This window comes from Aulonocara sp. 'chitande type north' Nkhata Bay, linkage group LG20 (genome assembly GCF_057382095.1).
Source record: "Aulonocara sp. 'chitande type north' Nkhata Bay isolate Kocher_YH1m ecotype deep benthic linkage group LG20, A_spYH_male_GT1.1, whole genome shotgun sequence".
Lineage (NCBI taxonomy): Eukaryota > Metazoa > Chordata > Actinopteri > Cichliformes > Cichlidae > Aulonocara > Aulonocara sp. 'chitande type north' Nkhata Bay.
Genome location: NC_141363.1, coordinates 26,484,540 through 26,754,095, shown reverse-complemented (window position 1 = coordinate 26,754,095; position 269,556 = coordinate 26,484,540). Strand labels below are relative to the sequence as shown.

Below are 269,556 nucleotides of genomic sequence, written 5' to 3'. Positions count from 1 at the left end.
TCAAGCTGATTTCTGGATATGACTAGAAGAGTAACTGAGCCTGTGGTGACTCAGGAGGGATGTATTAAATGAGAAATTCTGAAAGCCTAACATTGCTAACGTCTGCCCAGCAGAGACTCACCTGCTCTCTCACATTAATGGTTTATTTCACTTTAGACTCTGTACATTGAGCCACAGTAATTCTGTGAAAAAGGATATTTGAGACACTGTTATTTACTTCTACCATTCAGTAACATTAAGCATGTTTAGTATTGTATCCAGACTACTGAAGTTTTGCAAACATGTGACTGCTGGATGGAGGATTGTGTGAATAAGGCCCTGGTCAAGCTTAGAGACTGCTCTGGTCATCTGGCAACCACCATTTATGAAAGAAAAATGATTATTCCCTGACTGGTTGGAAGGTTGCTGGGAGAATGACTACCAAGGCCAGGAAGATCGTGAAGGACCTCAGCCATCCCAACAACAGACTGTTCTCTCTGTTGAGGTCAGGAAAGCGATTCCGCTCCCTGAAGACCAACACAGAGAGACTGAGGAGGAGCTTCTTCCCGCAGGCGATACGGTCTCTCAATCACACCACCACACAGTACTGACCCACACATACAGTTCTTACACACACTGGACATTCTGGACATTGTTTTCACTTCATCACTTAAATCACTTTAAGCATATTTGCACTGCACAAGACATAATGTGGATTGCACAACACTGGACATTATATTCTTCATTTCCAGTTACTACTTGTACAGCTGCTGTTATTGTGTATTTATTTATTTATATTTCTTCATACATTCTTATATAGTTCTATATTGTGTATTTTGTTGTACAGTTATTTTATTTTCAACTTTAATTTATATATTTTATCTTATTCTTTCCCAGTTAAATTTACCCTTCATTCTAATTTGTGTTGTACAGTTATTTCATTTTTAACCTTAATTTATATTTTATTCCTTCCTAGTTAAATTTACCCTTTTTAATTTTTCATATTTATTTCCTATCTTATTCATAGCCTTTTCCTTTTTTGTTTTCTTTAGGTCACGAGCAGTTGTCCAAGCATTTCACTACATATCGTACTGTGTATGACTGTGTACGTGACAAATAAAATTTGAATTTGAATTTGAATTTACCAAAGCCCCAGTCATGTTGGCTAGAGATCAATCAGTAGGCCATATTTTTCCTTAGAGATCCACCTGTTGCCAAGGAAAAACCTTGTTGCATGTAATTTGCATGGAAGTGATTTTTCTCCTAACATTGCAGCTACGCACTTGAAATTGTGAAAAGTGTGACAGAAACCAGAAACGGGGACCATTCCCCTTTGAACTCAGTGTTACACCTTTTGAAACATGTTGGCGGCTCCGAGGCACAGCTTTTACTTCAAAGGCGAACATTAAAGGCCCATCTATTCACATTTTACTACCATTGGAGTAGTTAGCGAGTGTTTGCAGAAAAAATAACAAACTAAAGGCGACTGTGTAAATCAAAGCAGTCACTGGCATGTTTTTGATGCTACACTTTATTTACTGCTGATTTTAATACCAAGAAGTTATACGTGCGTTTCCGTAGCAACCGGTGATCATATTATTTCCAGCGTTACTTAGGAGGACTTCACGTTAAATTGTTACAACAAATTTTCGATATGTTTCAGGTGCTTTTGGTTGGTTTTTAATTCTCATTTCTGAGGTTGTTTGTTTTGTTTTTTTATTTCCCATGAGCCTCCGCCCTCCACACCCTGATTCTTGTAATCCCCGTGGCACCCCATTTAAAACTCCTGGAACCGCCCCTGGCTGTAGGGCTCAAATAAAACCTACGCCCATTACAGACAGATTAACGTGATCGCGCAGCTCGTCCCCGTGTCTTCCTGTCTTCAGAGGGAAGAGTAGACATGACGACCCGCTCTATGCGCGCTCTGTCCGGAACCCTGAAACCGCTCTTCAGCCCCCGGTCACCGCAGGTAGGAGCCGCCCGGTGCGGTTACCTGTTGAACACACCGCGTTTTGGATGGTGCAGCAGGTGGTTAGTTAGCTGCCGCTGTCCGTTCAGCACCACGGGTCAGCGTCCGGTTCGCGTCAGCGTTTTACGTAATTCTGCAGTTTGAGGAGGTTTCCTGCTGCCATCTGTAAGCCTACACTCTTCCCTGCAAAGTCATGCATTATTCAGAGACTACACCTCTGCGCCGAGTAAAGACAGACAGGTTCACTTCTCCGGCGGAAAAGCTGTCTGTTGTCCACGAGTCCGTGTTTTGCTTGTGTTGTTACTCAGACGCAGTTTTAAGAAGTTTCGAGAAGGTATAACTACACAAATATGCGCCTCGCTGTTGTGTAGACATGCCAGTCTGCACAAAACAAACGCAACAAGCCTCATCAGGCTCGCTCTTATGTTTAAGCTGCCAATCCGGAAGGCATTTCCTGTTTTGTTTTTCATTGTATTTGAGCTCAAAGAAAAACCTCAGTTTTCCACGCTCGTCGACTCTGCTATGCTTACATGTTCATTAAAGTCTGCAGGTCACGGTGGAAATGCATGTTTTTATTTATTTATGATTCAAACAGCCTGTCGAGACCCATAATTACGTTTGTTTTCACTCCTGTGTGGTAATACTAGCATCACAACATAGAAAACATCGACTAATTATTACTTTATTGCACTTGTAATACTTCCACCAACCCTCCTAAAAATATCCAAACAACAGAAATGTTTCTTTTGTTTCATCTGCATGTGGATGAGTAGTGTCAAACATATGGGCCGGGTTCCAGAACAGGTCCATCAAACACGTCCAGATCAGCCGTCTTTATCTAAATAACAGCGTAACAGTGAAGCTGCTAGGAGTAGAGGCAGCCAGCCTCCAACGTGTCTGTGACCTGGTTTTATAGCTAAAAACAAATAAATAAAATGAAATAACTAATTTTTATAAAAGTCAAAAACTATATATATGTAGATATAGTTTTTTGTTTTTTTAGAACATTTAAAAATTAGAATACTATTTATTATGAAGGTAATTTGGTCATTTTAAGAGGACTTGTCTGCGTGTAACCTCTGTTTTTTCTCTGCATCTTTAGGGTTTTGTTGTGGCAGCCTGTCATCAGACTCACAAGTCAACTTACACTGTAAGTTTTGTTATATATGAGGATTTATTTTATAGCTTCTATAATTTCTGTAAGCTCGGTCTTTAGGAGACCTTCTGACTCCCCACCCCTCACCATGATTCACATTTAGAGTCGATTCTCCAAGAAAATGTGGTCTCAGCCTCTCCTTTGTCCTATTTTCTCTCCCCTGTTTGCTCTGAATCCTTCCTCCCTCCACCCACCCAAGACCATAGTGAGTATGGATGCTTATAAGTGCTTATAAGATTTAGTGTAACAGCTAAAAGAGTGACAGGTCTCTGTAGTTTGTTTAGGGTTGTATCTAAAATGTGTGTGTTTGTGCATTACAGGCTCCACCTGCTCGTTACGGAGGCAGACACACCGTGACTCTTATTCCTGGAGATGGCATCGGACCGGAGCTGGCCAAACACGTGTGTGAGCTATTCCGGTGAGAATTCCCTCATGCACTCACGATTACTCTCTGCAGAATTTCACTGAAACATTCACCACCAGCGTGTTGAAAATTCAAAACTTTTTACAATTTTTAGCACTTCATAAATTTCGTCCAGAGGCTTTTTGCCTGGCTGCCATTGTAAAGGATGTCTGGATAAATAAAGGTTACCCTGACTTCTTGAACCATCCTCGGCTAATGTTTCCTTCTCACAGTGTGTGCACATTTTAGACAGAAAGCTGTTCATAGTAACAGCTTTTAAAGTATTTTTTAAAACACAGAAATGTATAAGCAATGAATTTAAGACTTCAGTAGAGTTTAGAGGATTAGATTTGCACCTCATGTCAACTGGGATACGCTCAAGCCTACATCCATCCATCCATGCATTCCCATGTCAGATGAGATGTATAACATCTCTGGTTGATTCTGTGTCTTCAAAGAGAGGAGCTCAGACAATTGAACCATGTCAACTAGCTCCTTTTGACGAGTAATACCAGCAACTCAACTCTGAGCTTCATCTGGATGTCTGACTTCCTCACTATATCTCTAAGGTTGACTCCAGCCAGCACACAGAGGAAACTCTGATGATGCCACACAAATCCGGTCGTCCTCACGCTCCCTCTTTCTTTCACTTCTCAGTAAGATTGTGAGGTCCTGCTCGGAGCAGCCAATCTCCCCAGTCCAGAGGGAGCAGTTTTAGAAAAAGAAGAAGCTTAAGTTGGATAAGCGGTTAAAAACAAATGGGTGACTGATTAGTTCCTTTTGGCTCTTGCTAAAAACATAAACTGATGCAGAAAGGGCACATACTGGTGCATTAACATTCAACAGAATGCCAGGATTTAAGTCGCTGATGCTCAGAATTTCCCGTGGGATGCCCTGAGACACACTCCATAATGTTGACTACACACACACACACAGATGCAGTGCTAATATTAGGCCACTAAATGGTTCAGCTCTCTCATTCATAAGTGCTCTCTTTGCCTGTGTTCACTATCAGATTCTGCTGTGTGCCTGTAGACTTCGAAGTCGTCAATGTGGACTCGACTAAGACCTCAGAAGATGATATCAATAACGCCATAATGGCTATCAGACGCAATGGAGTTGCACTGAAAGGTAACTGTGGAAAATATACCTTAAATGAAGTTATAAGGCAGGTAATATGCAAAAGAAACACAAAAATTGTAAAGTTTTTTATTTTTTGTGTCTCATAAACAGTAAACATCATGTTCCTAAAAAAGAAAAAAAAACACAAAAGAAGCAACTTTCATGACTAAATCATTTTTAGAGATGTAAGTGAGACAAACGGACATAAATCATTCCCAGAGGCGATAACACTGAACCAATCATATACAATAAACACAATTGAACTTCTTTTTCCTCTTCTGTTCCGATTTATTTTACTGAGTTTGATTCTTGTGCTCTACTTATAATCACTTCCCAACAAGTACAAGATGAATTTCAGATCAAAAGAGGCAGACAAATGAAGATCAACATGTGAATTACCTCTGATTAGTCTTTATACTTTTTTCATGGTAAGTATTTGAATGTAAATTTTTAAGTGGCCCAACAGTGAGGTGTGACTGGTACAAGAGATTTTTAATGTTCTTAGGAAGCTTTATTGATTCCTTTTTCGTATACATGTAAACATTTTATTTATGTTTACAATTCATAATAAAAATAAATAAACGGAAACTCTGAAATGAAATATTTGGATGTGCATGTTGAGAAAATCACATAGTCAGTGTTGTGCCTAATGATGTAGAGAGCACAGAGGAGGAGGAGAATCCAATCACAGGACATGAGAGGAAGAAATAAGAAGCTCAAAGCTGAAGTATTTTACTATCCAGGCTGAGGTCATACAGGAGTAGACAGTCAGTGAGGCAGACACCAAAGGTAACAGGTGTGCAAACATGTCATATCCACAAATAAATAAAGAACCAATAATAAGAGAAACAAACTGAACTTTACACAGGAAAAACGTATGCAAGGAAATTAGTAGAAAACTTAACTAGTGCAGAAAAAATCTGTTGGAAAGATGGATTTTTTAATTTTGGATTGCAACAGTTCATTTTTTTTCTCTTTTAAACATAAATATGTTTGTTTATTTAGGAAATATTGAGACCAACCACAACCTGCCACCTTCCCATAAGTCCCGAAATAGCCTCCTCCGGTGAGTCGACAACTCTTTGGTTTTCAGCTCGGATTTTTTGCTGATGTAAAGTCACAGAATTTGAGCTCTCTGTTTGTGCTCATCTTCCTCGCTGCAGTACCACTCTGGATCTGTACGCCAGTGTGATGCACAGCCAGTCCCTGCCAGGAGTGAGGACGCACCACAGAAACATCGACATCATAACAATCAGGGAAAACACGGAGGGCGAGTACAGCAGCCTGGAGCATGAGGTGTGTCTCTGTGTGTGTGGATCCCATCTCTTTGAGTGCATCTCTAACTAATCAGTCTCTGTTTTATCTCCACTGCACCTCTGCAGAGTGTACCAGGCGTCGTCGAATGTCTGAAGATCATCACCAGGACCAAATCTTTACGCATCGCCGACTACGCCTTCAGGACAGCTCGAGAGAAAGGACGCAGACGAGTCACCGCCATCCACAAAGCTAACATCATGTCCGTTTCTGTTCCTGTGTTTTATCTCGTTTCTTAAATGTGTTCCACTCATTTTTCGTCTGTTTCTCGGAGCAGGAAGTTGGGCGACGGCCTCTTCCTGGAGTGCTGTAAAGAGGTGGCCAGTGGTTACCCTGAAATCACCTTCAACAGCATGATTGTGGATAACACAACCATGCAGGCATGTCCATGTGAGACCATTTCATTGTGTGGTGTCTGTGTCAGCATGTCCCTCACATTCTTACTGGGGTATTTAATCAGAAAATGTGAGCGTTTTCAAGCCAAGACTCTTGAGAGTCACAACAGAAGGCGGTTAGTCATTGAAACCTCCTTCTGTATTCAAAAAAACGTGTGTGTGCTGGCTTCTCCAGCTTGTAAACATGTCCTAAAATGAGCTTTTCTGTGTGTGTTTTAGCTGGTTTCCAGGCCTCAGCAGTTTGATGTGATGGTCATGCCTAACCTTTATGGCAACGTTGTGAGCAACGTGTGTGCCGGCCTGGTGGGTGGACCCGGCCTGGTGCCTGGAGCCAACTACGGAGAAAACTACGCTGTGTTTGAGACGGTGAGACAGGGTTAATGAGATCTCTACATGTCTTGTGGGTTCTTTGTTTTTCTCTCTGGGGTTAGCTGCAGTTTTTCTAGGGTCCACTTGAGGCTCTCTCCAAAAGCGAGTCATCTTTGTGGACTGCCCTGTTAAAATCCCACCGTTAAAGCATCAATAATCATGTTAACAGCCTCGTACAACAAAGGTTTTGGTCTCTATCAATATTTATAACTCACCAGCTAAAAGAAGAAGTTGGAGTTGGGTGTGTGTGGCCACTTTGACTGGCTAAGCTTCCTGTATCGTCAGTGATTTGTCTGCTAGCCTCGCCTCCACTAACTGGAATCACTGAACTGGTCCGGTTTTCAGACAAGTTTTTTTGTGGGTGTGTATGATGTTCATCATCTCCTAATGAACACATGTCCATGGCTGGGTGGTCTGAGTGCTCCTCACCTCACCCTCGGCAGCTGAATCCCAGTCCTGCTTCTGGTCGTCTGGTTCTTTCCTTCTTTTCTATTTCACCTCTTTCATGTGAACGTGCAGCGTTAACTTCCCTCTTTTGAATTTTTCCCTATTGTGTAATCTAAGCACTTTAATTTTTAACGAAACCATAATTGTTGTTTTTCCAATCAAGCTCTATACGCACATATGAGTGTACACTCACTCAAGCCTCCCCTGATGTAACATCTCATTTTTGTAAGGACGTATAAATGGATGTATCACTTTTCTAAATGTGCTCTTCTCTGTACAGGGCACCAGGAATACTGGGAAGAGCATCGCTAACAAGAACACGGCAAACCCCACGGCCATGCTGCTGGCCTCCTGCCTCCTGCTGGATCACCTTAAGCTCCACGGCTACGCCAGCATGATCCGCAAAGCCATCCTCTCTACAATCACCGATTCCCAGGTACGATTTGACCAATGCTACATGCAATTTGTTGGTGGTATTCAACTTTTATTGTTATGTCCTGCTTTGTATTTCGACATTACTCTAAATATGTTATCTCCTTTGTGTTCCAGCTGCACACTGCTGATCTGGGAGGTAAGGGCTCCACATCTGAAATGGTCCAGTCCATCATGGATGCAATCCAGAGCAGTGGACCTCGCACACAGAGACACTAGAAACCAGATGACTGTACGATTGCACCTTTCATTGTAAGACTGGACTGAAGCTGTAATGTATGGACAGCTTTTATTTCCTATGTGGGTTCAGTGGTTTAAAAAGCCCTCTGTGTAAAGCAGAAATATATAATAGTACTATGATAGATATTATATTCAAGATTTCCTAATTATTGTATGAATAATTTGTGAAACTGCAAAAAATAAAGCACCTGTTTGAGATCCAACTAATGCTTTCTATGTATCTTATTGTGGATCGATTTCTTATTATTATGGAAAACTGTTATAAACCGTGCACTAAAAATCAAAACATTAACCAAACTGTTGTCACCTACTGAAATATAGCTGTTCCAGCTTTGCATTTCACATCATATTGTGCAACCACAACATTTTGATGCATGGGTGGATGGATAGCTGAATGGATAAATTACTGTGCCTATTTGCACCCCCCATATTTGCATTCTTGGACACCTACAGAGCAGCTTTGCACAATTCAAAGATAGAAAAAGTAATCACGTAAAATAAGCTGGAGCCCTTCAGTTCCTCCACTGTCTCTTTAATCAGTGTTTAGAGCCTGAGCTTTGGGCTTACAGGGATTACTTGCACTTACACCTCAGTATTTGAAACTCTGGTCATTTTTATATGAACCACTGTGATAATAAATATATGGAAAATGTATCGCAGCCCTGCTTCAAATAACTAAATATAAATAAAGTAACTCAGATCACAGATCAAGTTGGTCAAGGGCAGTCTTTCCTTAGACTTCTAATGGAAGTATTTTTGCAACCAGAAGTCGCCCCCCGCTGGCCAGTAGAAAGAATGGAGGTTTAAGGCATCAGAGATACGGTTAACTAAAAACCTGTGGAGCATCCATCCATTTTTTACCTGCATGAATTTATTTTGGCTTGTTTTAAATGGGAGGGGCCAAGGCTACAGGTGTTGTAACATGGTGTTAATAACAGTAATTATGTAATGTGGCAGCCCTCTGGTCACATTTCCTTCCGTCTCGTCTGTGTTGTTGTGCAGTTTTCAGAGTGGGCGGGGTTAATTAGCGCTAATGGGCGCACCTGTTCAGTCTCCGCAGAGCATTTAAGAGCTGGCTGCGTCGTTCTCTCCCAGTCCACCCAGCATCACAGTGTTTGTTTGGGTCCCTTCAGCCTCATTATTTTGTGTTTTGCACTACACAACACCAGACGTTTCAATACTCCTCCAGCTGCTGATGCGCCGATAACACTAACAAACCCCATCAATTTAATTATCGTTTTGCTTCTTATAAATACAATTAAAGATCAATCCTATTCACAGAATTAGACACCCACCATGGTGGTATTTCCATTGCCCTCCATTTAAAGGTAAAAATACAGCATCAAATGTAACACAATAAACATTCAAGTGATTGTGAAATATCCCTTTATAATCAGTGACAATCAGTTAATTGAAGGCTTAACCAGAGTGTTTTTAACTTAGAGGTTTCTGTTTGTTCACAGTCTGATGGTTAGAAGGTAAAAGGCCCACCGTTTTAAAAGGGTGGAGTTACATAGACTCACACATGTGTCCTACAGATTGACATATGCTGGGTGTGTGCGGTAATTTATTAAGTTACTGTGAATCCTTTCGGCCTTGAGACAGTTTCTCCATCAATCATCACAACCAGCTACATGAAAGTATCTGTTGCAGTTTAACTACACTTCTGATGACTAGTTATGGAGAGTAAACAGGCAGAGAGTCTCACCCTGATGTAAATCCAGATTCAATTTAATTTGGTTCAACTTTATTTATATAGCACCAAATCACACCAACAGTCTTCTCGAAGCACTTTATATTTTAAGGTAAACACTCCACATTAATAGAGAGAAAACCTCAACAATCAGCACTTGGCAAGAGTAGGAAGGAAAAGTCCCTTTTAACAGGAAGAAACCTCCGGCAGATCCAGGATCAGAGAGGGGCACCTATCTTGCGACTGGATGGGGTGAGGGGAGGAAGAGAAGAAAAGGACATGCTGTGGAAGAGAGCCAGAGATTAATAAGAACTAATAATTACATGCAGAGAGGTGTATGAACACATAGTGAGTCATACATCATGAGCATCATGGGAATCCCCCAGCATAACGTATTGCAGCATAACTAAGGGAGGATTAAGGACCTCCTGATCCAGCTCCAACTATATGCTTTAGCAAAAAGGAAAGTTTTAAGCCTAACCTTAAAAGTAGAGACATCTTTTAAGTTCAAACTAGAAGCTGGTTCCACATAAAAGGGGCCAAAAGGCTGAAGGCTCTGCCTCCCATTCTACTTTTAAATCCTCTAGGAACAAAAAGTAAGCCTGTGGTCTGAGAGCGAAGTGCTCTAATGGGATAATATGGTACTATAAGGTAATGAAGATAAGATGGGGCCTGATTATTCAAGACCTTGTATGTGAGGAGCAGGGTTTTGAATTTGATTCTGGACTGAAGAGAAGCCAATAGTGAGAAATATGTTCTCTCTTTCTAGTCCCTGTCAGTACTCTCACGGCAGCATTTTGGATCGACGGAAGGCTTTCAGGGAGTTTTCAGGACAATTAAAATGGATCAGTAGCCATTTTTGGATAAAATCAACATTCAACTACCTGTGTGGCTTTTTTTTTTCTAGAACCAGGCCTCAATAATGGTTTCCAGTTAACTGGAAATAAAAGACAGGAAGCAAAATATCTCTCACCCGTAGCTGGAAGTTGCAGATCTATGAAAGGTTAGACTTTACAAACAAGTAAAAGGACTTTACAGTCTTTTCTAAAAGGCGCAGGAAGCCAGTACACTGACACAAGCTGCGAGACATCAGTATGCATGACCTGCCTTAAAAGGACAAGTTTCTTCAGTAGGAACAGAGCACAGCGGGTAATGAAGGGATTTGCTGACCAAAACAAAAGTCTTTTTTTTGACTGCCGTGCAGCTAAAAAAACCAACAATTCACACGTAAACTAAAACTAATTGAAGCCTGGTGTTCATGCTTAATACTTAACAGACATAAGAAAGTTGTTTATACACAAATGGCGGAGCAGCAATGAGCCTCGCGCTCGACTGTTTCTGTGTGTATGTTTAAGGTTGCTCTGCGGGCCCCTCGATAATTAGAGGCCTCTCCAAATGAGGGAGCAATCGAGGGGAAGCAAGCAGATTACCGCCCCGTCAGAGGGAGAAGGAATGAGAGCGGGAGAGGAAACTGGAATGCAGGACAGCGAGATGCAGAAGAAGGGAAAACAGTGGAGCAGGGGTGAGAGGGAAAAAGGTTGCTGAGAAAGACAAGTCTCCTTCTGTTGCTGCTGCCTTCTCATTTCTCTCCAAAAACCTGAGCTCCCATCTGTCACAACATCTGACACTCTCTCTGCCCGCCTGTTCACACCCCTCTCGACCACCCGCTGATGCAAACTCACACGTACGCATATTAGTTTGCGCGTATGAAGGGTCTTTGATCATTTCTGGAAGCCTAATAGAGAAAATCTCATTTCATCTGCTGGTGTATGTTCCCCATGATCTGCTCTGAAGGGTGGATCAAAAGCAGGGCCAACAGCCACATGTTTAATATCAATAATCAACAGGAAATCACATTAATTCGCAAACACTGCCCGGGCACTGCGTCCTTTCATCACCCTCTCTCTCACTCCTCCTCTTCTTCTTCCACGTTCATAAAATCCAGAAAGGCGAGAGAGAGAGAGAGAGGGATGTGCTAAAGAGGAGAGAGAGGAGAAACAGCAGAGCGAGTTGGCAGAGGTCACCATCAGTGTAATAAGCACACAAACGCACACAGACACATGCAGCAGACACAGCATGGATGCAGCTAGTGTGTGCAACAGCAGATCAGGTTGTCCTGGCTCCTACAGATGCTTCACGGGACGCTGAGGAGGAGGTGAGTCGGCTCCGTCTCCTCGTATTTCCCTATGATTTTCCTGTTTTTCATGAAAATGGGAAATTAAAATCTGTACAGATAGATGTTAATTTTAGTCACGCACTTTAAACCTCCTGTTTCATGCTCTTTAGGGTTGTTTTTTTTAAAATCAAAAGCGGTAGAGGATTGCGAAAAACGAGTAAACTGAATTGATTTTTAGCTTTACGGCTTCTGCAAAGCAAATTATGTGTAAAGCAGCAGGTGTCCAGCTTTCTAATAGGATTAAAGGAGCTGAAAGGTGTCAACAAACTCAGCTCCGTGGGCTGGAGGGAATTCTCTGTTCATCTCTAGTGCTTCCAACCTGACACCTCCGGCTGACTGGAAAATATTTTCTCCTCTTCCGACTGAAATTCATGATGTTCAAACTGAAGCTTAAAAAGAAAACAGAAAAGACTAAAGAAAACTGATGATTTTAGCTTTAGCTTTGCCATTTTTGCAAAGCAATAGGCAAAAAACCTTCAATATAAAGCAGGCGTCTAGCCTTCGTCATCAGTCTCGGCTGTTCAGTTTATTTAAACAGATACTGGAGTGACTCCTGTATTTAGCTCCTGCGCAGACACCTCTGGCTGAATGAAAAATACTTTCTCACCTGCAGACTCTAACATTTACATCCTAAAGTGTTTCTTTCTGTCAGACTTGACAATAATTTCAACAAAAACATAGAAAAAGAGGAAACACAAAAGAGATCTGATGACTTTTCTTTAGTTTTGACATTTAATTAGCATTTTGTGAATGAGTTTTAACTGCTGCAGTTTTTTATTATATAACTACTGGAGGATGAAGTTAAAAATCTGTTAAAGTATATATCATATAATAAATTATTAATATTACTGTATCCATGCAAGGTTTTACTGTTGGAGTTCATTTAAATCATTTTCTGTCTGCTAATGATTGTTTTTTTTTTTAAATCAATAATTTATCTGCTGATTCTTTTATTGTAAAAATTTGGGATTAAATCAGAAACTCGGCCATGATCACCTCAAGCAGCTGCCAGTTCAGATGATTCACTGGCAAATCCCTTTAGCTGTTTTTGTACAAACTGAATTTAAAAAAGATGATGTTTAAAATGTAAACAAAACGGACTGCAATGATGTGCAAATGTCACAAACCCGCATTTTATTCACAATAGAGCACAGAAAACATATCAAATGTTTAATCTGAGAAATCTGACAGCATTTAAAAAAAAATCCTTTTTAAATTTGGTGACATTAACACATCTCAAAAATGTTGAGGCAGGTGTTTAAAAGGCTGGAAAAGTGGTACTTTTAACAACTGGAGAATCACTTTTCAAGTAATTAGGTAAAATGGCAACAACTAACATTGACTGTTTGATGTGAAAATAGCATCTTGGAGAGACAGAGTGGATCTATTTCTGAATAATGTTCATCAATGTAATATTGTGAAAACTCTGAATACTCATCATCTACAGTATGTGATATCATCAAAAAAATCTGAGAATCTCGAGAAATCTCTGTGCACAAAGGACGAGGTTGGCAGGTATGCCTGTGATGGACGGGTCTTCCGACAGCACTGCATTAAAAACAGACGTTATCACTGCATGGACTCTTCCAGGAATCATTGTGAACAGTTCACGGTGCCATCGACAAACGCAGTTATAAGCTCTAGCATGCAAATGACAATGAAGGTTTGACTGGATTTATATTTGATGACAGCTTGATTAAAGGCATTTAAAACGTGTGACATCCTCCTGCGACGAGCTGCTTTTTAGTAAGCAATCAGAAGCATGTTGCATTGTTATCCGCATACCAAAGTGTTTGACTCCAAACGTGGATGAACTTAAAACAACCTCATTAGGAGCTCAGATCATCAAAGTATGCGAGCAGTTTGCTGCGTTTAATCCAAATCCTGACCTAATTCAGTTTTGCCAACACAAGCAAACGCATCAGTTGACGAGCTCTGTGTAGACCAGGGGTTTCAAACTCCGGTCCTCGAGGACCAGTGTCCTGCAACTTTTCCATGTGTCCCTGTTGCAACATACCTGAATACAATTAGTAGGCCATTAGCAAGACTATAGAACCTGACTGCATGCTGAGGTGAACATTCAGCCATTTGATTCATGTTACAGCAGCTCATGTGTGAATGAACATGATGCAATAAAAATACTTTGAGAAGTATATCTTTCCAAACACATTTACTTAAATTTACTTGAGTAGGGTTAGGGGTTGCCACTTCAGCATGCAGTCAAGTTCTATACTCTTGCTAATGACCTACTAATTTTATTCAGATGACACATGGAAAAGTTGCAGGACACTGGCCCTCGAGGACTGGAGTTTGAGCCCCTGGTGTACGGTGCGAACGTCCTTGGATGTTCCAGCATCAGTGTGCACTTCACGGGCAGTTTGGTGCCTCCTCAAACTTGGACTTGGATCTGATTTCATGACCAAGCAGGACATCTGTCTGATTTTGAATGCCATGTGTGGAGTTGCACCAGGAACTGAATTAGGACCTATAGACTTTCAAAAATGGATTAACAGTTCAAGATAAAACAGAACACTGGAGGCATATGGATGACATGACTCATGACCCAGGTGTGAGGTCATCATTATCCATGATGATCTACCCACTTCCAGCGAGTCAGTGGGTAGACCATGCTATAACCTCAACCAAGACGAAGCTTTCTTTTTCTACTGCCCAAAGAAATTTGTTGTCTGAGACTAAGAAGTGTTTTATGTCTGCAAATGCTGCATGCATCTACTGATGTCTGTCACACTCACCTGACTACAGAAGCACTTAAAACAATGAAAACTATGCAGAAATGGGCCTGTAAAATCAGACTTGGCCAGAGGTTCTTAGGACACTTGAACAGCTCTTTGCACACTTGGATTTTGTAGGTCCAACTTTGCTTTGGGTTTGCTGGGAAGCTGCTTAGGTCTACCTTTACCAGCCACTTCCATGTAGGGTTTAGCAATAGTTCAGGAGAGGGGATTTATTCACATACAGAATAAATTAGACTGCCCCGGTGCTCAGAATCTACATCAGGGCTGCCCAATCCCAGTCCTCGAGAGCTACTATCCTGCAGCTTTTAGATGCATCCCTACTCCAACACAGCTGAATCAAATGAATGGCTTGTTATCAGGCCTTTGCCAAACACGATGGCATGCTGAAGAGGTAATCAAACCATTTGATTCAGCTGTGTTGGAGTAGGGATGCATCTAAAAGCTGCAGGACGGTAGCTCTCGAGGACCGGGATTGGGCAGCCCTGATCTACATGATATGTGCTGGTGGTGATGAAGATGGCAAAGGAGGATTGGATAAGGAGGAAGCAAGTCAGAAAGGCAAATAACAGAAGAGCCCGGAGCTTTAAACCGCAAAGAAGAGAGGCTGATTGGGTAAAAGGAGGAAAAGAGAATGATTGGCCTACAGTAATGATGTTGATACTGAGTTTGATGGGAAAGAGGAAGTGATGTAAAGAATAGAGTAGCAGCCTGAACGCCAAGGAAAATCAAACAGATTAGCTCTTTATTGAATAAATGCATAAACTTCATAAATGATTAAAAAAAAAACCTGTTTTGGACGTTATTTAGATTAATGATTATTTCAAATAAATACTCAAAGAATTTGGGGAAAATGGGTGTAATGAGTACAATAACTGAAAGAATGGAAAAGAAGAAAAAAGAAAAAAGAAACAAACAGTGCATCTGACAGAAAAAGAAAGGGAACATTTTCAAATGTTTTTATAGGATCTTATACAACAGTGCCATTTGTCTGGCCCATTTGGGATCAAATTGGTCTTTTTGTGTCCCGTGAACTAAAAAGAGATCAACACTTCTTCCCTAAACAAACAAATAAAGGGGTGGAGGGCTTCAAGAATCACAAACAAAGACACTCGGCAGTTTTTACAGTTCAGTGCACGCACGCAGACACAATCATAGAGCCCACAGGGCTCATCAGACCAAATGTGAAGGCAGTAATGAAGTCCTGTTGTTTGGCCAGTCTCTAGTGAACATCATTACAAACTTACGGGCAGTTAGGGATTTCCCCAAAACTGCACCTGATTCTAAGAATTTAACAATAAACTTTTTATAGTGACTGAAAATACATCAAATTAAGAAAAAATTGAATAAATAAATAGATTTTAAATTAACTTGAGTGCTGTACTTCAACCCCCTTTTGAGGTGCTTGTATTAAACTTTCTAAAACGTAATAATAATCACCTGTATACAAAAGATGGACCAGGAAAGATTAACGTTTGTTTCACAGTTTTCCTTCATAACGATGTCATCGTCTTGTCTTTCTGTGGTGTTCCTCTCCTGTCCCAGCCAGCATGTCCGTTTCTGTGATAACAGACACGTATACGTCCATCGACCGGCCGGCGGTCTCTGAGACCCCCACCGGTGCTAATGCTACAGAGCGGGAACGAGACGCCCTGCTGGCCGTGGCCGAGGTGGTGGTGCTGGCGGTCATCTTAGTGATGGCGTTACTTGGCAACGGGCTGGTCCTGGTGGTGTTGCTAAGACGAAGGCGACACCACAACCCCCTGCACCAGTTCATGCTGAACCTTTGTGTGGCTGACCTGGTGGTGGCGCTGTTCCAGGTAGCAAACACTCATTCACGTTGTGGGTTATATGTGTGTTATACAGGTGTGTAATTGTAGTATTATCTGAAAATATGTGCAGATACAATAATCTGGAAATGTGATCTTTTTTTTACAGTTTGTAAACAAATACATAAATCTGGAAAAAGACAAACACACTGAAGTCAGCAAATGTCTTCACAGGTTTCCAAATATGCACACCTACATGTAAATGTGAACTAAACTGGGGTAAAAGTGCACATTATGTGGGGCGACCGTGGCTCAGGGGGTTGGGAAGCGTATCTGTAACTGGAAGGTCGCCGGTTTGATCCCCGGGCTCTCTGTCCTGGTGGTTGTGTCCTTGGGCAAGACACTTTACCCTACCGCCTCCTGGTGTTGGCCAGAGGGGCCGATGGCGCGATATGGCAGCCCCGCCTCTGTCAGTCTACCCCAGGGCAGCTGTGGCTACAACCGTAGCTTGCCTCCACCAGTGTGTGAATGTGAGAGTGAATGAATAGTGGCATTGTAAAGCGCTTTGGGTGCCTTGAAAAGCGCTATATAAATCCAATCCATTATCATTATTATGTGCACAAATACTTGTAATTTTTCATTGATTTTTTTTTTTTTTTGGTGTTTTTTGTATTTTGTACACAAATTTGAGATTTTAAATGTACATGCAAATTCAGAAAAGTGCACAGAAGTCTTTCAGTTTTTGCATTAATCTGTAAATTTGAACTGGAATATGTAAATGTGCTCTGGGATTTATGAATGAGCACACTAATCTGTACCTCGAGATTTTTAATATGCACAAATGTCTGTGTGTGTTTGTGTGCACGTGTGTGTGCATAAAATTTGTGCATCATATACCACAACTCTCCACAGAGAAAATATATTGCGACATGTTACTTCAAAAGCATATATCCTTCCTCCCTCTCCTCTTCCTCTCTGAGGTGTTGCCCCAGCTCGTGTGGGACGCTAAGGGACGCTTTCCTGGTCCTGACTTCTTATGTCGCCTGGTGAAGTACCTTCAGGTTCTTGGAATGTTTGCCTCCTCCTACATCATCGTGGCCATGACAGTGGATCGCCACTATGCTATCTGCTGCCCCCTGCAGGCACATCGCAGCGGGGCCACGAAGCGCTGGAACAGCTTCATCGTGCTGGCCTGGGTACTGTCGCTGCTGCTCAGCCTGCCACAGGTATGCCAAAGAGGCTGGCCACAGATCTGCTCCTGAGATGCATAACTTAGGTTCTGATTACCGTTAGGCTCTTAAAATTAACATTAAAAAGAGAAGAAAACAAGGTGATAGTCAAAGAAAGGACAGGGGCATCATTCTGGTCTTAAGCTGTTACTTTAAAGGCCTATCATCAAATTCACATATGTTTGCCTTTAACTTTGAAGATAAACAGAGGTAGTGTCCCATTTTGTCACATTTCCAACCAACACTTTTATCACGTTAAAACACGAAGTCGTAAATAAGCACCGTGCCAATTAAAATCTTATAGAAGAGAGCACAAACACAAAATCAGACTGTTTGCTGTTTCCATCATCTCCACTCATCTCTTTGCTGGTTTGCAGGTCTTTATCTTTTCCCGTTCTGAGTTGGCTCCAGGTGTGTATGAATGTTGGGGCAATTTTGCCGAGTCCTGGGGCCTCAAAGCCTACGTGACGTGGATGACGCTAGCCATCTTCATCCTCCCCGTTCTGATCATCACCATCTGCCAGGTAGAACAGAGAGAACCAGAAGACAAGATGCTTCTGGAAACAAAAATTTACCCTCTCTCGTCTTTCTTCCTTTAGGTGCGAATCTTCAAGGAGATTCATAACAATCTGTACCTGAAATCAGACTGCCGCCTGTCCCCCGCTGCTCTCCCTCAATTAAGAAAAGAAACCCAGAGAGGAAAAAGAGGAGGAGGAGAAGGAAAGTCTAATGTCCCCTTCTATGTTTCCCCCCTCGTGTACAACAACCCTGGAAATGACTGCAGTTTGGACCCTGTGTCCACCTATCAGCACCTCCCGATGGGTGATCATTCTTGGACTCTACAGTAGCTTTGCATGATTCACTAATGATAATAATGCTTATTTATCCTACACTGAGCCTTGAGATGGACATATCTATAAGCCTTAAACCTGCAATAGTTTATAATGGCCAGCAGGGGTCGACTGCTGTAGTTGGTAAAGGACAACAGTCTGTAAAGAAGCTTATGGAGAAACAACCCTCATGCTAACTCATGTTTCCTGATTAGTTTAGGCGCTCAGTCACAGCTCTGCAGTCCTGTTGAAATCAACATGATGTTCATTTGGTAAATTATGGTCCTCACTGGTCTGCAGACAGTTAATTATGTATATGAATTATGGAGTGTTTTACCACATGACTGGCACGTCACCACCTAAGAATGTGCACTGTTCTTCAGTTTCTCAGTCAGCAGTTATGAATAGAATAGAATAGAATAGCCTTTATTGTCATTGTACAGAGTACAACGAAATTGGAGTGCCACTCCCTTGGTGCAAGTTTCAATAATAAATATAAATGTAAAATATAAAAAGTACAAAAAAAACAATCGTAAGTACTCAAACAATAGTATGTACAATATATACAGGATAGCAGCATTAATATAATGACAGTATGAATAGCAGCATAATATAATGACAGTGACGGTATGGAATAGGTTCAATTGTTTTTGTGCTTATTTACTACGGTGATAGCTCTGGGAAAGAAGCTATCCCTGAATCTGTTTGTCCTGGTTTTATGTGACCTGTACCGTCGGCCTGACGGTAATAGTTCAAACAGTTGGTTGCTGGGGTGAGAGTGGTCCTTGATGATATTGCCAGCTCTGCTGAGGTACCGAGAGTTTGCAGTGACCTCCAGGCTGGGCAGAGAGCAGCCAGTGATCTTCTGGGCTGTGTTGATGACCCTCTGCAGTACTTTCCTGTCTGCAGCTGAGCACCCTGCATACCATGTTGTTATGCCGTACATTAGGATGCTCTCTATGGTGGCTCTGTAAAATGTCACCAGCAGCCTCTCCTCCAGGTTGTTCCTCCTGAGCACTCTCAGAAAGTGGAGACGCTGCTGGGCCTTTTTAACCACCGCTGTAGTATTTGCAGTCCAGGAGAGGTCATCAGATATCTGCACGCCCAGAAACCTCATGGAGTGTACCCTCTCCACACAGCTCCCGTGAATGTAAAGTGGGGCCGGGTCTGCTCTGCCCTTCCTGAAGTCCAAGATAAGTTCTTTAGTTTTCGTGGTGTTCAGTTGGAGGTTGTTAACTGAACACCACTCAGTCAGTCTGTTGACCTCATCTCTGTAGTCCGACTCATCCCCCCTTGAGATGAGTCCAACCACTGTGGTGTCATCTGCGAACTTTATGATGGTGTTTGAGAGATGGGTAGGGGAGCAGTCGGATGTGTAGAGCGTAAACAGGAGGGGACTCAAAACACATCCTTGTGGAGACCCGGTGCTGAGTGTGATGGTGCTGGACCGGTGGGGGCCGAGTCTGACAGACTGTGGTCTATTTGTCAGGAAGTCCTTGATCCAGAGGCAGATGGGGGTGGAGAGTCCCAGGTGAGACAGTTTCTGGACCAGGATCTCCGGGATGATATGATTGAATGCTGAGCTGAAGTCCAGAAAGAGCATTCTCACATAGCTTCCTCGGTGCTCCAGGTGACTCAGCGCAGTGTGGAGCGCTATGGTGATAGCGTCCTCGGTGGAACGATTTGTCCTGTAGGCAAATTGGTGGGGGTCCAGAGTGGGAGGCAGACCGGCCCTGATGTGCTGACAGACCAGTCTCTCAAAGCACTTCATCACTACAGGCGTAACTGCAACAGGCCTGTAGTCATTTGGGCTGGCCACAGCTGTCTTCTTGGCGATGGGGATGATGGTGGAGGTTTTGAGGCAGGGCGGGACGGTGTTTGATGACAAGGAAAGGTTGAAGATTTTAGTGAAGACTCCGGTCAGTTCGTCAGCACATGCTCTGAGAACCTTTCCATGTATTCCATCAGGACCTGCCGCCTTCCTGGGATTCACTGACCTTAGAACACACCTCACTTGGTGCTCCCTGAGTGTTAGTGTGCCAGTGCTGGGGGCGGGTGGAAGTGGTGTGGCAGCTGAGGGCCTGGTCGTCTCAAATCGGGCGAAGAAACGGTTTAGATCCTCAGCCAGTGAGGCATCAGTCCTAGATGTTGCCTGGTTATTGCTTCTGTAGTTGGTAATGTGATTGATCCCCTGCCACATTTTTCTGGGGTCGTTGTCAGCAAAGTGATCTTCAATCCTCCTCCTATAGGCAGCCTTAGCTTTCCTGATGCCTCTACTCAGGTCTGCCCTGGCCGCCCTATACGCAGCCCTGTCCCCTGACTTGAAGGCAGTGTTGCGGCTTTTTAGGAGGGATTGCACTTCGCTATTCATCCAGGGTTTTTGATTTGGAAACACCCTGACCCTTTTGTTGACGGTGACATTGTCAACACAGTTCCTGATGTACGAGAGTACAGTGTCCGTGTACTCCTGGAGGTTGTGGCTGGAGAATAAATCCCATACAGTTGTTGAGAAGCAGTCCTGCAGTTGAGAAAGGGCATGGTTGACATGTTGGTGCTGCTCAGGTAAACTAAACTTTCCATAAAAACTCTTCACCCATTTCTGATCATGCTTCAGGCACTTGACTTATTGCAGTCTTACTCCTAAAGCAATGTGGTGGTAGAAGGTGACTAAGATCTGGAGTATGCTCCTCATCTCATGCCTGAAATTAGCTAATATGTGCTTTTACTACAATCAAAAAGTTATATATAAAAAATTAATAAATAAAAATGTAACCATATTTATGGTCTTAACTCATGAAATGAGGAAATTCAGGGAGAGTGAGCGTCACAGGAATGTTTTTGTCCTCCTCGTCAGCTCAGCTGCAAGCCGGCGTCCCACCAGATCCAACAACGCCCTCTGCTGCCTGCTCACCACACCCCACCAAGCTGCCTCCTGTCAGAGGTGGAGAGGTAACAGCAGCCATGTCAAAAACGGTGAGGATGACGCTGGTCATTGTGCTTGTGTACTCGCTCTGCTGGGCCCCGTTCTTCAGCGTCCAGCTCTGGGCCGCCTGGGACCCTGACCCACCTCAGAACGGTACACACACACACACACACACACACACACACACACAGTCCTGCCAGACCAACTTGATGTAATTTTAAGGATTTTTTTGTTCTCTACATCCCTAAAAAAAAATTAAATAACTTTACATAAATACCTTTAACCCAATTTAAATGGAGCAGTAATCTGTCAGGGTGTTTCTCCGCCTCTCATCCTGTGACAGCTGGTGCAGGGTCCAAACTGTACAACACAAAGATGCCTTAGACATGAAGTCATTGTGTTAACTTTAAAACTCTCTAATAAACTTTTATATACAAGACTACAATAAGTACCTCTGGGCTACCAAAGATACCACCCTGAAGCAGAGTTTGACTTGATGGCCTGATCTGCAGTCCCCTGTGCCATTTACGGACCTCCTCCTCCTCCTGTGTGTGTACACAGGTGTAGCGTTTACCCTGCTGATGCTGTTGGCCAGTCTAAACTCCTGCACCAACCCCTGGATCTACTCCGCCTTCTCCAGCAGCGTCTCCCCGGAGCTTCGTCTGCTGCTTCACTGTCGGCCGCACACTCGGCGCCGAGCTTCCGAAACAAACGACTCCACCATCACGCACACCTCCAACTGAACACTGGACACGATGAAGGGCAACTCCCTCTCAGTGGCACAGCTGAGTCGGCTGATGTTTAAGGAAATATTAGTTGAACTTTTAAAATGAGACCCGAGTGAACCCATGTGAAGGGGCGCTGAAAATGAACAGGGGTGAGTGGAGCGAGGATTTTTATTACAATAGAAATATGTGGAAAAAAATTCTAAAACAAAAATGTAACTGTGTGTATTGCCTTAGCCATGAAAAACACAATAACTACATTATTGGGCTTCGGCACTGCAGAGCTCCATCACTCACACACCCTCCATGACACCATGGAAACCACGAGTCTCTCCAAAGACTACAAAAATCCATCTTCCAGCACCTGTGAGGCTCATTTCTGGGTCATGTTTGTTAAATCTGAATGTTAGAGCTATGCACTCATTCCATTTCATTAGGTACACCAGTGCAAATTCTTAAATCAGCCAATCAAATAACTTTGTCTGCACGACTGAAAGCACCATGTTGAGACAACCAGCTGAAGTTCAAACCGAGAATCACAACAAGTAATTTAAGTGATTTTGGAAAAGGTGTGATTGTTGGTGCCAGACAGGCTGGTCTTTCAGAAACTGTTGATCTGCTGGGATTTCCACACACACACAACCATCTCTGGAGTTTACAGAGCTGTTAAGAAAGAGAACATATCCAGTGAGCAGTGATTCTCTGGGTGGAAAAAAGCAAAACTATACAATAACTCATAACTCCTGGCTATAACCAAAGTATGTAAAAGTAAAAGAGGCAAAAGAGCATCTTTAAATGCACAACATGTTAAGCCTTACAGCAGATGGGCTGCAGCAGCAGATAAGCACGCTGGGTGCCCCTCCTCTCAGCTAAGAACAGGAAACTGAGACTCTAATTTACACATGCTCTCCAAAATTGGATAATGGAAAATTAGAAAAACATTCACATGGTAGGGGTCAGAATTTGGAGTGAACGAGCACGAATCCATCCCACCTTACACCAGCAGGCCGAGCTGCTGGTGTGGAGGATATATTCTGGCATGCCTTTTGCCACGTGGCACCAAATGAGCGTGGTTTAAACACCGCAGCATACACACAGATTGGTGCTGTCCGACCCTTCTATGTCTGATGGTTGCATCCAGCAGGATAACACATCATAGAACTCAAATCATCTGAAACTGGTTTCTTGGATTTGTATGTCCCCCTTGATCTCAAGCCAACAGATAACAGATGTGCCATGAAGAATCAAGGAAGTCTAACCCTGTACTAGCAAGGTGTACCTAATGAAATGTCCAGCGAGTGTGAATTTGTCATCGAGTTTCACGTTTCTCTCTCGTCAAGCTTCTGTAAGTATTTGCTTGCTGTGGTAGCTTCAGGTATATAGAGATGCCTCCTTTTCAGGATTTGAGTGCAAGAATTTAAGTTTTATATAAAAATGTTAGACATGTGTAATGACTGTAAATGTACAGTTTTTCTGCTAATTTTGAAAAAAAAAAAAAAGCTTTATTTTTAAGTTACAGAATCAATACAACAGGTTTCATTTTAAAAACTGTTTATTCTCAACACTCAAAATAATAAGAACACGCATAAAAAAATCCACAGCAAGTAAAAGAAAAAATATTACAGAAACTAAAGTTTTGTCCGCTTTATAAAAACACTAAAAAAGGCGACTATTATAATACCGTTTTAAAACCCAGTTTAAATGAAACAGTATCGCCTCCTTTCAGTGTGTCACTTCACAAAACGCTCATCCTGAAAGTAGAACAACTTTCAATTTGAAATGACCATAATTCAGAAAATAAAACCTAGAATAACAGTTTATCGATTACCAACAAGTTCATGAAGGTCAGTTTTTTGTTTTTATTTATTTTTTAACGGAGAAAAAAAATCAGGGTTTGGAGCAGTCGAATGTGGCCGTACTGATGCAGCAGATGCTCTTTCCCCTGAAATATGAACCTGTTGAACAGGTGGATACTTCAGCGAGGAGAGAGACCAGTTTCCCCATTGGTACCAGTAGCACCTTTACAAAAATACACATGAAGAAACAAATTCACACTTTGTAATTAATCACTTTGAATACTAACATTTGGTCATATTTAGTCACCAAAATACATAATAACATAATAAGTATCCATTCCTACTGAAAGGGAAACGTAAAATCTGTCGCCCAATTGGAAGCTTTCCTCTGTGAGGAAGGAAATGCTCGGGCGACCGTGGAAACGTCTCATGTGTGACCTGTTCCGATGATGTTCATAATCTTCATCAGTTCAATAAAAGATCAGAGCTGCTCTGAAATTCCACATTTCTGCCTCCATACCTGCATCCTGACCTAGTTTCATACCGCTCAGAAGATTCCTACATTACAGCTTCCTGATTTTCCACAAACAGGAAAACTGATATTTGTTATTCTACATTCCTAAAATGTTAAAAAGAAGAACCTTAACTTTTCCCTGTGTTGTAGTGAACTACTTTTTACCCCATATTTTTTTAATTAATTAAAAAAAAATCCTAACTAATATTATGATTAACAATGTGGATGCGAGCGCTTACATCCAGCCCTTGAGCAGTGAAGTGATTGTGCAGAACACGAGGGAGAAATTTCTGTATTGTAACATGTATGGTGACTTATTAAAAAAAAAAGTTAAAAAAGTGTGCGCACGAGGCCCTGAACCTTTGTGACAGCTTGAGACCCTGAGACAAAGTCCTCGTTACTTTCCGGGATGGTTACAGTCACTCCGTCTGCTGTGCGTCTATCTGGTGTTTATGCAAGCAGCACCGCCTGGAACGCTCTCAGTTCACCAAAAAGGCACGTCAAAGACCAAAAACCGGAGGTCTGAATGAGGCCGAGCGCAGATTCACATCAGCGTCACCGCAGCAGGCCTCTGGTTTTAATCATGGAGCGGTTTCTATGGCTTCAGGGTGGTGTAAAAAGGGATTATTCTCTATAAAGATGCTGTGTGGTTGTAACTGCAGCTCTCGTGCGTGTTCATTTCTTCTCAAGTTTGTCCGTTTACACTGTGTCCTCATCCATCCTGGAGACTTCGTCCATTGTGACAGCTGCTGGTACGCCATCCTCGCTCGATTTTGCCGGAGAAGAAGGCGGCAGCATGGCAGCATGCTCCTCCCTCTCTTTTTGCTCCTCCGCTTTCTTTTCTCGGTCTAACATGTGGTAGTTGATGCCCATTCCCACAAAGAGGAAGATGCTTCCTATAATGAGGACGATGCCGCAGGTGATGTAGGTGAAGTCATAGTGTTGGTAGTAGTTATAGAAGCTGCCTGGAGGTGGGCAAAAGAAAGGAGATTCAGATTTTATGATCTGCGTCAACATTTTAACAATTATTACACCGATAATCTTTGACATCAAGTTTTATAACAGCCCAAATCTCCACCCTCCCTCTCCCTGGGATGTCTTACCTGTCAGTGGTGGGCCCAACAGCACCGGCCCACACTCCACGATGGTGACCAAACCCACAGCTGAAGAAAACCTCTGAGCCCCCACCAGGTCCATCAGCGTCTCAAACAGCACAGAACTCAGCCAGCCAAAACCAAAGCCAAAGAAGATAGCGTAGACCACAAATCCCGAGTAGTCTTTTGAAATCGGCGCCAGCACGTGACACACACCGTTGTACAGGACGGATGCAGCAAAGTAGTACTGGATCCTGGGCCGGACCCATTTGGTGTTCGCCAGAAAGCCCATTGAGGGCCGAGCAAACATGTCGATGAACGCCAGCACTGACAGAAGGAAGGCCGCCTTTTCTTTGCTGATGTCCTTACTCTTGGCGTAATTGGAGAGGAAGACGAGCGGAGAAAAGAGACCAAAGAACATGACGAAGTTGCCCAGCAGGTAGAGCAGGAAGCCGCGGTGCTTGAAGAGCGTCAAGTCGATGAAGGAGTTGATTTTCTGCAGCACCGTCCTCTTGGGCTGAGGCTGCCCTGCTTCCACCGCCTCCACTTTGGGTGGCTGAGGTTTGGGGCCGATGGGACGCATTAGCGAGCCGGCCACGCAGCAGTTGAGCAGGAGTCCACCGAGGATGAGGAAGCTGCCTCTCCACCCAAACTCATCGTACAGCCAGGAGTTGAAGGGAGCCAAGGTCGACAGAAACACGGGGCTGCCCGCCATGGCGATGCCGTTGGCGATGGGCCGGCGCTTGTAGAAGTATTTACCGATCATAGTGAGCGCCGGATTCAAGTTGAAGGCCAGACCCAAACCTGGAAACGAGGGCACAGAAACAACATTAACAAGAAAACAAAACTCAGCCATCAAAAGAAAGTGTCATTTTGAGGATTTACTCAAGAAAACTGATGAAAAACAAACCTCCAATTACTCCAATGAAGAAGTACAGCTGCTGCACCGTGTTGCAAAAAGAAGCTGCAACCAGACCAGACCCTGACAGACAACCGCCGAGGATGATGATCGGTCGGCTGCCGAATTTATTCACGAGGATGCTGCTGATTGGACCTGGAGAGGAACAAGAGAACGGTAAGAAAGAGAACCATCACCAAGTAGAGTGATAGAAGAACAGAGTTAAATATTTAAAGTACATCTGTGGCCAATATTTTGCAGCCAGCACAGCAGGGAGGACTAACAAGCTGGTTCAGCAATTTCCCATTTTTCACCAAAGAAGAAGAATATACACTTTTTGATCCGTGCCAGTTTAATTCCACCCAGTTTTTGAGCTTAAGTACAAATTTTCTTTTCTTCTACCATGTCAGAACTAACTACGGTATTTTCCTTCTTTTATTTATTTATACATACATGAGATTTAATCTTTGGTTTAAATAAAATGAGGTACTTAAGATGTCTCCTTGAGTTGCTATTAGGATTATTAGGAATTCCACCTTTTTATGCCGCACTGAAAACAACTTGAAACCATTTCATGATAAAAACCAGCAGGAAACTGAAAATCTGTTTACTGATATTTTAACTCGTGTTTAATACGATTAAATCCCCTTTAAATCAATTAGAATGACCAGAAGCCAGATAATTGGCAGAAGTTAATCTAATTTATATTTGTTGAGCTCCTGACATGAAATACTACTTTTAATAACTGCGTGACGGACTGCCTCTGGTAACACCACCCACTCAAACATGCGTCTCAAGTTTATGCCACATCTACACCATCAAAGAGTAAATACTCAAAAAAAAATGTGTAAATTAAATTTAGGGCATCTTACAGACATGGATTCAATGCTTTTAAGACCTTAAGAATTACAGACAGACTGGAGAGCAGATTCACCAACAGGTGGTGCTATGACAGCACAAATGAAAAACTGGGACAATGCTTGCATAACAGCAAGAGTTATAAGATGTTCACTAGAGAAAGAGGGGAGGAAGGAGTGAGACGGGAAAGAAATGGGTGAGGAGGAGGAGAAGGGAGCCAGGCAGAGGAGGCCCACGTGTCTCCGCCTGCCTGCCAGGCTCGCTATGAATGGGCCTTCACATGGATCCAGGCTGACAGTGAACACTGGCTCTGCTGGATACGAATACAAACTGAAGGCCTGCACATGAGCCTACAGTTACTGCTCGTACAGCATTTTGTTTTCTATAATGTAAACCAAATATCTTTGGGGTTTACACAAGTCAGGAGAAAGATAAGATTAATGGTGACCAATTACAAATTAGAAACATTTCCAAGTTTCCACTCACATCTGGTCTGACTCCCAGTGAAGACTAAAGTGCAGTTTCGCCACTTGTGCGTTTTCCCTTGGGTTCATTTCATTATTAAAGGTGTGAGAGGTGCATTTAAGTCGACCCTTATGTACCAACCATGACTCAGTCGTTTCCCCTCACACTTCAGCTACAGCATTAGTTAACTTAATTCTGGTATTAGCTCCCTGAAGTTAAGATAAGACATTTCTGAAAGCTGCACGGTCAAAGTGGTGCATCTTGGTTTCAAAACCAGCACATCCTTTACATCTGTGAGGCTGACTAACACAAGGACAGTGAGCTTTTTCAACCCCAAAGGAGCTGGTTGGCTCCTCCTTCCTAAGGAGGGACGGACACTGAAAGACAGCCGTCACGGCTGATTAGGGATAAACATCAGGATAGTCATGGCTCATCAATAGGGAACCTAAGGTGACTCCACAGCTTCCCAACCAGACATTTATCACAACGTGTTCCACAGCAATATTTTTGAAATCCTGCAGTCATCAATAAATAATTTGTAATCATGTCCAACAATAAGCTCCAAGAGGACAGAGAGAGGAGGACAAAAATAGAGTCTTTAAATATTCATGATTTTAGAAGACTCAAAGACTCAAGTGCACTTAGCCAGCAGCCATTTCCATTTCACTCGGCCTGGGTCCTTCACGTAGACCACGGTGGCTTTGCCCTTCAAACTGGGCAGAAGGCCACAAAGACCGAGGGCGCTCTGGCTGCACGAGCACTTACTCATGCACCGTCTAAATACCTCTGTCTCGGACAGCTCGCTTCTGTGTTGTGTCTGTCCCCGACTGAGGGTCTGACCGGCTGGCACAAAGCCCAAGCTGGGCAGGCTGCCATGTTCAGGGTGGTGGGTTTCCACGTTCGAGTCAAACGGGTAAAGTCGTGCTGTGCTTAAAACAAAGACTTGTGCCTGCTGTCAGAGCTTGTTGGAGCTTCACGGTAAACTGAAGTGAAACTGCACAAAGACAGGAATAAGTACAAACCCTCAGCACACAGGCTGCACATAAACAACTCCTGACAGTGTTTGCTGGCAAAGCACAGAGAGCAGTGTTCTCAGATATTATATAAATGATCCCTTCTCCCCCTCCTTCATTTGCTCCCTTTCTCCCTGTGACACCACAAAGACTTGTCCTCATCTCCACTCTGACACAGCATCCACAAGCAGAGAGCAGTCAGGTGTGCAAGCATCTAATTTTAGCACCGACCCTTCTGCTTCAGTCCAGGACTAGATTTATTTAAATAAAAGCATCCCAATAACAGAGGGCTAGCATGTCTTAATTTCATTTGTTTCATTAAACAACGACTGATCAGACTCCGTGGCAAAAAGAAAACTGCAGAAGAAACAGCTGATTGGATTTGCCCCAACAGTTCTACTGCATCACATTTCTCCACCAGCCACATTACTCACAAATCAACGTCCCTCCATCTGGCCTGCATTAAATGAATCCTTTTTTTTTAAAATAAATAAATTGTTTTAAAGCTCAGTATGACCATCACATTCAAAACATCTACAACAACTTGATTCAGGCAGAAGAAGAACTGAGGAGTTGCTCCAAAGCTCACTATAAGCTAAATCGGTTTTATTTATGACACTGACTCATGCAAAACTACTCTAGGCCAAAGCTAAAAATATACAGACAATCTGGCAATGAAACTGCCGTTTCAGTGCATATTTTATCACTCATTGTTCAATGCTCATCCGAAGCCACAGCACAGCAGGGTTTGTAACAGAAAAACACTCATTTTCTAACACTGGAAGCCAATATGAATGAATGCAAGAGAAAAACAAAACAAATTGCCAGCAGTGTCAACAGGAATAAAAATGGACAATAAAACATTGTTTGTGTTTGGTGACCAAAAGTGAACTTCAAACTCTTTTTGCTCTAAAACATCAAGACACTAAAGAGCCTCTGCTCTTAGTGCAGCACAATAAGCACCAATTCCCACTCATCCCTTCTTCAGACACAGGCTCTTTTTCCTCCTACTGACTCAGAAAAGTCCTTAGATCACAAGATAAGTCAGAAAGAGACGTCCTGTATCCGTGCGCCTACTCATCATGAGGTTTGTGACCGGAATTACACACGGGCCACATAAAAAGCCCCCTTTCCCCACCCCGCCACCTAAAATCCTGGAATTCCTGACGACAAAGTTAGCGAACGTGTTTTTGCTTGCAGCTCCGCTACACGTCTAAAGCTGTAAGGATTACAAAAATCAGGATCAATAATCCTCTTGCCTGGGTTTCCCAAACTGCTTCTGCCAAACAATTGTATGCAAACTTTTCCTGTATTAATATATGCATTTGTTGTTTTTATAAAAATCAGATGGCTTTCTTTAAAGGGACCCAATTCTACAGCTCTACAAAGAGCACTTCTTCATAGAAACAGATGCTTCTGCGTGAACCTCACGGTATTCTTTTATGAGAGAATACTGATACACAGAATGAGAACACAAAAACTAAGGCTCTGTAAGCATCGTGTTTGATTTCCCTTCATCCTCTCAAATTTTCATTTTGTGCAGAGTTTTATCTGAAGCCTTTCATATCGTTTAATACATGAGGTCTGTAACCTCAGTAACAGTTCCAGTTGAAAAACAACTTTACAACAAGAACTCATCGTGCACATCGCCACTTATAACAGTTCCTCCCAGAAAGACAACTTTTCTGCTTTCTTAACTAGCCTTTAATTCCATGCTCTACTTTCTTTAAAGCACCAGGCAAAAGAAATCATGTATGAGAAAGTACAAACCTTGGGAAAGATGTGGGTTGAACTTTTAAGCATTTAACAAAAGAACAGGATCCCATTTAGACTGAGTCAATCAGACATAAAGAGCTGGTGTACACAGGGCTATTGACATTGCTCAAACAGCCAAATCTCCCAAAGCTACTGCTAAATCAATGCAAATCTGTTTACTGCATTTACAAAGAGGGTATTTCGTGTGGTTTCTGGGAAGAAAAAACCCCAAAACAAACCCCACACACACACACATTAGTGGGGTTCAATGTCAGGAAAGATTATTTCACAGCTATGATTAAAGATGTTTTGACTAAGTCTATCTGACCTTCACACTAAAAATGCCCTCAAAGCATCACATAGCGAGTGTGAACACCAGGAAGAGCGGGGGTTATTAGCAATGTTTTCATGAGTAAAACTAATCATGGCTCTCTGAAATCTTTATTCCTGACAAGGGAAATATGGAAAGTTTTACAAAAGATTTAAAAACAAAACAAACAAACAAACAAAAAAAAAAACCTCTTCACTCACGACCGCGAAAGTCACATTCATCTCGTCTGGGACCTTCGATCACGTTTTCCTTTCGGCTGAAGGAACAAAACTGAGTTTGGGTAAAAACTGACCCTTTTAAAACAAACCGAGATGGACCAGATTTCAGTGTGAGCAGGGTGCCAAGTTCAACCCACTTATTTTACATGCTCTTATTTATATAACTGCTAGAGACAAGTTTCAATAAAAATTATATCCCAATAAGAGGTTTAATGAAAAACCTATAGCGTCATTCACTGAGAGAGGACAGTCCAGCTCAAGCTTCCAGCTCAGTGACCACATGACCTCTCCTAACCTAAGTACACTACAGTGTTTGGGTGTGGTCTATGGCCAAAAACAGCTCTACTGGTGTAACATACAAACTAGTGAGGAGTCAGTGGTTAAATGGCAGTTTCTGGGTCAAATAATGATCTTTGTGAGAAGATTCTCAAAGATATGAAGTCATTTGTACTACTTTGTTGTTGGTATGTTTAAAATGCACCAATAGTACATCAAGTAAACCCAAAGATGTTTAACCAGAGCTGAAGAATGACCTGTAATTGCATTCAGAGTTTCCCGTCTCTGGATTAATTGCCCCTTGTTGTACATGGACTGACTGTTTTTTGCATGTGTAAATCTAAGCCTGGAAAAAAAAACATTACATCAGACAGTTTAATACAAAACAAACCCGTTTTAACCAATGCCTGGCCTTTTGCCATCATTCTGTCAGCAGCTGTGACCTTTTTATGCACCACATGGTGTGACTTTGAAAGCAGTAGGGCAGAATGCAAGTGAAACTCACCTGCATTTTGCCTAATGCTTTAATACAGCTGCTCCTTTTACACCATGTTAAACCGATCTGCTGCTGGAACACAGCAAAAAATGACTATTCTTTTGTTTTAATGCATCTGATCCTGAGTTATACACTTGCTGGTACACAACATTACATTACATACACTAATTCTTCATTTTTCGTAAACACTAAGTCTTGGATCCTGTTCCCTGTTAAACACAAATATTCCAACACTTTTGGCTAAACTTGTGGCCGGCTGCTGAAATATTACTTTCTACTGCCAAATGACAACTTTGAGGGAATCACTTAGAATATGTTGGTGGTTTTAATTTCAGTACGTGATGCTTGACTCGTCTTTGGTTTCTGGTTAAAAGGGAAGTTTGCGGGTGTTAAATAGTCTCCCTTTATGATTGTCTCACTCTTACCTACGTACAAAACATCCTGCGCATTTATTTGTTCACACTGTTACTCAGCTTTCAGTGACGTTGTGCATGACTCGTGTGTGGTGTGGTTTTTCCCCTCCTCCTTTTGTGGAAGCCGGTGTGTGTACGTGCCTTGCCTCATGTGTAAACCAGTCGGTGAGTAAAATGGTTGCGGTAACCTAAACCTACAGTCTTTCAGCTCCTCTCATTTAGTACAACGACTCCAGGAACTGGTGATCTGTGAATTGTGAAGCAAGAAAGGAGGAACATTTCAATATTTGGGGGAATACATTTCACCAGCTGGCTCCTGTTGTGCAATTTCACTCCTCCCATCATTTCCTCCCTCGGTAGTTTTATAAAAGTCTTAACCTGCAGAAAGAGAGTGCAGACTGGCACACAGCTCAGCAATATGAAGTACTAACGAACACAGACTGTGTGTGTGTGTGTGTGTGTGTGTGTGTGTGTGTGTGTGTGTGTGTGTGTGTGTGTGTATGTGTGTGAGAGAGTGAATACACTTAGGTCCTTCTTTATCTGTCTCTCCGACTTTGTCTTTAGAAGAAAAGCAAAGAAATTCGATCTGAAAATCCCGCCCAACCTGAAAATCCACTTCTGTCTTTTTGTAAATATGTCTCAACAATCTCATGTATATGTAATTAAGCCCAAGGGGAGGCTGCTTTCCAATGAGCAGACTCATAGTTTAGTCGTGTTTGTACAAGGACTTTTTTCACAGGATAGCAGGAAACAGCCCATTAAAGATGCATTTACTGGAAATACTCTGAGTGCTTTAAATGATGAAGATGCCTGGACAGAACATGCAGCAGGACTTGCTAGTAGTAAACCTGGACCTAGTATGTTAAAGATCAGACAATCTGATCACATCTGACAATCGTGTTCTTACATGCGTGACAGTCGAGGAAGTCCTAGAAAGCAGCTCTGCAGATTTCCCTTTCTGCCAGGCCTGATGGGACATTGTTCTTACCCTACCCTCTAGTCCTGACAACTTCAGGATACCTAAATTTAAAGCTCTATTCCCAGCAGTGACAGAGGTGCCTAACTAGAAGAGACAGAAGACACTACCAGAAATAACACTGCTGTAACGTCCATCTTTTCAGATTTACAAAGACTTGTGAAGTTCAAGGTGATTCCTCTGCAGCCAAAAACAAATCTCGAACTGCTCAGCAGTATGGGTGGCACATTCATTTCAAACACACATGTATCTAAACATGCAATTAGCAAAATCTCTCCAAGCAGCACTGAGCTATAAGAATACACAGCTTAGAGGCAGCTTGAGATGACTATTCTGATGACCAGATTTGTTCCCTGATTATTCAACAAGCACAAACTTGATTTTTGTACAAAGTGTTGAGTTTAGCAAGCAACGAGCCACCAAGACATCTAGCCAGTGTCGATACTCAGTGCATGTTCATGTTAACGTCAAGTAAAGCTGCGTTTCTGGGTTTATTTTAGAAATTAGTTCTTTTCAACTAAAGTAGTGAGTTTGTGCAGATGAGCCTCATACATGCCAACTGAACCTTTGTCAGCTTTAGGAAATGCAGCTGAAGAGTTAAACGTACTTTTCATATCACTAGTTAGCGTCACTGATGGCCTTAAGACATCTCAGCCAGAATTAGACCCCAAATAAGATAAACAAACACCACATTAACATCTGGGCAATCCAGTGGAGAGCGCCAACTCCAGCCATTGTCATCAACACGTACTTATAACCCAAATGAGGTCACGTGATGCAAGGGGTACTTCCGTGTGCATGTTACTGCTTTTTCCAGCTTAAGTGGAAGTTTCACCAATACACAGCCCACAGAAGATTTTTATAAGCCAGAATTTGGAAAATCCTGGCTTTATGTTGGAGTCAAGTGTTAAAATCGATGGTATTATCCTGATTTTTAAAAAGCTATACGAGTGTCACCTTTGAAACTCCCATTTCAAAAGTGCACTTTCACAGCCTCATGAAAGAGTCAGTTAAAACTTTGCAATGAAAAATTTCAGATATGTTGAAATACACGTAGATTTCTTTTGTATTATGAGCTGTTCAGTTCATTTTATTTACACTAAGCTTATGTATCGCCCATTGTAATCCCTACGTTTACCCAGTAAACCACAGCATGAACCCTTATGAGAGAGGTGAATTCAGTCATTAATACAATGTGTTCTTTTTCCATTAGGTTTTGAATGGGTTACAGTAGAACAAACATCTGCTGGATTTCCTTTTTCTTTTAAATGCAAAGGCACCCATTGAGTGCTCAGTGAGGGCTATTCAAGCTGTGAATGACTCAGAGTTTGAGTGGTAACGGATGGAGAGCATGTTTACTTTGGGCGAAAGACAGAGGCAGAACCAAGAAAGCGCCAATAAATGTTTAAACCAACAATGACAGATTAAATAAAAATAAAGTGCTCCAATAATTCTGTTTCACTGCCAGCATCCCTTGCTCTGCCTCAAAGCCAGGACACTACAGGGTCATCCAGATGAAGCCCCATTAGAGCCAAGTTATATAGGTCTATCTTAATAAACTATGTAATTAAATGTTGACTGCAAATTGTAGTCAACTTGACATATTGGTTTGACTATCTCAGTCTGCCTGCCATCAGATATGAAGTCTTTCAGGAAACTAAAACCTCAGCTGCAGTTTTGTTCTTCTGTCAGGTAGTGACAGACTTTTCCTGGTAGCTGAAATGAGTGACTTGTTCCAACGGTGGAATGGCATAAAAAGGGGGAAAGGGGAAGCCCCGTTTTTGAGGCCGTGCTGCATGCATATTAGGTTAATGGCTCATAATTAAAGGATAATAGGAAGTACATCAAATGTTTAAAATGATAAACTCTAAACTAGAATGAAAGATTTAACTGAGCTCCAGGACATGAGTTCAAATCATATCTGATTAGCACCATTTCTGCTGTTTACACAAAAACATAACATTTGCACCTGATACAAGGACGTGTTTCTATAAACACAAAGCAATCCAGTCTTTGCAACACCAGGTGTGGAGGTGTGTTGTATATTAGTGTAGCATCCTCGAGTAACACTTCAGGAAGCTACAGCCAGTGGCGTGTCTAGAAAATTTTTGTTGGGGGGGCCAGGTAGGGGCACAGATTTGGAGAAGGGTGGCAGATTTAATTGGCAGATAATGTTTAAAAAAAAAAATTCTACCAACCCTTAACCATAATTCAATAACCCTATAAACCTAATAACCAAATGCACTTTTAACTCTTATTAGAATGAGATTTTAACCACTACAGTGCAAAGTTTTTAGATACTGCGTTGATAAAGTACAAGAGATACAATCAGTGCTTTGTCAGTGTTTACTCAGCATTCAAGGACAGCAATATTTGCATAGTATTTTTACTGACATATACTGCACATATGTTTTGGGCAAAAACATTTTTGAAAATTAAAATACGAACATCTGTAACAAACAATTGACAAATTAGCCAGTTCCAATGTAAAACTTTATCTGCCTGTTTAAAAAAAGAAGATAATCTTCTCACAAACTGGTGTTTGATTTTGAAACAGGAAAAAAGTGGGGAAACAACTGAAAAGACTAACATTTGAATAAAACCTGAAAGCAAGTAAATACTTTCTATGCTGCCTTATGGTAAACTTTGGTAATATTGATGTATAAAGAACAACACTGGCTGATGATAAAATACAGTCAGCTGGCATGGTGACACTGCCAGTATTAACCTGCAGGGCTGGACTGGGACAAAAAAAATTGGGCATTTTTACTACAGACCGACCCACCAGGTATTAAAGCCATAAAGACTTTGACTGAAAACAAACCCTGTTGTGACAGTGATGTACAGTCTTGTTGGTATATGTATGATTTCTATACATTTTACGTCAGATAAAAACTTTGGTTGTAAGATTTAGATAATTATTTAATAAAAACTAGGTATTTTAAATGAGAATAAGAAAGAAAAGTATTTCTTTGTGCCCACCTTTCCCTGTTAATGCCCTACCTGGCCCCCTGGAAAAACTTTGCTAGACCCGCCCCTGCACAGTTACCAGCTGTCAGCTACATAAAAAAAGGATCCTGGTGTTATTTGTCTCTCAGAAACAGTTCATAACTTCCCTTCAACTCATTCATGTCACCTAAAAGGTAAACCTGTTTCTCCATCACCTGTTCAGCTCTGATGATTCAGTAAGGACATCTCCTGGTTTCATCTTCATGTTTCCCTCTCACCACATATCTAAACAGACATCATGACCAGCAGCTTTACAGCTGTGGCTCCAGCAAACATCAGCTGATACTAGAAATTAATATTAAATACATTCTAACAACAGCTGATCAAGCTTAAACGTGCTGCTGTTGTTTAGCGCGACGTCTGCTGGTTTCCTCTTTCTGGCGCAAAGTGGGCGATAAACAAGAGAGAAAAGCTGATCAGCTGATCATTGATCAGTTTCATGATTGAAGTAGCAACAGGAGAGGGAGGGGGAGAGAATGAGAGAAGAAGAGGCAGCTGTGCAGCATAAAGACAGAATAAATCCAGCTTTGTGTCTTTTTCCATTCTAGCTAAAGTCCGGGACAAACTGCGTCTCTTCTCAGCTCAATACGAAACGTGTAATATTTTCTCTGAATGAGGGACCATTCCATTTTTTTAAGGAGCCGTTGGCAACTCTACTAACTAACCTTATGAATAAAATAAAGTTCACTATCAGTAACATCATAGCACCCACCCAGCTGTATAAAAACTCCGTCAAACTGGCTAGAACGCAGTATGAGTTATTGCAACTGACAGTAAAAAGTCAGCAACATGAAAATAAACTCCACCTAAACTTGGTTTATATCTGACCCAGATAGACTGCAGCTCATAACTTCTTACCTGAAGTTCAGTTCACCTGACACTCGGACTGGTGGCTGCTTCGGGGCTCTCCTCCTGCCTCCCCTTCCCTCATCCACCTGTTGCCTCTGTGGAAGCCCCGTCATAGCCACCACCAAACAACGGAGTTATTTCTACACATCGACCTGCATCTGGCCAATCCACCACCTCTCATTGTTCATGCCGTTACAAAAAAAATAAAAAATAAGTCAAATAATCCCGATGGCCAGTCCAGCTATGTTAACCTGCAACCAAATCTGCAGCTCCATACAGCAATGTTACGACTTAGATTACATCTTATAACTCATAACTCTTATGTTAGCTGCCCTCAGTAGCATACTGTCTGAAATATTCCACAGCTGCAATAATTCTTTAAGTGTTATTTTTTTCCTTGGTATTCTAATTTCACCGAAGTTTACTAAACTCAACAAACTTAATATTACTGACCGGGACATTTATTCTGTCTTCATTTTCTTTCACCGAAAAATTGTTTCCTGCAGTGCCATCTTTTGCGCTTGGCTCTCCTACCTTTGCTAACGTGATGCGCATAGCGCAGAAGCGATGCTGCATTCACTTACACTCGGATATCTGAGCGTCACCGTGAAAACATAATCGGACATTTGATATTTGATTGAATTTTATTGTTTTGCCTTTGGGGTGGCACCTGGGGTGGCCAGTCTGGTTTGGGGGGTGGCCTGTGCCCCCCCAGGCCACCCCGCTGGACACGCCATTGGCTACAGCTGAACATAACTAAAGCATACAGGAAGACTTTTTCTTGCAGCAGGTTATTAAAAGTAAGCGCTCAGTGTTTCGGAAGCTGTGCAGTAAGTTTGGCTGACTGGGTTTATCACAGAAGTCATTCCTCTAACGTCTTTGACCATGACCATTATATTAGGAGTGGTTCTGTAAGGAAGAATGGAAGGAATGTCCAAAATGTGGATTTAATGCTCATGACTATCAATTAAGGTGATAATTGATTGAACAAAAATCAATTTAGTAGTTTTTGATTCTAAAATTAAAATTACAACCTTAGTTTCAGCTTCTTATCTTAAAGCGTTAACAACACTTTTCTGCTTAATTCTGGTTTAGTGGCCACAATAAAAAGGTCTAAAAACAAACATCTTTGTGCATTTGTATAACACCTGACAACAAACCAATTTAAAAATAAATAAATAAAATTCTTAAGGACACGTCAAGGTTTTAGTTGTTGATGTTGACGGCTGGTCACTCACCTCCTGCATACATGACAGCCAGCATGATGGAGGAGATCCAGGACACTTGACTTGGTGTGGCATCAAAGATGACCTCAATGTCTTTGAAGAACACAGTGATGGATTTGGGGAAGGCGTAGGAGAAGCCAATGGAGATGAAGGCCCCCAACACCACCACCCAACCCCAGCCACCCTCAGGAGGGGTGTACCCTACTGGCCCGCCCACTGCTGCAGGCATATCTGCTCACGACAACTGGGATGACGATGGAAATTGTGTTTAAGGCTGTTCCTGGAGGACAGCGGAGCGTCACAGGATTAGAGGATGCAGCACAAACTGGAAGTAGAAGCTGTACCTGTGAAGGAAGCGAAGAGCAGGGAGTGTGTTAAAATCCAGAAAGATTGTGCAACAAGGTGATTGCGATACAGAAAATTCCTCAGAATTTATCTAAATTACTCCCACTTACAAGGCACCAAATCAAAGTACAGTCTTCATAATACTAGACCTGTCATACTAATACAAAGACATTTACTATTTTTAAAACTTTTAATATTCTGACAAATCTCAGGTGATCTGGTCTTCCTCAAAAGGAATTAAAAGTCACCAAGGATACTGCAACCACACGTGTATGCAGGGTCGTCCCCCAAAGGTGGATTTCTCAGCCAGGAAAAACCCTGCTCGTCATAGCAGGAAGAGTGCTGGTGTGACTAACAACACATCTTAGCTGAGTTGTGCCAGTAAGACACAAAAGTGCCGCAGGGGTGTATGATGCTAGAAACCTGCAACTGAAGCTTCAGAATGAAAATTAATACTCTAAGGCCAAGGGACTCGCAAGCCAGTCGACTGACAGCCTAATGGACAGATGGATAGATCAGGGGACATCATGCCAAAGCCACCACCCTTTTGAAGCCCCGATATATGACATTCTCAATTCCCAAAGAACACCTGCCAACGTTTTATTCTTTCTCAGCCATCGTTTTAATTGGGTACAAAGGTAAACGCCAAATGTCTTCATACATGTTGCCATTTGGTGACCTGGTGAATTACTTTATCGATATAAAATTCCACAGCATTATAAACGTTGGCACCATTGGGTCTGATGAAACGCCAACAGCTCAGCTGGCAATCATTAGTCATGTCGAAATTCAAGACCTGAAGGACCATTGATCAACTGGTGAAAACCAAGTTTTAAAAAAACAATGAACAAGGCCAGGGTGTGGCGTACTCCGTTTTATTGTTATCTAAGATAAGATGGCGTAAGTAGTTAGCTTTGGCCTGTTCTTTGTTGGTCTCCCTACAGTCAGAGTTTATGTTTTGCACAGAAATTAAGAAGAGAGGTTCAATCTATTCCCTGCTCCATGATGTAAATTAGCCTTTCTAGGTGAAGTGCTTAATGTCCACTTGCACAGACAGCAAGCAGGAATCATGAAGCTCTTATCTTATTTCTCTTCTGATGAAACTCAATTGCCCGGTAACTGTGCCATTTAAAACATTCCTGTTCGTGTTCAGTTCTTGAGAAACACTCCTCCCTTTGAAATGGAAGAAATCGGAAACGTAACAACCTTTATTTAAAAATTAAAAAAAAAAAAAAAAGTTGTTGCATCAGACTCATTTCATGGCAGAGAAAGCCAAACACAGAAGCTATTTAGTGAACTGAGTGTAAAAAAAAAATAAAAAAAATAACCAGCAGCCCCAAAAGAATTACTGTTCGCTTCAATCACATCTCAAAACCTGCTCGTCCAAAGCAGCTTGCAACCCAGATAGCTGTCATGTTTCCTGTTAAACTCACTGTAAGGTTTTCATTAAGTGTTTGGCACATTTACAGCTGGAAATTCCTGATCTGCTTCTATGAATGCAACCATCTAAATGTCCCCTTTCCAATTTAGGTCACACACAGACAACTGAGCTATTTATAGCTGGCTCTGACATCATCTCTGCTACTGTTTGGTTTTGCTTTACCTTAAATGGACTTTAGAACACACCTTTATTAACCAAAAATAGACTGAAGGGACACTATAGCTCTATACTGATGCTATTTAAAGCAGAGTCATAGAGAAGCTCCCACTCAAATCACTTAAACCAATTTTTAGTGCACTGAATAAGAGGACTGTGTTCTGGGAAACTTCAAGAGCATCCAGCCAGTCTTTCAGTAAGAAATGAACAGCCAGGAGTGAAGTTCTCCAACACAGCATTTAGCCTTGATCATGTTGTAAACAACCATGCTCCACCAATCATTACAGATGTAGAGTGACTGGTTAACCCAGCCCCATGCTCACACCACATCCCCACAGCTCTCACTGTTCACTCTTCTCTCACATGCTGAAACTTGTGCAGCCATTACCTCTGCCTGTGTTGGACAGAAGGGAACTAAGTTACTAGGCTAAAGACTGCATCAGCCAAATTTAAAGCACAGACTCGTGTCATTTGAACTTTGAACACATGTTCACCACAACACATACATACACACGAACATGACTGCTTGCAGCTCTGATTGTTAATCAAATCTAAGACCACAGACTGAAGTATTAAAGCCCTGAATCTGGTTGTTTTGCTTTTTTTTTTTGCTTATTTGGCTTTTATAATGAGCTTTCAGTTTCTCCAAGGTCCATCAGTCAAACAATGCTGTTTGGTCTGGGTCTAAACAGAGCGCGTTGTGTGTGACGTCTTCTTTTGCGCATGCGGCCGCTTTGAGGGTTCACACTAGAGCGCGTTTGCTGTTGCATTTTATTTGTAGAGTGAACAAGCAGACAAAAAAAAGAAAAAAAAAAGAAAGAATCAGATTTGATCAAAAAATTGGAATTGAGCATTAAGACCTGCAGTATGAACGTAGCCTAAATCTTGTCCTAAAGTTCATGCCTCTTGTATTGGTAGTCTAAGGCTCCATAAGCTCAGAGTTCAGACCCTATGAAGGACTGATTAAGGCATATTGAATCACTCCTAACTGTTACTTTCACTGCAATTTATTCCTAGATTTTAACTTGTATTTTTTATAAAAGTCGGGTTTTGTCATTTTGGAGCTTATGAGCCAGATCATTTCCATAAAATCGGGCTGGGATTCACAAAAGGCCCTGGGTAAAGATGTACCAATTTATGGGTAAACCTACTCACTTCAGTGTTCATGTTGCCATTACTTTCCTCTAACCCAGGGGTAGGCAACTCCAGGCCTCGAGTGCCAGTGTCCTGGAGGTTTTAGATTTGTCCATGATCCATCACAGCTGATTTAAAGGGCTAAGTGACGCCTCAGCATTTCTTGAAGCTCTCCAGAGGCCTGGTAATGAACTAATCATTTGATTCAGGTGTGTTAACCCAGGGTGCAATCTAAAACCTGCAGGACACCGGCACTCGAGGCCTGGAGTTGCCTACCCCTGCTCTAACCTAATTACAATGTACCAAGAGCTGCTGCTGTCATATGGGAAAGTGGCAGCTAGTGGCAATTCACCCTCACTACTCCAACTAGTACAACCTGTGGTTGAGGGAGTTGATAAAATTGAAAGGAGCAGACGTACGACAATTCCCATCAAGAGAGAAAGCCGGTGAGAACCTTGTTCACATTCAGCACACAGAGTGAATAAAAGACAATTATCAGCCTGCATCATAGTAATGTGACTCAGTCTTTGTTCTTCAAAATTCAACTGCTTTAGAGCCACTTTAACGACTGACAACATTTAACAGCAATAGGCTAGTAATTAGCCAACTACGCAAATGTAACAGAGCTCTGCAGTAGGGCTGCCACAAACGATTATTTTGATAGTCGACTAGTCACCGATTATTTTTGTGATTAGTCGACTAATCAGATCATGCATCCATTGGATGTACAACTTATTGCACCAGCAGCATCTGCTCTTATATAACTATCATTAGCACAAACACCTTTAAGTGTTTAAGGTGCTAACTAAAAATAAAGACAAGATGATAGTTTATTACATTTTAATGAAATCTGCAGATTGTTTCGGTGAGGTTTAATAAACTCCTTGCTATCTAAAATATAACAGGACACCGGAGTAAACTCTCGAGCATCTCACACTTCTGATAATCAGCCGTCTGCTTGACATTTATTCAGCTGTGTAAAAACTTTAATCTCAGCCAAACCGATTTACTCAGGAACAAATAAAATACTAAAAAAAAGCCGAACAATAACATTTTTAAGTTATCTAAGTGACTTATATATCATGTTTAACCTGAGTAGCGAAAGACGGCGGTGGGTTTGAAAACGATTTGCCCAGAGTCCGGTGTTCTCACGGCTCTAGTGAGCCTTGCCCCCGGCTAGCCATCGAGCTAGTGGGTAACAGACGTCTCCGAAAACGTCAGAGCGCTTTTGAAAATATGTGGTGTCTTGATAAACTGAGCAGATATTTGAGGTTTACACAGCTACATTCCCGCCTGAAAATATGCTAAACGTTTATTTTGTGACCCAGAAAGAGTAATAAGAGTAATATTAAAACTAACTAGCTGCCGCCATTGTTGGAAACTGAGCTGGGCTGCGCTATGAATTCTGGGACACTGCTTCTTCTTCTTCGGGGTTTAACGGCAGCTGGCATCCTTGTACATGCAGTGCTGCCATCTTCTGTTTCAGTCCGTTATTACACCCTTAAATCCTGCTACTTATTCCTGCGTCTTTTGGGATCTTACAAAGCTTCAAACGAGGCGTCGACTATTAAATCAGTCGTCGACGATTTTGATAGTCGACGTAATCGTGACTAGTCGACTAATCGTGGCAGCCCTACTCTGCAGTACAAGATTTCTTCCTGTTTAAAAAAAAAAAAAGTTTTTCCTTCCCACTGTCACCAAGTGCTGGCTCAAAACACGTTTAATTGTTTGGCTTTTCTCTGTATTATTGTAAGGTCCATCTTACAATATAAATCACCTTGAATCAGAATACTTCATTAATTCCTAAGGAAATTAGGAAGAGACTGCTATTGTGTAAATAAAGTTGAATTTTGTTTTGCTACCTATGAAGTGCACTTATGACAGATAATTGGGCCCACTGCCTTTGAAATACAGCAGGCCTTCTATGCAAAGTCATTGCTTATAGGAAAAGATTTTGCTGCAGGTATTCAAGTTCCAGCTGGGCTTCAAGTCCACTGGCGAGAACCCTGCGCTTATGAATAAACACGCGAGCTGGTTGCCGATACACGTGTATAGCAAGTATGCTTCAGCACCATTTCAAGTATTCAAGCACCCAGGAGGAAGACCAGCAGGTAGGTTGAGAGAGCTTACCACATCCCAGTTGGTCTGCACTTTGCAGAGTGCCAACACGCGGTGTATTTCATCATATGGGTTTAACAGACCTATTGTGTTACTACTCATACTAAAAGTGGTCTGTGCAATGAGCATGTGTCACCATTCCTGAAAAGGAAGGGATGACACTGAGGTCATCTCCATCCAGTTTTACCTGCATAAAAATAATGTGACCTTTTGAGATATTATATGGCTAGACATGACCTCCACGTGCGCCATTATGCAGACACATGGGAGTTTCTGAAACTCAGCGGGACTCTAGACTGAGTCATGATGTACCAAGACAGTTCAGTTCTCTCAATATTTAGGCCACAAGGGTTGAAGCAATGTTGCAAAAACATCAGTGGATTTACAGCTAATTATGGGAAGTTTCTGACAATTTTAAAAGCAATTACTGAGACAGGCTTGTTAAACGGTGAAGAGCAAACAAGGCAGTTCTACTTCCTCTTTACATGCCTGTTCTGACGGTTTCAGACTCCTGACATTAACAACTACAGAGCTGCCAAACACACACAGCTGAGACCTCAACATGAACCCTAATGGCCATTAAATAACATTTACTCCAAGCTGGCTGGTCTACACTGCATGCCTGGTCGGATCTTCTGTCGTAGACTTTGGTTCTCTCTCTCTCTCTCTCTCACACACACACACACACACACACACACACACACACACACACACACACACACACACACACACACACACACACACACTTTCAGAGTATCTCCGTGTACTTGTATTTATTCATTAGAAAACATTCAATTTTGAAGGAGGTCCAGATTAGGCCAACTAAATGTCAGTAGCTCAGATACTTTGGCTCTGGCCTTTAATGTATCATGACCTTCAAGAAAGCCAACTGTAAGTCATCCAGGGGCCACAAAGTAAGCCTGGCAACAGCAGTCAGGTCTTCATGTTGCTCAAGGAGTTGTTACCCAAGTCCACTTTCAGTGACCTCACCATGCAGAGTTCTCACATGCTTGTGCAAACACTTGCACTGTACCGCAAGTCAAAGTCAACCTTTGATGTGCTGCACTTAAGTGCAATTTCATAAGGGAAAAAAGCCTAAATGTAATGTTCCAATCACCATAACAAAAAACAAAAAGAAAAAAAGGGGGGCATAAAAGTCCCATCAATTGTTACTGAGTCAGCGATAAGCTAAGCAGTGGGGTCCTGACATGAGTTGCACCACTGCCTTCCTGTGCTGAGGAGGAATGTGATGACACTGCACCCAATCTTCCTTTATTACTGACAAATCAAACTGCACTGTGTGCATTTTAAGTGTCCCCCACCACCCAGAGTTTCCTCTTCACTCCAACTTGTGGATGTTTCTATTTGAGGCTGATGAAATAGTCCCATCAGGCTCATTTATGATCCTCATCATTTACAGGAAAATGTGACACTAACTGCTAGACCGAGAGCAAACATCGCAAAGAAAGCTAAAAGGAAAGGGTCAGCAGTTTGATGGATGTTTGAAATGGACTTAACCACCAACTGTGGTCAAGATGACATCTGATGAAAAGCTCCACAGACGCCGCGCTTCCTTTCTGCCGCTCACTCACCATTAGGGCTGCCACGATTTGTCGACTAGTCACGATTACGTCGACTATCAAAATCGTCGACGACTGATTTAATAGTCGACGCGTCGTTTGAAACTTTGTACGATCACAAAAGACGCAGGAATAAGTGGCAGGATTTAAGAGTGTAATAACGGACTGAAACAGAAGATGGCAGCATTGCATGTACAAGGATGTCAGCTACCGTTAAACCCCGAAGAAGAAGAAGAAGAAGCAGCTGTGTCCCAGAATTCATAGCGCGGCCCAGCGCAGTTTCCAACAATGGCGGCAGCTAGTTAGTTTTAATGTTACTCTTATTATTCTTTCTGGGTCACAAAATAAACGTTTAACATATTTTCAGGCGAGAATGTAGCTGTGTAAACTTCAAATATCTGCTCAGTTTATCAGGACACCACATATTTTCAAAAGCGCTCCGACGTTTTCGGAGACATCTGTTACCCGCTAGCTCGTTAGCGAGCCGGGGGCTAGGCTCACTAGCGCTGTGAGAACACCGGACTCCCCGCAAATCGTTTTCAAACCCACCGCTGTCTTTCGCTACTCAGGTTAAATATATATGAGTCACTTAGATAACTTAAAATATTATTGTTTGGCTTTTTTTTTTAGTATTTTATTTGTTCCTGAGTAAATCAGTTTGTCTGAGATTAAAGTTATAGTTTTTACACAGCTGAATAAACGTCAAGCAGACAGCTGATTATCAGAAGTGTGAGATGCTCCAGAATATACTCCAATGTCCTGTTATATTCTAGATAGCAAGGAGTTTATTAAACTTCACCGAAACAATCTGCAAATTTCATTAAAATTTAATAAACTATCATCTTGTCTTTATTTTTAGTTAGCACAGACCTTAAACACTTAAAGCTGTAAGCTAATGATAGTTATATAAGAGCAGATGCTGCTGGTGCAATAAGCTGTAGTTTTACGTCTAATGGATGATGATCTGATTAGTCGACTAATCGCAAAAATAATCGGTGACTAGTCGACTATCAAAATAATCGTTTGTGGCAGCCCTACTCACCATGTTCCTTTACACTTGTTGGGAAGGTTTTACTACACTTAAACATAATGAGTTCTTGGAAGACTAGCCTCTTTTTAAGTACATATTTCCTTCCCTCTCGCTTATGAATTAAAATCCAGTAGAGTTCATTTAACGCTGAAATGTCATTAAAACACTGACAGATGCCAAAAGTCAGGGTCTTAAAACTGATCGGGATCTGTGAATCTTTATTATACCTATGAGTAAATCAATACTTACACAATGCGTTGATTTTTCTATTCACGGAAACAAAGTGAAATAGTTGCACAGCTGCAATTTGATAACTGGAAAAACAGATCAAAACACAGGATGTTACAATAAGCCATGTTCCCTTTTTTAATGCCTTCAAGCATGAATGAAAGCTGTCGCAGATCAGGAGAGCAATATCTGCAATTCAGTCTTTGGTAACTGAAGCTAATAAAAAGAAGCTTTTTAAAGCAAGTTAATCTGTATTTTGTTCTTTGTACTGTACATAGCCTTGCGTGACCGTGGGTTACCTTATGTACTTGGGACAGAAAGGTCATCAGAGGCCAGATCTGGCTTGAACACGCCAGCTTCTCAATTACACTTGGAAAGGGAACAGCTTATAACAACATATAATGTTTCTTTCTGCATACTGGATCCCATTTTAGCACCATACTAACCATACCAAGACTAAGACACATTACTTTCAATTTCTCCAGGAAATGTGACATTTTCTGAACAGTGATGCTCTGTAGACCAACAGCAAGCTAAGCAAACTTTGAATAATTTGGTCCATGCAAAACAGTTGCCCCATTACAAACTTTGTTCGTATCATATACAAATAGCCTTGACTGTTACTAGCCTTAATTGTAGTAATCAACCTCATTACTGCTCTGTGTCTTCAGAGTGTTTGATATGGGTGTAAACTTCCTGACAGGAAACTAAAAAGAACGTGTTTTTTAAACTACCCCTTTTTCATTAGTAGTATAGTATAGTAGGGCTGCACGGTTTGCATAAAATGAGAATCACGATTTTTTGGCTTAGAATTGAGATCACGATTCTCACGATTTTCCTTTCCAGTATAAATATTTATTGCACTTATTAACTGCACATCAACTTCGTAACAGTTGAGACTGAACATAAAAACAATAAATAAACATAAAAACAACAAATGTCTCACGTTTTGTTGTTGCCGTAAAATGTTGTACTGCTTGAAATTCCGTCTCCACCGTTGCTCGACGCTGCGTGTATAGAGCAGGTAGTGCAACAATAGTTGCGGGGCGGCACTGTGTAGCGTTTGTCTAGGGTGTTGATCATTCTCCTAAATCCCTCGTTTTGCACAGTGTTGATGGGAGCCATATCTTTGGTCAGGTGATAAGTGATAGCCTCCGTAATTTCTTTGTGCCTGCGGGAGTTCGACGTGTATAGGGAAGCGCTGTATAAGGTTCCCGTTATTGATGTTTGGGTGGTTGACCGGGACGGATTTTCTCCTGTCACTTTCTCGTCATCCCTGACGTGCTCTCCGTTGTTTTTTCCCTGCTAATTTTAGCATCACACGGCACAGCTTCTGTATCACGTGGTATAAGGCTCCGCCCTTGTCATTTGTTGAGCAGGAAGAGTGAGCGCTTGATTTCATGCAGATTACGTCCCGGATCAAAATGCGGTTAGGGCTGCCACGATTAGTCGACTAGTCACGATTATGTCGACTATTAAAATCGTCGACGACTAATTTAATAGTCGACGCATCGTTTGAAGCTTTGTAAGATCACAAAGGACGCAGGAATGAGTAGTAGGATTTAAGGGTGTAATAACGGACTGAAACAGAAGATGGCAGCACTGCATGTACAAGGATGCCAGCTGCCGTTAAACCCCGAAGAAGAAGAAGCTGTGTCCCAGAATTCATAGCGCAGCCCAGCGCAGTTGTCAACAATGGCGGCAGCTAGTTAGTTTTAACTTTACTCTTATTATTCTTTCTGGGTCACAAAATAAACGTTTAACATATTTTCAGGCGAGAATGTAGCTGTGTAAACCTCAAATATCTGCTCAGTTTATCAAGACACCACATATTTTCAAAGGCTCTCCGACGTTTTCGGAGGCGTCTGTTACCCACTAGCTCGTTAGCTAGGCGGGGGCAAGGCTAACTAGAGCCGTGAGAACACCGGACTCCCGGCAAATCGTTTTCAAACCCACCACTGTCTTTCGCTACTCAGGTTAAACATGATATATAAGTCACTTAGATAACTTAAAATGTTATTGTTTGGCTTTCTTTAGTATTTTATTTGTTCCTGAGTAAATCGGTTTGTCTGAGATTAAAGTTATAGTTTTTGCACAGCTAAATAAACTTCAAGCAGACAGCTGATCATCAGAAGTTTGAGACGCTGGATAATATACTCCGGTGTCCTGTTATATTTTAGAAAGCAAGGAGTTTATTAAACTTCACCGAAACAATCTGCAAATTTCATTAAAAATTAATAAACTACCATCTTGTCTTTATTTTTAGTTAGCACAAACACTTCAAGCTGTAAGCTAATGATAGTTATATAAGACCAGATGCTGCTGGTGCAATAAGCTGTACGCCGTACGTCCAATGGATGATGATCTGATTAGTCGACTAATCGCAAAAATAATCGGTGACTAGTCGACTATCAAAATAATCGTTTGTGGCAGCCCTAAATGCGGTACAATCGTAGTCTTTTTTTTTCTATTTTTATAATCGTTGTCATTTGGAAATGAGATCGCACATAAGTATGAATCGAGATAGCGATTTTCTAACGATTAATCGTGCAGCCCTATAGTATAGTATAATAATAATAATAACAACAGATTGGATTTATATAGCGCTTTTCAAGGCACCCAAAGCGCTTTACAATGCCACTATTCATTCACTCTCGCATTCACACACTGGTGGAGGCAAGCTACGGTTGTAGCCACAGCTGCCCTGGGGCAGACTGATAGAAGCGAGGCTGCCATATCGGCCCCCAGTAGGCAGTAGGGTAAAGTGTCTTGCCCAAGGACACAACAACCAGGACAGAGAGCCTGGGGATCGAACCGGCGACCTTCCAGTTACAGATGCGCTTCCCATACATGAATCAAAAAAAGCTGCTCGAGGTGAATCTTGCATGCTCTTACCGAAAGATTCCCAGAAAACAAGTACACTGTACCGTGGGATGTTCTGTCAACCAAAAAGGACTACACACAAAAATCAGTTAGAAAAAAGAAAAAGCTACTACATAGTAGTGCACATCAAAGGCCTTGAGTAAAAAATAAAGACCTAAAGCTGCCTGGAGAAGTTACTGTGAGAGCTACCCATCTTATGATGGCTCCAAGTTTGTTTAAGGGTACCTGGAAACCAAAAATCCCTTCAGAAAGAAGAGATTTCTCTTTTTTTCCAGTTTTATCCACTTCAAAAGATTCCTGGACCTGAATTGGAGGACACAAGATTGTTTGTTGGATTGTGTAGAATTATCTGACAATGACATGGATGAAGGTTATGCCAGTGGATCTTATTCCTAAGCAAAACTGGGTTTTTTTTGTTTATTTGTTTTTGTAGGCATTCCAGACGTGTTTCTGCAGATATGAATACAGGTGGGCATTGAAACGTTTGGTTTGCACTTCTGTGTACCTCTGCTGCCCTACAGCACAAGTGCAAATGTGCAGTGTGCGAATAAGAGGCTTGCTACAAAAACAAATTCTCACTTCATGTATTGCAAAAACCCAACTACATGTGCATCACCGGTTAGAAACGTTCGTTTTATACGTCACAGACCAAACCAGCATCAGATATCATGTCACCCAGACAGAAAGAAGTGAGATGTGAAGTTTACGGACTGCTGTTAATGTGAAACAGGCTTCACCAGTGGGAACGGAATAATGCTACCTTTTCCCCTGAGGTCCTACTGAGCTGTGCTGAAGCCCAGTTAGGTGTTTGTGTGCGCCAGTAAAGCAGGACAGGTCCTGAAGGAACCATCAATGAGGCCATTCATCCCCACTAACAATGCTTCTCTCAGAGTGTAGAGGGGATGGGGTTACCTGAAATCCAACAGACTGAGAATAAATAAGTGGGTACAGCAAGTGAAAGGTTACAAAAGTCTGACAATAAATCAAACTGAGGCTGGATTTATACAATGTGCCCTTGTACTGAGATTAATGACCAACCTTTAGAGGGTTCGACTGCAGGACAAACACTATCAGCACTGAGATTAAAAATACCAGGCCTACTTAATTTCCCAAATGAAAGACAAGATACTGCAGCCACTCACTGAAAACTGGTGACAGGAAGCAAGGGAAGGAAGAGAGAGAAGAGGGTTAACCAGGGAGGAGTGAGTGTGCAATTTTACAGCATCATGATGACTCAGGAATTCCTTAACCCCATGACTGAACATAAGACAACGGGAGGAGTGAGTGTGCAATTTTACAGCATCATGATGACTCAGGACTTCCTTAACCCCATGACTGAACATAAGACAACGTAAGTTTTGAACTCTCACTTTCGATTGGATTTTAATATCTTGGAACAGCAGAAAAATTACTTTAGATGACACAAGATGATCTTTTCAGTTAAGACTTGATTTTATATAAACCAACTGAACCCATTTTTCTGATCATTACACCAAACAATATTACTAGTCAAAATAACTGCAGTGTGATGTTTACCAGCTTGCAGTGATTAGCACTTAAACCCCACTGCTGTTAATGTGGCCCCATTGTGCATTTCAGAAACTCACGTACACATAAATCCTTATACTCTTGCATGCAAAGCCTGTGCATGTACACATGCACGTAGGCCTGATCGAGGACAATCAGCTGCCACACGCAAATGTTCTAGCCTGGAGTCCAGCGATGCTCACGTAAAGCTCGTGCAGGTGTAAATGCACGTACTCAAACCATGACCAGTGTCAAATACTATTATAGCATTCAGATACTCGCATTACAGGATTCCTCTTTGTTGTGGAGTATCTGCTTAACTGACCCGTTTATTGGAGAAAATAAAATATGGATTTTTTCTAAGGCCAAGTTTTAAATATTTAAACAGGACTTTTTATTTATTCAAACAAGCTGAAAGGCCAAAATTACAGATTTGGATTATTAGATGGGAGGGAAAATGTTTTCCCTCCCATCTGATCACTTAATCGCTTATCATTAATTGGGGTGAATTAATAATTCATCCATTTGGATAAGGGAATTACGGGTGTGGCTGCTGTGACTGACAGGTTACCTGACACACCTGACCTGCAGTCACTAAACTGGACCTTTCCACTGCATTTATGTAGTCACTGTGACACCTTTTTAAAATATTATCCCACTTGCTTTACATAAGTCATTTGCACGCATGAACTATGTCCATGTCAGGAGAATCACTTGAGGACATTGTCAAACTTGTGGTTTCTAACATGTGGAGAACTTGTCACGTGCAGGCAGGCAGACTTGCCTTTCACCACATGAAAACAGTTTGTCCCCTCCATCATGTGGTGCTGCTTGGGTTAAGGGAACAGGAAGACGATCCGGTGTGAATTCCCTATACAATTACCTGCTCAACTTTCATATGGACTAATTACACAGACTCTGTATCTCATTGTACAACTGTATAGTGACAATAAAAGGCATTCTATTCTATGGGGGAGATGACATGGTCAAGACTATTTAAAGTCCAACCTGACAAATTAAGAGATTTCTGTTCTCACGTCCTGCTGCTCTGGTTAATGTCTATAAGGTTGAGAGCTGTGGTGCCAGTGTAAAATAGCTCAAAGCTATAAATGAGAGTACCACACTACATTTACTATCTATTGCTCCAAAAGATCCGCCTAAACCAACCCAGGTTGATTCAGGTGATAGATACTGGGTGTCTTCTCCAACCAAAACAATGCAGTCTGTAACCAACGACTTCTGGTATTAACACACTGGATACCTGCCAACAATCACAAAGACAAAGATGCACTTGAGTGTTGCAGTTTTTGAAATTTGGCTGTCATATCCTCAGAATTGATCAGTCCTAACAATAAAGATTACCTGCAACAAAGATTTAATAATGAAGTACTGCTGACTACGTGCTCACCTTACCGGCAATACCTGAGTGCTAGAACATGTCTGTAACACAAAAACCACACTGGGAAGACCTGGAAATCTTCCAATAAATGCTATGTGTGTTTTTAAACAGGAATACAACCAAGAAAGAAAGTGAACAAGTGAACTTGTTTTAATAAGGTGTTCAGTGGGAAGATATATTTGAGCTCCGGGTCCACAAAGTCAAATTTAGTATCATTTTTGGCCCCCCACAGATAAGAGAACTCACAGCTGGAGCAAAGTGTTAGTTTAATATTTAGTGCAAATGATTAACTTTGGGCTTATGAAATGTCCGGTTAAAGCTGTGGGCTTGCGTACATAGTTGAAGAGGGGAATCTGTGACACCCATGGTGCATTTTGGCAACGAACTTTTAACCACATTAATTTGATTTCAAATGTACCTACTGGGCTCATTTCCAGTTGCACAAGGAGAACAGTATGTCACTATTATTAAGTCTAATCAGCAAACAGGTTTAAGCAGGACCTGTTCTGCTGGTTTCAAGCTCCATATTTTATTCTTGTGCCTCTATTAAAAATAACTGCACAATTCAAAGTAATCCTTATTTATCTTAAACTGTGCCTTGGTGCAGCCACTCAGTCTGAAACTAGCCATTTTAGCTTGTAGGCTTTGTATAAATGGTAATATGGTTAGTGAACTCCTGTTGTGAAACCTCAAGCCGAGGCCCTTCACAATGGGATGTTAACACCTTGGTGTTTTGAAACTGGAAGTAACAAAAGTGCACAATTGTAGAGTAACAACTTTGCTAGCCCCGCCCTAAAGCGTACCCATGTTCTTGATTTCCATTGAAATAGGGACTGTTGTTTACAAAATAAACCTGGAATGTACATCCATTTACAGACCTTCTTAAGGCCACTCTCCCTGTCAGCTGAAACAAAACATACGAACAGCAGGTAGGTACCTGGTAAATGTGCTTAAAAAAAAATTAAATTAAATTAAAAAATTAAAAATAAAAAAGCTGAAAAGTCTATGTAGTATCTACACTTTCTCCTCCAATGGTGGATATATTTCTGTGAGAAATTTTAATCTAGTACTGTGACAATTATTCACAGTAAATAATCATTCTGACTAGTGTGGATAGTACTTACAGGAAGTTTAAATGTTAAATATGAGCAGACACTCAGATTTCAACTTTAAGACATCTTCCTTTCAAAATATAGAAGGGACTTAAAAAAACCAAAAAAAAAAAAACCTGTTTCAATAACTTCTGTCAGCTACAAATTGTGTTTTCCTGAAACCCAGGGGGAGATGTTCAGCTGTTTAACTGTCAGTCCACTAGGGAGGCCAGAGTTCAGAGGACAGCCACCAGCACTCAGTAGCTACAAAGAAACATAAATCCAGTGCAGTGTTTATCCTTGTAGGGGTCACCTTGTCACCGCAAGTGGAAAATGACACAGCAATCACTCATTTTATGCACCACAGCTTGAGAACATGCCCTGGTTACACACCTATTAATAAACAGTTCTGGCTGTTTGGGGACAATAAGGGTTGCATGGGATCCCTTTGCATGTGGCTGTCATGCGATCTTTCCATTCACCCGTGACCCTGAGAGGGTCAGCATGTGAAACTCATTGAGTGAGATAACACGTTCGCCTGCAGTCAGATGCAACATACTGGAAATCACACCTAAGATGCAATTTCTATGTTGCCATTAGACCTTTTTAAACAACAGGGATGATTTGATTCTTTTTCTCCCCTCTGCTCACATATTTTCAAGCTGTTGCATCATTGCTTTCTGTGTAATCTGAGAACTGGACTGAGCTTTTTGAAATGCAGAAACAAACTAACACGACACCAAAAACAGAGACTTTATCATATTTGGATGCTTGGAAACAGTGTTATCAGCCAGTAATATCAAATCTAGTAACTAATAATCCAATTCTTATTACACTGGGCCAGATGAAGCCATTGACCACAAAAGCTCGACGTAGCTTTCGGTTGAAAATGTGAAGAAAATAGGGCAATTTCTCAAACCTGACTTCTGTTTAATTGCTAGCATGGAGCAACACTTGTGACTGCTAAAAGACTATTGTTATACATAAGAACTTTTATGAGCCCTTTTAATCTGACTTCTGAACTCTTTACTGGTCATTTTATGGACTCAGTCGCAAGTTTCAGGTCATACAGAATAAAACATTAAGACATTAAGAGTTAGAAACTAGGATTATCCAGAGTATGTTCACTGGTTTAGATTTGTCCATCACTGGCTGTTAGCCAACAAATGTACTGTTCCCAGACAGACTCTCTTGCTCATCACATCCAGTTTCAAAACACTAAGATGTGGATGGCGTAAAAAAAAGCAAAAAAAAAAAAAAAAAAAAAAAAGCTTGGGTCCATGCTATATAACATGACTTCAGAAACCATTTCTGTGATGGCACATCATCTGTATCCAGGCTTTACACCACCTACGAGCACTACACAGAAAATTTAAGAGTAGTTTTCCATGGGGAAACGACCACAGTGGTCAGGATATGCAGGCTGAATCTCACTTCTGAATTTCTTGCAGCGGTGACTTTTAATAGTCACTGACATGGGTGGGACGATGGTGCTGACATTTTCGAATAAGAGGCAGTGGAAGAAGTTTCAGCCTTGGCACTGGCATGGCGTCTCTGGAAATTGTGGCATCTCCCCCCCAAACAGACAACAGTCAAGAGATTTTGTTCACTTTCTGAACTCTTCACTCACTTTCCAAAGTAATAAAATACATTTTGCTTATCAAATGACTGGCATGATAACAAAAACTCATTTCCTTAAAACAATACAGACTAATCATGCCTAGTCAAGCTTTCAAGAGCTCCATTTTAAGCCAGGAAAAACACTTTGTGGGGACGTGCCAACCGAATTAAGTGAACTGGACCTGTGGGTGGATGGGGGCACGCTAGGGACCCAAAGGTCCCTGGGGGAAGGGGTGAAATCACTAGAAGAGTGAAACGTCCGTGGAAAACCACAATAGGAAACGAGGGAGAGGACTCTCGGTCAACACAATGAGATGGAAAATGACAAAATTGACATCACACTGACTTTCTGTATGACTGTTCTGGTAAAGTCACAGAAACTACTAAAATTCCTTTTTATGCGGCTTCGACAAACCTCTCCAGCAGATGAGATGTGAGGCCCTTCACGTGTTTGTGCCACAAAACTTTTTTTTTTTTTTTAAACATCCACATTGCCTTCACATGTGGATGTAAAAATAGCGGCAAGTCAGCATCACGCCACGGTAAATGAAACCACGTCGCTTCAGAGCGTCCTATAAGGCCACTTAGCTTCAATCATGTGCGCCTTGTCGTAGTAAACGGACTAAACAACGACAGCGGAACTAGGTGGGATGAAAGTGGCTCACACATGAGGCGGCTAACCGAGAAGCAGAGCAAGCTAATTTAATGCAGCTTTAGCCGTTGAGCCCAAATTGTGATTTAAAACTATAAAAAGCGGATCTTTTGCCTCAACGCGCCACGTTGGGATTCTCGGTCCCGCTCACTCACCGCGGAAGGTTCTTCGGCTGCGTCCGCTGGAAGCTCGGTTGAGCTCGAGTGGCCCCCGGTGTCCCTTTTGTTGTGGAGTACAGCGACACGTTGCTACGGTACCACCTCCGGGTACCACAGACCTCAGACTGAGAGGAGTTACGGGATGGTGATGGCGTTATAACCGTAGCGCATGCGCATGTGAAAGAATCTCATAGTCGCAGTAAGGGGAAGCTGAAAACGTGCACGTGCGACTATGAGGCGGGGCCTAGCGGGAACCATATGTGACTTCAACGGAGAACGGACGTTGCTTTGTAAAGATGAAGTCTAACACGTCACACTACGTGCTTTATGCGCCTAATTTTACAGAAGAAATGAATGGAAACCAAATGGAGTCACTCTACTGAGCCTCTATTTACTTACAGTTTTATTTGGTTTAGGTTTGAAATATTGAGAGATGCTTGAGATCTTTGTCTCGAGTAGCAGCCTAAATACTTTTTATATCCATCACCTCATATCCTAAAACCATATTGATTAGCAGAAACACTGCAATATCCAGCAGGCTGTCTCTAACAGTACAATTTATATTACTCAGACATGCCAGTATCTACCTATGCTTCAACCCCAAGTCAAAATTAAATCTAGCTTAAATTCAATAGAGCATGAATGTCAAACTGACTTTACGTAATGGGCCACACTTTGATCTTAACTGGACTGGACTGGTGAAACTTGTCGTTTGTGTCAGTGTAAAGAAGTGTAACTGCGCATTTAACCCTCATAATTAGAAAAAGTGGTGCAATTAAATGATAAAAAGTAAAATTACTGAAAAGCTTCTAGCAGCTCATTGCCCAGACTGTCCTGTAATCATACAGCAGAATTCACAGAAAATGTGTTTAATTTACTGTTTACATTGTAAATAAATAAATACATTTCTGTTCTAGACAGTAAAAAACTGAAAAAAATTGAGACTTTTCTCCAGTTTAATTGTTTTTCTGTTACTTCATTGCTTTAGTGTAGTGTGAATGTCTGTGGTGAAAGTCTATCAGTAGGACAAGCTGTAAAATTTATGAAAATCCAGTTAAAAGCCCTAAATGTAAGTACTCCTCATTTATCGAGAAGGGCTGGATTGGAGTCTTTGCTAGGCTGGTTCTTGTACTTATTTTTGCAATAGAGAGTCTTTAGGGACTTTAATCCAGTAAAAGACAGTAAATTATCATTTTTCAGGAAACATAAACCAAAGACAAAGGAAGAGAGGAAAGGGGGAAGACATGTTAGGAGGTCTGAGAGAGAAGGGAAAAGAAAGGACCACAGAAAAGATTAGTGGATGTATTAATGGAGGACATACAAAGGGTTGGTGTGACAGAAGAGGATGCTAGTAATAGGATGAGATGGAGGCAGATGAGCGGCTACTGTGAATCTTAAAGCAAGAAGCCAAAAAAAGAAGATATGTAATGAGACTCTTTGGTATGTTCTGTAGTGGTCTCAAATAACTGAGTTTAGATTTCACTCAAAGTCCTTCTAGAAGCCAATCCAATCTGATTGTAAAAATTCAAGGAGCGTTTGCTGACTCTTTGCTCATACATGACTGTATTTACTTAATAGATGCTATTAATCTTAGGCTCTCTTCCACAGTGTGTTTTTGTCCTGTCTTCCTCCCCTCACTCCAACTGGTCTCGGCAGATGTCTGTGCCGAAGGTTTCTTCTTATTAAAAGGGAGTTTTTCCTTCTTACTGTTGCCAAAGCGGTTGCTCATAGAGGGTCATATGTGTTTTTGGGTTTTCTCTGTGTTATTCTATTCTATTCTATTCTATTCTATTCTACAGCATGTGTTTATCAGCAAGTCAGTAGCATGAAGCATGGATGAATGAACAGGTGGCACCAAAGAGCATGCTGTTCACTCCAGGCTCAGGTAGCTCGCACGGCCTCTGATCAGGTCAAAACAGGCCACAATACAACAGAGGCACGTAGGACACCCTGAATTACTGATCTGAAATACATACTCAGCACTTAGTGTTAAAAGCTTGCCATATATGCTTCAGCTGCTACACACACAGATGCACACACAGTCATTAGCTGTTTATCATTAATATATATTTGAACATTTTTATGATTTAGAATAAAATAAATGAGCGGTAAAGCCACAGGTAAAAATGACAGAATTACATAATATTATAATGCATGTATTGCATTACCTTATTATATTACAGATGCTGAAATAAAATATCTATTTCTCTTTGCTGAAAAAAAGAAGAGTTTGCGTAAACCTGTTGGTATGAGCCGTCTCTCTAGAACCAAATAGTAGAGGCGCATTTTAGCGTTTCAGGAGGTACTAACAAATATACAGTATATACATATTCATAGTACTTCTCTGTGTTTGGATAAAATGTCATTATATACAATGACACACATGCAGCCTCAAAAAATGCTGACTGAGCACTCCTCTGGCACTGACCGCTTCTTGGAAAATTTCATATTTCAAAAGACGTGTGTGTGTGTGTGTGTGTGTGTGTGTGTGTGTGTGTGTGTGTGTGTGTGTGTGTGTGTGTGTGTGTGTGTGTGTGTGTGTGTGCGCGCGTGTGTTTCATTTGACATTTTATTCTAATGCATTATACAATATCATATTTTTACTGCATACACACAATTAAAATATCATGTGTTGCAATCATGCTCCCTCCCATTCTTCTCCACTCAGACGATTGTTGCCCAAACTGAGAACCCCTGAAATGACCTGAGGACATGACGGGTGTGTTGTTCAAAGACACAGCGCTTAGTAATCAAATCAGATTTGAAGGTATTACAGCTGCAGTAAGATAAGCAGGAGGCAAACTCCTTTGCAATATGTACTCTGTTCCTTTTCTGTATTATTACTGATAGATATTAATGTAATCACAAGAAGATCAAAGGCACAAAGGATGTAATGTTTGATAGTGATACGCTCAGTACTGCAATCCAGGAATTTCTAAATAGGAAGTTTCTGTCGCATTTCTTTAAGTGCTCATTTATTTATCGAACCTGTACCTTTCCTCTGCAGCTCCTGCTTTACATTCCCACAGTGAAGCTAATGTACAGTTCATCGGATTAACATTCCTTCCTCATCCTCCACTGAAAAAAGAGATCACATGCCCACTGACCCTGCAACAGTGAATGCAACTGTATGTACCCCTACTACACTCTGTTCTCCAGCGCTCTCATGAAAGCACTGCACTGGGGAAGAGATGAGATTGTCACTCATGTACAATGGGCATTTGTTTAGTTACCGCGGCCATCACCGTCCTCTGTCAAATGCTTCCAGCTGACTGCATGTGAGGATGCTTTTGGCACCGTAATATGACAGCCCTTAATTGGAATATTCATCATATTCATTCAGCTTCTGCTAATGAGGAAGAGAAAGAGTCCGACTGTGGCAAAGCTGAGTTTGGAAGCGTGAGAGATGGAGAAGAGGAAGGAGTTTAAAGTAAAGTATTTATCAGGTCCAGTCCAGTACAATGAATATGGCTATGACTGCTTGCCTAGCTGCCTGTGATCCAAATCCTTAATCCGAAGCTTAAGTCATAAACGTGGAGGCAGTCGTATAGGTGAACAAACCAGTGAGGAGGAGCCTGGTCCAGCAAAGGATCACACAAGGTTAGAACTAAACTAAAAACAAGGAACACAAATGAACTGAGAGAAAAAATCATGAACTAAGAAAATACACAATGAAAACGTTAAATAAAAGAAAAAAGAAAAATACACTGCAAGCAAATAAACATAAATATGTACTTGGGGAAAGACTTGTGTTAAATAACAAGCTCATACTGCAAGTGGGAGGTGGACTGATTGGCTGATTGAACCCACTTATGATACAAAAAAAGGAAAAGAAAAAAAAGGCATTGGCAATAACGAATAGCTACAAAAGCTTACAAAAATAATCATCCTTCCAAAAAAAAAAAATCCAATTCAGGGTCACCAGCAGGGCGTTGGAACCAGCTGACACGTGAGAAGCAAGGTACATGTAAACTACACGTCCTAGCACAGTGGGAGGATACCAGAATATCTCCAGGCATGGATAGAACATGTAAATGCCACACAAATGCCTTCTTGCTGTGAGGCACCAGTGCTAACCACTCCACCACTGTGTCAGTCCAAAGGAAACAACTTCAGCAATGAACACAACACAAATGCCCAAATACTAAAAGATCTTACTAAGGTCATGTCTATCCACTCATTCGTCGTCTAAAAAGCCCAATACTCTGATGTTTTTCAATCCCTAAAATCAAAAATCAGTTTTAGATTGAAAACTCCGGGAGCGTTTTTAGTTTGGACAGATAGAAACGTCTGCAAATTATGACACAGGCTCAGACTGAGAACTGCAGAATGACTCCTGTCCAAACTCATAAACAAATGTTTTTGGGTTACATACCTCCAGCATCTCCCCATTAAGAGCAAGGTGTCCTTTGGTGCCAGTTTTCCGACTGATGGCCACAACCAGCAGAGAGGTAAGAGGCTTACAAAAACCACATTAGAAGTTTAGAGGACAGATTTCTCTAAACTTCAGTTTCAAGTTTGCCAAACTGGTTTGCATCCCATGGGATCTTTGTGTTTCTGAACTTTGGCTGTTTTTGGTAACTCGATGTTTAGGTTTAGGTAAAGATTGTGGTAAAATGGGTTACTACACAATAGCCCCGAACTTGCAGCCTGAATCAACATGGTATCACAAAACAGTGATTTTCTAATAAGCAGGACACTGTATCTGTAGCTACAGGATAAACACCAGATTTCTAATGAGGTGAAAAAGCTGGTGATGTGCATTCATTCACTACCCTGCTAATTTCTAGTTTCTGTTTCTTTGCAGCAGCTTAGTTAAATACCATTTACTTCTTATTCATTCCATCAGCACTCATGGAGTGGTTATGATGGTAATTCAAATTAGAGCTGGGCGATATGAGATTTTTTCATATCACGATATGTTTTTTTCATTTCAGGCGATAACGATATCTATCACGATATAAGCCAAATAACTATATTTGTAAGATTTAAATGTGCCGTTGCTCACAAGTAAAATGTGAAATAATCAGCAGCTTGTTTTTATTTAAATATTTATTTCCCATAATAAGTTCATCCATTAAGCGGACGCGAATGGATGGATGAAGTTCAACAGGGTAGATGTACTTAAGGAACATGAGACTTTTTCAGATAAATAAAGGCAAATATTGCAAACTACACAAAAGGCAGCCGCTAAAGCGTTTACGTTTCAAAATAGAACAAACAAAACAGACTAAATTGTCAATTCCACTTAGAAACAAAATATTAATTCTAAAAATAAATCTTAGTTTGTTTTACAGAAGAACAGACAAAACTGACTAACTTTTGTCAATATCAAATAAACTGAGAACTAAAAGGAAATTCTCAATCTCTCCTTGTTGTATAGCTTAGCTTTTCAAACAGTTTTAACAGTTACTTTAGTCTGACAAAAGCCGAATGACGAATTAGCGCTTCCAGTCAGAGACTGAGGCTACGTCCACACGTACACGGGTATTTTTGAAAACGGAGATTTTCCGTTTTCGTTTAAAAAAATAATCCCGTCCACACATAAAGGCAGAAATGAAGGAAAACGCTGCTATGAACATGCCAAAGCAGCAGGTGGCGCTAGATTCCTAACCGTGCAGAAATGTTGGCCAATCAGAAGTCTAGAAGGCTCGGTGGGAAAAAGTAAACAAAGCTGGGGCATAGAAGCAGAACAGAGTCGTATGTGTGGAGGGACAGTAACTGTGTGTATATGTAAGCATTTAAACACTGCAGAGAGTAGAATTAACAGTATTGTAGAAATTCATTTCACCGAAACAATAACGTGGCGCACAGTGTGACGCATGCACCAGTTTATTGTATTTCCAGACTTGCTTTCGGCACAATTTACAGTGCACGCTACTCTGTTTTTTGTCAGACTTGAAATAGCCGAAATACCTTCACACTACGGAACTTCTATGGCTCTTCCGTTCTACAATCTCTCCGGCGTTGGAACCATCATCTGTTTTCTCTTCGGTCACGCTCGGTTGATTTTTCTAGTCGGCACACTCATTTCCTCCATTATGCGCTGGCTCCATTACCCGCTGGCTGCTTCCCAAACAAACACACGTGCGGCTTGGCACTTGTGCTGTAAGTAACAAGTCACGCGACGTGACGCTGCGGCTGTGATTGGTTCGGCTCTGCGCTACTTAATTTGGATTGGCTGACCTATTTTTTTTTTTTTTTTTGAGGACAAGAGCAGCGAGGTCTATCGCGATAGCTTAATTTCTCTATCGAGTAAAAGTTATATCGCGATACATATCGTTATTGTTCTATCGCCCAGCTCTAATTCAAATTGTTGTGGAAATCTTTCTTGGTAAAGGAATATCTGAAATAAGAACCTGTAATGTACCATGTTGAATCAGGGGTTAACTAAACAACAGGAAAGCGGCAAAGCTTGTGACAAAAGTCCACAATAACAGTTTAAATTAACTGTGTGGGGTGTGGGGATGAACAAAAAGTATTTTACCAGCATAATATAATCTGCAGTATGATCATTGCTTTAACAATGTAACAGATAGCTTTAAGATGGCCTTAAGATGTTTATGATGATGTTAACTTTGTATTTCAGGTGCAGTTATAACTATTTTATACATATTGCATATTTGTGCTTATTTGAGTTGATGTTCAGGTTCTTTAAAGGTCTTAAGCCTCACTGACGTGACTGTTCAGGTGATACATGCTGAGGGAAAACTAGAACATAGAAGGAATTGCAGTACATGCTTACACAACAGTTCATTTTAATATCTTTTATATGTTCATATTCTTGTATTAAGCTTTAAGTAGGGGTTCTTGATTAAAACATTTATTTAGTAGAGGACACATACATAGTTTCAGTTGTTGCATATCAGAGTGGCTTCTGTCTCTCTGTCTGGTTAGAGGTTAGGAGCTAGTCGCGAGGTGAAACAGGGTGCAATTGTGGTTAGCACACAGACACACACTTAGTTAGAGAATCATTTATAGGTGAAAGTTTAATCATGTTTTGCTGGGGTTGCAACAAGAGCAGTTTGTCGCAGAACTGCTGCTGAGGTGTCAGGATGACAAGCGAGCATCCGGCAGTGACAGGAAGCACCTGTTGTGAAGATAGGAGACAATTGTTCTTTTAAACGGTGTCAAAAGTCGTTGTGGTTTTGATTTGATCTATGTATAAAATGTATCTGTGACGTTGAAGGGGCGTCATTAAATTTAAGCCCTGACGGTATAAATATCTGTTTAATGCTTTGAGTAAGTTGAAGATCAATTGCTGTTTCCAGTGATCTTCCCACGTGTGAATTAAAATCTTCGTTTGACTTCACCCGGCCGGACCAGTGTGGTTATTTTTCGATCACCTCTTGTACCCTTTCTCAATTTTTGAATCTTAACAGGGGTCACAGAGATAAAGAGCCCCATAGCTAACAAGGTGACAAAGGGGGGCAGACGAGAGTCCAAACAGTCCAAAATCCACAGGGATTTGATAAAAAGCAGTAGGACACGGGCAGTAGGTCAGCCAAAAAAGATTCAAAGTATCAGCAGGAAACTGTTGGTACAAAAAGGATCACGGCTGTTTACTAGGTGAGTAATAATGTTCTGTTCCAGAAGTCAGAATTTCCCAGTCAAAATTTTCAACTTCCTTAAGTTCAACTTCTGCTCTGTAAAGTGAAGTCAGCTCCACCAACCCTAACTTTGCAATCCAAGATGGAGGTGGCAGATGTTTGACCAGGTTCTATCCATGAACGTGCTGCAGCAATGTTTCAAAGAGCAGAAAAACAAGCATCGTGCTGTATTTCTGGCAATGCATGAATTGGTCTAGCTTGTCAAGGAGAGAAACATAACCTGTTTTTCCTTTCTTTTCCAACTTTACCACTGAAATGTGCCCAAGTGTTGTCACCTCCAGCTCTGATGTCATGTGAGGTAAATGTAATTGATGTGACAAAGTTGTTGGTGGGAAACAGCAACAAAGGCAGGAAGAACAACCAAAAATAAAGCGACTCATTTAAAATGTAAGAGAAGAGGAAATAATTATTTGGAGACAGTCTGGGTCTGTCCCACCGCTAACATAGACTCGACTGATTCATCATTCCCGAACTCTTGACTGTTTTCTGGAACAAAGCAAAGGCCTTCATCCTTGTGCAAGCATGGATAATGAAGGACAGGTACTGCAGGACATCTAAGGCTAAAATGTGCAGGAGTTAAACAACCGATTGCACAGGAGTGGTAAGCAGTGACAAAGCCTTCTGAATGTGTGCTAAACTGCTCATCTGAAGAACTCATTCGTACAGATGCAGCCAAACACAATAGCCAGTTCAAGGAAGACACATGCTACTGTGTAAACACTAACCGAGATGAGGGGGAAGAGAGTAAAACAAAGACATGGGGGCAGGCAGTAAAAACAAAAACCGTAACAGTGAGGGGGATGGTATCTGTGAAAAAAAAATAGACTGAAGGAGAAATAGTTTTTGTCCTTTGAACAGTTCAGTTTCGGATGTTAGGAATTCATGCTGCAATAACAGTTTGTGCGCACGAGGATTTCCTTCTGTTTACATAAGTATTTCTGCTCATGTGAGCCAACAATTTCTTCATAATTCATCATTCTCCAGCAGACAAACCTTGAATCTGTGAAAGCGGTCAAAGTACAGAGCTCACTACTTCTGTTAAAGTAAGCCGCTGATAAAATTCTTCTGTTGAGCATGTCTTTATCTGTGCCCAGATCTTCGTCTGAGTTCTGATGTCTTCATACTTTTATTGTATCCATTATCTAATTTACAACCTTTACAGGTACAGTGTAATTATTTACTTAGGTGAGATCATTTTTTGTCTCATGCTTTTGCATCAAATCACAATAACAGTGGGTTCAAGGGGGTAAATCCCCTGCCATAATACAGAGGAACCCCCAACAATCAGAGAACCCCCTATGAGCAAAAATTCCCTTTTAATGGGAAGAAACTTCCAGCAGAATCAAGCTCAGCTAGTCAGCTATCCTCTGTGACTGGTTGGGGGTGAGGGGAAGAAACACTATGCATCATGGGAACCCTCCAGCAACTTATGCCTCTTGCACCGTCACTCATGTGTGAATTATGTTTCTGCTGGAAATCTACTTTATAAGAAATGTAACTACAAGTTAGGTTGACCCACTGCACAATGAGAAAATGAGTTTCTGGTTATGATGTAAGTTAGGATTAAGATGTCCCGCAGTAATCTAAATCAAGCTTCAGAGAGGATTCACAGTCGCCTGATCCAGCCTTAGCTATATGCTTTATCAAAAAGTGAAGTTTTGAACATGCTCTTAAAAGCAGAGAGGGTGTCTGTCACCTGAACCCAAACTTGGAGTTTATTCCATAACAGAGGGGCCTGAAAGGGGCCTGAAAGCTACCGATAGTGAAGTACTCTATTCAGGTGATATGGTACTGTAACATCTTTAAGATAAGATGGGGCCTGATTATTCAGGACGTTGTTGTCATGGTCCTGGGTCGTGTGACCCAGTGTGTTATGCTTAACCTATTTTGATGTTTATTGTTTGCTTAGGTTCTTTAAGGTAGTCCAGCTCTTTTTGTAATTATGTTACCCTTGCATTACGTCTCCCTTGCCCTTCGTGTGTTTATGTCTGTGTGTCTTGTACTGTCAAATTCATGCTGTCAGTTATGTCACCTCCCCCTGTACTACGTCTCCCCGGTTCATGTCTCATGTTTCCTGTTTTACTTTGAAGGCCTGCATTCACTGTCTGTGTATTCAGCTCACTCCTCCTGTCCTGTCGTTAAGTTCATGTGTGTCAGCTGCGTTCCCATGTGTGGCCACTTCCCCTGATCATCCCTCATGTGTATTTAGTCTCTGTGTTTCTTACAGTCTGTGTCGCGTCGTCTGTGTTATCTCCCCTACCCCTTGTCATAGTTTCCCAGCCTTAACTAGTCCTAGTTTGTACTTTGTTTAGCCATAGTTTTCCCAGTCTATGTTCAGGTTTTCCCTCAGTTGCTTTGCTGCCTTGTTCCTTAAGTTTTCGGCCCTAAATAAAGGCTCGCCTTCTGTTTTTTTTTTTTTTTTTTTTTTTTAAATGACATCAGAAACAGCAGTATGCGACATTACGTGATGGCAGAGCTTCAGTTCATCCTTTGTCATTTTTTTTTTTTTTTTTTTTTTAATAAATAGGACAGGGGGAATGAATGAGAGAAAGAGGGGGAGAGAAAGAAAGAAAACCAAAGGGGAGAAGAGACGGTGAGAAGAGGGGGGAAGAGAGAGAGAGAAAAAAAAAAAAAAGAACTCCTGGGTCACCTGTATGGAGAAAAAAAAACAAACAAACAAAAAAAACAAACAGAGGAGACAGCAAACAACAAAGAGCAACATAATAATAGAGAAAACAAAGCACCATCACAATAAACTAGCTAGTCATAGATATCAGTATTTACTAAATAATAAACGATATTGTGCAGCACGCAAGATAGACAGCGCACAGTGTGCTTTGAGGTAGCAGCCAAGAAAGCTTTAGTCCGCGTCTGTGAATACCCATGTGTGCATACCTGTGTGGATCAGCATGCTTGCATTCCAAAGGTTTCTCCATGTAATGATCTGCTAGGGAGTGTGGGGAGCCACAGCCCCGTCCTCCAGGGTGTGAAGCGGGTATGGAGGAGATCAAAACTCCAGACATCCAGAGGCCCCCAGAACACAAGAGACCATGGAAGACCAACAGAGGGGCAGCCGCGCCACTGTTCCAGTAAGAGCTGAGGAGAGTCCCAGATGAGGGCTCGCCCAGCAGCCGCGGAGCAGAAGTCAGGGGGAGTTGCAGTGACGCGCCCGTGAGCTCCGCCGGCCCCCAGCTGCGCCTGAGTGACCGAGCCCCAGGCCGAGAGGCCGGGGGCACCCCACCTCCAAAGGGGCCCGAGCGAGCCCCAGGCCCCAGGCCCCGACAAGCGGCCGCCAAGGAGTGAGCCGGTGTGTACCCGGACGCCCACCCCCAGACACAAAGAACCACCAACACACCGACACCTGAGGGAGTCCGCCACCGGCAGGGGAAGTGGTGGTGGGTGGAGATAGGCCTCCAAACCTTGGAGGGCCTGAGGTGTCCCCAGAGAGGTGGCGTCTGATACCCAACCTGACATATAGACACAGACATACAGGCACACACAGACACAAACATCCATTCCCACCCTCATGCTCTCATATGCACTCACTCCACACTCAACCAACGTGGAGACAGACATAAAGAGACGCTGTACACACAATCACACTCCCCAAGCGTACTCTACAAACCGGGTCTAGGTACCCTTGTCCCTGGAGGGGGGAATTGCACCCAGACCCAGGTGGTGTTACCCTTTTCCCTGCGGTGGGGAGAGGCAGACCACCCCGACTCCGCAGCAGCAGGGAGGCCCCACACCCCAGACCGCAGTCGGACGGCCAACTCCTCCTACTAGCCCTCCCGCTCCAGCAGGCCGCAGAGAATGGGGGTGGGAGAAGACTCCAAACCTCCCTCCACCCGCTCATTGTAGTGTTGATGCATATGTGTTCTAAGGTGCAATTAAAACCCAGGAGGGCATGGAGCTACCTGCCAAGGAGCAGCAGGTAAGCGCATAGTCCCTCCTGCTAGCCCTCAATGACTAAGTGTATTTAAAATTGAGAGGTGGGCAACGACGTCAGGGGTGAGGTATACACCCTGATGGTAAATTGGACTCCGTGATTGTGCCCACCCCCAAGATCCTATATGTATGTGTAATGAGAGTGTGAATAATGTGAATGTCTAAGTTGTGGGATAAAATTGAGGCAGAGGCAGCCAGAAGGGGACAGGGGGGGGGGGTAGCCTCCTCTGCACCCTGGTGACATACCCCCACTCCAAGGCCCTGCATGTGTGGGTGGTTGTGGAGGAGCGGGAAGAGGGAGGCAGCTGGAGATGGGGAGGGAAGGAAGGGAGGGGCAGGTAACCCCTCCCTGGGGCCAGCTCCCCCGCTGACCCCAGTAGGCACTCCCACCCTCCGCGACCCACCAGGGAAGGGGGGCCCAGGCCCATCAGACCGGGGCCCAGTGCAGTAGCGCCCTCCGGCTCCACAGAGCCCTGGACAGTCCACCCAACCCCACCACAGAGAAAACTGCACCCACCCCACCATCCACACATCTTCCAGACTACATAAGACGGTAAACGCCCAGGCTGAGATCTTCCTCCACCTCTCCTGTATCTCCCCCTCCCGCAGAGAGTTCCTGAAGAGAAGAAAGCTCCTGCAAGATGTGACCATCCCCCCCACCAGATGAAGAGCCCCCCAGGCGGCTCGACGCACCGGCGGCACCCTGCTCCAGGGCCGGGCCCCCATGCACCCACCCGCCCACAACCCCGGCAACACACCAACCAGGACCCAAGCCCCCGAGGCCCGGCCCGGGCCCCAGCCCAGAGACGGAGCGCCCCCAGAACCTCACGCCCATCCCGGACCCACCCAGGGGCAGCCAGGTTGCTAGGTCAGTAACCCACGTCCGTCAGCACAGACCCTCCCCTAGCCCCGCTGCACGCAGCCGCGAGGAAACAGTCACCTGAGAGCCAACAGAGCCCCCAACCGGACGTGACCGCTACCCCGGGTTGAGCCCCCCAAGGAAGATGCCTCCGGGGAACCCCCCGACGCCCTAAGCCTGTCCCTACCCCCTCACCAATCACAACAGTGAAGGCGGGACCAAACTATGACCCCCCACCCCCACTAGGTGATGGAGCTGATAAAAGGGGCCCAGAGCAATTGATCTAATGTGGTGGCAGAGGCTGTGTCAAGACTAATGTAATCTAATAGATAATTTCTATATTGGTTAGAATTAAGATTATTTTTATTTTTCCAGTTCATGAGGACTGTTTTCTTGGCTATGCATAGGGCAGTGAAGATCATATGGGCTATATTCTTTTCTGAAGTGACATTATCTAAGCTGCCCAGTAGACACACTAAGGGGGAAGTTGGAATGTTACATTTCAGACACTTTGATAAGTCTTCACATATCTCGCGCTAAAACTTTTGCACTGGTGGACAGAACCAAAGAGCGTGGATGTAATTGTCTGGTGTATTGCCTTGACAGTGTGAGCAGTTGTTGGAAGATGTAAAGCCCATCTTGAACATCCGATGACCTGTATAGTGCACTCTATGAAGTATTTTGTATTGTATTAATTGCAGACTGGGATTTTTAATTAATTTGAAAGTTTTTAAGCAAATCTGAGACCAGAAGTTTTGGTCTAGGTTGACTGATAAATCTGCTTCCCACTTTGCAGTAGGAAGGGATATTGATTCATCTAATTTAGAAAGTGTTCTGTATATTTTAGATAATAATTTGGGGGATTTAAGAGTAAAAAAATGTGCCGCACTTAGTGGTGTTTGTAATTCAACTTGACTGAGGTTAAATTTCTTTTTTACTATGGATTTAATTTGTTGATATTCTAAAAACCTTGTCTTGTTGATCCCATATTGTTCAACTAGTCTGTCAAATGGAATAAATTCTGTTCCCTCTAATATATGTTCTAAGTATTTAATTCCTTTACAACTCCATTCTGGGAAATTAATCATATTATTGTTTTGTAATATGTCAGGGTTATTCCAGATAGGTGTACGTTTGCATGGGATTAATGAAGACTCCGTTATTTTTAGAAACTCCCACCATGCTGTTAGAGAAAAGCTGATGTTGATACTTTTAAAGCATTCATGTCTTTGATGTTTGAGCTAATAAATGGTAGGTCTGAAATCTCTAGATCCTTGCATAGTGCCTGTTCAACATCTAGCCAGGGCTCAACTAAGAAGGTATGTTTTAACCATTCTGAGATGAACTGAAGCCTGTTGGCTAAGAAGTATTGGTGAAAATTAGGCAGATCTAATCCTCCTCTATCCTTGGTTCTTTGTAGCGTTTTTAAGCTAATACGCGGGGGTTTATCTTTCCAAAGGAATTTGGAAATATATGAATCCAGAGATCTGAACCAATCTTGTGATGGTTTGTTAGGGATCATCAAAAATAAGTAATTTATTTTTGGCAAGATCATCATTTTTATAGTGGCGACCCTTCCCATGAGTGATATGGGTAAAGATTTCCATCTAGTCAGATCGCCTTCTACTTTCTTTAGAAGTGGGATGTGGTTTAGTTTAGTTAAGTCTGAAAGCTTAGGAGAGACATTAATACCTAAATATTTAATATTTCCGGATTGCAGTGGGGCAGAGGAAGAATTATGGAAGGAGCAGTTAATGGGGAGAACTGTAGATTTTGGCCAGTTAATTGAATAATCTGAAACTCTTGAAAACCAGTTTATTAAAGTAATTACCTCAGAGAGGTTGGTTTGTGTGTTTTGCAGAAAAAGCAACACATCATCCGCATAGAGACTGATTTTATGTTCTATGTTCTTACATGTTATGCCCTTAATTGTTGTAGCCTGTCTAAATGCTGCTGCTAGAGGTTCGATAAAAATTGCAAAAAGTGAAGGGGAGAGTGGGCATCCCTGTCTGGTGCCCCTCAGGAGACAGAAGCTGGAGGATGTCTGGTCATTTGTTCTGATACGAGCCGTTGGGGAAGACACATGCTACTGTGTAAACACTAACCGAGATGAGGGGGAAGAGAGTAAAACAAAGACATGGGGGCAGGCAGTAAAAACAAAAACCGTAACAGTGAGGGGGATGGTATCTGTGAAAAAAAAATAGACTGAAGGAGAAATAGTTTTTGTCCTTTGAACAGTTCAGTTTCGGATGTTAGGAATTCATGCTGCAATAACAGTTTGTGCGCACGAGGATTTCCTTCTGTTTACATAAGTATTTCTGCTCATGTGAGCCAACAATTTCTTCATAATTCATCATTCTCCAGCAGACAAACCTTGAATCTGTGAAAGCGGTCAAAGTACAGAGCTCACTACTTCTGTTAAAGTAAGCCGCTGATAAAATTCTTCTGTTGAGCATGTTTTTATCTGTGCCCAGATCTTCGTCTGAGTTCTGATGTCTTCATACTTTTATTGTATCCATTATCTAATTTACAACCTTTACAGGTACAGTGTAATTATTTACTTAGGTGAGATCATTTTTTGTCTCATGCTTTTGCATCAAATCACAATAACAGTGGGTTCAAGGGGGTAAATCCCCTGCCATAATACAGAGGAACCCCCAACAATCAGAGAACCCCCTATGAGCAAAAATTCCCTTTTAATGGGAAGAAACTTCCAGCAGAATCAAGCTCAGCTAGTCAGCTATCCTCTGTGACTGGTTGGGGGTGAGGGGAAGAAACACTATGCATCATGGGAACCCTCCAGCAACTTATGCCTCTTGCACCGTCACTCATGTGTGAATTATGTTTCTGCTGGAAATCTACTTTATAAGAAATGTAACTACAAGTTAGGTTGACCCACTGCACAATGAGAAAATGAGTTTCTGGTTATGATGTAAGTTAGGATTAAGATGTCCCGCAGTAATCTAAATCAAGCTTCAGAGAGGATTCACGGTCGCCTGATCCAGCCTTAGCTATATGCTTTACCAAAAAGTGAAGTTTTGAACATGCTCTTAAAAGCAGAGAGGGTGTCTGTCACCTGAACCCAAACTTGGAGTTTATTCCATAACAGAGGGGCCTGAAAGGGGCCTGAAAGCTACCGATAGTGAAGTACTCTATTCAGGTGATATGGTACTGTAACATCTTTAAGATAAGATGGGACCTGATTATTCAGGACGTTGTTGTCATGGTCCTGGGTCGTGTGACCCAGTGTGTTATGCTTAACCTATTTTGATGTTTATTGTTTGCTTAGGTTCTTTAAGGTAGTCCAGCCCTTTTTGTAATTATGTTACCCTTGCATTACGTCTCCCTTGCCCTTCGTGTGTTTATGTCTGTGTGTCTTGTACTGTCAAATTCATGCTGTCAGTTATGTCACCTCCCCCTGTACTACGTCTCCCCGGTTCATGTCTCATGTTTCCTGTTTTACTTTGAAGGCCTGCATTCACTGTCTGTGTATTCAGCTCACTCCTCCTGTCCTGTCGTTAAGTTCATGTGTGTCAGCTGCGTTCCCATGTGTGGCCACTTCCCCTGATCATCCCTCATGTGTATTTAGTCTCTGTGTTTCTTACAGTCTGTGTCGCGTCGTCTGTGTTATCTCCCCTACCCCTTGTCATAGTTTCCCAGCCTTAACTAGTCCTAGTTTGTACTTTGTTTAGCCATAGTTTTCCCAGTCTATGTTCAGGTTTTCCCTCAGTTGCTTTGCTGCCTTGTTCCTTAAGTTTTCGGCCCTAAATAAAGGCTCGCCTTCTGTTAAGTCCGGTTTTTGTGTCCTCACCTCTGTTTGCTCTTGGGTCCTCCACTCACTCCACACGGTCTGCCCCGGTGGCCCGTGACAGTTGTAAAATTCTGGATATAAGAGGAGAGTTCGCCAGTTTGCGAAAAATACACACTTTCTCTTAGTCCCTGTCAGTGATGTTGCTGCAGCATTTAGGATCAACTGAAGGCTTTTCAAGGAGTTTTTAGGACAGCTTGAATTCTTCTAGTCCAGCCTAGAAGTAATAAATGAATGAACTAGTTTTTCAGCATCACTCTGAGGCAGGATGTTTCTAATTTAGAGATATTGCACAAATGCAAGAAAGCAGTCCTACATATGTGTTTAATATGCAAAACTCCAACATTCCAACATTCGTGTTACTGGAGAACAAGGTGATGCCAGCCATCTGGTTAGATATCCTGTTTTATGGATCCTAACATTTGTGAGTATGGCACATTTAACCCGAGCAGCACAACCTGTTGTCAAGGGCAACAAGACAGCATATAAAAGGTATTAAAACAAACAAACAAAAGTTACATTTCACTTCAAGCTACGGTATAAGCTAAATCTGCCACCATGTTTTCACTCACAGCTCGTCACATACTGACACGTGGTCAGGAGCCCCATTTTAAGACAAAGTGTAGCCACTTAAGCATCAGCTTTCCCCCACTTATTTGTTAATCCACCCCTTCTGTTGCTGGTTGTTTAGATCAGCCATTAAATTAGGTGTTGAATGCTGAGAGTTGTTGATGGGATAGGAGGTGAGGAGCTGAGAGTGAGAATGGGTTGGATCTGTGTGACATTTGGACAGACATCACCTTGAAACTTTAAACCGACCTCAAAACGTGGACATCTTAGCCTGAGCATACACAAAATGTGATCGATCGGGTGTTTATGCTTGATTTGATTTCATCATTTCTCTTACAAACAGTACACCAAGTGCGTCATTGTCAATAAAAACTACGTGTTCTGTTCTGTTTGTGTCTGTGTCTCAAATCAAGCATGCGTTGAACCAACAAGTAGTGACGTCTCTGTGTTTTTAGATTATTTAACCCCTTCCGCCCCGGAGGCCTCTGTCCTGGGTTCAGGCTATGTGCCATGACGACAGACTTAAATGGATAAATCATGTTGTGTTTCACTTATGTTTCATTAAAGATCTTGCAGGTGCAATAACATCAACGTCCATTCACTCAGAGTTGTAAAGAGGATAGATGTAAAACTGTCAATATCTGCTTTTCAGATTCTACCCTGGACTGGTGAACAGGATTACACGTCTCTGCTCCAGATGTGAGAAAGTTTCTTTGGTGGGAACGTCAAAACAATAGCCTTGGACTTTAAGAGTTAAACTGGAGTTTGGGTCTGTCATCTCACCCACGCTAGTGCTGGACTCCCTCACCTTTGTCCCATAGATAGTGTTAATTTTTAAAGACCCTCTTACCTTTGTCCCATTAACCTTCATCCCACTTTTGCCTCCCACAGTTTTATCTTCTTTTTTTTGGCTATAGGGAAAAAAAACCCTGTGATGGATTGGTGACCTGTTCAGGGTGCACTTCACCTCTCACCCAGTGGGATGGGCTCCAGCTCTGTTTAACAATTATTGGTAAGGGCACAGGCAGAGCAGCTGATTTTACAAAGAAATAAAAAACTATACTGAAGGAGAATATGAAGATGTTAGGTGAACAATACAGAGTAAAAAGCGACACTGGAAGCAACACAGCTGCACAGGTGAAACTAATGAACATGAGAAAACCATCAGGAAATCACAGTAGTGAGAAGACAAAGGCAGAAACTCAAAAAAAGGAAGATGGACAAAGAGAAGCAAAACCCAAAATAAAACTGTCAGTGATAGGTTTGTAGCATAAACCCTATTCGCTGGAACGTTGAAGACAATATAATTACACCGCAAAGCAAGACTCAAGGCACCAAAGTTCTCTGGTTACTCATGCATGAGGGAGACCTGGCTGGAGCCAAGCGTCGTTCCACCACTTGACCTCTGTCAGACTCTCAGCCAGATTTCCCCACAGCACTCCTTTTATTGTGGTTACATGAATATGCATAGGTTCATTAACATATAGCATCTTACCTAGGTATACATGTGAACAAAGAATACTGTGTGTGTGTGTGTGTGTGTGTGTGTGTGTGTGTGTGTGTGTGTGTGTGTGCGTGCGTGTGTGTGTGTGTGTGTGTGTTACTGCTGATCAAAGGGTCATATAACATCCTTGGTCAGGAAGAGGGTAGACTAGACCCCCCCCGGTGAGGAAGTCCAGCAGTTCATCTAAACAGAAAAGCACTTAGACTAGAACAGACGTAGCTACGTTAATCCTATCATAAAACAATGAGACAAGATGCAAACTTTTCCCATGCCCCCAAGATGCAGGGGTGCATTCCAGTGTGGAATACACACCAAGCCTCTGTAGCCTGTTAAAGATCACACAACTTATCACTACACAATTGATTATACACCTCTAAGCATATATGGTTAAATATTTCTAAGCATAAATGACAATCAACAATACAAACTCTAACAGTCAGAATTAATACTTCATTTGGACACATTGCAAAAGAAGATATACAGTAAAACAAGAGATTCTGCTGAGGCAGGTAAACCAAAGCTAAACTCTTTAATCAATAACTGGAGATTAGAGTGTCATTGTGCAAATGTTGGGTCATCTGCAGAGATTTCTGGGGAAGACTTCAAGGAGTGGATATCTGCATCCAATAGCAACTACAATATTTGTTTTATCTTTACCATGATTTAAATCTTAAATTCCAAGGACATTTATTAGAAAACATCATTTTAAGATTTCATTCTAGCTAGCTTGCAGGCTATGAAGTTCACAAGAGAAACAGAGTGTGGAAAAAAACACAACTAAAGAAAACAGTGGATGTGATCCTGTCTGCTTTTATCACAGAAGTTTAGTTGATTATCTGGCGAGGACTGAATGGCCAGGCGTGGTGTGGTGCAGATGGTGTACTAAATGATGACCCAGAGGTTTGCAAGTGTGCTGAAACTGGAGAGGGTCATGTCTTTGGGGATCTACACACAAACAAAGGCAAGTAAACACAGAGAGGGAGCTGGGTAAAAAGACTCACAAAGCACAGCTGGGCCACAGTGTAGGCATGCATGAGGCAGATAAGGAAACAATAAGAAGCGTCATTATCTCAAAAACTATCCCAGCTCTTTATAAATACCTTAAAAGCTGCTGTTATCAGTATGGATCCCCAATAAACCTTAGCCCTGTGTACTCATAATGCCTCCAATATTAAGCGTAACTCCTTGTGATAGAATTCTAAAGCGTTCCCAGAAATATGATGTTTTCTAGGAATTTCCCCATAATGTTACGACTAGATCTTGGCAAAGATGTTATTTACGAAAGTCCTTTAGCCTTAAAAGATATCCTAAGGAAAAAAACAATGTTGGGAGCACAGAGGACTTTTATGAGGTACTGAAACTCACCAGTATGATGCTCTGCCACATTTTCTCTCCAAATGAGGAAATAGAAAATACATATTCTGCATAATTCAGTTAATTCTTCTTGTTTAATGAGACAATGAAAGTGCATCACCATGAAAAAAGTCTGTCAGTTGCCTTTATATAGCACAGTGAGTCTGTTTAACTATTTTCTTCTAAAGTCTGTGGCTGATAAACTCGTGTAAAGTGGACTTACTGACCTATTATTTGATCGTGTGGTTTAGAGGCGGCCGATTGATACAAATATTGAACAGCATTGGTATTCGTATCAGACCAATACTAGTGCGATATGATAGATACTTTATTTCTATCCTCTAACTTCAGTGCACAGCCCGCTGAATTGTATTGAATAAATTACTATTTTTAGAAATGAGAAAATAAAACGGTTAAGGTTCAAAATTCTGCTTTGGTGACTATTACTACCATCTTTTTATCCAAATTAATTGTGCACAGGAAACCGTCTGGTAATAATCATTTAAAGACATTTAACGATATGGAGCAATTTGATATAATTTTCTAGAAGCCTCAAATTGCGGAAGCTTTTACCAAACCACAAAGAACAACTAACAAAGGCAAAACGAAAATTAGGAGGAAATGGTAAATATTTAAAAACAGAGGAGGGTTGTGAAGTTGGAGAGTCTCTGTGCGCTCTGCTGGACCTCAGCCCTGGAATCAAAGGCTGTTTGACAAACTAGCAAAATGACATTTCTCCTGAATGGCGCTGCATCCATCCTTGGATGAGGCGCTCAGAGATTTACTTCCATAACGTGTTTAATCTTAATCAGGACGACCGTCGCTTTTCTGTTCAAGGTCACTGCTAAGCTCCTTTTTACAGCGCCCCCTGCTGTGTGGATGCCAGTGTCAACAATTCATTTACATCAGCTGTATTTACGTCACGGATAGCGCGCGCGCGCGCACGCACACACACACACACACACACACACACACACACACACACACACCGCCAAATGTCAAGCAGCAGGTCCAAATGTAACTTTCTTATTCGCTTCAGAAATGTTTTCACCAAAATGACGTTTTTGTGTTTGTTTTTATTACTTTGAGTGAAATCCTGCTGAACAGAGCTTCATCCACAGATGATATTCCTTCATGTTTTGTTTTGTTTAATTTGTGTGCCTCATTATTGTTATTATTATTATTATTGCCTGCATGCTATAACACTACCCTATACGTGTAAGAATGGTACATTTGACGCTCTCACATCCGCGTCCTTCCACATTCCCAAACATTTTTCCTCTTGTCTATTTGCAGCTATATCCCAGCTGCAACTAGAACATAGCTTTGTCTGTTAGATTCGCTGCTCAGAGAACCTCAGTTATTTTAAATTAGAGACAAGATTCAAGAGATGAAGAAGAGATTTGAGAACATGAGGACTTTTGTCCTTACTGGACCATGCAGACAGGAAGAGATGATGTGGAGCAAACTCAGACTGAGGCTACTGCAATCTTCAGTATGCGGCCTAACAACAGCAGTTCAGAGGCTACAGTGAATTTGAAGGCGAGGATAAGACTTGCCATTAGTCAGCTTCAAAGACACATCAGCAGCCAGCAATGGGACAAATATGGATGTCAACAAATGGTGAAACTGAACAGTCATCTGGAAAATCCCTGGAGATGTTCCTGGATCTAAATTCTACCTTAAATCCAGTCAGAAGAAGAAAAGAAAGAGATGAACTATACACTAAGGATGAAGAAGTAAGGATCAGTAGTGATCAGAAACTTAGCTTCCTTGTTTTAGTGTTTTTATGACTTTTTTTCTTCTTTTTTTCTTATTTTATGAGAAAAAAAACGAAACAAAAAATGCTTTTGTTCATAAATAGGCTGTAATACCAGTAAATGTCAAATATGAACCATATATGGCGTCAGTAGTTCTTGGAATTGGGATAAACATCTGCTAAAGATTTCCAAATACATTTTTTGGCTTCATTGATTAAAAAAAACAAAAAACACCAGACCCTCGACACTGGCTGACACCCAAATATGAACACCACATGGGTGTTACACATTCACATGCAACAGCTGGTAACTCTAAGTGCTCTGCAGCTAAAGAGGTAGCTGAAGCAACAGAGGCTTTTAAACCTTATCTTACAATATCTGATGTTTACAAGAGGAGTTGTGATTCATTAAATAAATAATAAGATATAAAACCAAGCTAAACAACTAAAAATGGGTTCAGAAAGAGGTCAAAACACACAAGGTGAGCCACGTGTCTGCCACATACAGTGTCCAGACTAATGGGGAGGCTAAAGGTAAACGTTTAACAAGAAGAAAGTATCTAACAAGGGCAAGTGTGTGGTCATTTCATCTCAACAAATGAGCGAAAAACAAATAAAACCTAATCCAAACCCAATGTCGAGACGCTGCCAAGGACACTTTGCAGCACAGCCCACAGTCAGGAATCCATCGCAGGCTGCTGTGAATCAAATCATGCAACACACTGACTTTCTGTACATGCTAGCCACAGCCTCTGCACCCTGGAACAAAGGCGAACACCAAAACTTTAAATTAAAGCCATATGTAGATTCCACCCATGATTCCCTCCAATCACAGCCAAGGTGGAGCTACAACCCAACCCCCGCCGACGAGGTCATCAGCGACAAATGACTCAGCTTTCTTTTCTTCCTCATTCACATGTTGATGGGGGCTGGATGTCTGTCCTTCGTTTCTTGTGATGGAAACACTGTTCTGTACTTGAATGTTTAATAAAATGAGACATCCTTGTTTCAGAGATGTCATTTTAAAGCGATATCAGCTAAAGATTAAGTGTGACACAGCAACATCACCTATCCATTGTTTGCTGCTCATTTTCTGTGGACCTCTGCCTCTCCTCCTTCACTACATCCATAAATCTTCTCTGTGGTTTTCCTCTTTTCCTCCTGCCTGGCAGCTCCATATTAAACATCCTTTGTCTAATATGTCCACTCTGAAGGGGTTTGTTTACCCGTACTCATTAACATTGTGACTGGGATGTATTTACCCAGTGTTTTTGTCACATCATAGATTCATCATCCTGCTGTCCTCATTCCTACCAGGGTGCCAGACAGGGAAAGGTGAGCCACACCGTACTGACTATGGCATTTAAACGGGTAGGGAGGAAGGGAGGGGGATGATGAAAATAAAGGGATGATGGGATCAAAGGATCAGGCACAACAGGTGGTAGGACACCGCCTCTAGAAATTACTTCATTAGCAAAAGCACACATTGATTCAAGCCTTCTGAGAAACGGCTCCAGGAGTTGTACTCAGGCTTCAGATGTGGTTTAAGTGCCAAAGTAGCTACAGGAAGTCTATTCTTTATCAAAGAATAGCAAGTCTTCATTAACATTCCTGATCAGTTTTTCACATGAAGAAAGGCCAAGGTGTTGCTGACACCATTCAAAGTGGCCAAGTGAGAGCCATGAGCTGAAGTAGGGCTCTTCAGGCACAAACTCAACCTCTTTAGCGTTAGAGAGAAAGATCCTTATATCCAACTTAGTTTATTTTAAGTTTTTTTGACATAGTGTTGTTTGTTTGTTGACATCCTCTCACAGTTCACTGAGAACCCCACACGTCTCCTTCCAACACAAATAGAACACAAAGAGTCCCTAAAAGACCCATTTGATCTGGTTCTTAACTTATTTGCAGCTAATTGTGCTGATTGTTTTTATTGCATCGTGTGGAGATTAGTAGTAAAACTTTCTGATTAAAAATAGTTGGCTTTCCATTTATAATTGGCCAGAAACTGTTGGACGGTCTGCTTGTCTGTTCATTTGAAAGTGTTCCTGCATACCTGTGTCACTGTGAATGCTCAATGTGTGAATGTACCAGAACAAACAGACTAAAAATAGCCGCGGACAGTAGAGCTTCTGAAGTCACACTTATATAAGTATGTAGGTAGGTTGCCAGATATGTGGAATGACACAGCCATGCAGGCCATTCATGGTCTAAGGTGGAAATAGCTCGAAGTGTGTAATAGTGGTTTTCGTGTGCCATCTAGTGGCGAAGTAGGAACATTGCATAAATAATTAACATTACTGCCACCTGCTGGGCTAAACTATAAGTTTCGTGTTGTGATGATTAAAAAGAGAACTTTATTTTGAAAAGAATCACACAAACGACACTTCAGGTAGTGAACAAGGTAAACAAAGAAAGAAAAAGAAAAAGAAGAAGGCGCCTTTGTTCAAGTCTGCTGCTCATTTGAGGTATTAACAAGTTATGTTAATATTGTCTTTACATTAAGAGAGGTGTTGTGACTTAATTTATCTTCTAAAAGTATTACAGCTACTGACTGTGTTCTTATTTTTCTTGCTATATTGTATATTTATTTATTTATCTTTCTGGTAATAACTTGTATTATTATTGTTATTATAACCTCAGAACAGCTTGATCCAGATATCAGTCCGCTGTCTGGCGGAACGATACTATTCAGCCAATTAGCGCGGATGAAAACTGGGTTAATTGAAGCTTTGTTGCGCCTTTTGTGAAATGTGAGCGGTCCCTGAGGCTCAGGTGAGAGTGAGTTCCTGAAAAGAGTTCCCGTAGAATCTCAGGTGAGTGTGAGAAATTACAAAGAGAAAAAAAAATAGTGCAGACGAAGCAAATGAGTCAGCAGGAAACGTGCGTAAACAGGACTGAAACACCGAGCTGCTTCATGTCCAGACAGACCTGTGAGTCAGTTTTCACCTGAGCTGTACCTGTTTCAAGGTCCTGGGAAGACAACCTGTCTTACCTAAGCTAACCAGCTGGTGTTGTGGGAAATGTTAGGTCGGGTCGACCAGGAGATTGGCTTATGTGGTTCTAGATATTATCTGCTGGATGTGAACCATATCCATAGCTCCTCGTGACACCAGGACACGTGACAGTGGAATTTAAAAATATTCTAGCTTCTGTATTCTTAATGATAACTATCAGTTAATGATGATAATTAAATAAAAACACACATTCAGGATTTTTAAAATTGTGTGTCCTCCTTTTCATGTCAAATTGTCTTAAATCAGCTTCACCTGTCCAGTTAAAAATTAATAAACTCAAAAGAGCGATAGCAACACAAAACATTATTTCAGAGGTGATAAAATAAAAACAGAATAAACAAATCTATGGAAACAGATTTGTATCATATGAAATTGATATTAACATAAGATTTTGTGACAATCTGATTGCACCCAAACAGGGTTTTGTAAAGATGTTTCCTAATGTTTGGACTATAAAACAATGATCAATGTGATAAAGAACACAGTTTTTTTTTTTTTTGGAATAATAAACTGAAGCGAACATGTGGAAAATATTTCAGTTAGCTCGAATGTGGCGCAATTACAAAGCGCTGTCAGTTTGGTTTGATTTCTCGGCATAAATTGCATAAAAGGATATTTTCAGTCTCTACAAAGTTCCTCCAGAGCCAGTGAAACATCAGGCTGCTGTTTATGGTTTTTCTCATGTCATGAAAAAGGTTGTTTTAATGTGTAACATCTACTCGACTGTGGGGAGGGCTGCACCAGCAACCCTTTGTAAAGAAATAAAATCAACACTGAGCAGAATTGAGTTCAGGGTACTGGTGCAGACTTCACAGCAGTCCCAGTTTCTCATGTGACCCTGTGGGGAAAAATTGCCCTGCTAAGTCCTATTGAGGCTGTAGATATTATAACATGATGGGAAGGGGAGGTTTCTTCCTCCCTGAATGCAGCAATCTGAATAAAGCAGTAGTGACAGGAGACTCATCGATGATCAGATCATCAGGATAAATGACAAACTGAAGCTGGATCAGACAGGATCCTCATCTGGGAGGACGTCTGTGTCTTGTGACGCGTTTAAACTGGTTTCTGATTAATAAAAGACGGCAGTCATCTTTTCTCTTTCCTAATGACACGCTGAGTCACAACACAGACGCTGATCTGTGCGATGGTTTCATATCTGAAGAGGAGTGTGTGTCTGCTGACACTGTGACATTTCTGTGATTGCGTCTGTGCTCAGTGAGGTAAAGGTATCGAGCGTTACTGAGCACAGACAGACTTAAATCTGCTCTGTGGGTCTGCTGTTGATAATTAGAGAGGCATTTTATCAGAAATGGCAATACGGTCCATGATGTTGTCTTTGGATCTCTTGTCTTGTCTGGCAAATGATTCAGAGTTTTAAGAACAATGTCTTTACGTAATTTTGTGTCGCATTAGTCTTACAAAATCTTTTATTGTGGAAAAACTTGTCAAAATTTTCTGGTATTAGCCAGGAGAAACAGTGCAGTTTCACTACAACGATTTGTGTTTGGGCATGAATTTTTCACTTTTTTTTTTCCTCACCTGGACGAGATATTTCTTCTGTCTGCTCCCATATGTACTGCATCATACCCATGTACACAAAGTTCATAATTTTCACTGTTAAATGATGAAAAAGTCTACATTTAGAGGTTGGAGAGATATGTTGTGATGCAAAAAGTGCAATGTTTTTTCATGACTCTTCAATGTTTTGCATTGACGCTGGGATGGAAGAAAACATCAGTTTACGATGAGGTGTGTGGTTTTTGTGGTAAGATCCCAAAGACTGTCACTCTTTGTTTGCATGACCCTTCCAAGTTTACAACATCGAGTGGGAGTGACTTAACAAAGTCTGCAATGATTCAGGCTTAGTAACCTCACTGCAGGTGAGCCACGTGTTCTTTCCCGTATGGACGTTTTGGAAGTTTTTAAAAAGTGCTTTGATGTAATTTTATTTTTGTTGTTTAAATTATTACACCTTTCTTCTTAGCTCAGCTTCAGCTACTTCTGTCTAAAGCTTTCATCTCCCGGCCTTTCCCACATTTTCTTTGCTGACCTCTTTCTTTGAATAAGTACCTGCGCTTCCTCATTCTACCGCCAGGTCTTCTAGTCCTTTCGTCTTTCCAGTTTCTTGTCCGTATAATGTGATGTAAAGAAGTATCTAGGCAACTTGATAACCGAATACAGCATTGCAGGGAAGCCATAAAAATGGGTTAATTTTTAATTACCAGTTTGCCAGCAGCACAAACAGCAGTTGCATGGGCATGTGTTAGTAATAATAAAGACTAAATGCTTTTCTTTTTAACCCACATTTACCAAGAGCAGGGCTCCTCAACGTTTTGAGGACAGAGTAGCAATTTAAATACCCAACTTATGCATCATTTCTGTGTTGTGGTTGCTTTGCAGTTGTGATTTTGTGTGTGTGTGCATGTTTACAGTTTTATACCATTAGTGAGGTTTCATTTCTTCACAGCAGCTGTGTTTGTCAGTGTTGGGAAAGTTTAGTGAGTTACTGTAAGTAGAACAAGCTGGAGAGAAATGGATCTGTGGCTCTGCTCTGAGCTTCCTGGTGAAGAAAATTAAAAGTGGTAAATGATTGAATACACTCGAGGGCCTTCATTCGCCTGCAGGCTGGAGTTTATTTAGAGGTAAAATAGGAAAACTGACAGCGATCAATTGTTCTAAACGGATTTTGTTGAAGTGAGACTTCCCTGAAATAACTTCCTTATCTTCTTGTTTCATTGTTAGTGCTGTGAATTGAAAATGAAAGTTTGCGTGCATGTTAAAGTCATTATTATTCTATTGTTTTCTGTCTCAGCAGGTGAAAATCAAAGTAGCTTTGTAACCTTTTGAATTTCTCTAGAATCGTACATGCAGGAGTTGTTGGGAATTTCTAAGGTAAGACAAAGTCAGACCCACATCCGTCATGTGTTTGGGATTAGCCCCACTGTTAGGAAGTGACACTGATGGAGCTGGAAGTCTTTAGGGACACCACGAGGATGAAGTTTAATCATCCCAGAGGGCCTCTGTGTAATGTTCTACTCCCTAATAGGTCTCCTAATCACGTTTTTCAAACAAAGCTGGAAAACATTAGTTTAAAGGATGTCATGAATTCAGTGGAAATGTAAAGTAACGTGACAATCTTTGTTTATTGATCAATGCTCAGACAAAAATAAGTCTCGATGAACTTTTTGTTGTAAACTTTAGAGAAGAAACAGATTATAAATTGGTTTACAATTGCAGATTAATCCATAATGAAAATGGTCGTCCAGTAATGGTTCCAATATACACCAAGTGTGTCAAAAAATTAACCCCTGCTGCAAAAAAAAGCAGTTGCAATCACCAATGGCAACAGTCTCCCTTAGTATTACCAAAACCCTAAAATATTCAAAAAACCATGTAGAGGAAGATGAAGAGCCCAAAGTCTTCACTCATTCAGACTCCCTGAATCTAAAGTTCTTTAAACCATCCTCTAGACCCGAAATTGCAGTTCCTCAAACGGCCACCAGAGGCTGGCTGCAGAAGTGAGTCAGCTTCCACAGACTGCTGTGTTAAAACCTCCAGATCTACAGAAGGAAGATTAAAGGCGTCTTCTGCCTTTTCCAGCCTCACTGCTGCTCTGTGCACAGCTCCTGTTTGTGTTCAAGCTTTAGTTATTTGTTATTGGTGTTGCTGCTTGGACTGACAGCTGGATGCAGACGCAGATCGTTTTCTTCCCAAACAACATTTCTACTCATGTTAGTTTGTTTTTCTTTCTCCTTTTCGTTTTATTATTTTGATGCATCTCTTCCTTTTTTTCATTCCATACTCCTTTTCCTCCTCGGTGAAGTCAGCGAGTAATGTGAATGAGTCACATCCTCTAATGTCTTGACCTTGTGAGAAAGTGGGCAGCCAGGAGTCACTCAGATTCCAGGAATCCAGTGTGGGAATCCCCCCCCCTCCTCCTCCCCCTCCTCCCTCTAGCTTGTCTGCCTTGTCGTTCGACCCACAGCCTTGCTGGTTTCACATACCTTCAGTTTGCTTTATACTGCCATTGACACAGTGCTGTTGATCAGCAGGGGAGGGGAAGCTCATACCTGCCAGGTGGAAGTGAATCTTGCTTCTTATTGGCTGAGAGGAGTTAAATAGGAGTGGTTAGTCTCCTCCTACTTCCCTTTCTTTTCAAAAGCACGAATGAAAGCAGCTGGGAAGTGAAAAGAGAAGGAAATTTTCAAGCAGTGGGCTTCTGAAACAGCTGAGTCAAAACGCAGACAGTCACAGGTTGGTGGTTTTATTTTAAAACTTTTTTTGTTCTGAAGTTTTCTACAATTTCAGTGATTAGGAAGGAAAATGGCAGATTAAACTGTGTCAACTTTCTGTATCAAATTTAAAGGCGAGCATCACTGTGGTCTTTGTACTTGTGAAGTTTAAGGTCAGACATCTGGCCCCCCTCTTATTTTCACCTCAGTTTAACTCTGTTCTTTTTTTTGTTCTCAACTGTTTTTATTGCTAAAGTTCAGCTTTGCATGGGCCGCCTCTGTTTTACAAGCTGCTTTGTTTGTCATCTGGCAGCAGCAGTGGTGACCTGAAACGCTCTGGAGTCGCTATCGCCCCTCATTTGTATTTTAGCAGGGAGCGCTGTGATCACATGACGTGACTGCAGCATCAGGCTAGACTAAATCCAGTGGTTTAACATTTGACTGTTATCACCTCAGTAGGGTGGCGGGATGCTGCTTTTGGACTGTTTTGTTGGGTGTCTTTGAGTTTTCGAGTCACTGCTGGGCAAAACATGACATTTAAAGACATCATAATAAGGTCGACCCTGTTATTGTTGGGTCTACATTACAGTATAAAGCACCTTGAGGTGACTGTTGTTGTGATTTAGTGCTGTATAAATAAAATTGAATTAAATCAGGTTGATAGTCGCCCTCACTTTTCTGACTTTTTAATGTAGTGCTGTGGAATTGTTTCAGTGTATTCATTCAGAAGTCTAAATCGCCTCACACCAGACTGTGTCAAGGTTAGATCAGAGAATTATAATCAAAGTTACTGGAAATTCACTTAATCATCAATATTTTTTTTTCTTTTGTCAGTTTAATAAAGCTCCTTTTTTTTTTTTTTTTTTTCTTTTTTTTTTCATTACTGTTATTTTAATATTGACCAAAATCAATGTGATTGGTGGGTTTTTGCCATATTTAAGCTGCCCTACATTTGTTCATTTCATTTATGTGACATTTTTTTTAATTTTGGTTTAATTATTAATCTAATTATTTGTTAATATTAGCATAAGATCTGAATCATTGAATCATTAAATGTAGGAAAGTTCTTAGTTTATAATGACTGGGGAAATGAAACAAGTGATTCTAAATAAGAAGCAACAGGTGACTCATGTTTTGGTAATGATGTCACAAGTTTGATGGTTTGAACCTGAATGGGTTTTTGGATGATTGGAAACGATGCACGCTGTATCAGTATTATGGGATGGGCCAGGCATGACCCAAGCAGTCACTGCTGAATTCCGACAGGTTTTTAAGTCTAAGCTGATTTGGGAATGAAAATGATAATTACCCACATCCCATTGTTGCATCTTGGAGCACCTGCACCAGTTGTAGCAGCAGGAGGACAGTGATGGAGTCGCACTAACTCCTGTCTTCACTTATATAAATGCGTCTACAACTGAAAAGGGCCTTCAGTTTTCTTTCACTTGGAACTTGTAAAACAAATTTGGTATGAACATCTCGTGAATTTATGTATTTATACTGGTTCATAATGTGGTTTCGGGCAGGTTGTTTGTGTCTGTCTGTAAAGGTGGTACCATTTACCTCTAATTTCTTTTATAGTGAGTTGAGCCTAGTGTCCCTTAGTGTTTATATACAAATCTCAGGTTTCTTTGGGTGTTGCTTAACAGTTCCAGTTACACTCAACAGTGTTGCAGTAATGCACAAACCTTTCCTAATGTGGCAACATCCCACTATAGTCCACCTGTTGAGTAATGTAGAGACCCCCAAGGGGGCTGCGTCACCAGTCTCATTCTTTCATTCATCCAGAGCATGGATAGCTCTCTCGGATGACTGTTATTAGCGGTGAGGTGCCGTTACGGCTGCATGCAGTCACATGCCCACAGCCTTCAGGCTGTGATGTTGCAGAAGAGGCAAGCAGGTATAGACGTGTGTGTCTGTGTTTCCTGTGAAAGGGAGAGTGTGTACAAGAGGGTTTTTTTTTTTTGTTTTTTTTTGTATTGCAGGCGTATCGGTTGTTTTTTGTCTGCTGGTAGTCGCCCCTGGCGTTCAGTCAGAGCAGGGAACAGATGGTCAATGGCTGTGTGACGCGGTCTATTGACTTTCTGACTCAGATGCAGAGGCCGCTCCGTGCTGCAGTGGTAACATGGACCAGCTGTGCAGTGTGACAAAATGTATTGATTCTGTGTGAAGTTTTACACATGAACAAACTGCTTCCCTTGATATAAAAGCCTGTATTTAAATGCTCAGACCCAGACTGTTTTTAGCACCATGAGATGAGTGTCATAAAAATTTGAATGCACAGGAAGGGTGTTCCTCTGAGCTTGATTTAGAGTGGCGAAAGGAAGCAAAGCTGGCACCAGACGACGCGCTCGTTTGCCTTAGCTCAGTGTTTAATTGGCTGAAGGTGCTCCTTCTATTTGTGTCCCCTCCTCTCAGAGGTACGACTTGTGTTCCTGGAAAGCTGACAGGCAGACCGATCACTCAGACCTACAGCAAACATGGCCTCCGTTGCACCGTTCAGCCGCAGGCAGTGGGCATCCCAGTCGCTCAGGGTCACCGCCAAAGAGCTGTCAATCGTCTCTGCCCGGGGTAAAAACACCGCCATCGCAGAGCGCTTCTCCAAGTAAGTCCAACCTTAAGTTTAATAATTTACCAGCAGCCACTCAGCAGATCTGTCTTGACTTTTTACACTTCAGAGTTTTCTGCTCTCGTCATGAGCACAAATTAGGTCATAGGTTTCCTCTCAACGTTTTCTTGCCATTCAGCTTTTCTCAGTTTCCCGTTTTCTTGAAAGATGTGACTATCACATTGTCGACCTTTTACGAATTGCTCCAGTTTCACTCATCCTGTCTGGTTTTCAGACTTTACAGAGTAAAACAGGATCAGATTCTTTATGGAGGCCCCTCACCATTCGGGGCATCCCCCTTTACCGCATATCAAGTGACTAACTTGGAAAATGAGACAATGCACGGTAGTTGATCAACTTGACCACTAGGTGATAGTAGTAGTCTGTCAGTTGGTGGGGAATATGCAGGTTTTTGTGTTTTTCTTCCTGATTAACATTAATTGTGTATTTAACACTTATCCTTACTATGCACAAAAACAAACTTTTAAGCCATTGAACTCTGCAGCCCTCTCACATCTAAAGACAGGAGACCTTGCAGGGTCACTCTTTACGACAACCTCCTGAGATGGTTTTCCATCATGCTGCTGGTGTAAATTTACATGAAGAAAACTGCTGATCAGCTGAAATGGGAGAAGCTTTTGGTTAGAGCTGCCGTGTGTGTGTGTGTGTGTGTGTGTGTGTGTGTGTGTGTGTGTGTGTGTGTGTGTGTGTGTGTGTGTGTGTGTGTGTGTGTGTGTGTGTGTGTGTGTGTGTGTGTGTGTGTGTGTGTGTGTGTGTGTGTGTGTGTGTGTGTGCGTGCGTGCGCGCGCAGTGGGTCAAAAGAAAAAGAAGACACTGTAGACACAGATCAGATAAGGAAGTGAGTGCATTTACAAGTTGTTGACAATCTTCATGCGAATGAACTTCACTATTTGCAAGAGCCATGACGACAAAAAATGAACATAATCAGGGGTTGGCAGGTAAATGAAACCTGAAATCTGCTCTGCAGCAGGCGGAGGAGACCCACTTGGGAATAAGTCTGACCACCTGCCTCGATTTGAAAGCAAAAGTTCATATTACATGAGCTATCATATTATCTTGGCAGCTGGAAATGAAGAATGTCATCCAAATTAAGTCTATGATGGCATTATCCTTTCTCCATAAATGTTTGCAGTGTCTCATTTTTTTCCCTTACCAAGTAGGAGTGGAAAAAACAAACAAACCCACATAACCAGCAATGTAAAATCTAGTCTTTAGGTTCTGTTAGCAAAACTTAAATATTCAGTGCAAGACTCAAGAGTCGGTCTTTAAAGCTGGCTGTTGTCCTCATTGATTAGATACAATGTCTCTTTTTGCTGTTGGCTCTGTGCAGAAACAGCCACATCTGGCTTATTAGTGTTAATGTTTCCTCAGCACAGCTGAGAGGCTTTGAGCCAAACTTAATTTGGACTCACTGTCCCAAACATGATTTTTGTCTCCGGGTAGAAACACCTGTGAAGGACAGCAGTGGTTCAGCTACGAACTGGCCGTGTTTGTTGTCAGTTTGGGGCTAAAATGTATGGTGCAGCCAGTCTGAGGCTGAAGATCTGAAGCGTTGAACAATAAAAAGTGTCGACTGTGGAGAATTTTGTATTTTTCATACCACAGTTATTCATATTTGATGTTTTATTTGAACTTCAGCGAAATCCGCTGCCACTGTTTTCCCTGTTCTTGCCTGCTTGTCAACAAATCAACTTTCTCCTGACACACACAAGAAATGAGAAATTAAGCAGAACGAGTCACTTGTTAAAACTTGTAAACCTCTCAGCAGCAGACACATTAATATAAGACAGAGATTAAGGACCATAATTCCCTTTGTTTAACAGGGCAAATGATGAGAAGATGAAAATGATTAGTTTCACTAATTGTGTGATGATGTTTGCTCTGTTGAAAGGATTAGTTGTGGGTTATTAATTGATGGCTTATATTAATGTATACAAGTCACATACTTTTTGCTGCCATCCAGACTTGTAAATTCCTGCTGGTTATCGGGGTCTCAGAAACAAAACAGGAAATGAATCTTCAATCAATTAAAATACTTTATCTTAAATAAAACCTGGCCAATAAAATCTGTTTCACTCTGAAACAATGAATCCACTCCCTCTGTGTACTTTTTGCAAGACGACACGTGATGATGTTTTTCCAAACAGCTTTACTTTAACACATTAACTAATTTATTGTTTTTGAGAGAAGCGGGAACATTTATTTATTTTTCTAACGAATTTCCTGGGAAGCAGTTCTGCTTCTTCCTCACTGGGCCTCATCCTCTCAGTTATTGTTTATCTGAAGCAGTTTTTGTCCTCCACAGGTACCAGATGGCAGCAGAAGAGGGCAGCATAGAGAAGAAGAAAACGGTGCGTACATTCAAATTCACTCCTGTATGTCTGTGACGATTCGTTGCTTCCCAGCGGTGGAAGAAGTGTTTTCTATCATGGCCTCAATACTTGGCCTCAAGTTAAATTTCAGAATGAAAAACAAAGTGCTTCACCCTCTCCACCCTAGTAGTCCCTGCACCAGAACCACCAGTATCTATCATTAAAACACAGCCTGCTGCCATGTTTAGACCTGCTAATTAATGCTGCTGCTGCCGTTAACACAGACGCACAGAAGTCGAACTCCATTCAGTGAGTCCTGTATCCCAAACGTGCCACATTTTTTAATCTGAAAAGCTTCGACACTTTCTATTTTTAATTCACAGAGGGGAAAACTTCACCCATCAGCAGCATCTCATTCCCCATATTCATACGAGTATAAACTACTGCGTAGACCCACATGCTCTGCTGCATCATTTCTTAACATTTTCCCAAAAACTATGTGGACATGCACAGACCAAACCCTCGTTCTCTCTCAGAATTTGGAGTTCAGTGACCTCACTTGCTCTTTGTTTACTCCGTTTCTGTGTGGAAATCTCGACTGTAGTAATGTGACTCATTCTGAAAGCTGATTAAAAGCCTTATTAAGGGAACTCCAGCTGTCAGCTAATAACAGAGCAGTTGAAAGGATAATATTTGGCCTTTCAAATGCAGTGTTAAAATATAAACCCTAAACTGCTCTCAGTCTGGCGGAGACTCAAATAACTGCTTGGAGACGATAATCTTGGAAACATCTCCAGCATGCAGCAAGCTCCAGCAGTGAAATTATTCTGTTATTGCTTTGGGCATCAGCTGTTCTGCTGCACTGATAACAAGGAGCCTCCGTCACACCTGGTCAGTGTGGTGACTCGGGCCCTTTCCACACACGGGAAGCCTTTTCTACACTTTTGACCCCTTTGTTTCTTTTAAGTCATTGAAAATGAAGTAAAAAGTAAAAACCTTCTAAGTAACTCTGACATTTTTTGTTCTTGCAGCATCAGAGGTGTATGTCTCTTTAGTGTAAGGGCATTTTCTGTAGTGGTGGATGTGAACCAAATATTGTTTCTGTTAATCTTATTATCTGCAGTTTGTACATGCTTTCTCACAAACGCACACGTGTTGTTGTTGTTGTAGTAGCACCACACTGCCTGTCCAAACATCACTCACTTCTTCCCCTCTCAGCTGTCTTAGGTGGCCTGATAATATTTTCTTGCTCAGCTTTGATGCTGCTGTCGTCATGATTTGTCACTATATAAAGAAAATAGAATTAAACTAGGCTTCTGATTGGCCAACATTTCTGTAGAGTTGGTTAAATCATCACCTGTTGCTTTGTAATTTTTGTTTAGATGTGGATGGAGCTATTTTTCACAATGTATCCTTGTAGGTGGGATGTTTTTTTAGAAAGTAAAGTGGAAAACACAGATGTAACTGTGGACGTAGCTTCAGGTTAAACGGGCGGCTTTATACGCCGGTCACTCTTTGCTTTGAGTTTACTTCTTAACCAAATTAAAGGCTCTGATTTGATATTTAATGAGCCACTTTTTACAGCAGGTCTCAGTTACTGTGTATATCATGTGGGTTAGTTCTGCAAGACTTTGGTTTGAGCTACCTGGTCTTTTTTTTTTTCTGTTTTTGTTTTAAAGTTCTTGTAAACAGTATCAGAAAAGTGGATCCAACTACATGGTCACTATGTTAGGGCCACGACTGTGAAACTGCTTTATAACTACGTGCAGCCAGAGGATTTATATAAGCAAAGTTTTCTTGTTGATCCTCATCAATACAAAGAAAACTCTGCTGCCTCTAAAACCTTAGACCCTCCTGTGCGATGAGGTCCAGAGAAGTGATCGGTCCGTAGGTGGTGGGTTTTGCTGATCTCCTCTCTCACACCTTCCTAACCCTGAAAACTTGAGCTTAAACCTGAAGTTGCCTTGTAAAGCCCAAACCCCGCCCCCTCTCCCTGGTATTTTCTACCAGGTTGCAAAACATCTCATCATTAAAGACAATCTTGCATTCCTTCCCCACGTCAAACTTCTCAGGGTGTCAAATCTGTTGTTGTTGTTCGTGTAAATGCTGAATGGCAGTTCTGTCGAATTTCTCTGGCAATCCCTCATTTCCTGAGAGGAAGACTGGAGCTAAAGGTGTTCCTATCAAATCCAATCTCTAAACTAAACATCAGATGTAGATACCAGCCCGGGAGGCTTATCAGGAGATTGGTATTTATCCAGGTTCAGGCTCTGTGCAGTTCTTTGTGAGAGTTTTTATTTTTTAAGGTTTCCACCTCCCTCCCCTTTACCTTTTTCACATTTCCTGTCTTTATTTTCCCTCCTTTCCCTCATCGACTGTCTGTTTCTGATTTTCTCTCCCTCCTTCCTTACCTCCCCGCCCCCTCACCCTTCGCCCCCTTCACTCCCTCTCCTTCCTTCCCTCCTTCCTTTCCTCTGTGTCATAGAAAGGGGGGGGTGGGCTAGTTGCTTCATTCTGCTTCATTCTGATCACTTCTCAAGCCTCTCACATCTGGGACAGCCTGTAGCACTTCCAGCCGGTCAGCAGACACCAGCACACACACACTTTCACAGCATTTTCAACCGGACAGCCAGGTCGTCTGCCTCACACTCAGGTTTTTGACACACACACACACACACAAAAGGAAAAAAGTTTTTCTAGCTTTCTTTTCAGCTCCAGGTTTATAGATGCGCATGCAGAGCAACTCACGGCTCTTTTGTCTTTCATGCAGGACTTCCTGTTTCCTTTTCATGTCTTTTCCTTTTGTTACCTAGCTCAGACTGTGCACACTCTGCTTGCAAGAATGCGAACATGTAGTTTAATGTCAGTGCAGATGCTGTTTGATTTAGTTTAAATGTTTTTAGCGTCATTCAGAAATCGGAGAGTCAAAGTGGCGTGTGTCCAGCATTGATGGAATTTATTGACTAAACTAAAAACAGACTGAGAGCAGCTAGCATCCCTCAGTGGGAGTCTCCTCTGCCAGAGCCTCAGAAATTGTGAGTCATCATAGTTTGTTGTGTGATTGTTTGTGTGGTTGGCAGTAAAAATGAGGGTTATCTTCTCTGTGGTCTCTGCTGTGTTTGAATTCTTCACCCAGCAACCTTTTCATCTCATTGCATCTGCACGATACACAAAACTAGAGCTGGTTAACTCTCAAAGTTAACCAGCAAGGCATGGATGGGAGGTTTTGTGAAATGTATGCATGCAGACTTTAATTAGATTGCATTGTAATGTTTTGCAGTGAACCATGGAGTATTAAGATTTCCTGCTGCAGAAGCCTGAAGGCAGATACTTGGTGCCCAAGGTGACGATAAAAACGTCTGAAATGACAGATAAGAGCTGGACTAACTCGTGTTTAGAACAACCGTCATAGATAAACGAGGCATCTGAGTCTTAAATGACCAAAACAACAGAAAGCTACAGCTACAGTCTGGTCAGTCCCAGGTTCTTGTAGTTCTTGTATCTCTTCATTCTCGTGCATTAAAGTCCAGCTCATTGGGTGATTTATTTACTGAGTGGAAACATCTTTACTGCTGATTCATTTTTAAGCAGACACTCAACAGGTTTTCTGATTCAAGATTCTTAACATATAGAGTCTATATTTGTTTTTGTGACATTTTTCAGTAAATAATATAAATTAATAGACTTTTTATGCTTAAATCAGTTTTTTAGGCTCTTGTGACCTGGAGGCTTAAAGCCAAACTCGTCAGGTGATTTAACAGTTGATTAATTTGCACAAACATCAGACGTATTCTAGCGTGTACTCCCTCTAAAAATGTGATGCTACACTTGTTTTGAATGGTTATCTGGACAAAAATTACACTTGAAGCTTACCATCAGATGACTTTTTTTTCCCCAGGACTTTCTTACAATAACAGAAAACTGCACTTGCACTGCAGCGCATTACAGACTTGTGCATCTGACCCACATCGAGTTGTCTTTTCAGATATGGATCTTTTCTTGTTTCCTGACACACAAACAAAATATGACAGCAGAAAGGTTTTGGATGTATAATCAGAAATGCTCTGTATTGTTTGGAAATATGTTTCAGTCTTTGCATATCCAATATTTTTATGTCCATATCTTGTTTTGTTTTTTGAGGATGGGAGGAAAATGAACCTAGATGGTGTTAATTAAATTGACATTGAGATAAAGAGTCTTAAGATTTATTGAAACTAACAGTTATAAAACTGTTTCACCTTTGATGCTACAGAGGTAAAAAATTTAACCGAGTGACTGTTTCCTGTTCAGGTTGTGGAAGCTCTACCCTCGACACTGTGTGGCGGGAACCTGAGTGCTTTAAAGAAACGCTGGGAGCAGCAGCAACAGCAGGAACCGCCGTCCATCCAGAGATCCCAATCTCAGGCCCCTCTGACTCCAGTCAGCACGTTACCAGGCTCCAGATCTGCACCTTCATCCCAAATCAAGCTTCAGCAAGACTCCCTAAAAACTACAGTACTCTCACAGGACCAGGATACAGAGATCCAGGTTCACAGAGTAACCAGAGAGACCAGCCAGGACATGACGGACATGGAGGCGAAGCCCAGCAGAGATTCAGAGGAGCAGGAGGGAGCGGCGGCATCGGCAGCTGAAGTGCCCGAGTGCGAGAAGCCCAGCATCCCCCTCAACAGCCTCAAGATGATGTTCGAGAAAGGAGAAAGCCCAGAAAAGGCAAGTACTGCTTCTCTGTGAGTTTGCCCTCATTTCAACTTTTAGGCGTTTCTGTTTCAGTGAAATATATTTTTATTTTCAGTCTTAATATAGAAACTTTGAAAGTAGAGTAAGCTGTGGAATAAAATCTTCATGAGTACCTAGTTTAGCTTCGTGTGCCTTCCTCTGATGAAGCATCATACATTAAAATGAATCAGAAATTGAGAAGATAAGTTAGTAGTCTGGGCTTCCTAAAACTGTCCACTTGTTCTCAAAGAAGTCAGATCCCCCCCAGTGCCGTCATGCTGATAGTCACATGGTGTAGCCCCACTTCACATCCTCCTCCTTTAAAAGAAACACACACTCAGCTGACTCGCACATTTCTCTCTGCAAAGATCCCTGAGAGATCTCTGCTTCGTGCTCCCCGAGGCAGCTAATTGTTGTTTGTGGAGCATAAAAGTCGAGGAATTTGACGTCCAGTCATGCATCAGCTCAAGGCGTGTAAAATGAAAAGTGCTCGTACTCCAAAGTGTGGCACATTAACAAGAGCCACGCTGTTTCCTCAATAGAGAGCGACCATTTTATGACGAGCCACTGTGAGGCTTTCAGAGGTGGACTGATGAGTCCGAACTCGATGTGCTTTACAAATTTAAATTTGGGGTTTAGCCTTTAACTACCGTGACCTCCCAGTTATGTAAATGTAAAAATACTGAAATAAACATGACCACTTATAAATACACCAGCAATAATAAAAGTAATAGTTAGAAATTCTAAAATACAAATACTAAAAAAGACAAAAAACGGTTAAAATAATAAAAATACTAATATAACAAAAACACTTCTAGTTAAAGGGCTCATTACAAACTGGAACAGTAATTAAAAATGTGGTGATTAGACACTAAATATGGAAAAAACTTCATATGTGTGAGCTAATGAGTGCTTTAATAGTGGTGAGTTAAATATTTAAGACATGACCACATAATATTTATTAATAAAGATGTGGAAATGAAAGCATGTATGACCTTCTCAAGAACGCCACTAGAAAGGGAGGAAAAAATTCATTTAGACACGGTATGATTAAACGGCTTACTTGGAAATAAAAGCTGTGTCCAGCTCCCGGGGGGGGGGCAAATACACCAGGACATAGGAAATTTTGAGACATCTGGCTCTAAATATCAGAGAGATGAGATAAGATTTGATTTAGATTACTGGGAAAATAAGTGAGTCATCAGCATAACAATAAAATGGGCGTTAATAATGGGACCCAGTGAAAGACGTGTGCTCTGCAGTTCTTCTCAGTCCTACAAAATCAACAACTCCACTTACTGTTGATTCACTTTCACTCAGTTTTGACAGAGGTTCAATTTTTCTATTATTAAATTTGATTGTTTGATGTTTGTGGTGCTCAGTGGGAAGAAGACCTCAGTATTTAAAAATGTTACAAATGTATAAATTGTCATTAGGCCAGAAAGGATAAACTGTTGACAAAAAGGTGAAAATGGTGAATTTGTTGGCTTTCTTTGGTTTATTTCTTGTCATCTTGGTTACCCCAAGAGGCTTGGTTCTTCCCGAGGTTTCTTCCAGTTTTTCCTTCCCTTTATCTCCATGTGTTTGCTCTTTTTTTTTTTTTTTTTTCTCTCAAGTTTCAGCTTTCGTGTTCATGCTGCTCCCAATGTTTGGAGGAGCAGGTGGACGGCTCAGTTTTCAGCTGATGCTAACATGCTTTAAAGCAGCGGTCCCCAAACTGCTTATGTCCGACAATATTTTCACAGACTGGCCTTTAAGGTGTCGCGGATAAATACAACAAATTAAAACCAGTACCGGTACCAAAAAAACGAAGATTTATTTCAAACACACGGGAAAAGATCCAGGGAAACAGAGTTGACGATAAAAACGATAAAAAAAAAAGATTAAAAACCATAAATTTCATACCCGAGCCTCAACTCTCGCGGCCTGGTACCTAACGATTCATGCACTGGTACCAGTCCGAGGCCCGGTGTTAGGGACCGCTGCTTTAAGGTGCTTCCATATACTGATTCTAATTCTGTTGTGAAATTGGACATTTTATAATGTAGGTCAGTGGGGATGAACTCCACCTTCAAGTGGCAATTTGAGGAAGTGCAGCTTTGGTTTTCAGTCCAGGAAGAGATTAAATTAATATCCAGGTGCCATTAATACAAATTAATGGCACCTGGATATTAAGGTCTTAATGTGGCACAGAGGAGGAAGATGCACAGATAATGCTGAGCAGGATTGACTCTCTCAGTTTTGGCTTAAGAGTCTGATTCTTCATGGAAACTTTTTTTTTTTTTTTTTGTTAACAAAGGACAAAGAAGGGGTTGTAAGGAAACATGGGATGAAGAAACGTGCAGTAAAACGTGGCGTTTAAACAAAGACATCCGCCACTCTCCTCTCCACACCCGCCTCCTATGTGGGCTTTTAAAAAGTGAGATGAAGGAGCACTCTGGGGAGCTGGAGGGAAGGAGTCTTTTTATTGCTCGCTGCATAGTTGTCCTTCCAAAGGAGGGCTTGTTTGGGGAAATCCTCGAGCTGAAATACAGGATCTATACAGTTCTGTAGACACAGTGTCCGGGGCTTGTACAATAGGCTCCACTGTAGGGCCGAGGCGGGCTCTCTGCTTCTTTGTTGAGCTCCCCTTCACGGGGCAGATGATGTCATGGTGCAGCAGGCTGGCAGACTCATGACTGCAGACAGCTGATCTGCACTCTGAGCCTCGTCAGACAGTCTCCCCCCAAGGCCGTCAAAGCTCTCCGCCTCCCCTCCCCACCTCATCAATCACCCTTGTGCTCCACTCTCTGCTCCTCAGCTCCACCTCGCCCCTGTTTTCTCTCTTAACCCTCACTGCCACCCATCAAAGACCTCCACCCTTCTTTTCTTTGAAGTCATGTTATCTTGGATGGCAATTCCTTTGAGGTGAATGGTCTAATACCCCTAATGTCCCCTGGCTTTTTCTCGCACTGTCATGAGCATTTTCATAACAACTACTGAATATATTTGGTATGAAATCATGGACTGATATCAGCAATCACTAAAGCTTTGACCAAAATGTGTTCTCCGGACACCAAAATGTCAGTTTTGCACTTAAGCATTCAGGTCCAGGTCAAAATCATCATCATAATCTCTCCTTTTACAGTCTTAAAAGTGTTACTTTATTTTTATTTTTTTAAGTACATATATTATAAATTTCCACTGTGTGCTGACTGGCGCTGACATAGGAAAAGTGTAAAAGCAACAAAAACTTGGCTGTTCGGCCAAGCATGACGTGTGGTGTATTTTGCACAGAAAGTGTTTCAAACAAGCAGCAAAATGAGTAATCCCAATGCTCCTGGACTCGGAAAGTCCCCAAGTGATAAGACGGCTTATATTGGCAAGTTTGGATTCATTTCGGATAAATCTCAGATCATTATGGAGATGCTAAGCGCTCTTTATCTTGGACCTAACTTTCCTTTGGTTTGTTTTTAGTACTGCTATACTATTAGCTGAAATTTGATGTTGTGATGTTTGCACATGAGGTGGTCCTCAGCGAAAATTAGTATTTAGTACTTTTTCTGCGTAAATTGATGCACGATAAGTTTGTTTTTGCAAATATGGTATTGTCTGCCAATCAATCGACTCCTTCATTCTGCATGCTGAAGTTTTCTTGGAGTTGCCCCTTATGAATCGGTGTGAGTGGATGTTTGAACACATGGGCGTAGATAAAACCGTGTGCTTTAAGTGCTTAACTCTATAAGTACCACTCCATTTACCAGTAAATGAGTCTGAATTTAATTAAAACCTGATGCATGTCCTAGCATTCTGCTAATGCAGGCTGATTTTTGTAGAAATTGTCTGCTGCTGCTTGCTTTATGCCTCATATCAAAGGGGTGGGGATGCCTAATAATAAAATGGAAAAAACCTCTGCATTTGTCCAACTGTGGACACACATTAGCAAAAAATATCACCATCGTGTGAATTACTGGGAGTCCTAGATGGTGTGACAGACAGACGTAGCTTTGGGATCTGACAAATGAAGCCAGTGTGGAATTGCTTTCATTATTTTAATTTAACCCCCGTAAATATTTTCCTGATGATTTTATGGGCTCGGTCACTAGTTTTGAGTCTGAGATTTAATTAGCCAATATGTGACATCACGGTGTTTCAGCCTATTTTTTTTATACCATCTTTAGTAACAGAATCGATATTCATTACCTATAATTTGGGGGATATTTAGGAAGATTTACTCAAACAAAATCGACTTTCTCCAGCCTCATCGTCGTCTGTGTGACGCACGTTAGCATCATCACTGTGAGCATGCTCACATTGGCCTCTCTGAGCTAAAAGCTAAACGCACTAACAGATCGGTAAAGAGTTTGTCTGCGTTCATTCCTCCAGCTCTTATCTAAACACCCCCCTCTACATCCACTCCCCTCTCTGGGCCGACTCGATGCACTCTGAAATTAATTGACCCTCACCCCTCCTCCCTCCCACACAGCCCAGCTCAGCCCCAGCCTCCCTATCCTCCCTGAGTCACCTCCCTGAGTCACCCCCCCTTACTGCACCAGCTGCTGCTTCTCCGCCTCCCTCCTGCCCCACATTGCTCCTCTCTGTAGGCCCAAAGCTTTATTCTGATGCTGGGGGGCCGTGAAACACTTAAACAAGAAAAAAAAGAAAAGAAAGAAAGACCATCTGTAAAACCACGGCACACTCCCGTCATCATCCCCACCTTCATCCGACCACACCCCTCTTTGAGCAGCACCCCCTAGGAACACCTGCTCCTTGTCGCCTCGAATATTCCCACCCACCCTGCCCTTCATCCTCCTCCCCCTCCCCTAAAGCCATCTCCAGAGGGTCCTACCCTACATCTCCCCTGCGATAAGCCACAGTCTGTGCCTCCCCGCTCTGGAGCTGCAGGTCTTGCCGGTGCTGGATTCAAACACACGATCAAACTCCGTGAGAACCGCCTTCCCCTCGGTCTCGCCGCCGACTCCTCATTCTCTGTGGCTTTTTTGTCCTCCCTCTTCATTTGTCTTCGCGAGAGGTAGCTATGACATATGGTGTTTGTGGCTTTCTTTGTTTGGCTCTGAGACAGTCTCCACTTTTACTTTCCCTGCTTGTTATTTTATTGACTTCTGTGTTGGACGAGGATGTTTGCGCAGCAGCTGAAAGGGGCCTTTTAAGGCTTCTCAGAGTCCACTTTATGGACTTTATCAGTAGCTCCTTTCAACTGTGTCAGCTCACTTTAAAAACAGTGTTATTGTGTGGCTTGAACTGGGTATATTAACACCTTTAAAGGGTGTTAACTGATGCCGCAGGTGCCTTCCTGCTCTTTGTTTGGGTAAGTCTTAGTGTAAGAAGAAGTCGTTGTCTCTGGTAGACTCTGGTGTGTGTGAGGTGGGGTCATGAGGGGAACTGAAGCTCGCTCGGTCTGTCTGTTTAGGAGCTTTAATAGTATCAGGATTAGCATCAGATTCTTTGTCTGGCCCACTGATCCAGCCTTTCGAGACACAACCTGGCCTCGTATGCTTGTTTACATGCCACTCAACCCCTCATGCACACACATGCATGCAAACCAGTCTCGGACCCCCCTCCTCCTCATCCTCCCCTTCATCCACAAAGCTGCACCTCCGGTCTGTGGAAGCTAATCCACCCGGGGGAATAGATCCATTCTTATGAAGATGACTGTTTCCTTTGTTGTGATTCGTTTCTGTTCTTAACGCCCCGCTTAGGGCCTGAGTGTTGGTGTGTTTTCCTGTTCACAGCAGATGATTCAGTTCTTTCTTAACCATAATGTGCATTATTAATTATTGAACTCACTCCTGACTCAGACTCTCAGATTTGCCCCTTACCCGCCCTCAGATTACATCATCTGTGATGATCTGGTTGTCACTGCTCAGTTTTTAAAGGGGTAGAGGTTAAGCCTAGAGGTGCGAGCTTTGGAAATCCTGCTTCTTTAAGCTGTTATTATCTTTTTTTTTTTATTAGAGTCATGTGAGTTATTCAATGTGAAGAGAATTATCTGATTTTGCAGTTTCTCTCATTTTGCTGGAGGATTTAACACCTTTCCTATCACCTTTTGCTGAACTCTCACCACTTTTTTGTAATTGTGACATTCTCTGGCACCATTTAGTGAGCAGCAGTTGAACATTGTGAAGGTTTTCCCACAAAGAGGGAACACGAAAGTTTAAAGGATGAGGCTGGACTTTCCCAGTGCAACACTTTTTTTTTTTTTTTTTTTTGTGGACGCTGTCTCCACTTTCATTTACTTTAGACAGGGTGGACATTTGCACTGAGTTGACCTCAAAAATGAAATTTTCTTATGTGTTTAATGTAAACATCCATCTGGGTCCACGTCACAGGGCCGTAGTCTGAGCAGAGATGCTCAGGCTTCCCGCAGGTAGCACAGTAAGGTATTCCCAAGCCAACTAAAAGACTAAGTTTCTCAAGCATGTTATGTGTGCGCTCCGGGGTTTCATCCAAGGTGTGCATGCCAGAGATGCCTCACCTGGAAGTTGTCCAGGAGACATCCTAATGAGAATGAGAATCACCTGAGCCTCATTTCAGTGTGGAGGAGTAGCAGCGTTACTAAGCCTTCCTGAACGACTGAGCTCTTCACCTTATCTCTAAGACTGAACCCAGACGACCTTCAAAGAAAGATCATTTCCACCACTTGTCAGCGATCTTTCCTTCTACACCCAGTTCGAGGCCATAGATGGTGGGAAAGAAATCGACTGGTAACTCGAAGCGTCACTTCCACGTTCAGCTCTCTTCACCAAAACGGATCACTGCAGACGCTGCACCAACATATAAAAAGTCTTTGAAGACCAAAAACTCTCCAGTGTGTAGTTTAAGGAACGCATCTGTCATATCAGGCGTTTAGCACTTTGTTCTAAAACATCTTTACACAAACACAGGTTCACGGTCAGTCTAACTGAAAACTTGTTCTTGTCTTTTCAAAATACGTACAGTTCCCACTCACTGACTCTGTGGCACATAACAGATAAGATGTACAGATAATGCTCGTTGGAGGTTTGAACGCTTGTTAAATAAATTCTTCTTTCACCTTCATGCATTTATTTTTTTAGAGAAGATAAAGTGGAAATGCATAATGTGTTACACAAATGAGGTTTAACTTGTCTCAAACATACTTTCATCCAGTTTTTTCCATGATGTAAGGCCACTCTGCCTCAGCTTTATGTTGTGAAATGTTCCTGAGCTCGACTTGCCGAAGCCTGCAGAGCTCCGAGCCTGTCAGGACTCGGGCCGAAGCCAAAATCCTCCCCGTGGCCCCTGCAGCCTAAAGGGTAAATGTGCTGTGCCACTGTTTGTCCCGTTGCGTAAGCCGTACCTTAAATGGCATGAGACGGATGATTTTGTGCCCTGAAGTTTGGGGGAGATGTCCGACTGGGGAATTCCCCACGTTCTGGGCAGATGCTCCTTTGTTATAAAGCAGCAGGTGTTCTTTTCTGCCCTGCAGCAGAGAGGTGATCGGTTTGTTTTCTGGCTGGTGGCTGAGGACAGACGGGGTGTCTTGTCTCAGACACTGAGCTCATAAGGGGATTAAAGTGGTTTGGACTGCACAAACACTGTGCCGCTCTTGACCTCTGTGATTCTCTTACCTTTGCATTTCCTCGGTCTCTCTTTGATCTTTCTGATGGCCGGGCTTTAGCTTGCAGCCTGTTGGCTCTACCAGGTAAAACATGTGAGCATCAAAGGACTGCATGTGTTTTCATCTCTTTGCCTTATGTCGGTTTGTTTTCTTCATCTGTCTGTTTTTACGTTGCAGGCATCCAGAGAGCAGACAGGCCGAGGAAACACTGGCAGCATGGACCAACTACTAGGAGGTACATGCTTCTCTTTAATGTGCTTTCAGGGTTTTTAGGGGGCAGTTTGTTTGAGAGGTGATCGACAACACACACCAAATGACCTAGACGGCAACGGCTGATGTGAAATTAGTGTTGCATGTTTCTTATTATGTGCTTTATTCTATCTATGAGCGAGCCTCTCATTTCTTTTTAGATGTGGACAAAATTTTAATGTCATCAAATACCAAAAAAGTAAGCGACAGTTTTATTATTGGCAGAATGGAAACCTTCTGTAATACACATCTCAGCTGAATGTAAGTCGGTGAATGGCTTCATCTTCAAAAACTGCTGTCGGTGGATAAAAAGACAGCTGTACGCTACTTCGCACCTCTGCCGAATCTTAAAATATCCTCCACACCACATGCGACTCAGACGGCGCACTCAGTCATTTCATTGGCTAATGGTTCATGGTGGTTTTAATTTAAAGAGGAAGTGAAACTCTTTGACATGTAAGAGGCAGGTCATCCTTTTTTCTTTTCTTTTTTTTTCTTTTTTAAATGACTGAGGAGAAACCTGAGAAAACGAGCCCCTGCATGTGACCTTAAAGGGCTCATTTTTAGTAAACCCAGAATCCGTGACATAACCTCCTCAGTAGAGCGAAAGCTGCTGACTCTGCGGTCCACTTCAGCTTTATAGAAGCGTGTTGTTGCTGCTCTTCTCATTGTTTAGGTTCATGATTAGCTGTCTTATCAATCTTGTATACGGCTACGGTAGAAATAAATAAATAAATGCACAGATGATTAATTTCCTAGAATTCAGGTATAAACCAGAAGTGTGGCTCTCTGCTAACAAATTGGTCAACTCTGAGACGATCGTGATAGTTTTGATATTTACTTGTAGCTGAGTAACATAAGCACCAAATAAAGTAGATGCTTAAGTGACCTGATGAAGCAACAGCTAATACTTGGATATTTGCTCCCAGGCTTTTTGTTTTGCACATTGTTTTGCTGAGCTTAAAGCTTTATTATTGTCAATAGCTGTTAGGTATCTGGCGCATTTTGGCAAATGCCCTCCCTCTATTTTAATCTCTTTACCTGCATATAATGCAAGCCTGCTCAAATGTACTTTCTAGGCAGAGCAGTTTTGACCAAACAGAATCAAGTAGATCCCTTTGAGTTCTGTTTACAGAGATTATTTTTATTCTTGAGCATCATGCTGTCTGGCTTAAAAAGAGGCTGACTTTAAACAGCTTGTATCAGGAAAATGATGAAGGTCTGCAGTAAGAGCAGTCAGTTGGTGAATAATACTTCGGTTTTAATGTTTGGAGTCACATTTGAGTCCCCTGATGTGATATAAATGCAGAGTTCGGCCTCTTTTAGCTCAGTTTTGGTCTCAGCAGCTGTCTGACTTTTGTGATGACAGCCAAAAAAGGCACCTCGTGTGCGTATGCAGTCATTTTAACCACATACAGTAAAAACATGAGCGATGGAAAAACAAACGGAAAGACATCTGCTATGTCAAAGGTAAACTGGAGCTCTTCGTTAACGGTGTCAGATTTACAAAGTCTTTGGGATTTTTCTTTACAAAGAGTCTCTTCCTGCTATCTTCCTGGATGGATTACATCCTTCCCCGAAATGAAAAAGCTCAGAAGTGACGACACGGGCTGCTGTGTAAGCGCTGTGATCAGCCCACTGCCTAAGAGAGCACAGGAAGAGACAAACCCACAGTTTCCCTCCACGCTGCACGCAGCTCCTGACCCCGTGTTCCCGTCATCAGCCTGCATTCACAGCAATTAATGAACTGTAACAAAAAAAGTGGCGTCTGCAGGTTACAGCAAGCACAGAAAACACTGTTCAGACATGATGTGCCCACAAAGATGAGTTAAAATAGCTGAAGTGTTTGTTAGGCAATAACTTCTAGTGTTGTGTGTTTTTTTGCAGATGGAAGCCTCGCCGAGTCCACGCCTCTCCGTGATCGGATGGCCCTCTATCAAGCAGCCATCTCCAAACAGGAAGTCCCTCCCGCTTCAGTCAATGTGAGCTTTTTGTGCCTTACTGGAAACTTTCATTTCTGGTTTATAAATTTCTAATAAAAGTGAGATTGGTGGAGTATTCATGGTTAGTGAATTTGAAATAATCCTATTTAATTGTCTTGGAGCTGAATATGAAATAACACAAATCAACCAGAGAATTTAAAAAATGTGCCCTTAAAAGATCTGCATACCTTCACATTATAAAATAATTGGGTTAAGTTACAGAGGATGGACATTCAGTGGCCTGAGCGAGCCCTGCTGTGAAAAACATGCTTCAGCTGTTATCTTTTCCTCGACGTGAAACAGGAAATGAATCATGCATGACCTTTGGGTGCATGACGCTTGTAACACGAGCCTATTTATTATTTAGACAGCGCAGTTAAGATTGCAGAATCACACTGCCCGCTGACAAAAAGCTAAAGTATTTCCAAACAAACAGTGTAAATCGGTCTCTGTGGAGCCGAGCTGGGTTGTGAACTCTGTGCCATCACCACCACACCGATGTTCCTGAATTATTCCAGGCCTGAATGGACACCCGTGGGGCAGAGCACTGGGGAATTTTGTATTTTCTAGGATGATTTTTGGAGACAAACTAGCTAATGGAAGCAAGTTGAAACAAAATGACTCCTTACATGTGATCCCAGCAAAGATATTTGCATGATTAAGATGCACATGTAGTAATTGTGTTTTTGTGGACCTACTTTTTCCTGGAGTTGTTGTTGCTGTTGACCAGCTGCATTATTGGTCAACAGGCAGTGACTGCTCTCTCTGATATAGGTTTAAACATCTGTTTTGTATACTTAAAAATTACTTGGAGCCAAATGGCACATATACCTAAGACACTGCAGTCCCACACAGTGTGCAGCATTGTGGATGCTCTGCTAACAATAACCCTACAGGTGATACCCAGTAGGTTTATCTCCTATGAAGCAGGTGATGCCGATGGCTTATATTCCGTTGTTAACTTTCCACTCGTCCTTCTTGTTTTGCTCAGGATGATCAGCTGGATGGTTTCAGTGGGAAGCAGAAGGAGAACGTCCCCCCGTGCACTCTGGACATGGTGAGAGTTTATAGCCTGAAGGTGTTTTTGTTCCAGTGCATCAGTTTCGGCTCATCTCGACACGCATTTATCTAAACGTGTGTCAGTGTGTGATGTTTTTTTGTTTTGTTTCTTTCACATCTCTTCTCCCGTTTCAGAGTCCAGAGTCTGAACCGAACACCAGGAGAATTTTCACCTCAGAGACCAACGGTAAGTTCTGCAGATAATTCGTGATGAAAAGTTGAAGTGAGGTTCTCACGTCTCGGTATGAACTGTCCGTCCTTGGCTTTAGTTTGTAATCCTGTAAGTGGAAGGGCTTTATCAAATATGCAGATGGCTCCCTCTAGTGTTGGTTCTGCATTACTCCCTTTCTTTTTTTTTTTTTAATTTTTTTTCTTATTTTGCTCTCTCAGGCTCAGGACCCGGCACTCCTGCGTCCTCCAATCAGAAAGACTCGTCCCAGTCAAAGACTCCCAGGGTGAGCCCTCACAACAAACATTTACACCTCACACACACCTGTGCACCCTACACTAATCTCCACCTCCTTATTTTTATTCTTAGACTTTAACAGAGTAGCTTTGGGGAGGGTTGATGGGCTCAGCAGTCATTGTTGGTGCCCATATGTGACTAAAAATGGGGGGAAATCATGTTTATGCGTGTGCAGAACTTCCGTCTGCCGGTGAGGGAGACCTGTGCATCGTGCCTGAAGACTGTCTATCCTCTGGAGAGGCTCGTGGCCAACCAGAACGTTTACCACAGCTCCTGCTTCCGCTGTTCACACTGCAACACCAAACTCAGGTGAGGCCACAGCAGATCGGGTCAGACAATACACCCAGGCAAACATTTACAAAGGATTTTACTGCATTTAAAGCTTTTCTGCAGGGTTACTTGGAGAAAAAAAACCCCTCTAAATTAAACTTTATCTCGAGGTCCTGTGTTCCCAGTAATCTAAAGAATTTAAAGATATGTTCTGCTGTTTATTTTGATTCTATTTATTCCATCAAAAATATCCAATAACCTTCTCAAAACTACTCAAAAGTACCATTTTAACCTGTTATGAACCCACGTTAACAATCTCTTTCAAACCATTCCTGATCAAGACTTTGACTTCTTTTTAGAAGAGGTCTGTTTTCTCTAAACTGTCCTTTGTTTTGGTCTAGTTTGGCAAATTATGCCTCCCTGCACAACAGCGTCTACTGCAAGCCGCACTTCTCCCAGCTCTTCAAGGCCAAAGGAAACTACGACGAGGGCTTCGGCCACCGGCCGCACAAGGAACTTTGGGAGGGCAAAAACGAGAGCGCTGAGGCCTCGCCGACATCTGTAACCAAGCCAACAGCCCAGAGCCCGGCCACACCCTCAGACCAGGAAAGCCCCAGTGTGGAGGACTCACCCTTGGCTAAAGTCAACGTCCTGACAGCCACCATGGAGGCTCTAGGACAAGGTTCCTCAGAGAAGGCTGACAAACCCACAGAGACCCGCAGGCTGAAGATCTCCTGGCCACCAAAAACTGAGCCTGAGGACACGCCCAGCCGCGGTGGAGCTGCCGCCAACACGGAGGTAGTCTCCACGGGTAAACCAATCAGAGCCAAGTGGCCTCCAGAGGAAGACTCCCCATCCACACCACCAGAGGAAGCCAGGGGCTCGCCTGTTCTGCGTCGAAACACCCCCCTGAAGGAGCGCAGCATGCCCTTCACCGCGGCAGCTCAACCTGACAGCCCTCCTGCTCCTGAGCCCAAAAAGCAGAGTGCACCGGTAGAGCGGCAGCCGAGTCCTGAACCCGCCAGCATGGACCTCCAGCACGGCGGCCAGTCGTCAGACAGCCAAACCCCCACCGAGGACAGCTGTGTAGATGTGCACACCAGCTCCGGAGAGGAAGAACAGGAAGAGGAGATGAAGAGCGAAGACGCTACAGACCATCATCTCCCCACAGAGGAGGATCTCGATGACGCTGCAGGAGGACAAGGTGAAGAGGAGGAGCAGATGGAGGAGGAAGACGGAGGCGTGCTGGAGGAAGACATGCCAGATGCTAAACTTCAGGAGACTCCAACTGAGCCGACTGCAGTCTCCTCTCCGGAGGCAGAGGTGGAGGCCAGCCGGTCGTCTCAGGACGTGGGCTTCTGGGACAGCGAGGAAGAGCATGAGGAGCTGACGGTGGAGGAGCTGATTAAACGTAACCGACACTACGAGGAGGAAGAAGAGGAGGAAGAAGGGGACGTATAAAGCGAATTTTCTGCTCTCGGCCAAAACGACGACATCCACGGACGCTTAACTGATCTTCTGCCATTCCTCCTTTTTCAGACAGTTTCTTCTTCTCTTCGTGATATAAAGTTGCAGCCGTGTCCAGAGTGAATTTTATTCGTGCCTCTTTCACGACATTTAGAATAATCAAAAATTTTTTAAAAAGATATTTAAAATGATTCCCCTTTAAATAAATATTTTTAACCCAAATGTTATGAGTCACAGAATAGATGTTTTTGTTTTGTTTTTTTTGTGTACGCGACTTTTGTAATTTTGTATTTTCATCGGATGCTTCATTATCAAACTGCTGTCATGAGAAACCGACTGCACGGTCTTATTAGACTGCAGCTCAGCTGTGACTGAAAAGTTTCTGAATTAAGACAAAGTAGAAAATAATAAGTTTGGTTTCTTTTCTCAGAAGAATCCAGCTGTGACTTTTGAGTTCTTGATCCCACAGATGGATGACAGTTAAAGGAAAAACCTACAGCTTTAATGCACCTTGGCATTGACTCAGGTAGCTTAATGGTGAGCGAGTTGAGAGCACGGTCTAAAACGCTTGTTCAGAATCTCCCATAGGCGTTCATTTGGCTTGAGATGTGTTGATTGTGAAAGCCGCAGCCTATGAGTAACTTTATTTTCACCCTCAAACCACTGTGAGCCCTCGTGTCCAGGTGGAGGCACTGTCACCCAGAAGAAGACTTCCACCAGGATGGAAATGTTACAGGTGGACCCAGACTAGCACACAGCCACCTCTCACTGCGTGGGTTAGGTTTTTGTTTTTTCCCTTTAATTTGTCACATATGTAACCATGAACGCATTGAACTGTAAGAGACTAATGATCATTTGTTTCCACTTCTGACAAGTTAAAACTGGACAAAATTATTGTAACATTTTAAGCCAGGGGACCAAACAGCCTGACCCACTACTGTATAAATAAACTCTGAGTATCTTTTGACATACTGCTTAAGATTGTTTTCAAAAACTGTGATGTACTTTTGTAATTTCGCATTAAAGTTTGGCTGATGTTTTATTTGGTTTCATATTATTCAGACATATCACAGAAATCCTAGTTAGCCTTGTAATGGCATCTATAAGCGGGAAAGACAAAGCAGTGTCAGAGGCAGATGGGAATGGCTAGAGAAACTCCCCTCCTACAGTCTTCTGCATCTGTACCCCAGACCAAAAGCTAAGATCCTAATCATGCAAGAATGACTTCACTAGCCTGAATTAGGAGTTCATTGTCCAGGAAAACTATCACTGAAACACAATAAAAGAAATATATACATACACAAATTAAAAAGGGACCACTGTTTAAAAACTGTGGTATTATTTTCATGTTTATGTGCACCTCACACACATTAAGTTCTCATGGGGTCTTTTATTTTGAAATCTGACCAGACTCTCCTTGGACCCTCCTCATCTGTTCTTTGCAGCGTGACCTGGCGTCAGTTGGGGGGGAAAATAAACAAGACCTGGCACCGTTTAAAGTGGTGCAGTGTGAATTACCACTTCTGGGAAGTGTCTGAAACTCACTGCGGTGGGTCTGGTGGGACTACAAGCGATCTGCTTTAGAGCCATAACGCAGTGCAGCTGCTCCAGGTGCATCCCTGAGGTTACGTGAAAAAGCAGCACGCTACAAGAACTTTTGACAAGTGGTCAAACAAGGAATTTAGACTCTTAAATGAAAGTTTTAATCTAAACTAAAGCAGCAGCCTTATTGCACAAAGGTTCTCATTATACAGGATCATATGCAGTTATGAGGAAAGTACATCTTACTGCTCCCATTAAGAGTGTAAGTAGCAGTCAGATACTAATCAGTCACTTGACCAAACAATCTGAAGTGCATCATCTTATGCTGAGAAACAAGTGAAAAACATTCAAGACTGCTGTCAATCTTCCCAGGAGCAGAAAACTGAAAAAGCAAAAGCTACAAGTGTGGCTGCCAGGAGGAAAAAAAGAACACGGCAGCACGGCTTAGTGGAGACTTCTGGAACAATGCCTCTTTAGAGACCAAAGTGGAGATGTTTGGCCATAATGCTCAGTGCCCATTTGGCAAAAACCAAACATGGCATATCAGCACAAACTCATACCAGCTGTCAGCGTGGCGGTTTGGGCTTGGTTTGCAGCCACGGGACCTGGGCACCTCGCAGTCATCGAGTGGACCATGAACTCCTCTGTGTACCAAAACATTCTAGAGTCGAATGTGAGGAGATCAGTCCAACAGCTAAAGCTGGGCCAAAACGGGGCCGACAGAGATCCCGAGCACAGCAGCAGGTCTGCAAACGAACGATAAAAAGAAAACGTCCTCCACAAGATTCACGTGAGAGATTCTTTAACAGGACTAAACATTATATTACTGGAGTAATAATTACTGATTCATGTATATAACGTGTATATCACTGTAATAATGGAGCTGGAGCTGAAATACTACAACATAATGTTTTAGATTCATATTTCAAATAAGTAATTAAAGCTTTGCAATACAAAACATTTGTAGGAAGCATGATATAAAACTACTTAAAAATAAAGTAAAATTACTTGCAGGACAGGACATTTCCCTTCATTGTAACACTAACATTTTACATTTTTACCCTTGTTCATTAAACACTGACTTACCTGAGAGTGACACCAAATCCACTTATGGACCACCACCACGGAGAAATCAAAACAATCACTTTGTTACATTACTGAAACTTTTATTGACGTTTAAACATGTTTGAACAAGGCCATTATAGTGCAATTCAACAAGGCAAAGAATTTTTTCTTTTTTAAACTGGTACATAAATTCTTGGTGAACACGTTTGGAGACGCTACAAAAACTCTCACTGCATTTAGCTCTAATTTGGTTGAACCGCATAACTTTTTTTGTAAACTGATGAACTGAGTAAACGTCAGTATAAGCGACTTCAAAACCCTGGACAGAGATGTGGCTAACATCGCCCACATCGGTGTCTCATTTGTATCTTTGCGCTGTCTAGCTTTACAGTTTTTAGTTATAAGTCTCTATCCAGCCCTGCATGTGAAGGAAAAAACAAATATCTGATTACATTTTTATATCATTGGCTCTAAAACAAACAAACACGTGACGACTAAATACAAACACGCACTCTCCAGCAGATGTGATTTAATAGGTAACCCTGTGTATTAGTTTTACATCACATTAGATTTCTAGCATCACCGTCTGCAGTGACCTGTGGATGATTTTGTGTACATGCTAAAGAAACCTGCTGCTTGCACCTTTTATGAAGGCGCAGAGGAATGTTTATTTTACAGGGATGCAGATGTTGTAATAGGAAGATGCAGAGGAATTCAGTTTGATTTGGCTGATACAGAATAACAATGATGACTTTTCTCCCTTTAACCATAAATTAGAAATGTGTGGAAACCAGCTCCGACAAACTCGACAGATTGCTTCAGCTCCGGAGTCTGTGTCCCAAAGTGCAACTTAACCTGGGTCTCGTTCTCTTTGGATAGCCAGCGCTTACTAATCCAGTCAAACATAAGGTCTGGGGGCCAGATTCGGCCTGGCAAAAACTCCAATCTGGCCGTCTGTACTTCTTTGGAAGAAGTGGAGGATAAAGGTTTTGGACTATATATCCTTTTTTTCTTTTTTGTTTTCAGACTTTTACGACTGATAAAGACCTCCCTCACAGCCATTCATACTACATCAAAGTAATTAACTGATAGATAAACAATTAAATTACATAAAACTTCTTTTGTTTTGTTTTTTAATTACAGGACATTCTTTTCTGTAATTTTACACATTTCTTTCTTACAATTTAACCTCAAAGGGTTGTGCTGACTGATTTCTTTCAATTCCTACTGTAGGATTTCGTTATCAAGTAGATAAACTGAGACAAACCGTTGACATCACCCTTCTTTTCTTATGATGTCTGAGAGATTCAGTGTGTGGATAAACAAACACTTTTAAAGCTTCGAGGCAAAAACTGATTGCAAAAGTGAATTCTCCTGGATTTGCACCAAGCCGTCAAGAAAGAAATGCCAGGAGTGATCTTTCACTCAGATTTTAACTTTAGTGCTCTGTCGGGTCTGCCACCACATCTGCCTTCTATCACTTGAAAAATATTTCTGAAGTGCGACCTTTTTTCCCTCTGAGCAACTGATGCAAGCTGCTGCTTCGGGTTTTTTTTACTAGCAGGATAGAAATTAAATTACATTTAATAGCAATTTAAGTCAATTACATTGCTAGACGGTGACTGGAAGGGGAAAAAAACAATTTGGATGCACAAAATTAGAAAAAGTGATCGAATCGAACTTTGTGACACAGACTCCCGGTGCTGCTTCTGCTCTCTGCACAGTCACACAAACACAATGTTAAAGTGCTGGTGGCCACAAACACAAAGACAAAACATTTTTCTTCTGACATGTCACACAAACGGCAAATAAACATCAATATAGTTAATATTACATCACAAAGGGAGAGAAACTAGCAGATTGTTTCGAAAGATATCACTCAAAACTTTGAGGGAAAGAAAATGAAGATGCTGAATAATTCTTCATGTAGTGGGCAAACATGCAGAAGGAGTACAAAAATATTACATTACAGTACAGTGTGATGCAATCGAATCCAACAGCCCTGCGCCTGATGCTTGTGTGTGAGGTTTGCAGAGTTGGCTTTTCCTTTCAGAGGTGTTTTATTTGTGGTTATTGTTAGGTTTGCGGTTATTGTTATGGCTGTAGTGTGTTGTGTCGCATCAGGCAGCATTTCACTGTTTATTTCTGTTATTTTGTCCACCCGCTGTGTGCATGTGTTCCCTTAACAGCTTCCCTTTCACATAAGTGCAACAAATCGCATTCCCTGAACTTCTGACATAGAAGATAAACTGAAAAGTATATTTCACAGATTCCTCATAGAAAATATACCTGACATGTTTTTTTATATATATTTTCATTTGTAATCTCACTACAAAACACTCAAAAAGCTCTTCGTCCGCTCTGAGGAAACGTCTGTGCTGCTCAGTGGCAGCGTCTTATGTTTGGTTGTGTTTACCGTACTTGCAATAATCCAGATTCAAAAAAACAAAAAGCAAAAAAATGAATGTTAATGCACGTCTGAGACAGATCCACTGCTGACTTGCAGCCAGCTCTGGGAGAGCAGCGAGCGAGGTGGGGCAACAGCAGGTCTCCGATCGCTCAGAGGAGGGCACCCTCACCCAGAGAGAGGATGAGGAGAGGTTGGGAAAGAGAGTGAGAGACACAAAGAAAAGGAGAGTGGCAAGGAGAGAGGAGGTGAAGAGGAGGGGGGGTGTCTATTCCCTGACACATAAACTGCGAACGAGCTCTGACTCGGCACAACTGTTGGCCTTGCTCTGCTTTGCTTGGGGTTGTGACAAATGAAATAAACTAAGTGTGCCAGACCTCATGAGAGGGATTTAACAGCTCAGTATTACAGACACACACTGCATGCAGGAGGAGGTTAGAGGAGAGGACGACAGCAGTGCAGATTGCATACAATTAACAGTTAAATGTCTCTCTGGAGTTTCTCGCTTTGAGGTGCAGCCGTGTATTCCTGCAGCAAGTACTCTGTAACCTACACAGCCCACGTAGGACCTGTCACTGCTTCTTTACAGCCACGAGGCTGGCCGTCTGCCGTGACGGCTGTGAAATGTACAAGTCTTATAAATAAAAGTCGGGGAAGGAAGACGACAGCGATGTGCATGAGTGCAGCTGAAGTGAGTGCGTTCTGAGTGTTAGTAGCATGCTAGGCTACCGTTTGTGAGCTCTACAGCGCAGTCGGCTGTTTGCAAGGCGTCACGAGTCCCAGGCTCATCCGCTGAGGGGATGCAGGTCCACCTTCACCTTCTCGCCGCTGCTCAGCATCCCCACGGTGGGGTACAGGCCCCCAGGAGGGACGACCATCTCCCTCCGGCCCATGAGCTTCCCATTCCTCGTGAAAAACACCTGCAGGGCATCAAACAGTTAAAACACACACACACGTGAGCCTTTTGCTGATGGAGCGCTCGAATAATTGGTCGTGAAACGAAAGTCTTCACATAATCGCCGATACTAAAATTTGAGAGCACGCAGCGTGCCAGTTGTAAACAGGAATTATGTCCAGTTAGGAAATATCGTTAAACAAATGGGTGACAGGGTAATGTCTGGATTCTTGATTTGGGGGGGGGGGGGGGGGGGGGTCAGTGTTTACAGTACATGTCTGTACTAAATCAGCAAGTGATCAAACATTATCCAGCTGCTCTCAAAAGAACATCAACAAGCTTTTCAATCCTAATACCGAGGGCTTCTTTCCAAGTCTGAGAGCAAATACCGAAACACTAAACCAACAAGCAAAGTACTGGCGAGTTTGCGTCTTCTAAAAATCAGACTGAGTCACATATCAAACATTTACTGTACCACCCACTCGAAAAAGAACGGCTTAGCCTATTTAATTAGAGATGAAGGCTGAGGGAAACATACTTCGTTAGCCTGAACAACAGCGGCGTGGCGGTGCAGTGTAACGTTAAGGAGCGGTGCACTGAGACTTAAACGTGTCCTGCTGAGTAAACACTGACAGATCCATGGATTACGCCGTTCTATTCTCACCCACTTGCGTTTTCCGTGCTCACACCCGCTCGGTGACCTCTCGGCCTCCGCTTGCACAACGGTGCAGGCGAGCGAGCCGAGCAGCTACGAGTCAAGACAGAGTAAAGAACTGCAGTAATTAAAACAATAAAAAAAACAACAGTTGGAACATGAAGTGGTTAGATGGTTAGAGTGTACAGAGAGCTGCTGGGTGCACATTACAGTGAGGCGTGGTGAGACGGCGCACGCGTGTGGGTTGCAATATGCAGGCCGCGGCGATGGCTCCCACAGGAGCCGTGTTACACACGAATATGAAAGTAATCATTGTGAGGCAAGTCGCTGCGGTTTCTGCTGTTGTAAGTAATATAAAATAATGACCGAGATCCCGCTGCGAAGTGCGCTCCGTGAAGAGCTGCCAGAAAATAAATAGGTTAAAGGTACCTCGAGGAGTTTTTTGAACGCTGAGGAGAGATATTTTTCTCCTCAGGAATGTTTTCTAACGGTTCTCTCTTGGTTCACACTGCTCGACTGATCAACAGGTGGCGCTAATGCAGCAAGGAAAGCATCAATGTGCCATCATTTCTCTATAATCTCATCCTGAAGGATGTCTTAATTCCTTAGATGCACTCAGAGGGGAGAGGAACCAAAACAGAACACGACCATCATCGAGATGGTGTACTGAGATGGAGTCGCAGGTTAGAGGTTGAGCAGCCAGATTCATACAACACAAACGAGGGACAAAGAGGACGTTTTGGTGGGACAACGTGAGACGTGCTGTTACGGTTCCAGGGCTTTTTGCAGGAGTTTCTTGTGTGATGGTGGAGACTACAGGAAATGAGGAACACCTGGCAAGTGCTCGGGGCTCAAATCACACCCCGTCTCCGCTCCTGTGACGGTGTCTGTGCCGTCTACTGCCGCAGCACCACTGTTTTCTTGATTTGGTTTTGCACATACATCTCCTCCATGCACCGCCTTACACCGCTGACCAGATGTTTACACATCATGATTGTTGCTAGGTTTAATAAACCTTTGGTAATCCTTATTAAAAAAGACAACGAGTCTAACAAAAAAATAAAAATTCTTTGGATACAGGGAAAACGTAAACGTTTGTACCCAGAAACAAAAACTGACATATTAGATGCTTTAACTATTTAACAGACTTGCATTTATGCCATAGTGATGCTCCTCCTTGAAGTGAGCATCATTTATCTTGATGAAAAAGCCTTGTTGTTGCCAGATGTGAGAGGGGAATTAACAAACTCCTTTGAGCTCATAAGATAGCAACAGCAACTTTAGATAACCACTTGTTAGTACCATTTCTAATCGTGCAACATACTGATCCTTAAGCTGTTTTGCTACAGCAGCAGAAGACCACGCAGGGTGTACTCCTGTCAACTGAGAACAGGAATCTAAGGCAACAGTTCACACAGGCTCACAAAAAGTAGACAACAGAAACATCACCTGGTCTGATGAGCCTTGATTTCTGCATTTGGATGGATGGGTCAGAATTTGGCAAAAGCAACATGAAATCAATCCTGCCTCTTATCAGCGGTTCAGGCTGATGCTGTAATGGTGGAGACACCACAGCCGACCTGAACGTTGTTGCATTCCATCATGACCACAGCGTACCCATCGTCTGCGTCTACTTCCTGCAGGATGATGTATTACAAAGCTCGGGACAATGAGTTCACTGTACTCAGATGGCCTCCGCAGTCACCAGTTCTCAATCCAATACAGCACATTTGAGATGTGGTAGAATGGGAGATTCGCATCATGGATGTGCAACCAAACAAAACTGCAGCATCTGCGTGACGTTATCATGTCTGTATGGACCAACATCTCCCAGGAATGCATGAAGAATTGGGGCAGCTTTGAAAGGACAACCTGACGAGATTTACGCAACAAAGTGGCAGATGAGTGTATTTCTGGGTCTTTTCTGTCTCTTAGTCGTCTTTGCGCCACCCATTTCTAGTAAAATGTGTTCAAACTTTTAAAAATAGAACCAATCAAAATGTGGGACATTTTTTCTGTATCAATCCCACATAAAATGGGACATTGAGTCACGAACAGGAGAGTGAAGGGCAGAGGAGACGAGGAGGATTACATTCGAGAAGAAAATACAGGACATATGCTTTAACTCTTATAATATGTAAACCTGCTCTGCATTTTTTAAGCTTCACGGATATACACGCTGAAGTCCTCGGGGTAGGTTTTAACAAAATATGCACAGAAATTTCTGTTTATAAGAGTTCACCAACAATCAACAATCCAAAACACTACACATGATTTGTGCCTCGGTTACTTAAAGAAAATTCTCCAAAGCTGTATTCAATTATTATACAGAGACAAGAATAGCCTGAGGGTCTGAAAAGTGCACCTAATGTATATTTAAATAAACTTGCATTCTTTCCAGTGGCCAGCAGGTGGTGACTCTTCTAGTGGCAAAAAGAAGTTTGTGTAGTCTTAATTCTCATTTGCTTTATGGGTTTGTTAAACACTTTGCTGAAATTTTTGTGGTCTCAATCACTAGTTCACTTCCCCCACCGCTCCACGTATTTATTCCCCTTGTTTCACCTCCTTTTTTTCCATCTCATTGTCCGCTACCCAAAAACTGAGAGCCACTGATTTATGCTAAATTAGAGTGATTCCCAGATGGCAAGCAGGGCCGCCAGGGCTGATAGCAAAATGTAAAGAAATCGCACACACACAATAAAAAGCAATCTATATGTTATTTTCATGGACTTGAATACTCATTTTTTGTGACTCTGGATATATTTCAATTGGAAGCATATTTTGTGTCTGTAGCACATATGATGTTCAGACTATTCACCAGGGAAAAGTCAGCTAAGCAAGGAAGCAGCTCTTTAAAGAAGTGGCAGCTGCCATTTTTACCTTTTTAAAAAAAAAAACCTAACTGATACGGCTCGAGCAGGGGCTGCTGTGATTTTGCCTTTGTGGGTGTGTCTTCAACTCTTCCCAGCCTTAGGTGCCACCTTTCTATGTAGCTGATTCTCCTCAGCAATTAGGCCAGAGTACTCAAGGCCAGGGAGGGGAGCGCTCCGGTGCCAAGGACACAGGAAGGGAATAGCACTTATGTGGGTTCCAGCACATGTGTGGATTCCGGGCAACGAGAGGTCGAACAAACTGGTAAAAGTCACGATCAAAAAAGCTCACACAGAATTAAATATTAAATTATCCATAAGGACAAAGATGGAGAGTGTCAACTTAACTGGGACAGCAGTACAACAGGGAGGAATTTATACTCAGTGCAAAATAAAATTTTTGTAATATCAAGAAACATAGTGATCAATAGAAGAGTCAAACTCGTAATTAGCAGACTCTGGACTGGACATAGAGACTACTTTATTCATGATAAGAAAACATCAGTAAAGCATTTTTTCATTATGAAGCAAATTCATTAAAGAAAAGAAAGAAATGTTATGGAAAGAGAGATTAGGTCAAAAACACAATGTAGAAAGTCTACTGAAGTGGACGGCAGAGTTATTATAGTTTTGTATTTTGTAGTTTTGTATATTGAAGAAAACCAGTGAAGATCTGTCTTATAGACATCCAAAGCCTCAATCACAAGATCCATCAATCCCCAATTAGTTTGTAATAACAAAAATCAGAAATCCCAGAACATTTCCTCTATAATTTTAGTTTTTTTTATTTGTATTTTCAAGTTCACAAAACTGTTTCAGTTTTTTTTTTTTCAACGGTCTAGTTTAGTAGTTTAGTTTAACCATAATAACTTTGGCAGGGCGGCAATGGTTCAGGAGGAGCTGTAATACTGAGCAACCTCAAAATAGCAGAGAAGTGGAGAATCCTTCATTTTTGGTGACAACCACCAAAGAAGAGGAGGCAGCAATGCACCAAAAGAAGACAAAGAAGGTCGTGGCGAGGAAGGTGGCAATAAAGAAAAGGCTGGGGAAGAAGAAGGCGGCGAAGAATAAGGGAACCCCACAGGAGGCAGATCAATCACTCGCCTCAGAGTTGAGAAAAGCTTTCATTTTACTGACCTTTCATGGTTTTTGGAGAACAAGAGCCAATTTACTTTAAAGGAATTGCACTACCCACACCCATCCACACTTATTAGGGGCCCAGGTCAAAGGGGGAGCAGCCTGAGCACAGAAGCCCAGCTAATCTTTCAAGCGTGCCCTTGGTCTAACCCGGGCCTTCTCCAGGTAGGACATGCCCAAACGACCTCAACTGAGTCCTTTTGATGTTTAGGAGTAGCGGTTCTATTCTTAGCCTCTCTCTGCTTGCATGTCTAAACTCCTTACCCCATCTCTAAGAGATAGGCCAACCAACCTAAGAAGAAAGCCTATTTCCTCAACTTGTATCCACCATCTCATTCTTTCGGTCACTACCTAGCCTTTTCCTCAGCCGGAAAAAGGATGAAGTGCCCGGGTCGTGGACGAGTTGCTTTCCGACTGGAGGATTTTAAGTACCTCGGTTTCTTGTAAATAGAAAAAAGAAAATCAATATTTGCAGTGGCCACCATCTAATTTATAATCAGTTATCTTCAATATAGACGAGCATTTTTCAGTGTATAAGAGGGTAGGTTGTTTGTTCCTCTAGCATCTTGGAGAGTTTGTCACAACTCTTCTGAAGTTTTAGTTTGTCTCAGCATTTTCTGCGTCTTCATGTAATCCATTTGGAGCCAAACTATCTGCTGCAGCTCTCTCTGCCTCTCGTGATGCTGCCAAAAGATCGATTTTTATGACTCGGGATCTGCACTTACATAAGGAATTTGGGACAGGAAGTCCTGCCACAAGTCTAGCTAGTGAGAGGTCATGCGTTATCTCAAAGATGGTCACCACCTCAGTGTTCACATTTACACATTCAGTTGGTTTCCCATAGTGGCTGGTTGACATGTGAAATCAGACGCAAACAAGTATATACCGCCTTCTTAATTCCCAGAATCAACATTAATTTAGATCTTACTGCAACAATGCTGACTTTGGATACTTGTTCAGACTTCTATGGTTCTTGCTGGCAAGTGGAAAACATCATAGCTGTGATAAATCATGTATAGCAGCATGAATGCTCAGGCAATCACAGGCACAATACCAAGCTTTTGCAGCAGAGCTCATGATCTAAAAACTCCTCCCAGCACCCACGGTCATCTTCCATTACTGTACTTAAGGATGTCTGCAGGTATAAACAAGTTCAATTTAACACTTTAGGGCATTTAAGAGCAAACTTGAGAAGAAAATACAGAAGTGGAAAAAGAAAGTGGAAAATATACTCTGTACAAGTACACGCATGGATGTGAGGTAAAAGTAAAAAGGGTAAATTACAATATTTGTAAGAACGTAATATGAAATGTTTATTGATTGTTTATTAAAGTGAAGCGAAAAACTGTAAAAGCACTAAATGAGCCTGTTGTTCCATTGAATTGCAGGCTCAAATCAAGCTAGTTAATGTCTATGTGCAAAGGTCTTGACCTGTACTTCATTTATTATTTGTTTAACCAGGAAGTGAAACTCTTTGGATTAATAATCTCTTTTGCAAGAATTTAATGGGCTGATAGAGGCAGCTTTAACCTAACATGTTAGTCAATAGTCGGAGAAACCAGAGCACGAGAAGTGCTCCTCAAAGATCCCAAAAACTTGATTCTGTTCATCTGGATGTAGGAGAAACATTTCGTCACTCATCCAAGTGACTTCTTCAGTGTCAGCTGACTGCAGGTTTCCCCAACCTTATAAACAGTACATTCGCTCAATGACTGAAACTAGCACCACTGACGAACAACGGGCTGTGAGGTCAGTTTTGATATGCAAATTGTCATGACCACTGATCAACAACCACAGATTAATGGCATATGAAATACTCCTGAAACACGGAGACACATTTTCTCTAAACATTGTCTCTGTGGCTTTTAAACCCCAAAACACACTGTACCAAAAATTGGTCCACCCCAAGGATCGGGTCCCCCCGACACAAACAGCGTAGCATAGAGTACGCTGTTAAGTGCCAGGAGAATTGCCGTGATTTATACATCGGGGAAACCAAACAACCTCTGGCTAAGCGGATGGCACTACACAGAAGAGCTACCTCGTCAGGCCAGGACTCTGCAGTCTATTTACACCTACAGGACAGTGGACACTCTGAGCGCACACATCATGGACAGGGAGGAACGCTGGTTTGAGCGGAGAGTCAAGGAAAAGGGAAAGACCATCTCTGAATCGAGGAGTGGGCCTAAGGGTACATCTTTCGCCATCTTACAATGCTGTGATTGCAGCCATTCCCCAACTCATGGCCATTGGTCAATTGTCATTGATCAGTGGCTGTTGATCAAAGGTCATGACAATTTGCATATTAATGATCAAGAAACTGACCTCACAGCCCATTCTTCGTCAGTGGTGCTAGTTTCAGTCATTGAGCAAATGTACTGTTTATAAGGTTGGGGAAACCTGCAGTCAGCTCAGACTGAATGAGTGATAAAACATTTCTCCCACTGCAAACGCTACTTCCAGATGAACAGAATCAATTTTTGGGATTCCCTTACCTGGATGATTGAGCATGCATCAAGACTCCTCAAAGAAGAGCTCTAAAAACACTTCAATCACCAAAACCTCGGTACAATCCTCGGGGATGTTACTACTTAAACTGCTCCAAAAGGTACCGGAAAAAAACGCGAAAGCTTTTTGTTGCACCTGCATCAGCACAGAGCTCTGCTATTCTATCTGTTCTTCACAAGAAGTATCACTGGGGTTCATTAACCAAGGGCAGCACTGAATATCCCCCCCGCCCCAGGCCAAAGACCCTGAACACACATACCTCACCTTACAGCAAAAATTAAACAAGGTTGTGTTGTGTTTAAAACTGTTCCTCACCGTGACCTTCCTGCCCTCCTGTTCCTGTTCTCCCGCCTCCTCTCCATCCTCCCCCTCCTCCTCCTCCGCCTCGTCATTCAGGTACAGAACATTCTGGACGCTGGCGTGACCTGGGCGGATGTCCAGTCGATCCCAGTCATCTGTGTCCCCTGACGACAAAGCACACACTGTGGGGTTAAGAAGAGGCTGCAGCTTGCTGTACTTCACAGTCATTCCCTAATAAAACCTAAGGTCAGGTAACACAGTGTGATGAGACAGATATGGTTAGATGACATAAGCTGCTGTCTGAGGCCACTTGTAAGTTTGAACATTATTTCTTTCACGTGCAACACATTCCTTAATAGCAGTAAATACAAAAATCCTGGGAAACTGAACAAAATGTAAATAAAAATTAAATGCAAAGTTTAGAAAAAAGAATAATTTGATATTTTTTACATGAAAATGGTACAGTAAGAAGAACTGAGAATATAACAAAATATAGAAGTTGTAAAACTAATAACAGCAGAAATCTTATAATGTTTGAAATTAAATTGCAAAAGATCAACAGTGTGATAGGGTGCAAAAACAGACACAAAGAGGGGTTCACCATTCAAACCTGTGTGGGAAAATAATCTAATATGGGATTTCATCAGCAGCAGTTCATAATATCATTAAAAGATTCAGTCAACATGAATCTCTGTCTGCCAAACAGTTACACTAACTGGCTGAGATCCTGAGCCCCTTAAAGCAGCGGTCCCCAACCCCCGGGCCGCGGACCAGTACCGGTCCGTGAGTCGTTTGGTACCGGGCCACGAGAGTAGAGGCTCAGGTGTGAAATGTATGGTTTTCAGGGTTTTTATCAGTTTTCAGCGATATTTTGTTATCGTTTTTATCGTTAACGCGGTTTTCCTGGGTCTTTTCACGTGTGTTATGAATAAATCTTCTTTTTTTCGGTACCGGTACTAGTTTTATTTTGTTGTATTTATCCGCGACACCTTAAAGGCCGGTCTGTGAAAATATTGTCGGGCATAAACCGGTCAGTGGCGCAAAAAAGGTTGGAGACCGCTGCCTTAAAACATCAAAAACAGATCTGATTCTGTAGTGGCAATAAGTGCATTTGTTCGTGCATTCTGTTACCTAAAAAATGCACGAAATTGGAATGTTTAAGACTGGAACAGGTACACGACTGTGAACCAGTCGCCTTCTGCACGCCTGATTCTTGCCCTTAAGAAATACTGTCAAGCAATTGTTTCACTAGTTTATTTAAATAACCAGCTTCGATGACGGCATCGATACAATCACGGAGGTGTGTTCAGGACAAACAAACCTCTTTAATGAGTGACAGTGTAATTGCAGCTTTCCTCTCACCTTCCCCGTCCAGGATGTAGTCTCGTGGGAACATGATGCCGCAGCCCATGATGTCGCCTTTGAAGCAGCGAGGACCAAAAGCATCTCCGACTCCGCTGCCGTGAAAGATCTTTCCATCATCTATGAGAGAGTGAGAGAAATAAACTGTAAGCTATCCATTTAACCAGTTTATTAAGAATTTGTTCCTCTGTTTATTTGTGCTCAGGATTTCTGCAGGATTAATTACACTGAACTTTTTTTTCAAACCACAATCATTATGACAAATTATGAAAGCATGACGTGAAACCAGCACCAACAATACAGCCTATAATTATTTCTTACATAATATTCTAGCAGTTTCCTGCAGTATCCAGCACTTTCTAAACATTTAAATAAATTAACGTGACTCGAACCGTGACGGGTAACTCATTAAAAAGCAATAAATACTGCACAATCACTTAAATCTAAGCAAAAAACTGACACTAGTAGCAGCAGGAGTAATAGTAGCAAAGGAACTTTTAGCGTCTCTGGCTTTGTTACTCCAACCCTTAAACATGCAAGCTGCAGCTTGTAACATGATTTTAGCTTCCTTCACACACCAGACAAGTTTAAGTAACCCAAAGAAACAACCACTAATGAGCATACATGAGCACTTGCTCTCAAATGTATCTCCAACTTTCACTTGTGGACACCGCCACAGTTTGCAATCCCTTGTAAATAACTTTTGTGTGACGCATCCTGACAGGGCTGACTGCAGCAGTTCATTGGTGAAATGCTTTTAATTTGTAGGTGTTTAATGAAGAAGTATTTGTAACATAGGCAACAAAGTTTCAAGCTGTAAGGCTGAACTTGAGTGAACTGGACCGCAGTGTTTCTTTTAATGTGTTTACCACAGAGGCCAACGTGTGCACATCCAGCGTAGCGCTAACATACAGGACATCCTGACATTCCAGCAGGATGATGATGTGTAAAGGCGGAAAAAAAACCAGCCACTACTAAAAACACTTTTCTCAAAAGAAGGGGGAAAAAAAGGCATCAACAACATCTAAAGGAAATCACCAAAACAACACACACTACAGTTTCGAGCGACAATGGAAAAACGGGGCAAAAGAAAAACATTGCAGAGGTAGCCTGCAGACAAGCTTTCCTCAAGTGAAGCGGCGTGGCTGCTGCTGGTAAATATTTATGGAGTTGTCATGGGACCCGTCCCCGGCTCAGGATACTGTTTAAACAATCTCTATCTGAGCACCGGGAGGCAGACAGAGACACTGTATCATTACGGCTCCCATGCGGGCCCTTGTCACAACACCACACACTAGGCAAACAGTGGAGCCACGCCGGCATGAGGCGCAGCACAGCTAAAAATAGACGAGCAGGGCTTTGGAGAGCGACAAGGACTGGCGCTAGAGGTGAGCTCGGGTGTGCAAGTCCAGGTTTGGGGCCCACGGTTGGAGCTAGCTGACTGGGAGAGGAAAGGTAGGAAGAGCCTGGCAGAGCATCAAGGGCTGTGGCTGGAGGGATGTTTCCTACAGCAAATTATATATTCTTGCTCACAGTTTGCTGGCAGTTAGTAGATTTGCTATTGCACATCCACAAGAAACATAAAAAAATAATGGAACTGCAGCAGACGCCAAGATATCATAATCTGGATACTTGTGAACTTTATGTGGATGTGTTGTAAGGACAAACATGTTGAAATAAAACAATGAACTCGGCTGGGCGCCATTTGGAAAAATTCTGACTTTCAAAGTCATCGGATCCCAGTGTAACTGCAGCCATTTAAGTTCAAAAATCTACCCAGTGAATTTAAGCATCTCCTCATAATTATCATGAAGGTTTAACAAAAGCAGCCCCATAAATCAACACTCACACCTTTCTCATATCCTCAGTCCAGTTCTTCTCCATAGAGTCTTACACCTGTGTAACAATCGTTGACCTGTGACACACCTTAAGGTCAAGGTCACTGAGACTCATACCCGTGTGGTATGAATTTGAAACTCCTACGTCAATCTCATTCTCAAGTTATTGCATTCATAAACTTGGATGTCCACGCTGCCTGGCCACCCGCCCGCCCAGCAGAGTGATGGCAAAACCCCATGAGGCTTTTACGGCTGTAGTGTAAAAACCATAATCAACATGACCATCACTCTTACTATATTTTCCACATATTTGCCCCCCAAAAAGCTCTGCTGCAAAAAATACAGGTGCTCAAAAGTACTGCAATCAGAATTAGTTACTGTGAGCAAATTTAAAGGCTCTGGTTGTTCAGGTAACCATTAAACGCATTTACTGTCCCCTCATTTGCCAACCAGCTGCACCCATTGGTAGTTCATCAAACTCTTGGAATGAAAAGTTGAACCTACTTTGCGTCATCAGCAGTTATGTCACATGACCTTGGTTGAAGCCGCTCAATGTCACTGAGTTTGTTTGCACCTTACTTTCGCTGCATGGAGTAAACCACTATTTATTTTACTGGCCATAACAAACGTCTTTTTCCGTGGTCTGTGGTCGCTTGTACTGTGTGTCATTGTATTTGTGTGACTGTTTACGTTTGTCATTGTTAAAAGATCTTTTCATCAGGTCACTCTTGAAAAAGTGACTTTTACACAGATAAAAATAATAAAAATAATAGACATATAACTATTACCTATATTTGCCCATATTAGTGTTCAGTTTTTCAGGTATCTGATATTTCTTATTGACCTCTGAAGTGACTGTTGATGTTTTTTGTTTTTCCTTTCTTCAGCTATGAGGTTCAATTTCCTGCGGGATCTGCACACGGGCAACTCTATTGATGGCCTGATGAATGATAAAATGCTTTTTGGTTTCACTAAAACTAACGATGCTCACATCCCTTTTATTGGCCTTTAATATATTTGCTTTTAACCAGTTCAAAGCTAATTTATGGTGGGTGTAAGTGGAAGTTAATGACCCTTAAAGGGGACCTCATCTGCTCATTTCCAGTTCCATGTTTTTATTCCTGGATTCTTAAAGAGTAGCTTTGGATGATTCACGGTTCAAAATGATTATTTATTTTATAGCGGGCCTTTCACTGCATCTGCTGTGTTTTAGTGCAAAAGAGGATGAAAACTGCTATACTGGAAAGGGGAAAAAAGGGCTGGAAAATAGGCAGTTTAAAATTAGCATAGAGGTGTTGACCAAGGAAGCTAAACGAAGCAGCAGATTGGTGATGCTGTTAAACTGGAAGTCTTGATAATAGATTTAGACTGTCAGTAGCTGTCATCACCACCAGGTGTTATATCTACAGCAAGAGCAACAAGAGGGTGAAAAATGGATCTGGGCTCAGGGTTTGGCGCTGGGCCCTCAGAAGGAGAGCTCAGGCTCTGTGGCTCCTGAGCGACTAAGAGCGCCTGGCTGACGACCGAGACCAGCTGGGAAGAGAAAAACTTTCTGGTAACACTAGAGTTTGCCCGGAAAAGAGCGGGCTTCCCTGCCCAGGGAACAATGACTTCACTGATTCCAAAAACATGAAAAATTAAACCTAAATATTTATGTTCTTTCGTGATCCCACACATGCATGTGCACATGCTGCTAAAAATGTACTTCAAATTCCATTTGCAGATGCCGTGTGGGTTTATCACAAACAAAATGCGATAAGCCCACATGGCATCTGCCGTGTGTTAAAACCGCATGGCAGATGCCGTGTGATGATGATATATGATATGACATACATCCTGGGTTCATTTTCCAGTGAGGCCCCAGTTGATGCATATGTGAACAATATACTTCCTTGGTTAGAGAAACTGCACAATTAAGCAATACAGGCAGGGCTGCAGAGTCTCTGCACCAGTGAAGCTATGGTATACCTTGGTGGTTGATGGCAAATGTTCTCAAAGAAATAAGACTTAAAGTAAAGTTTCCATCAGGTAACTCCCCTGTTACGGTCTGGTCCAGATCTGAGGCAGAGGAAGCCTCAGAGGGATGTACAGCTCAGCTGATGGTTTGGTGAGCTGTTGGATTACCTGGATCCAAACTGAGCACCCATGGCAACCTACCAAATCACACTTTTTAATCATGCTGCCAGGAATTTATAAGATAGTGACAGGCTCTAGGATGGTCTTGCCACTTCCTGCTGTGTTTCAAACAGGTGCCTGCAAGTCAGTAGCTTTCAAAGCTTTCGATTTGGTCATTCACAGGTGTCAATATGTGGACCACAGAGTGTTATACTGCATATGCTATAACACAATAACAACAGCATATCAGCTTTTCAACTATTAATACTGTAGTGAAAGAACTGTAGCTCAAGGTTTTTATAACCAACCAAAACTAAACCAAAAATTAAAAAACGAACCTGTTAGGCTCTATCCACACATTTTCCATCCACTTAAATACAGGAAGTGCAGAATTATTAGGCAAGTTGTATTTTTGAGGAATAATTTTATTATTGAACAACAACCATGTTCTCAATGAACCCAAAAAACTCATTAATATCAAAGCTGAATGTTTTTGGAAGTAGTTTTTAGTTTGTTTTTAGTTTTAGCTATTTTAGGGGGATATCTGTGTGTGCAGGTGACTATTACTGTGCATAATTATTAGGCAACTTAACAAAAAACAAATATATACCCATTTCAATTATTTATTTTTACCAGTGAAACCAATATAACATCTCCACATTCACAAATATACATTTCTGACATTCAAAAACAAAACAAAAACAAATCAGTGACCAATATAGCCACCTTTCTTTGCAAGGACACTCAAAAGCCTGCCATCCATGGATTCTGTCAGTGTTTTGATCTGTTCACCATCAACATTGCGTGCAGCAGCAACCACAGCCTCCCAGACACTGTTCAGAGAGGTGTACTGTTTTCCCTCCTTGTAAATCTCACATTTGATGATGGACCACAGGTTCTCAATGGGGTTCAGATCAGGTGAACAAGGAGGCCATGTCATTAGTTTTTCTTCTTTTATACCCTTTCTTGCCAGCCACGCTGTGGAGTACTTGGACGTGTGTGATGGAGCATTGTCCTGCATGAAAATCATGTTTTTCTTGAAGGATGCAGACTTCTTCCTGTACCACTGCTTGAAGAAGGTGTCTTCCAGAAACTGGCAGTAGGACTGGGAGTTGAGCTTGACTCCATCCTCAACCCGAAAAGGCCCCACAAGCTCATCTTTGATGATACCAGCCCAAACCAGTACTCCACCTCCACCTTGCTGGCGTCTGAGTCGGACTGGAGCTCTCTGCCCTTTGTTCAGTGGTGGTCGTCTTTCAGCCTTTCTTACCTTGGCCATGTCTCTGAGTATTGGACACCTTGTGCTTTTGGGCACTCCAGTGATGTTGCAGCTCTGAAATATGGCCAAACTGGTGGCAAGTGGCATCTTGGCAGCTGCACGCTTGACTTTTCTCAGTTCATGGGCAGTTATTTTGTGCCTTGGTTTTTCCACACGCTTCTTGTGACCCTGTTGACTATTTTGAATGAAACGCTTGATTGTTCGATGATCACGCTTCAGAAGCTTTGCAATTTTGAGACTGCTGCATCCCTCTGCAAGATATCTCACTATTTTTGACTTTTCTGAGCCTGTCAAGTCCTTCTTTTGACCCATTTTGCCAAAAGAAAGGACGTTGCCTAATAATTATGCACACCTGATATAGGGTGTTGATGTCATTAGACCACACCCCTTCTCATTACAGAGATGCACATCACCTAATATGCTTAATTGGTAGTAGGCTTTCGAGCCTATACAGCTTGTAGTAAGACAACATGCATGAAGAGGATGATGTGGACAAAATATTCATTTGCCTAATAATTCTGCACTCCCTGTAGTTAATCATAAGGAGAAAGGTGGGGCACAGTTTGGACCAGTCTATTACAGGGCTAAAATATGATGGTAGCCCAGATTCTTTGACAAGAAGTGTGATTAATGAGCAAAAGAACCATTTTTTGAGTATGAAAAGTACAAGATATATGTCATAGCCCCATTTCTATGCCCTACTGTACACCTTAATGTACAGCAAAGTCCAATAACAACAGTCAGTTGATGATCTGATGTTCTCGTTTTCCTTGTGAATATAACAGTGTGAGTTGTGGATGTGGATTCTTATCATGAAGGTATTTTCTAGATCTTTCCTTCACTGCATAGCTGCTATTGCATAACTGTTATGTACTTCATGTACACTTATTATCAGATCAGTTTAGGCAGTTGTGGCTCAGGAAGTAGAGCACATTGCTGTCTTACCATAAGGCTGGTGGCTCAATCTCCAGTTCCACAAGCCTGAGTCCTCTTTGGGTAGGATACCCAACTCCAAATGAGTCCTCAAAGGTATAAAATAAAGAGCCGTATACAAGATACAAAGTAAGTACCCACCTACTGTACACAACAATCATCTATTAAACCATTAATAACCAATGTACAGTTAACAGGAGATATTATTTGGTGGTGAGAGTCTCAACTCCACATGTTGCATCATCTCTAAAGCACCCCCAACATGGGACATGCTCTCATGGCTACAACTGCGAGTGTCACCGGTGGCTGGAGGCTCTCCCAGTTGGCATTTGGTGAGAAACTAATAAAAACTAAAAATCTCACAGAAACTACAGCTAATGATGTAAAGTGACAAAGTCCACATAAAGACAAAGCTGTGTGTGAAGGGATCGAACATGGGACTTTTACCAATGAGTCTGGGTTTTGTGTCCCATGTGAATCTAAAAGTGAGCGTGGAGTTTTTATTTTTAGACTTACTGGACTTATTATTTTAAAAAAATCTGTTGCCAAATGAGTATGGTTAGGTTTAGGTAAAAAAAAAAACTGCTTGGTTAGGCTTAAGCACGAATACTACTTGGATTTGTTTAGGAAAAGTTCATGGGTTTGCATTAAAATAGACTCTTTCACAATCTTACCCATGTATTAAAAAGCCTTTCTGGCTTGGCTTTCAGGCAGAAAGCCCTGAAGGCAAAATTCTCCCACGTGTGGTGTTTCTTCCCAATCGGCAAAGCTATGACATTGCAAAATGTGATCAGTCAGTTCCAGTGACGATGCTGTAGCAACGCTGTTGTTGACACCGTTGTAGGGACAACATCATCAACACCAGCACATCTTCAGGTGTTTCTACGATATATAGTGGTACTAATGTGATGTTTAATATTTTGGTGGTTTTTAAGCTGATTAATGGATCAAGATTTAAACAAATATTTTCATTTTTTAGGTTACCTTTTCAAATACTATGTGGCTAAATCTTTTCCAGTTTGACTCTCTCTGGGTTTTGGTTGGAAAAAGAAAGAATTTGGAAAATTTTCAATATTTATGACATTTTACACACGAAGTAAAACAACATCTGAAAAAAGTGGATGATATGTGGTGGGTTAAAATTAGTCATGGCCGCATGAACATAATGCAGATACTGTACATGCGCAAACATGCTGGAAGGTTGACTGAGGAATATAATCCCCTTACAGCCAAAAACCATGAGTCAGTCAATTAATTAGTTCAGGCACTTTGAGAGAAAGATGGCAACAACTTTAATAATCCCCTGACTGAGCAAATGACTATTCTGCTTTTCCTAATTTTCTTTAAAATGTATAATGTTACAATGGTAGATGGTAATACTAAGCATAACAACTCTTTAAGGCTCAGTTTTCAGGTAATATTCTGGTCTTGGATCTCTATGATCTCACAGATGGGTTCTCCCTAATATTTAATGGGGTCATTCCATCTCAAATCATCAAAGTTTTTAGAGTATTATCTGTTCAACCATCTCTGATGAGCCTAAAAATGTTATTGTCCTACGTTTAAACACATACAATTTTTTTGTAAAATTGTCTTTGTCTTATTTTTCTTTTCTTTATTTATCTCACAAACAGCTTCTGTCCCTGGGCCATTCAGAATGCCATTAAACACTCTCCCCCCAACACCCCACCCCTGCTCACCTACCTCACCAATCCGAGCCATGGTATGAGTAACCCCCATCACTTTGGCCAATCACACACAGACTCTATGTAGACCAAGTCTTTTCTTTGCACTACTTCCAAGCACTAAGAACTATTTTGTTCTCTATTGTGTCCCATTCTCTTATGTTTTCTGATATATTTCAGGCCTGGTAATTGAACAAAATGACTCAGTCTGGTTAGTGAGGGTTGTCTCGATCTATGCAGCTACCTTTGGAAAAGCCTGGAAACTATCCTAGTTGTCGTGAAAACCATGTCTTTATCAATATATGCTGAGGATAAAACCTTGTCATTATGGGTGCAAGGGAGGTCATAAAATGTTGTCTTTATGGGGGAAAGAGTTAAAGGAGCATGAGCTAAAACAGCTTCTTTCAAATAGGAGGAATTCAGTCAACCTCTAAATGTACATTATTCAGGCTTTAGTGCTCTCACTTCTCAGTCAGTGTGAATGGAGTGATGTCATACACTATGCTTGCACTGCTCACACTAAAAAGTTCAGCCAATCACATCACATTATGAAACTATCATGGGAGAGCAGTGGGCTTTTTTGTGTAGCTCAGCATCAAAATCTAAGAGGCATTGATCTTTGCTTTAGTAATAAGCCTGCTCTATATGAACAAAGTTAGTAAGAGGGAGCTAACTAGTCCAACCTATGTATTGAATTTTGATGATCACTGGGTTTTTATTTGTTTGGTTGTTATGGGAGTCACGTGGGTGCTAGCGGTGACATAAATGGGCGTTGTCAGTCTGTCATTCACTGGTTTTGATTTTGACAGAGACGAGGGCTGGGTAGCCGTAGTTTTTGTTGACCGCTGCACTACATGTTCGCTTCGTTATATTAGAGCCTGTGATGTTGTAAGAGTTTGAATCAGGAGCCGATGATACTACTCTGTAAAAATCGCAAAGCACTTTAATAAACAAGCAAACAATTCCACCTCTCGCATTATTGCGTAAAGTTGACAGCGCGTCAGGCAAATAGGCAGGCTTCATCCCCGGCCTCTAGCGACTGTGGAAGTCGCTACATCTTTAGTCAACAAAAAACGGCATTCTGGAAAAGCCAGCCGCAAGCAGGATCAAAGAAATCAGATCAAGGAACCTGAAAGACGACAAGTAAGTGCAGCGCATCTGAATGAGTGAGCCCAGCAGCACCGACACACCTGACGCAATTCTGAGGAGCGCAGGTAAGAATACCTGTGCATGTCTGGTTGTGGAAAAGGAAGCCACATTGCATTAGTGCTGAGATGTTCAAGAGGAGACACTGAATGGAATGAATGTTGGTTAAATGTGCAACGTTTTTGGCTGCGCTCTTGGAATGATGTCTGCGCTGCGTCTTATTAATTATGCTGCTTGGATGACGTTCAAATGGACAATTAAAGTGCCGTTACGTTGAAAGGATTTTTTGGTCAAAGTCTATTGTGGCTTCCAGTGGATATATGTTTTAATGGATGATCACTGAAGATTAAAAATAAATAAATAAAAAAATCGAACAAACAAACGGGAAAATCATGAGTCAAACAGCTGGTGATGATTGTTCCTCTAATCATTTGAGGGGAAAGAGAGAAAGAAAAATGACTGGAAAGACATTGTTGAATAAAATCGAAAAATTACAAAATGAATGCAAAATTTATGTCAATAAAATGAAAGGACTAATACAAAAAATGAAAGCGCTCATGCAACACAATGAAAATCTTTCTCAAATTAAGCAGTATTTGGTGGATTTAAAGGCACTGTGTGAAAAGGCTTCAAGTTTACATGTTGAGGTGTTGTCTTTGGTGCCAGAGGAAGAAGTAATAAAACAAGAGGAATGGTTTTCAAGTATCATGAAATACACCAATGTGTTTTTAAATGAAATTCAAAACTGGATAAATCAAAGAGAACAAAATCCTGCTGTTCGTCCAAAGCAAATCAATTTATTGGAAAACAATGTTGCATCAAATACTGAGACAGAAGTGGAGGATGATATCAAGCCAAGTGATAGTGTTTCAAATGTTGAAAGCCACAAAACTTCTTCATCAAGATCTTCAACTTCATCTGTTCGTATGAAAGCTGAGGCAGAGTTGGCAGCTTTAATGATAAAGCAGAAATCATTGGATGAGAAACATGTACTGGAAGAAGAGGAGGAACGTCTTCGTAAAAGAAAGGAAAGGCTAAAATTGGACACTGAAATTGCTGAAAAAATGGCTACAATAAATGTCCTTAAAGCTCAAAGTATAACAAGCAAAAAAGGATCTTTAAAAGTTTCAGATGGAATGAATTCATACATTTCCCATGAAAGATCTAAACAAACCCTTAATGTTGATGCATTGGAATTTATACCTCACATTTCTGCAAAACAAAATTCATTGACTAATGCTGAAACTCAAAACAGGAGAAAAGATAAAACCCAGGAATGTGTCGTGCAACAAACCGTGCTGACTGAATCCTCTCAAAATAAGCATCCTCGACAATATTCAGTTATTCCTTCAAACCCATCTGATGCAAATGGACAAAATGACTGTCATACAAATGGTATGGTGGAACTGGAACCACAAAATGATGTTATTGGAATAATGACTAAACAAAATGAAATAACAACACTCTTAATCCAACAACAAAGCCTCTTTTCTTTACCAAAGAGAGAAATACCTCATTTTGATGGAGATCCACTTCAATATTATTCATTTATTAAAGCATTTGAGAATGCAGTTGAGTGCGATACGAAGAATAACAGTGATCGTTTATATTTTTTGGAACAGTACACAAGAGGCCATGCAAAGGAATTGGTGAGAAGCTGTCAACAAATGAACTCAGATCGTGGTTATCGCAAGGCAAAATCACTGTTAAAGGAGCACTATGGCGATGAACAGAAGGTCGCAGCTGCATATCTGGACAAGGCACTTTCATGGCCATCAATTAAAACAGAGGAAGTAAAAGCTCTTCAGAACTACAGTTTGTTCCTCAGGGGATGCTGTAATGCAATGGAGGAGGTGCAGCATCTGAGTGATTTGGACATGCCTTAATATGGTGAACATTATTAAAAAATTGCCGTATAAATTTAGGGACAAATGGAGAAGCCAGGTTTGTGACCTGCAAGAAAGGCATAAAAGAAGAGCCAAATTTATGGATATTGCAGACTTTTTGGAGAAGCAAATAAGAATATTAACTGATCCTGTATTCGGTAATATTCAAGATTCTCCGCTTTCTTTACCAACAAAAGGAATGAGTAAAGCCAAGTATCAAGGCAGACCTGGAAATAAAGGAACAAGCTTTGCCACCACTATGCAAGTTGTGGAGAGTACCCCTAAGCCTGCGGAAATGGAAATGAAAAATAATCAGGTTGGAAGGAACGTCTGTATTTGTTGTGGAGGAAGACACATGTTGGACGTCTGTGCACAGTTGGGAAAAATGGCTCATGAGAAGAAGATAACCTTCTTAAAGGAAAATGGCATCTGTTTTGGCTGCTTGTGTATAGGACACATCAGTAAAGATTGCCGTAAGAGGATTTCCTGTTCCAAATGCAGCCGGAAACATCCCACCATCCTGCACAAAGAAAGTTCACCTTCTGAAAAGACCGACAGGAACATGCAGCCGCATGTGAGCACACTGGTGTCGAGTGGTCTTACAGGGGCTGGAGACCAGGACTGTAAACTGCCCATTGTGCCTGTCCAAGTAAAGTCAAAGAAAGGAAGCAACATTATTACAACATATGCTTTTTTGGACCAAGGGAGCACAGCAGTTTTTTGCACTGAGAGTCTGATGCGCAGACTTCACCTTGAGGGAAGGAAAGGAAACATCCTCCTCAGAACCATGGGCCAGGAAAGAGTTGTGAGCAGCAACACTTTATCAGGACTGGAGGTTGCCGCTCTTTGTGGTGACGAATTTCTGGAAATGCCAAAAGTGTACACACAGGAGTCCATGCCTGTACATAAAGGAAATATTACAACGCCAGGAGATATTGAAGGATGGGCACATTTAAAACACATAACCCTGCCTCAAATAAATGCAGGAATCGAACTTCTGATTGGAACAAACATTCCCAAAGCCTTGGAACCTCTGGAAGTGGTGTGTAGTGTTGATGGAGGACCGTATGCCGTAAGGACAAGGCTTGGCTGGACCATCAATGGACCACTTTCAGTAAAATGTGAAGCTACAAGTGATCAGAAGCATCCACAAGTTACAGTCAACAGAATTTCTGTTGTCACGCTGGAGGAGCTTTGGCAGCAACAGTTCAAGAATGACTTTCCTGAGAGCAAAGCTGATGAGCAGGTTGGATTGTCAAGAGAGGATCAGAGATTTCTGGAAATAGTGACTAACTCTGCCAAATATGTGGGTGGTCATATCCAGATAGCATTACCTTTTCGGAATGCCAGTATCAGTATGCCAAACAATAAGAAAGTTGTTCAACAACGTCTGCGCTTTCTACAAAAGAGATTTGAGAGAGACACAGTGTTTCATACTGAGTACAAAGTGTTCATGAATGAGCTTCTGGCTAAAGGATATGCTGAAAAGGTCCCGGAAGAGGAGATCAATCGCAATGATGGCAAGCTGTGGTATATACCACACCATGGTGTTTACCATCCGACCAAGAAGAAACTCAGAGTTGTGTTTGACTGTGGAGTGAGTTATCATGGAACATCTTTAAACTCCCAACTCTTACAAGGACCTGATCTTACAAGCTCTTTAATAGGAGTGATCACAAGATTCAGGAAGGAGCCAGTTGTAATTATGGGAGATATTGAATCCATGTTCCATCAAGTCATGGTTCCAGCTGAAGATAAAGATCTATTGAGATTTCTCTGGTGGCCTAAAGGTGATCTGGAACAACCAACATCTGAATACAGGATGAATGTACATCTCTTCGGGGCAACTTCGTCACCAAGTTGTGCCAACTTTGCACTCAGAAAGTGTGCGGATGACTTTGGACATCTCTACAGTGAGGAAGCTGTGAAGAAGTTGTTGCACTGTTTTTATGTGGACGATTGTCTTGTGTCCGTTGAAACTGATGAGGAAGCAGTGTTAATGTACCACGAGTTGGTTTCTTTGTGTGCCAAAGGAGGGTTTTTGCTCAAAAAGTGGATCACCAACAAGCCTGGAGTGCTGGAATCAATTCCTGAAAGTCACAGAGCCACAGGAATGAAAGAGTTGAACATGGAATTGGATTCCTCAATGATCGAGCGAGTTTTGGGCGTGGAGTGGTGCATAAAATCAGACTCTTTTAAGTTCAAGATTGTGCTCAAGGACAGACCGCTCACCAGAAGAGGAATCCTTTCAATTGTCAGTTCTATCTACGATCCTCTTGGAATGCTAAGTCCTGTGGTCTTAACTGCTAAGAAAATCCTAAGAGATCTATGCCAGGAAGGAATCGGCTGGGACGATAACGTACCAGAGCTGTTTTCCAAAAGATGGTTAACATGGCTCCAGCAGCTCCAGCTATTGAGCAAGTTTGAAGTGAGTCGTTGTCTGAAACCTGATGGATTTGGAGAAATCACGAGTGCTCAGTTGCACCATTTCTGTGATGCCAGTGAGGATGGGTATGGAACAGTGACCTACCTGCTGATTGAAAACATTTGTTCAGAACGACACTGTGCGTTTGTTATGGGAAAAGCTCGTGTCGCTCCTCTTAAATCCTTTACCATCCCGAGAATGGAGCTCATTGCAGCAACCATGGCCAGTCGATTGGATGTACTCTGGAGGAAAGAGCTGCAGATGGAACTTCTGGATTCTGTGTTTTGGACAGACAGTGCTTCTGTTCTTAAATACATCAGGAGTGAGACTTCAAGATTCAAGGTTTTTGTGACCAACAGAGTTTCACAAATCTTAAGAGTTTCATCTTCCTCGCAATGGAGATATGTGGACACTGCCAGTAATCCAGCAGATATGGCCTCAAGAGGAGTGAAAGTCGATGTTTTTATGAAGAATACAAAATGGTTGTTTGGGCCTCAGTATCTTCTACAATCTAGGAGTGAATGGCCTGTCTACCCAGATGACATCAGTCTGCTTGCATCTGATGATCCTGAGGTAAAAACAGTTGCCACAGTGAGTGTTGAGCAAGCTGGAGAAATTCTGTTACTCGCTTGTTTAAACATTTTTCCACCTGGACACATCTTAAGAAGTCAGTGGCATGGCTGTTAAAATTTAAGGACTTGCTTCTGTCCTTTGTGAAGAAAAGGAGAGAATTGTGTTCAAGCTTACCACAGCCAGTGGTCACCAAAGAGCAACAGAAATCATTTGTGGAAGAAAAGCTGAGGAACTTTAAGAGGACATCTGTGATTAAGAATCTTACAGTGGAAGATCTGGACAAAGCTGAGGTTGTCATTATCAAGTTCTGTCAGAGGAGGAGATTTTCCTTGGAGCTTGTGAATCTGGAGAAGGGACAACCCATTATAAAATCAAGTCCTCTAAGAAGACTCTGCCCACAGCTGCAAGATGGAATTCTCAGAGTGGGTGGGAGACTCAGTAGATCATTGATGCCAGTTGAGGTGAAACATCCCATAATACTAGCAAAGGATCAACACATTTCCGAGCTCTTGCTTAGACACATACATCAGGAAGTTGGACATGGTGGTTGTAACCACATGCTGTCTAAGCTAAGAGAAAAGTACTGGTTGATTGGAGCTAGTACAGCAATAAGAAAAGTGTTATCTAAATGTGTCATCTGTCGACGTCTTAATGCTCCACCAGTGAATCAACAGATGGCGGATTTGCCCAATGAAAGAATCATTCCAGATGAACCTCCATTCACGCGGGTGGGAGTGGATTACTTCGGACCCTTCAGTGTAAAAAGTAGGAGGAGCGTGGTGAAGAGATACGGTGTTATATTCACCTGCCTTGCTATCCGTGCTGTTCACATTGAGGTTGCTCCATCACTGGATACTGACTCTTTCATTAATGCGTTCAGACGTTTCAATGCAAGAAGAGGTCAGGTTCGAGAACTGCGTTCTGACAACGGAACCAATTTTGTAGGTGCTGAACGTGAACTTAGAACTGCCATTGAACATTGGAACCAGGTAAAAATCAATGACGTCTTTCTGCAAAAGGGAGTTAAATGGACCTTTAATCCACCTGGAGGTTCACATCACGGAGGAACCTGGGAGCGACTGATAAGACTGGTTCGCAAAGTACTTAATTCCATAATGAAAGTACAAAACCTGGATGAAGAAGGTCTTCATACTGTACTTTGTGAGGTTGAAGCCATCATTAACAGCCGCCCAATTACCAAAGCCTCAATGAATCCTAACGACCTGGAAGCTTTGACCCCTAATCATCTTCTTCTGTTAAAGACCTCACCGATATTACCACCAGGAGTATTCCATTCCACTGATATGTACACACACAGAAGATGGAAACAAGTCCAATACATGTCTGACTTGTTTTGGAAAAGATGGGTGAAGGAATACCTACTACAGCAACAGGAACGTCAGCGATGGATTGGAGTAAAAAGGAACCTCATCGTGGGAGATCTGGTTCTCATCATGGACAGTTCGGCACCTCGAAACTCTTGGCCAATGGGACGTGTGATAAAGACTTTTCCTGACCGAAGAGGATTCGTTCGTCAAGTTCGGATTAAAACTCAGACTAGTTGCCTGGATCGACCTATTACCAAACTGTGTCTACTGCTGGAGGCAGATCACAGTTAAAGACTTCTGGGTCCAATTATCAGACTTTGATTGTATTTGGACATAAAATGTCTCTCATTTTTCTTTTAAGATAGACTTTAAGATTACCTATAGGATTCCTGTGGGTAATATTGAAATACAGTAAATGCTTGACTTTTCTCTGCATGTTTTATGTCTCCTACTTGGTTAATTATGGGTAATTATTAGAAGGGATCCTAATAATTAGGGGCTGGTGTGTAGGAGCCATAATTGAATGTATTGAATTTTGATGATCACTGGGTTTTTATTTGTTTGGTTGTTATGGGAGTCACGTGGGTGCTAGCGGTGACATAAATGGGCGTTGTCAGTCTGTCATTCACTGGTTTTGATTTTGACAGAGACGAGGGCTGGGTAGCCGTAGTTTTTGTTGACCGCTGCACAACATGTTCGCTTCGTTATATTAGAGCCTGTGATGTTGTAAGAGTTTGAATCAGGAGCCGATGATACTACTCTGTAAAAATCGCAAAGCACTTTAATAAACAAGCAAACAATTCCACCTCTCGCATTATTGCGTAAAGTTGACAGCGCGTCAGGCAAATAGGCAGGCTTCATCCCCGGCCTCTAGCGACTGTGGAAGTCGCTACACCCGCTGTAGTTGAAGCATCGACATGCGGGTTCTGCCTGACGGGCTGCTCCAAGGTCGAGGATAAGGATTATTTTGAAAAGTGATTCATTACTTTACTACTCTAAGAGAGTCCAAGAATAAAATTATGAAGCTGGAATGAGCAGAATCAGAGACTGTTATTATTATTACGCCCCCCCCCCCTTGTTTTGCTTTGTATTGGTTGGTTGTTTGTAGTCAATGCCGCTATTATTTTTCAGTTCGCTGAGGTTTTTCTTTAAAAAAAACTTTTCCGACTCCATTCTTCCCCAGTGAGACTCTCTTTTGTTTTTACCCCCTCTGAACTCTAGCAGATTCGGGTCGTAACATTATAAATATGTCAGATAAATTATTGCAAATGAATTCCACTGTGTGGTATAGTATTTTCTCTGTATTATTGTATGGCGTTTACCTTACAATGTAAAGCGCCTGGAGGCAACAGTTGTTGTGATTTGGCAATTTGGCACAATATAAATTGAAATTAACTGAAATGAATTATAGCCACAAAGCCTAGATTCAGACAGTATTTACCAGCCTCTCTTTGTGCCCCTAAGTGGTACAGACAATGCCATCCAAAACTAATCTGTCCCAAGGTAAGAGGGTGATATTATCTCCCTTACGTAACAAGTTGCTATTGAATAATTGTTTTTGCAGAACTTGAGCTTGAATCAGATTAAACCCTGTCACTGAAGTTAGACTGAGTCCTATTATCTTGGTCGGCGTGGTTGAGCGGGATGGATGGTGGTTGTGGTGGTCGGGCACAACCTTCAGCTGCGGGTGTTGAGTCATAGCACGTGTGAGTCACTGATGGAGGGGTGTTTGGAAGAGGGGTGTGTGTGTGTGTGTGTGTGTTTGGGGCGGGGGGTTGATTGGGTTAATGAGGCTTGCTGAGGAGCACTCACTGGTTGGATGGCTGGTTACTCCTGACAGGACCCACAGGGACCAACAGCATAGGGACCTCATGGCCCATTAATGTGTGGAGCAAGCACGAAGGATGGAGGTCCACACTGGGCAAAATTCCAATGCAAACACTCGTTGTAACACCAGCGTCGGAAAAAGATCTCTCAGACTATACAAGCTGTACAAAGAAGCAGTGATATTGTTGGAAATACAGTTTGTGTAAATACCTGGAACTTATCAGGACTAAAATAACAGCCTCAAAAGTCAATAATACGCATCAAATGTGATGCAGCTCAGCACTGATTGCGTGTCCGCTGCTATGTACCATAAATCAGGCCAAAAGAAACAGAGCTCTGGTGACAAATTGTTTATAAAAGTTTATACAAAAAGGACAAATGTCACCCTGCGTGATGCAATTTGCCATTTTTCCTGTAAATCACACAATCTACTGCGTTACCTTCTTCTTAATAGCTAATGATAAACTCCTGTACTGCCAATGCAGAGAAAAACAGCACTGATCAAAGTATAGATATCAGCTTTAAGTGTTTATTTGGAGCCAAGACCTGCCAAGAATAACTTGGCAGATATTTGCTGGTTCAGGTACTGAGGGCTAATACAAAAACACAACCATAAAATAACAGACACACCTCTGTGCAGAAACATGCCCTTCTGTGGAACTGAGCAGACCCTATTTTGTTAGACCTTCATCCTTCTTGCCCGCTACAAACTTAAATTCAATATCAAACCAAGAGATCTACAAAAATTTATCTCAGAACAATGCTCCAGCAGTCCAATGGTAATAAAGAAACGTGAAGATGAAAACAACCCTCGATTAAAAGTAAAGACACGTGTGACGAGTAACTAGACAATTAAAACGTTACTAGGCCTTAAACTAATTATTGTTTTTTTTTTTGTAATGTACACCACAAGTTAACAGTTGTTTCTCTGTTGTTTTATGTTATGTTACAATGAAACATGCAACTACAGCAACCCCTGCCTTCTTTCTGTGAGAAGACGTTTTTACCCTTTAAAGCCGGTCGGAGCGGGCACGCTCCGTTTTGCGTAACTATTTTTAAATCCCGGTAGCACTGCAACCACATAAGCTAGCGCAATAATTTTTTTTGCATATGAAACCAGAGGAGTTGTACTTACATCTCATGTCATCAGCTTGTCCTAGGTCATGGTTTCCTTCCACATATGGCTTTGCAAAAATTGCATAAAAAGCACTTGCAGCAACAAAAACATAATATTCCAGAAACACACTTTGCTGATCCGATCAGCTGTTCGTAACTCTTCCTACGTTGGAATAGACGTCAGCGCGAACTATCGCATGTCCGCCATGACCTGCCCGAAACTGGAAGTGACGTCATGACACGGAAATGTGGTTGTTTACCTTCAGGGCCTATACAAGCATACTGGTGTCTTTAAAGGTTATGTTTGACTTTATGACTTATGCTTAGGACTCAAATTGCACTGCTGGAAATAGTTTATTTTGATGCATATGCTGTTTTTTTGCAAATTTGATTATAATATTTATTTTCATTTTTCCTGCAGTATATAAAAATTGGTGTATTTCAATAATAAAACTATGAAGACACTCAAAATAAATTACCTGTGGTGGGAAATTATTTTGTGCAACTTTTTTGTATTTACAGTTTTGAGGGATAAGCCTCTTAAATTTCTCTAACTAGGAATGTATGTTAAAAAAAACAAAAACAATTTTCAATTTTTTTTGTAGTTTATTGCACTTTTTTGCAATTTATGTAATTACTATGCACTTAATGCATACATATTATTAAAATTTGGGCTATAATGGTTGTATTTATGTATAGCAACTTGAAATGCTCCCAAAAATGGCACTACAGCATGTAAAAATATAATACAAGCTCTGGCGGACTTGGTTCTATGGTAGGTCTTAAAGGGTTAAATAAGCAAGGTGGAAAGAAAGCAGATGATAGCTGTGCAAACCAGTGTTGTTCTGCAGCACTTTGATGTAGATAAGTGTGTCGGCTTTGTCAGAGTAAACTGATACAGTATATATCCACTCAGCTGTAGCTATGTTCTGTACGTTCTGATAGACTGTTCATACTAATCTAACACTGCACGAGTGCAAAGCTATGCAAAGCTATGCAAAGCATTTAAAAAGTGATTCCATTAAAGGAAAATGTAATTAAAATGTAATGCTATATTTATATGGATAATGTTTAAAATCATGCATTAAGTAGCCCTCGTAAATAGTTCTCCAGTCTTGGAGGACATTCAAAGCTCCTTTTTGGATGCTGGCTGCCTTTTGTTCTGTCCTCTGTCCAGATGATCTCACACTGCTTTAATAATGTTGAGGTCCGGGCTCTGGAGAGGCGAATCCATGACTGATGATGTTACATTGTGTGTTTTTCTACACAGTTATGCTTTTACTGCACTGGCAGTAAACAATAATTTCTAGATGGCACTGAATGGTGGATCAAAATCTGACAGTACTTTTCTACATTCACAACTATTGTTCTGACAAGGCCCCTAACATCACTGAGAAATGCAGCCCCAAACCATGACAAAGCCTCCATCACCACTGATTTTCAGGGCAATTCTTGTGTAATTTGGCATACCTCAGCCAGTTTCCCTTCGTTGAGAAAAGCTTCTTTACAGTCACCATTTCACTGAGACCATTTCTGATGAGGTTTCAGTAAAAAGTTCAATTCAATTCAATTTTATTTATACAGCGCCAAATAACAACAAAAGTGGCCTCAAGGCGCTTCATAGGCACAGAGAAAAACCCAACAATCATATGACCCCCTATGAGCAAGCAAAGCAGGGAACAACTGATGTATACCTGGTCCTATGTCAGATATTTGCTGGATTGTTTTCCTATTTCATGACTTTCAGATACTGATAATCTGCTGTAGATAGGTTTTTTTTTTAGGTCTTCCACTTCTCCGGTTTCTTTAATTTGCACACATTCTGAGATATGCCAAGTTTCCAGCTAACAGCCATTTGGAAATCACCTTGTTGTTGCAAAAATACTATTTTATGCCCATAAAACTTTGGTTATCTTTGGCATTTTTCATAGATTCAACAAAAGAAATTGGAGCAAATTCTGTTTTTTGTGACAGGCTGTTAGTAGCAAAGTGCCAAAAGATACAATTTAAAATTTGCTCTTTCCTAAGTTGTCGAGCTGTTATGTGAATACACAATACGGGTGACTCCACAAAGCTAGATGCATTTTTATGTTTAATATTTTGTTTTTTATGTATGATTCATAGTTCAGTGTTAAGTTGCTTAAGAAAGGGGGAAAAACTCCTCTGAAAATGGTCAGGGCTGAACTGAAATGAGTGGACAAGCAGCCAATGTCCAATGAAAAACTGCAATGTATGCAACTGGCCCTGCATTGGCCACCAGCACTCCGATGTTGGAAAAGGACAACAGGAAACCAAAGATCTCTTTACATGATCACTTGATCTGAAACTGAGACAAAACTATGAGTTTAATAAGTTGATCGTAGTATGGCATATGCTGAAGCAGTGGTGACACACTCACTGAAGGTTCATGCTAGGCCAAGTCAGGCTGTTGTAACGTGTCATCTGACAGTTAAAGGAAGAACTGTTCACGTATGAATACAGGTGTACCCTGAACTTTAAGGTGGAACTTATTATCGAGGATAGGTTAGATAAAGCACAGGATGCTTTCAGAAGGCTCAGCTCCATTTGGAAATCTAGACAGCTTACACAGAACACAAATCTAAGCCTCTACAACAGCGATGTGAAGTTCTACCAACCAATCAAGGTCTTCTGCAATGGGTGTCTTCACTGAATATGCAACATCTTCAGACCAAGAGTGTGCCCTGAGATGGACACAATCAGGAAGAGGAAGAAAGGCAGACCACAAACAACTAGAGCGGATGATGAAGGTCAAACATTTGCAGCTTTATGTCTCACATTTAGCAAAGAATGCTAGTAAGAGTAGTTTGGTATCCCTAAGAAACAAAATGTTCGAAAAACCGTCAACGTACTCTAAAAAATATTGCTTTTTTACTTTTGTCACCCTGCCAAAGCGCATCCATGTACAATTCTTGAGACTGACGAGCCTTTCAGTGAAAATCCTGGATGCGTGGAGACATGAAGAAAAGGCTCTGACTGTTGATTTTGAATTGCTGGATCAGAGTCTACACATTAACCGAAGCATGGAAAGCAAACCTCATATGCACAGCGTGGAAAACCACATACATCATTTTAGTCTGTAACAAATAAGATTAATGCGAGCTCTACTGGGGCGTGCACATTGCTGTGGTGTTCAATGCACAGCAGCCAAACCAGGCAGACCGCAGCGCAAGACCTCTGGGACTGGCACAGTGAGCCTCTGTGAAAGACAGGCCTCGTCTGTCACTCAGCAATGAGGCATCATCCACAGACCCCGGCAGGATGCATAGCATCAACTGTTATTATTATTAATAAATCCTAAGTATAAATGGAATCTGCAAAGGGATATGGGGATTTAAGATTATAAACATTAACTCAAAACATAAATGGAATGTGCGGACTGAACAAGAAAATGTGTTTTGATAGCTTATTTGGAGGTCAAATGGAATAAAGTATATAAACATTCCTCTAAAAATAAAATCCTACCCTTTTTGTGGTGGAAAAACATGAACGGAAAGTGACATTTATAGTGTGTTATGGTGAATCATTCAGAATAAGAGCAGCAGAAACCCCCCTTTGAGAAAGAATAACAATGGGATGCTTCAGAACAAAATAAAGCAGATAAAAGCCAGCTAGCTCGTAACTGCTTTGGTCAGATAAGGACTAACAAGATCTGAATTGTGACACTGGATTTTCAGATAAAGAGCTGGCTACCCACAGTAGCTTCACCAAGTAATAACAACCACCTACCTAGCTGCTTCTATTCCCATATCATGGCACAAGCGTTTGATAGCTAATCTCTTAGCGCTGTTAGTGAGGCCTGGAATGGGAACTGTGGGGGTTTGTGCAGATGCCTGGATAGATAATGTTCACAGGCTTGTTGTCACAAACAATCAAGACTGAACGTGTGTGTGTGGAAGCAAAGGGAGATAAAGATAACTTTAACTAAACTCGGGTTTTGGTTCATCACTTACAAAGTTGACCGAACTCCCACAGAAAAGCAGATAAAGAGAAACAGAGATTTGGTCCGTTTTATCTCTCTGATGCTGTCACCGTATGTTTTATCAGCCTTTGTGTCTACAATCCTCCTTGATCTCTGTTTGTGTTAGGCACCTTAAACATTAAGCCGAGTTGTCCCTCTGTGATGTTGGCATCTAAAGGCAGCAAAAGATGCTTCAGAGGAAGTAAATCCAATTTATGTATTCTACGGGGGTAATTCCACACCGAGAGGAAAAAAAACAAGACAAACAATCAACACATGACTTTCTTTCTGTGAAACCCAACCCTCTAAGGGGAAATAAGAAAAAAAGAGGAAACTGAGTTAAAATCTCTCACCTGCATGGTAGGCCACTGATCCTCGGCTCCACCCCGGATGTCTGTTCTTGGGGTAGTCCTGCACAAACACAGACACACCGGTCACAATAGATATCTGCACCAGGTAGCTTCAGTGACTAACAGATAACAGATTAACAGACGAGCTAATGAACGGCACAAACAGCTTCACATCGACATAAACATATGTTTTTTTTGACAGTTGGAGTTTCAAGCGGTCAGAAAAACAGATAGATACACAGACTTCAAAGTAATAAAGGTAAAACAGACTCATGGGCTGAGTCTGTTAAACGAAGTCCTGCTGGCCTCATCACCTGCGGGCTAGGATAAGAATTTGCATCTCAGAACTTAAGAGCTACGGTTCTCATTTACAACAGAATGAAGTGCTCAAGGTTGGGAATAAATTGAGGCATTTGGGAGGAACTGACTGATGAACTGCACTGTCTGCAGTCATGACAAAGCTGTTGCAGTAAAGAGAGAGCTGGGCGTTAATTTAATGCTCCATCTATGTCCTTATCGCCAGTTGCAGCCACAAGCTCTGTGTAGCGACCAAAAAAATAAGATCACTGATACAAAAAGCGGAAATGAGCTTCCTCCAAAGGGTGTGCTCAGCCGGAGAGATTTGATGAGCAGATAGGTCATTCGGGAAGAGCTCAGAGTAGCGCAGCAATCACTCAACAGTGAAAGGAGCCAGTTGATATTGTTAAGAATCTGACAAGGACGCCTCTTGGGTGCCTGCTAGGTTAGGTGTGTGGGTATTTCCAACCAGAAGGAGACCCTGGGGCAGACCCGGGACATGCTGGAAAGATCACATGTCTGGGCTGTCTTGGGAAGGCCTCGGTGCTGTGACACTCTGGTGATGTTTATTAAATGTTTACATTTAATGAACTTTTACTCTGTGTCAGCTCCAAACTAACAGACCACTTTTCATGTATTTGCACAGCTCAAATACTTGAAAGACTTTTGCTTAAGCTTTGACTACGAACTCTAGACTGTATAAGGTATGATTACCTCCCTTGTAAACGTGACTCTAAAGTGGATCAGTTTTAAAGTCAAAATTTAAAATGGTTTATTTTTTAATATCCTAAAATTTCCAAACGTTTACATTACCAAGCAAAAAACAGATTTAATCTATCCATCTGGTAATTATCTATGAATTCTTAACTTGAAAATGTCAAACTGTCTCCGTTCTTTGAATTATTGCAGCTCACTTAACTCAAACAATGAAACTTCTGAGGGGGAAAAAACACCACTCGGTTTATAAGCAGCCGCCTATCAGTCACCACCTAGATACTGCTATCGCCACGGGCCAATGACAGAAATGCCTCCAGTGTCACTTATCCCCTCAGAGCTGAGAGGTTTGTTCAATAAGGGTTTGAGGTAAAACAGTGCGTACTTTATTTGCCATTTATGCTCCAGAAACTGCTCGACAAAACCCATTTTTGGTCATACTTTTTCAGACAGCAGAGACAATGAAAAACATTGGAAATATTGAAGAGTCCGGTTGTTCTCGACTGCATGAATGCTCTGCTGTTTTTGTGCGTAGCTGGGGCTGTTAGTCTGCGTCTTTGTCCGGCTTTTTTCATGCCTCATTACATTTAAAAACACTAAACATCATGTTGTTTTAAGTAAGACTTCAAAGTAACAAATGAGACTATAATTCAACAGGAAAGTGTGTGCAGAGGCCAAAGAGGAGCAGAACCAAGGATTGTTTTCCCAATTCTACCCAACTGGACTTCTTTTTCAAGCTAGAAGAGTCGCCTCCTGCTGGTCATTAGAAAGAAGGCGTGCTTAAGGACGGCGTCGTAAATGCAGAGTTTCCACTCGTCTATTTTTATATATCATCTATGGCATGAGCACATCAGAACTGGTATATGTTTCTCAAATAGGAGTTTTTAAATGGCATTCAGCCACAGCTTCACCGGCTCCATCCTGTGTCGAAACAGCAGCTCCACTCAGACTGAGCTGGATGTGAAGCTTCGTCTCTCACCAAGACAGAAAAAAAATGATTTCACTTTATAATAACAAGGTTAAAATGATTTAATAGGCTGCAAATCCTAGTTTTTTATGTCCGTTTATAATTCATTTATGCTAAACAGGCTGGCAGGTAGCGTGCACGTCACACACAGTGGCAGATTTAGATCTAGGCAGCTCTGCAAAGCCAGCCTTCAGATTTCCAGAGGAGTTTGAAATGGGTTCTTTATCCATGTTAACATGCTAATGGGTGTGAGGATCATCTGTTTTGGATACCTGTCAGCGTCTGCTGAGGGTGTGTTGTGTTCTCTCTCTCTCTCTCTTTCCATCTGTCTGCATGTACAGTGTGTGCGCCTTTCTCCAGGTTTCACCATGCCAACGGTAATAACTATCAGGCCAACTTTTGGATAAGATCACAGAATGACTCAGAGGTAATTACTAAAGATTTTTATCTGTTTTCTAGGCTGCACATCCATTACTGTAGAAACACACTACTGAGCAAGAGAGAAAAGAGCCACAATGACATTATGGTTTTCTTTTATCTCTCAGTGGGCAACATCTTCTAAATGCTTACTTGTACATCCTCTCTTTTTCCCTAAAGTAAATTCTTCCCACTGCACTTCTTTTCATATAGTATTAGCACACAAAAGGCAACCTGAAGACCTTTCATTTTCATCTTGTCAAAGAAATCCAAATATGACGAGGATGACGTCCAGAAAAGAAAAACAAATCAGCCTTTAGCAAGACGCTGTGAAGGGAGCTGTGCTTTTATTCAAACAGGCTCTGACTGATGACTGATGCAGACTGAATAGGTAATACATTACCCAAAGCAATATAAGCCAGATGAAATTATTACTATTAGCACCTGTGTGGGATGAGAGGTGAACAACGGGGACAGTGCAGACAGACAGCTTGGCCAGGACAGGCATTCGGAGGCCACGACATCAGGGAAACATCAACGATCCCATCTGACAACCCCATTGGGGCTGGAGGAACAGGAAATGGAGATGGATGGAGGGGGGGAAAGCGAGAGAAGACGAGAGTGAGACATCAGCAGAAGAAGAGAGAGACATGGAGGAATGCAGCTACCGCTCCAAGCCTGAAACCCCTTGATCCGCCAAGTCTGCTCCTCTTCCCCCTCGTCTCAACCACAAGCCTGAGGATTCCTCCAGCTGACTGGCATGTGGGTTCCCCGAGAAGGAAAGGAACGTCTGGGTGTTTTCTCCCTGATTGATGAGCCTGATCAGTGATTTCTAAAATAAGGCCCTATTAGGAACAGCTAAGCAAATAAGGGGAAGATTTAGAGTTTCTAATGTAAACCGCAGACATGTGTCTGATAACTGGATCAACCATTAAATGCTTGTTCTCATAGATGTCTTTGTGGTAATTGTTGTGTCCATCATTTCTAATTCAAAACATGTCCTCAGTGTATTCCATCCATCAAAATAAATATGGTGTCCCTTCCACAACCTACTGATTTAACTAACTCTGATTTAATAATGCCTATTGGCTAGACTACCACACATTTTATTCATCGATGAAAATTATCCGCACGGGATAAAAAAATTATACTTTTTAGAGTAAAAGGTCTCAACAGCTGTTGGATGGATTATCAGGGAATTCAATAAAGACATTTGTCATCTTTGTGAACTCAGGTGGCTCGACTGATCATAATTTGTTAGGTCAAAGATTTAATTAATCCAACACTTTGGTTTATAATCAAAAACCTTTGACATGTGGAAAAGTTTGCACATACACGTGCACAGAAAAAGCAACCTCAACTGATGTCATCCACATAGACTGCATATGAAAAATAGATGTAGCCACTGTGACATCATCCACTGGTTTCTGGACTTTGCATTGAAAGAGTGAAAGGTAAAGTTTACAAGATGCTAGTGAGGCTCACTGTGGTGTAAGGTTTGTAGACAGTGACACTGGAGGTGCTAGGATGGACTGGATTAGAAATGAGCATATCAGTGTGGAGTGAAAGGTCTGCGGTGCCGCTGCAGGGGAGGCGGACGCACCTGAGCGGCATCTGCAATCACGCCTCGCCGGCTTAAAGTCTGAACTGGGTTCTGTCTGTCATTTAGGGGGGATTAGCTGGGGGATTCCCATGATGCATTGAGTATTTCCTTTTCAGTCAACTTTCTCACTCAACATGTGTTAACAGACCTCTCGCATTGAATCATACTTGTTATTAATCTCTGGCTCTATTCCACAGCATGTCTTTATCCTGTCTTCCGTCTCTCACCGCAACCGGTCGCACCAGATGGCCCCGCCCCTCCCTGAGCCTGGTTCATTATTGTAGGGTCTACCTTACAATATTCGGTCTTTAAGTGATGACATGATGAATCCTGCTTCCGGGCCCAAACTACTCTGTGTTTAATAAGGCTTTTGTGTTTTTTACATGTTTTAATGCTTTGTATCTTGTTCTATTGAAAGCCCCTAAAAACAGTCAGTGATCACTGTCGGCCTCTCTCAGTTTTTATTACCGCTAATCATTTTAAAGCAGTATATTGATAACTAACCTTGTATTGTGGATGGATTTTCTCAGTTGTTGTCCTGACTGAATTTCAGCCCGTTTACAGCATCCTGCAATGCGATTGCAATTGTACCGAACCTTCGGGAACCCTCACGTTAACTTTTATTGAGTGGAAAAAAGTTAGCGTTCATCCTCCAGCTTCACTGTTTATATTATGCTAACATAGCTAGGGCGATCGTGGCTCAAGAGTTGGCAGCTCGTCTTGTGATCGGAAGGATCACGTAGCACATCACTATATACCAGCTAGCCAAACTTCAGTAACCCTACAAACGTCACTGCTGTTTAGTTTCCTATCTTCATTTATGTTGGATATGATAGCAGGGCTGTACGTCTTAATTTGGTTCAGAACTCTCTCAGTCAGAACATGGTATATTATATTTATAGCGAGCTAACTTCCTGCTAACTTCTAACGCCGTTAAACTTCATAAATTCGTTTTTTGTGGATGCCTGGATGTTAAACTTAAGTGTTATGCCTGGTAAAGCAGCAACGCTGATCATTTTATTACAGATGAAAGGAAAGAGACAGTTTTTAACTCTCAGTGATGCTGCAGTGATCGTTGGACTTAGGGACCTGCAGCAGAGTTTGGGCCCAGGCACGGCTAATGACGTCAGACTTAAAGACTGACGTCAGCGCCTTGAGGCGACTGTTGTTGTGATTTGGCGCTATATAAATAAACTCAATTGAATTTAATTGAAAGTTGTTGGTGTGTGTTTGTTTGGCGGCTGAAAAGCTGCAGCCATGTCTGTAAGACACAGCAACCAGGAATAAAGAAAGTATGCTGAAAAGCATTAAAATATGGTCGGGTCTACCGTGGATTCATTATAATCAGATGGGCAGCTCAGACCAAGCGCTTTAGAGGCAAAGTTATCAAGGCTGAGGTGGTTTGGACGTGCTGAGGAGGGAAAGTGGGTATAAAGCGGACAAAGGATGTTGAATAGGGAGCTTCCAGGCAAGAAGAAAAGAGTAAGAACATAGAGAGACTTCAAGGATGTCGTGAAGGAGGACTTGCAGAGGGTTGGTGTGACAGACGAGGATACTAGGAACAGAGTGAGATGGAGGCAGATGATTCGCTGTGGTGACCCCTAAAGAAAATTATTGTTTTAGTGCAATTGTTTTAGCTCGAAGTGACCATATTTGGGACGAGTGATCAACTAATGCTTGGAAGATTAGTTAGTAAACTGTAGCCATCAACTGAATGGATGAATTCAATAATAAAAACTGTATTAGAGACTGATTGGGAAGTCTCTATCAAATCATATTAGTCAGATAAAAACTTATTTTGGTTGCTCCCTCTAGATAATCTATTAGAAGGTACCAACAGCACAAATACTTTTAAAGACTCAAACTAGACCACATTAAGGTGTATGAGTTATAAAATTATGTAACGAAAAGCGTTTTAATATGGGAGTCATTATGGATTGATTTGTTTTTGAAGTCAGCCTCAACCAACCAGTTTTTGGCATCTCCCCAATCATTTTTTTTAGCCCTGAAGGTTGATGTTTGGTTATCCAGAAACAGTGTTAAGCTGGCCAAACACTCCATATTCTGGCAGCCTTTTACAAGCAATGTAATGTTTTAAAAAATAATCACAAATTTATGATAATAGGAATATTTTTATTTCCTTTAGAAGGGTGCTGAATTTTTGTTTGGTCATGCAACTTTAGCCTGGATCTCTTAGCGTGACAGTGGGCTGTATTCGCCCCATTTCCTGCTTCACATTTATTTCTTGGATTGCACCTTGGTGTCACATTTAACCTGTGCCAAGAAAACAATCTGAGCAGAGCCTGATAGTGTTTAGTTCCCCTTCATTTTGGCGATGAGTGATAAATGAATGATTTTAGTCACAGTCTTTGTATAATTCAAACTTAGCCAAGAGATAAGCATTATTCTCTTGAGGATGCCCCACTTCTCCAAGTTTCATTAAAACCATCCTATAGTTCTTGTGTAATCCCGTTTACAGTCAGACACATATGAATACATGAAAATGCTCTAAACATATAACAACAGGGAGTCCTGGAGTAGCTGGTTTGGCCTCACGCTGAGCCTTGATATCAACATCAGAGCCAGTCTAGAATACGACATACAGATATATTTAAAAGTTGTTTACTGCACTTTTTAGTGTAAATTAATAAACTATTTAACTTCCTGTGTTAATATTCTCCTACAGCGTTTGCATTCTTACATGTTTTTATCCCCAGTTAGAAACCATCCATAGATATGTACTCTCTCTGCAGTGCTGCAATTTTGGTATTCAATAAGTGATAGTGCCAGTAATCACATGTACACTCCTCTATTGATGACTGGATTAATTAACCAGGTGGTTTACTCTCACAAAACCCAAACTTTTGAAACATGGTCACTACCCCTGTTTGCCTAGAGCAATGCAAAGAACTGTAAGCTCCTGGAAAGAATAATAAACGGTAGACTTGAATCCACAGCATGGAAGAGCAAAAGCCTTCGATATCAGATCCACAGCTGCTATCAGAGCAGCCTGCATTTCCACACTGTGGCAGAGTAAACAAGTCTGAAAAAGTATGACTGGGAAGGTGCGGGCAGAAAGGAAAACCATGTGGAAGCAGATACCCATCACCTACTGCTGCTATCGCACTGACATATCACAGCACTGTCTAAAAATATAACTCAAGCCATGAAGTGCCGCAGATGTGCATGTACGAGTGTTTGCGTGCATACGTGTGTGAAGAAGTCACAGTTTGCGGGAAGGGAAAGTACTGTTTCTGTTTGTACGTGCCTCACCTATAGGGGTTGGACACAGGCTGTGTAGGGAACTAATGCAGGTCTGTTTGTTTAACCCCATGTGATCAGGCTAAAACCTCCAGCTGCCCACATAACAGCAACTGTCTGTCATTAGCCATTGATGTGACTCGAGAGAAGAGAACAACAGCCTATCTGTGTGTATTTGTTTGGGCATGTCCATCACTTTTTATGGATGCAAGTTCAAATGCAAGATGAAATCAGATAAATTGCTAAATTAGCTCTGTTATTGAACGAGTGCCAGAGAGAGTGCATAGCTGATGTTTAGCGTGGCAGCGTATTTTTCATTTAAGACAGGAGTGTGTCGCAAAATTTATAGCTATTTTCCAAAGAAATACCAAATAGTACAATACACTAAAGCCTCTGACTGAGGCAGAGGTAAAAGTCTATTTACAAATACTACTGGAAACTACTGCAAATGGTGCCAAGGAGGCACCAGGAAACCAAAACATCTCCTCTGAGAGAATAGAAAACCAGATATAAGTCAGAGGCAGCAGACCTGTTGGTTTGTGTGAAAGCAGCTGATAAGGGGACAGAATTATATGTTAGTGGAGCTTATTGCAAAGCAAATAAATTACAGATATCGTACTTAAAAGCACCTTTATTTGTCAATACAATCAGAGCTTCCGCTATGCCACTACACAGATAACAGAGGAAATGTTCTGCAGGAATGCATTCAGACTTGCCTTCTGGTGTACCTTGGGGACAAAGTTTGAAAACCTATGTTTTAGACTACTGCATTAAAAGTTTGGGGTCACTTAGAGCAGTTATTGTCTTATTATCAGAAATGTTCATAAGTTAGTTAGTGATTTTTAGTGGAGTATCTACATAGGCCCACTTTCAGGAGCCATCACTTCTGTACTACCTAATGCAGTTTCATGCGTTCAAAGTCAAACTGCTCATGTTGGTACAGCTTGCAATCACTGTGCTGTTATAAGAAGATTTTTTTTAAAAAAAGCTTTCATACAGCGGTTTTCATAAACAAGTTCCAGTTTGGGTTTTATGTGTACCATTTGTTGGGTTTACAACCTGCTTCTCAACTTGTATTTATGCTTGTCTTCATGTCCAGTTCTGCTCTGACGTCTTCCACTTCTCTTTCTGCTTTAGTTATCCAACTTACACTGCTCATCAATCAGCTGACTCCCAGCCTAAGAGCTTCCTGTTTCTGTCCAGTGGCCAAGAAACTATTCCACATGCCAATGTACAAAAGAAAAGGACAGACTGAAAGAATATGATGTTCTTCATCTTTAAATCTATCCATTTTAAATAATACCTTTTCATAGTTCAAGTTAACATCTTCAGACATCATTTACATCTTTTTCCATCTAGGCACCGTCCAAAACCCAAAAGATACACAGTTTAATCCACATTCATGAAGGAGCTGCTGCCCAGTATGTCTGAGACTTGTTTACGAGAAAGGGGAAAGTAGAGCAGGAGGCTGAAGATGGATTGTCATCTGTGTTGACGTGGACGCTGTACTGATCTGCTGTTGTAAAGAGAGAGCTGAGAGTGAAAGTGAAGCTTTCAATTTACACTTCAACCCTCAACTAAAGCCAAACACTGCGGGTAGTGACCGAAAGAATGAGATCTTGGATAAAAGTAGTGGAAATGAGATTCCTCCCAAGGCTGTCTAGGCTCAGCCTTAGAGATAGGGTGAGGAACCTGTTCATTGAGGAGGGACTCAGAGTCGAGCTGCCGGGGATGCATCCTGTGCAACTCTTTGTTGAGATGTTTTGGGCATGCTGAACTTGGAGGAGACCCCACAACAAACCCAGAAGATGCTGTGAGATGACGGAGCTTGGCTGGCTTAGCAATGCCTTGTTGTCCCATCGGAAAAGCTGGGTGGCCACAGCTTAGACCCAGATAAGTAGTAGATTTATGAAAGCATAAAATAGTCAAGTTTTAGAAAGTGGAAGTAGTGATTGTTTTAGCATTGTTGCATTATAAACGAATGATTCTTTAAAGCGGAATTTATACTAAGTAGCATCCCTGACACTGTTGTTGCACTGGTTGTGATCAGAGGCCTTGGCACAGTAACTGATCCTTTGTTTTATCCTAAGTTGACCCTGCTAGAAAGAGATTCTTGGAGCAGCACAAAAAACCCGTTAGAAGGACTGCTGCATCACAAGAGGAAAAGGAAGAGCGCTGTTCCCAGGACCTGTTCCCGGGGCACACCAGGACAGAGGAAACCGTTTTATTTCTTGTTTGTGTGTACGAGCGTGTAGGCTTTGCTGTGTGTGTGTAGCTTTATGACTGGGCTGCTGTACATTACCAGAGACTCAATACAAGAGGGTCAAGGGTGAACTGAGAAAACCATCTGTCTTTTTTAAACACTGATGGCTACTCAATCAAATACTTTCCGTTCACTCCTCTGTCATATCCATTTTTCTCTCCCAGCTGCATCTATACTCCCACAGGGTTACCGTCATTTTTTGTAGGATTTTAAGCAGATGGCGGTTGTTTGTTTTTTAAAACATGAGGGCTTTCCTGCTTCGTTTTTTTTCACCTGTGTTTTTCCCTTTCCCTTGATTTTTCTAGCTCTTGACGTTTTACCTAGCTTCCCCACCTTGCCATCTACTCTCTACACTCTTCCACCCCATAATTAATCCTAGATCTCTTTGTCCCACAGCCTAGCAACCGCTGTGTGTACCGGATGAAAAACAACTGTGCTACCAAGCGTATGCATGCTGTACATTCATAAAGACCCTTATCTTCCGTCTTCAGAGGAATGAGAGAGAAAGCAAGGGGGTCATGACAGGTCTAGGAATGGCAGCGGGGTCAAAACAGATCTTAGATTATGAAACACGCTAAACAACAGCATTTACTTTACACACAAAGAACTCAGACTTATCACATAGCCCAAATTCTTCAGACTTTCCCTTTTGCAGGAAACTGGCAATAGTGGCTTAGGGGATTGAAAAATTAACTCCACCCCCGCCTCCTTTTTCGTCTTTTCTTTTGATTTGTTAAGTGTTTTTTTAAAGCTTAAAAAAATTCCCTAAACTTAACGCTTAATAAGGTTTAAAAAAGCGAGAAATGCCAGGCTATAAACATGTTTTTATCTTCTGTTAAATTTTGGCAATGTTAACATATGAGTCTACGGAGACTGGTTCACTTTTGGAGCCATCCTTCAGTGGCCACTGGAGGAACTGCAGTTTTTGGCACTTCCATGCTGGCTTCATTTTTGAGCCAACGTGTGCTTGTTTAGCACATTTGCATGCTAACTTTCACTAATTTGCATTTAACACAGAGTGCAACACAGGCTAATAGGAATGTTATTAGCTTCAGGGGTATTCTGAAAATCTGCTCGGATAGTGATGCTCAAGTAAAAGTCATAATAATGGATAATACAGGATTCTTGGGGCTGCTGTTGATACCGTAACGTGTATTAAAAAGGGGAAAGCTGCTTTGGCATCGCTCCTGAACTTAGGCTTAAAGCTTTTATACCAAAAACCCTGATTAAACCCAACAAACAAAAGTAATGCAGCCATTTTAAAAAAGGTGAGGGAACCTGAAAGCAAGCAAACTGACTTAAGTAATCGCCGCTCAACCGCTTCCTCACCCAGCACTGTCTGTATGTGTTTACTTACATGTGTGAAACCCGACATTTGTCTGGTTTTATCTTTTTCTGCATATAAAATAATTCTGAAAATATAACAATAATGTCAACTAACATTTTTGACATGTGTATTTGTTGCAAAATCAGTGTTGGCTGAAACAAAAAAAGAGTTCTTATCATCATTTGTGGATTCTGAAATGCTACTAAAATGAAAATTATAATTACTTATTTTGTTACTCCTTGGATCAAAACATTAGTTACTTTCACTGAGTATTGTAGAAACTGTTACAGAACTACTTATTGCACTGATTGTGAAACGAATGAATGAAAGCAATAAACTGTGATACTCCACGCTCTTACCTTTCCAGTCACAAGGCAGGCCCGACCTAACACATACCCTGCTTTATCCCTCTTTTACACTCTACTGGAGATCATAATTTACAAAATGAGCATCATGTTCAGTAACTATAAACCCATCAGAAAAGTGTTTAAAGAGGTCATGGAGAAAAGTAGCATAATTTTCCCATATCATTTTTATGATCTTCCCCCTGCTGGAGATTACAAAGAATGTAGATTTAAGGCATTTTACCCATTGTCTTACACTGCATACCTGATGCCTTTGGTTGAAATATCATTAGGGAAACAACTGAGTCATGAAGTCAACTTTTTAACTTCTTTCGAGTTGTCCTATGCCTTTCTTTTGTGAGTAAACAACAGCTTAACAGTAACAGTAGGCCATAAGACAGGCCAACTAAACAAATAGTTGCAGCTTGTGTCTAAAAAATATCTTTAACTTATAAAATTCCCCAATGCTTTCACCTGACAGGCTGATAGGCTTGCAGTACATGTGCAGAAACTCTGCTAATATCACAACGTAGTCCATTTAAACAATTTTATTAATTTGCCAATTTTAAAGAATTCCATAGCTACGAAGGAAACGTGTAAGTGGAGCACGCATATGCTGTCCAAGTCTATTTTTTCCACTCACCTTCTCCTATACATCTGTATAGCTCTATATCTTCCCGTCATCCAGTAAGGTGACCTATGCATCCCCTCGTTTCTCTTCTATATAAATTCCCTGTGAAACCTTGAAAGATGTTATAGAAGTTTCATCTTTTGTTTTTGTTATTAAAAGGAGCCGAGTTTTGACCCTGGGAGAGACAGTGCTGGCAGCTCTCTGTAGGCCTTGGCTTTGGCACTTACTAATATTTCACATCCATAACACTCAAGGCTACACTTAAAGGGTGGGGGAAAAACTCACAAATCATTAACCCACATAGATGAAGAAATAGTTCCTGAGTCATCGGAGTTTAATCTTGTCTTTCATGAGGAGGGTTAAAACAGCTCTCTTGAACCTATTACTCCTTTTATTTTAAATCTCTGCAGGTGTGTATTGAAAGGTCTTGACCTATTGATCGTAGATTTATTCAATTTCAGCATCTCTTGTCTATCAGTTTCACTATATTCTGCCTGTTTCGTTCTTTAAAGCCGGCCAGCACTCGAAGTGGCGGTGCTAATGCTGAAATTGGAACCGCATGTGCATACTTTGGAAAAAGAAATAGGGGTTCAAACGAGAGTGTTAAAATTTCGTTAATTGTATTTTCCTCTTAAAGGTGTTTCATCTCCCCAAAGTAGGCCATTAAAGAATGGGTAAACTGCTGGATAATGGGAATAAAAATCAATTATAAAGGCACAGTACCAATACATTTACTACTGAACTATGCTCCAAAATCTAAAAACAGTTTTACCAGCTTAGCAACTCATCCTATTTTCTCAATTCACTGGGATCTGCATGTATGTGAAAGAACTTATAAAAGGACAAGAGTGCCGCTGCTCTTCCATCAGGCCAACATTACAACATTCCCAAGACAGGGCCTGAGGAACATTTTGTACATGGTAATTATCTGCCTAGTTCCCAATTCAGGCTTTTGTCAAAGTTTTCCATCATTAGCATGTTTTTACCTCGACCACTTGTCGAACTATGGGGAACGGAAAGGGCGCGTATGAGTGAGTAGAATCCAAGAATAAGTCAGTGGGAGACGTGTTCATGCAGTCCACATGCTCTGAAACCATTAAGCTATGCTTTTTAATATATTACAATGTGGAAAAATAGGCATGGTGGCTAAATGCTGAACACCCCCTCCCCCAAAGAAAAAAGAAAAAAAAGTGAATGTAGGTGTAAAAATGTCAAAAGCTGTTCTTTTCTTAGAAAGCTCACCCTTCTTGCCAAGCCCAGGGCAATGTAGCATTTCTCCCCAGCATCGACTATCTCCACTTCATAGTAATGACAGCGGGTGGTGAGTGGCTGTCGGGCCTGGGCCAAACCCACATCCATAATACTCTTTCCTTTGCCAACATACTCCAAAAGCTGAGAAAGAAAAAAAAACATGCAGAGAAGAAGAAGAATGGGGGTTAATATGCTGAGAAATAAACAACAGACTCACATTACCAACAAAAGACTGCAGGGTTTCAGACTCCGCGTGATTGGCTCCGTTCTGCAACTAACTGTATTTATGACACAAGTATTAGCCCCTGAATCGTTGTAGCGGTGCAACTAGGGGGAAAAATATAAAGAAATATGCAGCTGAGGTCTACCATTACTTTTGTAATGGTTGTCAAAGGTACAGCTGCAGGCAAGCAGGGAACTGTGGTAATGTTTTCAAAGCACATACATGTAATCTCCATGAAAACGGGCACCCGTTGTTTGTTCAGCTCAGCCACTGCTGTCATTGTGTTTCTCTTACTTTCTCAACTCTTTAAGAGTTTGTATTAATGACCAAGTCCTTGCAGAGGACCACTTCAGCCTCTTTGAATTTATACAGACTTTTAGCTTCAATCGTTTACGTTTCTTAAACCACACCACTGGGTCATTTTTTGGACAAAACACTAACTTGTTCTTAATGAACATTGACCAAAAGGCACAAGATTTTAGACACCTATTCGGCATGAGTCACAGGCATCATATATAGTTTAGTGTAACCAATGCTCTTTTGTGGTTTTCAAATTTCACCATATTTGGTGAACGTGCAATATAATGTCCACCCTGGATGTATTTCAAATAATGTTTGGGTAAGCATTCATGGCCACTGTATAATGAAGTGTTTGGTCATCTTCTGAGGTTTTCTCTGGCAGTACAAAGAGGTTATCAAGGTTTGTTTTTTTTTTAAATATCGCAGCAATTATTGGTGACTGCCATGAAATTTGGTACTGAATATCCATCGTGTCAAACTGGCAACATATTTGATCCCATAACTTGCTATTGGCACTATAATTGTCTGCTTCATCCTAAATATCATCTATATACATGCATTGAAATATGGTACAAATATTCTTGATTCCACACCAATGAATCCCTTTGATATTAAATATCCAGATTTTACAAAGAGGACACCAGTTTACTCCAGGTTTTGGGTGTTAGGTGAATTTCTGTTAAGGTCCCTCCTGTCCAGTCTTTAGTGTTGTTAGAGAATTGTTTTCTTTGTTTTCACCTGTGCCACTGTTCCTGGACGGTTCATTGTTAGATGGTTTTGGTGAGTCCTTCAGATCTTACGAGAGTTTTCTTCTCCTCACTGATCTTCAAATAAACCTTTGCGTTCTTCAGTGGTCTAGTGCAGCAGTCCCCAACCTTTTTTGCACCACAGACCGGTTTATGTCCGACAATAATTTCACTCACCGGCCTATGAGGTGTCGCGGATAAATACAACAAAATAAAACCAGTACCGGTACCAAAAAAAATACAATTTATTCATAACACACGGGGAAAAAAACCATGGAAATCGAGTTAACAATAAAAACGATTAACAAAATAACGCAAAAAACTGATAAAACCCTGAAAACTATGAATTTCACACTCTCGCGGCCCGGTACCAAACGACTCACGGACCGGTACCGGTGGCCCAGGGGTTGGGGACCACTGGTCTAGTAAACTTCATCGTTCATTGCGAAAGAATCACCGTAAGATGCCCAAGATCGTGTAGTAACATCCCGTTTCCGCTGTGAAAGTTTCATTGGAAGTTCTGCTGAAAGATTTTGCAGGTGCGGAAAGGGCAGATGATCAAGACCCGTGGGAGTTTCATTTTGCACTTCACTGGAAATGTCTCTGCAATCTGAATCTGAATGTCCATATAATCCTCAACTGTACCAGCTCTTGTTGTTTGTGCAGCTTTCGGCTTCTAAATGAATTAACTTTAAAATGGATAAGCATGAAATCCCAACAGGTATTCATCTTTCCCTCAAGATAAATAAAAACTCTACTTATCCCCTAGACTTTCCACTGGTAGGGCTGACAAACAAAACCATGAATGCCTTAGAGGAGACACCGTTCAAAAATGTCTCACCTGTTTCTGTGAAGGCAGGATGGATAGGAAACACAGCTGATCAAGCTTGGGCAGGACCCAGTGTTGTTATAGAGGCCAGGGACTTAATTAACCACGCAACTAGCTGTTACAAGTGTATCCTAAGTGAGTGGGCATTATGATAGATTGACACTTCCAAACCCAGTCAAACCCTCACTGAATCGCCCACAGGGACTATCCTACAAGTACGAACAGCCACTCCAGACTGAAGATCCATTACTTGATGGTAATACAATTACTTTCAATTCTATTTTGGTCTTAAGCATCTAAACAGGTGAAGATGGGTGGGAACAGGTGAGTAGGTGGACAAAGCCTTTAGTCTGAGCGGAGTTTCCATGTCATGTGAGTGAATGTGTGAGCATGTGCGCAATGAAGCATACACCCCCAGGCTGAAAGGCTAGGATGACAGACGAGGTGGGGGTGGACAAAATTACTTCTGCATTAAGCCTCTGTGATTCTGAGCGTGCAACACCACCTGGGTGTGCTACGATTCAGTAGCCAGCCACTTAAAACGACACACCTGGTGGGAAAAGCTATTCAACATGTATGTCAAAAAAGTCAAGTGTCTCAATTAAGTTATTACAATTTTTTTCTCTGTGTTATTTGCTGTTGCTTAGCGATCTGTCAAACTGAAAATGATTCAGAAATGGAGCTGAGGCAATCGAAGGCGATTAAACTGGTTGAATAGGACTGTACTTGTGTAGTTCATGTAGTTACACGCATTTTATTAACAGACATAAAAACCAAGAGTTATTGCAGCATTCCAAGTATGCAGAGACTAAGGAAACCACACAACCAATATCAGATTGTTATATGAGATAACCAATGTAATAGATTGCAGGATATTGATTTCAAGATCTTTTTATAGTGCTAACGATCACTACCTAGGACTTACTTTTCTTATGGGACATACAGTCGACTCTCTGCCAAAAAAACTAAGTACACCTCATGATTCGACCAGTCAGTGGACACATCGATCACTGGTTGAGGACTGTGATATCAGCATAGTGCCATGAACATTTACACTTCATTCGCTGCAGTCTTTTCCTGGCTGCTCAGAAAAAGTTATAGAAATCACAGATTCAATGATGGGAGAGGAATCGAACAAGCAGAAACAGGACAAAAAAATATCAGTAGTGAAGATTTTTCCACAGTTTTATGCAGAACCCATGTTTTCCAACTGCTGCAGCAATTTCCCCCTGTGCCATCTGGGAATCCCAGCACTCGCTCTCTTTGATGTAGGATGTAAAAATGCCAGTGGAGACCAACCTGCTCACAGACCTGTGCCTGAAGCCCAGCCACAAGCTGAAATAAATTTTTGGTCCCCACTGCCATACACAAGGACAGCCACAGCAAGCATTCAGTTTTGGGGGCTACCTGGGGATAAATACCCACTGCAGAAGTCCTGCACACAAGGTTTTTCCTATATATTGGATAAATGTGCTGCCCACCAAAGACGTTTTGGCCGTCCCCCAAAGGAAAATTACCAGGACTGTGATTTTAAACAAGTTAAACAACTGGGGATGAATTTGCCCTAAGTGAGCTAATACAGACAATCTTTGGGCCAATCGCCCCTACGTGCTTAGTCAATCCGCCAAAGGCCTATTTTGAGTCAGGAAAAACCCTGACATACCTTCCATGAGTTTTTCTGTATGCAGAAAATCTGAAGTGATTTAATAGCCAGCCAGCAGTTGGTAATGTAACATCCCATCATCTTCTTGTCTTTTATTTCTTGCAGTCTTCTCCATATTGCTTTGCTGTGTGATAGATGCCTAGTAGTGGCAACAAATATTTCCTCTTTTGTTCTGCAGAATCAGCATCAAGTGATATTTGCTTGGTTTTATGCCAATTTTTTAAAGTTACTATATTACATACATGGAAATGTTAACTAGTATTTAGACTTTAAGGCTATTTTTTGTTGTTTCATTGATAGGGTCACCATCCCAGTCCTAGTATTTCCAACTTGTGTTTGTTGTTGTTTTTGTTGTCCAAGTTCCTCTTGTGCTGAAAGATAAAGCCAACACCAAAATCTGCAGTTCCTTTAAAAGCCACCAGAGGCTAGCTCCAAAAAACGACTCCAATTTGAAAATGTCCAACTTTGCGTCACTAAAATTTACGCTAACAGTCTGGTACGATTAATGGTTTTGGCTCTCTGTTGATGGTCTCTATCGTCATAAAAATCTCTTTATTAATTTTGTTATTTCCTTTTTTTTGTTTCATTTAAATATGGTCACTTCTAGGCCCAAAAAAATCTAACAAGGCAGGAGCCAAGATGCTCACGCTGAAGCTTCAAAATGTAGAGTCCACAAACCAAATGGGTGACAGTGACCATTTTTATATAAAGTCTATGTCCAGACACAAAAATGAGGGTAACAACAACAACAGTTATCGCAACTGAAAATTTCTCATCTCTAACCTTCCAGGTACATTTACTTTGTTTCTTTCATTAATGCACTGTTGTGTACTATTAAGAAAAATAAATAAATTATTCACTCTAACGCATGTTCCACAGCAATCAAAACGCCACCAGCACTAGATCTGAATTTTACCATCTCTACTAGTGTTTTTAAATTCGATTAGATTTTTAAATGCAGAGTCTGACACTTGGTGCAATTTTCGACATCACCAATTAAAGTGTACATGTTCTGTCTTCACTAAAAAAAATTATTTTAAAAAAAAAAAAAATCTGCTTTTAAGTGATCAACAAACAGGATTTCTGACATCACAAATACAGTGGATACCAATTATGGTCAAACATCATCTTTTGTGCCCAGCAATTACCTTTTTATGTTATTCTTATATTCTGGAAATATTGTTGCACAAAAAACATATTTTTGTATGCTTTAATACTCATTATTAACTAATGTCTGCTTATAGTTTGACAATACTGTTAAGCGCTAACTGTAACTGTCTGCAGAAATGTGTGTGTAATGTGTGTTTGTCAACATTTTAACAGCACAGTATGTGCCTGAGTAGCAGAAAATATTAAGATTAAACGCAAACTTAATCTGTAGTGCTACTTTTTCTGCTTAACATCTATAAGTTTTTATACTTTTGAGTGATTTGCAATCAACAGAGAAGCAGTAACTGCAGATTGTTCGCCGTATTAAAGGCTGAATAGTTTCTTCTCCCTTTCACAAAGGAAATCTCCACAGTAACCGGTGCCAAAGCCTCATTTGTTTAGTCTTTGTAATACCGTGTTGATTAATTGTTCATGGATAGCTTTCAACATTAGCCTCCACCTTAACCTGCTGCAGTTCATGCCTGGACAGCTGCTTCTCCTTTGGGAGAGGAGGAAAGAGTTTCGGTGTGATGAGCACTCAGTCACACCTCTTTTTGCTTCTTGCTGCTGAGTAATGGAAGGAGGAGAGAGACAAGCGGGCAGAAAAAGAGAGATGTAGCCTTGAGCAAAGCATGCCTCACTGAGACAGCTGACAGCCTCCCTCTCCCTTTCTTTTTTCTTGCTATCTCACTCCTATAATTCTAAGCGGTGAGAATGGTAATGTTGGTGTGCAAGGCCATGTTTTGTTGAGTTGCTGCCTGGGAAACAGATGTAACACCCAGACATTGGTCTTGCCAGCTTCCTGTCACAGCTAACAGGGAAACTTAAGTAGAAGGTGAAAATGAAATTAGGAGACTGCTTCTTTATCATGTGAATCAAATCTGAAGACCAAATTTTAACCCGATTAAACACAACACCTGTGTGATCTCAGTATCCGTCAAAATAGAAAGCAAAGCAGATGACAGACCGACAAACCAGCACACTTCTGCCATGTTTTTACTTTACTTAGTGGTTTTATGTAGGCTGTCAGAGCAAAACAGAAATACACAGTCAACAAAAGCGATTCACGACTCCCTGAGTTTGAGAACAGAAGTCTGCAGATGAGAGGATTGGTAAGCCTAACAATACTGCAATATTCCACATATGTCAGTGATATTTAAAGTAAGATTTGATTTTTCGCTTCAAACTGCTCACTCATCCAAGTGACTTCTTTTTCTCCCACTGAAAACGCTACGTCCAGATGAACAGAATCAACTCTTTGGGATTTCCTTACCTTAATGATTGAGCATGCATCAAGACTCTTCAAAGAAGAGCTCTGTTGGGTAAAACACTTTAATCACCAAAGCAATGCTCTGTGATGTTGTTAACTGCTACAAAAAGTTAAAACAGCCCTGATACTGTCAACACAGTTTGATCACCTGCTGAAACATCCTTACTACTTCTTTGGGTTTTCACTGCATTTATGTATTTTATTCTTTTCATTCTGAACATGTTTTTCCTGGATTTGTTTGCTTTTCTTTTTATTGCATATGCGCTAACTTATGGACATCACGATGGTGCAGTGTTTAGTACTGTCACCTATATGAATGTAGGGTGACCAGATGATCGGGTCTTCCCAGAAAGTGACATGTAACTCCCATTGCACCCTCTTGGACTGCAGGTAGCAATGGAAGTTCTGCAGCATGCTAACCGAAGCGTGCTACAGGCAGAGAACCCATTCATGTGCCACTACACCGAGGCTGGAAAGTCCTGCTTGCATTACTTCAATAAATTTAGTTGGAAACAGTGTAATATGATAAAAGGCTAAAAGCTTAGGTTAGTTCCATTTTTATTTATAATGAAGATTTAATTACGGTGGCACATATACAAGGGGCAATTACAATAAATACATATAAATCATTTGGAATCAGCTAAATTGTTATTTTAAAACATTATCAATATCTGAGCATCTCCATTTCTCATTGTTTCACCTTCTTTTTTGTGCCCTCTTACTCTCTTCTTCTGTTCATGATCCTTCTTAAAATAAATCCTCGCCATTTGTGTGCTTAAAAACTAAAAAAATATGGACATAGAAAGTTGACTGATCCAGGCCAAAAGTGGCACCCTGGTTTGGAAAATATATGAGCTGGCCTTGTCCTTGGAACAGAGGCTGTGATTCCCTGCTCTAATTCATCTCTCACTTGGGTTGGATGGCCTCCAGTAGCTAAATCTGACTTGTCCATCAGTCACTTTTTTAATGCATGAGGTATCCCAGATGAAAACTACTGCCATTATGCTGCAGCTGGTCACAGCCACTCTGTCATTGCTGCTTTTTAATGGGCTTCCAGCCAACAGATTATGAGTACTGAATGCAGCCACTGATACGGAACACAGTTAAAAGATACTCTGTCTTCTTCATGTCATGACTCTGTTTACATTACAAGCACAACGCACCACTTTACCTAGGAATAAATTACCTGAACAAAATTACTACAACGTACTACAACCTACTCATTAGAAAGCACTGCAAACATGCCCAAACAACGCTTAGAGCAGGTTTCCCGCTCAATCTGAAAAAATATCTTGTTTGCATTTTTGCAGAAAAACATCTCATGAATGTTCCTTTAGGACAAACTTTTTTTCTTTTTTTTCAAACCGCCTTCAGAAGTTCACTTGGCACCAACTATATGCAAAATCTAAACGCAACCTATAATTACCACAAAACTGACAACAAGCGAGGTGAAGAAATGTGAACATTTACCGTCAGAAGACAAGATGATATTTGCCTGGGTGCATGCAGAATGCCTAAAGGCAACATGCCCACCTGCAGTAACACCCAAGACAGTGAGAGAGTACGCATGAAACCTGAACACAAACCACAAGTTATTTCATGAAACAAGACAGGAAAACAATAGGCACACGCAGTGATTTGACGGTTCAATCAATCAGTCATCCCTGAGAATATTCAGCTGAAACCTTTGCGAGCAAAGACCCACATTGTTGCCCTTCACTGACACCTCATTGCTCACTGGCCACGCGGAGCTTTTCGTCACCTTTTAATACACTCCATTTATTATCACCATTACCACTGCTGAGAAGATGTTGCCCAAATTAACTCGGGGCTCCAGTGCCAGCAGGTATTGCCACCAGTGCTGATTTATCTGGACAAAGTCGTAAAAAGTTAACAGTTTCACAGGATGGTTGCCTCTGCCAGAACCCCCCCCCCCCCCCCCCCTCCCCCCCAAAAAACCCTCAACATTACTCTTGGGTAAGGAATAAATAGCGCCCGAGAGAGGATGCCATGAAAAGATGGCAACACATATAGGTTTAGAATAATGAATTCTTAGTGCTAACACTTCATGCTGCCAGACTGCTGCTGTATGTTTGAAACAAGAGCACAATTCAGAGCAATGAGGAAGGTGTTTTATAACAGGATGAGGATCCAAGTCAACACTATTGTCCAAAGACTACACCTTTTCAAGGTCTAAGCCAAACTGTATTCCCCAAGAATATTTCAAGAGAAATAGATTTACTAACATAAATGCATATATAGGAAACATTTGCACTTGAAATCTGCAAATGCGTTAGGCTGCCCTCTAGGTACATTTCATATTTTTAGGTTATCAGTAAGTACAGAAGCATTACTGCAAAGCAATACTTGCAAATGCAAACATTCAAACACATTTTCTCGCTTATGAGTTTAGTTCAGCTAAACTTCATTACTTTCAGATGAGTGAAAAATTTAAAGAAAAACCAACGTAAATTGCCCAGGCCATGTGACAAGGCACAAGACACCTCCACAATCTTTAGTGGAATTTGGCACGTCTCTGGAGCTCAACTACCGGGATTAACACCACCTGTCCAAAAGATATCTCCTGATCTGGTGCGTTGATGATGTGATGGAAAGCACTGTTTAAAACATCAGTGCAGAACAAAGCACAGGTGTTTAAGTGGGTTTAAGATGTGATGACTACAAAAGCCACCGCAGGATGGAAATATCCCCATCTAAAGGACACAAGGGGTCATTGAATGGTTTGATTGATGTGAAAATGACGTGAATTGTACAGCATTTAGATCAAGCGAGATATGCTATGTATGTTTTGTTACATCTTTTCATTAAATAAACTATTGATTTTAAAATCCTTCTCCTCATGCGTAATGTTCTGAATTATCCTCAAGACGTTACAGTATTATATTGCCCCGATAGAGCACTTGACTCTCAGACTGCAGGCTTACACGTGGTTCCTAACATATCCAAAACTACAACAGCAGGCAGACCCTTCAAGCTGTCGCATCAGCTCCTACTTTGGATTCAGGAGACAGAGACTACCTCTAATTTTAAGGTAAAGCTCTAAACTTTACATTTTGATAAAGGTCTCTCATTAGAACATGAACCATTCCTTAGTTATGCTGCTATAGGCTCAAGCTACTGGAGAATTTCCCATGATGCACCTTCTGTATATATCTTGTTTCATCTCATATGTTTATATACCACATGCTATCAGATTTGATCAGAGTTTTGTTCTTCTCTCTCTGTTCTCTCCCTTTGTCTTCGCTTTCCCTTACCATCCAACCAGCTGCAGCATATGGCTGTGCCTTCCTGAAAATGGATCTGCTGGTGGTGTTTTCCTGTTACAACAAAATCCTCTTTCCCATTGTTGGCAATTTTTTTGCTCACAGTGAATTGTTTGGTTGTTGGAGTTTTCTCTGTAGCACTACAGTGTTCTTACCTTACATTATAAAGCGCTTTGAGACGACCGTTGTGAATATGGTGATGACTGGCCAGCCACAACATTAAAATAACCTGCCTAATAATGCGCAAATCCCTCTTTGTGCCAAAAACAGACTCTTCAGGACACTGATGTGGGATTTCTGCAGTGTTCTGTAAAGTCTGGAACCAGGACTTTAAGGTGTGGTGGGGTGGGATACTGATCTGGCTTTGTGGCACTTCCGGCAGGTTCATGATCAGATAAAGATTTCAAGAGTTTTCGAGGCCAGGTCAAAACATTGGGTTCAGGGATGTAGCACTGCCTTGTAAAACAGATGAAGAACGACCTTTTGAAAGAAGGATCCCATCCCGCTAGAAGAGTTTCATAGATTCAGAAAATCAGTGCCGCACTGAAGCTGTTCTGGCAACATTTGACGGACCAACGCCTTACTAAGACATCTTTTGTTGGCTTTTCCTTCCATTTGACACCCATCTCTAACTCATAATCATCTACAACATCCTGTGGGTCAGCTATAAATCCAGCTGGGTTATCTTGTGTGAAGAGGCTTCACTCTGCCCAGCCTGGATTAAGTTATTCATAGTTTCCTCTTTTCTCACGCTGATCAGTTCAAAGAATGGGAGGCGATCATGATGGTGCCATCATCAGGTTGCAACTACAACAACTTGATGGGAAAGTTGTGAACTTTCATCCAGGAGCAGTGTCATGGTGGCGATTCATGACTATTGTTCCCAGAGGAAGGAAGGAAGGAAGCAGGCAACCTTTGAGGGGCGTTGGTATTACAGCTGGCTCTGGCAAGTGGAAAAGGTAAAACAAGGAATGGAGCAGCGATGGAGGACAGTGGTTCACATTCACATACACTTTGCTGCGTGGCAGACGAGGAGATGCTCCTGTGAGGATACTGCAGTTTGTCGACAAGTTTGTTTGCTTTTGAAAAACTTCTGTGCACTAATACAGCGCAAAAAAATGCCGGCCTGAATATTTTTCCAATTTCTACATGTCGGGGAGTGGTGGAGGGAGATATGGGCTGTGAGGGGGTGACGGTACACTTGGGAAAACCGATAACTGTAGACTCAGGTGCTGTCCACTTACTTGTCGGCCCGCTCATCCGCAGCTGAGGGGATTAAGCTGGTGGGCACAGTGACTGCTGTGACAACAGGAGGCAGGGGATTGGAGGCTCATGTTCGCATTGAGCCGCACGTACGCAGTGGAAAGCCAGCCAAATGCCTCCTCTCAAGAAAAAACAGCAGAGCAGAAGCATGGTGGCGAGCGAAAAAACATCATTCATGTAGAGTATTAAACATGTTGTGTTTGCCTAAGACACCAGCTGCTGACAGTCAAGAGAAAGGTAGAAAAAAATAAATCTCCCGATGTATGTGTGAGAACTTGAGATCACTTTCAAAGGTACATTAAATTTACCAGTGTAAAACAGGAACCCTGAAGCTAAACAATCAATCAAGCCTTTTCTCAACAGCGGTAAGGGCCCGAGCCGGTGCTTGAAACAGCTGTTTTCATTTGTTAATGTCAGGTAATCCAATCACTTTCACACCTCCATTAACCCACAGGGAAAAGAAACTAAAAGGTTTATGCTGAATGTTTGTCTCATAATACGATTTAGTCGTGACAGAAGACCATCATTAAACAAAGTTATGAGAATTAAGAATGAATCAAGTAAATATTATATTATTTGAGAGAAGAAGAGAAAATGTAGAGACTCACTACCTTTCACAGTAAATCAGAAATCTGACATGTATAAAAAATATTATTATTTTATTAATATTAATTATCTGGTACTGGAGGCAACACTTTTCTATTTCATTGTTCCCATATTAACTTTTACTTGAACAGGTTGAACAGATATATTTGGGTTGTTTTTTTTTTCAATTTTATTTCTCATCTTGCTAAAAGAAAAATACCCTCTGCAATCAGTTTACTAGCAACCTTTGCTTTTATTTTAAAAGCTCCCTGATAACCAGCTAGTTCTGTGGGTTAGAGATGACCAATATTATTCACGTCACCTGCTAGTGGTTTAAAATATAGGTTTAAATAGGGAGTACTTTCAGTCAAGGCATTAAAGGAAAACTGTAAACTCTACAAGTTTTCATTACATTATTTATCAAAAGGGTTGCACTGTATATGTTGCACCCTGCATGTACAGTATAAACATCAGATATGTGCTTACTGATAAAGACAAATGCCATGAAAACATCTTTAGTCAAACAGTAAAGCAGACAAATTCCCCAAACAACAGTGAATGAAATGTGTTACATTTAAAAGTACGTGTAACCATGTAAAGCCAAAAACTTATCACGTGTTTGAGTCATAGTTTTACCAGTACATGCTGCAGTTTTTGTTTTGTCTTTGCATTTTATTGAAAGCCTAGATATCTTTTGTATGAAAGCTAAAGCTATCCATCAGGCAAATGATCCTTAAAGATGTACATAACCTCAACTGAAAAGGTAACATCTGCTGAACTAAGGCACATCATTTGCTTCCCAAAGAAGAACTGAAGGTTTTTTGACATAAGAAAGATAATGAACGAAAAAGCCGAGGACAGGTGGTAACATTGTCGGCCATTCTAGTCCTTGAGATACCGGTTAATATCGCCTCGTTTGTAAGTGCGCTGCACGCCCCATCGCAAAAATACAGAAAGAGGGTTGTCACAACATCAGCACACCTGAGTGACTGGCATTTTCACACATCTGTTCTTGTTTATTAGAACACGTTTCTAAGTTGCAGCTTTGTTAGTGAAAGCTCTGTCAGTTTAAGACAGTTGTCATCATAGTAAGGACAAGGCTCACTTGCAAAAAACCCTTTGTGGGTTGCAACGTCCATATTCAATAAAATAACTGTCAATGACACATTTCTCTTTTTTCAGATGTTAGAATGTACGTCGTGCCACTGGTATGTTTTAATTCCCAGAAACTGATAAGATTATTAACACTATAAATGTCATGATTTGTACTCTTTCTGTAATTTGAAACAATCTAAATAATAACTGAACTTGATTTCCAATACGTAACTATTAAAACCAACTGTTGATTTAAATTCTCCTTAGATTTTGTTTTTTGTACTTTTTCAATAATTTTTCTCAGGGTACAAATAAAACAGATTCTAAGAAACCAATCATGTCAACATTTTCAAATCTGGTGTTGTTTTGCCCTTGAGCATCGTGATTTATACTATAGTTAAATAGCTCACATACCAAGAATATGATTGTATTGTTTTTAATTGCAGCCGAGTGTGAAGCAGCGGGAATGAGGATCAGCACCTCCAAATCTGAGGCCATGGTTCTCAGCCGGAAAAGGGTGGAGTGCCCACTCCGGGTCGGGGATGAGTTCCTGCCCCAAGTGGAGGAGTTCAAGTATCTCGGGGTCTTGTTCGCGAGTGATGGGAGAAGGGAGCCGGAGATCGACAGACGGATTGGGGCTGCAGCTGCAGTAATGCGGACGCTGCACCGGTCCGTCGTGGTGAAGAGGGAGCTGAGTGTAAAAGCGAAGCTCTCAATTTACCGGTCGATCTACGTCCCTACCCTCACCTATGGCTACGAGCTGTGGGTAGTGACCGAAAGAACGAGATCGCGGATACAAGCGGCAGAAATGAGCTTCCTCCGAAGGGTGGCTGGCCTCTCCCTTAGAGATAGGGTGAGAAGTTCGGCCATCCGGGAGGGGCTCAGAGTAGAGCAGCTGCTGCTCCACATCGAAAGGAGCCAGCTGAGGTGGTTCGGGCATCTGACAAGGATGCCCCCTGGGCGCCTCCTGGGTGAGGTGTTCCAGGCATGTCCCACCGGGAGGAGGCCCCGGGGCAGACCCAGGACACGCTGGAGAGATTATATCTCTCGGCTGGCCTGGGAACGCCTTGGTATTCCCCCGGATAAGCTGGAGGAGGTGGCTGGGGAGAGGGAGGTCTGGGCCTCTTTGCTTAGGCTGCTGCCCCCGCGACCCGGCCCCGGACAAAGCGGATGAAGATGGATGGATGGATGGATGGATGTTTTTAATTGTTAGAGTGAGTGAGTCAGGAGGGTTTTTAAGCTTTGTAAGCATATTTACTATGTACTTACTCAACTTGTACCTTCTGTATTGCACATGTAATTCTATTTTATAGCTTATTTAATCTTGCACATACCTTTCCAGAGTCTACAGATGTAAACTGGTTGCTAAATCAAGTGCATGAAATCTTTTCTATTTTGAGATCAATGTTTTTGTAACCAACTAAAAAGCTGAAGGCTGTCTCCTTAAGCACCTCTGTCCCACTTCCAAAGTTGTTATTTTTAGAAGGTTCCATAATCTGTAAACTCCCCGTTCTTAACAGAAACACATGCTCATTGGCAATATCACCATTGATTTCAAAGTTTTGGGACTGGGGATCATCACTGGTAATTAGAGCTTGGTCCCTGGCTACAACTTCAATCTGCAGAGGTTTGCAGTTCCAATGTTGAAGGAGGTACCATACATCTCAAAACCAATAACCCACTGGACTCTAAAGTTTCAGGTCTGGCTCAAGTTGAGTCAGTGCGGTCCCATCACAGGCACTGTCTGCAAGGCCTCACTTCCACTAACAGGAGTCACTGGACTGGATTTCTGGACTATTTTTGTGATGTTGGTGCTTTCTGGAGCATTTTTAATGGCATTATCTGACTAATATTATGGCTTATTGTGTGGTACAAACCACCTGGCTACCTGCTACCAACCAAATCAATAGCAAAGTTTTATACCTCTCTGCGGTTACCAAGCGGTCCTCGAATGTTATCCAAGTATGGGTTTCACAGAGACTGGCAGCGATCTTCAGCAACTAACCACAATTTTCCCTTGCAGCTACTGGCTCCCAAAGGGTTTCCAACTGGTCTCTGGGCCTGTGTGACTGAAGCTTTAGCATCTATTCGCAGGTTTGAGTGCTACACCCATAGTTTATAGACATAGCTAGCAAATGTTAGCTAATAAATTAGCACTACGCCTTCTAGTTCAAACATGGTAACTTACAGGTACCAAAAAAAAGTGTCAGTGTCTATGATCTCCTGTGATACCACAATGGATTTGTCTGTGTTTTACACATTCTGTGGTTTTGATCCTAAAAGGCTTAAAAAAAAGAAATGTTTTTCATTCCTTGTAAGCAGAATTTTATGATCACACTGTGCATAAAAAGGCTTGTAGCAAAGAGAGGTCTTTGTTATATTTCCTAAACTGAAACAATTGCATCTGTTGAAAACATTCCAAGTTTACATTTTGCTTAATGACAAAGCTATTTTCGCCACATGAAGCTTTCACTGAAACTCCTTAAAGCTAAATTCATGCCCACAAGGACACAGCCATTAAACTATAAGTCACTTGATTTACTTCATTTTTTCCATTAAAAGAGAAGCATGAGTTGAGAGCATTTATTACCCTCAACAAATGGCCTTCAGATGAGTGATAAAAAAGTTTGAAAGGAACAAAGATTGCATCAAAATAAAGATTATTCAAAACAGAAAGAAAGAGGCCAGAGCCAAAGCAGTAATATCTTTTATACCAGCTACGTCAGAGCCATTTCAAGGACATGCAAGATGAATTATGCAAGTGTAATATTTGGTGAAAAGACATAAAATGGAAAGAGTTATAAAAGAGAGATAGAGAGAGACAGCGAGAAACACGTGACTGCATCAAAGAGAGCAAGAGGTCTACATATTTGGCAAGGTAGGTATGAAGAGTGCTCTAGGATGAGAAACCCACCTATTTAAACAGGAGTGGCCATCCCCCTACTGTAAAATAAACAGTTCACAAAGGCAAAGACTTAGCTGCAGACAAGTCACTACCATCGCCATTGTGTTCTGTGCATTCTGCGGCTTTGCACTTCTCATCAAAAGCATACCAGCCAGATAACTCATTTATCTTGCAGCAGTCTTTTCCATCATCCTGCCCCGCCACCCATCCACCCACCAAGGATGACCATCCTCCAGAACAGTGATTATCCATACTTGCTAAATAGTTAACATGTAAAAACTATTCCACCGTTTTGACTAAATGTTGGTGAGGTGTTGATGCCTAATTCATCTATGGCAACGTAACGGTAGATCCGCAAGTCTTCAGAAACCACAGACACTGGAAATGTCTGTTGCATAGCCACATGTACAAAAAAGAAAAGAAAAAATCCCATGACATTTAAAATTTACCTCACAGCTTTAGGCTGCACTTAAAATCTACATGACTATAATAAAAATGGAATAAACAGGAAGAGGAGAAACAAAGCAGGCAAGAGTAGAGGAGAGATGGGAGAAGTAAAGGAGACTAGGATGAGAAACTACGAGAAGAAAGGAGGACATGGAACAAGGAAAGAGGACACACAGGGCAGTAAAGAGGAGATAAAAGTAAAGGCAAGGACAGGAGACAAGGATAGAGGGGGGGTATGCGGTACAGTAGGTGAAAAATGAGTGAATAGGGAGAGGACAGGAGACATGTATGGAGGAGATAAGAGAAGGAACAACAAGGAGACAGGAAAGGAGTTGATGGTAGAGGAGAAAAATGAGGGCAGATGACAGGAGGAGAGATAAAAAGGAAAGTGGAAAAAACATGAAAAGAGGAGATGGACAAGAGTAAAAGCAGACTGACTACAGCAGAATAAAGAAGAAGGGTAGAGAAGAGAAAAGCAGGTCCAAAGACAGCTGGAAAAGTTGAGGCACACTGAGACTGGTTAAAACCGCACAATGAAGTGAATTAAAAGTCAAAACCAACAAAGAGATTAAATGAGACCACCTTGTGGCTGACATAATTTTGAAGCATAATCCTGTTACGCAAAGAGTTCCAATGATCAAGACAAAACTTTGCACTTCTCCGACGAGCTTTTCATTTCCTCTGTCACACTTTCCCTTTCTCTCTCTTGCTTGCTTCCCCCTTAAACCAAAATTTTCACTGTCTTCACTGTGTACACAAAATCCTTGTATATGTCAGAACCTGACAGCGTTATCAGTCTGAGTATTAGCACTCACTTAAACCCTCACAACGGTGATCACATAATGGATTTTAAAGGTACAGCTCATCCCAAAAATTAGACCATTCCAGTTAAAAATAATTCGCAAATTGCTGTGACCACCTTCACGTAGGAGCTAGTTTCCTTTCTGTGCGTCATAGAAAAAAGATCCCGGGTTTGAATCCACCAGCTGGGGCCTTTATGTGTAGAGCTTCCACATTGTTTGTGTGCCTGTATGTGTCGTCTGTGGGCCCTCCGGCTTACTCCCACAGTTCAAAGACTTTCATGTTTGGGTTACTGGTGACTCTAATGGTTATCTGTCTCTCTGTGTTAGCCATGCAGCAGACTGGCCAGACCAGAGTGTATCCGACGTCTAACTCATGGCAGCTGGAATAGGCTAAAACCCTCCTGCAACCTTGAATTGGATAAGAAGAAGAAGGTGGCTGGCTGGATGGAGAGATACAACCAAAAGAAGAATACAGCTAGCTAATATTACAGAGACCTGCCACAGTAAGGCAAGTCTTCATGGATGAAAGGGCTCTTTCTTTTCGGGAAGCCATATTTAAGATCCTGTGTTTGTGTCCTTTGTATAATTCTTGTGTTAGGGAGAGAGAAAGGAGAAGAATTATGGATATTCTAAATCTTGAGCAGGCAGGAAACAACAATGATGAAGAAGGAAAAAAAAGCACACAATGGAAACAATAGCTGGAGGCGACACTTTCAGTTGTTTTACCATTCCATTCCACTTTACTACAAATACGTTTTTTTATTATTACGATGACAGTCTTTTTTTTTCCTTGGCCCAAGCTAAACTGAAGGACCAACAACCCAACATCAATATGGATACCAGAAGTTACTTATCCAGGTCTACTTAGACCTCCGTGGCCCAACCTGCAGCTCTGTCAGACCAGAGACATAATCTCCCCAGCATGTCTTGAGTGTTCCAAGAATCTGTTCCCAGGATATATCCAAAAAACCTCACCATCAGTCAAGTGCAATTAAGTTGCAGTATAATCAATAAAAGGTAAAAATCAATGCAGCTCATATCTCCAAAACCGGGCAAGACACGCCAAAAATAATGTAAAGGGAAAAACAGCACTCCATACTCCAGGAATCTACATACATCTGACTTTTGGGTGAACTGTCCCTTTAAGGCTAATGTCTGTTTCTTCATGAAAGAGACTAAGAAAGGGAGGAAGAATAAAGAAAAAAAATTATTGCCGGACTGCCGAGCAGCCCACACTGCCAGGCCAGGCCAGCCCAGCTGTGAAAACCTCCAACCACATGAGAAAAAGTAAAAGATTCCTTAGAGTCCCATTCCTGCACTTATTGAATTTTTACAACCTGGTGTGCTGCCAGGCACTTGGCTCCAAAAACACTTTTTGTGCCACTGCCACTCTGCGGTCCAGAAAAACAGAAAAGAGAGACAATGAGCAAGACGGCTGGCTGAATCATCCTCCTCACCCACACACTGGCCTTCATCTCCCCTGTGCCAATGACAGACCTACCTGTAGCCCTGTGGCTACTTGCTGAAGGAGAACAAAGGTGTTATAGACCTCCACTGTAAACAGGTGGGAATAAAGATCTGTGATACCTCTGATGACACAGTTGAGCCAACAATGAGTTCCATTCAAGCCGCCACCACGAACTGTTGAATCATAATCAGATTGTATATAAGAGGTAGCCACATTAACGTCACCCTCTTTGCAGCCAGAAGTTACCGTATCTGAGAGGGTGTGGAGTACCAAGTTATCAGATAACATTAGCACGGTTGGTTATAAAGATGCATCACAAACTTTATGGCTGAAACACAGACATACACGTACCTGGCTAAGAAAATAAAACAATTTCACTTTACCAATCTGAGGCACTAACTACCCTACCTCACCTTATCTTAAAGCAGCCAATAATCTAATTTAAGCCCAACAGGATCCAGACTAATAAGTTAGCTGCCACATATCAGACTGTCAACATGCTTTGTAATGCTTTAAACATATTCTTTTTAACAATTAAGTCTTCATCGTGTAGTACTCAGTTTTGTTTGTTTGTCTGTCTGTTTGTTAGCAGTTTAACGTTCAGAGTCGTCAAGATATCATTTTCAATCACTTCTGTATGATGGTTGGTAGGGCTGTGCGATATGACCAAAATCTCATATCCCGATATAAGACAACAATATAAATCACAAAAGTTTAACATTTTTCTGTAAATTCTGTGAATCTCGGGCAGCTCGACTTGCGTTTAGTGTTTCCAGCTGGGCGTCGTTTAACTATACATTTTTAGACATAAGTTGTAACAGCCGCCGTTTTCTTTGTATTTATTACACGGCATGCTGTGGGGAAAAGGCTGTTCATTTATTTTTTAGCACCTGACAGCTCTTTTTTGCTTCTCATTCGCAAACACTCGGCATACTCATTCACATGATTTTAGTTTATTTTGAAAAGCCTCAACATGATCTTTTCAAAATAAGAGCTTTATTGTGAAATGTTTACGTGGAAAATAAACAAGCGGACAGCGGAGACAGGCAATGGTTTTACCATCATTTTTGCTAACGACAACACGTAAAAACAGGCGCTTGTCCGTCCGTAGTGTGGTTATATTAAATATAAGAGAAAGAGAGAACTTTAAGAAATTAATATAGCCACTACAGTGACCATCAAAATTATGAAAAAATATTGCTGTAAACAGTTTATTTTGCAACACCACGAAACAAACGATAGCGTGATAGGAAACGATAGATGTTTTTATATCGTCATCCGATATATATCGTTATATATATGATTTAATCTTGTGAAAATCAGTCATGTCAAATATTATTGTTAACCAAATATCATTACCTGCAATTTTTTATGGATTACCTTCAAACAATATACTAGGCCTCGGGGGACATGAGTATGTAGGTTGGCTAAGCATTTGACCTTCACCTTCACTGTTAGCGCCCGAGGTCAAAGTTGACCTTGAAAAAAATGTAAAGAAACCATATCGAGTAATCCATGGAGAGAGCTGTAAACCCCCTTTTTAATTTTTCAATACCTCGCCCTATGATGTCACAGTGTGACGCCATAACAGGCTGATGTCAGTAATAAAAAAAAAAACATCATAAAACATCAAAGTTTTAGAATAGCCCTCACGTTTTTGTTTTGTTTTTTAAGCTTTAACGTCTAAAAGGCATAAAACCTAAAACTGATTATATCAGACAGCGAATAACTGGCCGATCTGCAGCGAGGCCCAGGGTAAGATAAAGTAGGACTTTGGAATAATAAATGATGCAAAGCTAGAATAAAAACACAGAGCTAAAAATTAGCATAATAGATCAACTTCAGGCAGCAATAGATGGCTTGTTTCAGATGGTGGATGAATTGAGTAGCCGTGTGTAAGATAAATAAGGGCTACTTTTAAACGGTAAGTCATTCAAAGCTGGGGTGGTTGAATCCAAGAATTAAAAAGAAGTCTGAACTTTAAGCAGCCTTAATTTTTTTTTTTTTTGTGACTGTAAACCTGAGTGAAAATGTGAACACCAAATGTTTTGTGAGTGTTGTATGAGTGGGTTTTGTTTTTTTTATTTCGTTAGACCGCTAACACAGTACTATTATGTCTGCTTATTATGATGGCAGTTAAATGATTACCATGTGGAAAGCGTTCTGCCACATCCAGCAACCTAATGGAAGTTTGGTAGATCCTGTTCAGATTCATGTGCAGATAAAAAGTTGGTATACGGCCCTGCTTGCATGCTTAAGCTCTGAGGGTACAAATGGCAAACTGTTGCATCACCCCAGACTCTGATACAGCAGAAAGGCAGAGAAAGCACAGCAGACACGACTCCTTTACTGTAAGTCGGCTGTTTATCTTGTTAATGAAAGTGATGTGTGCAGGACTCAAAGGAAAATTCCTGAGCGGATGTCATGAAGCAATCTGCAAAACCCCTCCAAAGGTGACCCAAATCCCGTCACGGCAAGATGATACAATGGCTGAGACAAAATAATTCAAACTGAAGTGGTTGTGTCTGGAGCTTTCCCCGAACTTTAGAGAGCATTAAGCACAGCTGTCAACAAAGAGGGATTTGGTAAAGAACAGGCAGTTGAAGGATCTTGTAAGAGTACAGAACAAACATGGTGGAATGTCAACAACTGCACAGAAGAGCAAGCTGCAGAAAAGCCACACTATAATCTGTCCCATTCAAAAGACAGGTAAGCTAACAATAGCCAGAGTTGGACAGGCACCAAACCTGGGACTACTAACACAAAATTGGTGTCTCTGTGATTTGGTTGTAAGTTGCTCTTAATTTGAAGAAACATCCAAGAAAGATGTTGATACAAAGAAACATCCCTTTGTATCAACATAAAAAGTTCCAGGTCTATTTTCTGTCAATAGAATCTGCATCAAGCCACATTGCAGGCATCCACAGCACAGAGAATCAGGTAAAGTTTCATGATTTTAAGTCACATGCTGACCTATATGCTCTACTCCTCCTGTCATTTGAGGGTCAAAACACAACCGAAAAAACATGACACCACAGGCACACTGAAGTCTTCTGAGGTAATAGGACAAATGCATTTAACATATGCTTTAACATAAGCTATCCTATTATTATAAAGGATTATAAAGGGGATTTCATAATTATCGTCCTTATAAAATTAAAGAACCACTGAACTGAACAAATATTTTACTAAATATTTTCAACTAATTGATTTTAGGTCTGGTGGTTAACATTTCTTCTTCACTACGTCTCACAAACACAAAAAAAATGCAGGGCAGCCATCCCATAATGGACTCTTCTGACACTGTTCATCCCATAATTAATGGCTTTGCTCTTCAACTGTGATATAACAACAAAAATTACACAGAAATTAAGTAAAAAAAAAAAGAGGTTTTACAAAATCTTCACTAACATTAAACATCAGAGCTGAGAGAGTCGGAGAAGCAGCACACGAGTTCCTTCACCTTCTCGATGTGGCTTGAGTGACTGATCAGTAATGTTTAGGAGGCAGCCCAAGCAAATTAATTAACACCTACGATAACCTTTTTCCACTAATATATAACCAAAAGCACTGAACTTCCAATGTTTCCAAACATCCCTTTTAATCAAGCAAAGAAGGAAAAAAAGAACCTGCTCTTACCGTGCCGCTCACCCTGACGTCATAAAGTCGTCCCCAGTCGTCCTCGTGGCTGTCAACCATCATCATACTATCATCCTCCTCCAGGAACCACTCAGCTTGCAGGTCGACCTTCACCTCCTCCCCCATAGAGTGCATCCCCACAGCGGGGAACAGCCCCTCTGCCGACACAGGAACCTCTACTGAACCCACCTGGAGAGAAAGCGGATGTAAAAATCCTGAATAAACAACCCTGCATGCCCATTTGAAATGAGCGTGTTATTATTAAAACAAAAATACCTACCTCTTTCCCGTTTTTGGTGAAAAAGACTGTTGTGATACCTGCTTCTATATTTTCTGAGTGTATTCCACAGCCCATGCGGTCACCACGAGCACATTTCGGGCCAAACTGCTTCCCTATCCCTGTGCCATTATACAACCTAAATGGAAAGAGGAGATAAAAATCCTTTTAAGAAAAGTCCAAGCTTCTTTGAACTACAACCGCATACTTTGTAATCTTGTACAGCTTTCACTACGTAAACCTTGTGTTGCCACAGCTGTCGCACTCTACCACAAAACAAGTAAAAGAATGCAAAAATTATTTCAAATATTCAGTAAACGCAGCCAGACAAGACGAAACGTTCCATTATCTCACTTAACATGAAAGGAAATTAAAAATATGTAAACACAATTACTTTGAAGCGCATAATTACAGCTCACTTTGGCTTGATAATTGGCCACACATCTGTCTGGTGCTGAAATTTGGTATCATCAAGTGAAATTAGATGCTGACATATGAATCAGTTCCTGAGGCAGAATGTATTGCTTTGAAAAGTAAGTCACGTGTATAAATCCAACACACAGTATTCATAGGATGAAGCAAGCAAAACTGGAAGGTAAAATATTTAACTGTTGATGAACTGGTTATTTACTTGTTCATCAAACAAAAAGAAAAAAATACTCTGAAAAAGTAACCTTAAACTACTTCTGTTAAATTTCCTTTTTGCTACTATTAAAATAGTCACACAAAACAAAATATCAACAAACCAAGAAATGAGGAAATGAGCAAGTTAACACTACCGAACCAATATATAAATGCAGCAGCCAAACCATGCAAGAAACCACCACTGCCCTGTAGCGTATAGGCAACTCCAGTTTGACTTACTTGCCGTTGTCAGCGTGATAAGCTACAGAGTATGGCAGCCAGCCCGGCTGGTGGTCCAGCCTGTAGAACTTAGGCACCAGGCCCACAGCAATGGTCCCTCTCACTCCTGTGTCCACTATGGTCACCTACACAAAGACACACACATTATATTGAAAACACACTACAGTGGCATCAGTTACAGTTCATTTAAGCCACAGTGCCAATAATGCCTAAAACATCGATAAAAGTCAGTGTCTAATGCCAGAAGCAAGGGTAAGGGTATAATATTCAGATATGAAATCCACAGCCTGAACTAACTGTATCCAGGTCATTTACAATCACATTAAATTAATTCAGTGCCACCACGTCTCTTGGTGGTCTGCAGTGTCTGCTGGCAGAGGTAGTTGGCTATGCAGAGCAAAGAACTGTTAGTACGAAACCAATGGAGATGGTGTTTGCACGCTGTCCTCCAAAAAATAATTTCCCCCAGGGATCAATAAAGTATTCTGATTCTGATTCTGATATACAAGTAACTTGCTGTGTTGCATTGGGATATTATATTCCATATACTCTCAAAAAATACAAAGGTACTTTCATATGCTCCCTATTTTCCCAAGGGGTCAGCACCGTGGATGGACCACATGTTTGATTTGGCACAGATTTTACACCGGATGCCCTTTCTGACGCAACCCTCCCATTTAGCCAGCCTTGGGACTGGCACTAGGGACCAGCTACGTTTGTGTCTCGAACCGGGGATTTAGCAAGAATAACTAGCTTGAAGTAATTGTTTCCTGTATGACTTTATCAGTCTCTCACATCTTTGTTAAGGAATTTTGTCCTACACTTCTTTAAAATGTCACTTCAGTTCATTGAGGTTTGTGGGCATCCATTTATGCAGAGCTATCTTAAGGTCCCACCACAGCATTTCAATCGTGTTGAGGTCTGGACTTGGAGCCATTGCAAAAGCTTGGCTCTTCATTTTTCAGTTTATCACATTCACCCCACATCACCCATCACCCAATCATGACCCAACTTTGCAAATGTAAACCATGCTGCCATGACCTTTTTAGATAGAAGAGGCTTTCTCCTTGCAATCTTTCCAAACAAACCATACTTGTTCAGTCTTTTTCAGTCACAAGCTTCAACACTTAACATTGTTTACACCATAACAGCCATAGCCAGCTGCTTTTCGTTTCCCCCACAATGGCCATTGACATTTTCTACTGTTACTGTTTGTGTACAAAACACTTCTGTACACACTATACCTCAACACTTCTGAATATCAACACTTCACAAAAATTCAGGTTAATTGCAATATTTTATTGTTTGTTTGTTTGTTTGTTTGTTTGTTTGTTTTACACCCAATTCACCTCAAATGCTCTGGCTGGCATTCATCAGTAACAAATGCTACTTTACCTGAACTTTTCTCTCGGTAAACATTTTTGTGTTTTTGCCAATGTTAGCCACTGTTAACTGGTGTTACTGAAGCTTTCTTTGAATTCTTTAGATCTAACATTGTCAGGCTCAAGCATAGCAAATAAGCTCTATTTCGAAATGAGAATGTAATGAAGCTGTTTATCAAAACAGTGTGATGTTTAAACACTCGAGCCTAACATTAGCTAGCATAATGTTAGCCAGCTATAACAACAACAGCTATGTCTGTTATATAGCTTATATATATTCTATGTAGCAGCTATCCAGAGACGAGAGAGTTGCATGTCTGTTCTGCTGATGGTATTAGTAATTACATAAGCATATTTATGTGCAGTTTTTTGCATTAGATCCCTGCCTTGAGCTCAGAAGATGAGGCTTGTGATAAAAGAGGAAGAGGATAGGTGAAGATGAGGGAAGAGATAACAGGAGGAGGAAAAACTGATGAAAATATAAATGTACAAATCTTAAATGGTTATGTATAGTTTTTAAAAAACTGATATAACTGATAACTGATACATTCTGTTTTTGTTCAGGAATCTGGAACATTAGAATACATTTGTATTTGGGTATAAAGGGATAACACGCTAACTGGGGTCAGCAGAATCAGCTTTTGGGGTTTTTGCACGTTCTCTGAGCATTGCACAGTCTGCTGTTGGAGAGAATTTGCTGGGACTTTTAATCCTGGGAAGACTGTGGTTTTGTTTAACACACACCTGAATGTTCAAACCTGCAAAATGCAAAAAAACCTGCTTTTTTCCAACTGGTGTTGAAACAGTAAAGGTATACTTAGTTTTTCACAGAACTCGATGCAGTCTTGTAAAAAAAAATCATTAATAAAAGTTTCTTTTCATATGACTACAACGATTTGCTGATATTGCCCAGCACTAGTCAGAGGTTATGCAATCCTAATCCTGTACAGGAAAATGGCCCCATCCGGTTTAAATCTGTATCAGCTCCGTTATGTTATTGGCGAACACTCCAAGTTATTTCTCACCTCTCTAGGTTTCCTTCATCCCACCTGTCTCTCTAAGTATATCAACATGTGAAACCAAACTTCTTGGGTTTCCCTTACTAAAGATTTCTGGTCTGATTCCTTTCCAATCTGGCATTTGAGAGATTATAGTGTAGATCACTGGTTTGTAAAAAAGTACATTCTTGGCCGAGGCACAATACCACTTCTGTGCTGTTGAAATATCATTTGTGTCTGTATGATATAAATAAAAGTTACAAAAACATGTGTGACAACTAAGTTATGATAGTTTTGACTTTTTCAAATAAATCTATTAAAACAAGTGGAATGTTGCAGATGTTCAGTCTGGGCTGAAAGAAGCGATGAGGAGGAGAAGTGGAGAGCGAGCAGCGGTACTGACAACGGAGCTGAAATGGATTCTTTGTGAAAGCTGAAAGATGGGGAAACACGAGGATAGCGGTGACGCAGACGCGCACAGAACCCCGACCTTTATCAGAATAAATTCTTCCGAATTTTGAGATATCCTGGGAACTGACAGCATGTGCGTCACAGAGTGGAGAATAATGTAGCGCAAACCTCTGGGTAATGACCAACGTAAAATCCACTAAATGTCAAAGAAATCCATCCTCCAAATGTGATTCTTGTTTCAGTATAAACATTATTATTGTGAAGATTTTCCTTGCAGGGGAGAGAAGAGAGGTCATATGTGAGTTTGACATCAGATTTAAGAGAAATGTCAACTCTGGCACATATCAGGGACACCTCACAGCTATAAGAAATAATGTCAACGCATGCTGCCAGCCTGCATAGAGTCTCAGTAGAGGAATATTTTAACATATATCTGAAATGATGCTTCTCATGTCAAGAAGAAAAGATGTGAAAAGAAAACTAGAAGAAGTGAATCATTTGAAGAAGTATGGTATTGCTGGAGGGTCCTGTCTTAGTATATTTGCAGCCCAGCAGAAAGAGACTGGTTCAGTAGATATCAAGCCCCGTTCAAAACGATTTGCTCGTAATGCATCGCTTTGTGGCTGATGTTTGGTTGCTAGTGGACATTCCAGGCTCCCCATTGCGTCAGTAACCCTGTAACATATGTACCACCCCCCTCACATGCCAATCATCGGTATCCTACTAGTGAATCGGTCGCTGCATCAATGCCTCATCTAAAAGCTGATTTTAAGGTTCACTCGGGGCTTGTAAATCCAGTTTTTTCACCTCACTACAGGCCATTGAGATTCTTTGACATTTCATGGTCTCTGGTTACCACATGTATTCAAACAGGACCAGTAACTTCAGACCAGCAAATTCTTGGAACGGCCTCAAGGTGACTACCAGCTCAGTAGTTCCCTGAAGAACTACAGTCCCTCAAGGGTGATTTTTTTTGTCTAACTTACCCATGTGGATGCTGGATTTAGGAGTATAGATACGTGTGAGTATTAATGTTAAATCTAATCTACTAATAAAATATGTTTTATTATTAAAGATTAAGATTCCCAGTATATATATGTAGTGATGAAAATTTGCTTTTTGTGGGTTGGTAGGGGAAAACATTGGACACTGCCTAACTGGCTACAACAGTGCTGTGTGTGGTAGTGAGAAGGATGTTCAGACTATAATCTGTGGTGACTGTGTCCACCCCAGGCTACCCCTTGGCTCCGCCCGTGTCCGTAAGGATAACAACTATCAGAAGGAACTGACGCATCAGCTTTGCTATATAAATGTATAATAACCTCTCCTGCTGCTAGTCTGAATGCCTTCCTGTCTGCTGAAAAACACTGGTGTGGTAGACTAATCTCTGCGCTTACAGATAACCACCTAACCGACACCCCATCCCTCATTCCAAAGCAGCTGGGACATTTTTGAGGTAGTGGTTTTGCACTGGTGAACTGAGGCTGTAGGGGGGCACCGAGAATTTAATATGAAGTTGAGAAAATTGTCAGCAACTGGATTCCAGGGGATAAAATGGCTGGATGGAAAAGCAATCGCGGGCACAACCAAGGATGGTGGTATGTGGGCTATCATATAATGAATAACGATCCACTGATTTCATATTGTTCATCCACTTCTGCTGGACTTAAACATTACAAAGAGGAAGCAAGAGAACAAATAAATCCTGGTACTTGGAATACAATAAAACAATGCTGACATGCAGCATCACTATCGATGTGCCTTACCTCAAAGTAGCAATTTCCCTTTGATAAAGGCCGGCCAGCCACATAGCATCCCACTTCTTCAGAGTTCCCTTGGTAACTAAAGAGGAGAAATTACAGGTTAACAATGGGTGATTTCTAGTAATTGCTGTATGCACAGTCAGAAAGAATACATCTCATCTCACACAAAGTCCTCTTGATTTTGATCAATAGGCACACACCGACACAGCAACAGATGTGAGAAATAAGATGGACATTAAAATGCTAATAATAACAAAAGCAGATTTATATAATTCAAATAAACCACACACGTGTAATGATTGCAATTGTTTCTGCCCTTTGTGGACTTTCTTTTGAGACTGTTGTCTGCTGCGTGTTTGATCGGGGGAGCAGATCACTGCTGCTTTATTTCCTTTGCCATTCAATTTTGAAAATTAATAAATAAATATATCCATGATGAAATGTCTCTGCAGACAGCTATACATTTGTGCAGACTCAAATCAATTCTCTTTGGAAATAAGAAGAATTTGTTGAGAACAAAAATGTTAAGCTATGCAAATAAATTAGACATGTCGCTATTCCTGGCTCAAATAGCACACATAAGCACAATGGGGCCACATATACAGTAGTTAAGGCAAGGAGTGGGCTTCCAGACATGGTGCATTATCCTGCTGGAAGCCGCCATAAGATGATAGATGGGTACGCAGTGGTCAGAAAGGGATGTACATGGTGAGCAACAATACTCAGATAGGCTGTGACTTTGAAATTATGCTCAATTAGTGCTAAGGGGGGAAAAAAGTGTGCCAGGAAAATATCCTCCACACCATTACAGCACCACCACCAGCCTCAACTGTTAATACAAGGCAGGATGGATCCATGCTTTCCTTGTTGCTTACCCAAAATTCTGATCCTATTATCCAAATGCTTCAGCAGAAATGGAGACTCATCAGACCAGGCAACGTTTTTTCCAATCTTCAACTGTCCAATTTTGGTGAGCTCGTGGCAGTAGTGGCCTCTGTATCTACTGAAGTGTCTGGTGACTTTATTTTGTATAGAAAAACCCTGTGTTTAGAGATTTCAACCAGAAAACCTCCTGTACATCTTTAGTGTGTGAACTTCCAAGCCTGTTAAACCTTCATGTCAGGAAATTTCTACCATCACCAGTGTTGCTTTGATGATGGTTGTACTGGCCCATATTCTTCCCTACTTATCCATCTTAGAGTCACACGGGAGATGGAACCTTTCCCAGGATTATGTTCTACATAAATAAACTGACAAAAAAATAAATTGCCAAACTGACTGTTACTGGAAATGAAAATATTTATCATGGCACTGATAACTGTTCCTAATGTGCATCAGTAATTACAAGAGGCTCCAAAGGTCTAAGCAATACAAAACAAAACAGTCCTCTCTTCACCCTGTTCAACAAAGCCAAATGATCTCTTCAAGTGAATCCCCAAACAGTGGCATTTAAGAACAGGCTGACCTGAGTGTGTCTCCATCCTTCTGCAGCCTCATATATCGCTCCTGTGCTGGTCGACCATCACCGATGTCTCTGACACGACGCCTCAGATTCAGGAGGCATCTGTGGTGTAGTACGTTGATGTCATCCATCTGAGTAAAGAAAATGGAACTGTTAAAACAAAATAAGCACTTTATGATCATGTACAGCAGGCTCTGTAATCTTTACTATCAAATCACACAGGCCAATCTGTTGTCTAATCTCTCTTCTTTTCTTTTTTTTTTTTGGGGGGGGGGGGCATGTCCGGTTTCCGGTTAATGATGAATTGACTTCATTCTGAGACATGTAATTCTTTATGTTCTCCACAAATTATTCCAAACTCTTTGTTCTTCATAGCCACAACCTGGAGTGATGTTTACATGTGCCTGGTCAAACAAATCTAAGAGTGAGGACAATTTATGTCTCACCCTTCTGCACTTGACCTAAGCACTGCTCAATAGGCTACGTTCACACTGCAGGTCTTAATGCTCAATTCCGATTTTTTGATCAAATCCAATTTTTTTGTCTGCTCGTTCACACTACAAATAAAATGCGACAGCAAACGCTCTCTAGTGTGAACCCTCAAAGCGGCCCGCATGCGCAAAAGAAGACGTCATACACAACGCGCTCTGTTTAGACCCAGAACAAACTGTTGTTGTTTGACTGATGGCCTTAATATAAAGACTTCGGACTTCATGTTTCCCGATTTTTGCTTTAAGTTATTTTGTTATTTACATAATAATGTAGATAACCTGAGGAGCGGTGCTTCAAAGGATAGTTGCAGATTTCTGTCAGAACCTGCAGGTTATGCAGTACAAATAAAATGTTAACGTTTCTCCAACGTTGTCTTCCCAGCAGTTTCACCGGATGGCCAGGAAGCGTTCACGATGTCTTCTCTGGCGCTGATAATTGGCGTCTGTCTTGTGTCAGTGACGTAAAAGACGGATTTAATGCGACATGACCGTTCAAACAGCAGTCGCTTTCTGAAACATCGGATATGTATCGGATTCAGTACCACATACGAAAGTGACCCAGATCGGATTTGAAAATATCGGATTTGTGCCGTTCACACTTTCATACCATGATCGGATATGGGTCGCATAGGGTAAAAAAAAAATGGATTTGATGCGCTTTCGCCTGCAGTGTGAACGTAGCCTTAGTTGCTACTAGGGCTGGGCCATATTATACCGTTCACGGTAATACCGGTATAATGTTAGGCTACGATAGGAAAATGAAATATCGCGATAGAATATGAGTAAAACGCGCATGCGCAGTGCCTTTGTTTTCATACGCACATGGCCGATTGTTGAGTGAAACAGATGAACCAGAATTGGTTTGTAAAAATGGTGCAACTTCAGTGATGTGGAACTGGTTTGGTGTTTGTCCGTCAGATACACGACAAAGCACATTTTTTTGCAGAACATGCAAGCGGCCGTCGGACTAAGATGCCCTTAAATCTGGGAGTAATCTGGGTCCTAAACTCCGTACTCTTCAAGTCAAACTAACACTGCAGCATCACTAAGAGTTAAAAACTGTCTAAATTCTTTCATCTTTAATAAAACGATCAGCATTGCTGCTTTACCAGGTGTAACTATGAAGTTTAACTTCCAGGCATCCATGAAAACAAAATGTATTACATTTAACGGAGTTGGAAGCTAGCAGGAAGCTAGCGGAAGTTAGCTCGCTAGTTTCGCTAGTTACCTAAGCATGATATTGCATGTTCTGACTGAGAGATTTCTGAAAAAAATCAAACGTACAGCTCTGCTATCACTTCCAACATAAATGAAGACAGGAAACTAAACAGCAGTGACGTTTGTAGGGTTACTGAAGTTGGGCTAGCTGGTATATAATTATGTGCTACGTGATCGCTAGCGACACAGCTATGTTAGCATAACATAAACAGTGAAGCTGGAGGACAAACACTAACACTTTTCCACTTATAAAAGTTAACGTTAAGGTTCCTCATGGTTAGAGACAAATGCAATCGCATGGCAGGATGCTGTAAAAGGACCAATCTTCAGTCAGGAGAACAACTGAGATAATCCATCCACAATACGAGGTTAGTCATTAATATACTGCAACAACATGGGAATAGAGCAGCTGCCAGAGAATTCAACATTAATGAATCAATGGTACAGAAGTGGAGGAAGCAAGAAGAATGAGTTTAATAAAGTTTGATTTATCTGACTGCTTTGTTTCGCTTAATGTGCCTTATAATCCCGTGCACCTTATGGTCCGAAAAATACGTACTGCACACTGCAGTTTAATGTTGCAAAGCACCTCTTTTTAACTTCAGTGGATATTATACATGGTTATGCTCAGGATATGTCAGCCCATTTCTACTGGAAATGCCTTTTGGTTAAACTTTCAGCAAGGAATTTGCATTTGCACTGTTACATTTTTATAAAGCTTTAATGTACATAAAAACCAGCTTCTTGTTTAAGTGAAAATAAATGATAGGTTGTCTTTTTGCGCTAGTAATGTTGTGGAGTTGTATTTTGTCTCGCATCAATTATATCGTCAGTTATATCGTTATCGCAAATTTTCAAATATATATCGTGATAAATATTTTTGGCCATATCGCCCTGCTCTAATAATAATAATAATAATAATAATAATAATGGATACTTTATTGATCCCCATGGGGAAATTACTTGTTTTTCTCTGCATTTGACCCATTCACTCAGTGAAGCAGTGGGCAGCCCACTAAGCAGGCGCCCGGGGAGCAGTGTGTAGGGACGGTACCTTGCTCAGGGGTACCTCAGGGTAGCCGTTAAGTGGATTCGAACCGCCGACCTTCCGATCATGGGGCGACCACTTTACCTACTGAGCTATCCCTGCCCTGCCCTGTCTCCTCCCAGGATTGAACCAGGGATCTTTCGCTGGTTAGGCAAATATGTAAACCACTACACTACAGAGCTAACAGACATCAGCTTGAAGGCTTATTTGATCAACTCTAGCCTCCCATTTTCAGTTAAGCCCCTTCTCACACTGACGAATGCAACAGTTTGACTGTTTATCTTATTTATTCCTTGGAGTAACTGGAAAGAAAATAGCTGAGAAACAGTCTAAGAGAAGTCGAGGAAGTCAGACAGACCTCTCAAATTATATAAGTCCTCTTCCAGAGGCTCCCAGAACTCTGGGAGAGGATTCTGAGGGGTCTGTCCAACAATTTAGTAGTTAATAGAGATGGACCGATCCGATATTACGTATCGGTCCGATACTGACGTAAATTCCTGGATCAGATATCGGAGAGAAATAAAAAATGTAATCCGATCCATTAAATATCAAAAAAGCACCTCACAAAACTTGCGACACGGCGTAACTCGGTTCATAACCGTAGCACGTCGGAGCAGTATGTGTCACGTGATAGAGCGGCTGTGTGTATTTGTAGCCTCGCTACCAAACCAGCATTTTATCGCCGAGGAAGTGATCCCAGAGAGAAGTAAAGCAAGTGTGTAAGTTCATCTCTGAATGTTTGTAAAGCATTCCCACGTTAAGCTTAACGACCGATATATGGAGCAACTGCCTCTTCTCTCTTCCTCCCTCTCCTGCTGCTACTTAAAACGTGAAACTGATCAATGATCAGCTGATTGGCTTTTCTGTCGCAAGTCCGTCTCTCTTCTTTGTTTATCGCCCACTTCGCGCCAGAAAGAGGAAACCAGCGGCTGAACAACAGCAGCACGTTTAAGCTTGATAATCTTTTGTTAGAATTTATTTAATATTACTTTCTAGACCAGGATCCTTTTCTACATAGCTGACAGCTGGTAACTGTGCAGGGGCGGATCTAGCAAAGTTTAGCCAGGGGGGCCGATAGGGCATTAACAGGGAGAAGGGGGCACAAAGACATACTTTGACCTTTGGGGTATGAACTAACAGCCAGACATTCACCTTCAGGAATTTCTGGTAGAGAGCAGTATTCATGTTTCCATCAGTTACAGCAAGTCACGCTGAAGCAACAAAGCAACTTCAGACCAAAAGCTGTCGCTCTTCTTATGAAATGCTGTGTTAGTTTTACGCCAAATGTAACAAGACGCAAACTTTTCTGTCATCAGTTCCCAGACTTTTTTCTCCCAAAGTCTTTGGAATCATCAAGATGTTGTTGGCAAATGTAAGGCAAGCCTTTACGTTCTTTTTGGTTAAGAGTAGTTTTCACCTTGGTACACTCCCATAGATGACATGCAGTCTCTTTCTTATTTTTGAATCATGAACACTGAATCTTAACTGAGGCCTTCAGTTCTGTAGATGTTGTTCTGTGTTCTTTTGTGATCTCCTGCATGAGTCGTAGATGCGCTCTTGGAGTAATTTTGGAAGGCCGGACACTCCTGGGAAAGAGCACTACTGCTCCAAATTTTCTCTATTTGCAGATAATGGCTCCCACCGTGGTTCACTGCAGTCCCAAACCCTCAAGAATGCCTCTCTAATCCTTTCCATGACTTTGTTTCTCATCTGTTCTTTCTTTCGATTGTGGCATGATGTGTTGCTTTTATCCTGTTTCACTTCATCAGACAGATTCTATTTAACAGAATTCTTGAGACAAAAAGTCTGGCAGCAATCAGTAATATGGCAAATATAGTGAACTTCAGTTGAAAATGAATGTGATTAATTGCAGTTCATTCGTGATTTAACGAGGGGGAATTTATTTTTCACACAGGGCCAGGTAGGTTTAAATAGCCTTTCTGCTTTTTCAGAGAACTGTATACACTTAATAACATGTATAAACCGCCAGTCAATCATACAGATGAGTTCCTAAATAAATCTCAGTCTTAATCGTCACCTACTTTCTATAACCATTTTATGAACTATTAAACATGTATCAGCACGAAGAAACAGGTGGCACACACACTGAAGCTAGCCAGAATAAATCATAGTTATGATAGTTATTGACATTTATTAAAGTTTTAAATTCTATAAAATTCTTGCTTCCAATGACCCCAAGGCATAAGAGAAACGGTACACTAGAAATACAAACGTAAAGCTTTCGCCGTCACAGTCGCAAGAAGGGGGCGTGCCGATGTTTACATCTGTCATCCAGCTGCCGTGCTAACGAAGATGCTAGTTTTAAGTTCAGGTGATGGTCAAACAGGTAACTTGTGTATTGTTAGCTGAAGGTTACAGTTAAGGGATGATTAAACGAGCCTCCAAAATTACAAACATCAGCTCACCAGACGAAGAGGGGGAGAAAGCGGTTGAATTTGGCCAGGGAGCTAAACGCAGGTTAGCGTCATTAGCGGCTAATGCGATAGCCTCTTTATGCTTCAGCGCAAAGCAAAGAGAACAACGAGAGACTGTTCCCTAAAGCCGGAGAGCCGAGTTTTGCGTCAGTGTAGCCGTCATTTCCGATAACTCACTCGCTAACCTGCTATCTAGGCAGTAAATGAGGCAGAAACTCACTTTCGTCCATCAGCTATCCATCCATCAGCGGCACACTTGTGTAAACTTTGGGAACGGCGCTTCCCAGTGACGTCACGCCCCATTCCGCTGAACGGGCCAATTGCAGCGAGGTTTGAGAAGTGGTGAGAAGCCACTTGGCCAATCCCGCTTCTGCGATGTATATATCAGCCATGTATTTGGCACCATTCATTATGTTCATGAATCCCTCACCACACACTTTACACTCTGTAAACCTCGCCTTCTGTTCACAGGTTCTGTTTCATTATCCCAAACTGAAACATTACTATAAATATGAATTAGGCAGTTGGCTACCTCAGTAGGGGTCCAGAGGGGATTTGACCCACTCCCCACCACAGGGTTTGTGTAGAAGAAGAAGTGGCAGCAGAGAGAGAAACTTTCTGAGCCAGTTGGGACAGATCTGAACTTTTATGGAGGAATCAAGAGAAGGAAGAAATTGTATTTAGCCTGCCCGAAGGAGGAAAAATGAATAATCCAGGGCACTGTGGAAAACAGAGCCCCCGTCGGTCTGGCAAGTGTCTTGGAACATTCTCCTAATATGTGGAAAAGGACTAGAAGTGCTGCGGCTTGCAAGCTGATGGGAACACAAGATGGCAGGTGATTTCTGCCCTTCTTGCCAAGATTAATCAGAACAGCAGGCGGCTGATGGCAAGGCCGAAATTGGCCTCATGTAGCCCTGAATTCCAGCCAGTACAGGCCGGTGGGTATGTCTGTATGCTCTGCACAGTCTGAGCTGCTACTGCGGGAGCCAGGCACACGTTTTAACAACTAAATGTCTTAAGGTCAGGCACTGTATTAAAAAAAAAAAGCTAGTGAGAAATGTCATTACCACTCAGCGTTGTTGGCTTAATATAAATATTTATGCCCTGTTTGTTTGCTTTTACATCTGTATGCGGACCAGTGAAAGGCAAGGTAAAGTTATAACCTTGATTATTATCACGCATAAGCACTGTTTGAGAAACAGCACTCCCTGACGGCTGCAGACTCCCCCAGCAGGACAAAGCTCCTACCAGACTACAAAACCTGAAAGGAACACAATAAAGGGCCTAAGGTGTTGAGTTTTGGCCTCCCCCAGTCTGATCAAACATCCCAATGATGTGCCAGAACAAGCCAAAACCACAGAGGTCCCACCCCTGTAACTCACAGCACCCAAAGGATCAGCTGAATGGACATCCAGAGAGTTCCCGTGTCCATGCCCTGATGGATAAGAGCTGTTTTGGCAGACTCAATCAATATTAGGCCAACCTCTACCAGTGATGTTGTAATCCTGTGATATGTTGCAGGGATAGTTGGGCATAAGTGACAAGAGTGGCAAAAAAAAACAAAACAGAAAGAACTGCTCCCAAAACATAAATGCTTTTTCTAACTAAATGACTATACACAAAAGTGCAGCTTTGACTAAGAATGAGAGGTCTGATCTAACCACTTCACTCTCTCAACTGCAGTAGTTGCAAAGTTACTTTTTGCATATGCCTGTAAGAAAACAAGACTTGTGCCTTTTACAGTTTTGTGCGCTGTAAAAACATCATTTAGATACACTGAATAATCTGAATCACATGAGAATATTTAACATAACTGGGCTGAGGTGTCCATTTTATTATGCCACGGTCAAGTGTTGTACATTGAGAAGAAGCGCAGAGGAATCAGTAGCTGAAGAAAATCCTCACTGAGTGGAGCATAATTCAGTTTGGTCTTGTGCATTTGTCCCTCTCCTCCTCCCTCTAATTATCCAGATGATTACTCTTCCAAGTCAAACACCTGGCAAGCAAAAGCTCCAACTGCCATTTAATATCTGATAGCTACTGAAATATAATCTAGAGGTTTAACAGCTTATGAAAGACTGGATTAGATGTAATGCAATATCCGACATGGCAGTGATTAGGCTGATGCACGCAGTTGGTGCGTGGAGTAAACTTACATCAGTGTATGAGCACGCTGGATTTCTTGGTGTATTTCTTCTGAATCCAGCTCATTCTGTGAACTTTGACACGTGTGACAGAAAGACGGAGTATTACAGGTGTGTAGCTCAGTTTTAGGATTACATGTTTGCTCAGGAAACATTCTGTCATAACCTCAAACCGAACTCGAGCAGGAGCGAACACACAGCTGTGCATTTGTCGTGGCGAATGACAATGCAGTGGCAGCGCCGCCGATGGAAGCTCATACTATACATTTGTGTTTGTTACCATGGCAAATGTTCTTCCAGAAAGGTCTCTGACATTGGAAAAAGTGCAAATGGCTGAACGTGACTTCTACTGTTTATGCATGGGTGATGTTGAACATAAGTGGAAGAAGAAGGACTAGATGAATGTGTTCGTATATACCAGGAAAGGGTGGGGAGATTTTGATAATTTCTGAAAGGAACATAATCCACCCCCCACTTGCTCTGTCTCCCTCCCTGCCACCTCCCTCTCTCTCTCTCTTTCTCCCTCTCTCTCTCTGAGTCCCAGCCCCTGAAGGTGTCATAACTGTGCTCTCTCTCTCTCACTCTCTCTCTCTATCACCGCCTTTCAGATCTTTAAAAGCTGGTGCTTTGCCGTGTCTCTCACGATCTCCATTTGTCTCATCTGGCACTGCAGGGGACTCTCGACCGGCAAAGCACCAAGGAGAGCTACTGTATAGAAGCGGGAGGAAGACTGAGGAAAGAGGAGAGAAAGGGAAAGAGAGTAAGAGTGAGAGAGAAATATACATCCAGAAATAGCATCAGCTACATTTAACTGACAGAGAGTGACAGTGTGGAGAACCTGAGACCTGGACAGAAAATGCCTATCCTTTCTAACTTAACAACCGTTGTATTGTTGCTCATTGCTCACTGCGGATCATGGACCGGGGCGAACCGCTTGGGTCCCTTCAAGGTCTGCCCTTCCTGCAAGGATCCACTGGGGGCAGGTCGGCCCCCCAGGGACCATAATGCTGCTGGCAGCACGTCAGTGCTGGCCCAAGGAGAGCCCTGTGGTGTGTACACCCTGACCTGTGCCAAGGGGCTCCGTTGTGTTCCCCCACCAAGGGAGCACAGCCCCCTCCAGGCTCTGTTGCAGGGAAGGGGCATTTGCGCCAAGTACAGCAAGACTAGTCCCACCGAGAGGCCCCACCCCACAGGTAAGATACTGTATTTACACACACACGTGCATGAAATCACATAGGCACGCACCTACAGATGCAAACAGGGGCTTGCACGGCAACTGCATATAGGCTTGATTTGAAGGGGATATATGGCGACAGCCACACATTAGTGTATATACAGTGTGCCTCCCCCAGTATTGCTATAAATTGCATGTGATGCTGTGTCACTTACCAGCACAAGAAGGGACAATTAGTATGTGGCATTTAAGCCTGGTTGCATTTTGTGCACCACTAATGAATTTGCAGACCTCTGGCATCTGTTCCGCAGCACCTCTGGCTTCGCTGTTGATGAAAATGTCAGTTCCTTTTATGGTGGAAAATCACCACAATCACATTAACAAAGAGAAAACTACACCTTGTGTGAGCTTTCTTCAATTTTGGGGGATCTGTAAGTGAAGATATGCACCCATGAAGTGTTATTGTTACCATCCATTTCAGTGACAGGGTGCATGACAATGATCTGTCCAACAAGCCGGCTTCTCTGTAGAGAATTTAGAATGAATGTGAAAACTGTAACAGTGTCACCTACATTCTGATCAAGCTGCTTTTTATTGCAGTGATCTCCATCTACTGTTCAAACTGAGATACTGCGATTAACTATCTGAAAAGGAGCCGTACTGACAGAAATTAGGTCTCTCATTAAATGGCCAGCACACATGCATGTCCTCTTACTGAAGGTTCATTAATGTACTACGCTAAAAGAAGCAAAGCTATATCACAAAGTGTGAGTGCATTATTTTAAGTATATAGTGTATGATCTGACAATGGGTGCTGTTTTACCGGTATCATGCTTCAATGTTCTCATGTCGGCGTGTCATTTCCTCTCAGGTCCACATCCTTCACACAGTGGTGACATTGAAAAAGTAAGTTCATCCTCTTATTGTGAGATAAGCTACTCCATCTTCACCTAAATCATTAAAAATCTGACATTTCTAACCCTGTTATGGCTGTATGTTGAGCTGCATCTACACAGTTCTTCCCATAGATTCTCTGTCGTTTGGGGTGTTGCAGTGGCATGTACACACACACACACACGCACACACTGCTCTGAAGCCATGCATTATGGTGCATGATGTGTGTGCTGCTATGCGGCAGAACTAATTGAGCATGATGTGAATCAGGAAAGTTTCGAGCCGGCCGCTGCCGCTACAGATTTCTCAGTTAGTGAGCTGGTTTGCTGTGCAGTGTCTGAGCCAGTATGGATGCTATAAGTAGAATGCGATAGCCACCTAAATGGTCATATTTAGGTGGCTATTGCACAGTTCAATTTCTCAAAGTGACACAAAAACGCAGAGTCACTTCAAACCATTCAGTGACCTGAAAATCAAAAGCATTGTATAACAATATGGTTATATAATGATATACAATATGTGACATCTGATCTATATATATAGAAATGTGCATTTTCTCTGCTTCTGGCTGGAATGCTGCATCACCGTAGCTAATCCTTAGTGATTCACATCGACATGTGTTCTGCAAAGAGGATTTCTGCCAACACAATCACCTGAGGGGGGATAGCAGCTTGCCACTGCCACTCTTCATATTAAGGCAGGTTCTCTCTGTTTGCCTCTGGCGGTGTTTGAAGTCACACTCTGCGTTGCTGTTTTCAGGCACCCTGTCGCAAGCTGCTCAATAGCGTCCTGAGGGGTCTTGAGCTGACAATCTTCCAGTCTGACCGCGACATCTATATACCCAACTGTGACACTCGTGGCTTCTACAGGAAAAAGCAGGTAGAGCATTATCAGTAGAGCTATCGTGAGGCATGACAGTGGAACTTTGTTGAGCTTATGTGATGGGAAAATGTCTCGTTGCTGCACTGACTTGGTGTTACTGTACATGTGTCAGAGCTGCACTCCACTGCAGCTTTCTGTTCAGTGCATCCACAGATTAGTGTGTGACCACAGGGGCTGAGAATAACTGACACCTCTCTCTGAGCCTCTCAGCTGTGGGCTCAGAGAATCACTACTGCGCTATGATGACATATCATTTTCTCTCTCTGCCTCCCTCACCACCTTTCCTACCCTCTATCTCGGCGCTCTTTCCCTATAAAAATCTCCCTCTCTTTCCTTTAATTTCACACAGTGCCGCTCCTCCAAGGGCATGCAGCGTGGCCACTGCTGGTGCGTAGACGAGCTCGGCACGCCCGTGCCTTCACGTGCCAGCGAAGATGGTACCATACCATGCGATGGCGAGTGAGGGACAAGTCCGCCTGGTTGCTCTCAGCCTGGAGGAGGTGGAGAAGGAGGAGGGCGAGGAGGAGGTGGAGGAGCAGGAGCACGGGGAGAGGGGGTGGCTTTAGCTTGTGCTAGACACTGCCTGGACAGGAGGGAGCAGGGATAAACCACTTCCTATGGAAAATACACACCAGTTAATGTCCTCTCTATAAGCAAGACAAACACACTCTCACAGTCCAGCAGTAGCAACAGTAACATCTGCCTGAATGTTCAACAGTTGCAGCAATGTCCTCTGCGTCGTGTGGTGGCGCGCTGCATGCTCACATTATTGCTCCGTGAACTGCCTCAGTGATCCAAGCTGTATCTCTCCGAATGATCTCTATATTCCCTGGCTCTTGTCCTGGCTTTCTGGTAGATTTTTATTTTCCCTTTTCACTTTAGGATAGCTGACACTGCCTGTGTTTGTTCTGATCTCAGTGGGCTGAAATACTGTTACGCAGGTGATGTGACACAAACGTTCGAAAAAAAAGTGTCTCCCTCACCGTCCTCTCTCCCTCTCTCCAAAGATACACTGACATCAACATACTTATAATTGACAGAATATTTCTTTTCTATTAATTTATTTTTTTTTGAGTATTTCCATCAAGTACTGCTTGAATCTCACAGTATCTTATATATATATGTCAAGTCAGAGAGAAAAAAAAAGTCATACTAATATGATACTGGAAGCTTCTGTTCACTTTCTTTGTCAAAATAGCGTTCTGACTGCTTATTGGTTGATTGTTTGTACATATGTTGGATTTTTGTGGTCGACTGTGTGTTCTGAAGTGGCAGACAAAAAGCTTACGGCTGTTACCCTTTTCAAAAAGTTGTAAGGCATATTTTTATACACGTCAATATAATATTTTATATATGAATTGTTGGTTTATTTAATGAACTACAGTACAATGCCATGTATTTTTATATTGTCAGCAGTTTCTTATTTAAAGACAGAGATTATTTTATTTCATGTTAGGGGAAGTGTTGTGCTTTAGAGGCACTTTTATGGCAAAACTCATCACATTCATCAGAGCTCTATTCAACTGCTGTACATCTTATGGTTAGATCTCATGTTTTTAATTTTCCTTTTTGTTTATTTATGCTTTGTTCATTTGAGAATTTAAGAATGTCCATGTTACTATTATGTTTTCTTTTGGCACATCCTACTTTTAAAATTATGATTTCAGTACAGAAAAAAAAGATCAAATTTGTTATTGTTATAGTATGTCTTTCCCGAGTCCTTGCAAAAGTCATGAAATTGTGTGCTATTAAAGTGTGATTAGAATTTATCTATTTCTGACCAATCTTGTTGTGCCAATGTGTGTGCCGTGATGAAAGGTCCATGCACAAAGGACCTGTAAGATTTGCAAATATGAAAATAAAACATAATGATAATAAAAAATAGAGAAGAATAAAACATATATTAATATAACAACTGGTGTTGTGTCTGTTTCTTTTGTGAAATATGTCATTTGAGAGCAATTTTAATCACCCAGGGAGTGACCAAGAGAAGAAAACAGCTGTAAAGATCATTTCTTTAGGCTCAAATTTTCACAACAAGAACAAGCAATTATGTAATTAAAAAGGACGTAGCTACACTGATTAAAACACTTTACAGTAGACTGAAGTTAAGTCTCAAGCTATAAGAAATAATAATACACTATGTGTACTATAAATTATACATAGATGTATGACTGCATAATGCCAGTGTTTGTAGCATTTAAATGCAAAACTAAGACTAATTAGCGCTAAAGCCAAATGTGTGTTTGGACCAACATTTGTTTACTGATAATAGCTAGAGCCAGTGCTGTGTATATCAAGACTTAATTAGGTACACTTGTTCAACTACTTATCAATGGAAATATCAAATCAGCCAATCACATTGCACAAACATCTTAGGTTTATTATCCAAATTGAACATCAAAATTGAGCAGAAAGATGATTTAAGTGTCTTTGAACATGGGATGGTTGTTGGTGTTAGTGTTTCAGAAGCTGCTGACCAACTGGGATTTTCCTACACAGCCATCTCTGGGGTTTACAGAAGGTGGTCTGAAGAAGAGAAAATTTCTAGTGAGCAGCAAATCTCTGGGTAAAAATACGTTGTTGATGACTGAAGTCAGAAGGGAGTAAATAGACTGCTTCAAGTTGGTTGGAAGGCTGCAGTAATTCAAATAACCCCTCGTTGCAACAAAGATATGCAGAAGAATATCTCTGAAAGTACAATGTCAAACCTTAATGTAGATGGACTATAGTAGCAGAGACCACACCAGGTCCCACTCTTGTCAGCTAAGAACAGACTTTGGCATATACAACATGCATGCTTCCAGCATTTCACAAAACTCTAATCATCTTAAAATGATTTCTTGAACATAAAGTAAGAGGTGTAACGTGAGAGTATTTAGAAGACTTGGTCAGAAGCTTTGCGGCAGCGTTCTGAACAACTTGCGGACGATCCATAGAGCCTTCACACAACACGTGAACAAAGAATTACAATAATCCAAACGAGATGAGACAAATGCATGGATGACCATTTCTAGTTCTGAGCGTGATACAATGGGACTCAGCTTAGCAATATTTTTTAAATGATAAAAACAGGAGTGAACCAGTAAGTTAGCATGAGTGTCCAAAGTCAGAGCTGAGTCAAAATTTACACCAAGGGTCCTGATAGAAGGTTTGGCAAATGTAGCGAGAGGGCCCAAGTTTTCCATAACCATAGGTACCAATTTTTTGAGTTCACTGTACTCTAATGGCCCCAACAGTTCACAAGAAGCAAACAAATGCATCAACACTGTGATGCTACCATGTCAATATGGAGTAAAATCTCAGAGGAATGTTTCCAGCAGTTGAATCTGTTGAATCTATGCCATGAAGAACTAAGGCAGTTCTGAAGAAAAAAGTGTTAGAAAGGTGTATGTAATAAAGTACTCAGTGAGTATACACACTGAGGACTAAAACTAACTGAAAATGGAAAAGGAATGGGACATCTTATCTTAATGACCCTGTAGTACCATATCACCCCATTAGAGCACTTCGCTCTCGCTCTGCAGGCCTACTTGTTGTTCCTAGAGTATTTAAAAGTAGAATGGGAGGCAGAGCCTTCAGTTTTCAGGCCCCTCTTCTGTGGAACCAGATTCCAGATTGGATTCGGGAGACAGACACTATCTCTACTTTTAACATTAGGCTTAAAACTTTCCTCTTTACTAAAGCATATAGTTAGGGCTGGATCAGGGGACCCTGAATCCTCCCTTAGTTATGCTGCAATAGGTGTAGGGTACTGGGGAATTCCCATAATGCATTGAGTGTTTCTGCTTTGGTCATGTTACTCACTATCTGTTAATAGACCTCTCTACATTAAATCATTACTTGTTATTAATCTCTGGCTCTCTTTCACAGCATGTCTTTTATCCTGTCTTCCTTCTCTCACCCCAACCGATCGCAGCAGGTGGCCCCGCCCCTCCCTGGGCCTGGTTCTGCCAGAGGTTTCTTCCTGTTAAAAGGGAGTTTTCCCTTCCCCATTTCACCAAACTGCTTGCTTATAGGGGGGCATCTGATCGATGGGTTTTTCTATGTATCTATTATTGTAGGGTCTACCTTACAATATAAAGCACCTTGAGGCAACTGTTGTTGTGATTTGGCGCTGCATAAATAAAATTTAATTGACAGGTAAAAAGAATCAGGAAACGTGGAAGTAAAAATAGTGGTGGATATGAAAGACACCTAAAACATGAAGTGAAAGGAAAATACTATTCACAAAGACAAGATCCACACTAAACATCAAATCAGAGACCAGGAAACATTAGAGAATAAATCTGTGAAGGTTCTCAGTCATCCAGGTCATCGTAGTCAAAGGAGCTTGCAAAGAAAAGCATCTGGACTTCTTTAGGTTGCTTGAAGACGTTTCACCTCTCATCCGAGAAGCTTCTTCAGTTCTAAGGTCAAATAGGGGAGTCCCAGATTTAAACCTAGTGGGAGTATCCCCCCAAAGAGGGACAAAAGGACCCCCTGATGATCCTCTAATCGCCTGAGCCAAGGTGTGAAAGCGGGTGTGGGTCCCAATCAGCCAGAGTTTCGGGTGTGTTCATTGTGAAACCTGGCCCCACCTTATCATGCGAATTCCTGATGTCAGATGGCCCAGGATGTGAGTGGGCGTTAAGGCGTCTGGGAAGGGATCTCAAAACTGGATTATAGATGGCAGACAGTTGGTGTCGTAAACCACCGCCTCTGTTCAAAGATGGTCGCTCACAGTGGACATAGATGCTTCTTTCACTCCTCTTTCAAACCATCTGTCCTCTCTGTCCAAAATGTGAACATTGGCATCCTCGAAAGAGTGACCTTTGTCCTTTAGATGCAGATGGACTGCTGAGTCTTGTCCTGTGGAGGTGGCTCTTCTGTGTTGTGCCATGCGCTTGTGAAGTGGCTGTTTGGTTTCTCCAATGTAGAGGTCTGGGCATTCCTCGCTGCACTGTACAGCGTACACCACATTGTTAAGTCTGTGTTTTGGAGTTTTGTCTTTCGGGTGAACCAGTTTCTGTCTGAGCGTGTTGCTGGGTCTGAAATGCACCGGGATGTCGTGCTTGGAGAAAACGCTCCTGAGTTTCCTCCATGTAAAGGTTGGCTACAATAGGTGACACAGGGGAGCCCATGGCACAGCCATGTTTTTGTCTGTAGAAGCCTTTATTGTATTTGAAGTATGTTGTGGTAAGGCAGAAGTCTAACAGTGTGCAGATCTGATCGGGTGTGAAGTTGGTTCTGTCTTCCAAGGAGCTGTCTTCTTGTAGTCGTCCACTGCCTCCGTGGTGGGTATGCAAGTGAAGAGGGAGACTACATCAAAGGACACCATGGTTTCATCTGTATCCAGGGTAAGTTTCTGGACCTTGTCAGTGAAGTCGGTGGAGTTCTTGATGTGGTGTGGGGTGTTCCCCACGAGAGGTGCAAGGATGGTAGCAAGGTGTTTTGCAATGTTGTAAGTGCCATTTCACCTTAGAACTGAAGAAGCTTCTCGGATGAGAGGTGAAACGTCTTCAAGCAACTTAAAGAAGTCCAGACGCTTTTCTTTGCAAGCTCCTTTGATTAGAGAATAAACACAGAAAGACGAACAGGAAAAAAGACAGACAGGAAAACACTCAAGGGAGTAAATATGAGAAATAACAAAGTCAGAATGGGAACTAGATTTAAATGAAAAATAGGAGTTCAAAACTAATCACCCTGAAATGCATCCAAAAATCAACAAATACTAATCAGAAAACAGGCTCAGTGTTATGAGAATGATGAAGCATGAAAATCTGAATCCAAAACTGAATGCATAAAAGATGACACCCTGCTTTGTAGACTCAAAATAATGCACCACTCTGAAGTAAAACAAAAAGAAAAAGAAAAAAAGACGAATGGCTGAACAGAGAGAGAGCACAGCGTCACTACTTAAACTGTCAAAAAGTATTTGGATTTACTAATTTATAAAAAAAAACCAGTCCATATAATATGTATTTATCTCAAAACTGCATGCCAGGACTTATCTACCAAACCTGTGTTTTAATCTTGTCATTGCCTATAACTGCTCGAGACTTAAAATCATGAACGTGATTCTAAAATGTGGATATTAAATACAATTTGATTCTTTTTAACGGCTCTTTAGTACGAACACAGGGAACTGAGTTGTATTTGAAACTTCGACCTTACTGCTTTGCAAATTTCACTGCAGTGCTTACCACAAAGCGCACAGTCACTTGTTAGTGTGGTTTAAATGATGTGCATCTAATGTGCAGGTTAAGAATCAAAACAACAGTTCACCATTGTTGTTTATTGGGGAATGAAATAAACTGCACTGTCCTGAACTGCTTGTGAAAAGTCACTGGGTAAATTCTAACTCTTCAGTCAGTGTTAAATAGGTCATTTGGCGACTTCCTGTTTCACACTGTATATAAACGATGGACGTAGCTGATATGATGCCGGCTCTTCATTAGTGACAACCTGCTGTGAAACCTTGAGCTGACAGTGCACCCTCATTGCCAAAACCCAGACTTTCCGTCCACCGTGACTCTAATAATGAGAACAATTTACCAAAAGAACATCATGTTTCATTCAGTTTGACCTGAAACTAGCAAAAGAGCCCATGAGGTCATCAGGAAAGTTTTTACTGAGGCTTCAAAACGAAGGAGCTGAAAACTCATTAGACTTCTAAACAACCAGAAGTCTTTTAGCCATCACACGAGTCACCCTCTGATGGATATTGAAAAGAATACAGTTTCAAGGCAGTTAAACTGCACTTATCATGACCCTGGGTCAGTTTACCCGGTGTTTGTTTGAGTTTTTTAGACGTTCAAGTTTTGTTTATTTAACTACTCTATGTAATTCTTGGTTTTCTCAGTGTTTATATTGTTTACCTATTTGCCCGCATTACTGTAGTTAGTCCTGTTCTTGGTCCATTTTGGAATTTTCAGTAGTCAATCGTCTTGAGTCGAGCCAAGTATAAAGCTCACTCATGTGTCTGCTTTCCTAGTTATCACACTTCCTGCTTTATTTTGTTTTGCTTCTGTGATTTAGTTCAGCTGTCTCTCATTTGCAACAGTCATTAAATGGCTTGCTTGAAATTGAACTCAGTCTACCTCCACATTTCTGCATCCTCCTCTAACACCCAACACGGCCTAAAGTATCTTTCGAAGCTGACATATGGCTTCACTGTCAGACCTGGAAATGACTCCCATCTTTTATATACAGCCTATGAGTAAAACATAGTAAATCTTCAAAGCATTAAAGACTATGCTGTATAAAACTATATGTGCTTCTATCGATATAATTTGAATACACAGTAATGGCATAAAATTAATACTTTCATATATAATGTTGAGTTACACTTCCCAGTGAATCTTTGCAGAAAGGGCCCTTGAATGGGCCCCAGCAGCTTATTTGTTGTTAAACACTCTGCATATTCTGTCCTGATCTCAGGGATGAAGGCTCCACTTGAAAATTAAAAAACAATTTCCACAACAGGTTTTTCTGAACAAAACAAAACACGAGAAGCTTAAATCAAGTGTGTACTTAATGGCTATAAACACTTAGGCCTGAAAGGGAACAATAAAGTGTGACAAATCAAATCTGATCTCATAAAGGGAAAAACACTAAAGTCTCATTTTTTTGGGCACTGCTACGCAAACATTATGAACTTTCGCATTTTTCTAATCATGAACAAGTAAGACTTCTTTGAATCATTACCTGCATGCAAGCATGGTACTGTGTAGTTCTTGGATTTAAGGCTTTGTGCTTATATCCATTTTCTGAGAATCCCCTCTGCAGTCACACTAACCAGCTGCCAGCAGCGAAACAGAAATTACACATTAGAGCACATTAGAGTCATGCTGCCTTTAAGCCATTAGTAGGCACATAAAGGATAATTTTCTTCTGCTTCTCCGCTCAGGGACCAGATACATGCCTGTTTCCAAGGTAACAGCATAGAATATCTCATATCTCTTTATAAATGCATAATATGAATTGAAGGTCTTGGAGAAAATGAAGACGCAAACATGATCCTTTGCAGAAATCACATGTGTGTCCTATTTCTATATTTGAATCAAAAGTCAACTCAATTCTCTGGTTTTAAATGAGATAAAATGATAAATTTTTGTTGAAGTTGTTGGAAACTGTTAATTATTTTCATGTGTTTTTATAACAGATACCTTGCTTGGTCTTAAGCACCTTGCAAAGCACTTCATTTGTGAATTTTCGTAATGCAAACAGGATTATGTCAGGTTTTTAGCTTTTTTAAAAACACATTTGTGTTGCATATTCTAGCTCAGAGTTTGAAAGATATGGATCTTTCATCTCTGCTGTTTAGTGCAAAATGGGATCCAGCAGTCTGGGATCCCATCAGGACATTTCAAGAGACTGTTCTGCACAGATTTGGTCCAACAGGTCCAGAGGCTTTGTAGAAGTACAATATCAATCGGCTGCAGTGTCCCTTTAAAGACAAGCTAAAGCAAGGCAGCTGTTTCTGTGAGATCTCTTAGTGACCTCCACACAAAGTAACCTCACCGAATTTTGAGGTTTTGCTGCCCCCTAGAGGTTACGCATCTAAATATGAAAAAAGGAAACTATAAAGATTACTGTATAGTGGTATAAAGGCAACGTTTTGCATTTATTTAAGTGAGTTACATATCTTTACATAGCAGTCCCAAAGTCAAATGATATAAATACAATTTCTTGTTGGGCCCCTATGGCCCCCATTATACACAGATCCGTCACAACAGTAACAAATGCCTGCCTAATACTTATTGGTTCCATCTTATGCTTTCAAAACATCTCCAGTCCCTCAGGGCTTGGACACAGGACCTCTGAGGATGGGATGCTGGAGGTAAAACCGTTAGGTTCTGTTGGCTGTGCGGCTGGAGAATCAGTGTATCAGATCTGTTTTATCAGAGCATTCTACAGATGCTCAGTCAGATTGGGATCCACATAGTTTGGCGAAAAGAGCACATATTTATGCTGAAAAATGCCAGTGTTAGTAAGGTATCACAAAACCAGTTGAACCAATGACATCAGTAGGTTCAAATGGGACAGGCTACTGAAAGAAATTCTCTAATGATAATCAGAAACAATCCATGGAGTCTGCCCATTTCTAAATTTCCACAGAAATTAAGAGCTGAAAATTGTATTACGCTTGGATAAACCCCCTTGAAATGTCCAAACAACATTTATAAAACAAGTGATAAATTACACTAACTTCTTTCAGCCACAATACATAATGATTCGTTCTCAAACCTGTCAAAATGTGGGCCAGTTCTCCGAAGATATCAACACAAGAACTGATTCTGCATCAGCACTGGCACCACAATGGTGGAATAAATAGAATTTCAGCTGGTTTTGAGGAATCTGCTTTATGCAGCAGAACCTGGAGAAGAAGAAAAATCATGACAGAAAAAAATCTGTATGTTATTCTGTGTGTTTTTATGGCAATCACCCACAACTCTGTCTACTACAATTTGCACATTTACACCCTTATCAACCAATTAAAAGCCATCATATATTTACTGTGCTTGTTTTATTTTTTATGTCTGTTAACTGTAATTACAAAGTCATTTTTATTTTACTCTATTTTTTATTAAATAGCTAAAGACATTAAAAATAGCAACACTACTTTATTGCATTAAAACAGCTGTATTATATTATAATACTAATCTTTATTGTGCCATATTCATATTCACACACACACACACACACACACACACACACACACACACACACACACACACACAATATTTTTTGTTATTTGTCATAATTATTATTATTACATCTTCAACTTATTCTTTTGTTCTCCACCTATACATTTTTCTCAATTTTCCTTAATTTTTTTTAAGGAAACACTGCACACCTAGCTGAAATATGCCAAGTTTTTGGATAATTGCTCTTTAGCACAGAAGAGGATTAGAGCCACTAGGAGAGAAAAAGTGGGGATGTCTTATTTTTTTTTCAGATTTCTGAAAATGACTGAAAAACTGGAGAACTGTTGCTCAAAACCACTTGAAAAAACTTTATTCTAAAGTTTGGCTGCCTAGAAGCAAAATATAAAGAAATGAAGGCTGTTTCAAGACTTTTGCACATTACTATATATCAGTATTAAGATAATATTTACTCTCATTTTCAGATCTATGACAGAGATGAATTAACATTTGATATGATCCAGTTTTTAAGAAACCGTATCCAACTGACGGAGAAATTAATCGTACACTGACCACGTGGTCTATAATAACACAGGTGGGCTCGAGGGGGCGGTGGTGGACTGTCTGTCAGTGATTACATGGACCTGTGAAGTCACGCTTGGGTGAAGTTAGTAATGATTCATCTCCTCGGTTTAAACGTTAAGCGGTGCTCTGGGGAAACAGCGTCAGTCTGACACCAGCTGAGCGGGTCTGGTGACCTTTAGTTGTTGCGAGCCTGGACAGAACAGCGCGAGGAAGGTTAGCCGCTTTAGCTTGAGAGCTCCGGGTGACGGCAGCCGTCAGGAAGAGGCGTCACCGCCCGCACCAGCGCCAGTCGGAGCAGGGCACAAGGGGGAGACGGTCTGCGGCTATGGCTGCCCTCGGTAACACGGGGGCTACCTCCAGTCCTATGGTGATCCTGGCGCCCAAAACGAAGACGAAGAAGAAGCACTTCGTGCAGCAGAAGGTGAAGGTGTTCCGGGCTAGCGACCCCGTGCTGAGCGTCTTCATGTGGGGCGTTAATCACTCGGTGAGTCGGTGTTAGCTAACGTATCACTAAATGCTAATGTTGGTGCTAACTCAGTGTTAGCATGAAAGCTAGCCAGAGTACAGGTAACATCCCCGGACAGGTGAGGGTGTTAGATCGAAATCCGTCTGGTTGAGTGACAGTACACGTTCACCTGGAGAAGAACACGGATGTTTACAGAGCTGCACAAACGGTGGGAACTTGTTTTGCGGCACACGGGGCTGAAAGGTCTTTATAGTCGTACAGTTTATTTACAAAGCAGGTAAATGTGATTCTGTCCTGCTGAAGTTTCTCACGAGTGAAAATCATTCACATAAAATCCTGGCTAAAGAATTCCCGGTGTAGTTTAATATTCATGAACTTTCAGATGTATATATTATTTGAAGGGGTCACAACACCTGTCACAATTTCTACATAAAAGATGAATGAATGGCATAAACAAACATAAAAGACAAGTATACATTAATACAAGAACATTCAAACTTGGCACATACGGGGCTATAAGACCACAGAAACCATCTGTGTTTTGACAGCCTAAAATTAAAATGTTCATATTTCAAGATCTGTTTGAATTCCCCCTTTAAATGTGTCAAGCAGGGGAAATCAGGGTGGTTCTAGTCTGTTGTGTTTGGGTGGGGCGCTAGAAATAAAAGATAGGGAACTGATGAGATGAAAACTGGAAGTTTGAGCAGCTGACTACTAAAATAAAGTAATCTCTCTCTGAGATCACTGTCTCTCCTTCCACGCTATCCCAGCATCGCTGTATGATGACTTGTATAGGGTGAAGATCCTCACTTAAAGTCTGCATGTGGCTCAGTCTGTAAATCTTTTGTGCATATCTCAAAATGCTTACAAATACAAAAGGTGCATCTTTGTGGGTGGGGTGCACATGACCTCACAGGTTTCCTTCAGTATTGCCACACTGATCGGTCAGTTCCTGTAAAGAAACAAAAAAAAAAAATAGAACTGTGTAAATGAACAGATTCCTGGTAGAAAGCATTGTTACGTTCTAAAAAACTCCACTTGAAGGTTAAACGTGCTGAATCATGCAGAAACTCTGACACAGCTGTCTAATAATGACCACATCTTAACAATAACAGCCTTTAAATTTCAACTAAAATATTGGAAACACGTTACAGCTCAAATGTCTTATTCTTCTTTTTATTCTTGTCCTACTGTTCAATGAACGAGATGGGCTGCTGAGCATTTTCTTCTTGGAGCTATTGGTGGATGCGTTAATTTATAAACCGCACTCCATGTTTTATTCAGTAGGACCTGAAACTAGTGAATGAGCCCATAAAGTCATGAAGAAGGTGTTTGCTGAGGTCACAGAGCAAATTAGCTGAGATCCATGCAGACTTTGTGCCCCAAAGTTTGCCTGTGGTTTTGAGTAACAAGAGGATTGCTCCACTCTATACTTCATTTATAAAAGTAGCTCATTCTTAACTACAAATAATATTTTTTAAAAAGTGTCAGATTGAAAGAAATTTTTGAAAAGTAATGAAGTAATTTTAAACTAAACATTTGATGCTGCTTTAATCCAAGATATCAGCAATCTGGTGCTTTTTCTCTTCTTACATGAAAGACATTTGATGGCCTCATTTTGGATTCTCTTAAAATGATTAATGAGCCGCTTTAGTTGTGCAACATCAGAAAACTGACAAGTCCCCACAGTGCTGTCTTACAGCTTGAGAGTTACAAATGTTTGTTTTCTAAATCTCTTCTAAAAATCTCTTCTTATTGCCTGACTTGTTTTCTCTTCATTTGGCTTGTTTCTTGTCATTTTCAAGTATTTTTAATCATTTTCTTTTGAATGGTTAATGCATTTTTAATCTTTCTGTGAAGCCCATTGTAACATTAAGATCAGTTGTCTTTCATTGCTTGTAAAAACAAAATGATATTTGTCAGTTGTGGGTTTATTTCAGACACTGAATTCTGTTTAATGATTGCCTCTTTTTTTTCTGCAGATTAATGATCTCAACCAGGTGCCTGTTCCCGTCATGCTGCTGCCCGATGACTTCAAAGCCAACACTAAGATCAAAGTCAACAACCACCTCTTCAACAAGTAAGACTCAGAAATGAGCACATTTTCACATGGAACAGATTGAAATTTATAACTAGTCAAGTGAAAATGTAACTTGCTGACCCCTTGAAGCGTTTGAGAAACTACAAAAAAACCCATCGGGGTATAAATCAGTGATAAGACTGGATGTTTGTGTTGGACTGTAGAGCTGGACAAATGTTTTGGAGCTGAAATTTAGTGAGAAATAAGTCATGTTTGTCTTGGAATGAGTTAAGTTTCCTAACTGCTTCCTCTCACAGGGAAAACCTCCCAGGACATTTCAAGTTCAAAGAATACTGCCCTCAGGTCTTTCGAAATCTAAGGGAACGGTTTGGTATTGAGGATCTGGACTATCAGGTGTGTAAAGTTGAGTCGTTGGCTGGTGATCACTGATGATACTGTTGAATGGCGCATTCAAAACAAATATGAAGTTTTTGCCTGGCTCGAGTACAAACAGTCTGCGCAGCGAAGAGAATTGACCTGAATTTGCTTTGGGCTACACAAAGACAGCAAGTATTAGTTGTAAATCTCCTGGCACCACCGACAATCAGAAATGGAGGATGGCTGTACTGAAGCCATTTGAGAGGCGGAGCTTTCATTGGTGGTACTGCATGTTTGGGGCGAATGCACCATAAGGGATGATCGTAGCTTGTTTTCATAAAAAATGACTGAAATTACTTCTTGTCTTTAGTACTTTACTAAAGATGAGTGCCTGTGCTAACCCGTGTGACGTTTCCAGGTGTCACTGACTCGCAGCCCACCTTTCAGCGTTGATGATCAGGGAGAAGGCCTGCTCCTTAACTCTTATGACCGGACGCTGGTGGTTAAGCAGATCTCCAGCGAGGATGTGGCAGACATGCACAACATCCTGTCAGAGTATCACCAGGTATGGTTATAGTGTGTGTGTGTGTGTGTGTGTGTGTGTGTGTGTGTGTGTGTGTGTGTGTGTGTGTGTGTGTGTGTGTGTGTGTGTGTGTGTGTGTGTGTGTGTGTGTGTGTGTCAGGTCAGCCAAACTAGTGATGTCTGCAGGCCATTTAGACGTGTAGAAAGCTTTTCTGGCCTGCCCAAACCTTTAATTACAACTCTGATCAGCACACGTCATTTTTAAATCCCATGGCTTTATTTTCTTAGTTCTTTCTCTTCCAAGTGTAATTATTTATAGTATTTTATGACATTTAAAACTTTTTTTTTTAAAGATTATTTACCTTGTTTTCCTGGCTTGAGATTAAATTTCATGGAAGCACTGGTCTGCATATAGTTGAGGCTTAAGAGTCTGTGTTGGCTCACCTTACAGAAGGCTTTGGCTTTTCCTGTTATTAACAAAACTGTATTTAAATCCTCCCAGCTAGTTTCCCAGACTTGGATTAAACCTAAGACTAACACTAAAAGAAAGGTTTGAACATTGCAGTTGCTTTTATTCTAGGGCTAGGCTTATGGCATGTCTGGTAAACTAAGCCTTGGGTGACAAAAATTGTATATGCAGGATAAAAAGTTTATTTATTGTTAATAAGTTTACACGCCACATTTGTTTGTGGCATGTGGCTTGTTTGTTTGTTGTTTGATGGTTACTTTTAAAGGGTCTCTGCCTTGTTGTGTGGAACCAGTAAATGGTATTTGTATAGCGCTTTACTAGTCCCCAAGGACCCCAAAGCGCTTTACACATTCAGTCATCCACCCATTCACACACACATTCACAGTGTCTCGCCCAAGGACACAATGACCTTCTGATTACAAGGCGAACTCCCAACTCCTGAGCCACGATCGCCCCAGTGTCATTAACTGAAGTAGCTAAAGCCTGTCTGAAATGTAACTACACGTTACATTGCGCGAGTTCTAGTCAAGTCTGACGCACTTAGCCATTTCCGGTCCAAATGCCTCTTCAGATCATATTTAGATAAATACTTGCACAACACTGGCAGTTAAATGGGTGTAAATTCCTTCAACTACGATCGAGTGATTAGTTACAGGTGTTAACATACCATCTAGGTAACAATGAGAAACAGATTTACTAGCAGTTAGTTTCTAAGTTTAACAATAAACGAAATTCCAAAAACCAAAACCCAAGTGGTTTAAGGGACTATTTTTGTCTTTCTTAAGACACACACGCGTACAAACAGACAAAAGCCTGTGTGGTGCTGTGAGATTAGATCCTCCTGTACCAACACATGCAGAGCCAAAGATGGCTGCAGGTGTCTGTCAGAAAGCCTGTGTAGAGTTCCTTCAAAACAAAAATGAAAATGAGGTCCAGCCAGGTAAAGTTAACACAACACAGGTCTGTGACAACTCTGCGCAGCTATTTCAGGTATTTGAGATGAGATGCGATCTTTGAAGAGTTGGTGAAGAGTTCAGTGGAAATCAAAGTGGTTTTGCCTGAAGTCCTACATTCCTATTGACTACAGCTAATATCAACAAGACAACAATGGCAATGTCTGTTGCAAGTTTTATGGTTTTGGTTAAATGGTTTCAATAAAAATACACTCTGAAGGTCAGTGACGTACAGCCCTATAAATGCTGATGAGCAGATTAGTCAATGTATACCTGTGGTGTATCAGAGATAACACTATCCACACACTCAAGTCAGTGACTAATATGATGTTGCATGGTTAGAGTAATTTGTTGCAGAAAAGTAGCATTACTAGGGAGAGTCACTGATCAATAAGTGACTCTAGTTGTATGGTTTGATCTGCCATGACAGGAGACGGCCGATTAGCCTCTAAATCATATTCTCATTAGATTGAGCTACGGCCGACATGTGCCTCTCGGAAACAAGCGTGGTTGTTAGAAAGTGTAAATACCTGAATTCAATTCAATTCAATTTTATTTATATAGCGCCAAATCACAACAGTCGCCTCAAGGCGTTTAATATTGTACAGTAGATCGTACAATAATAGATACAGAGAAAAACCCAACAATCATATGACCCCCTATGAGCAAGCACTTTGGCGACAGTGGGAAGGAAAAACTCCCTTTTAACAGGAAGAAACCTCCGACAGAACCAGGCTCAGGGAGGGGATAAAAGGGATACAAAAAACATGCTGTGGAAGAGAGCCAGAGGTTAATAGCAGATATGATTCAATGCAGAGAGGTCTATTAACACATAGTGAGTGAGAAAGGTGACTGAAAAGGAAAAACTCAATGCATTATGGGAATCCCCTGGCAGCCTAACTAAGGGGGGATTCAGGGTCACCTGGTCCAGCCCTAACTATATGCTTTAGCAAAAAGGAAAGTTTGAAGCCTAATCTTAAAAGTAGAGATAGTGTCTGTCTCCCGAATCCAACCTGGAAGCTGGTTCCACAGAAGAGGGGCCCGAAAACTGAATGCTCTCGCTCCCATTCTACTTTTAAATACTCTAGTAAGTATTTAAAAGTATATAAACCTTTGATTTGACTCTGAAAAAAATGAGGATATGAATTCAGTTGTTCTTGTTTGCGTCTTCCTCATCGTGCAGCAGCCAGTACTATCCCCACGCAGCCATTTGCCTGTTAATTTTGCATCTCCTTTACTTCAGAGAAGTCCAGACTCTCCTATGAGGGCTGGTTTTTGTGATCAAGCTAGTTTTGAAAACACAGCGCTGTTAAATAAGCCTTGTTCTCATTAAAAAATAAGAACATTAAAATGGTGAGTTAAACAAGATTATGACATGATAGTGAGAGAGCCGAATGATATCTCTGTGTGAAAGCTGAGAGTTTTTAAGCTGACAGTGTTTGTGCTTTTTTTCATTCAGGTGGAGAATATAGTTATTTTATGCAACTAATGCTTAAGATTTGTTTTTGTTTTTTTTGTTTTTTAAATCTTTTTCAAACCCATCCTGTTTGTGGATCACAAAATTGAATTCATAAACATTCTTTTCTGAGGAACAGAGTTTATTTGATATTGTAAATGTCAGTTAATATTTAACTGGTGACACACATTCTTAGCAAAAACAAACAAACAAAAAATTATATATATATATGTTATTAAAACCCGATTCTTTGATCCCCATGATAGAACAGAGAAAACCCGACTCATAGTGGTCAAAACATTTATAATTCTTTATTCAATCATCTTCCGGAAGAGAGAGCCCTGCACAGCCCAACGCCAGTTGCAGGATCTCTAACATTAGAATCATAAAATGTGTCTCATATAGGTGTTATTTTGGTACTTTACATGTCACACAGTTTCAACAACTCCTTATATGGTACAAGTTCCTCTTTTCTGTCTGGCTTCCCGTATTTATTAATATGCTTGTATAGCTCTACACTAACTTCCTGTTTTCAGTCTGGCTGAGCACTTAGTTTGTGAGTCAAACAGACAATGTAGATGTCAGGGCCTTTTATTGTGAAAGGAAGAAACAGGAAGAAGCCCTTTCTGAACGTTGATAGAACAGGTATTGGATTTTAATAATAAGAAGACAGCTGAGCGAACACTAATTTTAGTTAAGTTTATGCAAATTCATGTCAAAACAAAGTTAGACCAATTCGAAGGCTGACTTGCTTCATATTATCTTTTTTCCCCATCCATCCATTTTCTTTCAATTATCCAGTTTAGGGTCAGACTTCAACCTTTTTCTAGTGTCATAGGGTGAGGGGCACATCAAGAGACTTTTAACCTCACATCTTTACTGAAAGATCACGTTTCCTTCAACAGTAATCTGCTGAGAAGCTGCAGGAAGAGTGACATTAATAAAAGGGTGACATGCAAGTTGGAGACTGTCCCAGTTGTTTCTTTTTCATCCTGCAGTGCAACTATAAATAAACCTCCCCATGAGCATCTTGAGTCCTTTCTGCCTGCTGCTCATTCAGTCAGCCCGGAGTCTGTCTGTCCATCTCACCTCCTGTCTGCTTTCCTGAGCTGTGTGTCTGCTGCTGCGCGTGTCCTACTTCACGTATTTTCTGTCTCCTTCATTTGGACCTTTGCAGCTGAAAAAAACAAAAGCATTTGTCCTGGAGGTCTGGAAGTAAGCATTTCGTGCAGATTATGAAAACAACTATTTATAGATTTGGCAGCAGGCTGGTGCTGTGAGTAAGAAAATAATTTCTTATTGTCTTGAATCATCCTTGATGGAGATCCTGGATTTGGTTTAAGGTGTTTCTCAGACACTCAGCCAGGCCGTTAACCTTCCTGTGGGCGGAAAGCCCAACTGGAAGACGATATCCTTCTGCAGACCAAAGCATTTCTCATCATCAAGGTTAGCCAAGGTTGTTTTTTTTTGTTTGTTTGTTTTTCTGTTACAGTCACAGGACACCTTTGCGCACAGGGCTGAACAAACACGCTATATTGTTGGTTTATTAAAGATATTCAAATGTTCATATCGCCACATCTGTGTTCATGTAAATATCAGAGTACATTTGAAGGGGAGATCAGAGCGGTGACATGCTTTCTTTCCTGTTTTGTTTGTTTACGTCAGGTTTTATTTGCCATTTGCCGTTCGGCCTGGTGGAGCTGAGTCATGTAGATGATTCAAAACTAGATCTCACTTCAGGCTAAACAGTCCACTGAGCAAACCTTTGGCTGCTTTGGGCTCTCGGTGGAATGTGTAGCCTGTGGTTGTGCAGCCTACATAAAAGTGCGAGGGAGATGAGGAAAATGGCAGCTCTGTTTCAGGACGTTTACTTCATTCAGCACTGAATGAACTCATTGTTTGTGCGTTCTGCATTTTAGTTTGTTTTGTAGATCAGTTTGTTTATTGTGAGTTTTCTGGAGGATATTTAACTTCTGTGCTACATTTTTAGCCTGCAGAACATTTGTTCGCTTGGACCGGGCATGAGAGCTTTGACTTTACTTTAGCATTACTCAAATTAATTTTGACAATATTTTGGGTGAGGTTTTTTGGCAGGTGTAGGGATTTTGTCTTGAGGATCTGGTCTGTTGATGCTGTGATAGACTGGTGAGCTGTCTAGAGTGTACCTCGCCTCTCGCTCTACGACAAATGCGATGGGCTTCATTGGCTAAACGGTCAAAAATAGAAGGATTTTTATAGCAACATTTTTAAATGCATTGCAATAAAATTACATTATATTTGCTCGCACACATAGTAGTGTAGTCCTGTGTCTTCGTCAGCCAGTAGTAACAAAAGAGTGCAAAACAAACTGTCAAAAAGAGCATCAGCACAACAGTGATGTGCATCCAGAGAATGGGCAACTTTCTTGCTTCCAAATGTTTCCTGGCGCCTGTTTATAGTCAATCTGTTGACCAGATAGTCTTGGAAATGCAGATTAACATTTTATTTGAAGTAATCTGGAAACTCATGATATTTGTTTGTTGGGTAGGTATTTGCATTTTGGTTTGGGGTTTCATGTATTGGTTTATTTACAGCGTGGGGAAAAAGATAGTTTAAGCGTGCGCATCTGATCATCACGTCATTTCACCAGCTTTGTTGCTAGATAATGTTGTGATAATGAACAGTTGGCTGAATATGTGTCACTGGCTTCGGTTGGTGATGGAGAAAGCAAAGGTGATGCCTGTGATCACTTTGCATGTAAATCTTAACAGCACAGCTTCTGTGTGTGTAGTAATTTTAACAACACCTTCAAAACTTTAACCTCCCACACTGTAGACTCAATGAGCACTTTATTAGGAACGCATGTACACCCGCCTGTTCATGCAGTTATCTAAGAATGTTCTCTAGATACACTCCAGGGTGGGGCTGGTTGGGTGAGGCACCACCACATTGAGATGTTTTATATCCCACTGCTTATGGTGCATGTTTTCTTGGTGTGCCTCCAAACTGTTTTCATTTGTACACATTACAAGTTTTTCTTAACACAGATGGGAGCGGTTTACTGACTTAGCCATAATTTTGAAATGCTTGTGTGCCACAGTGAATCAAGTGAGTGTAAAATATGAAGGCTTCATGTAGTCAAGGCTTCAATTTGAACTTGAATTTGACACAACATTTATCGAGTTATGTATAAAAGTCATGCAGATAGCTGAGCTGAACAGAAAAGCATCCACATGTATGCAAGCTGCAGATCCTCTGACAGCCTCGTGGTCAGAAAATGGTGTTAGGACACAAAGAGAGATGTCTTTTTAACACTGTGAGCATCTATTGGTCTGATGGGACACTGAATGAGGCCAGTCTCAGGGAAGCATCTATTTTAACTGACTGCTATAGCGAGTGCTGAGCACAGCTAAAAGTCTGACCCTGATACACTCAGTAATTGGCCTCCATCACTTGTGAAGTTAACATTTGGGTTTGTTGATAATCTTTTGAGTTATCGATGCTAGATTTTTGGCCCATTCTCAAGTCAAAGCAATTGTTAATTCAGTAAAAATGATGGGCACTGTCATCTTACTACAGTGGGCGTGTCCTCTACCTACTGATGTGTGAATGAAACTCGATGCCTAAGTAAACACTTTGTAAACCACATTTGGTATATTGTTCTTAGGAAAGCTGCCGTTATGCACAGCTGCTGAAATAAGTTGTTCAACCGGTCTTAGTGCAAAGGTCTGTCTAACTTTAGTTTGTTGGTGATGGAGTACCAGATGAAAACAAGAAGTACTTCGAGTTTCAGCGTTTCCCATGCATGCTTGCGAGCCAGCCAGGCTTATTAATGACTGCCCAAGTATATTTTTGCTTGTTTTTTTATGTGTTTCCATCTCATGTTTTAAAAATTCAGTTGCTACTTACCAGCGGGGGGGAGGTCAGAGAGTAAGTTTACTTTATCCTGAGACATTTTGGCAGCCAAACCAAGACGATATTCCGGAAAATAGTTGGAAGTTTACCAGAGAAGCAAATAATGTTTGCATGCAAATCAGCGTAGGTACAACAAAGGATGGATCAGTAAGAAACAGGAGCAGACCAAGCATGACCCAAGTGTACAACACATAATGATGTGTCAGGGCTTTAAAGTTTATGATGAATCTCATTTCTCCACGAGAGACGATATGAAGCATTGCAAAGACCCTCAATTTAAATTTTCAGTTGAATTGAAATTGAGACATTGATCTCAATTTCTCCAGCACAGACATGAAACTAGAGTTATTAATCGCTCTTGCTTCAAAAGAGAGTTTGAATGTTTGAAGCTTTAACTTCAGTTTTTGTTCGTTGTGTTTGTGAAGTTGTTTCTGCCGTTGACATTAATCCTCCTTTTCCACCTGTCATGCAAATTCACAGTCATTTCCTCTTTGCAGCACATAGTGAAGTGTCACGGGAACACGCTGCTGCCACAGTTCCTGGGTATGTACCGCGTCACCGTGGACAGCGAGGAGACCTACCTGATGGTCATGAGGAACATGTTCAGCCACAGACTGGTGGTGCACAGGAAGTACGACCTCAAGGTGAAGAGGAACTGCATGGCAGTCTGACCTTTTTTTTTTAATCACTGCTTCTCATCAGTGATTCACAAATTAATGAGGAAGTCGTGCTAGTTTCCACAAGTTGAGATTTTGGAAATGGTCCAAATTTATTCATGATTTTATTAGAAAAACAAAATGATTATCCGTTTAATTTAGTGTTTTGCTCTTTAAGATGGTCTCTCACTCTTTCTGTTTGATGTGTCAGTGGTAATATTAAAAGCAGTTTCTCTTTGTAGGGCTCTCTGGTGGATCGGGAAGCAAGCGACAAAGAAAGGGTAAAAGAAACCTCTTCCTTTGTCCTCTTTTCATATCATTATGTTGTTTTCTGTCTTATCTCAAAGCCAAGAGTCCTCCTGAGATGTATAATTTATTAATTTACCCCGAAGGTCAAAGAGCTCCCTACCTTCAAAGACATGGACTTCAGGAACAACATGCAGAAGGTTTATGTGACTGAGGAGGAGAAGGAAAAGTTCATGGAGAAGCTAAACAGAGATGTCGAGGTGGGTGAGCGGTTTTGTTGTTGTTGTTGTTGTTTCTCTCCTCTGCCACACAGTGGCAGTATCAGCCTGCTGAGGTTGCTCCTCTGTTGCTGTTTAGGAAATATTAAATGTATTTACTTAAATTACTAGTGAAGGAGGAGAAGTTTCAGTTTTATGAGGAAATTGCAGATCTATCGTGTTTTAAGAGTTTGAAAATCGAAGTAGGTATTCTTTTTAAGCTTGGTTATAAAAGCCTTTTAGAAAACACTGTCCTCTCCTCGCTCAGTTTCTAGTGAGGCTGAAGATCATGGACTACAGCCTGCTGCTCGGCATCCACGACATCGGCCGAGCTGAACGGGAGGAGGAGGAGTGTGAGGAAGAGGTCAAAGAGGAAGATCCGGAGGCAGAAAACGGCCTTGCACCGGGTCCTATGGTGGGCTCTTATGGCAACTCTCCGGAGGGAATCGCTGGTTACATGTCCTCCGTCAAGCCTCTGGGGCCCGGGGAGTTCGACCCCTACGTGGACGTGTATGCAGTTAGGAGCTGCCCAGGTGAATACTGGTGGGGAGGGGATGCTTAAACCTGAAAGTTAGCTGACTGCATTGATCAAACCAGTACCAGTGACTGTTTTCTGTCTTCATTTTATTTTTTAAACCAACACCAACCGTTTGTTTCTACATGTTTTGAGTCATTGTGTGATGAATCAATCAGTGCCTCACAATCAGCCGATTGTCTCAGCCATGCAAAATTATGCTGTCGTGCTATAAATAGTTTATGAGCTCCAGGCTCCAAAGTACATGGGGGTGGGTTTAGCACTCAAGCTGGTTTATTTCTCCCAGCATTTTTGAGCCAGAGCAGGAGACGGTCGTGTAATATTTAGGGATTAAAATAAACATCTGTTTAAAACTTGCACCTTAACTTGTTTTTGTATTCTGCGATTTGTTGTGTGGCGAACTTTGAGCGTGAGTATTATGGGATGTGTCATGGTTCAAATACTACTGCACCAGTTTAAAGGCTATGACACAGAGGACGGTGACTTTTTTTACCTGTCTTATTCCTGTCTGGAGAAAACTACCAAAGGTCATATCAAGATGTCAGAAGGTGGCATATGAAATGTCTCCTTTTTACCCGTTTTCTCCAACCAGGCAGGTTGTCTGTTGTTTGAGAATAATTTTTGAAGAAAGTCATATTCTAATCCTTGTAATTGTTGTTTATTGCTGTGAAAAGGAGAAACATGTTCTGTGTAACAGCCTGGAGATATCACCCTGACAACTTTAGATCCTGAAGAAATCTTTTTGGAAGTTGAGCCTGGTGTTTCAGATTTGGTTGATTTTCTTTTATTCAGTGTAAAAAAAGAAGAAAAGTCTTTTACAAATGACTGTAATGTAATAATATAGCTGTAGTGGTTCTAATTTTAATATCTGAACAGGGAGCTTTTGGTTTGATGCTTTTTAAATGAGACCTGTGACTACTGCTGTCACCACAAGCCTGGTAAAATAACCCAGATTGTTCTCTGCCTTTTAATCTCAGGAGCCCCTCAGAGGGAGGTCTACTTCATGGGCCTGATTGACGTGCTCACGCAGTATGACACCAAGAAGAAAGCCGCTCATGCAGCAAAAACTGTCAAACACGGGGTGAGTAGCACAAGAGAGGTGGAGGGCTGCTGTCAGCCGCTCGAAACACTCTGCTGTACCCGTACGGAGGTCGAGAAATTTACAGATGAAGCTGGTCGCTTAGATTATTGTAATTCCTTGTTTACTTGCTTATAATGCCTCCCTGAAACGACTGCAGGGTGTTCAGAATGCTGCTGCTAGGCTTTTGACAAAGTATCCCAAATACTCGCATGCCACTCCCCTGCTGATCCAACTGCAGTGTCTCCCTGTTAAGTTCAGGGTCCATTTTCTGCTTCGGTGAAGCATTTTGTGATTTTTATCTTGAAAGGTGCTATATAAATAAAATGTTACTTTACTTACTTACTGACAATGTTATGTATTTATTTGTTCCCCCCTCTCTCTCTGTGTTCCAGGCTGGTGCTGAAATCTCCACAGTCCACCCCGAGCAATACGCCAAAAGGTTTCGTGATTTCATCTCAAACATATTTGCGTAACACTGCCACAGGTCGATCCAATTGAGAGCTAAAAGTCTTCTACTATAGACTAAAAGTAGTATGCACACACACAGGTCATTCTTTAGAGTTGATGATCTGAGGCAAGACTTAAGTTGTAGCAATATAATATACTACTTCTGATGCATATATTTATTTTTAAGATGTATTTCTGTAGATGTTAACACTTAATGAATTAACTCTGGAGCAATAGAGTACCTGCTGTTGATCAGTGTTGAAAGTGTTAAACTGCATCTGTGTAAGTTCAGATATTATGTCTCTTTCCTCTGCTTTACTTTGGTTTTCCAGCTGTGAACTTAACTTAGATTGATTAAACTTTTGCTTTTGCAGAGGATTAGATGAGAACACTAATTTCATGTGTTAAATAAATAGGAGATGTTGGCTTAAATAGAATAAAGGAAGTAGAGGGGAATGGGTTTCATAGCTCTTTCCAAAAGTAACAAAAATCTGCTTATATGCACCTCTAAAGCACCACAGAGGTAACCTTGTGGTTAACATCTCTGGGTTGGACGATAACTGCTGATTGACGATACATTTGGAGATGAGAGGTTTCTGTGTGAACGATCCATCAGTATCTGAGTGTAACGACTCAGATTGAGGCAGACTTGAGGCACCACATCAAGTCTGCTTTACAGATACCCCCCCCAAAAATGTCAATGAGGTTTATTTCAAGCAAAAATGCTATTCAAAATTGTCCCAAATCTCGGTTTATTGAACTGGGCTCAAATCTGGTGACTGTGAAGGCCGTAGCATAAGATTTGTATCATTCTCACGAGAGAATTCAGCGAACCCTTGTGCTCTGTGGAAGGAGGCGCTGCTATCAGGAGAAATACTTCATCACATGAAAAGACAGAAATCAGTCAGAAGAGTTTAGTTTTGACTTGCAGTGATGCTTTCATGTCAGTCAACTCACAGACTGCATACACCCCATCTGATCTTAAATGGCTCAGTAAAATAATAACCTAGTTAAAAAAAAATCTACAAAAGATGTATATCTCTTTTTTTTAAATAGATTTTTAAATACATGATAAAACCACAACTTCATTTTCTTAGACAGTTTTTGTCATTGATGAGGTTTAGAGGTGCCAGTAGGCAGATGTTCTCTCGGCAACAAAACATATTCCCTACACCCTGTGAGCTTAATGAAGATTGGTATTAAATGCAGTAGTACACTAGGTTCTGCACTTGAAGAATATTATTATTTATGGATATATGGATGCCATTTGATTTCCAGTGCCAAATGTGTGGGATCAAAGCTTTATAAAAGCAGGATTTGCACTTTGAATGAGTGTTTTGCTGCTGAGCAGGTAAATGAAACGCAGTTTGAGCAGATCAAATGCTGATTTCCACCAAAGCCTCCATTATTCTCATCATTAAAATGTGTAGAGCAACGTTGTCACAGTTAAACGACCAGAAAGAAGAAAATAGAAAGCATATGGGACGATTTGGCCTGCACACATCTCTTAGCCTGTTAGGATATTCGGTAGTTTGAAGGTGATTTATGAAGGTGCAAATATTTAAGGATCATTTCTGCCTTTTAAAAAAAATCATGTGTTTTTGATGTTGTTGTTGTTGTAAAATAAATATGAAAACAGCTTCTGAGAATGAGCCCATCCGTCATGATTCTGACTCCTGGTGTAGTATTTTGTGTGTTAAAATGACCGATATGAGTCACAGTAGCATTAGGATTATGAAGTATCATGTGTGTAATGTAATGGTATTTGAGATTTAGTGATGACCAGAGTACCGTGTGAAACATTCTGGATATAAACACTACATTTCAGTCGCTCAGCCTTACAGCAGTGGGATATTAAACAGCATTCCTGAACAGTGACAGGGCAGTGATACTCTCTGTATGATGCCTCATCTACTCCATGATTGCACATGTATTTTTACAAATCAGCTTTTGGACCAAAATATATTTTACCAAGAATTTCTGGAAAGTGTTCGACTCATCATTCTTGTGTAATTGTGTAACTCTGTGTGCGTGCGTGTTGGTGTGTGTGTGTGTGTGGGGGGGGGGGGGGGGGGGTTGGTGGGTGAGGGGAGAGCTGTATGCTCACTATCTCAACTTCTAAATGTAAAAAAAATTTGATAAAATGAGGGAGGGGGGGGAGAGATTTGAGGTTCTACGGTTTCAGCTGCTCCTTTTAGGAGTTGCCACAGCAGATCATCTGCCCCCCTCTCTAGAATCCTCTTCAGTCACACCAACACTCTGCATACCCTCCTTCACTACATCCATGAATCTTCTCTGTGGGCTTCGTCTTTTCCTCCTGCCTGGCAGCTCCATCGTCAACATCCTTTGACCAGTGTATCCACTATCCCTCCTACATATGTCCAAATTATCTTCAGCTTGGCTCCTAACTTTGTCTCCAAGCCGCTCAACCTGAGCTGGCCTTCTAATCTTGCCCGCCCTCTTTACTCCCAGTAAAAATCTTAACATCAGTGCTTGAGATGGAGTGAGTACAGCTGGTTTTATTCTCCTGCCTTTTATCTCTAATTCTTTAAGTGGCTGGCCAGTATGGTAATGGTTTGCATTTATATAGCGCTTTTCGAGACCTTTAATGCCACTATTCATTCACTCTCACATTCACACACTGGTGGAGGCAAGCTACAGTTGTAGCCACAGCTGCCTTGGGGCAGACTGACAGAGGCGGGGCTGCCATATCGCACCGTCGGCCCCTTTGGTCATCACCAGTAGGCGGTAGGTGAAGGACACAACGACCAAGACAGACAGAGCTGGGGATTGAACCGGCAACCTTCCGGGTACAAGATGAGCTGTGATACCTTGCTTGGCAGTTTCCAAGGCCTTAGGTATGGGCAGCTTGCTGTATTTCTTAGCACCCCTTTCTTCATTGCATCTTTCTGCAGCTCTGATAATTGGCTGACTTCCCTCCGTGCTACCGTGATCCTGGCTCCTTCTCCATGGAGGGAACTGCTGGCTGTTCATCTTGTAGCCAAGCATCTCCGTGACCACTGCTACCATGGTGTAGATCAGCTGGTTAGTTCCCATGATGGTCTCTGTAGAGATTGTCCGTAACGCTGCATTCACATCATCTAGTAGACCTTCAGAGGGTAGTCTTGGTACCTGGCTACGGAGGGTCCAGGTACCAAGTGTGACCTGATCTTTCAGGTCACACTCAACGCTCCTTGTGTCAAACTTTGATGTCTTGGCTCACTTTTGCTGTAGCATGTGTGTTGTATATATCATCAATCTTCAGTTGTGATAGCAGTTTTTTTTTTTTCAGAATGTTGGAATGCTGGGCCACTAATTGTTTGGATATTGAAGATTCCATAGGTCCCACATCCTCTTCAAGATGCTCCAAAGGCGTATAATGTTACCACGATGTTATCCAGAGCGAGAGAGATATACATAAAGCCCATTTTTCAGGCTCATTGTTGGTGTTTTGGTAACTACCATGTAGGCAGTTGAAACCAGAAGTGTATAAAATTCTAGTATTTCGCTCACTAAAGCTGAAGCGCAGTTATTTGGAGCTTAAAATAATGGGAAAAACACTGAAAAAGCCCCATCAGCTGAGGTGATTGGTTGTGTTTGGACACCTGTTAATCTTACAATACTCAGTCAGTAACCATCCTAAGAAAAATGAGGTTGCATATGGGCTATACAGTCAAACGTTTGCAGATATAAAGTGATAAATCTGCAAGTGAAAATGTCTTGGATTAGAGTTGCAAGCAGTGCGAGTAAATGGTTACCCTGGAGGTAGTTTGTTAGTATTTTGCAGGTCAGAATAATCAGATAAAGCATAGGTGTTGACATTAGAGCTGTTCTTAGATAATGTGATGAAGGTCAGGGGCTGCTTTTTGTCTCACTGTTTCCAAAAGATGTGTTTCTGCTGACTGGTTCCTTCCTGTTTCATCAGCAGAGATCAAATCTGCTGACTGGTTCCTCCTTGTTTCACCAGAAAACCGAAGGGGGGCCCAGTCAACAGGATGGGCACAGAAAGACAGAAAGAGGGAGCAGTTGAAGGGTCAGTAAGCAACAAAGTGCTGACCGCCCCCAGAGACAGTAGGAACGTTGAGTCCAGAGAACAGATCCCATTAATCAGTGTGAATCGTGGCCAAAACAAACCTTCCTGCATTCTCCCCATATATTGCTGACCTTGGTTTAGCCCCAACTGTGAGGCCATGGCTTATCCGGGCTCACTCATCACGTGCACTGTCCTCCACCATCCCTCAAGACCAATCTTAACTTTCTTTTGTCCCAGTACTTCAGTCATTAAATCACCTGATGCATAACCACAGAGATGAAGCCAAGCTCGCTTTTAAGAGTGTTAAAATGTTGTGATGATGAGGATGTGTGCTTCTCTAGATTAAAGAGCCTCCTTCCTCAGTGAGGCTGGGGTGGCCCAGGGCTCCCACCTTGCTCTACACTCGGCAAATCGCAGCACAGAGTACGGCTTCCTGGCATTGTTCTCTGCTATGTGGGCCCTCTTTATACTATTTCTCTTTATACTATTTCTTCTTACTGGCATCATACTTACAGGATCATGTGAGATAACTAACAAATGCATCCTCCCCCTCCATCACTCAGTCACTGCAAACCTTTTAACCACTTAAGCCAAGGCTGTTGAACAAGATTCTGCCTGCTCGACTTTGTTGTATTTTTTGATTATTGCTGGAAGGCCAGTTCAGCAGTCTTCTACTACAAAAGTATGCTCTACATGTAGTCTAGCATTGTCTTGCTGAAATACACAAGGCATTCAGTCAATCTGTGTGTCCCTGCCTCCACTCTGTCTTCACCACAGCCATTTCCATGATTTTCACGAAACCATTTATATCCTTAACATCAGACCGAACCAACACCGCCGCCGTTCCCTTCATGTACATGTACATTGAAGTGTGCTGTCTTACCTCTGGACACTCACTTCATCCAACTTCCTCCAGAGTTTGTCTTTCACTTCTGACATCCAACCTGTGGGGCATAGGGACTGACAACATTTAACGTAACACTTCAGTTTCTAGCTTTAAACTCATTCTTTTCTGACACCCTCTTCATCTCCACAACACTATTCTCATGCCATTCCTTCAAGGTTAGGGTTATTCCATTTCTCTGTCTACACCACTGGTGTTAAACTCCAATCCTCAAGGGCCGGTGTCCTGAAACTTTTCCATGTGTCCCTGCTGCAACACACATGAATAAAATTAGCAGGTCATTAGCAAAACTCTAGAATTTGACTGAATGCTGAGGTGGCATTTTGCCCATTTGATTCATGTCACAGCAGCTCATGATTTATTGAACATGGTGCAATAAAACTACTTTTAGAAGGGTTTTCTAAATCCTTACATTTACCTCAGTAGGGTTAGGGGTTCCCATCTAAGGATACAGTCAGGTTCTACTATGAACTACTAATTTATGCAGGTGTGTTGCAGCAGGGACACATGGAAATGTTTCAGGACACCGGCCCTCGAGGACTGGAGTTTAACACTCCTGGTCTACACCATTGCAGAGCAGCTTGAATCCACCTTGAGTCCTCCGTCCTTGCTTCCCTTCCAGCTGGTAAAAAACGAATCGTGACCATTCTAAATAACAGGCATCCAATACTAACTTTTGTCCTTGTTTCTTGTGCATAGCGATTTCTTTTGGTTATATTATATATTCTATATAATGACATATTCTTCACAATTTTATGTTGAAGGACATTATTCCAAATGCATAAAACGATGCAGGACTTGCAGACAGACAGGTAAATAAAAATCTGAGCTCTTTGTTAGGAGTCTAAAGTTTGTAAGAAGTCTAAAAGAAACAAAATCCAAACTTGGAAACTGGAGCATGATGCATACAAAGGAACAAACACAGGCAAGATAAATAAATGCTTAGACGAAGGATAAAAGGAAATTGAGACCATGTATACATATACACACAAATAGACTAATCAGGGGCAGTGGAAACGCATGGGGAGCAAAACACACCTGAACTTAATCAAGGTAAGAAGACAAGAAGCCGGAGTACATGAGACACATGACTGACAAAATGAAACCGAACAGAAAGGATTCAAACAGGGAAACAAATGTCTAATACAAACACAGGGACTTGACAACAAGAAAGCACAGAGACTAGACACAAAAACAATTCAAACAAAACAAAAATGATTCCAGAAACAAGTCAACAAAAACTCAACATACAATAATAATCCAAACTTGAAGAGTTAACAAAGAAAACCAGACTTAAAAACTCAAAAATAAACGGAAAACTTGAAATGAGCCCAAAGAATCTCAGACCATGAAAATAAAGGAGATGTTGAAATGTTAGAAACATTATCAGCTGCGACATTGCACCATCATTGGTCTACTGTAGCAAAATAACCAGACTTTACTGCAACATTGTAGTACTGTTATGTGTAATACAACATATATATGATGATTTATTATTATCTTATGACAGCTTATCAAATTCGAGGTAACCCAGATGCTACCTGCAAGCTGATGTCTGACCTTTGACCTATGGTCCTGAAGCATTACATACTAAAATGGTGTATTTTATTATCTTTACCCATGTGTTTGGGGCAGAATTGGCCGAAATCTTTGGCTTCTATGAGCTGTAAAAACTTTATGGCATCATTTCATTTTCATTGTGTCTCATTGAAAAAATAAAAAAGCGTGTTGTGCAGCTCTCTACGTGCATCTTCATATGGTTCTTTTTGACATTTTTTTTCCACTGTCAACTTTGACCTTGGGTACTAACAATAAAGGTCGAGGTTAAATACTTAGCCAACCTGGGTACTCATATCCCCGGAGGCTTAGTATATTGTTGTGAAGTAAAGTAAGTTTTTCATAAAAATTTGTGGGTAATAAAATGTTTTAATTGATTTTTTTCACATTTGGTGCGACTTTAATCCAATCTACTATCACACAACATAAAAACATATCTAAAAAGAAACTATGGATGCTGGACAGACAGACAAGCAACCAGAACCGATTACGTTCTCCCTTCAGGGGGAGAATTACAGTTATTCTCTCTTACAGAACAGCCTTTAAACTACCAGTGGTAAGCCCATAATATTTGAACAATGATGCATTATGTTTTGCAATTTCGCCCCTGTACACCACCACAGTGGATCTCAAATCAGACAGACACGATGTGATTCAGGTGCAGACATCCAACTTTAATTAAAAGGGGTTTAATAGAACCCACTTTTATTCTACTAGTAGAACCTTTGCATTATTCACAGCTTAATCTGTTTTTTTTTATGTAATTTAATAACAATCAGCTTTCAACAGCAAATTTGAATTTTTTTAGATTAAAACTGTACATTGAATTCTCATTTTTATATACTTATATGGGTTTACTTGAATGGAAGACAGCTGTGATTTGTCGAGGGCGTGAACTTTACAAAGGGAACTTGGGTCGCTGAGAAACTTGAGTTTCATTATTGCACATTTCTAGCAATAATTACTTTTGGAAATCCTCCTTATATAACTTCTCTATTCATGCGCAATACATTATTTCTTTATTTAAATTATTGTATCACTAGCTTTGTGGCTGTCTCTGTACTTCAGTTGTCCTACTCAGTGCTCACTGAGGATGCCATAGCTGTATGTGTGTGTGTGTTTGTTTATGGGAAATGGGAGGGTAGAAACTCCTGTTCGATTGCCCACATAGTCCTGAGCAGCAGAGCTGAAAAGGCACATCTCCCATCTGCAGACTTCACACAGAAGATTCTCCACTAGACGATAAGGTCTCAGGAGCGACCTTCCCCATTCAGCTCCTGTGTACGCTGCCACCGCCACTGAGGTACGAGAAAACTCAGTCATTTTCAAGGTTGTTAAACCCCACTTTACCTTTAGTCTAGATCTTAAAGGGAAACACTTTATACATCTATCTGTTGTCAGGTGTGGAAAATCATGTTATTGTTTTTACATAGAAATATATTTTTACACAGAAATATAGATAGAGATCGTCAGTTGTTAGGTTGCATTTAGGTGTAGGTGATTTTGAAGAGATTGGAGGCTTCAAAATCTGACACTTGCAAGTCTGAAGAGGTCAGAGATCCAGCAACACTCTGTTGTGTAATGCTTTACCAGCGTGTTTCAGATTGTGTTGATTTATTTATGCAAGTTTCTGGAGTTTTGACCTCTTTGGATTTTTTTTAGATAGAAGAATGTGTGAAATGAAAAGCACTTTTTTTTCTTTTTCACTGTTATAGACGTGCAAAGTTGAATCTGTTGAAATCATCTCCAGGAAAAATAAGCTATTAATTGGGCATTTTCTGTTGGTGTAAAGGCAAGCTTGTCAGTAGTTTCAGGTTGCAATTTGGGGAAATGTGGGAGGCTGATTTGGATGAGAATAGTAAAGTAAAGGCACTGTGGACAAATTCACCTTCCTCCAAGATGCATGGAGGTGAGGATAAAATCTAAAGGTGTCAAAACTTGTGCAACACTTCTTGCAGAAAGATCTATTTCATGGTTTTTATTGTACATAGCATGAGTGTTTCTGAGTTTTTGACTTCGTTTCAGCTTAGTGAGAAAGAAGAATGCTTGGAATGGAAACCGTCTGTGTTTTAGATGTGCAGAGTTATATATGTGGAGCGTTGTGAATGAAAAACATGCTATAAATCTGAATTCTAAACATATCCATGCTTGCATTCACCTCAACGCGAGGCACTCCTGCTCTGAACTGAACACTGTAGGTTGTGAAATAGTTTTCTAATAACCTGCTGGGCTTTTTGTATTCACCTCTCAAAAACATTTTGAGTAAACCACCTCCTCCTCCTCCTGTGCCCCTCTTATGCAACGTCTTAAAACATAATCAGATTAACCTCAAAATAAATTTAAACCCTGTCAGGATATGAAACGCTTTCCTTTGCTTTTTCACTCCAGAACATGACCATTTTCAACCACTCGCTTGACTACTTGAACGGCACGCCATGGTTCGTCTTCGAATGCACCCTCCAGCTCAACACGAACTCCCGGCGCATCGCCCTCTTCCTGATGTACCTTTTCATCTTCATGGTGGGCCTGATGGAGAACACGCTGGTCGTCTGGGTCAACTGGCGCCGAAGGCATTCCTCCAATGCGGTCCTCTTCTGCATCATCAACGTGAGCCTGTCGGACCTGATGGTGATTGTGATCCTTCCTTTCTTCATGATGGAGGTGACCATGGACCAGGTCTGGCTGTGGGGTCGCTTCCTCTGCAAGGTCACCCACCTCATCTACGTGATCAACTTCTACAGCAGCTCCTTCTTCCTGGCCTTCATGACCCTCGAACGCTATTTCTCACTGTCAAGACCGTCATCGTCAAGCTTCTTCCCTGCGGGAGGCCGGAAGCGGTGGGTGGTCTGTGGGGGCCTCTGGGGGCTCTCCTTGTTTCTGGCTCTGTTAGAGAACGTCCATGTGAATCTTCTGGAGTGGGAAGAGCCAGGTTGTTACATGCTGCCTGAATACAACTACACCGAATGGTTCGTCACTGTGTCTTTCTTGTGCCTGGTTTTCCAGTTCCTGGTCCCCGCTGCTGTCATCATTACCTGCAATGTGCTGATTGCTCGTACAGCCAACAGGGCGACGGATGTGCAGAACCGACGGGATGTTTGGCTGGTGCACGTATACTCCCTTGTGTTTGTAATATGCTGGCTCCCCTACCACTTGGTCATGTTCTTGATGATAATAGACGACCTTGAGCCCTATGTATTCAGCTGCAACACGGTGGAAGTGCTCTACTTTTCTTTCAGCGTGGTGCAGACCATTTCGCTTTTGCACTGTGTTGCCAACCCCTTCCTCTACAACTTCCTCAGCAAGAGCTTTCGGAACAACCTGATCAACACCATGTTGAACTACATTCCCAGAGAGGGGACTGCAGAACAGGTGGGACCCAGAGCCAACGCCAAAACTGCAAATGAGGGCGGTACAGACCTGGGAAAGCGGAGTAACGCCAGCACCAGCCATTCTGATGTTGGATCATAAGATGAAGCTGAGCTAAGGATCAAGTAAGCTCCAGTCGCGGTATATTTGACCGAACTAAATTCAGCCCTGTTGCTTCCAAGTATCACAGGCATCGATCGGGCTCATACCTTCCTCTCATAGTCCACTTCCTGTTTTGTTAAGCATGTACCTGATCAGTTTCACACACAGGAGGGCAGGAAATGTTTGATGTCTTCCTGCAAAGCTGCTCAACTCACACTGGAACTCATGGCACAGTGAATGTTCCAGGAATTCGTGTCAACAAAATGTGCTGCAGTGCCCCACAGGAGAAATCCTCATATCAGTATACACAAATGCAAATGTGAAAATGTAACTGTTTAATTGCATAAAATCAAAGCTTAATGTTACTAAATGCTTATTTATCTGGATGCTGATGTAGTCATACCTGTAAAAAAACAAAACAAAACAAAAAAACAATAAAACTCCCTTAAACGCTGGTGGTTTCGATCCAAGCTGGAAAAGCTGAGTTGGCTTTTGTAAGATGATTTGATGATGACAAAGCACAGCCACTCATTTGGAAACTTGTTTATTTTAACAAGGAAATTTGCCTTTCTTGCAGATGGCTTGTCCTTTCTGCTCATCTTTATTACATTTACTTCCGTTTCTGGAATGTTTCATGTTCAACAGGTTAAACAATAAGAAGGCAGGGGGGGAAAAAAGAAGCGGGGGCTGTGTGTCCACAAACGGCACAATAACAGGAAGAGACCAGGCTTTGCAAGGGCAAAGGTCTGAGCTGCTGGAAACAGGGGAAGCAGATTTCTGCAGATTCATCACTGAATTTCTGATGATGGAGCAGCTCATCCAACAGATAAAAAAATAACAATAATTCAGAGGTGATAACAGTCTTCCTAGAGGCATTTATTGCAAAAACAATATTAAAAAAAAAAACATATAAACATATTTAGCTTTAGAAATAGACAACGAAAGGCATAAAAATAATAAATAGTTGTTGTCATAAATATGAGGTAAGACACAAAAATCGCACAGAAATGTGTAAATGGGCACTTCAATGTCACATTTCTACAGCACAACATACGTCACACGCTCTAAACAAGTCAGTATAGCTTGTGTTTAAAATGGAATTAGTCTGTGTAAGTTCAAACGCACACCATTATGTTTCAAAGACAAAAATATTCTCTACTGTGGATTTGTTTTATCTGAGTGAAACATGCACCATAAGAACAGACTAAATAAAATTGTAGGGTTTTAAAACCGTGACTGCAAATAGAATTAGTATGCTACAAACGGCATGCTACTTCAATATGCAATCAGTGTAATTACTCTGTAATTACAATCACTGACATCAAAAACCTATCCTGATATTACAGTAGATAAAATCTGCTGCATAATACAGCTGCCTTCTTTCACCTGCTAACATCAGGATACACTGCCACCAAGTGGCTTCTTCTTATCTTAGTTCAAACACACCAAACCTGCAGTTTGAACGGCATCTAACAGAAAAAAATATGGCGACCGCATTATAAAAATCCAGGTAAACGCTCAGTCGATCAACAGATACAGAAATAATCAGATGTAAGTGAAAAATAATCTATTTCTTTACTTCTATTCTATAAAAATACTAATTTTGTGTTTTAAAACAGTGATTCCCAGCTTTAAAAATTTATTTTCTGGCCTATATCAAAAAAAGAAAAGAGAAAAAAAAGAGAGGTTGATGCTAGAGTTCTCGGAGGCCTTTTTAAGGGGGGGGGAAGATCTCCTCAAAAACCAGCTGTAAGCAGCAGGGTTGCATCCTCCTGCAGAAATGTGCCTGTCAGCATAGGAGCATCACTGCGATGACTCGCTTCAAGCAATGAACCTCCAGTTTGCACAGGGATGGTTTCAACCATACAGTTTTACATTACTAACCACATCTATGGCCAGAAGCTCTGGCTAATGACTGAAATAGGCTGCTTCTAACAGGTGTCTGGGTGAGGAGCTTGGTCATTAGGGAGGGACGACTCCTCCACGTCAGTGTCTCCCAGGATGAGCTGGAGGAGACGGCTGAGAACAGGGAAATCTGAGTATATCTGCTTAGAGTGCTGCACCTGCAACCTGGACCTGGATAAGCCACTGAGGGATGGAATTTCTGCCCTTTACGGCTCAAAAAGGGTATATCTTCTCATACTTATATTGTGAATGATTAAAAGTGTCCCCACTTTTTTTTTTTTTTTACATATTTACTAAAACTCAAAAAAAATTCTTCACATGTATTGGATTTTAGGGAATCAGTCGCCATTTACAACACACATCACGAACACAACCAATAGATACTGCAGCTGACTTTATCCTTGTTGCCTTGACTCCTCTCTCCTCTGCTTGGATCTCTGGTGGAAGGGACCAGACGGAAGGAGAGGATGCAAGGATGTAGAAACTAAGAAATGAGAAAGGGGGGATGGAGTTGGCCAGTGGGGGTGAGGTAGCTGGGAAGACTTTGTTAATTAAAAGTCTAGGGAGATGATTCTTCCAGCTGTTTTACTCCCAAAGTAGCAGCCTTCTCTGTTAAAGTTGTTGGGGAGACTCATTTATGTGCTGACTGGACTCCTGTACTGGGTGCTAACTTACACACACACCCATAATACTCCAAAAACTGTTCATTTTGTTTTAGTCAAGTTTAAATAGTGTTAAAAATTCATTTTATACAGTTATCAGTCAGTTAGTGTGCACTTCCAGCAAGAGTTGACAGTTTTTGAGGCCAGTTTTGCACTTTTTACATTTACCCGTAGCATTTTTATTAAAACTATTGTCATCATTTTAGCTCAAATAATCGTAGTCGTATATACTGATAATTTATTAATGTAATACAACCATATTTTAGCCTTTTCATGCACTATGTTCAGCTATTTTAACTAAGATTTTAAAAGGCTTTACCTTACAATAAAAGGCACTTACTGCTACATAAATACATCTTAAGTGAACTGTTTTGAATTAACTAGTTGTTGTTGTGTTAGTGCAGACAGCTTTTCTATTATCGATTTGTAATTTCTAATTTTTTTTCTAAATTCATTTAAGTAAAATTTGGACTTACACAAAGAAGACACCGCTCAAATCGCGATGTCATTATTACGTGAAACCCCAGAGCCCCTCAAAAACCTGCTACGTGCCCCTCAGTGTGACTCGTACCGCTCTCTGTTTGGGAATCAATGCTTTAAAACACTGTGGAAAGAAAATAATACATTTATGAAAATATTTCGTGTTTGTCTACTTTTCTACATTGAAGTAATTGCAGTGTAATTACACTGTAATTACAATCACATATTAAGACAATCATTTTGATGATGCTACTTTTTTTTTTTGTTTTTTTAAACAGACTCAGTCAAGAATCTGACCAGTGCAAATGGTCTTTAGTAGGAGAATCGTCCATCTTTAATCCATAGTAATGGCTAGTTTTAGAGTTTTTAGGTTTTGTTCTTATGTAGTTCTGGTTCCATTTGTGTGTTTGAGAAAGTTAGCTGGACAAAATAAGCAATACTGAGATCTTTTACAATAATTTAGAGACTACGTGATTAACTAAAAACATTAGAAAAATCACTGCACTGGGCTAATAACAGTGTTTATAATAATATTTCAGCCAAAGCATCTTGTGCCAGGAAATGAAAAAAATCCTCCAAATAAAAACAAGAATGGAAACTTCTAGCGCTTCTGACTTTTTTTTAAACAGTTAGCCGGCATTAAATTGATGTAACAAGACAGATGTGCATGAGTCATCAGTAAATGTCCTATCTGTTGATAGGTGCTAACTGATGTTGGTGCATCAGTTAGCTAAAGCTCTAGTCTACTATCAGCAGCTTGTGGTCCACGACAACCAGACACAGAGGAGGCATCAGGGAGGAAACGAGGAGCTGATCAGGTGTCCACAGTGGGCAGCGGTTCTTTAGAGTGATCATTGTACATGAAGGTCTGCTCGATGTTGAAGTCCGGCGGTAAGTGGTCCTTGTGGAGCTCCATGTGTGACGACACCAGCTTCAGCGTGGAGAAGTAAAGGCCGCAGACGGTGCAGCGGTACATCAGGGCGCCGGCGTGCGTCTTCAGGTGGCAGATCATGGTGGAGCGCCCCCTGAAGAAGCGCAGACACACTTTACACTGGTAGGGTTTCTCCCCGGTGTGGATACGGAGGTGGTAGGTGAACTCCCCCGAGTGAGCGAAACGTTTACCACAGTAGCGACACCGGTACCACTTCCCACGCACCCCTGCAGGTCCGACACCGCTGTCCTGACTGGAGCTTCCGTTCGTCAGGACTCCAGAGGACACGCCGTGCATCGGCCCTTGAAAAAACTTGTCTGACACGCTGATGCCCATTCCCAAACCCAAACCGAAGTTGCTCATTTTAACGAGCCCGCTGACGTCCCGTGACGAGGAGGAGGAGCAGGAAGACGGCGGGCACTCCAGAGACTGATCCGCTTTACGTTTCCCTAACCACCCCTGGCCGCCAGCGGTTCCTCCGCTCCCCGTGGAGTCGCTGGTGTGCAGACTGAGGTGGTACTGAAACGCAGAGGACGAGCGAAACGTCTGCGGGCACAGGAAGCAATGCAGCTCCTCCGCTCCTCCTCCACTGCCACCTCCATCTGCTTTGACTCCGTAAGCCCTCAGCGCCGACTGCTCTCTCTCCTTAGCTGCCGCCTCCTCAGCGTGCACAGCCATGTGTCTGTCCAGCAGGGCGCGCTCTACAAAGCAGCGGGCGCAGTGCGGGCAGGTGAAGACGGGCAGGGAGAGGTGGGCGAGGGCGTGCCACAGTAGGGAGCACAGGGACAGCTGGGGGAGGTGACACACGCCACAGCTCAGGCTCTGGGGGCACACGTGGCTCAGCAGGTGGTCTTTGAGAGTCTGAGGAGGAGAGAAACACAAAACTAAAAGTTGAGGAGCCTCACTGAGGAAGCAGGTGTGTAGCAGGGGGACTCCTCATTCTTATTTCCTGCTCATGTTTGCCACCAAACCGGTTGTCAGGCATTGTTCATACAAACATCAGACTTCCTGTGGGTTTCACTGTGAACTCAAGTCTCACTTTTGTGCTTCTTAGACACACCTGGTCCTTGCGTTATTTACAAAGTAAACGCTTCAGTTAACCTTAAAGTGAACCACAGTGAGCTCATTCATGACACAGTTTAATGAACGAGAGCTCGACAGCATGTTGTGGCTCACAGAAAGAGCCTACAAAGGCCAACGCAACATTTGGGGCTTTTTATCTTAATAATTTGTGAATAAAACAAAAGAACCGCTTTTTAATGAACTGCCCGACTTCATTTCAGTTCATGGAGATAGAAATGGCTGTAATTTCTTAACGATTAATGTAAAAATCAAGTCCGCATTTATCATAACTAAATAGTGTCTGTTTACATATGGAGCCATTTATGTATCAAGCAATCGTTTAAAGTGTCTGACGTATGCCAAAAACACTCCATAAATATCCACTAACCTGGAAGTCCTTGCTGAGGGATTTGGTGCATACAGCACACTGCAGCTCTTGGCTGTGGCTGCTGTTGGTCAGCGCCCCCTGTGGGATGGTGTAACTGGATGCTGTCTGGCGGTGGTGCCGCAGCAGTTTCTTTTGACTGCAGAACTGCAAGTGGCACATGTCACAGGTGAAGAGCTGCACTCCCACATGGGTGAAGGAGTGGGCGATGCCCGCAGCACGGTCTGGAAAAGAGGCTCCGCACACCCTGCAGAGCCCCAGCTCCGTCAGGTGCGTCTCACCGTGTCTTCTGATGGCAGCTGGATCTGCTGGGAGTGCCACTGTGCAAGCTTTACATGTCACCGTGCTTCCTGTCACCTGGAGGAGCAAAGACCATTATTTCCTATGTGGAAAAAAAATACGACCCATCCCTGTGTCCTCTGAAGGTCTGTAGCTCAGAAAACGTTCAGAGCACGATGTCAAATCTTGGTCGCTTCATTAGAAATACAAACATTACAGAACTTCAGCTGATTTGATTTTATACAGAATGACTTTTTACATGAACTACTCTACTGCTCACAAACAGAAACATTACCTGGCTACTCGCATTCCCTCCATCTCCATTCTCCACACACACAAGGTCATCTTCATCCTCGTCCTCCTCCTCTCCCTCCTCCATGAAGTTCTCATCATCGCTCAGCTCGATGATCTCTCCTGCCAACTGTCTCCATTGCTCTTCCTCTGTTCCCTCCACTGCTCCATTACCTTGTAGAGCCTCCCTCTCCTCCTCAGTGTCTCCTTCCTCCACTTCCCCAAACATCAGCCTGCTGTCCTGCTGCACGTCGACGACGCCACCTTCCACCGCTGCCACCTGAAGGCTGCCTGGAGACTCTCCTGAGGATGATGTCGGGGCGCAGGCTTCAGCGCCAAGCTGAGCTGAAGAGTCAGGGAGGGAGCAAGACTCAGACGTAACAGGGTTGCTGCTCCGGGACAAAGAGTCGCCCGCGCTCTCAGAAACCATTTGACCATCTGTGTCACCGTCCTCACAGCAGCCTCCCGCCTCCCCATCGTTCAGCCCGTGTTCGGTCTTCAGCTGGAGCACAGGTCCCACAGGCTGCAAGCCGTCAGCCTGAAGGGAAAGGCTGCTGGTGCTGGTGGTTAAAGGCGGTCCTCCTGGTAACTGATGATCTGCTCCCATCTGCCCGTAGCCGATATGTGACTGGACATCTTCTGCCTTTAGGTCCAGAGACAGAGGCCCGGCTTGAACTTCGCGGCCTGACCTGCCCATCCTGATTTGGAAAAGAGGGGAGGGAGCAGCAGCAGGAGTCGGGGCAGCAGACGGGCCAGCCGATGACGACAGAGAGGAGCAGGAGGCGGTGGAGGAGCACACAGACGGCACAGAAGCTGCACTAACTGCAACCACTGTGGGTGGAGCGGCCACCATGCTGGAGTCCAGGGTGACATCACCGGGACTGCTGACATTGCAGTTTGCAGACACAGAAGCCTGCAGGTCAGGGAAGGTAGCGTGACAAGCCTTCACCAGTTCACTGACCCCGAGCCGCTCGGCCAGCTCGTACAGGACCCCGACATCTATGAGATCAGTCACTATCTCCCCGGTGTAGACAAATGTCAGCACTTTCTCAAAGTTAGCTGGGGAGATAAACTCCAAAGAGAAGGCGGCGCTGGACGCGGTGGGAGTTCTGGTGAACAAGTTGCGAAAGTACGTCCCGGCGCAGGCCAGCACTGCACGGTGGGCTGCGAATGTCCGGTTGCCAACTTGCAGGAACACATCACAGTACTGACGTGATTGGCGGCAACGGTTAAGCTCAGAGAGAAGGCTGGCAGCGTGGCCGGGACACTGCAGCCGGATCCTCATCCCTGCCGCAGCTCCTAATGCACTACAATCCAACTGCAGGGAAGGAAATGCAGAATCATCAGAGCAGTACAGGGGACAAATATTCGGTGATTAGTCATCCATCTTTTGGTGGTAGATGGATCACTAATGAAAATGTATTCATACGCTGATGCAGTGAAAAGACACAAACAAACAACAAAAACAGCGTGATAATCCAGTTGTTAAATATAGCGGTGTCTGAAAAGGGCTGGGAAAATCATCAAAGACCCCAGTCGCCCATCACATGGACTCTTCACCCTCCTGCCCTCTGGGAGGCGCCACAGGAGCCTCCGGACTAAGACCACCAGGTACCGGAACAGCTTCTTCCCCACAGCTGTCAGACTCCTGAACTCTGCCTCCTGACATCTGACCCACGTTAAACTCATGGACTGAACATACACACCCCCACAATGGACAACTGTACCCTCAAACACAATAATAACATGGACTGAACCACCACTCACAACCACTAGCACTTTATACAGCCTCTGTAGAAACTATCTACACCCTCACTTATCTTAACTGCACTACTGTATAGCTCTGTGTAAATAATCATTCTGTACATTCGATAATCTTTAATCCTACAACTGTTTACAACTTGCATAGTTCCCATTTCTGTATAGCTGTATATCCCAGATTTCTGTAAAGTTATTTATTTCATATTCTGTATAGTTTTTCATATTTATATCCTGTTCATATCCTGTACATAGCTTGTACTCACTACAGCCTGTACATACTTATAGTTATAGAATATTCACAACATACTTCATACCGTGTACATTATAACATACCATAATAGACCCATTTCTGTAATATACTCACATATCTATATTATTGCTAATATATATTGTAATATATCTATATCACTAAAGCACTTCTGGATGGATGCAAACTGCATTTCGTTGCCCTGTACCTGTGCATGTGCAATGACAATAAAGTTGAATTCTATTCTATTCTATTCTATATAGATAAAATGTGTTACTGCATGATAAAATATGTAAAGTGGCTGTCAAAAAGCAGTCCAGTATGTGGCAACCAGTTTTTCACTCCAGTTTTTATAAAACAGGTTTAACAACAGTTTAAATCTAAATTCTGAGTTTTCAGATTTAGAATCGGTTCAGTCTTCTCCGATCCACTCTGAGGTAAGCTGTATGAGGAAGTAATGAAAGAAATCCATTAATTGCACTCTGATACCATGATTCGCCATGGGAACAGGTAAATAAAGCCCCCATTGTGATCGAACAAACCGGGGGTTATGAATGCAAGGTCTGAGGGATCTTTCAGCAATGGTTTCTGGAGAACTGGTTTGTCAACAGGCTGTGATTTTATTACTGTTGATCTCTTATCTTAAACACAACCTGCTCCAGAGCAGCACAAGTTACCATGGTGACATAAGACGTGAACCACCATCATATCAAGTTAAACCTGAAGTTAGTTGGATGATTCATAGTACATTTCAACATGATAGTCAACATGTATGCATCTCCCATTCTGACTTTTATCTTGGACTCTCTGTCGGAAAGAAGGAATTTTAGCTCCTCCCTCGTTACAGAAACCTTATTCTGATTGGCCCCTCACTACAAACAGAAGGTTTGAACTGAAAAGGGGGGGGGGGGGGGGGCTATTAAGGATACCCTTTCCCTGACATTACAGAGAGTCAAAAATAGAAAAAAAAAGTTATTTTAAACGAACTGTTTATAGCAGTCTGAGCTCTTAGCTGATACGGATTACTCTCATTGCTTGAAACTTTGGCCGTGTTTAACAGGAGCATTTATGTATGTTCTTTATTTATGCATGGCAGAAAATAAAGAAAAGCAGTATAGGTTCACTTTTATAAATAACAGAGGTATTATAAAAATGACAGTTTACTCCTTTAGATTCTATTTTTTAAGCATTTATGTTTTTGTATAAAGAAGCAAGATCTAACTGTTCTGCAGTAACAGATGTTGTAAATTAAATTTTCTTTTTTTCTTTTTTAAACGGTGTTAACGCGTTGTTTTTGCTGCTCTTTGTGTTTAAAGCACAATTACTCTTAATTTTCCGCAGTTTAAAAAGAAGCTAGAGGATCCCAGACAGTTTTTTCTCTATCGCAGACAATCCAGACACATTATGGTAACTCTACTCACCCAAACCAGAGGTTTTATTAAAAAATAATCCTCCTACTGTGAGCGCAGGCCCGCTCGTTGCTGTTACCATCACTCACCCATTGAGACGTGTCCGCCGGCGCTCAGAAATCCCCTTTTCCTTTTTGTTTTCATTCGGTCTGCACCGCTCAGGCACTCATTCTACATTTTAGAAGCCTTTGCTCTTATGGTCCATCCATCCGTCGCAGTTTGGTGACGCATGTCAACAAAGCTGAGCGGCGTTGCCCCCTGCAGGCCGGAGGCGTCACTGCAGGGAGGAGAATTCATCAAGTTTCAAGACCACTTGAAAAATGGCAAAAAATAAATAAATAAATCATATTTTGCATGGTTGGATGTTAACAAGGTTCCAAGTTGAGCTTCAACATGCAACAAGAAGAAATGGGAGTGAGACAAAACATTTTTTGATCATGCAATTTATTGAAAACAACACTTAAACTGAAACAGGCTGTTTTGACAGCTGATCAAAAGTTTAAGACCATATGCCTTTAAAAGGCCAATCTGTGCAAAAATATGGATTCATTGTCATTTTCTGTCAGGTAGTCACACTGCCATGGCAGTCTGATGGCAAAAGCAAAAAAAACCTTTCCCTTTTTGAACATGGTCAGGTTGTTAAACTGCATAAGTGCGCCATTGCTGCTGAGGTGGGACGCAGCAAGGCAGTCATTTGGAATTTCCTAAATGATCCTGAGGTTTATGGAACAAAAAGTTAAGTGGAAGACCCAAGACAATTTCACCAGCACGGAGCCGGAGGATCCAATTGGCTGTCCATCTGGGCGATCCCCGACCCAAATTAAGACCCTTACTGGTGCTGACTGCAGCCCCACAACAATCAGATATAATCTGAGACAGAAGGGCTTCAAAAAAAACCCCCCAAAAACCTCATCTCCTTGAACGCCACAGAACTGACTGTTTGGACTTTGCAAGAGAACACCAAACATAGGACATTGATCGAAGAAAGTTTTATTCTCTGATGAGAAAAAATTGAACCTTGATGGTCCTGATGGTTTCCAAAGTTACTGCCACGACAAGCAGATCCCACCTGAGATGTAACCATAATGGTCTGGGGTGCTTTTTCCTTCAGTGGAACAACGGAGATTCAGGAGGTGTCCTGCAGGTTTTAGATATGTCCTTGATCCAACAGCTCATTTAAATGGCTAAATCACCTCCTCAACATGTCTTGCAGTTCTCCGGAGCCCTGGTAATGAACTAATCATTTGATTCAGGTGTGCTGGCCCAGGGTGATATCTAAAATCTGCAGGACACCGGCTCTTGAGGTCTGGAGTTCCCCAGACCTGCTCTAAATGACCGAGGACTTTCCTTAAGCCAGATTTGTCGACCAAGGCTTAGACTACCAGGGCCTATGCCCCCGACCACTGTCTAGTCCACAAAACATAGAACTCCTGCTGTTGACTGCAGGAGGGGAGTGTGGATAATTTCCCAGTCTTTCTAAAAGAGTATTTGTGAGGTCAGACACTGATATTGAACTAGAGAGCCTAAATTGCAATTTCTATTCTAGCTTATCCCAAAGGTTCTTGATGTGGGTGGTCCAATCGAGTTCTTCCACACCATACTCATCCAACCATATCTTTATGGACCATGCTTTGTGCACGTGGCCTTGGTCATAGTGGAACAGCCAAACTGTTCCCACGAAGTTGGAAGCATCAAAATGTCCAAAATACCTTATAATTCACTTCTTTAGCAGGCATCTATTCAGTGTATAGCACTGGAACAATTAATAGATGCGTTTTACTAGCCAAGCTTGATAGCTTTATATCTCTTTCTAGTATGGTCACTTGTTGGTGAGGCTCCCAAAATTATTTCTTCCATTTGCACCTTTGATCCAGGAGGAAGAAATTTCGTCCCAATGTATACTTGATTGTATATTGTTGGGTTGACAATAAAACTCTGCTTGACTTTATATACAGTCTATATGGTGAACATACCACTCTGACCCAAACGTTGCTAAAAACAGTCAAATAAATCTGTGCAGCAGATAGGCCCACACACAAAGACAATAAAAACAACATTTTTTTTAATGCTTATTTAAAAAAAAGTTTATTACTTTATTCTGGTAACCATTTGTTTTAGCTCATGAGGGACTCACATGACTCACCTTCGGCCGCTTCACTGTAAACTCATGGGATCGACCTACACAACAGTAAGATGAATGTGAATTATGTCGCAGTCTTCACGTATTCGCTCTCGATATCCCAAATAAAACTTTATCCACATGTTTACATACTTGTAAAACCATCCGCTTACTGCTTTATGTGAGAGAATAAGAAATTATAAAAGACAATGGAAAACAAAACAAAACAAGCTTTTAGAACTACCAGTAAGAAATCACTACAAAATGCAGTCTGGTTTTTTCAGTTGTGTCTTCGTTACAGAGTTTAACATTAAGCATGTAGTCTAGATACATTTATAGTAGAATAAAACGTCATATCTCGGACCTGTGGTCCTAACACTGACATAGGTCATACTCCAAACCATTCATTTTTCTAGTCTAAGTAGAATAATCTCAGCTGATTCGTTGCTGGAAAACAGTTTATACAATCGAACTGACAGGCTCACATAACTAACACCATGACATATTGTTGGTTTAAGCCAAGGAAGAAAAAAAAGTAGCAGTTTTGGTCCAGTCACAGCAGGTCTGAATAAAAGCATCACCCTCTGGATGCACTGAGTTGAGTCATCTGCGCTAAAATTTGTTGCTTTTCATCATCGTAGCTGAATTATTGCACTTCTTGCAGAGGAAGTGAAACAGAAGCAGTCCGCTACAGGTCTACTTGAGTCATTTTGAAATGAGGTCAACGGCACAATAACTCAGCAATATGCCTGCAATCAACAAATTGAATGAATATTGCTTTTTAAGTGGTTTGATATGTTGTTCAGTCTTCAGAAACAATGTTTTTCATCCGTTATACTAATGATATCCAGTGCTGTCATTTCTTTATACTACACCCCTCTCCACGATCAGCTCTGCCCGTTTCCACACATTAAAAATGTTTTCTGTGGCAGCGTTTTCAGTCCACGCTACCGTTTCCTGGAGCTGGTCCGACCCAGGCTGGCGGTGCTGGAGCGGCGACTGAGGATGGGCGTGGCAGCGGTGGGCGACGTCTCGTTGGGGCAGCCGTGCTGGAGCAAAATATCGATGCAGCTTTTGCTCCCTTTTTTCGTGGCCAGCATCATGGCCGTCTGGCCTTGGTTATCTTTCGCTTTCACATCGATTCCATACTGCAGGGAAGAGGCAAAGGACAGAACATGATATTTAAGCCTGTTTATTGATTAGATATTGATTAGATGATTGAACAGTTTGAAGTGAAGTGGAGCATACAGCTGAAAAATTATGTGCTGCTCCTCTTCTATTACTGTTGGACAGATTTTCTTTGATTTGCATAGACAGTATATAGAGTTAAGGTAATAAATAAGTCTAACCAGCATAATCATAATTTGATTTATTACTGATTTTTCAGAACTTGCTTCCCTGACGTTCAGTGTTGTCTATGATGACAGGTCATCAGATCTCAGGACCAACATTTAGTTTTTCTTAAACTAATTTGTTATTCAAACTGCTTTACTCGTTTTAACGTGCGCTGAGTGTCTGTTAACACAGACTCAGTCTAGTAAGGGAAAATTATTCCATTACAGAAGAACTCCAGGGGTAGAGCACATTTATTAAATACCACCTGAACACTGTGGAGATCCCAGCACAGAGTCCAGGTGCACTAAAAACAGCCTGTCATCATTTCTTTTGAAGGTTACTGAAGTCAGCACATTCAGTGAAGAGGCCAGCTGGCAATACTGCGATTAGCAATGAGACAGTGTTCTTCAGCTTCAGTTCTTTTACATTAAATTGGATAGAATTGCAGTTTTAACATCACTAATGCTTGGCTGAAATTACACGCACATAGTTTTTTCTTTTTGATTGAAGTTTTTGGGTCAGCTGTTCACACAGGATGTGATTTCATTACCAAACACTATTGTAAAGTGATGAATATCTCCTGCATTTGATTGTAATCTTATCTATGCCACATGTCTGGTCAGATATTTGATGACAGATATCTATTGGCCTAGTTACAGCTCCTACACCCTTCACTATAGACGTCGACTCTGGGGTTTTGTGGAGAGTCTGGTACACTGAGTGCTTATTATAAAGCCCTCAAACACGGAGTCTGCAGGAGTGCAGGCTTCTAACCACACTGTGCAAAGTACAGCAGCTTTTTTAATGTCGTTATAAAAGCTAATAATGACAAACAAGAACAAACAATTTAATATTAAGAGGGCAGCATGTTTTTGAAATGTTGTAAGCACCTGAGAAAAACTCCAAAGGCACATCTGATAAGGGTATAAACTGGTGCAGATGCTGACACGCAGCTGCCAATATGACTCCACAGAGAGTAACACTCATCACAGAATGGCAAGGGTACGTGTCTGCAGAGGCATTCACAGTTTCGAAAGCACAGAAGAGTCCATCACTAAGCATTTACACGATCATGGTGTGCATGCATGCACACTTCTACCGGTCAGTTTTTGAAGTAGTTTATTCCACCCTTATTTCTTTTACTGTGATTTACAGGACTAATGAACTAGTCGTGTTGTTCTACACTCGTCATTGGGCCTGAGGAAATATGAAACCGATATGAATGAGTGTGAACACAAAGAAGATACGCACCCAGATGAGCAGCTGTGTCATGACCACATCTCCCAGCTGGCAGGCAGCGTGCAGAGCCGTGCGCGGCAGCGAAGGCGAGCCGGCCGGCGGAGCGTTGATTTGTTCTTTAGTGCTGTGGGCCAGAAGGAGCAGCAGCCTGGGCAGATCTCTGTCGGTCACTGCAGATAGCAGCCACACCGGCACACCATCCTCTGGAAGCTGCGCCCCTGAGGCCGGCACAAGAGGCGCCACAAAGGCTCGCTGTTCATACTTGGCACGGATCCATGACTCTCGCTCCTCTCTAGAAAAACAGAAACAATACAAAGGAGACACACACATGTAAGATTAGACACTCTTAGAAGCACTGCAGTGTAAGCGAATCAGAACTTTGCTTACATTTAAAACTTGACATATCTGCAGGTTTTTAGAAATTCCACCATGGGTGTTATTTGTTCACGTTTGTACACATTGGATATTGAGCGATCAGATTTTTACCTGCTTTCTGTTAGTTTATTTCTTGGGTCTGGGATTTGATTTTTCCCACAAGCACACGAAACCACCGACAACTTCTCTGCATCACTTTTGACTCCATATTTAACTATTTAAATAAATGTACATTAGATATGAGCAGATGCAGTTTAAGCATTTCATATATGTTTAATCACGAGTGCAAAAAAGTTCTGCAACTCCGGCCATAAAAACAAACAAAAAATAAAATGCAAAAAAAAAAAAAGGATTAAAATTTGTCTGATCTCCCCTTCAAAGCTGTCTCCTGGTGCACTTCCAGTACTCCTGTTAGAAGTCCTGCTCTAACTACTCGTGTCCATTTGTAGACTTTTCGTGGCCCGTAAATTTGCGCTTGCAAGTTTTAAGGGAGAGGCTGGCTTTTAGCTTTCAGTGAAAGGGCCTGAAGAAGATCGTTGGATCGTTGTCCAAATGAAATCTTTTTGATCACACTGTGATGGAAACCTGACAACATTATAATATAACATACAACAATATAATTAAATGGCTGTAACTAGGGTAAATTAAATAATATTACTCATTAATGTATTTACTTTTAGCCCTTCTGTGACAATGAATCAATTTTGATTTTGACTGATGAACCTTTTTTTTAAACCTACTAATAAACCTAATAATGGACATCAATGAGTTTTATTCATAATTTAAATCTCATTTAGTAGCTCTAAACACAAATGTAATCATTTGTGTACAAATCTGCTTAAATAACATATTTAATATTATTTTAGACTTCGTTATTATTCTAATTTATTAAAATGATTCTGTACATTTTTAATGTGCGACCGTGGCTCAGGGGGTTGGGAAGCGTATCTGTAACCAGAAGGTCGCCGGTTTGATCCCCGGGCTCTCTGTCCTGGTCGTTGTGTCCTTGGGCAAGACACTTTACCCTACTGCCTACTGGTGTTGGCCAGAGGGGCCGATGGCGCGATATGGCAGCCTCGCTTCTGTCAGTCTGCCCCAGGGCAGCTGTGGCTACAACCGTAGCTTGTGATAATGTGAGAGTGAATGAATAGTGGCATTGTAAAGCGCTTTGGGTGCCTTGAAAAGCGCTATATAAATCCAATCCGTTATTATTTTATCTGCTTAAAACTTGTATAGGGTGTACAGGAGTTTACAGCAGTTTTTGACGTGTGCTGTGATCTGGCTCAACCCACCGTGTCGCACTCGGTGTGGGTTTGGTCCGTCCTTGGGTGCAGCTCTCCCAGATGCTGTTGGCCATGTGGTTTCCGATGGCAGCCAGCACCTGTGTGAGCTCTCCCGGCCAGTCGTCCAGGTCCAGCGAGCGCACACGGGACAGGTGAGTCCCCAGGTTTCGGTGGATCCCTGAGCACTCGATGCAGATCAGCGCACCCAGATTGAGACTGGCCCAAGTGGGATCTGCAGGATGGGAGAAGAGAGACTGCTTAGCAAGAAAAAACCATGAGCCAATGGCTGCACCACCACAGTCTGTGCATGGTGTGAATTATGCTCCAGAGTAAATGTGCAGCTGGCGGGAAACGTGCCAACGTTTAGGAACTCACTCGGTGCTTCGCAGTCCACACACTGACTGTTGCCTTTGGCATTTCGGATGGCTTGGAGCGCTACGGCCTCGCTCTGACTGCTCCTCCGCGCCTGCACAAACACCCATTTGCATCATTTATTCATATCCACACAAGTGTTTCTGTTTCATAAACAAGTGGTGCTTAAAATCCAACCGCTACCTCAGTAAACACAATGAATAGTAACACGCATTGATTAGAGCAGATGATGACACCACGTGGCATTAAAACTGCAAAACAAAGACATTTTAAATTGAACTATTTTTTAAAGTTAATAACATTTACTTTCTGACATTTTATTTGAGAGCCTTAATTTGGAGTGAGTAAATGTTTTCACTTAGAAATTCTGCTTTGGCACAAACAACTCATAGCTAACCGTCCAATCATGCAAGGCTTTGTAAAGATGCCAAAATAACTGCAGCACAACATGAGGATGTTTTAAAGATAGAGATAGCCACATGGACCAAACAGATGTTCTTGTAGTTTACAGAATAATCAGTCATGTCACTTAGACGCCAACATTAAATATACTCTGCTAATTTCCCCTAATGAAGACCATAATTTACCACAACTTGAAGCTATCAGCTGAGCCCATGAAGTCATCAGGAAAGTTTTACTGAGGTCAAAGATCAAACTATACAGCTTCCTCTTCTTTTTTTGCAACTGCAGGATTTTACAACTAATTGTAAAGTGAATCTTTATTGATATATACTTAGGTGTCATATATGTAGTAATTAAGGGCACAGAGGAGGCTGTCAGAGTTTGTCTTTATGAGGGTAAGAGTTAAGGACATCTGTTTAAATCAGTGCTATTTTCCCCCTCCTGTTTAGTGCATCATTCTCCTGGGTTTATATAGTTCCCTGCTTCTCTTCCCTACTTGCAGTATTAAAATGTTATGATTATATTTTAAACAAAACAGGAGAGCAGTTGTACGAGACGTATTCTGTGGTGTCACAGAAAGAGTGGATGATTTTAGAAACATTGTAATATGTAATTTATTTAAAAAACAAAAACAAAAACAAATAAATCTTTTAGACATACTTTTCCCATTAAGGTTTCACTCCAACAATTAAATTAAGATTGTGATGCATATAGACTACTGTAGGTTTGCATGTTCTTCACTTAAGAGCGCTTCCATTTGAAGTAATTTACCTGCAAAAATTCATCCACGAACCTTATCTTTCAAAACCTTTAAGTAATCTGCGCGGTAAATGCTCGTTTCCCACCCACCTGCCTTTTAAGAACCAACCTAAATTTTAACAGATTTGAGAACCAAAAGATTCATAAGGCTATAGTTCAGGGAAGTTTGGTTAATTCCCAGGGAAATCACCGTGCACATAACTCGTGGGCTGGATTTCTGGTGAATTTCTTTTAGGTTGCAAATATATAGCGCCTCTAAAAAATGTGTCTTCTTTATTGGAAAAGAGGTGTGAGACTGTGCGGGTGTGATTTGATCGGATATGACTGGGATCGGTGACAGCAGAGACTCAAGCACCATCAGATTTTGACTCAAGTGTTTTTAAAATTTGACCTGTATTCTTCCTGGCATAGCTTTCTTTTCCTGCTCTGCTCTCTGCCCCCACACTGCACTTTCATTCTGTCTTGCTGTGATCAGTCAATCAAACCTTCACGCAGATATCCAAAGGAAAAGTTCAAGAGCAGGGAACAGCTTGTGGATTCTATTTTTTCCGCAATATTCTTCTCTTTAAGCCTCCAAGAAATGATGTTTTTAGACAGCAAAATCATTTTAGTTTAGGTGGAAAAATGGTGAGAATAAGTACAGAATCCATTTCTGAAATGTGTTTTCTGTACATGTTTACCTTGTTTCTGCCACTCTCACAGGAACCAAGACTTGCCAGGATTTGGCTCTCTATAGCTGTGACCCACGAGTCCCTCTCGTCCATGCTCGGAGCCTCAAAGTGCCACGTCTGCCCAGTAAACGACACTATGATGAAGTCGGCATTCTCTTCCTCTGCGAAGAGAGGGTGAAGCCGGAGAAACATGACATGAGATTTGCTGCATTCGACAAACCGAGAGAATGAATCCATTGAACTTTCAGTCGGTGGAGGAAAAATGAATGAAAAGCAAAACAAAACAAAAAAGTGGTTTAGATTGAGACATGAGGACAGAAAAATCTTTGGGTTATTCACGCTGAGGGTAATTCAAACAAACAATGGGGTGTAGATTATGGATGTCAGGCACACAGGGAAGGAAAACAGTCAGAGAGCACAAGCTGTGTCAGCACCATCACCCTCACTTGTTACCTGTCTTATTAATGTTTCTCAAGCTACCAAAGCTCTTTAATTTCCACATTTTGCGTTTGGCTGCAGAGCGAGAGATAAGCAAGAGAAGAGAAAGAGGAGTGCAAGTGTTAGGAAAAAAAGGCAGATACGAAATATTCAGAGAAAGACAAGCACGTTTATTAATCTTTATCCACACAGAAGAGAAAGAACGGGAAAACAAGAAAAGTCAGAATATAAGCAAGTGTGTCTTAGTAGAAAGTAAAGAATATAAAAATCTCTCAGAACTAAAGAATAAAGATTTTATTTAGTTATTATTTTGAGTAAAATTGTTTCTGTATATATAAAGCAAATAGAAAACCCAATTTCTTATTTAACTTAAACTGTTAGCATCAGTAGTTGCGCCTTGTGGAATGATGATGTTACCTTCGGCTTGCCCGACGGCTGCATCCCCTTTCTGATTCATGCTCTTCTTCCTCCTGTTCTTCTTCCTGTCGCTCATGGGAGATGATTGGCTGGGATCTTTTCCACCAAACGAACCGGCTGTCGCTTCCAGGGCATCTGACATTTGGCGCAAACATAACAAAACATACATGACAGAATTGTTTTCAGTCGCAGCGGAGCTGAGGCTGCACCCAGAGTGTCTGAGCCGGCGATGGTGGCTGAAAGGTTTCATTCCCTGCGGTACGTACCGACACTTTGTGCTTTGGTGGACAATGAGGAGGGGCAGCGCTGAAGTCCTCGCTCACCTCCTTGAGGGGACAAACCGCCAGACCGGTCATCGGCAACGACAGAGAGGGTAGCTGGACACAACTGAGGAACTGATGAAGAGAGAGAAAGTGAAGTGTTTATGTACAATAGGCCATGTTTTTATGATCTTTCAGGCTAAGAAATGTAAATTTATTGTTATCTAAAGCTTTATTTTCAAGTATAAAATTCCAGGAACAAACATATGGAAGGAAGATAAAACTAGAACCTGCAATCTTTTTAATAGCCAGCAGAGGGCGACTCCTCTAGGTGCAAAAAGCAGATTGTATCAAAGGCCATGACAAAACTAGCATTTTATAATATTATGGTAACAGTTAAGAGTTAAAACGCATGATAAAGGAGGGTGTGTTTCAGGAGAAAGTAAACACAACAATCCTCGATTTCTTGGTCAGATCTACTCTAAATAAGTGGATTTATCAAAAAGATAAGAAGACATGTCCATCTTTTATATACAGTCTTCAAAGTATGGTCTATTTATCCTCCTAAAGAAGACGTACCTGTACTGGTGCTATCAGCGGCTGGCAGCTCTTTACTCAGCCCGTTGACTCCAGGTACAGCTCCAGGGGGGGCGGGCGAGGGGCCTGTCGGTGCGACTGCTCTTGGAGGACGTTTCCCGGGAACTTTAACAGTCACACGCAGCAGATCGATTTCCTTTCCATGGGTATTCTGCGTGTAGTCCTGAAGAGGACAAGATGTTGCATGTTTTTAATCATCTTAGTGATCTGTAATGTTTTCCAAAACAGTCTTTAAGTCAGTCATGGGGGGGTTTTTTTCTCAAAAGGCCCTGATTTAAACAACTGAATTAAAATATGGTGCAAATAGCATCACATCTCATGAATTCTGCTAGAATACCTAAATTTCTGTAGATGTAACAAATAAGAATGGGTCTTTCTTTCAAAAACCAATAACAAAAACAATCTAAAAGCATAACCGGTCCCTTTAAATGTGAAAAGCTGCAGATCTTCTCTCCCCCCTGCTCGTTTACTGTCGCATTGATCGGTGTTGTGGTGTTTTCTTACACTGGAGCTGGAGTGATAAGACAGCGTGCCATTGTTGGACAGGGTGACATATTTCTTCTTCCACTCCTTATTCAGAGAGCTCCCACTCCTCTTCCACAGGATGCCCTGTCAAAAGCATCAACCGGGGGTCGCATCAGTCACAGCAAACCACAGTCTGAATCTGCCTAAATTTAGAGCCGCCCCTTCAAAGTGTACCAGAAAGAGTTCGACAGCAATAGCTGAGAGCTCTTGTATTAATAGAACACCCTTGAGAAAGGTTGAAAAGGATGAAACAACAGACTTCTGTGCTGCTTATGTAAGACAAAATAAATAGACAAATGTATTTCTGTTCCCATCTTATTTCCGACAAGGGAATTGGCTCGTGTTATTGTTATAACTGCAGCGTGTAAATACCCCCATCACTGGATATTCGGCTTATTTTTGCTTGTAACGGAAACCAAACCTGTTTGATCGGAACGCCCCGCAGGCTGCTCAGGTCGCCTTTAGCGTCGCCACCTTTTTTGTCTGTGTCCCGGTTCTGCAACGAATCCAACAGAATTTAAAGTGTTAAAAAAGAAGAGGAGACGATTTAAGCGAGGAGAGTCAGAGGGGGGCGAATGGAGTGAAATGAGAATGAGATGAAGGAGACTAAAAGGTGTGAGACACGAGCAGTTGGAGGTGACTGACCTTGAAGAGCGAGGGGCGTCTGGGGATGCTCTTCAGCGAGCGAGCGTTGACGCTGCCTCCCCCGTCTCCCTGTGCAACTCGCAGCTCTCTGTGGCTCACCACAGGGGTGGAGGGGAGGGAGTAGGCGTAGCCGATACTGGGGCCATTACTGGCCTGAGAGGAGGAGGAATTGGAGGAGGAGGTGGAGGAGGTCAGGAGGTCAGGATGCAGGATGGGAATGGGAATGAGAAGAGATGGAGAGAGTGAGGATGGGGTGAAAGATGAAACAGAGTCACAAAAAGGTGATGATGAGTGACAACGTGAAGTCTTCAGTCGATCGGTGTGATTGATGGAAACTGATGGATGAAGAACAGGGCGGGCTGTGTTTTCATTGACTAAGCTAAAGTAATCAAACACGACACAAGCGTTGGTGTACACAACCTTAGATGATCCTTTGAATGTCATTTACATTTTAAATATCACGATTAAATCATATGTTCTAAATAAAAACAGGAAAATAGTAACAGTTGGAAGTCGTGTCCGATGTACTGTACTCTACAGGGTGGGCTCATTTTTAACATCAGTGCCTTGATGCCAGTAATAGATGAAGATTATATTTCTGAGATAAATATAAACGCATAATATTTGGAGTTTAGGTTTTATTTTTATAGTCACTGGGATATTTCCAGGGATAATGCTTTGGTCCACCAGCAACAATTTGTTAAATGTTAGCATTCATGTCTGTTTTATGATTATTTTCTATTTTACTTTGAAGTTCACATGTACTTCCTGTCTCTGTCTCCCCCTGATTCATGATTGTTTTCAAAGTAATCCAATATTTCCCTCTGAATATCACAAAAAACAAAACAAATATCTAACATTTAGACTTATGTACCTGAGTAAATGTATCGCTTCACACCACTGCTTAAAGCTACATAAGTTTTCAAAATGTATTTTTTAAATATACAATATATTTAATCCTCTTTTGATTATATTTGCGCTACAAATATACGAAGCCTTGAGGTTAATGCTCACTTCCACCTGCTCACACGATCAGTGAAAGTTCACTTACATGTCACATAACCTGAAACTGCTCAAGTGTCACTACTGCTGCAGGTCATCATGAAACAACATATTCAAAAATGAGAAAAAGGAGTTATGATTCCAAAAAACAGCAACATGATTTATTACTGTATGTTGCTTGCCAGAGGTGACTATTTTCCCGCAAACCTGCTCTAAGAGGAAAAATGACCCCAGTGTACAAAAACTGCAGTTCCCCTAATGGCCACTAGAAGGTGACTCTGGATGAGAGTCAACCTCCATTGACTCTCATGTTAAAGTGTCCATATTTGTATCATTGTGTAACGTACTTACAGTCTGACAAAGGACAGTTTGGGGTCTGGTCTTGGATTCTGGAGTTAGGGGCGTGGCTGCTTTGACTAACCTCTCCACCTGTAATACCGGTGCCTTTTGGAGCATGTATGCTTTATTTGCCTTTTAGCTCTAATTGGTGTCTTTTCTGTGCATTGCACCTGTACATTTTATCTATGCAACATGCGTACGTCACCCTTTTATCTAAATATGGTCACTTCTGGCTACAGAAAACAAAATGGCACCAGTCCAACAGCAGTATAAGCAACATTTTGTTATTACTCATGAAAAATAAATTTTGGATTTGTCTTTGAGCAAAATGTGATGTATTCAATGGACGTCCTTTAACATAAAGAATATTTGCTGATTAAGTAATCACTAAAGTTATTTTGATCCAGTCTGACGGTAAGTAAGTAAATAAATATGTGTGCCAAATTTCCTTGCAATGCATTTGGTGTGCTGCTGACTTACATCCCCAGAGTCTTTCTGCTAGCACAGCTTAAAACATGATCAGCTGGCATTAGAAGAACGGTGAAAGAGTGCTTTAATTTTGAAGACAGCATCAGCATAGCAACAGCAGAACACTTTCATCAGTGTCCTATATTTATCATGTCTTATGTAATATGAGTGAATGGGTTAAATGCAGAGAGCAATTTCCCCACGGGGCTCAATAAAGTACAATAATAATAATGTAATATCTGTCTAGACCGAAAGAAGATTGTGTTTACTCAAACAGTCGACTAATAACTACCGAGAAGGCGTCACACCTGACAGTCATAGTCGCTGCTCTCTTTCTACAGTTCTTTAAATGTGCTCAACATGCTGAGCTTTTTGTTTTGTGAATTTAAAGAAGATGTAATCAGCAACGAGGGCCAAGAAATACTTGAATCAATAATTGAATCCGGACAAATAATTATCTGAAGTAGAAAATACATGATAGAATATCCACTCAAAAACATGTTTTGTCCCTGATAAACATGAAGCAAAATAATGTGATTAAATTTCAACTAAATATAAAAAAATCAAAGGTTTATTCATTCAAATAATTAATCATTGTAGAAAATAAGCTTAGATGATATGAATGTAAAACAATCACGTAAATTTCATTTGACCAGATTCTGTTAAATTTGATATTTTACTTTGAACATTTTATATGTAATCAAATTATTTAAAATCCACAATTTGGGATAAATATTTTTTGAGTGTGTGGTGGCAAGCAATCACTACCGTTATTTCAGGTATTGCAATTTAATTTACGTCTGCTTTTCAGAGGGATATATTGCACTATTAACTCACTGGGTTTACTTAATATCCACATTTTCATCTGAAACATCTGTAGTTGGTGAAAAAACTCATGCAGAAGAAGAATGTAGAATATATAAATGTATATCTCACAGCAAACTGTGTTGTGCTTTTTTCCAACAATGAAAAAAAAATCATACTTCTGAGAAACTAACTAGAAATTTTTATGCAATAACAGCAAATTCTGACAGAAAATATTTTTTTAAATGGCAAAGTCAAGCCTCCACAGTACACAGAATATTTTGTACGGTATATGTTTACATATTGTTCTTAACTTGAGTTTAGGTTTTATGTGTATTTGTTTGAATACTTTCATTTTCACTTATTTCTTACCAGGAAATGGTTACAGCACGTTACAGCGCTCTGTTTTATCCACATAAATTTAAGGATCTCACAGTTTAGCCAGCCTGGTTTTAAACACTGTGCTGTGAGACATACCTGTTACAGTGCACACAATAATTTACACATTATGGCATTAATATCAATATTATTAATGATCAAATAATAATATCTAATAGATGTAAGTTTTCAGTTAAATATATATTTATACACTTTTACATTATAGTTTCTTCCGCGTCTATGTGAAGTCAAAAGCACAAGATGCCTCAGTTATGAAGCGAGCTTTTTCATATTTTAGAGTAAAAACATAAATTAGATTATTGTCAGTCCAAAGACATTTGACATCATGCTCTAAACCTTAAAGTATAATAAAGTAGGAATATAGTACTAGGTCCTTTTAATGTGTAATAATAAAGGTCATCATTATAGAAACTGGTATTGTTAAGACATGGTGCCTGACCAACAGGATATCTGAAGGTGGGGGGGAAAAGGTGCCACTTCATTAGTTGGTTGGTTTGTGGCTGTTTCACAAACCAACAAAATTAGGAAGTGTGTTTAGTTAGTTTTGGTCCCACAACAGAAAGCTTTTATTATACACGACTCCTGGCTGGTGCATTAATGCCAATCTTATTATAAATAAATAGATAAATAAACCTTCGTTTGTGCAAAACGTAATTTTGCAGAAGATGCATGATATACCTTCAGGCCTAGCCACAGTGATTGACATGTTGCTACCCTGTGATGGTGATGGTGAACATTAAATTCTCCAAACCGGGTAGACCATCTTCGGATATTAAGGAGAAACTAGCGCTCAGTCTAAAACGACCCCATTAAAGAATGGTTTCTTTAGTCAGGAAGAAAAATCATCACATAACTGAGCGATATAAACAAGTGAACAAGTAAAAATTTATTTCAAAAGGAAGTTACCCCCAACACCTGCTGAGCATTTTTGTGAAAAGCTCTATGTGGTGAGATAAGATCTTCTACCACTAAGTTTTGAAAACGGATCTGTTCTGCTTACCAAACAAAAAACTGTTTCATTTTATTTACCACTTTTCTGCCACAGTTTCTTCAAAATGTGTAACACAAAGTCCACCGATCACATGCAAAAAGTTAGGTAGTTACTTAGAAAAAGGCTTGAAAATGTCAGGATTATCAAGATAAGGCTATCAGTGTGGTTTGTGTTTCATTAACCATTAAATTTGCAAATGCAATATGGGGTATCTCCTATGGGAGTGACCCAGCAGTAAAACCGAAAAAGGACGTGTTACCTGTCCAGGGAACGATGCTGATCCAGGTGTGGAGCCTCCCGAGTGACTGGGTGAGTTAGGCAGAGACTTGCAGGCCTGCAGTGCCGCCTGCTTCTTCTGAGCTACAATCTTCTGAGCAGCTGAAAAACAAACACTCAAACAGTTGAGTCTGTTTCAAATGTCAGTGTGTAAATAGTAATGGGTGGATATTTTTTAAATGTTATTTTCCTTGTGAATCACATCCTTAAGCCTGTTCTTTTGTTGATGCTGATATCACTTATAAAATGTGAGTCAGCTCACCCTCTGAAAACACTCGGTCAACGTTGAACCCGTAGGTGGCGCAGGTCTCGTAAAAGAGGGAGTGACGCACGTCAATACACAGCTGTCTGGCTCTCTGATCTTCAATCACGCGAGGGTTGGTGCTGCTGATTTTATCTAAAGAAAGAAACAATATCAACATTGTAACACCTGCTTGTCCCATAAGCATCTTCTTTTGTTGTGGATGTTAGGAACCCATTCCTATGAATGCAACTCGCTGGACACGTTGCACATCTTGGCAGTAATCCTTAATTCTTCATGGCATAGATTCAACTAGGTGCTAGATTCTTACTGTGCCATCTTAATGCTGAAGCAGAATTTCAGTCTCATTAGAGCATGTGACGACTGTCTGTTGTCCAGTTTTGGTGAGCTCGTGTACATTATAGCATCAATTTCCTGTTCCTAACTAACAGGACTGGCAACCAATGGGGTCTCTGCTGCTTCAAGGTTTGACGGATTGTGCATTTATCGAGCTTCTTTTGGACATTTTGATTGTATTGGGTGGTTATTTGAATTATTGCAGCGTTCCTATCAGCTTGCAGCAGTGACAATTTTCCTCTGAACTCTGGCAAAACATGGCATTTACACCCAGAGAGCTGCTAAGGGAGGAGACCCTGAATCCTCCCTTAGTTAGGCTGCAATAGGTGTAGGCTGCTGGGGGATTCCCATGATGCATCCCTTCAGTTACTCATTCACTATGTGTTAATAGACCTCTCTGCATTGAATAGTACTTGTTATTAATCTCTGGCTCTCTTCCACAGCATGTCTTCTATCCTGTCTTCCCTCTCTCACCCTAACCAGTTGCAGCAGATGGCCCCGCCCCTGCCTGAGCCTGGTTCTGCCGGAGGTTTCTTCCTGTTAAAAGGGAGTTTTTCCTTCCCACTGTTGCTTACTCATAGGGGGTCATGTTTGTTGGGTTTTTCTCTTTATTACTGTGGGGTCTACCTTAGAATATAAAGTCCCATGAGGCGACTGTTGTTGTGATTTGGCGCTGCATAAATAAAATTGAATTAAATTGAATTGAACTGCTGCTCACTGAATATTACAGTCTCTCATTAGTTAAGCTTAAATGCACTGAGTTCCTGTCATGTGACCGACTGATTAACTTAACTTAAGTTAATAAAGGTTTGGGCTCTGAATATTTGAGGGTACATGACTGATTTGTGCGTTTACCTTGTGTGCCGACCACTATGACTGGGATGTCTGAGCGGAAGGCGCTGAGCTGGCTGTAGAGCTGGTAGAGCTCCTGGAAACTGGCCTCATTCTCCAAGCTGAAGACCAGAATGACTGCATCAGCCCAGCTGCTGAACTGCAGGAGGAAAAGGATAGATGGACAGATGTTATCTTACTGTGCACTGATGGATGATGAAATGTGCAGTGTTACAGGTCTGTCACACTCACACACACAAACACACACATACACATCATCACAAAGAAGCACCTGTGCATCAGGTGGTCCAGCGTCCTCTCTGATCAATAATAAATGACTCTGACCATCCACCAGCACTTCCTTTTTGTACCGTCCACCTGTCAGGAACAGTGACAGTGACAGACAGGTTATTCAGCAGAGTGACACCCCGAGGATGAAGCCATATCACGCACCAGGTTTCTGAGGTTAGGGATACAAAACTCACGCACACAAGAAGCCACTTTTTAGATAGGATGTGCTTGTGTCTTACCATCAGGTTTCTCGACTGCGGAGTAACTGCCTGTGATGTATTTGTTTACCAGCGCCGATTTGCCACTTTTCAGACTTCCCAGAACACCCTGAGAGAAGGAGGAAGGAAATGCAGCACACACAAGTTGATTCAGGTTCAGCCTGCATGCACATTTACAGCACCATGCAGCAAATATAACTCTCAGACTAAATTAAAACGCATCAGACACAGACTTTCAGTTCCTCCATCGGATAAGCTTTGGTTCCTTTTAGGCAGTTTACACTGTCTGTTATTTAATCTGTATTTTCCACCTGTAGACTGCTTTGTCATCCACATATAGAAATGTGCAGCAGTGAGTAGGTGAAGATAATTCTGAAAGTGCTATAAAAGTGCTTCATTGTAATACAATCTGGTAAAAGTCCCGTGTTCAAAAATATACGGGGAAAGTATGATGCCCATTTTTAGCTCCATATTTTTATTTTTGGATTTCACTAGAGAGGCTTTGTACGATTCACTGCTCAGTACGAGGGCTTGGTGCAGCACCTCAGTTCATCTGGTGTCTGAAACAACCTGTATTGGCACTCAAAGAGCTTGGGAACCGCTCTGTACATGGTTCTAAAGCTCTTTGTGGCACATAACATTTCATGTGCTCCATTTTTTTAGCCAGACACACACAAGAGAACAATCAATAACAATAACAATAAAAATAAAAATAAAAATGGCTATAACTGAACATTAGTTAATTTGAGATCAGCATTTATTCATTTAACCGTGTTTCACTTTATATTTTCCCTTTTTTTAAATCCTTAACTGCTTCAAGCCAACTTCCTTCTGATTGGCTGCCTCTCATAAACCGAAGGTCTGGATGGCAGGTGGGCGGAACTTCTGGGCTCACTGGCAAAGTCTCAAGTCAAGTTGTTTTTTAGTCAGAAAATAGAGCTACTTTTTTAACATGGCGACCAAAAAAACCAACAATGCAAAAAGTGTTGAGTGTTTTATTTTGCCGGAGGTTTCTTCCTGAGTTTTTCCTTCCCACTGTCACAGAGTACTTGCTCATTTTTTAGGAAAACTAAAGCAACTTGAGGCAACTGGTACTGTGATTTGGCACTATTTAAATACAATTTAATTTAATCTTTTTCTAAACTAAACCCAGTAGTTTTTATGATTAAACGTGACCAGATAATTTTGGCTAAAGTGTGAAAAATATGTAGCATACGACTCAAACTTGTGAGTCTGGTGTCGGCAGGGAAATGAATCGCTATCACAGCCCCTTTGGCCTTCAACTGGGAATTTTTTTAAATTGGAAAACAGGAATTTTGTTTACATGGACCTGAGTCAGTTTATATGAGAGCGGACAGACAAAATGTTTAGGGATATGAAAATAAAGGTGGGAATTTTTAGGTGCAGGACTATGAATCAGTGGTCATAATTATATAATAAAATATCGTTAAAACCACTTTGTGTTGTACTGCCTAGAGTGAAGACAGGTGTGCGGTGGCAACCTTAGTATCTCTCTGAGAATGTAGGTAAATGTACTCATTGTTTTCTTGGGTAAATCTAGTTTTGGGACAAATTTTCAGAGCTTTTTGGACTGTCTTTTTCTGTTGTGATTTGTGATCCTGTACAGGGTTTATGGCCTTAGTGACCAATGAAATAAAGGTTTTGGATTTTTACCCATTCATTTATTTGGGAGGTTCAAAATCATGGCCCTGAGCTGTTGCCCAGATGGTTGCTGAGTTGCAAGACATGCTTCTGTCAGTATGCGGATTTCACCGCTCAGGTTACACACTTCATGTCATGTCATTTCTACTAACACTCAAAGGGGGTGAACAAAATTAAGATTTTCCATTAAAGCCAAAGTACTACCAATATATACATGAGCAAGTATTTTCCACCAGAAAAATCAATTAGCAGCTATTCTGATACTTATTTTCTTGCTAAAATGCCCGTTGTTAAAGATTCCGGCTTTTCTGCTGTGAGGACTTGTTCTCTTCCCTTTTCATTACTTTAATAGTTTCCGTTGTTTAAACAAAAAAAGGGCATTGTTCACTTTGGACTGTGGGAAACTGTGAGAAGATTTTCACACCATTGTCTGAAAATTTGCGACTCAAATGAGAAGCTAATGAGCATCAGCATCCATTATGAAAACCATGATTAGTTACAGTTAAAAATACCGACCAAAACAGTAAAATGCCGTTTAAATGAACTCATCAGCAAAAACGGTTACAAAATAAATTAACATGATGTTAGTCAGAGGGCTTGTTTGGCTATTTGAGTGTTTCTACTTTTAATATTTGCTATGCTCACAGAACATTTTAATCCAGGCTTTTTAATTGTTATTTAGCATCACTGCAGTGCAATATGAGTACCTCTACTTAATTCACAGGTACATTTAGACCCTTTTTAGAGGTCCTCAAGTGCTAATTTCAGTGATGCAGATTTAAAACAGACTTTAACTAAAATATAGCAAAGTACAAATTGTTCTGATAATGTGGGGACATTACTGTGTCTGCTTATTTTTATTAGTTCTCTAAAGAGTGTCAAACACGTTCACTAATATAGCTTAAATTACCAGAGATTATTAGCTCATTTTAACCTTCTGATCCACTAATCAGGCTGGTATATTGCGAGTTGCCAGCCAAGGAGCTGCTGTGTATTATTATTTTAGTTTGTTAAAAGTTTCTATTCCTATTCTGATCAAATTGGGCTTCAGTGTTTGTTTACAGTACAGCTGATATGGTTTATGTTTAAGGTTACAGTTTCTCTCATTTTTTCACTGCAACATTTAAATTCACCAAGAATTATAACGCTGCAGCTTCTGTTTTACACACATTCATCGATGATGATTTCACATAACTAAACAGTCTGCTGTACTGTTGTCGATTGTGCATCTCCCTCTTGCTCTTATATTTTTGTCATTTTCTAGTGTCTAGTTGAGTGAGGAGGATGGAGAGAGAGGGGGGGGGGGGGGGGGGGGACAGAGAGGTTGAAGAACGAGAGACCAAAAAGTGAAGTTAGCTGGAAAAACAAAAGTAGTTTTTCATGCAAGTCGTGGAGGCTTTGTGTGTTTTCCAGTAGCACACAAGTCTGCATACTAAAAGGAGGGCTTGTACAGTTTGAATTAAAACACTTTAATATAAAACAACTCTATTACCAGTTTGCTTTGTGTACGGGTCTGCAGACTGGCAGGGTGATTCCCCAGTGTCTGTACTGAATAATGATATTTTAAGTGCTTGATGATTGGGTGGACTGCCTCTATGTGATTAACAGACTGAAATAATGTTTCTTATCTTATCTGCTTTTTCACAAATGGTTCTTTAACTTCCTAAATGACTGTATCTTTGCCTAAAGGCTCCACCCTTAAACGGGTCGATTAGATTGAACTCTCTGACTTTTCACTCTAAAAAGTAGTACTAGTTTCACTCTTAGACACTACAAAAGGTCATCCACTTAACTAGGCTGCTTCTGAAGGTAACATTGTAATGTTTATCCAATTGAACTGAGGTTTGCAAATGTGGAAACAACATGTTCCATTAATATTAATTACAGTGCACTGCATGCATGACATTATGATTGGAAACTGAGGTTTGACCCTACGCTCGCCCCTGACTTAGTTTAAGAATTTGAATACTTCCTCTACTCTGCACAAACGTCCTGCCTAGTTTGGAAATTCATTCCTGCAGACAGAACTCGGGACTTAAAAAAAATCATCTTTACCTTTTTAAGCTCGTAATATCCAACAGATCTCTGCTGACCTGCTTTTCGCGGTCTTTGACTCTTGTACAGTATTTTTGGTTCCTGTTTTGGTTTCTTTGATATCTATTCTCCTTTCTTATGTTTCTGAACTTCCTGTTATCTGTTACCCTTACCTCCCCCTGACTTGTCTATTTGTTCAGAGACAAGCGAAGCGTTTTCCACTTCCTGTTTTATTTTGGTAACTGCTTTTTGTTCTGTGCCGCCTCTGCTTTTCTTTTCATTCTAACAGTGTCAAAGAAAAAAAATTTTATTACCTGTACATTGAGTACACTGAGTACGGATTCATTTGGTGATGCTGGCATGGTACGGCTCAATAAGTCACATATATAAATGAGATTCCTGCAGCAGAGAAACGATTTCACACTTTTTTCATCTGATTTTAACCAAAAACTCTGAACCTGTTGCACATCAGGTGATGTCTTCAGCATCAGTTACCGTGGTGATCTAACAGGTAAAGAGAGAGCCACTTTTATGACACTGAAAAATCGGACTTTAAGCTCTTTTAGCTGGCTAACCCATCCCTCCAGTTTACCTGGTGCTTGTTTTGGATTCCTGCTTTGTTTCCTTTGGTCTTTGCTAATTTTTGGATTTTAATTTGCAGCTTTTTTGTTATTTTGTTTCCCTCTTTGTCCTGGATCCCGAGGATCCTCTCTCATCTCAAATTAAAATCTCAGATTTAGGTTAGAGGTATGTTGTACCAAAAACTGTGTAATTTTAGTATCTGTTTAACACACCAGAAGAAGAATCTTACAGCAGAACACAAGATGTGACATATTTTGTTTCTAAAAGTCTTCTCTTCAAAGTGGTTCACTGATGATTGTTTCATTTTTCATTAAATATATATACATATACACATATATCTTTTTGCATTAGCCTCATCTCCAATACAGATAATTAACTATAAATTACTGTAATAGATTCCTCTTTTTCTAATGCTCTGGCAGTGAAGGGGGTTTTCTCACCAGTCTCAGCTCAGGGATGGATCTGCTCAGCGTCCACTCCTGGCTGTTGGCAATATTTACTAGAGAGAGAGACAGACAGGGACAAACAGTCAGCGAGGCGGTGACACATCATTTAGATTACATACAGTAAAAAGGGCAGCCATCTTAACAGCCTGCAGGAGGGCAATAAATCACACAGCTGCTGCGTGACTGGCCTCACGTGCGGCCTGGCAGGTCGCCTTAATGAATATAACCTTTCAGTCACGATGGGGGATCCAGCAAGGTGGAGCCACACCGCTCTTTATCCACTTTGCTCTCCCCGTGCTGGAAATGACGGGCAGCTGTGCGCTGAGCGATGGAAACCTTTAGTGTTCAACTTGCTGCTGCTCAAAGATGTCAGGCACCTTTTTAGGTTTGAACTAAAAGAAATTACAGCTAAATATATTTATATTTGACTCGTGATGAAATTATAACCTGGACACATGTGGAGGTGAAACAGCTATAAATGGCGTATGAGAGAAAGTAAAGTATGATCACCAAAATAGAATAACTTCAGTGACTCAACTGCTTTTCTGCCTGACAGCTGGCACAGTTTCTACCAAGCAGCAGCATCCAGAGGTAAACAACAAACAAACAAGAGTGCCAAAAAACAGTGATTCCTCTAATGAACTGCCTGCAAAACCAATTAGTTCCCACAGAGCCCCCACCAGTATTAACTGTACGGTCATGAAGAAAATCATGTTTACAGCCAGATATGAAAATAAACAAATAAATAAAACATTTTGGTCTGTTTAGCTGATTTCTGTTTCAGTTTTTAGAGGTCTTTGTCTTGTTTTCCCCCGTCTTCCTTGTTTAGTGTCAGCCCTTGTGTTTCAGTGCTCTCCTATGCCCTGTTTTGGTTTTACTACCTGCTTTTTGTTCCTTTCATCTGCTTTGTGATTGTTTGTTTGTGCCTTATTCCCTCATGCCTCTCGTTTTACAATCAGCCTTCTGTCTATACATAATCTCCGCTCTTCCTCTGTCACTGTTGGATTGTCTGCTTGTCTTTTGTGGATTTCTGTGTTCCTTATCTTCAACCCCTTGTGCCTTAAAGGGCTTGTTTGGGTTTTTTTTTTTAACCTAATGTTATTATCTGGACTTATTATAGGCAATAAAACTGCCTTTTTGTTTTAACATGATATACCTAAATTCTAGTATATCACCAGTTTGGATTAAACTTAGGGGTCTGGCTATCTTAAATGACCGGTGTGCAGTTGCTACCTGTCTGCTAAGTGAAGCCACTGAACTGGAAATCTACACCAAACTTCTGCCTTATGGAGCATTTTTAATGGTATTAACTGAGAGATAATGTGACCTGCTGCGCAAAGTTTGTGTATATTTTATAAGTCTGTCCATCTTCGAGGCTTTGAGTCCAAGTTCAGTGGGACACGATACAGTGACTACATTCATATATTAAATAGTTTGTTTTAAAGTTCTCAAATTTAAAGGAAGGTTATCATTAAAACTAAAACTCATAATCTATGCATGTATCTGTCTAAGTCATAGAGAGTCAAGAGACCAAGATCATATAAATGTCTGGTTTGTTTGGTCAACAGCCCAAAATTCCAAAAATCCAGTTTTCACTTTATATAAATAAAATAAAATGGCAGGAATTACTGGATAAATAAAATAAATATGAAAAGTTATTTGGGGTTCCTTTCCTCTTCAGCGACTTACCTAATCGACTAATTCTAAAATCATCAGGGGCCAATTTTAGCTGCAAACTTGGCTTGAAATTGTGTCTGTGATTGTGGCACACAGTCGTCTGCAGTGGTTCGGTCGCAGACAGCTGTGCCAGCGTTCCTATTGGGCAAAAGAGGTGGCATACACCCGATATGATGCGATGCCAACACCCAGAAACCCAGCTGCAGCTCCAGAGCCATTGGAGGGAAAGACAGACAGAAAAATTGATTCATAGACATAAAAAGCATCAGTGGCCAGTTTAGGTGCTCTGTCTGGGAACCCATCAGTGCTTGCCTAATGACCTATCCTCTGGGGGCAGCGGCTGATGTTTCACAGCTTCCGGTGTAACCAGCAGATGTTTCGAAATCTGATAGTTTGCCCTAAAGTTCCCGTTTCACAGACTGCGTGTGATTTCACAATTTTACTATGAATGCAGACATCAAAGGGAACCTACTAGGCTTTCCTGTATTTTTTTTTTTTGTCATACTGTTACGATGGTGGATTTGTATTAAACATGGCCAAGTTTCAGATAATTACATCAGTGTGGCCCTTTTATGGTCATCTCACTTTTAGCCTATCAGAGATCACAGAGGTTATAGGGAAGGGAAGAGAGCTAAGGGTTTGTTTCAGGCTGCAGACAGGTCAAATGCTGGTTTCAGCATTGTACTTGGCTCAAAATGCTCTTTTTTCTCTCCACTCTCCTCATGGATTGTTTACCTGCATGCAGCCAAACCCAGTCAAACATGTTTGGTTTATACGGCTCAGACAACAAACAGTAACCAAAAAAGACCAAACATTGCTCACGGATATCTGCAAACTCACATGCAGATACAGAGTGTGTTTACAAAGATTAGAGGAGTGAAACACGACAGTCCTGCAGTAACACCTCATAAAAAAGGATTTACTGAACGACTGTCGTGTTAGACTGGATTCATATTTTTGTTAGGTGTACAATAGAGTCTGCTGACATGGTAGCAGCTCAGATTGAGTGCACTGTAATGCTAAAGCCAGGATAAACATGCTCACGGTAGCAGCATTAATTCTGATGTTTAGCAGGTGTCAAGCAGGCTTAGTTGACAGGTAGCACTCTGGACTGAAGCCGTGATGCCATTAATCCTGCACACGCTTTGTAGAAGTTTAACATCTCCATCTCATCAAGGTGGTTATGACTCTTTCTTTGTTAGCAGGAGAAAAGTTATGGAGTCCTTTGGACGACAGTTTTAGAGGCGGGGTCTTGCCCAACTTGGAAATTATTAACTTTTGGACTTTATGGACACATATATGCAACAAATTGAAAAACAACTGGGAAATATTGTCTTGATGCACAGTGTGGAGGACATTTTCAGCCTTGGTGGAGGTACATAGTCTTAGGCTATTCTTGTATAGATATGAGCTTTGTCTTGTTAGCCTCAAATAGTCCGATAAGATTGAAGATGAAGATCTGGAGGCTGAAACAGTGATGACTGTGGTGGCTGATGGAGATCAGTACACACAGCTGCAAAGCTGTCTGCACAGGGCTCCATCTCCATGGTTAAAAAAAGTTTTACACTTCTTCTTGCTGTGGGTTGATTGTAGAATATCTTGGTTCGCAACCAAGATTGCTGCAGAGTGGCTTTCCTCTCAAACAACATTGAATCTTCAGCTTCAAGGACCACTAATGCCTCTACAAGGTTTTTCAGGTTTTATAACGGTAGGCATTAGTCTTGATTCAGGAGCCATGCTGCCTGTGTTCTCCTTTTTTGTTTTTTGTTTTTCTGATAAAGAAAAAGCATTTATCAGAAAATACAAAGCAGGAAAGGAACTAGAGGAAGACAACGGGAGAACGGGAGGTTTTGGCAGACTACCCTGATAGATACACTGCCCATTATCCTCAGTGTGAATGTGTGATGTGTCCTTCAAAAACAGATGATGATTAAACTCAGGCCTGGTTCTAAGTCTAACACCACACACAGCGATGATGTGTTTCACACGATTAAAAAAGGCACTTACACACGAGCTGTTGCTGCAGCCAGCTCCCTCAGAAAAAGGCCAACTCCTACCACACACACACACACACACACACACAGACTTTGCATGTCTTTGTCTGTCTTTCTGACTCAAAGCTCTCTTTATGGCCTGCTGCTGGTGCCAAAAACGATCAGACAATGTGATCCTTCTGCTGCTTCGACACACACATGCCTACGTAAAGCCAATTATCCTCAGTACCCTCTCCAAACCAATCACGAGTGATCCCTCACATCCCTTGTGTGCAGCCTGTAGCTGACATCCAAAACTTAATTCTGTTTTTAGGAAATTTTGTCTCTCAAGCATGTGTCACTGCACACAGACACATACATGCACACACACGCACACACACACACACCTCCTCCACCCTATGTTTCATCAGGCTCTATAGCAGCAGCAGCAGAAGCAGCAGTCCTGCCGGTTGCCATGGCAACACTTCCTCCTGCCTTGAGTATGTGTGTGAATGTGTGTGTGTGTGTGTGTGTGTGTGCACGGTCGGCGAGGCTGGTCTGACTGTTTGAGTGAATCCACAGTGTGCATGTGTAACAGTGTGAATACACAATGAGTGAATGAATGCATAAACACACACACACACACACACACACTCCCTCGCTCGCTGGCTCCCACAGGCCGACACTCGCTTCGTCTTTGAGCAAACATGTTGGTGAAAGAGATGCACTGTTGTACGCTGCAGCCACTCAACTCACAACCCAACAATCCTGAAGCTTAGAAAAGGCACACGCGAGGTTCACACATGAATTTAAATTCAACCTGACGGAGACAAAGAGGGTGAGAAAGAAGGTGCAAAAATAAAAAAAATCAAGCTCCTTATAGTGGCAGATCATGCAGTGGGTGGACTATCAAAGACAGGATTAGAGATGTTCTTGATTCGCTGTGAATCCTCACTTCCCTTTTTTGACGTGGGTGAACGAATATCATCTTATGTCTTTCCTCTTTTCTAATCATTCCAGCTTTATGGAGCGACGCAATCCGACCACCAGCTCCTCTCCCTTTTGGCTTCATCGGAGACTTAAAGCCATGCTGGGAACACTGCTTAACTGTGTGTGTGTTGGGGGTGTTAGTGTCAGTGTTTGTGCGTGCAGATTACCCCTCTAGCGATGTGAAATTGGCCCCGCGCTCTGAGGGGAATTAGGTTAAAACTGTCCAAGATGATTCTATTGTCAATCCTCAGATCAAAGAACTTCATCTATCATCAATTTGCAGACGCACATGGCTTTGGGGAAACGTGACAGTGTTAAAGCCTGCAGATAGATTCTGTGCAGGCTTCTTTAAAAAGATCAACCCCACCCCACCCAAATCATTTCTAATGGATGCCCGTGCACGGATGAAGGGGCTAGGCTGATAAATGTTTGGCTGCATACAGGAGTCCCTGTCTGAAGGATGGATTTGAAGTTGAAGAGGTGACAGTGATGATGTGTTTGTGACCTCCTACCTTCCTCCTCACTGGAGTCTCTCTGTATATAGACGGGAGGCGCTGTGGAGGATGACCCCGCTGCCCCCGAGCTGCTCTTTGTGAAAATGCCACTGATGAACTTGAGCATCTTTCTGTCTTTAGCAGAGCCTCTTTGGCCCTGCTGTCCTTGCTGAGCTTCTCTTGCCAGGCCCAGGTCTTCAGAGAGGCTGTTCAGGTCACTGTTATCCAGCGTGCGGCTTTTGCCTTTGCGAGCCGGTTTGGGGGCCTGGGTAGGAGGTGCAGGTAGGGAGGTTGAGCCGCTCTTTAGCCTGTCCTTTCTGGGGATGTCTCTCATCACTGCAGCCATGCCACCTCCAATCTCCAGCTGTATTCCAGTTTGAGCCTCATCCTGCAGGTCCCGCCATCCTTCGGTCCTGCTCGCCTCGGCCCAGGAGGCCCTGCAGGGGCCTGGCGAGCGCGTCGTCACGCGGCAGTCCTTGCGATCGAGGCTCTGGGCTGAGGTAGGGCTGCGTTCTCTACCCTCCCGGGAGTCGCGGCCGCGGGTGGCCACGCTGCTGTGAGACTTGAGCAGGCTCACGGGCCGCTGTCCTGCAGGGCGGATAGGGAGGCTGGTCCTGGTTGGGGTGCGGCTGGGCTCGGCCACCTCCATAGGGGGTGTTGTGGTTAGAGATGGAGACCTGCATTGCTTTGCCTCTGGGCTGGAAAACGGCTTCTCGACTACGTCTGCTGACTTTGTCTTCTGAATCGTGACTCTCTCAGCAGGTAAGGGGATAGAGAGGTTGCATGGTGGCTTTTCAGCCACTTTACTGGGGACATTTGAGGGTAGTTTATCTGTCAGAGGGCTGAGGGATCTCCTCTCTCCTTCCTTGAGTTCATCAGTGCCCCCTTTCACAATGACAGCATCTTCAGCTCTTTGTGGTTCCCCTAAAACCACTCCAGCTCCATTTTCAGTCCGTGTGGAAGCTCCACCTTCAGCTTCCACTCTCTCATCTCCTGGTCTGGCCTCCACCTCCTTCCCCTGGTTGCTGTTCTTGGCCTCATCTCCATTCTCTTCCACAGCCTCTACCTTGACCAGGGTGAGGGAAATGAGGTAGGTGGTGCGTTGCTGCAGGGCGCCGCCTCCGCTCATGTGGTCAGGCTTCAGTAGACACACAGTAGATGAATGAAACCAGACAGAGCAACATGAGCAACTGACGCTTTTCCAGCGTGTTCGGATGTGAAACAATCTGACGACACGACAAGGACGAAAAACTTACACGGAGGAAGATTAAGTTTCTCCTCGGAAGACACAACAGCAGAGAGACTCTTGGGCTCATCCATCCCCCAAATCCCTCTTTCTTTGTTTCGGATTTTAATTTCCGTCACGGATTTCTTCTCTCACTCTAATTGTCATTTCTCTGTGATTCAAAAACAAAACCCACCCTTCCTGACAACCTTCAGGACCACTGTCAGTACAGTGGAAGCAGCTCTTTTGTTCCTAGAAAACACCCAATTAAAATGTATCCACAACACATGCATGCAGCCACTGAGACAAAAATATCTTCATTATGGTGTCTGATGCCTCATTCTTTATGGTAATCATTTACATGACCTTATTTTATGTGCAGCACTCCCTCAGCTTACATGTTGCTCTGTCCAACCGCTTCAAAAATCTTGATTCATTCGGAATAACAGCTGCCCTGCATCATACGTCATCAAGGATGTGCTGGAGAGCAGCTGTAAAGTGAAAAGGTGAAGTCTTTAAAGATTCATTAGCGTCACCCTAAAGCAGCATGGCACAGTAACCTCCAGAGCTGAATGCAGTCCAGTCCAAATCATGGGCTCTCATTGCACACCTCACATGCGTGTTGACAGCAGCATCCATTCAGAGAGCGCGGCGGCAAAAAAGCAAGCAGCCTCACGGAGACGCACAGGAAGGACACCGATGAGGGCTGGAGGGGATCGGGAGCAGAAGCCAGGAGAAGATGGATGGAATTCTGGGGAAATGCATGACCGAGCGAGGGCGCGTCCGGCCATCACGCCCCTCTCTCTGTCTCCTGGGCAGCCAGTGTCCTGTGAGCGCATCAGGCGCCAAGCACAAGTGGAGACGCCGAGGCGAGTCACAGCTCCTCGACTGCCTGTGAAGCCTTCTGACAGAGACACCGTCGCACAGGTTCAGCGAGTCCAAATCGCATCACGTACACACACACACACACATGCAACGCACCCTCACACATGCACAGCTCTTCTCTCTCGCACTCTGCGTTTCTCTCTCCTTTCCGCTCACTGATAGGAATCTCTGATGTCCCTCCCTCTACATGCCCCTCCTTGTTCCAATAGGCGATCCATACAATGCAGAGCGATCCTGCTTCTCCTTCCTTGCTTTTCCCTCCTCTATTTTCTCTCCCTCTGCTTTTCCTGCTGCTCCTCTCAGACAGTGCAGGGTCCCTGCTTTTTTACGGCTCATCCCCATCCCCTCCCTTCCATCTTTCTCCCTGTATGCCAGAGAGGATGAGGAGGGGGTGAGAGGCAGGGACTGGTGGTAAATCATCAATGCACACACACACAAACTGGACCTGCTAAATGAGGGGAGGCTGCAGGAGAAGAGATCAGTGGTAAGGAGAGGCAAGTGTGCAGGGTTCAGCCAAGAATGACAAAGAGTGGGAAAAGGATGTGTGTTTGTGGGCTGGGTGTGTTTTCCAAGTGCCAGAAAATCTTCATCAAGATCATTCAGCTGTCTATTTATGTGAATGTGCATGTGTGTGTGTGTGTGTGGGGGGCTTCGTGTAGCTCCTCCTCAGTAGGAGGCTTGGCTTGTTTGTTGCTAAG

General features: G+C 41.6%; 10 protein-coding genes across 19 annotated transcripts; 6 read left to right on the top strand and 4 right to left on the bottom strand.

The window, feature by feature from the left end:
- Positions 1-1,806: 1,806 nt before the first annotated feature.
- LOC147305774 (isocitrate dehydrogenase [NAD] subunit gamma, mitochondrial-like) lies at positions 1,807-8,024 on the top strand. Of its 2 annotated transcripts, XM_086278547.1 has the most exons (12): positions 1,807-1,948; positions 3,051-3,098; positions 3,208-3,309; positions 3,425-3,522; positions 4,523-4,638; positions 5,635-5,695; positions 5,793-5,925; positions 6,012-6,145; positions 6,221-6,323; positions 6,558-6,704; positions 7,435-7,590; positions 7,704-8,024. In XM_086278547.1, the coding sequence occupies exons 1-12, from the start codon at positions 1,880-1,882 to the stop codon at positions 7,803-7,805; spliced, it is 1,269 nt and encodes a 422-aa protein (XP_086134673.1). In that variant the 5' UTR covers positions 1,807-1,879; the 3' UTR covers positions 7,806-8,024. The 2 variants fall into 2 exon arrangements, with proteins under 2 accessions (XP_086134673.1, XP_086134672.1); XM_086278546.1 differs by lacking the exon at positions 3,208-3,309 and having other exon boundaries at positions 1,808-1,948.
- A 6,947-nt stretch (positions 8,025-14,971) lies between these two features.
- LOC147305773 (vasopressin V2 receptor-like) lies at positions 14,972-25,218 on the top strand. The gene is made up of 7 exons (XM_086278698.1): positions 14,972-15,063; positions 15,994-16,268; positions 17,198-17,443; positions 17,824-17,970; positions 18,046-18,268; positions 21,080-21,352; positions 21,761-25,218. Exons 2-7 carry the CDS (start codon positions 15,999-16,001, stop codon positions 21,940-21,942), a joined length of 1,341 nt encoding a protein of 446 aa, XP_086134824.1. The 5' UTR covers positions 14,972-15,063; positions 15,994-15,998; the 3' UTR covers positions 21,943-25,218.
- LOC147305772 (monocarboxylate transporter 1-like) lies at positions 23,459-55,642 on the bottom strand. The gene is made up of 5 exons (XM_086278697.1): positions 55,471-55,642; positions 38,124-38,455; positions 26,239-26,382; positions 25,338-26,132; positions 23,459-25,199 (listed from the first exon to the last, which is right to left on the bottom strand). Exons 2-5 carry the CDS (start codon positions 38,338-38,340, stop codon positions 24,934-24,936), a joined length of 1,422 nt encoding a protein of 473 aa, XP_086134823.1. The 5' UTR covers positions 38,341-38,455; positions 55,471-55,642; the 3' UTR covers positions 23,459-24,933.
- Positions 55,643-79,580: 23,938 nt separating this feature from the next.
- Positions 79,581-107,901, top strand: lima1a (LIM domain and actin binding 1a). 3 transcript variants are annotated; one of them, XM_086278918.1, is made up of 11 exons: positions 79,581-79,697; positions 86,549-86,735; positions 89,065-89,110; positions 93,362-93,781; positions 101,544-101,601; positions 103,503-103,597; positions 104,589-104,654; positions 104,792-104,843; positions 105,047-105,111; positions 105,298-105,431; positions 105,794-107,901. In XM_086278918.1, the coding sequence occupies exons 2-11, from the start codon at positions 86,611-86,613 to the stop codon at positions 106,851-106,853; spliced, it is 2,121 nt and encodes a 706-aa protein (XP_086135044.1). In that variant the 5' UTR covers positions 79,581-79,697; positions 86,549-86,610; the 3' UTR covers positions 106,854-107,901. The 3 variants fall into 3 exon arrangements, with proteins under 3 accessions (XP_086135044.1, XP_086135043.1, XP_086135045.1); XM_086278917.1 differs by lacking the exon at positions 79,581-79,697 and adding an exon at positions 83,941-84,152; XM_086278919.1 differs by lacking the exons at positions 79,581-79,697; positions 86,549-86,735; positions 89,065-89,110 and adding an exon at positions 92,493-92,543.
- spryd3 (SPRY domain containing 3) lies at positions 107,105-191,481 on the bottom strand. Of its 3 annotated transcripts, none has more exons than XM_086278922.1 (11): positions 191,394-191,481; positions 185,985-186,112; positions 184,523-184,598; positions 179,966-180,090; positions 179,105-179,240; positions 178,825-179,013; positions 157,147-157,296; positions 144,084-144,141; positions 121,601-121,720; positions 120,254-120,402; positions 107,105-109,147 (listed from the first exon to the last, which is right to left on the bottom strand). In XM_086278922.1, exons 2-11 carry the CDS (start codon positions 186,110-186,112, stop codon positions 109,022-109,024), a joined length of 1,257 nt encoding a protein of 418 aa, XP_086135048.1. In that variant the 5' UTR covers positions 191,394-191,481; the 3' UTR covers positions 107,105-109,021. The 3 variants fall into 3 exon arrangements, with proteins under 3 accessions (XP_086135048.1, XP_086135046.1, XP_086135047.1); XM_086278920.1 differs by lacking the exon at positions 107,105-109,147 and adding an exon at positions 109,547-112,793; XM_086278921.1 differs by lacking the exon at positions 107,105-109,147 and adding an exon at positions 109,547-112,793 and having other exon boundaries at positions 185,985-186,131; positions 191,394-191,446.
- A 2,449-nt stretch (positions 191,482-193,930) lies between these two features.
- On the top strand, positions 193,931-198,162 carry igfbp6b (insulin-like growth factor binding protein 6b). Its single transcript, XM_086278140.1, has 4 exons — positions 193,931-194,510; positions 195,363-195,397; positions 196,145-196,264; positions 196,617-198,162. The coding sequence occupies exons 1-4, from the start codon at positions 194,174-194,176 to the stop codon at positions 196,728-196,730; spliced, it is 606 nt and encodes a 201-aa protein (XP_086134266.1). The 5' UTR covers positions 193,931-194,173; the 3' UTR covers positions 196,731-198,162.
- Positions 198,163-206,502: 8,340 nt separating this feature from the next.
- pip4k2ca (phosphatidylinositol-5-phosphate 4-kinase, type II, gamma a) lies at positions 206,503-221,843 on the top strand. The gene is made up of 10 exons (XM_086277557.1): positions 206,503-206,965; positions 208,930-209,027; positions 209,285-209,381; positions 209,764-209,910; positions 217,138-217,284; positions 217,539-217,577; positions 217,689-217,802; positions 218,068-218,332; positions 219,312-219,415; positions 219,808-221,843. The coding sequence occupies exons 1-10, from the start codon at positions 206,807-206,809 to the stop codon at positions 219,886-219,888; spliced, it is 1,251 nt and encodes a 416-aa protein (XP_086133683.1). The 5' UTR covers positions 206,503-206,806; the 3' UTR covers positions 219,889-221,843.
- Positions 221,844-227,502: 5,659 nt separating this feature from the next.
- Positions 227,503-230,278, top strand: ackr5 (atypical chemokine receptor 5). The gene is made up of 2 exons (XM_086276878.1): positions 227,503-227,659; positions 228,745-230,278. Exon 2 carries the CDS (start codon positions 228,748-228,750, stop codon positions 229,822-229,824), a length of 1,077 nt encoding a protein of 358 aa, XP_086133004.1. The 5' UTR covers positions 227,503-227,659; positions 228,745-228,747; the 3' UTR covers positions 229,825-230,278.
- On the bottom strand, positions 230,195-239,425 carry zbtb39 (zinc finger and BTB domain containing 39). 2 transcript variants are annotated; one of them, XM_086276876.1, is made up of 4 exons: positions 239,326-239,425; positions 235,824-237,137; positions 235,253-235,606; positions 230,195-234,663 (listed from the first exon to the last, which is right to left on the bottom strand). In XM_086276876.1, exons 2-4 carry the CDS (start codon positions 237,102-237,104, stop codon positions 233,686-233,688), a joined length of 2,613 nt encoding a protein of 870 aa, XP_086133002.1. In that variant the 5' UTR covers positions 237,105-237,137; positions 239,326-239,425; the 3' UTR covers positions 230,195-233,685. The 2 variants fall into 2 exon arrangements, with proteins under 2 accessions (XP_086133002.1, XP_086133003.1); XM_086276877.1 differs by having other exon boundaries at positions 239,249-239,338.
- A 1,875-nt stretch (positions 239,426-241,300) lies between these two features.
- Positions 241,301-269,141, bottom strand: agap2 (ArfGAP with GTPase domain, ankyrin repeat and PH domain 2). Of its 4 annotated transcripts, XM_086277454.1 has the most exons (20): positions 268,005-269,141; positions 266,767-267,886; positions 261,609-261,667; positions 256,912-256,999; positions 256,674-256,759; positions 256,406-256,541; positions 255,215-255,349; positions 254,936-255,054; positions 250,674-250,826; positions 250,450-250,524; positions 250,008-250,112; positions 249,486-249,666; positions 248,913-249,041; positions 248,647-248,781; positions 248,245-248,304; positions 247,801-247,952; positions 245,963-246,053; positions 245,597-245,819; positions 243,942-244,221; positions 241,301-242,503 (listed from the first exon to the last, which is right to left on the bottom strand). In XM_086277454.1, the coding sequence occupies exons 1-20, from the start codon at positions 268,062-268,064 to the stop codon at positions 242,303-242,305; spliced, it is 3,588 nt and encodes a 1,195-aa protein (XP_086133580.1). In that variant the 5' UTR covers positions 268,065-269,141; the 3' UTR covers positions 241,301-242,302. The 4 variants fall into 4 exon arrangements, with proteins under 4 accessions (XP_086133580.1, XP_086133577.1, XP_086133578.1 ...); XM_086277451.1 differs by having other exon boundaries at positions 266,767-268,009; XM_086277452.1 differs by lacking the exon at positions 248,245-248,304 and having other exon boundaries at positions 266,767-268,009.
- Positions 269,142-269,556: the final 415 nt, after the last annotated feature.

Coding starts and splice junctions, on each gene's coding strand:
- LOC147305774 (XM_086278547.1), top strand. CDS start 1,880: ATGACGACCCGCTCTATGCGCGCTCTGTCCGGAACCCTGAAACCGCTC. Junction 6,705..7,434: donor ACTACGCTGTGTTTGAGACG/GTGAGACAGGGT, acceptor TTCTCTGTACAG/GGCACCAGGAATACTGGGAA. Junction 7,591..7,703: donor CTACAATCACCGATTCCCAG/GTACGATTTGAC, acceptor TTTGTGTTCCAG/CTGCACACTGCTGATCTGGG.
- LOC147305773 (XM_086278698.1), top strand. CDS start 15,999: ATGTCCGTTTCTGTGATAACAGACACGTATACGTCCATCGACCGGCCG. Junction 16,269..17,197: donor TGGTGGTGGCGCTGTTCCAG/GTAGCAAACACT, acceptor TTCCTCTCTGAG/GTGTTGCCCCAGCTCGTGTG. Junction 17,444..17,823: donor TGCTGCTCAGCCTGCCACAG/GTATGCCAAAGA, acceptor GCTGGTTTGCAG/GTCTTTATCTTTTCCCGTTC.
- LOC147305772 (XM_086278697.1), bottom strand. CDS start 38,340: ATGCCTGCAGCAGTGGGCGGGCCAGTAGGGTACACCCCTCCTGAGGGT. Junction 26,133..26,238: donor CTTCATTGGAGTAATTGGAG/GTTTGTTTTTCA, acceptor CCTCGTTTCCAG/GTTTGGGTCTGGCCTTCAAC. Junction 25,200..25,337: donor GTTGGGCCCACCACTGACAG/GTAAGACATCCC, acceptor GCCCACCTCCAG/GCAGCTTCTATAACTACTAC.
- lima1a (XM_086278918.1), top strand. CDS start 86,611: ATGGCCTCCGTTGCACCGTTCAGCCGCAGGCAGTGGGCATCCCAGTCG. Junction 104,655..104,791: donor CCCCGTGCACTCTGGACATG/GTGAGAGTTTAT, acceptor CTCCCGTTTCAG/AGTCCAGAGTCTGAACCGAA. Junction 105,432..105,793: donor CACTGCAACACCAAACTCAG/GTGAGGCCACAG, acceptor GTTTTGGTCTAG/TTTGGCAAATTATGCCTCCC.
- spryd3 (XM_086278920.1), bottom strand. CDS start 186,112: ATGGATGACATCAACGTACTACACCACAGATGCCTCCTGAATCTGAGG. Junction 179,241..179,965: donor TATCACGCTGACAACGGCAA/GTAAGTCAAACT, acceptor CTTTCCATTTAG/GTTGTATAATGGCACAGGGA. Junction 157,297..178,824: donor ACGTCAGGGTGAGCGGCACG/GTAAGAGCAGGT, acceptor TTTCTTTCTCAG/CTTTTGGAGTATGTTGGCAA.
- igfbp6b (XM_086278140.1), top strand. CDS start 194,174: ATGCCTATCCTTTCTAACTTAACAACCGTTGTATTGTTGCTCATTGCT. Junction 194,511..195,362: donor CGAGAGGCCCCACCCCACAG/GTAAGATACTGT, acceptor ATTTCCTCTCAG/GTCCACATCCTTCACACAGT. Junction 196,265..196,616: donor GCTTCTACAGGAAAAAGCAG/GTAGAGCATTAT, acceptor AATTTCACACAG/TGCCGCTCCTCCAAGGGCAT.
- pip4k2ca (XM_086277557.1), top strand. CDS start 206,807: ATGGCTGCCCTCGGTAACACGGGGGCTACCTCCAGTCCTATGGTGATC. Junction 217,578..217,688: donor AAGCAAGCGACAAAGAAAGG/GTAAAAGAAACC, acceptor TTTACCCCGAAG/GTCAAAGAGCTCCCTACCTT. Junction 218,333..219,311: donor TGCAGTTAGGAGCTGCCCAG/GTGAATACTGGT, acceptor TTTTAATCTCAG/GAGCCCCTCAGAGGGAGGTC.
- ackr5 (XM_086276878.1), top strand. CDS start 228,748: ATGACCATTTTCAACCACTCGCTTGACTACTTGAACGGCACGCCATGG.
- zbtb39 (XM_086276876.1), bottom strand. CDS start 237,104: ATGAGGATCCGGCTGCAGTGTCCCGGCCACGCTGCCAGCCTTCTCTCT. Junction 235,607..235,823: donor GAGGGAATGCGAGTAGCCAG/GTAATGTTTCTG, acceptor TTGCTCCTCCAG/GTGACAGGAAGCACGGTGAC. Junction 234,664..235,252: donor CCCTCAGCAAGGACTTCCAG/GTTAGTGGATAT, acceptor TCTCCTCCTCAG/ACTCTCAAAGACCACCTGCT.
- agap2 (XM_086277454.1), bottom strand. CDS start 268,064: ATGAGCCCAAGAGTCTCTCTGCTGTTGTGTCTTCCGAGGAGAAACTTA. Junction 267,887..268,004: donor GAAACTTAATCTTCCTCCGT/GTAAGTTTTTCG, acceptor TGTCTACTGAAG/CCTGACCACATGAGCGGAGG. Junction 244,222..245,596: donor CCCACACCGAGTGCGACACG/GTGGGTTGAGCC, acceptor CTGTTTTTCTAG/AGAGGAGCGAGAGTCATGGA.